The following is a 288,358-nucleotide window of genomic DNA, read 5'->3' as shown; positions in this document are numbered from 1 at the left end:
CTGAGGCGATAGCACAGGGACATGGCATCCCGCTCCAGCCTGACTCCTGGCACTTCCTTGGCAAGACAAAAGCATTCAAGACTCCAAGTAGCCCGGCACGACCCTCCCCATCCCCAGCACAATCAAGGTGACTGGCGGTGGTTGAGTACTGCTTTGCAGAATCCAAGCAGCTCTGCACCCTTGCCTAAGCACTGAATCACCTGGTCTGGTTGATCCAGTATCACCAATAGTGGCAACCTGAGTCCCCTATAACACTGCTTGGTTATAGGAAGCCCCACCCCACCTGCTCTCCATCTCCAAAAGAGAAAAATTCGTCAAGATTTATTATCACCAGTGTGTACCATGTCTCCTCTTAAGTACCAGTTTAATCACCAGGTTTCCCAAGTGAATGCAGTTGAAAAACTTAGGCCACCTAGCTGATTTGCTACTCATCATTCAGGGGAGTTGCTCCTATCTAGAGAAGTCTGTGTAGCACAAAGTCCAGTCTTCACCAAAGTCTTTACATTTTACAGATTTCAACATTTCTATCAGTTGTTTGGGATTCCAATGCTAAATCTGAAGTGAAAATTTCTATATCCACCATCTTTTTTTTTTAACTATCCTGCCCCATATTGGCAAATGCTGTGTAATAACCAAATTTACAATCATCTAGTTTTCTCTTCAGAAAGAAAGAGGCATTTCCCACCCGTTCACCAGATTAATAAATTACCTGGATTAAAAATTCTTAAGCACTTCTTACTTTAAGTGGGAGTAAGGGAATCTATCATTTTCTTTTTGCTTTTGACTGTAATTCTCATTTGCCTACTTTAAATTTAATCATACAAAAGAATCAGGTTAAAAAAACATTAAAATGTGAAATTGTGAAGATTTTGGGTTGGGGGGAGCTTGGGGGATACACCCCTAGTAATTTTCAGGGATTGCTCCTAGCTGTGTGCTCAGGAATCACTTCTGGCAGTACTTAGGGGATCAGGGGTTAAACTCAGGTTAGTCATATGCAAGGTAAGTGTCCTACATTCTGTAATAACTCTATGGCCCAGAAGTTTAAATTTATTTGTTTATTTTAGGTTTTGGTGCTCATTCACACATCAATGGCTCACTCTGGGCTTTGTATGCTCAGGGATCACTCCTAGCAGGCTCAGGTACTGTATAGGGTACCATAGATTGAAGCTGGGTTGGCCCCAGGCAATGCAGGTGCCTTACCCACCACACTATCTTTCTGGCCCCAGGTGTTTTATTTTTTTTTAATACACAATGAATACACAAAAGAAAATCTAGAAACCTGTGGCCTTTGTTGGCATTAATTTATTCAAATTGTACTGAAGGATGATGGTATTTTAAGCCATACCCAGGTCGCTGCTCACATTATTTTGAGCCCTGAGGCCAAAGGCAAATTAAATGAATGAGGTTGGACAAGGACTGACATCTATCATCACTTAATGATATATTCCACTACCCCTTCCATCACCTGAAATAGCAGGAAAACACCTCAATAGCTGTGAGGACGGTAGACTCCTAGAAAATATCAATCAGCAATGACTTTGAAGGAACTTGTAGAAGGGGCATCTGAGAATGTGGTGGGAGAGGGCTGAAACAGAAAGGTGCAGGGTTGATATGAGGGAGACTCCTAAACAGTATTTCGGAAATGGCAATATGTAGCAATGGTTATTCTTATTCTCCAATTCAAAAAAACATTCACCTCTAAATCACTTGGGGGTTTTGTTATTGTTGTTCCACTAAAAACTTCTGGTCTCAAGCAGAGTGGGAGAGAAACTAATCTAATGCTTTAAACTGTATTCATATTTATAAATCACTTTCTCATCAGCTATAATATAACATCTTTCACATAACCATTTGGTTAATATGTCCATCTAGAAGTCTCCCCCTAGGAAATTTCTTTCTTTCAAAATCATGGGACATTATCCATTCAATCACTTCTTTCTAACATTGATGAAAACAATACATGAAATGGCTATATCTGTGTTCTCCTCCAAATCAAATGTGGAAACTCTACACTTCAGTCTAAAATGAAGTAGGAAGAAGAACCTTTGGAAAGTGTCGAAGTCATGAGCATGGAGTTCTCTGAATGGACTTAGTGGCCTTATCCACAAGAACCTAGAGAACTGTGGGGCCCCTTCCACTCTGTGACGACTGAGAAATCACCATGCACAAACCAGAAAGTACATCTCCGTAGACCAACACTGCCAGTTCCTTGATCTTGGGACTTCCCAGATTCTAGAACTGTGAGGTATAAATGTTTATTGTTCAAACCACCCAGATTATAGTATTTTTATTGTAACAACATTAGCTGATAAAGGTAAAGTCCCCAAATGGATGATATCTTTTTTATTATTTATATATGTTAAAGCATTTTTATTTAGGTATTGGGATTTATGATATTGTCATTCATATCTTTCATGGGTACATCATTCCAACACCACACCCACCACCTCCTCCCTCATGTTCAGGGCACCCCTCCACGCCCTCCCCGTTGTAAGTTCAGTTCCAGAGACAATATCTTCAGTTCTAATGACCTTGGCCATTTGTTGTTCCCTTACTATGTTTCACTATTTATTTTTAAAATTATCTCATAACTATGTTTCTTTTTTTAATCTCATATTTTCAAATTATTTTAGATATGCTTTTTGTATATACTACACAGGAAAAGACAAAACTAAGTTCTATGCTATTTTCAATAATAATTAAGAATTAAAATGCAGGTTCAAATAACCCTATAGCTGTAAAAGATCCATTTTTTCTTTATATTTCAATAACGTTTGGAACCTTAAATATAAGATTAATGATTAAAGAAAAATTGTATTCTACATCATCCTTAATTTCCTGTTTTCATTGCTCATTAAAACCTTGATAAGTGTGATAAATTAAATGTACTCCATAATTACTCTGTGCCAGAAATTCCTTTGGACACCACCTACATTAATTGTAACGCTATTTTAAGATGAAATGTGTGTGCCAGGTGGCTAATAGTAACTCCTTAGATCAACAACCATCTTCCACTGTGGAATTTTTCTGTTCTTTGGCTTATCAGTAAGAACATAACTACCAAGAGAGTTAACATTTATTGAATGCTTACTATGTACCAGGAACCATGCCAGAGTCCTTGAAAGTATCATTTATTGAAATGTTTTAAGAATGCTGTGAGTTAGGTGTGCTTATAATTTCCATTTTACATGCACAGTACCATAAGCTTAGATATGTTTTTTGTGTGGCTTCCTCATAGAAGTTTTTCAGCAGGGAACTGAAAGAACTCTGGTGGGTCTCTATCATTTTATTTTAGAGACAATAAATTATGAAACAGACCAATTTTATTTCCAATGATGGTTACATCACAGTGTGCTGCCACCGATGGGGTTAGTGCTATTTAATTAACTTCCATACCCTCTGTGTCATTACACCCATAATACACTCTTATTTCTAAAAGTTAAAACCTTTGCTATAGGAAACTGTGTGTGTATGTGTATGTTCAGTGTAGTCTTTTTAGTAATATATGTAAGATACCATTTAGATAAAAATATAAGTAAGTCCAGAGAACAAGTAAGTTACCTGTTACCCTATTTCTCACAGGGAGCCAGTATTAACATTTTAGTATATATTCTCCCATTTGTTTTGAATCCACATGTGTGTATGTTTCAATTAAATTTTTGCCATTTTGTAGCTTTCTTCTTGATTTTTAATATTTACTTGATTATATAAAACATTTTCTTATTAATATTTACCCTACATATATCTAGAATACATTTATGCTGTATGCATATAGTCTAATTATTGGACCAATTTCTTATTGTTGGAAATTTAAGTGGGTGGAGAAAACTTTAAGCAAACACCTGAAGTCTTAATCATGTTATCATGTTATGTGTTGTTAATCATTAAAGATCTGTAACAACAAATGTATTCAACAAATCCCTCCTAAATCTACTGATATAATCTTTTTCAATGGGTGCTGGGACCCAGGGTCACTCCCTGTGATACTCAGTCTATGGTGCTGGCTTGATAGTTTGGTGCTTAGGCAGTGCTGAGCATCCCCAGGGCTATGCCTATTGTCCACATGGTACTCGAGAGTGAACTTGGGGACTCTCAAATGAAAGACAATTGTCCCAACTCAGATATCTGTCGTTCCTGGATATAATTTGTAATATAAAATAAAAGTTATTTCAGAAGAATCTAGTTCATTTTTATATTTTAATATAATTCATCACTACCCCGGACTGGAGCGATAGCACAGCGGGTAGGGTGTTTGCCTGCAAGCAGCCAGTCGGGGTTTGATTCTTCCGTCCCTCTCGGAAAGCCCAGCAAGCTACCGAGAGTATCCCACCCGCATGGTAGAGCCTGGCAAGCTACTTGAGGCATATTCAATATGCCAAAAACAGTAACAAGTCTCACAATGGAGACGCTACTGGTGCCTACTCGAGCAAATCGATGAACAATGGGATGACAGTGCTATATCACTACCCAGATATATTCTTTTTTTTTCTTTTTTTTTTTTTTTTTGGTTTTTGGGTCACACCCGGCGATGCACAGGGGTTACTCCTGGCTCTTCACTCAGGAATTACCTGAGTGAATTACCTGGCGTTGCTCAGGGGACCATATGGGATGCTGGGATTAGAACCCGGGTCGGCCGCGTGCAAGGCAAACGCCCTACCCGCTGTGCTATCGCTCCAGCCCCCAATTCTTTTTCTTTTTCTTTTTTTTTTTTGCCCAGATATATTCTTATCTCTAAAACTATACATGACAATAATAGGGTAATATTTCACAACCCTAGTCTTTATATAATTATAGAGACTTAACATCTGAAGTAAAGATTTGGGAAGTAAGTGGATAGTTGCTCTCATTCCTTGCTTCCATCTGTCCTGCAGGTTTTGATGTATGTGTGTATGTAGGGGATTGGGGGGCTCATGAAATAATATGCATCAAGTGCCTAGCACTGTGTAGTTGGTTCTGGTCGTTTACCTTCTGTTTCTTGAGTCTGAAACCTTTCTTCTACGTGGAAAAATGACCTCACACCAATATCTGCAGTAAATATGCCCAAAGGCAATAACTAAGCCACTAGAACTATTGTTCCAAACAAAATAAAACTAATATTATTTCCAATGCTGACTTTTTAAATTTTTTTATTCAACCCCTCTTAAACTGTGGGGTCCCAAATTGAATTAATATACTGTCATCTGTCTGGTCAGTTATACAAATGAGGGGAAATTCTACTACCATACCTCACCACACCACGTAATCTTATGTTGCTGCTACATCAGAAATTGCTGAATTCTTAAGAAGTGGTTATATTAATTCAGGATCACCATGATAAGAGGACAATTTTCTGTGGTATACTTTTTTTTGGCACAGATAATGCATCTTGTTTAGAATGTTTCCTTGTTGTTTCAAGTTGGCTTTACTAATTTGAATATGTTTTCCAAAGTCAGTCTATTTGGCTTTAATCATATGATCTTGTCATCTGCACACACTTTACGCTATTTTTAAGTTAGTGATTAAATTTAGAGCCAAATGCGTTAATACCCTTTAGATCAACAAGAAATTATTATCTGCCCATGTAGTAGTAAGTGGTGACATACTAATAAAGGTGACCTCCTTTGTAAGCAGTTTTCTTTTAATGTAAGTCCGGTAGGGCTGAATTTTTCTCTAGTGTTATATGTTTGAGTATAATTTAGTATGTCATCTGTGTGGATTATGAGTTTGTAGGCTTTGGCTCTGAAAGCTGTAATTACCAACGCTTGAAAGACATCTGTGAGGGTGAGGATATAGAGGAGATAAGCCAAAAGAAAGATATATAATTACCACACCCTGTCTTCCTATCAGGAACTCTAAATGTTTAAAGCAAGAAAGACCTTTAGACAGGCCTTTCTCCTATCAGGGTGCAGCATCGGGTTGCCCTCACTGTAGGTAATCAATCTCTCAGATAGTAAGTGTCCTCACTTACATACACTAATAGCTCCTGGGTCCTTCAACCACCGAAATTGGAAAAGATCCATGATTCTCTATTATCAAGCATTCATGTCCAGGATTCATAGTGATGGGGGAAAAAACCAACAACACTGGGTATGGAATCAGAAGCCCTGGTTTTCACTTTTTAAAGATGTTTTAAATCTTTCTCTCTCCTTTTTTTTTCTTTTTGGTCAATCCTGGCTCAGCACTCAGGAATCACTCCTGGTGGGACTTGGGGGAATATATGGGGTGCTGGGACTGAACCCAGGTCAGCTGCATGCAAGGCAAAGTGCCCTACCTATTGTACTATTGCTCTGGCCCCAGCCTTGATTTTAGTTTTAAATCATGTTCTGACTCGCACCATGGCTGTGGACCTCAGTTTCACCATGTGTAAAGTGAAAAAGCATGCATTCTCACTACTTCACAGAATTGAAACATACCAAAAAAAAGTGAAATACAAACATGTTAAAAGCTACTGTAATTTTTTTTAATTCCATTGAATCACTGTGAGATAGTTACAAGCTTTCATGTTTGGGTTACAATGATACAATCATCAAACACCCATCCCTCTACCAGTGCACATTCCCCACCACCAATATCCCTGGTATACCCCCCCTTTCCCACCCTCCCCCTGCTTTCATAGCAGACAATATTCCCATACTCTCTCCCTACTTTTGGGCATTATGGCTTGCAACACAGACACTGAGAGGTCATCATGTTTGGTCCATTATCTAATTCCGGCATGCATCTCTCATCCTGATTCCTCCAGCCATCAGTTTCTTAGTGATCCCTTCTCTATTCCATCTGTCTTCTCCCCTCCACTCATGAAGCAGGCTTCCAAAAAGCTACTGTAAATTTTTAATAAAAATTAAAATATAGAAAGGAAACAAATGGAAATGCTATTTTGCCTTTTTTCTAAACTCTTTTCATTTATGGCTAAGTTTAACATATTTCATCTATGTTATAAGTACTATGGATGAATATCTACTTAGAGAGTAGCTTCAGCTTATAATTTGAGAGCAATGACAAGATTATTTGTCATAGTTAGTTAACAAAGGGCAATGAAGGCAGCTTGTACTTGCTTCTGCCTGATTTTTCTTTAAAAAGTCCTTACGTTTTCTAAGAACAGATGAAGTGAGCTCAACCATTACATTGGGAAAGTGAGCAGCCAATGCTTCTTCCCTCAGCAACAACTTGAAGTTCTCTGTTTATTTTGTGTGTTATCAAGTGACGTGTACACATCTGACTTGTACAAATACCTTCTTGAGTAACAGTGTTGTGGCAAAACTGAAGTCTATTTAGGACACTGCTCCACCCAAGGTGAGCAATTAAAAAGGTATGTAAAGTAAGTCCCCTTTGACTTATCCACTCAACCTCCTAAGTAGTACTAGAAATAAAAACCACGTGAAACATGTGGAATTACTGGAGGTGAGAAGAAATAGAGAGGGCAAGAGAAGTCTCCTAGAAATAATGAAGAAAGTGTGAAAGGTGGTCAGAAAACTATAATGACTGAAAGCTGATTCTAACCAACAAGTGATATCAGTTTATCAAGTTAATGCAAATTAAGGTGGCATGAAATTTATTTAACCCCCTATTTTCCCCCAAAGGCCTTTCCCCATACAGTGTAATAATAACCATCTAGTTAAAGTGCAGCCAGGAAGGGCTGTGTTTGCCCATGTGATCAGGTTTCTCCACTTCCCACACCTGGGGAAGTATCAGCTAATATTGATTTAGCACTAATTTATACCTGATGGTCAGAACTCAACTAGGATAGGGGAAAACTGGTACAAATTAGTGGGGCTCTGTCATCTCAGAAAGCAGTCTGGGGTCCAGTTGATGTGTACCAATTCAAACCATCCTTTCTAAGAGGGAACGGATAATATGTTTAACTACCCTCAGTGATTCTGTTAGTACTTTAAAGATCTCCATTAAGAATTTTAGGAATAAAGAAGACCAAGTTACAGTCTTACATTTTATTATGCTTATTTTAATAATCTGGGAGCTAACCTAAGTAGGAACAGAATGGGCTGTAAAAATATCTGATTTGACTAGGCTCAAAGGGATAATAGCGCATCCCTGTACCACATGGTCCCTCCTGACTAGCCCCAGCACTGCTGGCAGTGGCTCCTTAGAAATACCAGATGTGGCCCCCAAACCAAAGACAAAAAAACTAATTTATTGTTATATTATAAGTAATAACTGTTAGTGAGTTTCAGGTATCTTTAAGCTCATTGAAATTCTCAAAAAACTAGTCAAATGTTTTAAATATCACTAGTTGGTAGAATACCAATTCTTTGGAAAATGTCTCCTCGTAGTAATTTCCAAGAAATTAAATGTCAGATATTAGTTTTGAGTTTTGTTTGGGGTTGTTTTTTTGCATTTGACTTGAGAAAATTCTGAAACTATTTTAGGTCTGCTATTAAATGTATAAACTTTTATTTTGAATCCATTCTTTCTCAAACTTGCCTAATCATAGACAATACCAGGTGAACCTCTTAAAAATTATACAATTCTGGGGCTATAGAGTACATACAGCAGCTTATGGCACTTGCCTCGCAGGTGGCAAAGCTGGATTTTATCCTCAACATCTCATAGAGCCTCTTGAACCCCATCTGGAGTGATCCCTAAGTCAAGAATAAGTCCTAAAGCCCACCGGGTATGGTCTTAAAACAGAACAAAAAAATCTTAGTGAGTAATTAATATAGTTTGAATATACTTACTGGGAACCTACTATATTCTAAACATAGGGCTAGTGTTCAGTGATCAAGTAGCGAAAGAAGAGATAGGGTCCTTGCCCTCACAGACTTTATAATCTGGTGGGGAATGCTTATCACAAGGAGTAAGTACTGGCTTGTAATTTAGAATGAAAACTATAGATGAAACAAATTGACTTAATGGTAAATTATTGAAGGATATTAGCAATTTGTTAAGGACTCACAGTGGATATTCAAAAGACATGACATCTAAGCTGACACCCGAATAATAGGAGGAGGCCGCCGGGGGAAACTGAAAAGAGGGGCTATGAAAGGAGTTTAAGGCTGAGCTGTGAATTCACGTGTGCCAATGCCCTAATGTGGTGTTTTGGAGGAGATGAAAAGAGGCCACATTGGCTAGAATGGTCGGGGCGAACTGAGTACAACAATGTAGAGATGGAGGCAAGCAAAGCAGGCCAGGTCTTTTGAGCCATTTAAAGGAACTGGGATATAATCAAAAAGTAATCAGAAGACAATGACTTGATTAAAGCAATAAACAATGTGGTCAATATGTTTCCAGGCTTGTCCTTACTAATAGAAAATAAATAAGGAAGACCAGTAGATGGTGGAAGGTGAGTTGTATGGCTACAGCAATAGCTTATGTAAGAGATGAATGTAGCAGAGGAGGAGTAGATAGATCAGACATTTATAAGGAGGAAATTGGAACTGATGGGTGAAGTTGGGAAAGGAAAGTGGTTGAAAACCCCATGTTGTCCTTATTTTTAATTTGGAATAATTGGGAGCTGCTGATCACAAACTGAAAAGGCAATACTATGAAGACAATTTCTAAAGTGGGACAGGGGAAAGTTGAATACGGAAATCAAGGGTTTAGTTCTATTTACACACACTTAGATATTCAAGGGACTTGACATGTGAAATTAACAACGGGAATATATGAGTATAGAATTTGGAGGAAACGACTGGGCTGGAGAGAATGAGGAAGGACCAGAATTTTATAACACTGAAAATTGGGGGGATGGCTGAGATTAATAAGAATGTGAATTTTTAAAGATAACAGAGAATAGAGTCAATTTAGAAAGGACTAAGAAAAAGGAAAATGTCTAAAGGACACTGTACAGCAGGAGAGCAGAAAACAAATCAGGTAACTGCAGTTTCCAGACTACATTAGAAACTACTATTTCAAGAAGCTGAGTCTGAGGAACTGTGTTGAAAATCACTAACAGTTGGAGTATGGTGAAGTCTAAAGAATAACCACTGGGTCTGGCAATATGGAGTTAGAAACTACACTTGTAGCTGCTTTCAGTGGCAGAATGAGCAGAAGTCAGAAGCAGGCTGAATCAGAAGTTACAAGTTAACTTCTAGACATCTCTATGAAAAGCTTTGCATCTTGGAATCAGAGCAGTTAGACTGCTGATATGGATTGATAACATGGAAAACTTGTTTTAGTTTTTTTGTAGGATGGGTGAATATTCTTACACACTGAGGATAATTAAGAATTTGATGATGAACAAGAGAGAATATAAACCAAAACCCAAAATTCCTGACAAATAGGGAAATCCTTTAAATCACAGTAGAAGAAATGGCATTGGGGAGGTTAAAAAAAAAAGAGGCATTTCTTATAACAGAAAGGAAGAGAAATTGGATCTGGTGCATAAAGATTTATAGATTTAATTAGGGCATAAACTGGGGTTTCAGGGGTAGGAAGGAGTGGAATCATTTTAGAGGACTAGAGAAAAATGTAAGACATAAAATAGCCATGATGGGGGAAATGAACATATTCTCAGCATATCTCGATACCAGGTCTCATTTTTATTTTATGCAAGTCATTTCTATTCTCTCAGGCAGGTTTCCTCTGTTTCTCACTGACCATGGAAGATGACGATGCCTGCCACTCCACCAACAAGTTTCTTTGTTCACCCAGTTCATGCCCTACATAAAGTAGCATTGTATTTCTTAACTCCAAATTCCCGGGGGGAGAAACTGCTATTGGTCCAGCTTTGGTTAGTTGTCAACTCAAGTCAAATCAACCAAGGTCAGAGGAAGGAGATTATTTTGTATAAACATAGTTGTCAGACCCAACTATCCTGTGCTGGGGAAGGCTTTAGTTGAGGAAAACATGGGCTGCCAAATATTCCAATGGGCATCTTGGACTTACTGTCCAAGACAACAAACTTTTCCCCCTCTGTTATCCTTTCTGTCATGTTTCCTTTTCTCCTTCTCTCTTCCCTACAAATACAAGATATTTAATATTTTCTCAAAATCTCTTCTCCACATCCTCTCTCATTCTCCTAAATCTCAATACCTAAATTCCCACGGGTTCTTCTCAATCATCTTTCCACTGCTACACTCTCCAATCCAGGCTGTAAATTATTCTTGCTTTAATTTTCATAGAGCACAGCTACTGTACTCATGTTCGTCCCCACCCACTTGAAATTCTTTAACTGATCCTCTCCACATAACACAAGAAAGTAGAAGTCTTCTCTGGCAGCATACATTTATGCCATTAACAGACCTAGATTTATTTTCCATTGTCCATCAGCTAAAGCAGCCTTTTGAATAATCGCCCAATGTTTGCTATGAATTCCTACTGAGAAAAGTTTTTTATACTCTTCTTCCCAAAGTCTTTCTTCAAAAGTCATCTACCCCTCCCCTCATTTTCCTATTACTTTATTTGCATCTCTCTTGTGGAAAATATATGTTTAGACATCTCTTTATAGCATATAGCTTTGCTTCTGAAAGATTACGTTTTATACATTTTATCCAAGTGTGAAAGTACCTCACAGTATACAAAAGAGTCTGACACTCCCAAAGATATTTAGTAAATAATTTGAAGAGTTCCTAAAGTCTCATGATACTATTGTTGCTATTAAGGCTATTAGGTATATTGATAGCAACCTAAATTTTTCTATAAGATTCTAAGGGCATCTGAAAATTACAAGTCAAAACTTCAATTGAGCACTGCTGGTGATCTGCACCTACATAATAGTTCCACAATACAAGTAAAACATAAAAAGTAAAATTCAGCTGAATTTGAAGTGAGCATTGATACATTTTAATCACTAAACACTCAATAAAAATACTGATAAATCTAGCATGCTCCTTTCACCTTCATACAGTTAATACTATACTCAGGTAATGTTGCTAAACATTGGAACTAAAACAAAAGGAATGGAAAACAGTTAAAAAGTTAGAATACTTGCAGTTCTTTTTCATTCCCAGTTCCTCAGCCTATGAATGTGGTGACTGATAAATGTATTCTTCATGAATGAATTCTTCATTGTTAATGGTTAAATGGTAAAAATCTACTTATATGCCAATTTGGGGATGTGCCCCTGGCATCAGAGTTGCCAAAAGGAATTGTGGATACAAAAGTTGAAGAAATGGTTATTCTCATCACTACTTAGTGTGTGTGGTGCCAGGGATCAAAGCAATAGTGTAATTTATAGTATAATTTGGGGAACATGCTCTATTGCAAATGCTAAATCCCCAGTCCTGTTCTTTATTCTTTTAGAAATAATTGCATACTATTTTTTTGTATGTACCACTTTAAAATGAAACCATCCTTATTCATGTTACTGTGTCCGAATTTCTTCTAGTAACAAAGTTAGGGGAAAGATTCCTAATATTGGTATTAGCAGGGATTTTATGCATATGATGCCCCAAATATAAGCAATAAAAACTAAAAGAAATAAATGAGACTGTATCAAACTAAAAACTTCCACATAGCAAAAGAAATCAACAAAGTGAACTGCAAAGGCAATGTACAAAGTAGCAAAATATGGGGCTGAGTAGTAGAGTGGGCTGGAGTGTTTTTCTTACATGCAGATGACCCAGGATCAATCTCCAGCACTACATACACACTTCTGAGCATCACCAGACGTGATCCCTGAGCACAGAGCCAGGAATAAGCAGTGAGTACTTCCTGGCAGGGCCCTAAAACAAAAATAGCAAAAATACTTTCAAACTACATTATCTGATAGTGGACTAATAGTCAAAATATATAAAGAAGCCATAACATTCAATATATGCTATATACTTATGTGTATATGTATGTAAATATGCATTTATATACATATATACTTTTTAAGTTGGGATATATTGTTATCTGACAATGACTATATATATAGCCCAACTTAAAAATGTCAATACGTTGGGCTGTATATATCACTGTATTACTGTCATGGCTGCTGTTCATCGATTTGCTCAAGCAGGTACCAGTAATGTCTCCATTTGTCTCTGTAGCATGCTAGTGTAGCCTGATGGCATCTGCTTACTCCAAGAACACGAAGAACACGTTGTTTTTACTGTTTTTGGAATATCAAATATGTCACAGGTAGTTTGCCAGGCTCTGCCATGGAACTGTACATATAGTCCAACTTAAAAAACAACTAAGTATCTGGGGCTAGAGTGCTAGTAATGTGCTTGTCTTGCATACAACTGATTCAAGTTTGATCCCCTGCATTCCATATGATCCCCCAATCACTGCCAGGAGTGATTCCTAATGCAGAGTCAGAAGTAACCCCTGATTGTCGCCAGGCTTCAAACAAACCTAAAAAAAAGAAAGAAATGTCAAAGAATTTGAGTAGATTCTGTTCTAAAAAAGATAATTCAAGGGGCTAGAGAGGTCAAAGGGCTAAATGGCACACTTTTCATACTCTGGAGTCCTGGTTGCTATCCCTGTGCCGCCTGGTCTCTGAGCACTACTGGAAACAGCCCCTGAGCAGCTAGTAAGGAGTATCTTTGAGCACCATCAGTTGTGCACCTCCGCCTGCCAAAGAAGATATTCAAATGTTCAGCATATACATGAAAACATGCTCAATCACAATGTGATATCACCTGATATTTGTTAGAATTTTATTATCAAGAAGGCAAGAAATAACAAGTGCCAACAAGGGTGTGGAGGAAATGGAACACATGTGCTGTTGATGAAAATGTAAACTGGTACGGCCACAATGGAAAACTGTATAAAACACTATGGGAAGCAGTTAAAAGTACAACAGCCATTATGATCCAGCAATCCTATTTCTGAATATTTGATAAGGAAACAAGACACCAACTTGAAAAGATCTGTTTACAATCAAAAGGTGCAGAAACAACCTATGTCCTACGAATTAAGATAATGTCACACACATGCACATGCAATGGATCGTTCAACTAAAAAAAAGGGAGAAAATTCTGCATTTGTTGTCGACAACATAATCAACCTTGGGAGATATGTGAAACAAGTCAGACAGAAGAAATAGTACGTGGCCAGAGAGGTATAGGTCATAGGACTGGAGTACAGGCTTTGCATGCAGGAGGCCCAGGTTCCATCCTCAGTATTGTATGTTCTCTCTTGGGCGCCGCCAGGAGACACCCCTAAGCACTGAGTCAGGAGTAACTCCTAGCATTGCCAGGGATGGCCCATACACAAAACCAAAAAAAAAAAATACCTATATTGCAAACCATAATGTCCATAAGTAGGGAGAGAGTAAGACGAAACTATCTGCCATCGAGGCAGAGGGAAAGGTGGGACGTCGGGGAGGGTTGGTGGTGGCGAGATACAGGGGATACTGGTGGTGGAAAATGTGCACTGGTAGAGGGGTGGGTGTTCAATCATTGTATGACTGAAACTCAAACATGAAAGCTTGCAAGCGTTGCTCACAGTGATTCAATGAAAATAAAATAAAAGATAGATACTGTGTGATTTTATTTATATGTAAATTCTAAAAATCCAAATTCCCCTCTAAAAAGAGAGAACAGATTAGTGACTGTCAGGTGAAGAGGTAGTAGGTACAGAAAATAGGTGAAGGTGATCAAAGGGTATAAATTTCCAGTTATGTGATGAATACACACTGGGTATTTAATGTGCAACATGGTGATTATAGTTAATAATACTGTTTGAACAATTGAAAGTTTCTATGAGAATAAAGTTTTAAAAGTTACTACATACAAAAACACTGCAAATATGTGAGATGATCACTGTTTAATATAAGCATACAAATAATTAAACTGCACAGCTTAAACATATATGCCGTAGATGTCAACTATATCAATAAAGTTGAAAAAACAATATTTAAAGTTTTAAATATTAACACAAAATATACTGTTACACTAAATTAAAATTTTTTCAGTTCCTTTAACAAGTCTCTTGAGAATAGTTACTTCTAACAGTGAGAGAGAAGTAACTACAAATCAACAGATGTCCCTTCATTCAACTGCCTGTCAATTTTAGGTTTTTTTCCTGCAAATTTCAACAGCCATTATCAATTTCATTTTTCATTTTCAACCACTGGTAGGCCTCCATAAGCCACCAGGATTATTTTCTCACTTGATCTATATTCAGACCATAATGCAAGATATGCTAGTCCCAATGCAAATCTGTATGCTTTACAGTAACCACAGAATATTTTTTCTACTCTGTGACTATATCTTGCAGAATAAATAAATTGGTTATTATCTTTTTCCCCCTGATAAAGCATAAGTTTTAGGTCCTAAAAAAGCCATTGGTTAAAAGTTGCTACTCTAGACTGGATTGCTAGTAGCAATTGTCTTGCATACAGCTGACCTGAGTTCGATCTCTGGCATCCCATGTGGTCCCTGTGCACAGTCAGGAGTGATTCTTGAGTGCAGTGCCAGGAGTAAGTCCTGAGCACTACCAGGTGTGGCCCAAAACCCCCAAACAAAAAAATAAAATAAAATTAGCTACTCTTCCACAACATTGAACAAATATTGTCTATCACATAACGAGCATTATTGTGAAGATTCAGCAGATTAAAATATTTTCTTCTTGGCTTCTTAGAGTTCAGTCAGATAGAACAAACAGTAATAATAATAAATGCATCGTGATAACTACTATAAAAAAAAAAGAGAAAGAGTAGGGAAATCTTAGGGGTTAATTACACTTTCCAGAAGGGTATTCAGAAAAGTTGTCCTTGTAAAAGTGCTATTATCTGAGCAAAGATTTGTGGAAAGATGGGAATAAGCCAGGTGGATGGATAGTGGGCAAGAATTTTTGAGGCAGAGGGTATATACTTAGTGTAAAAGTGAATATAGGCCATTCAAAGCACTAGGAAGTTTTACTATAATCATCTGCTAGGAACACAAAAGGGTCAGGCGTTTGTTGTTGTTGTGGCTTTAAAGAATCCACCTACAAGAGGTCTTAATAATTTTAAGAATAACATCAGAGCATATCTGTTTAGTATTTTCACAGCTGTGACTCTGTTGCCAGTATTTACAGCCTACATGATCTCTTTAGCTTTGAGCGGGCCTTGGAAGCACAGTCCAGTCAACCTGGCTAAAATTAGAAGACGAAGGTTCAGGTAGCTCTATAGGCCCCATGGATTTCGATCTCATTCTCTCTCCACAGAGAGCTGCATTTTAGCCATATGTAGCCCATGATTCCTAGTTTGAATTTAATACAAAATCTAGTCTATTAAAATTTGAATGAAGATGTATAAAAAGTTCATGTCAGATGGCTAGTGGTGGACTCTTGTCCCTTAAATTGCCAAGACAGAAGGCTACTGAGAACAAAGACACTTCTCATGCCACCAGATTTGCTTTCAAACTTGTCTAGTCAGGACAAGTAGTAAAGACTTGAACATCATGCCTTCCATATAACTGCCACAAATTGTTGTGCTTGCATTCAATCAGCAGACAAATCTATACAGGGCCTATTTAGCCCAAAGTTAGCATAAAAGTTTAAGAATGCTGCTCTAGCTCAGCATCACACACATCCTTCTAAGTGGTTTCCATTTGCGAAGAGAAAATTTCCCTAAAATTTTTAAACACCCTCGGGGACCCCACTTCTATTTTTAATAAGAATTAAAATATTCTTAATGTTTTGTGAAGGTTGTGTCTAAGCATGCTCAGAAGCCCAGGGCATCGAACCAAACTGACTGTAGACTCAAATGCATGAGTCTGAGGAGAAGGTCTATTACAGTTCTGCAGTGTCAGGGAATGACCTGGGCCACTCAGGAGGTGCTCAAGGAGCATCCAGAGTAAAATCCAGCAGCAGTCCTTATGCTTAGAAGACCATACCGTACGGGCATGTGTCTTAACCCCTCAGCTATATTTCCTGGATCCATGAACAAACTAAGAATAGGACTAATAGACATGTAAAAGCAGGCACTAATTTTAGATTATTTTACCATTGATTTGTTTTGGAGCCTAAATTCCTTAAAAGTACTTATTTCACAAAAGTGAAGGTTTAAGAGATGACCGAGATTTACCAAAAACAGTTAACTGAAACTCTAAATCATAATGACTTAGTAATAGAAATTAGAATTAAAAAATACTAGTTTACAGTTCTTCATGTGGGTCATTTAAATTTGCTTTAGATGTCTGATTTAAATTGGCTTAGATAGTTTTGGACAAATATAGCCTCTAAAATATAGATAGTTGTGTTGTCTTAAATTCAAGTATTGATCCTCGTGACTGTGTTTTTAGTATAAATTTAGAATTAATGTCATCTCATGTGTTGAGATTGTTCCATATATATATGTATGTATTTACATATATTTGGGAGTGGCCAGAGATGACATTTCCATGCTGTAATAAAGTCTACATCTTAGAAATGTATTATATTCTTAAAAACTTTATGTAATGTTTTGTCAAAATTTTTGCTACTGATATTTTGAAATAGTCACTGAAAACAAGCCACTTCTCTCAAGAAAGAATGCAATTTTCTAACTAATGAGGCACCTTTAATTTAGGTGGAAAAGATAATATGCCAACTATACCAAATTGGAAGGAATAAAGCTATCAATCTACTTATAGTTAAGAGAGTTATAAATAACGTGTGAAATAGATGTATGTATTAGGGATGGGGGACTTGTCTTAAGAAATTTTGAACTAACAGATTCATCACATAAATGAAACCTGTGAACAGTTATGAAAGACCAGTCATGTACCCCACAGATTAAAGCTTCAAAGCGTTAGAGCCCAGAGTTCAGTCACAGGTCAAATCCACTAAGTCTACAGTAGTTGGGTTTTTAGATTCTCATTAGCTGAGTGACCTCAGGAAAGACATCTAATTTGGGGGTTCCTTATCTGTGAACACAAAGGGAACAGTAATGCCTGTCTTGAAGAAAAGGACTCAATGAATTAACAATTAACATTCTTAGAATATAAGGATAGTGGATAGCACATAGTGGATATTCAGTAATTATTATGAATCTAGAGGGTGATACAGTGATATATTATTAGCCTCAGTGAAACAGTGTATTAGATACAATTCCTATATTTTTAGGGAGTTTCATCTTATTCCCTAAAGCCCTCCCACCCCCATATGATTTCTGATCTGAAGACTTATGGAGGCTCAGAGGAATGACTCTTCCAAATGAAACTGCAGACAATGCCTTAAGTCAGAGGAAGCTTGTAGTTGTGGGCAGACATCAGTAACTGACCAGTCTGATGTTCCACTTCTCTTTTTCAATCTCAAGGAAATTAATGGAGAGTATCTGATATATATCTTTGTTCCTGCTTAAGGCTTAAAATCTTGATGTACTTTGGGAGAAAATTTAGATTTCTTCATAGTGTAAGTCTCACTGCAGAATACAAAAGAAGTTTATCACAATGGATTGTTACATTACATCTGGTATTTGTTTCCTTTAAAGAATCTATTTCTGGTGAAAGACTCCCTAAATATATCTAACTGATGTTGTAAAATTCCTTGCTGACTTCTGCAATTCACAGTTAACAGTGTACACAAAGATCAGTTCATCTCTTTATATTACAGAACTACAAACGTTAGTATAAAAATGCATGTCCTTTGATAAATCCAGTTTCCAAGTTTTGCTTCAGATGGCCTGAAGCTTTCTTTTTTGTTTTCAAATCAACAAGTCTACTAACCGAGAAAACTCAGACTAAGAGATGGATCCTTCAGGTTCCATCCAACTTTAATCAAACATCCTGTCGGGACAGGTGTACTTTCAAACAAAAGTTCGCCTTAAATCTTCTCTGTCTCAAGTTGTGCAGACAGTCCCAAGACACTAAAAGCCTTGCAACCTGCCAACTCGGATCATGCGCGTGTCTTTGGGTATCAGAACACGCGCAGGACCCACTTTCCCAGGGTCGCCCAATCAAAGCCTCGCTCTCACCTCTGAGGCTGTCAACTCTCACGCCACTCCCCGAGCGCTGAGCCCCCTCCTCACATTACAACTCCACACGCCCCGCCCCGCCAAGTAGGTCGCACCATTTCGACTGGAAGACGCTCCTCTCATTCAAGAGCCAGAGCCAATGATGCGCGGGTTAGTGAAGAATGGCGGAGCCAATGGGAACGCTCGCTGCGGGAGCTGCCGGGTCTCCAGCGCTAGGAGGCGGTGCTGGGGGCGGGGTGCGAGTGGAGGGGGCGGATCAATTGCCATTTGGAGTGAGAAACGGGCGGAGGCGGTGGCGTGGGCTCCGCGGAACTCCGGGGCACCTCGAGGCCCTATCCCCTACTCCGATCCCCGCAAGCAGAAGGCCCGGCCCTCTTCTCAGCCGCCCGGCTCTTCCGCGCGTCCAGTCCCGCGAGTGCTGAAGGAGGCTGCGAACGTCCCCTGGGGCTGCGTGTTCGGGCCGTCGCCCGCGTCCCCTGTCAATGCGATGCCCCAGGCTGCGGCGGCAGCAGCAGCTCCGGGCTCCTCGCGGCCCCGACCGTGACCGCCACGCCGAGCGCAATCGGGCGGTTGGGGCCGTTGGACGTTTGTTTCCTCAGCCTTCCCCTCCCCCCGTCGCCGAGGCGTCGGGGGTGCGCGTTGAGAAGGGGGAGCCGAGAGACTCCTCCCCCTCCCCGATCCCCCCGCCCCTCTCTCTTACACACTCGCACGCACTATCGCGCCGGCTCCCACACGCTCGCGCGCCTCGGTGTCGGCCGGCGTCGTCCAGGGCTCGCGGAGCCACCATGTCCACTGCCTCCTCCTCCTCCACCTCCTCCTCCTCCTCCTCCTCGTCCAGTTCCTCTCAGACCCCTCATCCCGCGCCGCAGAGGATGCGGCGCAACGCCGCGGGCTCGCCGCCGGCCGCTCCCGCCGCGGGGAGCGGGAACGGTGCGGGCGCCGGCGTGGGCTGCGCCCCGGCGGCGGGAGCCGGCCGGCTGCTGCAGCCCATCCGCGCCACGGTGCCCTACCAGCTCCTGCGGGGCAGCCAGCACAGTCCCACGCGCCCGCCCGCCGCCGCCGCCGCCGCCGCCGCCGCCTCGCTGGGCAGCCTCCCGGGGCCCGGCGCGGCCCGCGGCCCCAGTCCGCCCAGCCCGACGCCGCCGCCGCCGGCCGCGGCCCCGGCCGAGCAGGCGCCGCGAGCCAAGGGCCGCCCGAGACGGTCCCCCGAGAGCCACAGGAGGAGCAACTCACCTGAGAGACGGAGCCCCGGCTCGCCCGTGTGCAGAGGTAGCGAGCCCAACCCTTCCGTCCTCCCGGGCTGTGTCTCCCCGACGGTGTCCTCCGTGGAAACTTCAGCCTCTCCGGGCTTCTCTTTGCTAGTGCATTCTCGAAGGTGTGAAAGTGGCTTTGGGAATCTCACCCCCCTGCGGTCGCTGCGGGGCTTGGAGGAGCGCACTGCAAAAGCAACTTTTTATTTGACCCTCGTGCCACCACGCAGATTTTGTAGATCAGTCCTCGCCTGCATCGAAAGGTTTTTCCAATTTAGCGCTGATTAGATCACTCGGGTGTTGCTGTTGGTTGCGGGGAAAAGAGGAGCTGGGCGAAACGCTTTAAAAAAAAAAAAGGCAAAAAAAAAAAAATCCCACCAATACCCAGAACGTGCACACAAACTCTCCAGCCACTGATGAGGTGGTACTCGCTACTCTTTGTGTTTTCGTACAAAGTTCCTAACATGTCTGTTAAGTACCGGGATGTATAGATACGTGTATAGGATGATTTTTTTTTCTTTTTTGGAGGATGGTGAGATCATAGGAGGAGGTATGTTGGATGCGTGGTGAGGACAGTTTTTGGACTGCATTTGAAGTGTTTAGTTGTTAGCCCTCCCTTCACCCCCCCTCTTTTCCTCTCCCTCTATTCCCTACTTTATATAGTCATAGTAATATACATCAGAGGAGTACTGCTCTGGAAACAAGTTATGCCCAACTCAAGATATTTCTGGTACATTTTTAAAGACCTGTTTTTGTGCAGGTGGTTCACTTTTTTTTTTCTTTCCAATTTATACTTAACAGTACGGTTGAGCTGTTAAAGGATCTCAAGTTTCTTTTTTGTTAGGTATCAAAGGTAATGGTGAGCTGATGGATGCTGCAAGCATCTCTTAATGTTTTCTGTTTTGGTTTGGTTTTGTTTATGCCTAGGGATACAGTGCATGATGTAGTTGAGTCCTGGGGGAGAAAAGGAAGCTTAGTCAAAACAGGGACTTAAAGCTCAGGAGGGAGAGTGGAGTAGCTAATATCATTAGATACCAGCCTAGAGCTACAGATGCTGCTGCTGCTGCATTGTGGAGAGAACCGGTGATACTTTAGTGGAAAAATCTCTGCTTGCAAGGAAAACACTGTGGAGCTCTGTGCTGTTTTTATGTGGTATGTGGATTTTTTTTTTTAATGGCGTTTTCTTAATGAAGGTTTTAGACTTGAAAGTGCTTGGCCTGTTTGTGTTAGGATGGGCTGTATTCTTGGTGTTTTGTTTTAATACGTTGAGTGTAATCAGCACCTTGTTAAGGTGCTTGTTTTCAAACCACTTGCTGGTGAGTCAGGGTAGTTGGTAGTGCAGTAGGTTGTGTACATGAACACCAAGAAATACATCCTGTAATCTGTATGCAGGAGGAATTTGCTCCCCCACTCCTCCCCCAGGTCAAGCCAGCTGCTGCAGAAACTGACATCCTCCAGCAAATCCTGAATGAATGAATGAAAACAACGTGATTGCCCTAATAATGACCACAACTGAACACATCTTTGGCTGTATTTTATAGAAAAGGCCACCATTTTCTAACAGATTAATGCCATATGCAACTCCCTTGCACATTTTCTAGAGCTGTATGAAATAAGAGGTAACAATAAAAAAAAGTTGCATAAATTTTGAAGTGATTTAGCCTCCAACACTGCATAGATTTGAGGTTTGCAATTTTAATGTAAGGGCCATAAAATAGGCATTGCAGACAGTCTGTGTATAAAGGTTCTGTGAGCAGAATAAGAGTAGTTTTGGCAACTGCTTAAACATTATAGTGGCCATCTATATAACCTCCTCCACTTTGGTTGATAAACACGAGCATCTTACAACAGATCGTAGTACAACTTGTTTTTCTGCATCTTTCAAAAGCACTAATTACTTAGGCATTACATGGCCCATCATCAAGTAGTTCTAATGAAATTTGTGATCAGGCTTAAACTATCCTCTTTGTTGTTGCATGGCATATCCAAGTTTAATGCAATTTTAATGCACTCAGGATGAAAACACTTCTGAGTCTAGTTTGTGCAGCAAACAGATTTGCATCATCAGAGAGCTTTTGCTGGGAATGCAGGAGGCTTTTCTGTTGTTTTCAACACCAGGTGGTTTTGTCAGTTTCTTATATTTAAGTGATTTTGAAGGTTCTTCTGCCCTCTATTCCCAGGATGTATATGTATATCTATAGATACAGATCTGTGTGGATGTATGTATATAGATCTGTAGATCTAAATAGATATATATCCTTTATGCTACTTATCTACATCCCACCTTTTCTTCTCTACCCAAATTCAAACTGCAGTTTTAACTAATCTAGTTCTATCCATTTAGCCACTTAAAATCCATACTCTGAATAGTTGAATGATTTTTAAAGCAATTATCTACCCAGATTCTTTTGAATTCTGCAAGGTTCTGACTCCAGTGGGTTTTAGCCTCCACAGGTCAAGGCTCCTGCCGCCGCCGCTGCTGCTGCAGACACTGACATCACTATACTGCATGAATGAAAAACAACAACGTGCTCCATTTCTTGCTCTCCACCTCCTTTTAAATGCACTCTGCTGTGGTGTGTTTAAGATGGTGTTATGCTGCGTTTGAAACTACATAACAGTGTTAAATTAAGTAGATGGTGGCTCAAGGGAGATGTACTTACTATAGAGACAGATTGTTTACAAAATGCTGTAGTGCTTTGGGCATTTAGACTAGAGGTGACATAACTGAGCATTCAGTGGTTTTGGTCTGAACTGTTGGTTACAGGAGAAACATAGAAGGGATAAGAAATCTTTGTGATTCTTTAACCAGTTAGGAGTAGTGAGGCCACCTAATTTTCATCATTATCATCCTATTAAACATTTGTAGTATAGGTTACTTATAAGGGTTTATAAAGGATAGCATAATAGCTAAATGATAATCAGGTTAATTTCACAAGACCTAGAAAATGCTGAGTTCTGTAGCAGTTGAAATCAGCTTCAGTATTGTTAGTTTATAAAATGCAGCAAAATGTTAATTTCACCTTTAATAGCACAGTTTTAGAGAATTTAAAGAAGCATATCAATAAATCTCTACATCTTGTTCTTTATAGAGGACATGAAATTTTACACTTTATAGCTGAATTTAACTTTTTTAATTTCTTTTATAATTTTCAAACTTAAAGCTTTGTTATTTATATTCATTTCTGTACTTCTGCCATTAGCAAAATGTCATCCTTCCCCTTGTTTGGTTCTGAAGGGTCTTGAAGTGGTGAATGACAAGCTGCTGAATGCATCCTTAGGCTCCCTGTGATGTGTTTGTAATAGATGTAAAATCATAAAGTATTATGCAAATAGTTATTTTTGTAATGGTAATACATAAAGTCTACCTTTGAGAAAAATAGAACGACTCAAATGAGAATATAGTAGTGTGTTAGTGTTAAAATTAATGATCTTTAAAATAATCAGTAGCAACTGAAAGAAAATATAACAAAGTTGCTTCTTTCTCCATCCTCTCAGAGCAAAACCCATGGATTTAAAAAAAAAGAATAAATGAAGTTTACTGTGCAAAATAGTGACAAGTGCAAATCCTCTTGAGGGTTTTTTTGATATATTTTTTTTACTATTAGGATAAATTATAAATTCTAGAAGAAAAACAGCTGCATTAGAATATTCTGGATGAAAATAGTGCCTATTTTTGAGTGAACCAAATGGAATCATAAACCAAAGGATTTTGACATTTAGATACTTTTGGTCTGGAAAATAGCCTAAGTTGATTCCTTGTTTAACATGTCAGATTAATTTAGATCTAAAATTCTACCAGATTACTAATGAATGAAATTTGAATAGAATTTTTATGAATGCCTTGAGTCTTAGCTCTTTATATCTTAAGAAATTTGATTGCATTTTAAAGTAAAATACAAAATAAGCATATAATACTATATGATTAAATGTGACATATGTATATATATATAGTTTAATTAGTTAATTTGCTTGAAGTTTTTGTCTTTCAAATTTTCCTTTTCATGATTTACTCATTTTGTGGATTGCCACAGTTTTTAATTACCTTTCACTTTTTTACAGATACCCAGACATTTTCTTATACTATAGGGATATTTATTAGGCTACTTTTCTTAGAAACCAAGTTTCTTCCCTTGTTTTCCCCCTTTAAAATTAAATTTCCTAGACTATTTAAACTTGTTTCAAAGCTTTTCTTTATTTAAGTGAAAATAATGTAAAGGTTTTGTCTCGTACTTCCCTTAAGAGACATGTTTCAAATACTGATTTGAGGAGAAACTTTGAGCCTTTTGGAAATACACTGTCAACAATGTTGATTATTTATGTACTTAATTTTCCTCATCAATTATAGTACATAAAACTTTCAGATCAATAGATGAACAGAAACATAGACAGTAAAATTTATTCTTAAACTATACCACCTCTTGCTCAAATTTATATTCCTCAAATGACTATTTCTACAAGCATACTGAATGTTGTATAACAAAAGTGTATAAAAGAGTCTTAGTTTTACTTTATACAGAGTTTTGTGTGTGTATATAGTGGCAAAAAATTTATAGTCCTTTTTGCTGAAGGATACATCATTTAATACTGTGTATATTTCTTTAATGACTTCACACATTCTTCCTCCAATCCTATCCTGTACATGGAGGAAATGTTGAGGAGCCATGACATCCTTAGGGTTTTTTTTTGTTTTATTTGTGCCAATGCAGATTAAACTGAATAAGTAAATTGGACTATGTGGCAGAGGATAATAGTGGAAATAAATGACTGTGTTTAATGAACACCTTTTAGACCATTTAAGTCTGAAATTTTAAAATATTCTAAAAACCTGTTTTTACTAAAGCTTTTACATGTAGTTGTAAGTGTCCTGATGACTTTGTTTTAATTTTAACTAAATTAAAATTTTTTCAGTGCTTAAAATTTCCCAACATTACCAAGACAGACTTTTCAGAGAACCAGTCTCAGTATATTGCTGGCTCTGTTGTCTTCATTATAAAATATATTCTTATTAAATGTCAATGGAACCAAATCACTGACACTGGTTTTGTATTATATATAGTTTATTTTAACATGAGTTTACCTAATCAATGATACTGACATTTGGCAACTGAACCCCTGGAACTAACCATGATTCCACCTGCTATAGCTAATTCTAAAATAAAATTTGTGCCTACTTTTCAAAACAGATTGTAATAGATTTCTCAAAGTCATGAGAAAAGTAAAGATTTTAATAACTGAAAAGTGCATTTCCTCAGTATTTTAGTTAGAATGTGGGAAAAACCTGTAATCAGTATTATTTTGCTTCACGTGATTATTATTAAGGTAATTTTCAGGTAAATTTCAAGAAGCCACATTTATTAGTAAATTCTGTATTATGCTATATCTCTAGTTGTAGTAAAAAAGGGAGAAAATATTTGTATGCTTACTTGTGTACAAGGCAATGTATACTTTAATTCATTAACAGCGTGGATTTAGAATAAAAATTCATCTGATACCAGATCTAGTGTTCACTCCACAAGATTATCCTGAAGCCTCTAATTTCAAAAAGCATTAATATTGGTCATCAGCCATGATTTCTAAGCTGAAAGAACTTCTAAAGAATAGGTTTTCTATAGTTTCCACAGCACTGTGACACTTTGCCAGGATATGTTTTGACATTTTCAGAATGTCTAAAAATGTAAGACCTAGGATAGGGACTGTAACTGAAATAGAATATGGTAGATTGGTCTTGGCGCTCCCATTTTTCCCTTTGTTGCATGTGTGCCTTCATTTCTGCTTAACGCATATCCACACGCACAGACATGAGAGAAAAAAATAGATAAATCCTTTTTCCTGAGGGCTCAAGAATGTGACTTAGAGTCAGACCCTTCTCACATCCAGAATTTGTGCTGTCCTTGAATTGTGCCATTCGTGAGTATTTAAAACATATTGATACATGGTGGTAAGCTTTATGAAGTTTCAGGAACCACTACACCAAGGTTCTTATCTCAAGTGAATGTTTCAACAACTAGTGCTAGTTTAATCCCTCCAAAAAACCAATAGTTATTACTAACAATTTGTGAGCTTGAACTGTGTGTTTATAACTCAATGAAGTATCACATGAGAACCTTTACAGTGGCTCACCAAAAACCAGGATTCATTAAATTGGTGTAACCCATTTATTTTGTGGTAGGATCACTGCCCAAAATTGTCTTCAAAGTTATTAAAACCAAAAAAATCTACCAAACATGTAAATGTTCCTAGATGATGGCAGAAACTACAATCTGCTGCCTACTATTAGTAAAGATCAAATACCTACCAGTGATAATAATTGCCACGTATTGAGTCAGTACAGCCACAGGAATAACTTGTGAACTATAGTCCATATAATTAATTTAACCTTTACATTAATAAAACAATTGGGGAGACATTTTCTAAAGTTATTATGCAGTTAGTATCTTATCAGATAGTATTGAGGATGTTATTGTATTGACTGATAATTAAATTTGCCTTTCATTAGATCTATAAATTCAATTTATGATTGTCTTTTTCTGATGAAGAAGGAATGAAGCAATGTGTGGCTTCATTATTCCTTGATGGAATAAGCTCTTCTCTAGAATTGTCAATTTAAAGACTAAATATATTCCAGGAGGTTTCATTAGAATCTTTGAAACAGAAGTATTCGCTGAAAAATGCATTTTCCAGTGTTAACATTTGAATTAAAGCAAGACACTAACTCTTTTCTATATTTGAAATTAGAGAAATGAGATTTTTATTTTTTGGTGGGGGAGGGTTTCCAAGCAGTGCTCAGTTTGGGAAGCCACTCCCAGTGGTTCTTGACCTGGTTGGCAGATGGTTCCAATTCAGTGGCTGGAGGATGTAGTGCTGTTTGGGCCTTGCACCAGGTTTAGGGTCACCCCTTGCTGTGTGAGTGAGGGGGTGTTAGCAAGGACTCCAGAACTTCACCCAGTGATTCTGCATGCAAGGCCCCTGCATGCAGAGCATGTGCCTTATCCCTTGTACTATCTGGCTATTAGAGGTGGGATTTTTAAGATTGTCATTGAGTAAGGAAATACTCTAATTATGGAAAGAAAAGAGAAAGTTTATAATTTTTTTTTTACATTTAGTCTCCATCTTTGAAAAAAAATTGTTAATGTATATGGCAACCTTTCATGATAAATTGATACGTGTCTCAATTGGTTACACTAGATGAGAATCAACTAACATAATCACCTAGCACAGTTATTGCATTTTTGTTATGTGAGAAAAACACTTTTAGAGCATTTCAGTATATACAATACAGCATAATTAATGATACTCATTATTCTGTACACTGATCTTCAGAGTCTACTTTGACCAAGATTATTCCGTTTCCCTTTTTTACCAGTTTCTGCCCATCTTGGTTCTATCCTCTGCCAGTCATTGTTCTATCCTCTGTCTATGAATTCACCTTTTTGAGATTCCATATAAAAATGAGATAATACAATATATATTTGTCTAAATCCAGCTTATTTCATTTACTATGTTGTCATCTGGGTTCAGGGCTTACTTTGGCATACACTCAGGAATCACTGGTGATGGGTGCTCAGGGAACCACATGGGATGCTGGAGATCAAATCTAGGTCTACCGCATGCAAGGCAAACGCCTCCTGTATGTATTGTCTCTAACCCCAAATTTTTCTTTTAAAGGTTTTATAGCATATGTATATTGTATATTTAAAATCAAACATCGAACTTATCTGTTCCTCTGGTTTCTATATATTGTTAACCAAACTTAAGTGAACATAGGACAATATTTATTCAAGATACTTATTTATATTTTATTTTTTGAATCACATCTGACAGTGGTTAGGGACTGTTCCCAGTTCAGCGCTCAGAGAACCAGGTGCTGGGAATTGAATTCAGAATCTCCTGCATGCAAAGCATATGCTCCAACCCATCGAGTTTACTGCTTTCCTGCCCAAAAGATTGATTTCTTTGCCTTTAAGTATATACCTAGAAGTAGGGATACTGGATGAAATGTTAGTTTTAGCTTTCATTTATTGAGGAATCTTGGTACTATTTTCCGTAGTGACTTATCAATTTTCATTCCCACCAGCATAGGACAAAGGTTCTCTTTTCTTCATGTTCCTTCTGACACTTGTTAACTCTTGTTTTTGAGAACTGTTCTCCTAACAGATGTGAGGTAGTTTTAATTAGCATTTTTCTGATGAGTGATTATGTTGAGCACCTTTTTATGTGTATTTTGCCCATTTTTTAGTTGGTTTGGTTTTTTTACTATTAAGTTATGTGAGTTCCTTATATATTTTGGGTGCTAACCTTATTAACCCTTATCAGGTGTATGGCTTGCAATTATTTTTTATTTCACAGCTTGCCTTTTAGTTCTGTTGAATCCTTTATTGTAAACAGAAGCCTCTTAATTTGATGTAATACATTCATTTATTTTTACTTTCATTCCTCATTTCTTGGGCTTTTTTTCTTTGTTATTCAAAATTTCATGGTAAGAACTGAGTCAAAGGCCTTTTCTCTTTATCTTCTAGGCTTTTTTTGTTTTGGGGCTGTCCGTACCCAGTAGTGCTGAGAGCTTACTCCTTGGCTCTCTGCTCAGAGATTACTGCTGTTAGACTCAGGAGCCATATGGGGTGCCAGGGATCAAACACGGGTCAGCACTTGCAAGGGAAATGCCCTACATGCTGTACTATTGCTCCTGTGCTAAAATATTTCCAATTTTATCTTTGATGTGAGATAAAGGTTCAGTGTTCCAATTTTCTCAGCTTATTAAAGGACATTTCTTTCCTGATTGAGTATTCTTGATACTATAGTTGGCCATATAAATATTGATTTATATCAGGGTCCCGTGTTTCATTAATCATGTGTCTGTTTTTATGCCAGTAATCTTTAGATTACAATAGCATTGTATAGTATAGATGTTTCTTAGTACAAAGTAGTTATCCTTTATTGAACCTTTATGCTGGTTACTACACTTTACTAGACTAGTGTTTAAGAGTTTCTTGTCAGGATAAGGAAATATCCTTAAAGATTTGCTTAAGTTTAGGAAGCATGCAGAGTAGGTTTCAAAGGTTCAAGTAACTCATCATAGTTCTTTTATAAGTAGCATTACATATTTTAAATTTATTATTAAGACATTGTATTACATAGTTTATGAAATGGATAGTTTATCCTGATATTCTGTTTATTTTTCTAATTAAATGTATCAGTTCATAAGCAGAATTAATTGAAGTCCTGACTTCCAAAAGTTACTTTTGGAACTCAGTAATATGAAGACAAAACCCAGCACAAAGGATAGTCCCATTGCCTACACAGTTAAGTTATAGAAATATGAAAAATAGCTTTGGAGGGTGCTTAGGAAAGAACTTGAGATGAATCTAGGCTTATTCTTCAAGACCATGTTCTCCCTTGAACAGGTTATCTCGCTTGCTTGTCTTTTGTTTCTTTGCTTGCACATTTTCACTCTAGGGAAACCTGTGTTCTCTCTTTCTCCCTCCTCTCATCTTTCTAAATAAGTTTCAGTAAAAACTATCTTGCTTCAAAATAAATAAATAAACAAATTAGTATAAACTATAGGGTATACAGAACCTCAAATATCTGCAGGTATTTCCAGTGATCTGAGCCTCATTTTCTGGATATAAAAAAATCATGGTGGTACATTGAAACCGTACTGTCGGCATTTCGCTCAGTCTTTTGTTTGACACTTCAAGATAGGAGATAAACAATTAGTGTTTAATTTTTACAAATGCCTTTTATGTGAAATTTTAAAATTTGATTAGAATAAGATCTTAAATATTTGACTATGGAAAATTCACATTTACAATAAAAAAATTAAGGCTCTATTAGACCGTAACATGATTTTTTAAAACCTTTTACCATTTTTTTAGATCCCTATTTTATTTTTTTTATATTTATTAGTGAATCACCATGAGGTAGTTACAAACTTACGAACTTTCATGTTTGCATTTCAGTCATACAGTGATCGTTTACATCCCACCACCAGTGCCCATTCTCCTCCACCAATGTTCCCAGTATCCCTCCCACTACCCCCACCCCAGCCCCCACCACCCCACCCTGCCTCTGCGGCCGGGCATTCCCTTTTGTTCTCTCTCCTGTTGGATGTTGCAGTTTGCATTAGAGGTATTGAGTGGCCATCATGTTTGGTCTATAGTCTACTTTCGGTACGAAGCTTTCAACCCGAGTGGGTCCTTCCAACACTATCTACTAGGTGTTCCCTTCTCTGTCTCAGCTGCCTTTTCCCCCAGCATGTGAGACCAGTTTCCAAGCTGTGAGACGGACTTCCTGGTCCTTATTTCTACTACTCTTGAGTGTTAGTTTCCCATTCTGCTACTTTATATTCCACAGATGAGTGCGATCTTTCTATATCTGTCTGTCTCTGACTCATTTCACTCAACATGATACTTTCCATGTTAATCCACTTATATGCAAATTTCATGACTTCATCTTTTCTAACAGCTGCGTAGTATTCCATTGTGTAGATGTACCAAAGTTTCTTTAACCAGCCATCTGTTTTTGGGCATTCCGTTTTTTTCCAGAGTTTGACTATTGTAAACAGTGCTGCAATGAACATACAAATGCATATGTCATTTCTACTATGCCTTTTTGCCTCTCCGGGATATATTCCCAGGAGTGGTATTGTTGGGTCAAATGGGAGCTCAATTTCTAATTTTTTGAGAATCGTCCATATTGTTTTCCAAAAGGGCTGAACCAGTTGGCATTCCCACCAGCAGTGAAGGAGAGTCCCTTTGTCCCCACATCAACGCCGACACCGGTTGCTTTTGTTTTTTTGGATGTGGGCCAGTCTCTGTGGCGTGAGATGATATCTCATTGTTGTTCTGATTTGCATCTCCCTGATGATCAGTGATGTAGAGTATTTTCTCATGTACCTCTTAGCCATTCAGATTTCTTCCTTGAGAAAGTTTCTGTTCATTTCATCACTCCATTTTTTGATTGGGTCGGCAGTTTTCCTCTTATGGAGTTTAACCAGTGCCTTGTAGACTCTTGATATCAACCCCTTATCAGATAGGTATTGGGTGAATATCCTTTCCCATCCTGTAGATTGTCTTTGTACTTTGGCCACTGTTTCTTTTGAAATGTAGAAGCTTCTTAGTTTAAGATAGTCCCATTTGTTTATCTATGTTTTCTTTCTACCATTCTTAAATATTTTGGTAGCATTCAAAGTAGTATCTTTTTACATATCACTATATGGCAAACCATCAAGGTGCACTGTCTTGCTAATTCATACCTGCTTGACTCTAACTTTCTCTAGCTTTGCTGATGGGATACAGAAAAAGATACTTCTGTATGCATTAAAAAATTCCCATGGCTATTTTTATACTTTTAAGTGTAAGCGCTTTAATAATTTATAATGTGAGTACTTCTAAAAGTTTTGGGAGTGAAGGAAAGAGAGTACTGGGGTAAATTGGGACTAACACTAGTTCGGTCTCTGGCACTTCATATGGCCCCCAAGCACTGCCAGCTCTGACCAAGTAGAGAGCCAGGAGATGGCCCAGAGCACTTCTGGATATGACCTAAGCCCCACCCTCAAATAACATTAAAAATGACATTTTGTTGTTATGGTGAATTATGGAGAGTCAGTGTAATAATTGAGTCTCTTAATATATAATTCTCTATACTTTCTAGGTTAAATGTTTTTTTAAAGGCGAATTAGTAAAGTAATAATTATCTTTAGATGAGAGTTACTCAACATCTAAGATGAAGTGGTATTCAGCTGCTCAGGATTACATCAGTCTTTAAAAAAAAAGCTTTGCTGTTTCTCGTGTGAAATGATCTGTCCATAAAAGTACACGAAGATCATAGTAAAATATAGTTTATATATTAGCTTTTTTATGTAAATTAAATAGTCATGTTTTTTTGTTTTTAGATTTGTTTATTTTGGGGTCACACCTGACAGTGCTCAGGGGAACCATATGTGGTGCTGGGGATTGAATCTGGGTTGGCTGCATGTAAGACATACACTTAACCCACAGAACTGTATAACCATAGTATCTTTTAGAGTTCTAAAATAATGCTTTTTCTTCTGTTCTTGAAGAAACTCTTATGCTTCATTCTGAAAAGAATCAGCTGTCTTTTTCTGATTAAGGTCAGCTTATTGAAGTGACTAGTACTTACTAAGCAGGGGTTAGCGGCCGACCTAGGTTCGGTTCCCAGCTTCCTATATGGTCCCCCATGTACCGTCAGGAGTGACTACTTGAGTGCATGAGCCAGTAGTAATCCTGTGCATTGCCAGGTGTGACCCAAAAAGAAAAAAATAAAGAAAAATAAAAAGGGGTTAGCAATCATTGTTAGGTGCAGATTCATGAGTGTTGTAGAATTGGCAATTTGGACTCAAAATGTATATATTTAAATTGCATAACTATCCTAAGAATTTTTTGGGAAATAATTTATCCTTATAAAAAGTTATTAATGGGGTCAGAGAGATAGTACATAAGATGCATGCCTTGTATATGCCAAACTACACTACATATGGTCCCCTGAACCATTTCAATATTTTTCTGTGATATTTTCTCAAATAAGACAGCAATGGAATTTGCCACATAAATTTATTTCATTTTATAAAATATAGCGTATGATGCTGTTTGATAATATTTTGCCAATACCAGAAATTCTTTAAATTGTATTAACCTCTTAGACCCTATTACTGCTTTTTGAATTAAGTTTATGAAATATACAAAATCCTTTATCATTTCCACAGTGTTCACAGCATGTTCACTAAGAGTGGATTCTATCTTGGAAATGGCTTTTTTTTGCTGAGTTATTAGACACAACATCTCTTCTGTTCAAGTTTTTTTTTTTTTGGCTTTCTGGGTCACACCCAGCAATGCACAAGGGTCACTCCTGGCTCTGCACTCAGGAATTACCCCTGGTGATACTCGGGGGACCATATGGGATGCTAGGAACTGAACCCGGGTTGGCCACATGCAAGGCAAATGCCCTACCCGCTGTGCTATCACTCCAGCCCCTCAAGTTTTGTTTTTTTTTTAATTGGAGTTCCCCCACTGATTAGGTTCAGCCTAGCAGTACAGATGTGATGGTTGGGTACTGCTTGAGCCCAGCAGTGCTGGGAGACTACAAGAACCACACCTGGCAGTGCTGGGGTGGTGGCAGCAGTGAGTGATGGGGTTTGAGCTCAGGGCATGTGCTCTGTAACTTGAGTTATCTACTTGGCTCCCACTTCCAAGTTTTATCATGAGACTATGGAAATTCAACCATATCTTCTGAGTTCTGCTGGCTTGATTCTCTCGGTTATTTTTACCACATGTGCAAGTACTTCCTGCCCTGAATCCTTGAGTCCCTCAAATTTATCCAGACAGGTTAGAACCAACTTTGGCCCAACTTTCGTGATATCTTGGCTTTTTACCCGTTGTGAATGTTCTTAATGCTGTATGTTTTCAACTTATATTGTCTCAATCCACCACATGAATTCCTGTCAATGGCAGGTATATCCTTATGAAAAGAACTTCTCAAATGATAAGATGAAATTGAAATTATTCTTTTAATTTACCTGCTCTGTGTGCTGTATCATTGTTCTTGTCTATCAAAGCTCTTAGGTGATGAGGTGCATTGTCAATGAATAGTACTATTTTGAGTTTTTGTTGTGTGTGGAGTGGGCACACCTGGAAGTGCTTAGGGCTCACTCCTGGATCTGTGCTCAGAGTCCTTGTGATACTTAGGAAACCTCATGTATCACTGTATCACTGTGATACACTGTATCATCCCATTGCTCATTGATTTGCTAGAGTAGGCACCAGTAACATCTCCATTGTGAGACTTGTTTTACTGTTTTTGGCATATTGAGTATGCCACAGGTAGCTTGCCAGGCTCTGCCATGCGGGCGAGATACTCTCAGTAGCTTGCTGGGCTCTCCGAGAGGGAAGGAGAAATCGAACCCAGGTTGGCCACATGCAAGGCAAATGCCCTACCCGCTGTGCTATCGATCCAGCCCTTACGTAGTGTCAGATTTGAACTGGGATCAGCTGGGTGTAAGATAAGAATCTTTGCTCCTATACTCTTCAGCCCCTTAACAATAATATTTTGAAAGATTTTTTTCTGAGCAGTACATTGCAACAGTGGGCTTAAAATACTCAATGTATTATGCTGTATACAGATGTGTTATCAGTCAGTCTAGCTATTACATATGTAGATCACCTAGCTAAAATATTAAAAATCCTATGATTTTTGGCATGATAAATGAGCATTGGCTTTAACTTGACGTTCTCAGCTAGCAACCTCTAGCAAGAGAGATAACCAGATTTTTGCTTTTTTTTTTTTTTGGGTCACACCTGGCGATGCATGGGGTTACTCCTGGCTTTGCACTCAGGAATCACCCCTGGCGTTGCTCAGGGGACCATATGGGATGCTGGGAATCGAACCCGGGTCGGCCGCATGTAAGGCAAACGCCCTACCCGCTGTGCTATCACTCCAGCCCCAAGATAACCAGATCTTTAAAGCAAGGCATTAACTATTCCTCTAACTATTTAAGACCTCAATGATGTCTTACTCCAGTATAAGGCTGTTTCCTCTACACAGAAATCTCTTGGTTAGCATAACCACTTTCATCACTGATCTTAGATTTTCTGAATAACTTATTGATTAAACATTGACACTTGCTACTTTATGCTATTAAGATGGCTTCTTTCATTAAACCATTCCAACCCTCTTCAGAGAGCTTCAGATTTTTCTGCCACCTCTCTTAGCCTCTTAGCCTTCTTATAATTGAGGAGCAGTAGAGTCTTGTCCTAAATTAGGCTTTGATTTCAGGGACTGTTGTGACTGGGTTGTTCTTCTGTTCAGGTAAATAAAACTGTCTCCTTATCAGCAGTGAGACTATTCGCTTTGATAAATCATTTGTGTGTTCGTTGGATTAGCACTTTTAATTTCCTTCAAGAACTTTTCCTTTGCATTCGGATCTTGGTTGTTTGGTACTGTCAATCTAGCTTTTGGCCTATGTTGACTTTTCACAGATCTCCCTCATGAAGTTTAATTAATCACTTCTAGCGTTTAATTTGAAGAGATATGTGATTCTTCCTTTTACTCATAGCCATTTATTAGCTGGGTTAGTTTTAATATTGTGTGTAAAGCAGGGAATAGTGAGATAAGAAGAGGGAGAAAGGGCAGCTGCTGGTCACTGGAGCACAAAACATTTATTATTTTATTTTGGTTTTGGGGCCACACCTAGCAGTGTTCAGGGCTTACTCCTGTGTATATTCAGAGATCATTTCTCATGGTGCTCTGGGACACTGTATTAGGTAGTGGGGATTGAACAGGGATTGACCAACTGCAAGGCAAATGCCTTAGTCCCTGTACTATCTCTCTGGTGCTAGCATTGAGTAGATGCTCTAGGTCTAATGTGGGCACATTTCAATTTCATAACAATAGCAATCATCACAAATCTTAATGGTGGTATACTATTACCAGAAAACTTTGAAGTGTTGTGAGAATTACAAAAACGTGACCATCAAAATTACTTGATTTTTAAAATGCATTATCTTCAATGCCCAGTAAAGTACAAAAATGTGTCTGTACAACACTTTGATCCTTATTCAATACAAGAGGACTAACTTAATCCTACTCATTTATTCCTATGTCATCTCAATCTGGATGCAGAAAATCTAGTAACACACTCCCAACCACAGCTAGGGGAATGAAGTCATAAAATGAAAGAAATCTTCATCCAGAATGCTTGTGTAGAAGCCATCTGCCAGCCAGGAAGATATACATTGGACTTTCACTGAAGATAAGCTACTAATTTGAAATATTTGTAGCTGTTAGTGTGATCAACCTTGCTGCCTCTCAGAGTTTAAAGAAAGGTGGCTTAGCAGCTGTTACAACTGGATCTACTTTGAAAATTATCCCTGGGACTTCACCCTCTTAATCCATCACCTTGTCAAGTGGAGTTCATTGTTGTCAGTATTTCTGTCAGTATGCAAGAGGTATGTCATTAGCTTGGACTATGATCTTAGTGGAATATATTTATTTTAATATAGTTTATATTTTAATTAAAGACCTGCAAATGATTTTATTAAAATTTATAAGGCCATCCTCAAAAAAGTTGAGATGTTTTAGTTAGCACTGTTTAAGCAATGCTAATCTTGTGAATGTGATTCCATACTCAGGCCACAATATTGAATTGCTGGCCTGGTTTGTAGAGAATTGCCAACCAGGTCAGCAACTCAATACTATGGCAGAAGGGGCCCCAGATCCCCTAAACACCACTTGAGAGGACCCCCCCTACAAAGAGATGGTAATGGCAAGTGCTATAGCTACTCTAAAGGAATAAAATCTTCTGTTTAAAGTTATCTTAACACTTTTTCTGTACTTAGTCATACATATATTTTCCTAAGTTGTTCTTGATCCTTGACAATATGTCCTGGCAACCTTTTATACATTGAATTTGTGTAATTGTTGAGGTAGAAGGTGTTCTGTGTATGCAAACACAGAACTGGTTTTTAGTGTGTTCCATTTTACTTTATGACTTCTACAAAGGTATCATTTGTATAAAATATTTTCCTTTGGGATGTTTCCTGCAGCTTTTGGCTATTTCTAGCATTAATGAAACATCCAATTTTGGGTAAACTGCTGCTTCACAGTTACATATTTGATGCTTGGGTGTCAATATTTATGAAAGCAAAAGCTAAAATAAACATCTGCATTTCCTTATTTCTGGAGCTGTTGAGCTTGCTGATTCTTGGTTTACTCTAGAGAAATGTAGTTGTGTATTTCTGAGTCAACAACATGTTCGTTGCTGGATCTGTAGTCATAGAGTGAGGGAAAATAAGAGTTTTAGGCTAGATTTAATTTGCTAGAGTCACTTGTATTAAGGCAACTAGTGGTACCCAGATATTTCAGTACAGATTTCTGTTTATTGTTTGTCCAACACTAATAAGTTAGCTTGACTGGCAGTCATATTTTATTGAGGATAAATAGTTACTCTCCCCTTAGATCTTTCCCTTCAATATCTCCTGTATTTGGTATGAAATGAATTATTGACCTGATTCTTATGCTTTTCTTATATTTACTACTAAGCAAATTGTATACAGTTCAGACTTAAGTGGTTGCTTCTTGTTTTCATCCGTTGTATGTTAAAAATAATTTGCATTTAAAAATCCAATCATAATAGATATCATGAGAAGAGATACTCATACAAGGAACTATTAAGACATTCCTTGTCATTGAGCCATTTTCCTTATGTAAAATGCTCTTAATTGCAGATGCTTTAGCGCTTTTTTTCAGAGAGCCATACACATTTCTAAATATCTCATTTTGTGTGGTATAGTTTGTTTTTTTGCAATAGTGACATGACCCTAATTCCATAATGTTGTCAAAATTTATTTTTGTCTGAAAAATGCTTTAGTGTATTTGTTATTGTTATATCCTATAGACAGTGGGATGGTGTAGAAATAATCTAATTATCAAAGTTTCTCTTCAAGGCTTCTTTCTTATATCTTCCCTTATCCACCTGACCTTCAAAGAGTCTCAGTCCACTGCCCTTCTGTTTCTCATGATAAATTCACCTTTTCCCCATAAATGGAGTTCCTTCCCCTTAGTTCCATCATAATTCTAGGCAAGCTTTCCCATATGATATACTTTGAAACATTGTGATTATCTGCTTTAGAGAGAGGAGATGGCAAAAAATTTGTTTATAAAGCAATTTCATTTGATGCTTTATTTCAGTTTCCTCTATGTTGTGCAGATACTGATTTTTTCTATATTATCTAAGTATTTCTTTAAAGCTAGCATTAATATTTTCAGTTAATCAAAATATTGGAGTAACAATACATTTGAAAAAATAACTATATCTGGTTTTCTCTAGAACTAGATTTTAACAATTCAATTATGAAATATTCTGGAAATTTATAGTGTTTGATTTGAATGTGTTAAGATGATAGCTGTACGATTCTCCAAATTTTCCATGATGATTTCTTTAATACTGTGATGAAAGATTTGCCTTAAAGATACTGAGTACGTGAATTATTCCCTTGGCACACCAATACTTTTTAATTCCTTTCAGAGCTTTATGTTAGTTGTCTGACAGTTAATCTCTAATATATTCTTCTGGGAAGGTTTAAGAGAACAATAGTCATTAAATTCTTCATAGTTTTTATATTAAGAAGTCAGAACAGTTTTATCAGTGATTTTTAATAATTTGAAGATATCATTAGGTTTTCCTGTTTGTTTTGAGGCCACGCCTAGCTATGCAAAGGGGTTACTCTAGGCTTTGCAGTCAGGAATCGTTCCTGGCGATGTTGGGGTACTATATGGGATGCCAGGGATGCAATCCAGGTTGGCCACGTTCAGGGAAAGCACCCTATCTGTTGTATGATTGTTCCAGCTCCAAAGCTTTAGTTTTTATAATTTGGACAACCCCAGTGTTTCTTGGTGTGGTTCTGAGGCAACTCCTGACAGTGCTCATTGTCCACCAGGGGTGCACCCAGTATTGCTCCGTGGGAGGTTGTGGTTCCAGGGATCAAACTCAAAAGCTTGAATACGCCAGGCATGTGCTCTTGACACTTGAGCTATATATATCTCCAGCTCCACTTGAGATTTGTAAAAGTGTGCTTATGTAGGCTATTTTGATTCTTTTTCAATATGTCATTTCAAATTATCTTTTAGGAGAATTTTACTATATATCTTAGTATTTTTAATGTTTTGTTTGTCTTGAAGGAGTTGTTATACATATATTGGATCATCTTGCTTTTGTTACATATTAATCATTTTGTATACATATTTTTAATGTTTTGTTTGTCTTGAAGGAGTTGTTATACATATATTGGATCATCTTGCTTTTGTTACATATTAATCATTTTGAAATCTTTTTATGTCCTCTTTTAAATTCTAAATTTTATCTTACGTTTTCCAATACATTATATAATTTAAGATGTTATCTATTTTAATATATTCGTTTAATGTTTTTAATGTATTCTTCATTTCTAAATTGATATTTCCCCTTATTTCTAAAATTTTCCCTAGTTTGTCAGTCACTTCTCCTTTCCTATAGCTTCCTTTTCCCCAATTATGTAATTTTCAAGTTGCTCAGGAGTTACTCCTGGTTCTGCACTTAGGAATTATTCCTGGTGGTGCTTGGGAGACGATATGTGGTGCCAAATGAAATCCACGTAGGCAAGGAAAACACCTTTACTCTGGCCTACTCTTCCTATACTTTTCTGAGAGGGTATAGGATCTGATCATTAACTTAGCTGCTCTAGACCCCTCCTGTTTTGTGAAGTTACTTAAATGTCTTGCTTGACTCCACAGCCACCTTGACTTTATTCAATTTTATTTCATTGTGCTCTCTCTGTCTCTCTGTCTCTCTCTCTCTCTCACCCTCCTTCTCTCCCTCTCCTCACTTCTCTTTCGTCCCTTCATCTATTTTTTTTAACTTCCATTATCCTTGTTTTGGTCAATTTGGATTCAGTGTCCTGTAATTCTCTCCAGTTTTGGGTATTGTATTGAAAGCAGTTTTTGTTAGAGACTAGTAGTTTGAGTCTTGTTTTATACACTTCATACTTGGTCAGTTGATGTCCACTTGTGTTTCAGATTGAATCTTGCAGAACCCTAGCTGTTTGGGCTACTGTTCTCAAATTGTACCTTCATGTATACCTGTAAAATGATTAATGTTCTATTCTTGTAGCACTCAGAAGCTCAAAAACTGTCTTGCTGCCTCTCATATTGATGCTGAAAATGTATTGGGGTTTTAATTTATAATGTTTCATCCCTGCTTATTTTTGGCACTTCAGTGGAGATACTTCATAACACTTTTTGTGGTAAATTGTGCTTTCTTTGGCTTGGCTATTGTTCTTTGTATTATTATGGAGACATTTAATATCTTTTGTTATTATTTTTCTTTGGGAATATATTAACAAAGCTTTAAGGAAGTAAAATAATGACAATGCATTTTATTAACTGAAAAATGCATATGTATATTAGAAACCTGATACACTGCTGAAATAAGATAGTTGAGTATATTAAATCAATCTATTAACAGTTACTTGCTACTGCCATATCTATATCTATATATTTGCATATATAGGATGTATATTTATTATACATGCATATCCAAGATAAAAGCCTGTTTTTCTTTTGGTTTATTTTTGTTGTTTTTTTTTTCTAGTATCCATTAAGTATTTTTTTTTCTGTTTTCTTTATCATTAAGACAAAACTAGGAGGGAAATGCCTTTGTTAAGTACCACATCCTCGAGAAAATTACTCTCAACTTCAATCAATTTGATAAATAATATTTGTTGTTACACTGTGGTCAAAACATTGTGCATCCTGTAGCATTTATTTTAGCCTTTTTGGTCTGTTTTCTTTTTCAATTGGCATAAAATAATGAGTCTCTTTCATTTGGTTAAATTTTTTCCAACCTCTAGTGCTTTTACTGCCAAGTTAAGTCCTTTGAAACTAAATTTTGTGAAATACTCAGTCTTCTCATGAAGTAATCATTGTTTTCTTTTCACTTATGACTTTTCATCTGGGGGCATCTTATTTTTTTTTTAATAGTTGCTAATACTTTGTAATTATTTAAATTTTTAGCCCTTTAGTCATACTGAATTTTAGGTCTTTGGAATCTCTATTAGTTGAGTTCATTGCAAGTTCATTAAATTTATGAACTTTCTTCTACTAATTACTGCTTTGCCAGAGTTGCTTAATCTTTTGTCATTAGAAAAAAATAATAAACTTATAATATTTTAGTAGCCTATTTACCATATATGTAATTTCTTTGTAGGTATATTCAAATATATGCACCATCTTAGTTGAGGTTTTTTTGTGTGTTTGTTTGTTTTTGGTGCTTATCACCACAGCAAGCTTTGTGACAGCTTAGTGAACTTTTCTTTACAACCTTGGTATAAAATGGTACTCTTGAGTTTACTTTGAAAAGGGGCTGAAGACCTTACTCCAAATGCCTCATATTAACTTAGGTTCCATTTGAATGAACATAACTGAGCTGTAATTTAGAGACTCATTACTAAATAGTTCTTTACTATGGTAAAAAAATTTTTTTCTTGACAGATCTCAGGTTACTGGCTGTGTCAGGCCTCATTTGGTCAGAAGCATGTTTGTTTCTCTTGTTGACTTCTTGATTGGTTTCTTTCCAGATTTCTGTGGGCAACCATATGGTCATTTGTGCATGTTTTCTAGATTGCTTCTGTGGCAGGATTCCAGGTCTGCTTGATTAGTATTTCAGAACTTACTCACATTGAGAGAGATTCAGATTTTGCCCTTTAGTTGTATTTCAGATAGCATGTTGAGATTTGGTGCTCTTCTTGTCTAAGCTGAAGTTAATTTGACTTTGATTATTTTATGTTGCCCATTTATTTGGACTAATTTTTAATCTTACACATCAGAGAAGACATATAAACATCACTGATCAAGTAGCTAGATAATGCTGCAATCTGTTAGATGGTCAGTGTTAATGTTCGTTTGATTAGATGGAGAATTATATTGTTGTGGGATTGTTTTGTTTTGTTTTGTTGAGTTATTTTGGGCTACACCTGCAGTGCTCAAGTTTATTCTGGCTTTGCATTCAGGGAATCAATCCTATGGAATTTAGGGGACCAAATGGGGGCTAGGGATTTAAAGGCTGGCTCAATGCAAGGCAAGCCCACTACTCTATCACTGAGTCCTCTTTTCTGCATCTTTTATTCTCGGTTGTCTAGCTCTTACAACTTTAGAAATTAATCTTGAAGTGAAAAATTGCACCAGTTTAAATAAAAATATACTTATGGTACTTGTTAAAGAATATAAGGCAGATTTTACTTTAGGGAAACTAATGTAAATTGAAGTGGAGGAGACAGAGTTCAGTCTCTGAATATAACAGGGTTCTTAGTCAATGGCTGGAAACCTAATAAAAAAAACAAAAAGCAGGGCTTAGGTCTAGACCTAAAAGGATTCTTGCTAAAGGGAAAACAGAGTGAACAGACACTACATGAGCATTTGTGGATAATGATGAATTTATCATATCAAGTGGAGAAATCAGATTTATGTAAAGAGGATTTTGCCTAAACTGACTTAGTAAAATTACAGCTCAAATTGGACAGTGTGGAGATTGGCACCAAAACCCAAAAGAACTTACTAAAATTTGATGGAGAGATTCTGTCAACAATGTAGTCAGTAGTGTATTAAAAGTACAATTTCAAAGTAGCTCTTATGATAGGACTTCTGAAGCTTATCTGTTATTAACAAAATAGAGGTTTAGAAAGTTCATAGCTTTTTTGCTTGTTTATTTATTTGGGGGTGGGCATTCATAAAGATAGTTGGGGAGCCATATTGTGCTCGGGATTTAACCTGGAGTTCTGGCATGCAAAGCATAAGCTCCAGCCTTTCAACTTTCTCCTGACCCAGAAAGTTTGGTACTTTACCTCAGAGAACCAATAGCAGGAACTTTATCAACTTTTAGTTATAGTTCTTCTTGCCACTGAAGTAGGAATTAACCTCGTTTCAGGATACTTTGAGAAAAATAATTTACTCTTGTTTTCAGCAGTCAGATCAGTGAGTTTGTTATTTTGATTTTTAATGATTGAAATTATAATGTGAAGTTAGACATCATGAAAAACTGACTCTGTTAAAGATTGTTTAATCAACTAGGTATAAAATCTGGTGATGTTTTCAGATCCAGACTTAGAATCTTTAATGAAATTGAATTTAAATTTGCTATATATTAGAACAGGATTTGATTTAATTTTATTCTGGCACTTGAGAGAATAAAAAAAGGGGTTTTTATAAGGAAACCTACTGAATTTTTTTTTCAGATGTCCTTAGTTTTTCAGGAAGTAACTTTTACTGTAGTTAACTCTTATTCTAAGGCAGAATGTTCTGTTTGGTCAGATGGGCCACTGCCACTTTTCTCTTAATTATGTTTGTTTTGGGGGATGTTTCCTGGAGGGGCTCAGGTACTATGGCCCTGTGCTCTGGGTCCCTTCTGGTTGTGCTTGGGGAATTAGACAGTGCTGGAAGTGAAAAGCAGGTCTCTGGCTACAAAAGTTTGCCCTTTGAGATGTTTCCTCATTCTCATTTTTAAAAGAAGTTGTGTTGATCATCATCTCTTTTACTTCGTTATTCTACCGTTCCTAAGCTTTCTGTTTAGAGTGCTTGGTACTTAAGATTTGAAGGTTTTTAATGTCATGGCCAGCAGTTCAGGAAAAATGGGCATTTTGAAGACATGACCTGATGTTTAAATTGATTTCATAGTACATATTTATCTGCTAGGCACATATTTCACAGAACCGATTAACATTTTTAATAGTAATATATTTACATGGATGTGCAGTCGAACTTTAAATGCCTCTAAAATAAAATTTGTTATTTTCAAAACAGGAGTTTACTTTGAACACCTCCCATTTTAAAGGTTCTATTTTTAAGCTCTTTAGTAGTACTAGTATGAATTATAATGCCCAATAAAATTCAGGTTTATAGGTTCTACTACCATTGAATCCCACATTGTTAAAGAGTAATTGGGCCCAGAACATATCTAACAAATGTCTCATACTCTGAGAAAAAATGCTTGAGGACCTCAGCAGTTTCTACACTATACAGCAAATCAATTTGATTTCTTTCTTTTAAAATATTTGTGTGAAATACAACTTTTCAGATATATTTGATATATTTTAATTTTTTAACAATTGTGACCAGTGGAGAAAGTGTTAAAACAAGATATTGACAGTTTTCTGAACACTTTTATCACTCTAGGACAAACTTTTTGGGTGGATATGAAAATTGGTTGTGTAGTGTGCTTGCTACACATTACAAACAGAGAAACATAGACTTAGATAAAGCTAACCATCCACTCTATGGATAGACTTCAACATCCAATTACAGTGCATTGTCCCACTGGTCTTTACTCGGGAGTGAAGTAAAGCTTCCCTTTGAAAGCAAGTAAAGCAAACTCCATAATTTCTATTTTAATTTTGTTTCCTGTATGTACCATTCTCTTTTGTCTGTTATAATATAGTACATCTTACTTTACCTATTTACAACTGCACATATGACTGTGTGCTTAACATATTTACAAAATGGAATAATTAGTAAAAATCTGAAAACCACTCTTCTTTGAAAATAATTAGAGAGTGGAAGCTAAGAGTAGAACATGTTGACTTTTGAAAGTGAAAGGCAGAGGTCTAGTGATAAAATCAAGTTGAAGTTTAAAATACAGGTTTTAGATGTTGAAGTCTTACTTATAAATATTTAATATACTTAACTATTACTAATTAAGAGCACAGAGCAATTAGCAGCCCCTGAGAACACTAGGTGTGGTTCACATTCATCTAGCCCTTTTAAAAAGACATTTGTTGTTTTCTTTTTCCTGATAGAAAGACTATAAAGTAATAAAAAAATGTTTTAAACATAGTAATAATAAATCTGATTTGGGAAGGCATGCTGATTGTTTCCTTTCTAAAGTTGATAAAATTTGTAGTTACATTTTTTATAACCAGAAAATTATTTATAAAAGTAAATGTAAATAGCATATATAAGTAGAACAAAAGAGAGTACAGACACTTTCTAAATTGCCTCTAATGGGTCATTGATTAAGGAGGTGAGAAGAAATAAAAAGGGAGAAAAGGAGGAGCAAGGAACCTTTAAAAATACTGTATCACTGTCATCCTGTTGTTCGTCAATTTACTCAAGCGGGCACCAGTAACATCTCTATTACACTCAGCCCTGAGATTTAGCAGCCTCTCCTTACTCGTCTTTCCCAACAATTGGAGGATCTTTCAGGGTCAGGGGAGTGATATCTATTGTTACTGTTTTTGGCATATCGAATACGCCACGGGTAGTTTGCCAGGCTCTGCCGTGTGGGTGGGATACTCTCGGTAGCTTGCCAGGCTCTCCGAGAGGTATGTATATAATTTTTACTGTATTTTGAATATGAATATGCCATGGGGAGCTTGCAAGGCTCTCCCGTGTGGGCAGTAGACTCTTGGCAGCTTGTCAGGTTCTCCAAGAGGGAGAATAAGGCTATTACAAGCTTCTGGGAGCTTGGTCTTATTGTCTCTGGATGTTGGCCGTAGGTGGGATTGCAGGTGCCGGGGGCAGTTTGTGGGTGTGGCTGCCAAGCTACTGGAAAATGGGGGGTCTGGGTGGAGAAGGCCCAGTCCCAATCTGAGCAGGCTTGGAGATTTCAGCCCCAGGTCCCGCACACCTGGGTTCCTCTCCCTTCATGCGTGAGGCTCAAATACAAATTTTAAAAAATTGTATTTTTAAAAATACAAATCACATAAAAATTTAAATCAAATATGCTAAGGTAATAAATGTAAGTGGGATAAACTTAACTTTTGCAAGAAGATGATTAAACCCAAATTATGCTCTTACTGTTTGGGGGATATAACAAATGATTCAAAAACATAAAAATGAAAGGATAAGTATACCAGGAAAATTATTCAAATAAGCAAAAGGAGAGTCTAGTAATCAGTTCATTACACTTTAAAGTGTAATAATGAACAGATTGTAATGGTGAAACATTTAAGCTATTATGATATTTTGGATATAAAATACATATATATAAATACATATATATAAAGCAAATGATACAGAATGAAATATACATATTTAGAAGTGATAGAAAAGTGAATTGTTAGATCTCATTCTAGGCCATTCCGGCAGCACCACAAGCCAGAGATTGCTCCGGACCCCGGTCCGGGCCAACAACATCGGGGTGCCAGACGGAGAAGGTACAGCCAGCACGCCTTCTCCAGATGGAGCCCCGGTGACACTGAGCTTCTTCTAACACAGCTCTGATATGCAGGACTGGACATCTCCAAACTGCGCGGCCGCTTATGCGGCCGCACGACCTTTCCTGATATACAAAATATATGCTCAGGAATGGCTCCGCCACTCTTGAGCATCCATTATCCCAGAGGCACATAAACCAATCTCAGAATGCAGCGGCTGCTGGCAGATGTACTCCTGGACTCAGAACAAAGCTACGGCCCCATGAAGCCCCAGGAGGGGAAGGGTTTCTGTCCCTCGGCCTTTACCCCCTGTGACAGCATGGCAACCGTCGCTGTTCAGAACCAATTGGACAGAGAGGTAGGAGTTTGCAGTGATGTGATGGGATGCATAGGGAATCTAGCAATGGGGAAGGCAGAACCGCCCCTGCCTCCTGCCCAAATGAGACCCCGAGTGGTCGCCCATGGACAGCTCCTCCGCTCCTGAACAGCCTTGATCCCAGTGCCACAGAAACCAATCTTGGAATGCAGCGGCTGCTGCCAGAAATACCTCTGGACTTAATACCAGAATTCCAAATCTGGGGGGCTGCTTTTGCGACCATGCAACATCATATGCTCTTTGTTACGAACAATAGAAAACATACAATCTAATGATGTCATTCCGACAGGTCTGACTGTTGGTGGTAAAACACCAAATAATGATAGTGAGTCTCCTGTCAAAAATTGAATGTAATCAAAGTAAGGAAAGAGTAAAGTGATAATCATCTGCCAAACAGGCAGAGGGGGAGTAGGAGGGGGGTATGCTGGGGTTATTGGTGGTGGAACATGTGCACTGGTGAAGGGATGGGTGTTTGAGCATAGTATGACTGAGACTCGATCCTAAAAGCCCTGTAACTGTTCTCATGGTAACTCATTTAAAAAATTAAAAAAAAAACTCATTGTAGTTGTTTAGAATTCTCTAAGTATGTGACAGACCAAATGAATAATTATGTCATTCCTGTATTTTTTTTCTGGAGGGGGCCACACCCGACTGTGCTGAGGGCTTAATCATGGAAATGCTCAAGGGACCATATGTGGTTCCAGGAATAACCTGGGTCAGCGACCTGCAAGGCAAGTGCCCTATTATCACTCTTGCCTCAGTTATTCCTAAATTACATAATTTTATTATAAAAGTACAGCAGGTAGGGCACTTATCTGGCACACGGCCAAACAGGGTTCGACCCTTGACATATGGTCCCTCGAGCCCACCAAGAGTGATTCCTAAGAATAGAGTCACTGAGGCGTCTACCCTGAGTGATCATTGGCATGTGTGTCCCCCTCCTCGCCCCAAATTGACCAAGTATCTTATTACAAAGAAAATTTTAGAGAGTCAAAATAAGTCAAACTAGATCTTATGACTACAGTTAAATAAAATTAGAGCTTAAATAATAAAGAAAGGGGGTAAAGTTTGGATTTTTCAGATCTTCACTAACAGTCCTTATTTATTAGAGAATAAATCAAAATTGTAATTGTGAAACATATACATAAGATCAGAATATGCCACATTTTTTGTATTTTCTTTTTAAAGCAAATCATGTATTCTGGTTTCAAGAAAGTAGTTAAAAGAATAGCACTCAACAAAAGATTCTTCACTCTTTGTAATGTATAAGATATTCTGTTTCATGTAAGATAAACTGAACTTTAGAATATGTAAGCCATTGGGTTTTATAATGGTAAATTATTTCAGATGTATATTATGAAAGTCATAATATTGTAAAGATGGTATAGAGTTCACCATGGTCATTTATTTTTCAGCAGATATCTGTAACACCCATATTGTGAGTACTCGGGTGCTATAGTGGATTTATTGAACTACATAGAATATCTGGAGGTCTGGCTTCTCTTGTGGTTTTGTCACCTATTAAATCAGTTTTATTGATCAATTCCATTATATTCCCTTGACCTTCCAATTCTTTTTTTTATAAAGGAAGACATTGAATTAAAATTCTTCTTTATTCATGTCATATCTGAGATCAGTGAATGAAGTCTTTGATAAAGTATTATGCACCAACTCCTTTTAGTATATACAGACTTACACATGCACTGGGGAGAGTGAAGAGAGGCAAACTTTGGATTCCATGTAAGCAGAGATGGGTATGTGTATCTCAAACAGGAAAGGACAGAGATGGAGAAAGTTGTTTAAGGGAAGGTAGTGTGATAAATAAGCTGGTGTTCAATATAAGAATTTTTCAAGTGAACTAGGGGAAGACTCAGAAAACAATACAGTGAATGTGGAGAAGCAGACAAGAGTGTTAACACATTTGGAAAATTGCATAAATTTTTGTTAACCTGGGTTGATGGAAGACTAGCAAGATATTATGAGCTGAGGTATATGGAAGCTAACTTGTGAAAATTATTGACTTTATGTTAGAGACATAACTGGATTTTTTCTTTTCAAGCAGGCGTGAGAGCTGTCACTATAAGATTTAATTTTAGGGTGGGGGCAGGAGGGTGGGAACAGGCTGAAGGGAAACTGGGGACCTTGGTGATGAAAAATGTTCACTGGTGAAGGGATGGTTGTTGGAACATTGTATAACTGATACTCAATTGTGAGCAACTTTGTAACTGTATAATCTCTTGATACAATTTTTAAAAACTTGGTGATAGCTTCAGAGGTAGCCATTAGGAAACAGTCCACATGATTGACTCTTAATTAGAGTAAGGAACAACAGATGATATGTACATTTAATTTAATTTAATTTTTTTTACTATTGCATATTGCACTTTTTTTTTAATTAATGAATCACCGTGGGGTAACCATTACAGACTTAAAAACTTTCATGCTTGTGTTTCAGTCATACAATGATCGAGTACCCATCCCTACACCAGTGCCCATTTTCCACCACCAATGGTCCCAGAATCCTTCCCACCACCCCTACCCCACCCAGCATCTGTGGCAGGGCACAATCTCTCTCTCTCCCTCCCTCTCTCTCTCTCTCTCTCTCTCTCTCTCTCCCCTCTCTCTCTCTCTCCTCTCTCCTCTCTCTCTTCTTTCTCTCTCCTCTCTCTCCTCTCCTCTCTCTCCTCTCTCTCCTCTCTCCTTTTGGTGTTGTGGTTTGCAGTAGAGGTATTAAGTGGCCATCATGTTCGGTCTATAGTAGACTTGCAGCCTGCCTCTCCCATCCCGAGTGGTTCCTCCTAGCACCCTTTACTTGGTGGTTCCTTCTCTATCTGAGCTGCCTTTTCCCCCAGCATGCGAGGCTGACTTCTAAGCTGTGGAGTAATCCTTCTGGTACTTATCTCTGCTGTTTTTGGGTGTTAATCTCCGTTCTGTTACTTTTCTCATTCCACAAATGAGTGCAATCTCTCTATGTCCCTTTCTTTCTGATTCATTTCAATTAACATGATACTTTCCATATTGCTCCACCTATATGCAAAGTTCATGACTTCATCTTTTCTAACAGCTGCATAGTATTCCATTGTGTAGATGTACCAAAGTTTCTTTAACTAGTCATCTGTTCTCTGGCACTCATGTGTTTTCTAGATTCTGTCTGTTGTAAACAGTGCTGCAGTGAACATGTAAGTGCAGATATAATTTCTACTATACTTTTTTGTATCTCTGGGATATATTCCCAGAAGTGGTATTGCTAGGTCAAATGGGAGCTCGATTTCTAATTTTTTGAGAAACGTCCATACTATTTTACAAACGGGCTGAACCGTTTGGCATTCCCACCAGCAGTCTGTGCGTGGTTGACTTTTATCTTCAGTGCATCCTGGTCTGCAAAGGTAGTTTATAGAATTTCTATCTTCCTGATTCTACTGAGATATGTTTTGTGAACCAGCACATGGTCTATTTTGGAAAATGTTCCATATGCACTGAAAAAGAAATGTGTATTCTTTCTTTTTGGGATGCAAAGCCCACATGTTGATCTGTTAACCCTCTTTCTCCTATCTTTTCCTTCAAAGCCAGTGTTTCCTTGCTGAGTTTTAATCCTGTAGATCTATCTAGAGGTGATAGGACAGTGTTGAAGTCTCCAACTACTACTATGTTGTTAGCAATGTCCTTGTTAAAATCTGTTAGCAGTTGTTTTAAGTATTTAGCTGGCCCCTCATTAGGTATGTACATGGTTAGGAGTGTGATTTCTTCATGCTGTACATACCCCTTGAGTAATAAAAATTGGCCTTCACCATCCCTACTAATCTTTTTCAATCTGAAATATTTGTGTCGGATACTAGTATGGCCACCCCAGCTTTCTTGAGGGTGTTGTTTGCTTGCAGGATTTTTTTCCATCCTTTGACTTTGAGTCTGTGTTTGTTCTGTGTTTGTTCTGACTGTTCAGTTGTGTTTCTTGTAGGCAGCAGAATGTTGGGTTTAGTTTCCGAATCCATTTTGCCACTCTGTGTCTCTTAATGAGTGTATTCAGACCATTGACATTGAGGGATATTATTGTCATGGGTTTTGTGCCATCTTTCTGTAGGGGTTTGTTGTGCTTGTAGGATTTTTTCTTGTCTTACAGTGGCCCTTTTAGTCCTTCTTTTAAGTTTGGTTTTGAGTCTATGAAGTTCCTAAGTTGTTTATCCATGAAATAGTGTATCATTCTTTCAGGTTTGAGGGTTTAGCTGGATCAAATATTCTAGGTGAGGCGTTCATTTCATTGAGTTTTTTCACTATATTCCCCCATTGTCTTTGGGCTTGGAGGGTTTCCTCTGATAGGTCTGCTGTAAATCTAAGGGGTGATCCTTTGTATGTGATTTCCTTCTTTGGCCTTGCTGCTGCAATATTTTGTGTCTATCTGTGGCATCCATCATTCTGACTATGATAAGTCTTGGAGTCTTTTTAATTGGGTCTCTTTTAGCTGGCACTCTTCGGGCTCCTTGGATTGGGATGCCTGCATTCCCCTACTCTGGGAACTTTTCAGCAATGATATTTTTAACTGTGGCTTTTTCATTGGGGTTGTCTCCCTGTCCTTCTGGTACTCTGATGATTCTAATGTTGTTCCTCTTGAAATTATCCCCTAGGCCTCTGATTCGCCTAAGAGCTATTTTGAGGTCTTTTTCCATTGCTTGTTGTTGCCTTTAAGCTTTCCACAGCTCATCTTCAAGCTCACTGATTCTGTCTTCGGCTGTGGCCATTCTACTATTGAGGGCACCCACTGATTTTTTAATTTCATCTACAGAATCCTTAATTCATGACACTTCATTTTGTAGCTTTTTTAATTTCTGTTCTTATTTTCTCGACTGTCCCTTTCATTGTTTTTTTCATGTCCTCTTTTAATTTCCTGGCTGTCTATTGAGCCATTTCTTTGAGTTCATTGAACTTCTTCAATATTTCATCTCTGAATTCTTTGTCAGAGAGATCGTACTTGTGGGTAATGCTTGTTGAGGCACCTGGACCCTTTTCATCTTCTTCTCCTTGTAGTGGGGATTTTTGTTGTTTCTTCATGTTTTTGTAGTAGTATGGTAGTGGAACCTTCCAGTTCACTGTGAATGTTGCCCGCTTCCTCTCAGGTGCCCCTCAGTGGCTTAGGTGAGGTCTCTAGTGAAGCTTCGGAGGATGTGTTCTTTTATATTGGCTGTGTAGAGCTTCTAGTGATGCCAGTATTATGGTGCAATTGGAATACACTACTGGACTATTGTCCTAATGTGTTTGAGATGGCCAGTATAATCTCCACAGAATTAGGTAATGGAAACGAAGATGTGATTTCTGAATGCCAGAAAAGGGGAAAATTAGTGCGGCTGCATGAGCTACCCTCCCCCCTCAAAAAAAAATTAGGCCACTCCCACTTCTACGGAGGCCATGCTCACTACAGCTGAGAGGTGAGGCAGAAACCTGGGAAAGGAGAAAACTGGGAGTGGTGCTGAAGGGTGGCTCAGGGGCAGATGGGATGGTGCTTGGGAAGGTGGGGGCGACTCAGTGTTCAAGGAGACACTTGAGGCATGGGCGTAGAGGAAGTGGTATCCCCTATTTTATTTTTTTTAGTTTAATCTTATTTTTATAAAGTTGTTCACAATTTATTATGTTCAATATGATAACAATCCCATCACCATTGCACCTTCCCAGCACCATTATTTTGAATAGTTCCATCACCCCTAATACCTGCCCCTGAAAATGATTTTGTGTTTTTTGTTATGAATAATCTACTAAAAATGATCCAAAAATGTTTCCTTAGGGGAAAGTGTGTGAAGATTGTTGTTTCTCACCCTGGAGCCATTAACTCTTTGCATAAGAGATTAACATGTTGTTGGAGGTTGAGCCTGTGTGCAAATATGTGTGTACATATATATACATATGTATATATATGTACACATATTATTGAGATCAGCACAGAATATGAGATGCCACTTTAGGAATTCTAAAATTTTAAATAGGGTGATATAGCTGGAATTAAATTTTTAACTGGATGGTGATTTTGCAGTTCCGAGGCATTTCTGCAGCTTGTGGCTCTCTTCCAAGATTTATTTGTGAGTCTCTGGATCATGGCTGTTAATAAGCTTATATAGATCCAGAGGCAGTTTTGGGGTGTGACTGCAAGGCTCTCAGAAGAACAGGGAGATAGGGGTAGGTCACCCATTCCTGACTCCATGTGAGCCTGAAAATTTTGGTCACAAAACCTGCATACCTGAGTTTCTCATCAGATTCATTCTCATGGATGAAGCTCGTCCAAACCTGTGGAGATCAGCCATGAGCATGGCATGATTGGGTTTGGAGGTTTTCAGTTGCTGGGACTCTGTTGGGGCAGGTGTGGGGACTCACCCACCCAACTCCATGTTGCCCCGAATAATATCCAGCCTGGCACAGGGTCTGGAGGCATCTTGGTGGCTTGTTGGTGTCTTCCAAGATTTATTTTTTATTATGTACATTTTAGAATATGTGTCAGAAATGGATAGGTTTCATAGAATTTGTGATAACTCTGGAAGTCTATGCAAAACTTACTATGTGAACATATTCTCCTTGGAGAGGGTATAAATTTTATCAGTTCATATAAGACTATGAGAGCAAATTTATATTATAAGAAAATTTTACAGGATAACTTTTTAAGATCTATAAACTTTAATTTTAAAATAAACCACTGATTAGGACTAATCTATTTCTTTTTCTTTTTATAGTGGACAGGCCAAAATCTCAGCAAGTTCGAACCTCTAATACAATAAGGCGAACCTCTTCTTTGGATACGATAACAGGACCTTACCTCACAGGACAGTGGCCACGGGATCCTCATGTTCATTACCTTTCATGCATGAAAGATAAAGCTACTCAGGTAAAATAAAAATCAGATTTACTGCCTAATAGTTATTAAACAAAATGTGACTTAATCAGATATTTCCAAATTTGAAATACTACATACCAAAAAAGTAATTTTTAAATTAATTTTAATTATTTCTTGCTATCTGAATTTTGAACTGGAGCATTAGCACAGCAGATAGGGCATTTGCCTTGCACGTGGCCGACGTGGGTTCCATTCCTCCGTCCCTCTTGGGTAGCCGGCAAGCTACCGAGAGTATCCCGCCCACATGGCAGAGCCTGGCAAGCTACCTATGGCATATTCGATATACCAAAAACAGTAACAACAAGTCTCACACTGGAGACATTATTGGTGCCCGCTCGAGCAAATCGATGAGCAGTGGGATGACAGTGCTACAGTGCTATCTGAATTTTGAAAGTTTTAAAGTTATTTAATAACATACAGAATTTTTGTGATGGTAGTAATAATTTCCAAAAATTAATACTTTGACTAGTTATGTCAAAAATATAAATAATGTTGGGGCTGGAGCGATAGCACAGCAGGTATGGCGTTTGCCTTGCACGCGGCCGACCCGGGTTCTAATCCCAGCATCCCATATGGTCCCCTGAGCACCGCCAGGGGTAATTCCTGAGTGAAGAGCCAGGAGTAACCCCTGTGCATCGCCGGGTGTGACCCCAAAACAAAAAAAATAATAATAAAATATATATATATATAAATAATGTTTAAAAGTTTGCACAGTTCTTGACATTTTTAAGCTATTAATATGTGGCTAAAATTTATGTGAAATTATTTTGTGCTTAAAATGAAGATTTAAAAATCTTGAGAAAAATAGGTAATCTACTCTTATCACATTATTCCTATTTGTAGTGACTCCTCAAATTTTTATTTAAAAAGCTTTTTCTTCCATGTTAGAAAATCTGAAACATTGTAAATCCGTTAATGCTATGAAGAATATTTACAGTATAAGCCAGGGTTGATTATTGCCCCTAAGTAACTTACTTCCAGCACTGAGAGATAGTTTAAGAGTTAAGGCTCCTGGTTTATACACACAGCTATCCCTGGTATCACATAATGGTCCCTGAGCACAGAGCAAAGATTAAGCCCTGAGCACTGCAAATTTACCCACCCTCGAAGCCCCAATAATAATTTAAATAATTAGAGTATATTTAAATTTACTAAATTGATGATAGAAGATAGTATATATGTAGCTATTAGTTGACTGGAGCCTTAAGATGTGAAGAAATTCAAAGTAATGAAAACATACTGGTTTTGGGGGATTAGGAAAATAAAAGGATTAGTTTCATGGCTGAACAATGAGGGAAGAAAACACGAGAAACATTTTTTTGGCCTAAATAGGAAAATCTAAATTAAAAAAAAAGACTCAGAAAAGCTTGAAATAATGAACTTTGTTTTGTTTTGGCTCAAAACATGGTGATGCTCAGGGTTTAATCTTGGCTCTGTGCTCAGGAATCACTTCTAGGGGTGCTTGGGAGACCATATGGGGTGCAAGGAATTGAACATGAGCTGCATACAACAAGGCAAGCACCATACCGGCTGTACTATCTCTCTGGCACCCTGAAATTTTTTTTTTAAATTATTCTTCTTACCTGTTTTGCCTTTGTTATTTTATGCCACGCCTGTCTTTTGCTTTTCTGTTCTTTGTTTTGTTAGGAAAAGGGTTGGTTCAATAGGATAGGCAATGGGATTCTTAAGTAGCAATGACTAGCGATCATAGAGATTATTGATCTGGGCACAGATACAGACACCAATAAATAAAATGCATCATTTTATCCCAGTTGGGTTCCACAAGTGAATTAAAATACAGGTGTGAGAGGGTCAAGGAATCAGAAAGATCTTTATGATCAGGGATGCATGTGTGCCTAGGCTCTGATTTAAACCAAAGCACCGCTTAGCTCCCCCAGTACTGCAAAGAGTAATGTGGGTGCTCTTAGTACTATCACACTGAATAGCATGGCATTACTGGGCTGGAGCACTGAACACTCTGGCCTAACTAGCTCCCCCACCCAACCCTGCCCCACTGCCAAAAATACATTTTAAAAGGTCAAGGGACCAAGTACTTTTAAAAAAAACACTTTTTTTTTTTTTTTGAGATTCACATAGGGGAACAAGAAAACCAGTAAACTAATCTTGAAAAACAAGACGAGATTTGACTGTGTATCATAATACACTTTGTCTTATGTCTTCTGTTTTATATAATCTCCACATAAGTTTCCACAGCTGGAGAAGTTGAAACTATAGACTATTAAGTGACCTAACTCAGGATGATAAAATTAAATGTTGAATGTTGGAGTATGTTTTTTTTTATATAGGGTTTTCTGTCAGCCACTCAGTAATTCTATTCTGTGAAGTTCTTAGGCTAAATGGAATTGTGCATCTGTATGCACGATTATGTATGTAATATATAGTATGTAACTACTATAGTAACTGATACTATACTTAAAATGGTAGAAGGTGGCATGATACTGGTACTGTCATGATTAGTAGGGTAAGTATGTTTTGAAGATGTGTGAAATTATACCCCTAAAAGACTGTAAATCAGTGTTGCTGAAGTAGAAGTTCCATTGGGTTTATGCTGACACTAATTTAGAAAAGTTGTATTCATTATCCTTCAAAAAATTGAGACAGGATCCAAATGTGCAAAAGCAAATAGAACTGAAATAGTTAAACTGGTGAATTCTTAGAAACTAAAGAATAAAATGGTTTTTAAAAAGGAAAAATTATTCACAGTGCTAAAATAGCCTTTTTTTTTTCAAGACTAAGGGCACATTGTCTTAGAGAATAGCATTAATTTGATGGAGGCGGAAACCCAGACTTTTGAGAGTTCAGGTGAAAGCATTATAGAGCTAAAAGACTAACTGGATTAGTTTTATTAACAGTGTTTCGATTCTGTTCAATGAGGTCGATGAAACAGTAGTATTTGCGAAAGAACATAGCATTAAACATAATAAGCTATTAGTCATAGACATAGACTTGCTAATATATTCATTGAATCTAGAGCAAACAAAAACAAAGATCCACATACCCTGTTAATTAACAGACTATTAAATACAATATATTTTGCCTTAGTGAGACAAAACATTTTTTGGTTTCATTTAGAGAAAGTTTTGTACAGACCTTGGAGATCAAGCTTGTATGAGTTTCTGGATCCTTCAGTTATATTCTGTAATGTTTTCTGCCTTGGCCAAGTGTACTCTACCTCTGAGCCTAACCCTTAATTTAATTTTTCTTAAGCTGCATTCTATTTTGTGCTTGGAGAAGTATCCATACACTTAATGTTTAGACCTCTTAATCTTCAAACTCTATTTATACTCCTTAGGGAAGTATAGCTCAGGGAATAAATACGTTCTTGTAGACCTTGAAAGCCAGGCTCATTACTTCTTAGGAGAGGGATTCCTGGGTTTAAATTACCCAGAGTGTAGGGGTCTGGCTGGAAAAGAATCAGAGCAGTTCTCCTTCTAATGATGAGGTAGGATCTTCTACAGCATGTAGATTTTTTAATTTAAAAGCCTTGATACGAAAGGCAAAATGTAGACCTCACTTTATAGTTGAGAAGCCAGAAGTCCTTAGAAGTTGTTTATGGTTAGACAGATAGTAAACATAAAGAAATTTGAGTCAATATCTGACTGATTAACCTTTATTATAGTTTTCTACTGTCTCTCATACCAACCACTAATACATGTTGTAATTATCCTCATATTTGCTTCGTCGTTGTCCTTAACCAGCTGTTAGTTTAATGGGAGATACAATATAAACATATTAAAGGGTTTTTTGATCATGTCCATTATTCTTGTACTATGTTGTATTTTGGGAATTGATGGAAAGTTGGGCTGGAGCAACAGCGCAGTGGGTAGGCCGTTCGCCTTGCACACGGCTGACCTGGGTTTGATTCCTCCGCCCCTCTCGGAGAGCCCAACAAGCTACCAAGAGAGTATCTCACTTGCATGGCAGAGCCTGGCAAGCTACCCGTGGCATATTCAATATGCAAAAAAAAAAACAGTAAAAAGTCTCATGATGGAGATGTTACTAGTGCCCACTCGAGCAAATCGATGAGCAATGGGATGACAGGGATGACAATGTGACAGAAAGTAAATTTATTTTTATTTTTATTTTTGTGGGTGTCAGTAGATTAGTATAGAGAAGATAGTATAGTAAGCTTGCTACAGATGTGAAATAACTACACTGTCTTTGGTAAAGATATCTCTAGTATGTTCTTTCTATTTTTACATTTAAACTACTTTGTTGAGGGTTAGAAATAAATTTCATTTTATATTTTTATTGAATTAACTGGGATAAAGGGGGAATATGCAGTGAAATATGCATTTGAACTTTCAGAGCTGGAGAGACAGTACAGTGGGTAGAGCACTTTCTTGCTTGCATCCAACCTGAGTTTGACCCCATGTGATCCCCTGAGCATCACCAGGAGTTATTATTGAGTGCAGAGCCATGGCCCTGAGCTCTGCCAAGTGTGGCCCCCAAATAAAAAAACAGTCCCTCCCAAAAAACACAGGTTTTGGCTTTAGGTGGTAACCATAATGCCATAATGTGGTATGTACACTTGTTGATTTTCATGATCTATACCTGAAATGCAGTAGTCTCATATATTTCACTTTTGTACCATTAAAGAAAAAGTAGCATGATGTTGTAGACTTTGGAGGCAGATCTTATATTCAAATCAAGTTTGGATTACATGGTAGAATGCATTATTAGAATCCATCCGAGTTTATGCTTAATTGAACACTTTGTACTTCTTGTACTTTTTACTGTAACTCTTACTGTAATATTTAACTTAAAAATATAGAGCACAGATATCGAATGGTAATAAGACTTTTAGGGGTTAGGTATGCTGTTGTCTACAACTTTCAGATAAGTCCAAAATGACTGATAGTAATAGAACAAAATGCTTAATGTAGAATCTAAGCATTGACTTTATCACTTACTGAACAGTTTTTTTTTCAATTTTTTTGAATATTTTCTGAATAAAATTTGGAGAGAAAATCATGGGCCATGAAATAAGTGCTGTGTGATTTAAATTTTGGTTTCCTTTTCTACAAATTGATTTTACTATTTAGTTTCCATGTCATCTGAATTGAGAACCAACTTCACGTTATTAAGGCTAATAAGAAAAGAATACTTCCTGGCTTATTAGAATTATCATTTTTAGCTTAATGGAAGTAAAAACTGAGAAAATATTTGTGGAATTTAATGTTACTTTAGTCTTTTATATGCAACTAATTTCAAACAAATTACAATTGAAACTTTAAGTTAAGGTTATTGTAAATCAAGATTTTCGTTAGTTTTCATCTAATAGTTCAAAACAAAAATTTCTAGTCAATGGATTTCTCCTCCCCTTTTCTTTGATGTTGCAGTTGGGATGTCTGAGAATATGTGTAAATGTGAAATATATACTCTGTAAAATGGTCAGACAATAGAAATTATATGCAGCAATAATATTTTTTTTCTTCCTGGGTGCTAGGAGCCCCCCAGGGCCCTCTTCCAAGGGCCAAGCAGTGGAGGTACAGTATAAGGACCAGAGAATGTTGTAGTTCTTGAACCCTCTGGGGTTAGAGATTACCTGGTCACCCTGTTGGTGAGTCTCCAGGGCTGCACTCAGGGATGATAATGATGCTAAGATCAAACTCAGATTGGTTACATATAAATGTTCTTTAACCCCTGAACTATCCCTCCAACCTCAAAAAATGTCTCTTTCCCTCCAGTGTTCAAGATTCAGCTGTGATTAGGCCTGTCAATTATTTACATTCTTTGTTGTTGTTGTTTTTTGCTAATTGTACAATAACTTTTTTTTCCTTCAGTAATTTGCTTCATTGTTCTTTCATGTTGTATATCCCAGTTTTACTTGGGTCTATTTTCAGATTCTGAATTATTTTATTGACTTGGAGGTATCTAACATTGAATGATTTTAATTTTTTTCACTTGATAATTTACTATGGGGTGGGGAACACACCCAGAGATATGTAGGGACTTTTCTTGGCTCTGTGCACAGGAATCACTGCAGTGCTGGGAGGGATCATATGTATTACAGGGCTTGCACCGTGGTTGGCTTCATGCAGGACAAATGCCTTATTCCATGTACTATCTTTCCTGTTCTGTAATTTAATTTGATAGCTTAGATCTAATAGCTTATATGTTGGTCCTACTTAAATTTAATTTTAGAACATTTCTGACTAATCTTTCATATTTGTAAAGTTTCTAGTAAAATGTTTTATATTGCAACTAAATATTTATGTAGGATTGTCAACTTTACCATATTCAGTTTTATCCAAAAAAGAGATGTGTTTTTTGTTTATTCAGTTAATATGTTTGTTCTTTAGAAATATTTCAAAACATTTGTTCAAGGATCAACATGTACTTATTAAACTTTTTGGGTTACTGTTATGATTAAGATTTTTAATTATACCTTCTAATTTGCTAATGTGATATTTTCAGTTGGAATTTTTTTGTTTCTATCAATTTTTCAGGTAGTTTTCATTCGATTTCTAAGCATAGCATTATAGAATTTGATTCTGCTATCTCCTTTCCATTATTTACCCCTTGTTATATATTTCATTTGTTAATGCTCCATAAATCTTATTAGCTAATGGTACTGATATAGAATCTTTTGCATTGTTCTTGACACTGATGGTAACGCAACTAAGTGTTCTGTGTGATAAACATACTGGCTTTTACTATGAAACAGATGTGTTTTGCTCACATCAACCACACACTTATTTTGCTAGTAATTTTTCTTGTTTTTTAACTTTAATCAATAGTTTATTTTGTGTATTACTTGATAACTGGTCCATGGTGACATTTCTAAGATACATGTTATTTATTAAGTTCTTGTAAAAATTGTATGGTGGCATATGAAATGTCAATATATGTATTGTTTCGATATCCAGAAATGACATCTGAAAATAATCTTTCTCATGAAATCCTCAGATTAGTGTTATATTTACTTCGCAAAAGGATTTTGCAAGATTTCCTTCCTTTGGGATCCAGCTTTGCAGAAATTACCCAATTGACATACATCTGAAAGAATTTTACCTGTTCAGAGAATCTGTCTCTTTCATAACTCTTGAAATTCTTTTTATATTTATGTTTTGAAACCAATTAGTTTTTATTGAAAGAAATTTACTTAGTTGTGATGGGATATAAAGAGAAGAGAATGTGTTCAAGTGATAACATGGGCTTCTCCAGAGTGGAAAAAATGGAGGAGAAACACGTGTGTTTAGGAGAGAACATGTGCTTCTCCGGAGTTGAAAAAGCTGAGGAGAGAAACACGTATTCAAGAGTGAACAAGGGCTTCTCTAGATTGAAAAAGTCAATTCTTTTTCCATTTCATTTACTTTTTTTTCAGTTGTTATATTTGAAGTTCTACAAAGTTCTTAATAATAATTTTTAAATTATATGCATTCAATTATTTTTGATTTTTCATTTTTAATGCTGCATACTTTTGTTTTAAGTGGTTAGTTTTTTATTAGTATAATGTTATAAATATAATATTCAAAGCATCTAGGGAGAATGAGGTCATACAGGCACATGCCTTGCATGCATATGGACCTGAATCTGATCCCTGGCGCAGCATGGCCCCCTGAGCACTGCTGGGTGTCATTTTGGTGGTCCCTACATTGCTGTGTCTGACTAACACCCATTGTCGAACCCTAATATTGACCATCTAAGCTGATTGGTCAAGTAGTTTCTGCACCCCTTGAGTATTGCTTGGGAGGCATTTGTAAAATAAAATAAAAATACTTAAGTTGTTGGATTCATTTTCTTGGTTTCATTTTTTTTCTAATTTATTGCCCTAGAACTTTATTCTCATGGTCTTTTTTATTCCTTCCTGACATATATTATTTTTTTTGTAGATTCTGAAGAGGAATGCTTAATTTTACATCTGTGATATTTGTGATACTAAATATAGCATAAGTGGTTTATGCCAACATTGATCCTCTGAACTCAACTTGAACTAGTATATGTTTCCAATATTTATATTTTAGATTTTCAGCTTTGCTATCCTTAGCAATAATAAGAGCTTATTTTTATTTAAAAATTTTTTTGATAGAATTTTTTGTTTTGTTGGTTTTTGTTGTTGTTGTTATTATTGTTATTGTTCTTGCATCATGCCTGGTGATGTTCAGGACTGACTTCTGGCTCTAAGCTCAGAGACCACTCCATGCAGGACTTATGGGAACCATATGGGTTGCCAGGGATCTAACTTGGGTACTATCGCTCTAACCCTAAATACAGTTTCTTTTTCCTAGTGAAAATTGTATTTTTAGTTTCATTGTGTTATAGTTAATAGTATGCAAAAAATGTATTTTTATTTTTATTGTGTTGTACTTAATAGTATGCAATGATAGGTCTTTAGAAAATGTTAAAATTTTATTTGTGGTCTAGTATATTGCATATATTGTCTTTGAATATTTGAAAATGAGGTATAGTGTTTATCTTAAGATGCTGATTTGGATACAGAATTCATTAAATAGTAATTTGGCCTTCCTGATTATTCAGTTTCCATACAGATTCTCTTATTTATAAATCTGTTGATTTTTAGCTGTCAGTAAGTTGACATTACTGTTTGTTTCCATTGGTCATTGTATAATGTCTTAATAATACAATGTAGCATCCATTTGCTCAGAGCGTGCACCAGTAACATCTCTATTGTGAAACTTGTTACTGTTTTTGGCATATTGAATATGCCACGGGTAGCTTGCCAGGCTCTGTCATGCGGGTGGGATACTCTTGGTAGCTTGCTGGGCTCTCCGAGAGGGACAGAGGAATCAAACCCAGGTTGGCCACGTGAAAGGCAAATGCCCTACCCACTGTGCTATCACTCCAGTCCATAATATTATGTACTTAGATATATATATATCCATTAATACAGCTAATGATTTATACTGTTATTGTTGTGGAATGCTTCTTGTCTTGATTTCCTTCTGATCTTAACCTTTTGATTCTATAAATTAATATTGTGTATTCCTTTAAAATTTTTTTATTGATCAGGGCCTCATTCTGGGATTACAACTGCTTTTGAATCTTGACTCCACCATTTTCTAGCTCTATAATTTGGCATATAATACATTACCTCTCTGTCTCAGTTTTTTTTTATAAATAGGATGTTAGGGCTGGGAGACAATTCAGGGGTTAAGATGTGATTTATCCTGTGTCAATCTTTCTTATCAGCATGATCCCCTGAGCCTGGCCAGGAAAAACCCTTGAACCCAAAGTATGAGTAAGCCTGAAGCAAAACTGAGTATAGAACCAATTCTCTTTCCCCTCAAAAGGAGGTCAGTTGACTTGTAGCACTGTCTGTAGCACTATTGTATGGTTGTTCATCGATTTGCTCAAGCAGGCACCAGTAACATCTCCATTGTGAGACTTGTTACAGTTTTTGGCATATCGAATATGCCATGGGTAGTTTGTCAGGCTCTACTGTGTGGGCAGGATACTCTCAGTAGCTTGCCAGGCTCTCTGAGAGGAACGGAGGAATCAAACCCGGGCCGGCTGTGTGCAGGGCAAACACCCTACTTGCTATGCTATCACTCCAGCCCTCAGTTGACTGAGTGCACTCAATTGACTTAGTGCATTCAAAATACCAACAATAATGGCCGACACATTTTAAGTAAGTAGTTGCTATCGTTATAAATGTCTGTCAGAGAGGGAGGAAAAAATGGATGAGAGGTTGTTAGTCATGACACAATTTAGTGATGCTTGGGGGCTATTCCTCACTCTGTTGGGCACCACATGGTTCTGTGATCAAACCTGGGCATCCTGCATACAAGGCATGTGCTCTGAGCATTGATTTACCTCTCTGTGCCCTAAAAATTAGAACTTTAAAAAATGCCCTCCCTTTCCAGAGGTTTTTATTTCTTAATTTTTGTCTTTTATGATGTTGTGATAAATCTTGCATGTTGTTGGAAAAAATTAGCTCTAAATAATTTCTAACTTTTGGGGTAATTTGTCATATTTCTCTCCTTTAGGGGAAAATTACATGGTAACTTTTAGCATGTTTTTGGTTTTTCTTTAGTGCAGAGTATTAAAACCAGAACCCATGCGTGCAAAGAATGTGTCTGCCATTAAGCTGTTGCTCGCCCCAATTGCAGTTTTGGTTTTTTTTTTTTAATTTGAAGCACCATGGTTTATAATACTGTTAATGATAGGGTTTCATGCATGTGATCTTGCAACTACCAGAGGGTCAATTTGCACACAGAGACATATGCCCCTCCCCCCACACCACACACACACACACACACCTGCCTTTGGTAAGCTTAGTTCTGTAAACCAGTTCAAAGGTTCTGTTTTCTTTGACTATTTGTTATTCCCATACTGTTTCTTTATATACCAAGTATGAGGGAAATCATTCTGTGCTTCTCCCTTTCTCCTTTTTCTTCTTACTGGCTTCACTCAGCATAATACCCTCCAGATCCATCCAGATAGCTGCAAATTGCATGATTTAGTTTTTCCTCTTAGTTTTTCCTTTCTTCAATTGTGTTTATATCTCATTGTTTCTTGACCTGTTCTTGAACACACAGATTGCTTCCAGATCTGGTTGTTGAGAATATAGAGTTGCAATGAAAATAGGATAACAAATACAGTTTTTGAAAAGAGTGTTTTGGAGCCTTGGAGTAGATTCCCAGAAGTGGGATTATTGGAACCCATTGGGATTGTAGAAGCAAATTCATAGAAGCTCACTGTGTAGTTTTTTTTTGAGTACTGTTTTTACCGTTTTCCAGAGAGGTTGAACTAGTTGACCTTTCCTCCAGTGGTATATAAAGGTTTCTTTTTTTCTCTGCATCTATGCCAATTTATGGTTGGTTTTGTTTCTTTTGATGTGTGCCAGCCCCAGGGATACGAGGGTTGTCTTTTTCACTGTTGTATTTGATTGTATTGGGGGGCCACACCCAGCTGTGCACAGGACTTACTCCTGACTCTGTGTTCAGTGTTCATTTCAGAAGGGTTCAGGAGACCACACTGGGTGGTGGGGATTGAATCCAGGTTATCCACCTGCAATTTTACCCACTGTCCAATTTCTCTAGCTTCCTTCATTGTTTGTATTTACATTTCCTTGATGATTGATGGAGAGCATTTTATCACATACCTAGCCGTCTGTATGTTTTCTGCAGGATGTTTATCTCTTCTCCCCATATTTTGATGGTGGTGCTTTTATTGATAAGTTTGAAAATGGTTTATATATTATATCTTGGATATTAACCCTCTGTCAGATGAGTCATGGATAGATATTTTCTGCCAGTCTCTGGAGGTGTCTTTATTCTCATCATTTTCTTTTGCAATTCAAAAGCTTTATTTGATGTAGTCCCATTTGTTTAGCTTTGCTTTCATTTGTTGGCCTCCTTAGCAGTTTAAAAAATGCTATGGTCAGTTATAGTTAGAGTAGCTTTTACTGTGAATCCTTCCAATTTTACTGCTCGTCTGTTCTTCTTATCTTCCTGTGAGAGTTGGAATAAGAGACAAGGTAACAGAATACTGCTCATTTGTCTTCTGTACTTCTGAGGGATAAGAGATTGAATGGCAAAGTGAAATAAAATTTTGCATATTTCTGTTATCTTACTCCAAATGAAGTTTTACTTTGATATTTTATTGTTGTAGATTAAGATTCAAAATTTAGTGTTTGAAATATTTAAATATGCCCAAAAAGTACATAAAATACCATCATTTTCTTAATGCTACTGAGTTTCAGAGTTTCATGATTTCGCCTCTTACTAGTATCTTCCCCTAAAAACCTTACATTTAAGAAACAGATCTGAGATAAATACTTGGATGTGTTTTTGTAAATGTTTACTATAGTCAACAATTAACATATGGAGACACCTAATATCTTCGCCGTTGAATTTATAATTAAAGTATTTCATACATTTTCTCCCTTAGAAAAGTAGCTTTGTTGAAGAAGACTTGAATAAAAGGAACAAATGATAGACCTTACATGGTAATAAATATAAAAGAGAACTTTCAGTTTTAAACTCTGATCAGAAACTTACTTCTTTACTCTAAGTCATACTTAATACAGCTGCTTGGATTTCCTGTGCCCTTGAAGATCTTGCTGTTGAAATTTATGAAGCAATAGTTGCTGGAATATATGGTGGTTACAGGGTGGGTAGAGGGGGTGGTTGTGGAAGACTTCCTAAAATGAAAAAGCGTAAAATTTGGCATCTTGGCCCCTTATATTACATTCATGGATCTAAGATATTTTTATGGAGTTGATACCAAACACTATTGAGTAAATGCATAAATATCTATTTCTGTACAGGATCACCGTTTACTTTCAGCCAATCATCTAATTAAGAGGATCTTATAATCTTAACATTAACTGTCCACGCAAAAGTAGTCATGTCCCTAACTGTAGAGAGCAACCTTACTGGTTTTCACAAAAATATACACTCGCCTGTATTGATTAGAGTATAAATCTTGTTATTTTTTATTTATTCTTTCTTTGTGGGGGCACACCCAGCACTGCTCAGGGCTTAGTCATAGCTCTGCACTGCTCAGCTCATTCACTGCTGTCAGGCTTAGAGGACCTTATGGGGTGGCAGGGATAGAACCGGGGTTTACTGCATGCAAGGCAAACACTATTGCCCACTGAATTATCTCTCCAGCCCCATTGTTATATTCATCGGTTTTGAATGGTATCTAATATGACAAGAACCTAAGAATTATATTTACTTCAATATTTTATTTATCTTGATACAAAAGTAAAAGTATAGTAAAATTTTCCCCATACTCTGGTTATTCATATAATCAGTTTTCCCTAATTCAGAAATACTTAACAAGTAGCAGAATTACTATTTTCCTTCATCTCTTTCCCACATCTTTCTTTACCCATAAGCCAGCTCTAGATGAACTTGTAAAATAGATTTTTTTTTAATTTGGAACAACTGTTTTATCTTATTTTCTTTTGTTGTCTGGTACATTGGTTCCCAACCTTTTTTGTCATGTAACAAACCTTTACTAAACCAAAACTAATGGTTTTCTATCAAAAATCTGGTAGTTTTTACAAAAAGCATTTTCTGAAAGACATTTGTACAGTAGAGACATACTTTATTTAAAAAAAAACTTAAAAATTAAATTCTTAATCTAGTATTAAAAGGCACATACATTATAAGTTATTCACAATCATTTTATAACATAAGTTTTTTGAATATGATTACCATATTGGAAGGAGGTCTTAGTATAAATAAAATATGCATAAGCAGTTTCTGGAATATTGGAATTCTTGTGACTTTTAGGGGCTAACACTTGTACCTTTGCCATGAGGGTCATGAAAAATAATTCATGTTAAGCATCGGTTACAATGTCTAGACATAGTAGATATTAATAATCACTGCCTTTGTATTAGAATTAGATATTTTACTGTCCACTTGTTGAGAGGACAGAAAAAGTCACTAGTACTGGTACTAACAATTGATTAAACAGTTATGAACAGGAAGTCTATCTTGGTAGACAGTAGCAGAGAAATGACACATGAGACATGGTATATGGCTCTAAAACTCAGTTCCTGGGCAGGTCAGGATTTACTCATTTCAGAAGCAGCTATTGACTGACTGCTGCCTTTGCTAGTAGGAAAAGAGGCTTCAGACTTTTAGATTCAGTTATGAGATAGTGGACTTAGTAGAACTTCTGCTCTCTCCTAAGTTAGATATTCTGTGGATAATATTTCTGCCATCAGTTTCTATACTTCTAGTTTATATAACTCCAGTGTGAGATTTAAAGTGGTTTGGAAATATTTTAGACATATACCTACTATCATCAGTGTCCTGGTATTGTGTTAGATGTGAGCTATTTATAAAAGTGATTTATTAGGGGCAAAGAGAGAGTAGAGGTGGGAGGTGCTTGTCTTGCATGGGGTGACCCCAACTCATTCCTTGACACTGCATCTAGTCCCAGAGTACAGAGCCTGAAATTGCCTTTGAGCACCACTGGATTTGGCCCCTGAAAACAAGAAAAATAAAGTATTTCTTCAGAAATTCCAAGGCAGTAATCAAAATAATTTAACTTAATTTTAGATTTTTGTTTTATTTTGATCTTGGGCCACACCTAGCGGTGCTCAGGGGTTAGTCCTTGATCTACAATCAAGAATCACTCCTGGCAGGCTTGGGGGACTGTATGGGATGCCAGGGGTCCCACCTGGGTCAGCTGTGTAACAAGGCGAAAACATCCTACCAGTTGTACAATCTCTCCTGCCCCTGATTTTAGGATTTTTGAAAAGTAAAACTACTGTCACTTTTTTTTTAACATGTGAAATAAAAGTTTTGAAATATAGCAACCAAAACAAATTGAATTTAAAAAATGTGACAACAATGAATACATGTTAATATTTTTCTAAAAATTAAGATATTGATTAAATTATCAGTTTGTTCCAACTAGAAATAAGACTTGTCAGATTGGCAATATTAATTTTCAGTGCCAATTAACTTACTGAAATATTGTTTGTATTGCGTTGGGGGTGCACTCTCAACCTTGCCCAAGGGACTGGGAGCCGCTCCTGGCAGTCTTTATCAGGCTGAAGGTTCCATGCTTAGACCCAGTAGAGCTGTGATGCTTAGGTCTGGCAATGCTGGGGACACTAGTGTCACCCTAGAAGTTCTTGGGGCATAGCAAAGTCACATCTGGCGGTGCTTGAAGGGCCATGCAAAGCCAGAGATTGAACTTGGGGTCTCTTCATACATGCAGGTCATGAACTCAAGCCCTCTGAGTTATCTCCCTTGCCCAGAGATCATGTTTATATTTTCAACTATATAACGCTCCTTTTTGTTAAAGCATAAACTGGTTAAGAGTATATTTAGCAACTCTGTTTCTGTGAGAACCAGAGAATAAATTTTCTAATTTACAGTTTAAATTATATATTTAGTTCTTTAGTTAAATATTTTCATCTTGAATTGAGAAAGCCAACTCAATACACTTTTAGTGTACAGTGCCTCTTGGCCTTTTGTATTACTCATCTTGTGCCACTGTGTGATTCAGAACTTGACAAGAGGAGCACGACAGAAAGTGTCACTTATTTTTGAGAAAAAAAATAAATAATACCGAGGACTTTCAGGTTCAGTAATACAGGATATTTTTTTAAGTTGAGAAAACGTGATTAACTTAGAATTTTCTTCTTTGATTTGAAGCTTGATTGAGATATAATTTAATAGTATGCTCCTGAATTTTCGTGTGTACAATCAATTTTTGAAGGTTTCATTACTCCATAAAGAACCCACTGTATTATTAACAGTTGCTTACTATTTCCACCTAGTTCTCTTTTCTTTTGCTTTGGCACCCACTTATTGGCTCTCCCCCTCTTCAGGACTCAGACAGCACGTGACCTGATGTTTATAACTTCTCTTACTTGGTTTGGTGCTTTTAGGTTTATCCACCATAGCATGTATCAATTCTTCATTTTTACTAGGAAATATTTTATCAGGATACATGTATAGCACAACTTATTTATACATCCAACTGTGGATGGATTACGGTGAACATTTGCATGAAGGTTTTTTGGTAAATGTTTTTCATAAAATATAGCTTTGTGTTTAACCTTTTCAGGAAAAGTTTTTATTTTTTGGCCTCTTAAAAAATGCTCAGGGTCTCAGAGGCTAATGCCAGAACTGCCCATTTTGGCAGAGCTGTAACCCACCAACATACCCTTGGTGGAGCTCAGGTGCAGTGTCTGGGCTTGAACTCATGCTTGAATGCATATAAGACACAGTCCCTGTACACTGAAGTATTTCCCGACCCCCCAGGAAAACATTTTTAATGGAACTCTTCATTTAATTAAAGTATATCATAAAGACACAGCCAAACTATTCATACCATTTTGTCCATATTCTTGTCAGTAACCTTACATTAATGTTTCTGCGTATTGGACTCTTCAGTTTTTATAGTTATTCCAAACTTTTGAATGTTTTGGCTTTTCCAAATTCTTCCACTTCATTGCCATAGCCAGTGATATATGTTCTTTTGAGAAAAACTTTGCACCACTCCAAAAGGAAACCCTACCTTGTTAACAATATTTTTGTGATGTGTGCTTGCATTATAGTATAAATCAACTTTTATATGTAACCCATCTTTTGAAACAGACTTTAGTTTTATTTCTTAAGACAGAATTTTGACTGGAGAGATAGTATGGCAGGTAAGGTGCTTGCCTCGAATGCAGCTGACCTGGATTTGATCCCCAGCACCGCAGTGTGTCACTTGAGCCTGTCAGGAGTGGTCCTTGAGCACAGAGCTAGGAGTAAAACCTGAATACAACCAGTGTGAACCCCCAAAAAAGTATCTTTATAATTATATATTTGGTTTTCTCATAAGACATATATCTATATTTACCAGCCTGACTGGACGCTACCTTTATTTTGCAAAATAATCCTATTTCAGGCTGGGGAGGTAGCTCAAAGGACTCAAAAGATTGGGGTGTCCCCTTTGCATGCTGGAGCTCTGGGTTCAATTCATTAGTACTGCATAGTTTCCAGAGCACCACCAGGAGTGGCTAAAAAAAAAAATCAAATTTCAAAAACAGTACTCATTGCTAAATGGAAAAATGTCCCAAAATTACACACACAAAAAATTAAAAATAGACTGCTTTTATTCCTAAAACCTAGACAACAGCCATTTTAAATACTTGATATTCTTTTTATATTTTGATTGTTTACATTTAAAAGAAAGAAAACTTTATTTAAAATAGAATTCTTTTGTAAACTTTTTTTTTTTTTTTGCATTTTGGGTCAAACCCGGCAATGCACAGGGGTTACTCCTGGCTCATCCACTCAGGAATTACTCCTGGCGGTGCTCAGGGGACCATATGGGATGCTGGGAATCAAACCCGGGTTGGCCGCGTGCAAGGCAAACGCCCTACCCGCTGTGCTATTGCTCTATTGCTCCAGCCCCTCTTTTGTAAACTTTTAAATTTAATGCCATTGCATTTTATCATGAAATATTTTCAAATACAATATTAAGTTTTTCTAGGTTTTCTAATCATAAAAAATTTTTAAGAAATCATTGTGGATTTGCTGTGTGATTACCTAGAATTTTCAGCACAAACACTATGTTCAAATACCTGTCTTTTCTCTTCATATGTATGTTTACATACATATTTTGCACGTGCATATTTTCTAAAGTGGTACTACAGTCCATGTGTTGTGATTAATGTGTAATTTTATATTTTACTTTTCCATCAGTCAGTAATTATTTATAATGTTTCTCAGAATTGTTTATTTCCAGTGCTACTCTTGGTATACAACTCAGTTTAATTTTTAAAAACAGAATTGTTATAGGTTGGTGACAAGTAATATTATTGATTTTTCTCCAATTAACCTTTCTTACAAAGCATGGAAAAATTTTTATTTTAAATACTTACAGATGAGTAGTGTACTACTGTAGCAATTTCAATTTTTGACAAATGCAACCTAGAGACTTATTACTAATACTTTTTCTCTCATCTTCACAATTGGAAACAGAAATAAGTTTATTTCTTCTGAATAATATTCTTGATAATAATATGGAACATCAGAAATTGTTATTTTGTGTATGATCATTTGTCTTTTGAACACAGTATTCCTAGATTAATGTGGATCTTAAACATTTTACTTAAATACTAACTCATTTTAAGTTCTTGCTGGGGACTATTTTTTAATGTTCCTCAGTAAAGAAAAATTCTCCTTAACAGTATAACTTTCTATATGACTTATAACCATATTTACATTACCATATTAATTTCCAAATATATAACTGCATAATATTAATACTATAATTTATTAATGAGTATTAATTATTGGATATTACCCTAAGTGTTTTAGGCTTCATCAGTGAATTTCCCCTTCCTCCTCCCAGAGACAGGCTTCGTGAACTCACAATTAATATTTAAGAAAAATGAGTGGCTGTAAGGTCAATATGGCACTTAAGAATACAGAAGTCTGAGGCCAGAGTGATAGTACAGTGGGTAGGACATCTGCCTTGCATGTCGTCAACCCAGGTTTAATCCCCCAGCATCTGCAGAAGTCTGCGTAATGAGCACAGTTTGGTATATAGTTAAAACATGATAAAAAAAAAAATTGAACATGTAAGCTGCTGTCAGAAAATTCATGAAATTATATTAGGTAAACTATTCTGTCTTCTGTGTTAACGTCTAACACCTATTTAGATCTGATTATAAAACTATATGTTACCAGAAAGTTAAAGGATAGTTTCATTATAATATGTATTTTTGTACACTTTCTTCCTTTCTTTTTTTCTTTTTGGCTGGGAGTCAGGCACACCTGGCAGTGCTCAGGAGTAGGATTGGGGGACTCTATGGGATGCCAGGAATTGAGCCCACCTCAGCCACATGTGAGCCAGGCACATGCCCACTGAAGGCCCCAGTATAGCCCCTTCTTTTTTCTCTTGTAAAAATTGGGGTGGGGGCACACCGGACAGTATTTGGGGATTACTTTCAGCTCTGTGCTTAGGGTTCACTGATAGTGCTTGGTGCATGGTACACATACCCGGATGTACTCAACCCATTGGACTATCTTTTGACCCCCTTTCATACTTTTGTGCAACTTTATGAGAACAGATTTTATTTTGAAACCATTGATAAGATTAAAACAATTTCAATTTTATTGAAAGAAATTGAAGTCTTGTTTTCTAAAAGAGAGTGATACTGGCTCCAGAAATGTACCATTTATATTGAAATGTACCATTTAATTTTTTTTTTTTTTTTGCGTTGTGGGTCACACCCAGCAATGCACAGGGGTTACTCCTGGCTTTGCACTCAGGAATTATTACTCCTGGCGATGCTTGGAGGACCATATGGGATGATGGAAATCGAACCCGGGCCGGCTGCGTGCAAGGCAAATGCCCTACCTGCTGTACTATTGCTGTAGCCCCCAAAACAATTTAATTTTGTTGAAAGAAATTCATATCTTGTAGTTTTATCAAAGAGAGTGATACTGGCTCCTGAAATATACCATTTATCTTGAAATGTACCATTTAATTTTAAAGTGATGTGGTTAAATAGAATTACTCTTTAGTGGGGCCGGAGCGATAGCACAGCGGGTAGGGCGTTTGCCTTGCACGCGGCCGACCTGGGTTCGATCCCTGGCATCCCATATGGTCCCCCAAGCACTGCCAGGAGTAACTCCTGAGTGCAAAGCCAGGAGTAACCCCTGAGCATCTCTGGGTGTGACCCAAAAAGCCAAAAAAAAAAAAAAGAATTACTCTTTAGAGAGTATATTTTGGAAACTTTGAGACTATGACTAAATATGCATATAATTTTTTGGTCATATGATTGAGAGAATTCTTCCAATATTTTATATTTTTATAAAACTGTACATGTTATAAGGTAGACTTCATAAACATACACTTTTTGTAATCAGTTTTTATTTTGCATAACTAATACTGTGTTCTGAAATAATTAAGTGGGTATACACATTAAAGAATGATACTAGGAAAAGATCCTCCAAACACATGTACACACGATCAGAACTCTTGCTGAATGTTTGATAGGCTATTTTTGAGCTAACTTGGGGACTCTATTATATTTATAGAAGTACCAATTCATATTTACTTTTGCTATTCTCTTAGAAATATGTGTGCATCTTGACAGTTCTTTTTGAATTCAATAACTATATTAATAATACTGTTGTGAAAAGTCAGCTATTTTGTGCAATATTAGACAATTTTTATTTATTTAATTTGGAATATAACAAAGTTTTTAAACATTTTGTGGGATTATTAAAATCTTAGCATTTAAGTACTTGGTCCTTACATAGCCGCTTAACTGGTATGTACTAAGATTCTGAAATATGTTTGAGTGACTGTGATATAAGGAAATAGAGACAACATTTCTTACTATTTATTTGTATTTTAAAGACACCTAGCTGCTGGGCAGAAGAAGGATCAGAAAAGAGGTCACATCAGCGTTCGGCATCATGGGGGAGTGCTGATCAACTCAAAGAGGTAAGTTATTTAAGTTTTCTATTATTCATATTAGTTTTAGCAGATTATTTTATTAATAGCACTTTGATAACATGCTATTTCCTTTACGTATGCTAGCCTTACTCTTTCAGAATTTAAGCGTAGCCTTCTACATTTTGGTGAACAAGTCTGTGATTACCGTATTTGTGCCCTTTATACCCTTTATTTTAAAGATTTATTATGTACCCACTCAGCTTTTTTGCCTTTCAGAGTGAAAGGATGATTTATACACTAGTCTATGTCATGTTGAGTTTTATTCCCATTTTAGCTGTCTTCTGACTTACAGCACCAAGGACTGAGTTATTTTAATGTATAATTATACAGATTGATTCTTCAATGTAATTTAATTTATAATCATAAATTATTGTTTTATATAGTGATTTTTCTAGTAACTATTGATGTTATCTAAGGTATTGTACAGTATGTAACAATAATAGTAGAAAACATGACTTTAGAAGTAGTTTTCAGTTTTTTTAGGGTGGTAGAATTGAGGACAAACAAGAAGTGCTCAGGGCTCTCCGGTCTATTTGCAGTAATACTTGGCTAACAGAGCCGGGTGATTCAATGCTCAGACCCAGCAATGTGGTAGTATTCAAGCTAACAGTGCTTGGGGGCCATGCTCAGGGCAATCAGAGCTATACCAGCTATGCTGGTAGGTGGCCATGAAGTCCCATATGTCAAATAATGGGTCCTTCATATACGAAGCATCCCTAGCAACTAAGATGCCCCATGCCCCTAAGTACTAGAAATGGTTTCCTTATTATGAAGAATCTGAATTGCCATATCTTTATATTTTTGATTAGTGTTCCTGTTAATGTTATCTGTTATCTACATGCACCTTTACCTGCTTCTTATAAAACTGCATCTAGGCCCTTTCTGTATAAACATTTCCTAAAAGACAATCATTTGGACTCAAGTTTTCTGAGTGAGGTTTAGAAACCAAACCATTAAATGGTTTAGCTTAAGTTGTTGCTTTTTCATATTGAACTCAGAATTATACATCTTAGTTTCAGTTCTGCTCTCTGTAACAATATTTAATAATTCTCCTTTCAATAATTGAAAGCCTAGCAATATGTAATTATTCTCTAGGTAAATATTGATATTGCTCTCAAATATTTTCCATATGTCATAGTTCCCATTTTCGTTAGTATCATTTTCTATGCTATATCTTCTTAAAAATCTCAAGTTTGTGCTGTCTGGAATAACTAGATGTAATCTGTTAGCATGATATTGTCTATGACTATTTACATTATAGAGATAGTCTTAAACATATATGTCAAAATCAGTTCTTTTCCCAATGTCAACAAGCAATAAAAAGAAGCCAAGTCGAATGTGTCTGGTATTAATTGTGTATAGAGTATAATTAACAAAAAAAATAAATTAACAGTTTTATCTGAGAGGCAAATACTAGCTAAGAGTTATAGCTGAGATTTAGTACAGTTGAACTTCAGATTACAGTAATACATGATGTGCACTATTAAAAAAGAATAATGAACATGGCTGAATGGAAGATGTGATTGCTTTTCCTCATGAAGCAAACATAAGGCTGCATAAAAGCATTAAAACAGTTGATTCTGTTCTTGGAAATCAATCGAATTGTGATGCTTTGTTCAAGAAAACTATTGAGTTTATGTAAGAGTGACACAGGTTTCTGGTGACCTTCTGATACTACTTCTCTTCCCCCTCTTCTCCATCCTTGCTTTGTTGGTGTGCATTTCAACCATCATGGGATATGTCTTGAAAAATCATAAGTTTTTTTGTCCCTTCTAGAGAGAGCACTTAATTAAGAGTATTATATATTAAAATCATGATTGTAATTGCAAAGTAATAGGAATAATGATTTCTCAGTTCTGAATTTGTGATCCAATTAGGGGTAAGTTGTACCCTTCGGCTTTAAGGGGAATTAATGATTTGTAAGAAAATTATGGGGCACTGTACAAGTTAAACTGCATGTTCCAAGTTGTCCATAAGAACCATTCTGGGCATATTCAGTCTAAGAAGAAGTGGACCCATGCCACCTTACTAGCTAAGATTATGTGGAGAAGAGGCTTAAGTGAGATAATGTATTAAAATCTTGGGCAAACATTATAAAACTTTGAACATACTCTTTATTCCATACATAAATGCCATTCTGGAAACAAATATTTACTACATTGATATGCTGAGTAAAATCTGAGCAGTTAACTGACCAGTAGGTGAATACTGGAGACTTATAAAAGGTATTAAAATCAAAAGTTAAAAGAAAAATAGTGGGGAAAATGACAAAATAACAAAATAGAGATATCAGTGACTACACATTGCTAAGAAAACAGATTATAGTTTATGAAATAGGTACCAAAAGAGAAATAAAGGTCAGTGGTCCTCAGAAAATGAGCTGCTACAATATATAATTTTATTGGCCATTCTTCATACATTTTACAAAAATGCAAAGAAACAAAGTATGACTGATACTCATAAAAAAAAAGCAGTCAGTAGAAACAGTGTCTCCTTATGTCTGTTATTTTAGACAGAGAAACATTAAAGGAGCTGTAAGTATTCTTTAAAAACTAAAGAAAGCCATGTTTAAAGCATTAAAGGGGAAAGTAGCACCATCGTAATTCTGGAAATTATAGTTATTGTAAAAAGATAAAAATTCTAGAGCTAAGTGTAGTTACTCAAATTAAAAAGTTACTAGATAGACTTGATTTGTAGATGACAGAAGTATCAGTGACTCTGAATATATACATCAATAAAATGTATTTATCCTGAAAAACAAAGTGGGGAAAAGAATAAGGTCAAAAAGCCTTGTAGACCTGTGGAAAAATATGGAATATCCAGGAGAGAACAGAGGTAGCAAAACTTTTTAAATTTTGAGGAAATAAACAAAACTTCAAATTTAATAAAGAACAATCTGCAGATTCTAGACATTCAGCAAAATACAAGTCGCACTCTCTGTAGCACTGTCATCCCATTGTTTATCAATTTGCTGGAGTGGGCACCAGTAATGTCTCCATTGTGAGACTTGTATTTACTGTTTTTGGCATATCGAATATGCCACGGGTAGCTTTCCAGGCTCTGCCATGCAGGCAGGATACTTTCGGTAGCTTGCCAGGCTCTCCGAAAGGGATGGAGGAATTGAACCCAGGTCAACTCCCTATCCGCTGTGCTATCGCTTCAGCCCATATAATGCTGATGCTATTACATACTTATACTATAGAATACTAAACATACTTTTTTTAAAAATTTATTTATTTTTAATTAGAGAATCACCGTGAGGGTACAGTTACAGATTTATACACTTTTGTGCTTATACTTCCCTCATACAAAGTTCGGGAACCCATCCCTTCACCAGTGCCCATTCTCCACCACCCGTAAACCCAGCGTCCCTCCCACCCTCCCCAATCCCATCTCCCCCCCACCCCACCCTGCCACTGTGGCAGGGCATTCCCTTTTGTTCTCTCTCTCTATTTAGGTTCTATGGCCCGCAATAAAGGTCTAAACATACTTTTATAGTATAAGTATGTAATAGCATTATATTTTGAGAAGCAGTGTATTTAATTGAAAATACTTAATTGCCAAAATATGCTAATCATCATGAGACTTTATCGAGTAGTGATTTTTTTTGTCTCTGTTGATAACTGCTGATGCACAAGTAAGACTACATAAATAAAGCTACACAGAGACACATCATGATTAAACTGGTAAAAGACAATGAAAAAAAGAACATATTGAAAATATTGAGAGCTGGAAGAAGAAAATTATCTATTACACATATGGGGGCAGCAATATCTTTAATGGCTGAATTTCATCAGAAATAATAAACATAAGGCATTGACATAGTCAGAGTACTTGGAAAAAAAAACCCTATCAAGCAAGTTTTTTTTCTCCAGAAAAACTAGTTATCCAATATGAAGGTAAAATAGAGAATTTACTGCTACTGAACTGTGCTGTAAAAAATACCAAGGGAAGTCCTTTAGATTGAAAGGTATTAATTGTGGATATTAATTTAAAAATTCTGCAGTAGCAGTGGGAAGATAGAAACCCTAGTTTATAAAAACTAGCACTGCGTGTGGTCCCACAAGCCTCATCAGGAATGATTCCTGAGCACAGAACTAAGAGTAGGCCTGGAGCACTACTAGATATAATTCAAAAAACCACAAAAAAGAAAGAGAAATTCTGCAGTGGTAAACATGTGGGTACATATAACGGCCAGTAAATATTTGTTTAAACTTACTTAAAACATGAGATAATATAAATCAATGTTAATACTAGTATGGTTAGTCTAGAAAATATATACATAAATATAATAAAAGAGAGACAAGGAAAAAGATATTAACTATAGTTTTGTTTTTCTGGGCTTAAGTATTTGGGGGTAGCTTGTTGATAAAGTAAGGTGAATATTATAATCTAGTGCACTTGCTAAAAATTAATATAAAGCAAAGAATATAAGTATTCAAATGGAACTCTAAAGTATTTATCATAAAGAAGCAGTAAAAGAGAAACAGGTTTTTTTTTTTTAAGCTGTGACATGAATGTGAAAGGAATTGAAAACAGGCAGAAGTAAATTCAGCCACATAAATAATTAGCATAAATGTGAATAGGATTGAACATTGTGTTAATTCAGAGAATATTTAGTAGGGTGAAAAAATAACATAACCATTTCTGTTTGAAGCACACTTTATTTTTAAAGACAGATTAAAAGTTAAAAGAATGGAAAAGATGCTCAGTTAAAAATGTAATAAGAACAAAGCTTACGGGATAAAATAATCTAAGAAAGAATTATTAATGAAGATGAATCCTAATATTTTATACTGATAACATAAATAAAGGCTGGAGCGATAGCACAGCGGGTAAGGCCCGGGTTCGATTCCCAGCATCCCATATGGTCCCCTGAGCACCGTCTGGAGTAATTCCTGAGTGCAGAGCCAGGAGTAACCCCTGTGCATAGCTGGGTGTGACCCAAAAACTCAAAAAAAGATAAATATATCAGGAAGATAAAGAATCATGAATGTGTATATTTAATCATAGTGCCAAAACATAGAAAGCAAAAATGTGAAAGGAGAAATAAGGTTTTAATCGTAACAAGACATTTCAATATCCCATTTGCAGTCATGATAAAACAAACTTAACTAGACAGATCATAAAGGAGATAAAAGACTTTGACATTATCAACTTGATGTATATATATATATGTATATAAAACTATCCAGTGACTGAATGCTTTTTGTTTTTTTAAGGCTTATGTGAAACATTCTGTAGGGTAGACTGTATCCTGGGCCATCAAACAATTCTAATCAACTACAAAATATTCAAGTATGTAACAGAAATTATAGAAAAATGCAAATACTTGGTTAAGTAATACTTTTCTAATAACGGAAATTTTGAAATTAAAAGCAAAATTAATTAAATCATAACAGTATTCATACTGTTAAATTAATATTTGAGGAAAGTGTGTATGTTTTTGTGTATATGTGAACAAAAAGGAAAGTCAGGGCCAGGAAGGAGTTTTTTAAGACTGGAGTGCTTGCTTTGCAAGTGGAAGCCTCGCTTCAGTATGTCGCATGCAATGCATGATCTCTCAAGCACCATTGAGTAACACCAAGCTGAGAGTGACCCTTACCCCCACAAAAAAAAGGAAAAGAAAGAGAAACATCTAATTTCTAAATATCCAGACCCAAAGATGGAATGAAAAGAGATAGGAAAAATTATAGCTGAAGCTAATAAAAATGCTAAAGAATAATTAAAAATTTTAACTCATAATGTTATATGAACCTTACAGCATCAGATTAGAAGCCATAATTGAAATAAATTCTTAGAAAGACACAGGCAGTAGAAAGAGAAAAGTTACTGAAATTGAATTAAAAACAAACAGAAGATGTGAATAGACTTGTGAAATGCGAAATTTAAAAAAAAAATTTAAATCTTTCCACAAAAATATTTCAGAATCAGATTTAGTGAATTCCACCAAATAGTAAGTCCTCACACTCTTTTTCAGAAAGAAAAGATTTCTATTCAAAATATGAGTGAAAGGACCATCTAATCTGCTTCCTTCCACATTGTGCCAAGTGTACATATGTCATTCTAGTTACATTTTTGCAAGGAAAATCCAACCCTACAATGAATGAATAGGAAGGAGATAATGATATGTGGTGCTGTTGCTCTTAGGCTCAGGAAAACCTGTGTCCCATTGACTTTGGCTTAAAAAGGGGGGATTTTATACTAAATTTAAGAGAGTGTGGATTACTGCACTATGCATCCTAGGAGAACAAAAAACATCTTGTAAGTGTGGGAGATTGGAACTAGGCTGTCTGCATAAAGGAAGAAATTGTGGCCATGTTTCTGGGCAGTAAAACTAGACTTGAAATGACATCACCTGACACTATTGATATTTTCCTGGGCCAGTGAAGCAGCTATGCAGAAATGGAAATAGTAACCATATGGTGTGTATGGATGTGACATCTGGAATAGAGCTCATAACTATATGGGGCCACAGCCTCTTCCTAATTTAAGATCTGCTCTGAATTGTGCAATTCCAGAGGGCTGGTGTTAGCAACAAAAAACAAAACAGCAGGGTTGAGTTCGAAAGGTGTAAATTTCCACTTAGGATGAGGCTATAATATCAAGAATTTTAAGATATAGAAGCACATCTGTTGCCATGACATAGGACCGTTGAGAGCTGAGGAAATTAGAATAAGAACATTATCCACTCCAAAAAAATCTCTCAACCCCCAAGACAATTTTATATGGAATCATTTGCAATGAGAACTGGAGTAAATAATAGCAGACAGGATGATATAGGACCATTAACAAATCCTGTAAGAAATAATGGTGAATCAAACTCTTTGGTAGATTAAGTTGACATAGTTGAAGAGAGACTTAGTGAAACAACTGAGAATTGTCAGTCTAGATGGAACGTAGAAGAAAGGCTTGAGAGAGATCAGCACCTGGTACACCTGGTAGAGAACTTGCCTTGCATGTAGCTGAGCTGGCTTCAATCCCCAGCAGTCCTTAGGGTCTTGCAAGCAAGTTCCACCAGGAGTGATCCCTGAATGTAGAGCCAAGAGTAAGTCCTGAGCACCACTAGATGTGGCCCAGAAACAAGACAAAAAGATGAGGTTAAAAAATAATCTTAAACTAAAAGTTAAATGTTGTAGCAATAAGCATCAGGTCAGAGAAAAATTCTCTCTCCCTCTCTTTCTCTCTTCCTCTGTCTCTCTGTCTCTCTTTCTATCTCTCTCTTCCACCACCCCCCCATCAATTTTGCGTAAAAGCCGTAGATAACTTACAAAGAAATGGCAAATTATTAATATATTTCTCAGAAAGTATAACTAATATCACTATACAGTAAGGCTGTATATTGTGTACATGTTAAGAATCCATCATTTTCCTTTGTGAGAAAATTATTTTTCCTCCTGTGAAATATGTTGCTGGTTAATTATATTACTTATCTAACTTTTATTTAGAATTTACAAACTAAAGTATATTTTCTATTGCTTCCACACATAGATCCCTATTAACATAACACAATTTAAGGCTAATTTATAAATAATTAGAATTAGTGTTAAGTAAAAGATAAGAATTTAATTAACAGTTTTAACAGCCGTTTCCATTTTATTTTGGAGTCTCTCAAGCAGTACTTAGGGTTGCAGAAGCTGCTCCAGGCAGTATGTGGCCTTTGAATGCTGGGGCTAGCATGTTGGGGGTGACTAGCAGTACTCCCACTAGTGTAAGGGAGGACCTTATGGTGCCAGGGATTGAACTTGGGGCCATACACGTGCCCTTGACCCCTGACTTACTTTTCCTGGCTCTTAAAACTTTTCTAGCATACATTATCAGCCTTTAGTGATGCTGCAGTCATTCTAAATAACATCAAATGAGTAAAATACTATGTTTTATATTATGTAGAGCATCTAGAATTTCAAATGATACAATCCTACTTCTTAAAAATCTTAGTGGCATGTTAGGAAAAATAACCAAGTTTTTAATGGATAATCATGAAAGAACTTAATATTAACTTCTGCCTTTTATCACAAAGAGAGCTTTATCTTCTACCTATTGTGGAAGACTAGAACTTAATCACTTTTACACTCATTGTGTCCCTTTTAATGAGAAAATATTTTCTAATCTCTTATCTGTGTGGTGGGGCCACACCTGTCTGTGCTTGGTATAGTCTAGCTCTGTGCTCAGGAGTGTAGCCTGACCACAAGGGACTCAAAGGTTTCCACATGTACTACAAGTGTCTTAACACCTGTACCTCTCCAGACTTCACATTTCTTTATAGTCTGAGCTTCCAACCTTTATGTTATAGGTCCTCTCCTTTCACCTGCTCTAGCTATGTTGCTTGTCATGGATGAGGGGGATCCAGGAGTCTCTCTCTCTCTCTCCCCTCTCCCCTCTCTCCTTCTCCTTTCTTCCCTCTCTCCTCTCTCCTGTCCTCTCTCTCTCTCTCTCTCTTTCTCTCTCTCTCTTCCCCTCTCTCTCCCTCTCTTTCCTTTTTTTGTCTTGCTTTGTCTTAGACCATACCCAGCAATGTTCAGGACTTACTCCTGACTTTTCACTCAGGGATCATTCTTGGCAGTGCTCAGGGGACCACATGGGACCTTCATATGGGATCCAGAAATCTAACCCAAAGCTGGCTGTGTGCAAGGCAGGTGCCGTACCTGCTGTACTATATTGCCCCAGGTCCTTGTTTACTGTTTCTTACTCAGCTCTTCACTAATTCCACAGCTAATATATCTGATCCACCTGTTTGTTGAGTTTGGCGGGGAGAGGGAAAGAAAGGATCCTACTAGACTTGTACTGTTATGTTGCCTTTACTATCCCTGAGCTTGACTGATTTTGAAAACTGATTTTTTGAAGACTTAATTTCATGGATTATTGAAAATTCTTTGTTATTGCATATATTTATACCTAGTCTTTTGGGGTTAATACCCCCCTCTCCTTTGCCTCTGAAATTCTAATTTCAGTTTCTTGGCTGCTGAGTTCTGTTCATCCTTTAAGATCACTTTGGTTATTGGGACATAAGGCAACCCTCTAGAGTGGCTGTCACGTTCAGATTTCCCCATAGTTCCTGGGAAACAAATTTCTTTTACTGTTATTAATCAGTAGTTTAGTCTGATCTGATTTTCATTCTCATTTAAGCTTTTGATTTCCAAATGGAATTCACACACCAGTTCATCAAGTCCCATCTTTCCATGTCATCCCATTAAAGATCTCTCTTCATTTGAGGAAAATGAAGAAGATATACCCTCTAAGATCTTTGTTTCCATTTTAGTTTACTTATATCCTAATAAGTTAGCTTGTTACTAGCTCATGGATGCTGGTAAAAGGCAGAGACAATGGTTTAGAGACAGTGGAGTTCATTATTTTACAACACAACAGATATCCAAGGATAGCATATTTTCCTAGTTCCCCAAAGTCCCAGGTCCCATGTAAAAGGGATGTGTGCATGAAGGACAGATCAGATCATAGAAAAGAAATACAGATCTTGAGGCATCCACTGTTTTTATTGTACACAGTAAATAAATCTTTTTTTCCCAGAGGGTGACACTCAGAAATGCAACATAAATAATACTACATTCTATAGTTTTGATTATTTTTGCTAACTCTGATTTTTATATGGTTGGAAAATATAGGTTTATTATTAAAGGAAGGGAAAAATCATGTCTCTTTATATCACCAGTAAGTGATCAAATAGTTCTCTTTATAGAATAGTTGTTTTATATGGAGCAGCAAGTAAAATGAGTGTTGCTTCCCATTTCTGACCAATCAGTTGTTAATAGATATTATTTGTGGAGGTTCCCATTTTGAAATATGAAAAGTAGAGGTCTCCTAATAGGCTTATTAAGAGTATTCTTTCTGCTCTAACATTCTATTAATTTTCAGTGTTGATTATTCTTTTTTTTAAAATCATAGTTTAGTAGGGCAGGTTTTTTTTACATTTTCTGTCTCTAAAAGGGAAGCATTTAGAACAGAACTTTGATATCCCATTAAAGGATTTGCTAAACTCTTAAAAGTATATCTATATATTTACCTAGTGAAGTTTTTGTCTAACTTTATATTAAATTGATAGGCAAAAATATTTCATATGTTTACACTATTTGAAATCAGATACAGTAAGACTAATTTTAAGGTCAATTTATTGAAAAATAGAAATTTATCAGTAAGTTAGTATGTAGTCAGTTAAATTGCTTCATCAAATTTTGGTTCATCTTTATTTCGGTTTCACATATTGCAATAGTTCTAACATTAAGAAAGGAAGTAACTTTGTAAAGTGGTTGAGTTTATGAGCCAATACATAGTTGCCTGGTAATTATTTACATTGAAATTTTATATATTGTAACTTTCAGCAATGTTGGTAGACTAGAAAGATATTAGGAAATAAAGGATAAAGAAATGGTTCAGCTGTTTTTATCTGTATCACATTGGAAAGAGTATTTTTAAGCATTTTCCTTATCTATAAAATAGAAACAGTAAATTTGTGGGATTAAGTAGATTTGTGAATTACTGTTTGTTTGGGTTTAGAAGCCACACCAGCTGGACTCAGCGCCTACTTCTGGCTGTGGGCTCAGGGATCATTCCTGAAGGTATTTGGGGGATGTGATGCCAGATATTGAATCTGGATTGGCTCCATGCAAGGCAAGTGCCTTACCTGGTCTTTTCCCTGGTCCCTGAGAACCTTTTTTTATGTTTGCCTATAATTGTTAACTTGCCTCTGTTGATAAGGTGCCTTACTAGGGGAAGTGGCACGCATTTAAAAAACTGCATGATTTTAATTGGCTCTATTCGCTGAAAGTCTCAAAATCCTGCTTTCCCTTCCTGCTGCTACTTCTTAGCCATATAAATTATGATTCCTCATTTCCTACCCTACCATGGAATGCAATTTATTTTAAGAAACATTTGCCTATCCAATTCCTGAAAGGAAAAAGTAACACAACTAGTCTTTTGAAGGTAGAAGTTGAGTTGCATTTGATTTTGTTTTAAAACTGTAGTTACAGTGGGAGGAGAGAACAAAAATATAAGGGTGATAAAGGTTTCCAAAGACTTATAATGAATACATTACTAGCTTTCAGTTTTTAAGTTGAACCATTCCCCGCTTAAAATAACCCCTAGATTATCTCCCAACTTCACAGATATTTTAATTATTTCTTTGTATTTATATTAATTATGTTAATTATTGATAGAAGTATACATAATGATTTTGTGTATGGGGTGGGAGCTTTTACAACCTACTTTTAGCAGCTTTCAAATAAATATATATATCCCAGTGTTGTTGACTAGTCACTAGTTATTTATCCCCAGAACTTATTTCATCCTATAACTGAATATTTGTACCTTGTGATCACCTTCACCCATTTCCTTCCCCTCACAAAACCAACATCCGTGGCAAGCACCGGCCTACTCGGTTTCCATAAGCTTTTAAGATTCTGTATCTAAGTGAGATAATACAGTATTTATCTTGTCAGACTATTTCACTTATCATAACACCCTCAGTTCCATTTTTAAAGCCACAGTAACTAGTGAATGTTTTGAATCACGAAGTAAAAACACCTGTAGTTCAGTTTTTAAAAATCCAGTCATTTGGGGCAGAAGCGTGCAGCAGGTAGGGCGCTTGCCTTGCATTTGGCCAAACTGGGTTTGATTTCTGGCATCCTATATGGTTCCCTGAGCCCACAGGAGTAATTCCTGAGTGCAGAGTCAGGAGTAACCCCTGAGCACCAAGGGTGGGGGGTGGGCTCTCCCCTCCCCTCCACAACAGTCCAGTCAGTATAACCTGGGTTCCCTTTGTAGATAAAGGTTGTGCTGTGCCTTCATCATAGTAACCCAGAATGATTGACTCTGAAGCTCAAGAACTCCACTTGTGATACAGTGAAAGACAGATTTCGAGCAGTGATTCCCAACCTTGTTTCCTTCCTGTGACCTATCTACTGGTTGGCTCTGTAGTCTGTGCCGTTGCCCCCAATTTGTAGTTTTCACCTGTATTTCACCTGAAATATTCTGGGGCTCACAAGGGGCCATTTGGCCCAAGCTGAGAAACACTTATGTATTGAACCTATCTTAGGAAGAACTTTAGAACAAAAAGTGAAGTAAGAACATTACATATTGTTTTCCTCACTATGTAATGTTCTCACTTCACTTTTAGTTCTAAAGTTCTCAAGTTACCTCTTCTTCCCTTTGATTCTTCTCTCCACTGACAGTTAGTTTGGGAAAAGAAGTGATTTTGGATAGCCAGAAGCTTTTCAGCAACAAAGAGGGAAAGAAAGGGAAATTCTGAGCAAAAGCTTGGAAAGTAAGAGTATTTGCACTTGTTAGGTAGGGCTATCTCACATCTGAAAGTGGTATAAATGAAATAGTGAGCTCCTATTTTCTGAAACAGAGGAAAATTTGTAGTATTATCATTTGATTTTACACAGGTATTATTAAAATTTTCAATTTTCTGAGTACAAAAGATTATTTTGCCAAGATGAAAACTATTATGAAAATTATATGTTTGTATTATTTTAAGTTGATGTTCTTAAGTGTGATCCTAGAAACCGTCAGTTTTCTTGCATGGCCCACATATTCCCCAGTACCACCTTAGATCATATCCTAGGGCTCTCTCATTAAACCAAAGGGCTTCTGCATCTTCAGACCATTATATTAGATTGAACACTTCTTAGGAGCCTCAGTACATTTTTTTTAATTTATAAAACAACATAAATAACAAGTATATGTGAAATACAAGTTTTATCACTTGCAATTTTTTTGAAAGAATATGTCTGACACTAAAAATTCCAATCTGAAATGAAGTATATGTATTTACTAACAACACTATTTAAATTGTACGAATGAATTAATGCGTTTCCAGTAGTTTTCATCATAAATGTTTAGTCACTACAGTATAGTGTCTCTTGAAATGTTGAGAAAAATTATATCTCAAAATTTAATATATACTTAAAATTGGTATTCACTTTTCTTCTTCCTTGCTTGTTCCCCTTCCCTTTACCCAAAGCAGATTGCCAAACTGAGGCAGCAGCTTCAACGGAGTAAACAGAGTACTCGGCACAGTAAGGAGAAAGATCGTCAGTCACCTCTCCATGGAAACCATATTGCAATTAATCACACTCAGGTAGGCATCTTCTTGTCCAGATTTTAATAACATTTAGGAAGGATTTATTATAAAGTGAAAGTATACTATAGAGTCAAACAAATCAATAATGTAATCCCTCAGCTCTGTTAAAGTATAATTTTTTTAAATTGTTTTTAAAAATATGTTTTGTTTGCCATATGTATAATCTTAATAATAGACATAAAAGAGTATAGTGATTTCAAGGATATTGGCTTTTTTATAGATATAGGTAACTAGCTCTTTTTCTCATCAAATCTCTCTGGTCATTGTTTCATATTTCATATAATCATCTTCCTATTCGTTCCTTAACCCCCATCTATCTCATATGTAAAAAAAAAATAAATTGACCTGAGAACTGGTCTAAAGAACTGAACTTGGGGAATGATGAGTTGGTGGGTTGAGGGAGGACACAGTAGTGTGGAGGGAAGTGGAAGCCCTGTTGGAGGCTGTGTGTCACATGTTGTATGCTAGACCCTATCATTAAAGTATTATAAAAGATGGTGCCAAAAATTAAAATAAAAAAAATGAAATTGAAAACTAGAGTTTCATGAGCCCTCAAACCCAGGAATAAATTCTAATATATTTCATGAAACAAAATTTGTGAAATGTTATGGTAGAACAAATTTTTTTTCTAAAAATATTGATGTAAATATTAATAAATCAGGCATAGAATTCAAGTATAGCATAAATTATAATAGCAGACAAACCAAGTAGCGTATCACAGACTCAATTAGGGATTATTTTGACCAAGGTAAGGATAATCTAGCATTAGGAATTCTGTTGGTGTGGGTCATTGAATTAAAAGATCAGAGGAGATGAATTAACACCTGCTTTAAAAAACTCAGTTTATATGATAAGTATAAATAAAAGTAGAACAGTTATTTGACTATTTGGAAATGTAGTGAGATCATCACAATAAATACTGGATGCAGCTCTGATAAATTAAAAAGTAATTTTGATCATAGGACCTCAGAAACTACCCAAAGGGCTGGAGCCTATGCTGCATGTGTGCACAAGACCCAAATCCCATTTCTGGCACCATATATTTCTCATCCCCCAAGCACTATTTTGGGTGGCTTTGACCCTGGTGGTACCTACCACTGTCCTGGAACTTTTAGGTACACACCTCTTGACTGCCTTTCCTGAGCAATACTGGTGAGGCTCCTCTCCCAAAATGAAGCCAGAGATATCTGTAATCATTGTTAGTATTTGCTGATAGTTTAAGGGCAGTCGACAGAGCAATAAGAAAGAAACCATTTTTAGGACAATTTGTGTTTGATACGGGTATAGGATTAGAAAATGAAAGCAAATAAGTAAACCCGTTACAACTAATGATAGGTAGCTAAAATGAAAGATACTTATAGCCACAATTGCATCTGGGAGCACTAGATATTATAACCTCTATGAAAAGCAATTTGGCATTTTCTTCAAAAGTTAAACATATATTGACCATATTGTCTAGAAAAGACACTCTCTGATACCTTCCCACAGTAAATAAAAATATTCGTATTCACAAAGACAAAAACATCTATACAAAGACTTTCCTATATCAGTGTTCATGGAGATATTACTAAATAGAAAAAATAGAAAACAAATATCCATCAGCTAATGAATGAATAAAAATGGTAAATTTCATGCATCCATGTAATTTATGTAAAAGAAGGAACCAGTGATACATAACAGCATGGTTGGATCTCAAAAATATCATGCTAAATTAAGTCACATAGTATAATATATAATTCATTATTTTAAATATTGAAAAGGTTAAATTATAGAGACAGAAAATATTTGGGGTAGGGAGTAACAATAAAGAAGCCCTGAGGAATTTCAGAGCATGATAATAGGAGGTTATAATATGTAGATTACACTGATAATTGGGTGACTATATACATTTACAGAGCTCAGTGAATTGCATACATAAAATGAGAGCATATGTGACATACCTCATCAACACTGTAAAGCAAATGTGCAATGGGTAAAGCTGGCCTAAGACATGACAAGCAATATTTCACATATACCTTAGTTTTTCATCTTAACTTGTTAGAATTAAATAGTAATCATTTCACTCACCTTTTCCCACAAGAACCCATTGCATTTATGTTAGATGCATTGGATTGTTAACTTAATTTTAAAAAGTCATACTCTTCTTACCAATTTTCATTGAATTATTTGGTAGTTTGGTTCTGCATTTTATTATTTATAAGATCATAATACCATTTTCTCTACATACTAAAAAGTTTGTGGATAGAAAGGTGAATCTAGAGTGTACTTTAAAATCGTCCAAGAAGGCTAGAAATAAGGCTTGCATGAAGCCATTCCCATTTCTATGCCTTATCTTGCATATAGTCCCTTCTGTCCCCTCTGGAGTTATCTCTGAGCACAGAGTCAGGAGTAAGCCTTGAGCACTACCAGGTGTAACCGGAAATAAAAAACAAACACACCTCTGACCACTGTAACCCAGGAAAGTCAAAAGGATTTAGAAGATGTATGCCAGCATCCAAGGTTACTATCCAAATACTAGGTTTAGGAATGTGGTTGAAGCGGTAAAGCATGTGTGAGGCACTAGGTTCAAACCTTTTTTACTACCAACGCCTTGGGTCTGCCACCCAAGCTCCACTAGGTGTGATCCCTTGTACAACCCTTATCACAACAAACAGTAACTGAAAAGACTAGATTTAAAAATACTTCCAGAACTACTATTATTCAGGGCATTACTGGGCTATTAGGGGCAGGAGCCAGTACACACACACACACACACACACACACACACACACACACACACACACACACACACGCACATCATGTGCACGCATACACATTAACGTGATCATTAATAATTACTATTAATAATTCACAAGAACAGGGAATAAAAGATACTAAATGCCTAAAATTCTATTTAAAAGATAAAAGAAAGCCATAGTTTTGAGGACACGGATATGAAATAGATATAAGTGGATAGTCTTAACACATCTGTGCATAAAAAGAACAGATTATGTCTAAAGCAGTAAATTACTCGGTAATGGACAAATTTTGAATTACTTGGAAATATAAAAGGCATTGCCTCTTGAAAATCTAGTTGTCAAAGGTTCTATGGAAAAGCAGTGCCAAACACTAGAAAAAACATTTTAAAGGTTATTTTTGCCAAATATACTGTAAAATTACAGCAGTTAAAGTGGAACTCTCTGTATAGAGTTTAGCAGCTGATAGCTCGAGGAAATAACTCTGGCAATCCATAAAAATGGGGGTGAAAATGCTACCTTTTATTATATTTAAAAATAAATCACAGCCTGTGAACTATTTTAAAAACTCATAAAACTACATAAAGCATTTGATATGAAAATAAGAGCTCATACCTCAACAGAAAACAAAGTACATTAGTGCAATAGTTCACAGATGGTAGGAGCATAGCACTGATTATGGGAGCTATTATTCATGAGTGACTAGCTGCTCACCTCATTATGACTCATGTATGTGAACTTCAGCCATTCAAAATTTTATAGAAATCAAATGTCATTTTTATTTTTATCATATTAATCATTTCTTTCTGTTACGTACATCACTTGAGCATCTTTGGGGCTTGACTTAGACTTTTGTCACCATCTCCCTAAGATAGCTGAGAAGGGTAATGGTTAATTTTTACGAACATTCTCAAAGGATGTTTGAAAATGACTTTAAATGTTGAATGTTGTAGAACTTAACATGATACTGTTGTCATGTTTCTTAGTAATCAGTTTTTATTAAGTTGTTGACAAAACAGAAACGATAATACCAGAAGGCAATTGTTACAGTACAGGGAAAACTCTTGACTATATATAGAGAAAACTACCATAGAGTCACTGGATAAATTTAACTTACATTATTTCAAATACACTTTTTCAGTGAAAACAGAAAATGGAAATGATTTTAAGCAGCACTGAAGACTGTGCTCGTCTACTGACCAAGTGTATATATTACAATTTTACCTTTTCTTTGAACCTAAATTTCAATGTGTATACTTGAACTTTAATTTCATATATCAAAATAATTCTGCTGATTAAGTTTTTATCTTTAAGATTTATCATGCTTTTTAGTACTTGATTTCTTTGACCAAAATTATTTGACATCACTTTTATCTTCTATTTTTAGGCTACTGGATCAAGATCAGTCCCTATGCCACTGTCAAATATAGCAGTGCCAAAATCATCTGTTTCACGTGTGCCCTGCAATGTAGAAGGAATAAGCCCCGAGTTAGAAAAGGTATTCATTAGAGAAAATAATGGGAAGGAAGAAATATCCAAGGTAAGCGTACATGAGGTGTTTGAATTCCTTTTGTCCTTAGTGAACTGCATAGAGGTCTTTTTTGGGCAGTAGCTTAATTAGATATAATTCAGTTGCCATTTGGGGTGTGGAATTCAGTGGTTTATAACAGAGTCAAAAAACTGTATAAAAATCACCCTGGATTTTTTAGCATTTTTATCACCCCAACTAGAAACACAATGTCATTTGTAGTCACCCCTCATTTAGCAGTGATTTCCCTCCAGTGTCCCTGCTAAATGACTATTAGTCTACTTTCTATAGCCTATGGATTTAGCTCTTATAGACATTTCAGTATGAATGTAATCATGCAATAAGTGGCCTTTGTAATTGCCTTTTTTTCTCTTAGTATAATGATTTTTAGGTTCACCCATGTTGTAACATGTATTAGCACTTCATTCCTTTTTATTGCCAAATAAAACACAGTTGTAGAATTTTATTTATCCAAGTATCAGTTGATGAACATTTGGATTGTTTCCACTTTGTGGCTATGATGAATAATACTGCTATAAAATTTATATACGAGTTTCATGTGAATATAATGCTTCTTTATTTTGTTTGGGTATTTACCTAAGGAGTATTGGTAGTATGGTAACTGTTGAGAAACTGCCAGACTTTGAAAAGTGATTGTATTCTGCCATTTTTACATTCCTACCAACAGTGTTGCAGGTTCTAATTTCTCTCCATGTCACCAACAATTTTGTAATTGTCTTTTTAAGTTCAGGAGTCATCTTGTATTTGAAATGGTAACCCATCATGTCTTTAAATTGCACGTATGATGTTATGTATCTTTTCAGGCACATGATAATTTGTATATCTTCTTTGGAAGAAGTGCTTAGAACCATCGCCCCATTTTATTTGTATTTATTTCTGTTTTTTTGACACATACCCAGTCTTTTCATGGATCACTCCTGGTTGGCCTAGGAAACCATACGAGGTTCCAGGAATCCAACCTGGCTTAGCTGCATGTAAAAAAACCTCATCCTACCTGCTGTACTTAATGCTCTGAGCCAGCTTTGCCCCATTTTAAAATTTGGTTTATTTTTTGTAAAAATTCCTTATCAAATTCTTCATTTTCTGGATACAAGCACTTTATGGTTTAAAATTATCTCCCATTCTATTGTCTTTTCACTTTCTCATTTTCTTGGTATGCAAATTTAAGGCACAATTTAATTTTGATATTTATTCTTTTGTCAGTTGTACTTTTGATGTCCTAAGAAACTTGTCTAATCCAGCATCACAATGATTTAGTCATATGCTTTCGTCTAAGTTTTGTGAATTTTGATTTCTCTTATTTTTATTTTTTTTAACTTTTTTTTTTATTGAATCACCATGTGGAAAGTTACAAAGCTTTCAGGTTTAAGTCTCAGTTATACAATGCTCAAACACCCATCCCTTCACCAGTGCACATATTCCAACACCAAGAATCACAGTGTATCTCCCCCCTATCCCCTACCCCCCCAACCCCTCAGCCCCCCACCTCGCCTGTGTAGCTGATAAATTTCACTTTACTTTGATTACATTCAGTATTTCAACAAAAATCTCACTATTATTATTTGGATTTCTCTTATTTTTAAATTTCATTATTTTGAATTAATCTAAAATACTTAGTAAGTTGCCCTCTACCAGTGAATTTGGTCAGTACTGATGTGAGTCTACATTTGGTCAAATTATTAAGGTACTCTCAAAGAAAAGAAATCAAGTAGTTTCTAGATTAAATTTTGTTTTTTCTTAATAACTAAAATATGATTTAATGTTAACTGTGTTTGATGCCTTTATGTGATATGTAATGAAAAATAAAATTAATATCTAAATCCAAACAGTTCAATTTTGCATTTGTATATTGCAGATGTAACTCAGTTTACTCAGTAAATTTGAGTGTATTGGTAGTGTTTTGTATATCCATTCATGGTGTGGGGTAGGGTGTGTGTGTGTGTGTGTGTGTGTGTGTGTGTGTGTGTGTGTGTGTGTGTGTGTGTTAGATATAGTTAATTGTTAGGAGCATAGAAGCATGTTAAGTCCCCTATCTCAGAGCATTTAGAATTTTTCTTCGTTTGATTTTGGGACACACCCAGTGATACTCAGGGTCACTCCTGGATCTGTACTCAAGAATTAACTCTTGGCAGTGCTCAGGGGATTATATGGAATGGTGGAAATTGAAAGCACGGGCGGGTAGGCCACCTCTAAGGCAAACGCCCTGCCCACTGTACTCTAGTGTTCTGGCCCACATTCAGGATGTTTAAAATATTTTTCTCATCATTAGCAATACTTCAGAAGATATATATACTCTTGCAAACAGCTCAGGGCTATGAAATTCCTAGGTCAAAGTATTTATGTTTTAAATTTTCATAAATAATGCTAAAATTACACTCCCAAAAGTTTGTGCCATTTTTCTCTCCCTAGACATTTCATGGTAAATATTTCATTTATATATGTTAGAAAGAAATCCTTGGACATCATGCCATCTCTTAGCTGTTTACCACTAAAATATTTAATTTGTACAGTAAATGCCATTTAGTAGGAGTAATATAAGGAAGAGAAATTGATCTCATTTTTTGAGAATGAGATAGTTAATCATATCTTTGCTGATTCGGTAAAAATAACAAAATGATACTAGAATGTAAAACTTACTAAAGTCTGCTTTTACATAAATTATATTCTAATTTTATAGTAGCCTTTTTGATTTATTCTGGGGTGGCCTACAGATTCCTAACTAAAATATTAATTTTAGAACTTTTAGACTTGTGATTAAATATGACTCAAAGTTTTAATGAATAAAATGTCACCATTATTGAATCTGCTAGCTTCTAAAAATATAAAATTTTCCTTTTAAGTATAACAATGTTCTAAGCCTTTATATTTCCTTCTGTTATTTCATGTCAGTATGTTGGTTCCTGAAATCTGCTGTTATTCTAATTATTGTACTCTGCAACAAAAGTTAGCTAAGGAAATTGAGACATATTACATATTATCTAGTTATGGTTAAGAAATGAGAAAACCACACTGCGAGTATAGAACAACATCACTATTGTTGTAAACTCTTGATATCTCAATAAAACCTATTAAAATATATATCTTAGGCTTGAGAGATAGATTCCCTGCCCTGTGTATGGTTCCCTGAGCCCTGCAAGATATGATCCCTAAACACAGCCATGAGTACGCCCTGAGCACAGCTGGGTATGGCGCCTAATCACCCGCCCATCCCCAATGAACAAAAACAAACCAGTATGTGTATATTCAATAAAAATTTTTGACTAAAAAAAGTGGGAAAAGATAATGCATTTATTAAATAAAAATATAACTAAAAGTTTTTGCTTGCTTACTCTTACTTATCCTCAAATTCATACATTATTTTTTCACTTAATTCCATCACTGACACTTTTATGAAACATTTTCCTTGACTGAAATATCAAAGTTTCAAGAACAACCTGTCATGAAACCCTTAAGTATGTTTTTAAAAACAGTCTTTCTTTACGGATCACCCTCTCTTACTATATGTAGTTCCCCCCCCCCAAAAAAAGTGTGCACTTAAGATTTATTTTTTGTTTTTTTCCCCTAAGATTTAGTATATGTAGTTGCAATTAAAATTAAAAGTTTAGTTAAATGACAAAAGTGTTAAGTGATAAAGTAAAATAGCATTTTCTTAGTGTTTGACTAAGTAAATTAAATCTCTTTAGGAATATTAGGAATCCTCTCCAATTTGGAAAATTTCATTTTTTTTAAATGAAATGAAGTAAAATCCAAGCGATTTAATATTCTTTTGTAATATAGTGGTTGTCAGACTATAAAGATTTTGTAAGTTTTATATTTATATACTTAGCTTAGATGTATGAAAACCTTATGTTAATAAAAATTTTTGTCTTTTTTGTAATAGGAAATAGATACATTTTAAGCCCACTTAATTTTACCTTACTCTATTTCCCCCTTCATTTTCTAAAATTCTGACAATAACAAAGTTGCTCAGAGTAAGCAATAAATAGTAAAAATAAGTTGTAAATGTGCTAAGAATTTGTCATTCCCCCCACATTACAGTATTAGCTATATCATAAAATTTTTAAATAGCTTTGAATTATTTAAGAAATATTCAGTGTAGAAAATTTTATTTATTGAACTTTCTTTGTTAACATACCAATGAAGAAAAAAACGGGAGTAAGAGCTGTCTTTACAGCAGAAGCAGAATAGAGAGTCCACTTCCGCAGGAGCTCTGTTGTTACTTAATTAGCCATGTCGCCAGGAGCTTTTAGCTATTGCCTCTTTATTTGTAAAGACATTGGACTAATTAGCTACAAGGTCTTCTCAAGTCCAAAATGTATTATTTAATTATCCTTACAGTTGGCTGCCAATTGGGCTGTTTGGTTGAATGTGAGTTCCTAGAGATGCGGTACTGCTCAGCCCTGCAGTGCTGACACTAGGGTCACCCTAGGAGTGCTTTGGGACTTCCAGAGCTACCCCTCGCACAGCTTGAGGTGCCATGTGGCTCTGAAATTTAAACCAGTGCCTTGTATGCTTTCTGATCCTATACTATCTCCCCTGATCCCGATTTTGTAAACTTTCCTTATATACGGGAGAGGAGTGCAAAGAGACAGTACAGGAACTAAGATTCTTGCTTTACATGTAGTCAACCCTGGTTCAATCCCTGGTACTCCATGTGATCCCTGAATACTCCTAGGAGCTAACCCTGAGCACAGAGCCAGGAGTAGTAAGCCCTGAGCACTTCTCTGTGTGGCCCCCAGACCAAAACAAACAAAAATCTTTCTTATTTTGCCACTCATAATACGTTAGAAGTAAATGAAATTATAAGTAGTCCTGCTCAATTAAATACCAAATTAATGGAGTTGTTCCAAGATGTGTTCAGATAATCCATTGAGGATAAATTCTTTAATAGAAACATTGAGTAATTTTAGAGAAAATAAAAACATAGTTCTGTTCCTGGGCTTGGCAATTAATAAAAGAAAGGATAAACATAAAAATCTATACCTGTGGAAAAAATGTTTCTCTTTTAAGTCGAAGTGATTTTTCAAGCAGTTTGTTAATTCATTGAAAGGGTGTTTATTGAGTGTCTGCTCCATGCCTGGTACAGTGCTTGGCATAAGGAATACAGTGTTAAAAGAACCTCCTATTTTAGAAGGTGTGTTGTTGGGAGCACTGACCTCTCCTTCAGGAACTATGGAATTTTGAAGATAGTGTATGCTTGATGTCTTCACACCTAACTATTGTGGGATTTGAAAAGAAAAAAATGTCAAAGATAAACGACATCAGTTAAGCTAGCAAGATGCATATCTTTTCTCTCTGCAGAATCAATTATGGGATTAGTATTAGTGGAACATGAATTTAAAAGAATTGCCATGTCGTTTGCTTTCTGTGTGAACTGAGTATAATTACCATTGGTCCTATTGATTGGTGGTTCTTCTTCCAGCCTTTGGATATACCAGACGGTCGGAGAGCTCCACTCCCTGCTCACTACCGGAGCAGCAGCACGCGCAGCATTGATACCCAGACCCCCTCCGTCCAGGAGCGCAGCAGTAGCTGCAGCAGTCATTCCCCCTGTATCTCTCCCTTTTGTCCCCCGGAATCCCATGATGGTAGCCCTTGCTCAACAGAAGATTTACTCTATGATCGTGATAAAGGTGAGAATGAAGTCATCCACTTAGTTGGTTATTGGGCCGTGTTCATGATACTTTCTTTGTCTTAAATCAACCATTACATCACTTTTTGTTGTTGTTGTTCTTCTTGTTGAGTGGTGGGATCAGAAAGGATTGGTTGATTAATCTAGGTTTGTTTGTTCATTGGTTTCACATACCCCCTTTGTGACTCTCAGAAACATCTTCCATAAATTTGTCAGAGAAGCACAGCGCATGGTTCTAACAGCTTCAGAAAGCAATAAAATGGAGTGTATACTACAATCACATAACTCACAGGTTTTTCCTTTGGTATTTTTAAGAGCTAATGATGGATCTGGTAGGGTGTATATTTCCTGTGGCTAAAATTAGATTTAATGATTTATTCCGAGGGAAATGATTTCCAAAAATTATTTTGAAGGAATCACAGTAATTTAACATAAATTGGCATCAGATAACTGCATTATGTAAGTAGCTGAATTATGAACTAACACAAGGGAGAGAGGAGAACTTCTGGCATTTTGTGTTGCCTTATTAGCCTTAGTCTCTCCATGCTCTCTTGTCCCTGTGTCAGGTACCTGGCTACGACTGCTTACTCTGTTCTTTCAATTTATGGTTTCCTTAGACCTAGATGCAGAAGGTAACACGGGCTGTCCATATTCCATCTTTCTAATTGCTTTCAAAGATACACTGAAGTTACTGTTCCTCATCATACTAAAGTATATGATAGGCAACAGCAATATAAAAGCATAAAAGTTACTTTATAGAATCAAATAGATTTTTCTCCTGATTTGAACCCCTTAACTGAACTTTGAGGAATTAGTACCTAAGAAATATCCAGATCTTAGATCTTAGCCAACATTTTGGCAGTGTTGAGACTCTGTTGGTGAAACTTGGCTCAGGTATTTGGGCCTATAGGTTCAGTGCTTAGGCCCAGTGATGTGGTGCTGCTTAGGATGGACAGTGCTTGAGTATGAAGGCTACATCTTGCTTTTAGTATCTCATGATGCTGAGATGAAATGAACTCTATCTTATGCTTGCCAAGAATGCACCTCATTCCTTTGAGCTGTCCCTAACCCCAGCTCAGTAATTTTTTATGTGTCTACACATCCATAAAACCACTGCCTAAATCAACATGAAGAATATTTGTAGCATCCCCAAATGTTCTGTCAGCCGCCTTCCCATCAGTACCTTCGCCTTTCAACCAGGAACTGACTACCATTCTGATTCCCAACGCCATAGTTAATCCTGTTACTGAAGTTAATTTTACTGAAATGAGATGGTATTATATCATTTTGTGTTTGGTTCTTAAATGGAAGCTATTTTGGACTTTACTCTCTACTTTTAAAAAAAAAATCCTAATTTAGGTGACTTGGTTACAGTAGTGTTAAATATCATGTTTTTAATGTAAATAGTTAAGTCCCTACACCTCTATAATTCTCAAGATCCTCCACAACTGTCCTTAGGTTACTTCTAATCTACTTCTCCCTCTCCTACCCACCCACTCATACTTCCGTTGCTTGGTAATCAGAATTTTATAATCCAAAGCCTAGGATTGTAAACATTCTTTGTCATTGTTTGATAGTATCTATTCCCTTCTTTTGTTAATCTGTGTACCACAGAGTAAGATCATCTTGTATTTGTCCTCCCTGCCTCTAATTTTGCTTAACACGATACTTCCAGCTCTATCTAAATTGCAGTAAACTGCAAGATGTCTTCACTTCTCACAGTATTCAATTGTGTATACATACCACAAGGTCTTCGTCCATTCGTCTGTCATTGGACATTTGGTTTCTTTCTATATCTGGCTTGTGTACCAAGTGCTGCTGTGAACATAGGTGTGTATCTTTTCAAGTTAATGTTTTCTTATCCACTGTTTTTTTCCTGTGGGTGGTTCTTAACAGTTTTCCTCTTTCATCCTTGCCTTATTGAAAGTCTTCCCTTTATCCATTAAGGGTATATTGAGACAAAAGGACCTTACACATCTCCTTGGGAAGTGGAAAGTCTCCAAATGACATAATGTTATGGGGTTAAGGGATTCTCATTTTTGTAAAGTTTTTGTATGTTTATGTGATGCTAGGGATTGAACCAAGGGCCTCCCCCACATACAAGGCAAGGATTCTGGTTTTATGAATGTGTACATATCTACTCTGCCATGAAGCTGTTATCTCCAGCCCCCCAATGAAACTGATTGCTTCCTCACAACATCTTTACTGTGGCTGTTTCCACAGTAAAATAAAGAGATACACCTTGTTTTTATAAGAGCAAGAGGGCTCAGTTTGAAGATAAATGAAGATATTAAATAACATTAATTTCATTTAGAGAGATATAGGTGATGAATTGCTGTCTGATTTGAAAACTTTTACTATTATGTAGGAACTAACAATTCAGGTTGACTACTACGTATTAGCACTCGCAATTTGGTAAAAATTAAGAGTGAAAATAATGGCAGTAATAAGACCAAGCAATTAATTCTGGAATTTTATTTTCTTCCCTCTGTGATTAATACTGAGGCTGAGAGATGTTGAACCAAAAGGGAAGTGAATTAAGATGAAGATGATAGATGAGTTCCATTCTGGTTAACTGGTTGTGGAATTGCCTTCAGGGCCCACAAATGAAGATTTTTAAATGAGGCACATTAATATGTGGTATTTGCAGTTCAAATAATGTTCTTACTCTGATCCCAAATTTAAGACAGTATATGTTTCTTAATATCTCTTTTCCCCTGAATATTTTTAATCTTTCTACCATGAGAAGGAACAGTGATGTCAAAATTCCTGCAGGGACTTTTGCAGAAAAAAATTAAGAGCAGCACTGGTTTTGACCCAAGAAATGAATTTGAGTTCTGTTAAGTTTTGAACGTAAAATTTGTATTTTACATCATGGAGTCAATAAATAGTAACTGTAGCAATAGATATAATAGTTTTTAATTTCCCCACTGCTTTCAGAAACAAAAAACTACTTTTTCTTCAGCTTAGCCAAAGATCTTCCTCTTTGGCCTAATTTCTGTCGATCATCTAATGACATCTTTTTTTTCCAGCTTTATTGAAATATTACGTTAAGTTTAATGTGTGCAATATGATATAGTACATGTAAATGCTGTGAATGTTTATCATATAAGGTTAACATTTTCAATCTCACATACTTGCCGTTTTCAGTATTGCTGTTATGAGAACACAAGTTCTGCTCTCATAGTGACTATCAGGTAGAGTGTAACTGCGGTCACAATGCTGTAACTTAGATCCACAGCACTCATTCATTTTTCTAACCGAAAGAGGGCATAACCAGTATCTCCCCATTTCCACAGTCCCTGGAGATCACCATCCTTACTCTCTGTTTCTATTAATTTGATATTTTTATGATTCTGCATATAGGGGAAATCTTTTTGGCTCTGACTTACTTCATATAACATGCTCTCCAGTTCATCCATGTTGTTACAGATGGCAGGATTTCATAATTTTTTATGACTGAATATATTGCGTCTCTGTGTGTGTCATTATAATATCGAGTGGAAAATATCCAGTCATTATTGAACTAAACACCATTATTACAAGGCATTGGTTACTTTATGTCTTTTTCCTTAAAGTTGCAATTTAGTCAGTGATTTTCATGTCTTGGGTTTTGTGAACGGTGCTGCACTGAGCATGGGAATGCATATATCTCTTTGAGATAGTGTGATAACAAGAACTATTTTTTTTAAGATTTTGGGCTATATCCAGCGAGGTTAAGAGTTACTCTACTAGCTCTGCACTCAGAAATTACTCCTGTGGTGCTCAGGTGACCATATGGGAAGCCAGAACTCTAACCTAGCTCCTGTGCTATTCCTTTAGCCTGATAGTGTGATAATCTGAAATATGACCAGTTGTTGGCAATATAGGCTTTTTCCTTAAACGCTGTCGTTTTGGGAGCATATTTTCCTTTGTAATGTTTTATTTTTCCAACCAGCCGGTCCACCTGCATAGCAAGAATATCTTTTGTCTGTTACTGTTTTCCTTATTTTGAAATGTAAAATGAAAATAGAGGTCCAAATTATCTCTGAGGCCAACAGATTGGTACTTGATAGTTAAAAATATTAGTAAAATAGGCTAATAATACTCATGTCATATTACTATTGGAGTTGAAGTTGTGACAAAGTGTTTAGCACAACCATTTATACATTGTTAACATTTAGTAAATGGTGTGTTATGGCTAATAGTTATGTTTTCTCAAGTCAGGTTGTTTTAATAATACATATTAAAATATAGAAGAATATACTTCTCTACATTCTCGTGAATTGGTAACCTTCCATAGTCACACCTTGGAAGAATAGGAAAAGATAGAATGAAATGAAATATTTGGAGGTAGGAGGTCAGTTACGAGCGAGGTGGTCAGGCAAGTATGGTCCCGTACTCTCCCTGAGCAATGACTTTTTATACAAACTATACAAAAAGAATATATTCCTAAAAGTAACTTCAAAGCATTTACAAATCTAATCATGTTTTATTTTTACTTTTCATTTTTAGTTTTTCAATCGTGCTAATGTGACCACATCCTTCCCACTGCGGGCAAACCTCCCTTGCTAACCTCAATTCTGTTGTCAGAGTCCAAGAGCTGGTTTTTATTCATTGTTATCCATTCCCTTTATTTTTTATAAACCATGTATAAGTGAAATATCATCCAGTATTTTTCCTTCTCCCTCAGATTTATTTAGCGGACATTACGCCTTCTAGCTCCATCCATGCAGTACCAAAAGATACAATTTCATCTTTCAAAGTGAGCGGGAATTGATTTTGTCTATTGATAGAACCTAAACCAGAGGACAGTAACACCAACAGTAAATGAGGTGTCCTGTATTTTTCACCACATTTCTTCCAGCACTGATTCTTCCATGCTTTTTGATATAAACCATTCTCATTGTCATTTTGACAGGCTTTTTTCTTTTGGCCTTAAAGAGGGGATAGATACCTGGTGATACTTGGAATGCCCAGGGGTCTTTTCATGAATTCTCTGCCAGGCATCAATGCAAGGGCTGGAGGATGCAGGGCTTCTTGGGTCCTGAGGTGCCTGTGATGACTCAGGCCACCCTGCTGATACTTGGGGCCTCCAAGGCGACACCAGAGAATGTTTGGGGCAACCTATTAATATATGTGGTGCCCGGGGTGACCACCTACAAGGCAAGTGCATATTGCCCCTTAATTTGCATTTTTTTAAATCTGTTTAAAAATTTTGAAGGCCTTAGAATAATTCAATTATCTTAAAATTTTCTATAAGAGTACCTCAATTGGATATTAAACACCCTGGTATGAGTTCTAACATAATGATTCTATATTAGCCTTGAGGAGTCACTCTGTGGTTAATTTGATTCTCTGGAAAAATGTGTGATCTCTTACAATATGAAATTTCTAGGGCTCAAATCAACTACCATCTTTGCCAACAGAAATCTGACATCTGTATTTTTATTTTATATGTATAAATATGTATACATAAACTCGTATTTTAGGTTCAAAAGTTGAGTTTATACTTCTTACTTATTTAAAAAAATGTTTTCTACCTTATGTCAGGTGTTCTGCTAGAAAGTGGAGAAAAAGATACATGAATTGTGATCTGCCTTTAAAGAATTTATAGCCTAATAGGGATTAAGAGGATGAGAACAATACTTTATACAAGTATGCTCAGAAACTAATACTAGTACAAAGGATTGTCAGTTTTACTGTTTCTGAAACCTAAATGTTATTTCTAACTATAGAATAGTTTTACTCTTTATGATTAGAGAAAAAATATAATTAAAATTAGAATATGCTTAATTTTAAAGATGCTATAATAATTTTGCATTTTTCACAATAAAGCGTATATTGGTCTGTTTCTATTTCCAGTAAGAAAGCGATGGAGACTAAAGATTTCTAACAGGTTTGCATCATTAAGTATGAAAACAATTGATACTATAATTTTACAGTCTATTACGATTGACTTGGAACTTGTTTCAGAAGGAAAAAAAATTGTTCTGTTCTACTTTGGCTGCTTCAGAGACACTTAGGCACCTGGTAGGTGTGCAGTGCAGGGATAGGGAATAGCCATTGTCCAGAGGTTCTGTTGAGAGATGCTGGTGAGCCAATAACTTTTCTGCTGTACCCATTAGTTACATACTGTTCTTTCCCTGACTTGGTTAACATTTTTTCATGTCTGTTCTAACCTACTTTGGGACTGGAAAGATGCATCGATGGGATGATTGCTGTGTATGTGGAAAGCCTGAGTTCTCTTCTTATCACCAAGTGGTCCCCACCAAGTACTGCCTTGAACCACCCTTAAGTCCAGAGACAGGAGTAGCCCCTTGCACTGTTGGGTGTGATCCAAAAACAAAAGGAAAGAAAGAAAGAAAAGGAAATGAACATTAATCTCTTCTTCTTCATGAATTTTATATAATTTGATAACTATAGAATAATTTTAGTTTATCAGCATATTGTTTTTTCCTATGGCTATTTTAGTCACAATGCCAAGATAAAAATATTCCATAGATTAAGCTCCAGTTGTTAAGAGACTGTTTTCAGGTTTGGGCTTTTTCCTTCTGTGTCTTTCTCAGTGATCTAATCACTGAAGGGAGTCTGATCATGTATAGAGTTGCCAGGCTAACCCAAGAACAGACCAGTTTCTATGTTATGGTCTGGGTGGAGAGCCCAGGGTTAGGAGTATTTCTTATTTTGGCGTCATCTTAATATATCCATAGGGTTAGACCAAATTATTCCACATTATCGTGCATGCCTAAATGAAACAAACGTTTTTTTATATAATGTGAATGGCAGTATCACTAATATTAGTTCTTTTAGGAACTCTACCAGTGTTACTTAATGGTAGCCAAACACACCACAAAATCTTGACCCCAATCTGTCATTTATATTGATCTTTGGCACAGTTCATTTAGGCACTTGTTATAAAATCCTTCAATTTTGCACGATATTGTGGAAACATTGATTATTCTAATTATGTAGTTAACAATAACCATTCTAGCAGTAGTCTGAGTCCATAAATTGGTTACTTGGAACTTACTCTATTTTATCTTAGAATAATGCATGTCATGTGGATGGAGTTTCTTAAGTCGACGTCATATTAGTCTGCTTAACTCGTGCCATTCTTTAACTCATAAATATTAATATTTTAAACTTTGGCTGTTAAAACTGAGCAGCAGCCCTTAGTCCCAAGAGTGGGAAAAAAGAAAGAAAATAAAAGAAATGTTTATCTTCTCTTTGCAGAATGTAGGACTAACCCTTTGTAGACCTTTAGCCGAGACTCTCTTTGATAGCTTTTTCCTTTCTGCATATATTTCAGCTGTTTATTCTCTGCATGATAACGTTGCATATTCTTTCTAACAGCCCCAACTTGAAAATCACTACATTTGAGCTTTAATATGTTCCTCTATCAAAATGTTTTCTCCACATGGTTTCTGGGATGTTTGCTGTCCTAGGAGAACCTCTTGGTGGTGAAATTACAAAGAGCTTAGGGATACTTCACCAACATGGAGTTGTGTGTAAATTAAAACTAGCTGTTCTATAATTAAATACTTAAAGTCATCTTCTCTCCTTTTCTTTCAAAATAACTATAAAGTTACATTTATTCTCATTGTCTCTCAATACATAAAAGAATCCATAAATGCTTTCTCCTACCAATATTTTAGAAAATGTTCAAACTTGTACTAATGGCAGATGCTCTGCTAGCTCTCTCTGAGGATGTTATTATTCATAATTCAAAACTAATTAATACAATTCATACTAGCAGTTTTAAATCTGGAAGCAGATCAGAATTTATTAACATGCCAGCATGTACACACACACACACACACACACACACATTTAATCTCTTATCTCTGTACTGGAATAATGGTGCTAATGGAGTTCTACTCAGAAGAGACTACTTTGGCATTCCTTTTTAAAACCTTTTTCACGGCAGGTTCATTATTTTTAAGGTTTATATTTATAGCTTTGTTGAAAATGGTGGTGTCCTTTTAGTTGTTTAATTGTGTTAGGTTTTTGAATAGCCAGGAAGAATGTTTGAATGTCCACTCCTCCGTATCCCTCTCTCTCCCACACACATACATAAAGAGAATAAACAAAGAGTAACCAAATTAAGAGAAACTAATTTAGTGATGGGCCCAAGTTGGAAAAGAAACTATGGAGTTCACATTTTTTCTATTCGTATTAGGGCAAAGGGAGTAACCTTGCTAAAACCTGTCTGATTTTCCACTTTAATTATGCCTGTGGAGAAAACACAGTATCAGCTAAGCCTACTTGAAAAGGGGGCTCTGTTAAACTATTTCCCTCTTCTTTTTTCCCTCTAAGGAGAGAGATGTATAGAGTCCACTCTTTCCACTGTATCTCCTTGTGAAACTAACTGAAGGCAGACTCAGTGAATGTTTAATTGGAAGGAACTTAATCATCTGGTAACCTTCTCCTAACTTTAGTTAAAATAGATCAAAACTTAGGTAGATACTGTAACACTAATGAACTGTGACTCTGGAGTTGCCAGGTTAAATTCTGGCTCTGCCACTTACCAGTTATATGTCCCTGAGGCAGTTGCTTAATTTCTCTGTATTTCAGTGTACTTGCCTGTAAATTAGGTATAATAATAGCATCTGCCTCCTAGTACCATGAGGATAATTCTAAGTATTTATGTAATATTTGTAAACCTTTGTTATCGCTCAGTATTCTTTCCACAAACTTGCAAGGACATTGCATTATTTTTTTAAATAGGGAATATCAGGCTTGGAGAAATGAAGTGACTTTCCTAAATTCTGTGGAGTCTAGATAACAACAAAGATCTTCTACAGGAACATCAGGCTACTTCATTGTTTCAGTTGATTGGTTTGCGAACTATCCCTCAATTAAGTGATTTGCTTTCATTTTTAATCATCTTGTCAGACAGATTCAGAGAGACTTGAATTAGGTTAATAATGAATCTGGTAGGGCATATTTGAAAGACATCAGGATGTTGTTCTAAATTATGATTATGTTTGGAGAATAAGCATTGTACCAATTATAAATACACAAAAGAAAGGAGCAATTCTAATATATTTCTTTCATCAGCAACTGTAATAAGTTATTCATTTAGTTTATGTGATTAAAATTTTAAAGACTGCCACAGATGACAAATATTTAATGGGCCTAACATTTGAAATATAAGTTGACTCTTGATTATTCAAAATGGAGGTAACATTCACCAGTACAGGGTGGGGGATGGGCCTCATAGTGCTGGAGATGAAATCAGGGTCTAGTTAAGTGCAAGGCTTGTGCTCTGCTACTTGAGCCACACCTCCAGCCCTCAGAACACAGTCTTACAAAGCAAAGTTTTTAAAAAGTGTACCGAAGGTCATGATGTCATTTCTTCTTTGTAAGGAGTCCTCTGTCCATCTAGGAGAGCCCGGCAAGCTACTGAGTGTGTCCCGCCTGCAAGGCAGAGCCTGGCAAGCTAGCGTGGTATTCAATATTCCAAAAATAGTAATAACAAGTCTCACAATGGAGATGTTACTGGTGCCCTCTTGAGCAAAAATCGATGAAGGAGTTCTTAGCTGTTGCTGATATCTGGTTTTATTAAAAGTTCTATACCATTTTCACTAGGGATTCACTTTGAAATTTTAGAGAAAACATAGAGCCTGTTCTTAAGAACTCATTGTTCTCCTTATTCATAATCTAGCATTGGAGTTTACTTAAAATCAAGGCTTTTATTAGTTAGTAATGCTATTGGTTCCAAGAGTTTGTTGCCAAGAAATACTCTACAGTCATGTTTTTCTCATGATTTCAATAGTAAAACTACAATACAGCCTATAACTCCATTTCCTAAATAAAAGGAAGTAATTTTAATACCATAGTAGCAGTTCTGTTTATTGGTCTACTAATAGTAAATTACATCTTTAAACTTAGCTCTATTGGCTAATTTGTAATCATACTTTTAGTTTGTCATTGAGTATAGTTGATTAAACTCAGTGCTCACTTTCCTAGCCGTTTACTCTGTAGAGTGAATAAGACTTACATTCAACTATTTACTGTTTCACATACTATAGTGATATTTTCTTTTAGAGCAGTTTGTAGATAGAATCTGCATACTTTAGGCAATTGGCTTTAATTTCAAAATGATAGATTTCTGTTTACCAAAGGATGCCAGCTCTAGCTGGCAGAGTTCATGCTAGGCAATCAAAGACCGGGGATTTTAGTACTCCAAATATTACTCTGCTTTCCCTCAGAAACAAAATTTCTAGGGGATTCTAATTTAATGAGTCAAGGGATCCTTCCAGGCATATGCTTTTGTTTTTTATTTTAGTGAAACTCCCAAAGGCTTTGTTTTGTTTTGTTTTTTATGGTTTTGAGGCCACACCTTGCAGTGCAAGAGAATCCCCTAGAAATGAGGTCTAGACATTGGCATTTATTAGGATTTTTAAAACATCTTCTGTGAAACCTTATACAAGAACAGAATTAAGAGCCACTGCTCTATAATTGTTTGCTTTAGAATTAACTTATTTTGGTAAAGGAATCTGATAGTAGGAAATAAAGCATACTTAAATGGCTCAGGGCTAGAGTAGAACTAATCAAAGGTTTTTTTGCCTACTTAACCACATAAACGAATCAATACATGGTTTTTTGTACTGGAACTGTGGAGTATACAACTTAATAAAAATGTTATTTATTTTGTGAAAGCTTAGCAAATCCTTAAACTATATTTAAAAAAAACGTGTTTTTTAATGGTACTGTTTCTATATGGAATACCGATCTTTAAAACTTTTCTATTATTTTGTTTTAATTCACTACCATGTGTTTAAAAATATTTGATGAGTTACTTGTATTTTAGTAGTAAAAATAAGTATGATATGCTACTTAATAATAGCTGATAAAATGTTTCCATACTCTTGATTTCAGATTTGGGTGATTTTAAAATAAATCAATAAAAATAGTGAGATGTATTCATATAGTGAGATCATGTTTCTTGATAGAATTCAATTTTATTGAGATGGGCTGTGCTGTTGTTAGAAACATTCACATTTCACTTGGATTGTTTTATCCTACTGTGAGATAAAAGAATGTGAGAATTTATCATGCTGTGAATAAAAGGAATTGAACTAAGATAACCATGAGATTTTTATCTTGAATGATCTGAGCAGGCATGCACACTTCACACTTGTTTTGTTCTTACACAAAAATAAGTTTATTAAGTTTAGCATCAAGTTCTAAATGACTGCATTAGGAATCTAAGTCTGGAATGAATATAATAGCTGGTTCCTACAATTATGTTTAAAGCATGTCATTTAATAAAGCGAAAATATGTTTTGGTGTTATGTTGATAGTGTGTTCCTTTATGTTGTTAGATGAATTTTAAGAATTACATAATTTTAGCACTATGAGTAGCAATTTATTAGTGAATTAGAGAATTCAGAGAGGTATTTGTGTCAGAGATCCCACAACTACACAACTATTGGAAGAACTGGAGCTGTAGACAAGGTGTCTCCATTCCCTTTTCCTCTTTATAGTCCCTCTGATTCCATACTTAGCCTGATTATTTTTTTAACCTGAATTTGGCAAATCTATAAAAGAAAATTAGTACTGAATAATATAGATTATTAAGGAGGATATAGTCATTCAGGCTATCCAACTCATATGTAAGTTTTTTTAATCCAGGGAAGTTCCTTAAAACTGCCAATGAAGTTGTGAGAAAAAAATCACGTGGTAGGCTTGGTGATGTAGTAAGACAGAGGGTTCAGAACACCGTTAACTGTTCAGTGAAAGTAAGATGGGCCCTGACTCCTGGCATGGCTGCATCCCCATTGCTGGCATTAACAGCATTAGAATGATGATTCTGATTCTGCAGGACCCAGAGGCTGTGTTATTGCCAGCAGTACTCTCCATGGAGGCATTAATACCATAGCAACTTTTTCTTGTGTCTCCTCAGCCCGGTTGTTTGTTTGGATAGTAAAGTAAGGTCAAGCTCTATCTTTAGTGTGAACAAAATTTAGCAATGAACATTGAGCTCATTGCTTTAGTCTCACCAGTTTCTTGTTTTGTTTTGCTTTGGTTTTGTTTTTTATCATGGACCATGTTTTTCATCGGTACTAGAGTTTATTAAACATGTCCCCGTGTGACCACTCTGAGTCCAAAAATTTTTTTCACAGCCCTGTAAATGTAGTATATAAAATGAACTTTTTGCTCTTACAGTAGGAAACCACAAAGAAAATGTGAAAACGAATTTTCTAAAAGTGATGTGATCCCATATGAGCTTGAGAGCTCTGATTTAAGTTAGAACTCCCTGCCACTCTATTGTTTTTCAAACCCTGCCAGAAGCGATCCCTAAGCACAGAGCCAGGAGTAAACCCTGAGCACTGTCAGATATGTCCTCACCCGTCCCACATACACCCCAAAAACATTAGAATGTAGACTAGCATCAATAAAAAGCATCAAACTCAAACTCTAGTCAGAATATGATCCTTAAAGAAGCAATCTTATTCTTCTACTTTCCTCTCATTTGTTTAATAATAGGATAAACATTGAATCTAAGAAAAACCTTAAAATCTGGATGATATTTAGAAGAAACTAAATTTAATTCTAAGTCTTAGTACCTTATGGGAGACTAAGTGTATCAGTAGGTGCATGCATAACATCAGTGGTGGAGAAACTGTGGTTTTCTAGGTTTCCTGGTAGTGTGGCCCTATTATTTTGTGGCATTGGTTTTGCAGCCAGAGATGTGGCCATATCCAATATAAGTATACATTTGCATTTCTAAGACTAACATAGTTGTTCTTTGAATCATTCCCCAATACTCTGTGCAGTGTAAGTATGCCTCAAGGGTCTACTTTCTAAGCATGTATTAGGCTTCATTAACGTTAATGAAAAAAATTCGTAATACTCAGATTCTGAATGCTGGACTGTGTTCTGCATCCTAAACTAAAGCAGCTTACCAAAATCATGACAAACATAATTATGGTACTAATGCTGACTTTTAGAGTATCTGAAAAGAACATCTTAGTGTAGATATTATGCTTATAAAAACGTAGATCATAGCTATCAGATTGGTTTGCATTGAGTCAGAATTTGTTTAAACGGGTCCATTGTGTTTCAGTAGACAGGTTATGTACTTTACTAGTTGGGATCTTATAAAAGTAATGACACATTTTGGTGGATTTGAACTTCAAAAATATGCTGCCAGATAGGAAAGGGAGAAATTTCATATAGGTTTTTTGACATTTCATGAATAGACAATTTTCTTTTTGAGCAGAGATAAGAAGAAACATTCAGTAGAGATGCTTTTAGATTGCTCATCTTTCAAAAGCAAATACATAAATTGTGCTGCAAAAGTTCTTTTATATAGACATTGTAAATGCAAAATTTGGAGCAATTACCTTTTCTTATGACACGCCAAGGGAAAAATGATACTGTGTGTTAGAAACCTCTTTTTTTCCCCTATATGCATGTTATTTTTGGTGTTAGAAAGGCTAAGAACTTTTGTAATGATTATTCCATTACTAAAACTTTTAATTAAATTGGTTGAAGAGGAAGGAAATATAGAGAACCTTGTATATTATTATCAGCTTTTGTAGTTCTTTTGCATGACTTGTACATATTACCCCACTCATTTACATCTTTTAAGTACATAATAATGTATTTGTTTTCAGGATTACAGCTCTTTATTCAAAATGCAGTTTTTCTGGACCAAAATATTCCCCTTTTATGTCCTGTGGTATGGCAGATTACTGTTGCATCGAAGCTTTTATTTACAAGAAATGTACTACACAAAGTTGTCAGAAAATAGCTTTGCAATAAAGGAAGCTCTGTGGTGAAAACAAAGGGACAGAGTGGATAAATTGTGCAAAGGCTGCTTGCTTCGAAATCAAGTTTAATTTAAAAGAGCTTTCAATCACTAGTTAATATAACTGCTTTAAATTTACAGACAGTGGGAGTAGCTCACCGTTACCCAAGTATGCTTCATCTCCCAAACCAAACAACAGCTACATGTTCAAACGGGAGCCCCCAGAGGGATGTGAGCGAGTGAAGGTCTTTGAGGAAATGGCGTAAGTAATGTCTTTTCTATCAGCTGGGATCTGCAAAGCTATAAAGCTTTTACCGAGACCAGTTGATTACAGATGAATCAACTACTCTATCCAGCCAGCTGATGATGTGTTTCAGAAGCAATTATGAAAAGAAAATCGAACAGGCAAAGAGAGTTTATTAAAGGATCAGAAGAGGCTGTTTACTGGAGATTGTGTAAACCAACACAAAGAAACTTGGAAATTCATCCTTACTACTTAAAAGCTTTATTTTAATCAGTGAGCATTTTCCTTTTAAAAACTAGTAGATGGCTAACAGAAAGAAACTCCGCAGCATAGGTAACCATGTATGGCTAGACTAATGACTGTGATTCTGCAAGCCACAGGGAAGAATCTCCTTCCCTGCAACCTGCCTGGCATGCATAGTCATTGAATTTCACCTTCTTGTTCACAGAATCTATTTTTTTGAAAATTTTAATTTGTGTAATTAGAAATGAAAGGAGAATGAGGTTCATGCTGTAAATACTTGGCAAAATATCTCGGAACAAGACTGTGGCGCTTGAATTCACTCATCTCTTTGTCCCAGTGCAGGGGCCTGTGGTGGCTCCCGTAGTCTTGAAACTCAAAGGGGACAGACATTGATCTTGCAGGAGTTGGTGGCTTAGTTCCCTGCAGTGTGAGGAGAGGAAGGACTTTGAACCCTGCACATCAGGTTGACTGGGTCTTTGAGAAACTGCTGAAACTAACACCCCCCCACCATGTGCCACCTTTGTTCGTAGATAATGTTCATAGAAGTATGCATGTAGAAATACAGAAAATAACGGAAATAATATGTGGAGTTATGCCTATTCCAGTAATATTTTTCCTAACATAAAAAGTCATTCTTCTGATATAATGGGGATTTCCCCCCCCCAACTTTCCTAAATGGTCAAAAGCAAAACCACTGATTGCTAAACAAAATTTGCCCAGTTCTTTGGAAAACCCTCTTGGGTCAGATACTCCACCGGTGCTGTGTCCGTCAGTAGTCTGTCAGCTGACTTGTGCTATGGAAGATGTTTACTTCTTTGTGTACACTTACCTCATCCCCTGCCATTCACATTTTAGCTGTGTTAAGGCACTCTCAATGAACTCAGGAAGTGTTTGATGTTTCATTGATTATAAATCAATTTTGTTTTATGGTTTTAGGTCTCGCCAGCCTATCTCAGCCCCTCTCTTTTCATGTCCTGACAAAAACAAGGTTAATTTCATCCCAACCGGATCAGCTTTCTGTCCTGTAAAACTCCTAGGTCCTCTCTTACCCGCCTCTGACCTGATGCTCAAGAACTCGCCTAACCCAGGCCAGAGCTCAACTCTGGCCACCCTGAACGTTGAGCAGCTCTCCTCCCGGGTTTCCTTTACGTCTCTCTCTGATGACACCAGCACAGTGGCAGCCTCAGACGCCTCTGTCCAGCAGCCATCCCCGCAGCAGCAGCTCCTGCAGGAATTACAGGGTGAAGAACATATCTCCGCTCAGAGCTACGTGATGATCTAAACCAGCTGGGGGAGATGGCCTCGACGCCGCGTCCCGTGGATTAGGAGCTAGGTCTCAGACATCTCTCTGCATGGAGTGACAAATTTTCTGACCACCACCACCACCACTCACAAAATACTTATCAGCATCGTAAAGTATCCTTGAACGTGGATCTTGGCAGGGACGGACCTCCAATTCAGTTTTTTGGCTTTCTTGGTTTTTTGTGTGTGGAAAGCAGTAATGCTTACAAAATGTGTGCGTCGTTCAGCATTTTAAATGGAGACTATGCATTTCATAGTATGTCGGACTGATTAGTACTATGTCCTGTGTTTTATTCCAAATTCTTCAGTATAAATAAGCTCTATATCAAAATGTTGCCTGTCGAAATAGATGATGTCTTGCTGTGTTTTGTCCTATGGAAAATACTGTACTTCAGGATTATGTTTACAATTGATCCAGGTGTTTGTTTCTAACTTCTGTACTACATACAATGCAAAAAAAAAAACCCACACATATGGCCACAACAGTTGCACAGTGCCCACCCTATGGCCTAGCTTCAGGTACTTCAATTGAAGTCTAAACTCAGGTAACTTGGAATGTATATCATATTGGGATATTAAATATTTCACAGATTAAAAAGCTAAAGAGGGAACATCACTCTTTTGTCTTTCCTTCATTTACACATTTCCCTTTCCTCATAACATTCCACATTTTTAGAATAAGAAGTGCGTTCAACCCTAGGAGAACGATAATCCTGGACATGTGTGAACATGAGGAGAACCAGCAAATCTGTGGTGTCTTGAGATTACTTTTGTCATATGATTATAAGCAGAAAGATGAATGCAGTCGCTGTTTCTATATGTATAAATGTGGCTTTTTTAAAGTTCAGGTGTTGCTCAATTCATGACTGTTATAATGTTGCAAAAAATACCCAGGACTATTATGTACAGACACATTCCACTTTTTTATGATGGAATTTACAGACAAGAATGATTGTGTTTGATTTCAGAGCAAGTGAGCAGGATGGATGAAATTTTTGATTTTTATTGATCATCAGGGTCATGAAATGCTACTGTTTTATCTAAGTAAATGCCTATTAAAGCTTAGTTTCTCTTTAGGGAATTCTTTAATTTTTGGACTAAGAAAGGACATGTTTCAGTCATTGTTTTCGTCCAGCAGTTGAGGTATATGAGTTGCATTCACTAAGACTGTGAACTGTGTAAGTAAGAAGGTTATTTGGTGACATATAAAAGATTGAAGCTGTCTCAGTTAAGCCTCTCAGAATAATTTCATGAAAAGTTCTGTTAGTATTTTGAATGACTAGATTAGAGCATAAACCAAGACAGATAGCCTTAAACTTGCAGGCTCAACCTCATTTCTCTGCAAAGCATGAAGAAGAATGCTCCCAGAGAGTTCTGATGGCCCTTAGAAGTCTGACTTGCAGACATTGTTTTCTGCCGCACAAAGAGTATCCAAAAGTAGAGGGAGGCTTTGCATTTTTATACCATTGGTTTTCGTTTACTGTATCCTAGAGTTGTTTCATCTGCACCTAAAGTGTGTGGCACAGTTTTCTTAAGAATTAGGGGAATAAGGTGCCTACAGTTACAGGAACGTTTCAGTTCCCTTCAGTCATTCCTGAGTTTTTATTTTCTAAGGAGGCTAAAGATGGAAGGGGTGTTAAAGAAGAAAGCAACACCATTGTTTTTTTTTAAAAAAAAAAACAGTATATATGTATATGTTTGTGTGTATGTATTCTGTGTATTATTTTGTGACGATCCCAATTATCTTCTTTCCACCAAAGTTTGCCGTAATATTCTCTCGTGAAGGTGCATTCTGGCTCCTTTAAATTAGTCAGTGTTATGTTGTAGGAGACTGTCATGGAAAAGAACTCAGTTTACTTTTGCCATTGTCACAGGGGAACCTTTTAAAACAATCTTTTCAATAGCAGACACCTTTAACCCTAATAATCTCAGGCCTTGATGAAAATACTATATTTTGTAGATTATGGTTAAAGGGAAAAATTATTAGTTCTGTAAGATAAATATGAGCTCCATTAACTTCTGATAGCTGGTTTAGCATTATATAATGTGTTGATCTTATGCTCTGCTTTTGTCCAAATAAGATGCAATAGTATCAATATGAATTTCTGAAAGATGAACTGAATATGTTTTTGGTGATGAAATCTAATGTATATTTATAGTGGTGTGCTTTTATTTTCTCATGAGAAACTAAATATTGTGTTGTACATTTGTCCTTAGCATATATTAAAGTTCTGAACCAAATGTATTAAAGCTTATGCTTTGCCATGTAAATTTCCCAGAAGTTGTTGAGCTCAAATGTATCCTACATCCAGCTGTAGAAATTTGTCAGAAGTTGTTTAAATTTTGTATATAGTTGTACTGTTTAATTCTAGCCACTGCACTGAACAGTATTCGAGTTACTATACAATATGGCTTTACACAAGAAAACGTGTGGCTTTTGTTTTGTATTTTTTCAGTATAGAAGTTCCTGTGTCTTATTTAAATAAAGTTATTAGTAAAACTGGACTAGTTCACGTTTTTGGAAAGACTGGGGTTGTTAGCATATTACCCAACAGAGATGAATTCAGCTCAGGGCAATGGCAGTATTCAATGCTCACTGGGTTTGGGGGGCTGTAGGGAGTACAACTGGATCAGGTTTCCACAACCTGGTTTCCTCTTGACATTAAATTTACACACTTTTCCATCACAAGGTAAGAAGCACGATGTCTAAAGTTCCAAGTCTTTGTACTGCTCCCAGCTATGAACACCTTAAATAGAGAAAACATTGTCCACATATCATACCTAAGAATTACTTGTGGAAATAAGTTCTTTGAGGTAATGAAACACCTCAAAGGAAGTTGCATATTTCTTACAAAGAAAACTTTAGCAAATATTAAAAAAATGTTTTCCTCTATGTTCAGATTCAGCCTAAGAAGGCAAAAAAGCCTGACAGAATAAAGTAGTGTTGGTGTAATGGCCAGCTACTCAGAAAAGGTCGTGATAAGCTCAATGGTAATCTGAAAGCAAAAGCAAAACTACTGAGAAGTAACTAGCAAGAAGGATCGTTTCCAACACCCATCTTAACAAAAAATAAGAGATTGGTGAAGTTTGACCTTTAAGTTGTGCTTTGAGTTGAAAAGTAAAATATAACTTTTATGGTGAGATTACTTCTTGGGGATGAGAGGAAATTACCTCTTAAATGAGTTACCTCTTTAACTCATTTAAGAGGGAATTTAAACCTTTATGGCAAGTGAAGAAAATGTAGAATTCACAGTTCAGTTTCTGCTTGACTCAGTCGTATGAGCTTAATATGAGCAGCGCTGAGAAATAAAGCTATGTTTACAAAATGAAACCTGAAGAAACAAAGGGGTGTGGATGGAAATTAGGTCTAAAAACACATGCTTACTGTGCTAGGCAGACGGAAGCACTTGATGTGTATGAAGGTTATATATGGTAAAAACACACCTACACACTGTAAGGCCCATGGTAGTTCTAAAATTCCTTTATCTTTCTACATTTCTATTTAAAAGCAGCTTCTGTCTTTTACCCCACTCTTGTTATTTTTCTGTTTTTACTCACTGCTATAATGAACTCAAGTCTCTTTGGAATGTCAGTTTTGTGAAGATGGATTCTTTCATTCACACCTTGAAACAAAATCAATGCTATAGCCTAGCTCCAATTTCCAATAGTCTAAAGGACAGTCCTCTTAGACATCTTATCTCAGCTCAACTCAGTGACTAAATTGAATGAAGATATTTATCTGCTCAGCTGTTGAAACAAATCAGCTTTCCTCCTTTGTACTCCTTTTCTTCCTATTTCTCAGAATACCTAGACTATAATTCTATGTCTTAGAGTTTTCTTCACCCAAATAATATTTACCTTTCTGTCTTATTATCTCCCCAACAAATTTCAAGTTGCAGAGGCATAATGGTGGCAGGTCAGACAGCCATGCCACATGGATGAATTTCTTTTAAAATATCCTGCTGACATTATTTACAATAGCCAGAATCTGGAAAAAAGCCCGTGTCCAAGAAGAGATGACTGGCTAAAGAAACTTTGATACATCTACACAGTGGAATACTATGCAGCTGTTAGAAAAGTTGAAGTCATGAAGTTGGCATGTATGTGGGTCAACATGGAAAGTATGGTGTTAATGAATCAGAAAAAGTGGGACAGACATAGAAAGATTGCACTCATTTGTGGAATATATAGTAACAGAATGGGAGACCAACACCCAAGAATAGTAGAGATAAGTCCCAAGAAAATTACTCCACAGCTTAGAAGCTGGCCTCACATACTAGGCGAAAAGGCAGCTCAGAGAAGGGACCACCAAGTAAAGGGTGCTAGGAGGGCCCACTCGGGATGGGAGGTGCATGCTGAAAGTAGACTATAGACCGAACACGATGGCCACTTATTTATTTATTTATTTATTTATTGCTTTTCGGGTCACACCCAGTGATGCACAGGGGTTATTCCTGGCTTTGCACTCAGGAATTACTCCTGGCGGTGCTGGGGGACCATATGGGATGCTGGGAATCGAACTGGGTTGGCGGCGTGCAAGGCAAACGCCCTACCCGCTGTGCTATCACTCCAGCCCCCACATGATGGCCACTTAATACCTCTGTTGCAAACCACAACACCCAAAAGGAAAGAGCAAAAGGGAATGCCCTGCCACAGAGGTGGGGTAGACGGGGTGGAGGTGGTGAGAGGGATGCTGGATGGTGGTAGATAATGGGCACTGGTGGAGGGATGGATACTCGATCAATGTATGACTGAAACGCAAGCACAAAAGTTTGTCAGTCTATAACTGTACTTCACAGTGATTCATTAATATATTTTTTTAATCCTACTGGCAAGGAAGCAGTAAGTTTGCTAGGCTTCCAATAACCTCTAAAACTAGAGACTACGGCTGAGATAGAGAAGGGAACACCCAGTAGAGAATGTTGGGAGGACCCACTCGGGTTGAAAGCTGCATGCCGAAAGTAGACTATAGACCGAACATGATGGCCACTCAATACCTCTATTGCAAACTACAACAAATGGGAATGTCCTGCAGAGGCAGGGTGAGGATGGTGGGAGGGATACTGGGAACACTGGTGGAGAAGAATGGGCACTGGTGGAGGGATGTAAACAAAATGCAAACATGAAAATTCATAAGTTTGTAACTGTACCTCATGGTGATTCACTAATAAAAATTTAAAAAAATAAACCTAGAGACTAGGGGTCAAGTAGAGACTAGGGACCAACCAATTACTGCTCTTGAACCAAATTATCCCCATGCTTAATTTTGTCAAGTTTGCTGAAAGCTACATCCCTTATGTGTTTTGCAGATGGATATTTTGTGTTACAGTGGTAGCGTTAAGTAGTTGCAAGGAGTATGGCCCACAGTGCCTAGAATATTTATTATCTGTTCCTTTATTTGTAAAAACTATTTGCTGACTCTTCAGGAGACCATAGAACAGACCAGAATGGAAGACTAACACCCAAGAATAGTAGAGATAAGTACCAGAAGGATTACTCCACAGCTTAGAAGCCAGCCTCACATACTGGGGGAAAAGACAGCTCAGATAGAGAAGGGACCACCAAGTAAAGGGTGCTAGGAGAGCCCACTCAGGATGGGAGATATGTGCTGAAAGTAGACTATAGACCGAATGGGTAAGTTGGATCAGTCATGCTTGTTTTCGAAATATGCTCCCAAGAACCATCAGTTTTGACCTCAGGGGCACAATTTCATCTTTTTTGATTTTTTAAAATTCAGGTACTAGAGATTATAGTTATTCATGATTGGGTTATGGGCATCCTGTGTTCCAATACCAATCTCTTCACCAGTGTCCAATTTAACTGCACTCAGTTTCCCTCCCACTCACCAGTTTACAATACTCTTACTGATCAGTAATACTGTTACTGATGGGGTTTCATGCATAATAACTTGACCACCTTTCAGCACCCTCTCTATGGTTGGCCACTTTTCATACTCTTTGTTTCTATTGCTTTGGACATTTGTTATTCCCCTACTTTGTTTCATTATATTACACATATGAGAGAGATCATTCTGTGTTGAGCTCTCTCCCTCTAACCACTCAGCATGATAATCTCTGATCCATCCACATAGCAACAAATTACATGACTTTATCTTTCCTTATAGCCAAATAATACTCCATCGAGTATCTGTACCATAGTTTCTTTATCTTGTCATCTATTCTTGGGGTCTTGGGTTGTTTCCAGACTTGGGTTATAATGGATAGCAATTTTATCGTTCCAGTAGCAGACTAGTATTCATTGAGTATTTTGAGTTATGCTGATTGAAACCAGGAGGTAGAAAACAATTATATTGTTTGACTTATATGTGGAATATGGCTCAGTCAAATGAAGAAACATACCAATAAAATATTCCCTAACTGAGTGAAAACTGGCAGTTAACCAGAGGAAATGGCATGGGGCTGGGGGAAAGGGTAGAGGGTATGTTGGTGAAGGGGGCGGATGTGATGAGTTTTATAAACATATAGAGGTATAAAAATGAATTCCTGAAATTCTAGAATATGGTAAGCCAACAATCTGTAAAAAACATAATTCAGAAAAATATAGGTCCACAAATGTTTAGATCAGCCTCCCTTTAAGCAGTGGAGCTTTGACTTGCTGTTCAAGCCCATGTTCTCTCTTAAACACATATCTTGCTTGCTTGTCTCTATACTTCCTTGCTTGCATATTTCCATTCTGGAGTAGCCTGTGTTCTTTCTTGAACAAACGCTTCTCCCTTTCTTTATAAATAAGTTTCAATAAAAACTAACTTGCTTCAAACGAAATAGAAGAGGGAGAGCTTCGTTTTTCTCCCCCTTCAGTACAGACTGGACTTGCTTCTCGCCTCAGCGTCCACTTCCGACATGAGGTAATCAAGTGCTTTCTCTCTCTCGGCGTATGCTTTTCTCAGCTCCCTTGCTAAGGGGGAACACATACTTGTGAGGATATCAAAGCAATCTACTTCGAGACCCACAAGGCAAGGAGCTGAGTCACACTCTGCCAGCTAGCAAGGAAGGCAAGGAGCTGCCAGCAACCATGTGAGAGAGATTGCTGCAGCTCTGAGACAGAATAATAGCCAGGGCACTCAGGAATCTCTTTTGGCTTCCCTGACCTTCAGAAATGGTGAGATACTGTTTAAGGTAATAAACTTGGAGGTTATTTGTTATCAAGGGTTAAAGCTAACAAGGGTTAGACCACAAAGTAAGGCCCCTGCTCTCCTCCACTCACAAATATACCCACAACTGCCACCAGCCTCACCTAGAATCTTGCCACAAGGTTCCATCCTCCCAATCCAAAACTCCTTTTTCAAGAAGACACATCTCTTGTGTATCCCTTTGTATGTCCTTTCGGACTTGGTTCAAGGCAAAGATTTCTCACTAAAAATAAAATGAAAAATATGGGGGGTGGGGCAGGTGGTTGGGACCACACCCAGCTGTGCTCAGTTTACTCCTACTCCATGCTCTGGGATCACACCTGGCTCATGGGGGCATACAGGGTAGTGGGAACAAAGCCAGCAAGTGCCTTACCCCTGTAACTATTGCCTAATCACAGAAAATTTTATTTGAACACTTCACCGTGTGCCCAGAAGTTAAACTGTGTAATATTAACCTGCCTTACCTAAGACAGTCCAGTGGTCCAATTGTGGGTGGGGGTGGGGACAGTGAGGATTTAATCCTTGCAGGAAAGCATTCCCTGCAGAAAAGATGCAAGGGATGAAATGAGTGGTCTAATGTTTTTATTGCTATTTTTTTCAATTGGGTGGTCTACTTTTAACAGTGGCAAAGCAGAGCAGAATCTCAAAATGAGAAGTATTTTCCTCCTCAAATGCCTTCTTTTTCCTTTTAATTAATAGAAAGCTGGCGACTGAATTCTTAAGTTGCCTATTCCATTCTATTGGCATTCGCATCTCTCAAGGACAGGGAAAAATCATTTTTCTGAAGGTTCCAGATCAGTTCAGTGATGGGCCCTTTCATTCAAAATAGCCATTTTCTTAACCCCAGGAATTTGAACAATTAGATCGTGTTTCCTCCCAAAGATGTTTTTGATAACAAGGAATGGGTCCCCTTACACACTACAAATTCTACTCAAGTCTTGGCATCCGTTTTAAGCATGACTTTAATGACATTCCTTTCGCCAGAGTTGGGTACGGGCCTGCGGGCCATGGATGTTATTTCAAACCACTGTCTGGAAGCAGGCAGGATGAAAGGTGGAAGTAAGGACCTGCCAAGAGGGAGAAGGGTTCGTGTCGGAAAGTCAAACCTTTTCTCAGGTTTTTGATTCCACCGTGTAAAGGAAAGGGGTTATACTCGAGGGACAGAAGTTAACAAAGGACACTGCTCTTGAGCAGCGCGAAACAGCCTGCCATTTTTCACGGGACAGACATCAAGGCCAACAGGGTAATCTTAACTCACTGTCCATTCAGCTGGCAGTTTGATTACAGACAAACCCCTGGTGTGGTCTCTCCTGCTTCCCTTCTCAGTGACCACATGGGAGTTATATTATAAGGAGAAATAGTTCCTTTTTCCATTCCTGGTCCTGAATTCCTGATGACTCCCCTATATCAGTGTCCATTATGGCAGGTCTTGTGGAAAGACAATGGCCACAAGCAGAAGAACTAGCATCAGTGGCAGGGAGGAAAGATTGTTGAGGTGAATTTGCAATATATTCTTAAATCCTTTGGAAATGCTCGATTGCTTTATTTTTTCCCCCTTGAAGTGATCACATATTCCTTTCCTAATATTTTAGAAAAGAAGCCATGTCTGCAGAATTGCTCCCATTGTCATCTCTCTGTCTGCATCTTCTCAACAGCCAGCTAAGCCTCCCGGTTTGCAGCTCAAAGTGGTCAGAACGGAATCGACCACGTTTTTCTAGACCAGGTGAAATGCCAAGGAAGTGGTCATTGTAAAACACGTTTCTTGCAGAAAAGAGGGTTTATCAGCTTCTGGTGATAACATAAATATGTGTCAATTATCAAAGGAGTAGACGCGGAACAGAAGCAATGCAGAGTTCTAGAAAGCATCCGGGGCCTGGCGTCATGAGACAGAGCAGCCCCCACCGAGTGATTGAGATGAGGCACCTGGTGAGGAGGCAGAGGTGGCAGGAGGTGACTGGCCCCCAGAGAGAGTCCCAACTGCTGATCTCCTAAGGAGTATCAGTCTCTTCCTGCTGCTATTGCTGCTTTGTATTTTCAAAGGGAGATATTTGTCCTAAATAGAAAATAAACACCTCAGCCCTGCCTTCTGATCATTGGTAACTGACTGGAGGGCGCTCCCATCCCCAACATGCCTAGATGCTTCTTTGGAATTCTCCAGCTGGAAGCCCTAGTTATTGAGTCCCTGTTCTCTCCCCTTGGAAACCTCACTGACTTCACTGAGTTCTCCATCCCCAGGCTCTCAGTCTCACCCCACCCCCCACTTTTCTACAGCTGACCTTCTTCAGCATTTCACTAGCCTATCCAAGTTCAGTGGCTTACTTTCTACTGCTGGGGTACAGGTGGCACTCTTGGGAATAATGTACCGCGCTGACATGCAGGAGTAGAGAGCACGTAGAAGCGCTCAGGAAACGTCTGACACCAGTTAGCCTGTACCCAGCTCCTCTCTGCAACCTGGGAGAAGGCTATTGATTTTTTTTTTTTGACTGGGAGTGGGGTGTTTTAGAGCCACACTCTGCAGTATTCAGGGATTATTCCTGGCTCTGTGTTCTGGAGTGACCCCTGGTAATAATCAGGAACCATACAATTCTCCATACAATGATAGGGTCTCACAAGTTCAGCAAGAGCCTCAATTCCAGAGCTATCTCTCTGGCCCAAAGCTATTGCTTTTCTATTCAGCAGAAGCGGGGCTATGTGTTCTCTAGCACTTCCTTCTCCTTCCACTTCCCAGGAAGCATTTTCATTGGTTTGGGTCCAAGGTGTATCTGGTCCTGAGCTGAGTTTCCACTACTGTGGACATTCCCGCTGTCCTCCTTCCCGAGTGCAAAAAGGTAGTTTACTCAGAACAGGCCTGTTCTTGGAACATCAGCTTCCTCGCTCCAATTCTCTTCCCACACTTCATTGCTCTTTCTGACTGGATTATAAAATGCTCAGTTCAAAACTAGACTCTGGTCCAGGGATATAGGATCTCTGAGCTTCATTCATCCTCTGATTCATCCTCTGAGGACATACATAATTTTTACTTTTTTTTTTTTGCTTTTGCTTTTTTGTGTCACACCTGGCGATGCACAGGGGTTACTCCTGGCTTTGCACTCAGGAGTTACTCCTAGCGGTGCTCAGGGGACCATATGGGATGCTGAAAACCGAACCTGGGTCAGTCATGTGCAAGGCAAATGCCCTATCTGCTGTGCTGATGCTCCAGTCCCAACATATATAATTTTTGTCAGAAATGCATCTCTGTGGATTCCCTCCCTCCCCACAAGAAGTAATCTAGAGCTTCCAGAAATTCTCAAAAGGGTTGGAAGAACAATGAATCAGGCAGAGGACGTCAATGCCCTGGGACCTTCCCTGGAGCCCTGGAAGCCAGGCGTCAGCCCCATGTAAGGAGGCTTGAGGCCACACTTCTCATGGGGAAGTCACAGCCATTCAGTACTGCTTCCTCTCTCCAAGTTCTTAATGCCTGATTTGGCCAGGCATGGGCCTCAGCAGTCAAACTGAGGGGTATTTTTATCCTGCCAATGGGAGCTGCCTCTCTGGGTGAGTTGTGACTTTGGCTCCATCTGGAAAGGAAGAAGCTAGCAGGAGAGAACAAATCCTCCTAACACACTAGCCGTGCTCCTGCTACCTGCAGTCTGCTACCCATCTGCTCCATGTCCCGGGAACCAGCTTCCTGGCCAAGGGGAGCCTGGATTCTCTAGCTCAGGCTTCAAAGGTGGGCCTGTAGGGAGGGACACTGAGGGACAAGCAGTTATACACAAAGCAACTGGGAAAGACAGGAGCGTGGGCCTAGAGCAGGACAGAGCTGTGCATGCTGACTGATACACCCAGCACGCAGGGGTCCACCAGCACCGGCCACTTGCCCCGCCCCCTGGGGTGGCGGGCCAGGGTGGTGAGGGGGTTGGCTCAGGTTGTCTGCTGCATCACCTATGCCTCTGGACTCCTGTTGCTGTAGCACAACTGTGCATCAGCCTTGTTCACTTTGGAGCCTCCTGCTTTCTGAAGAATCACAGTTCCAGAGTAAAGGAGAGAAGAACTGAGAAATCTCCAACTTCTGTGGTTGGGATATTAAGGTCGGGCCCACCACACTGGCTACCTGAACTAATCAGGGGAGACCCAGAGACCCTGGGGTCTAGAGAGTGAGAAACTTATCTAAGACTGTATCTCCTCTCAGAACCAGATGCAGGAATTCTTGAAGGCGAACATGGGTGTGACAAGTATCTGGATGTTTGTCGGTGTTATTACATTCACATGACTTTTTTTTTTTCAACTTCCTGTAAGAAGACAGAACTTGCAGTACTACAAAACTTCTGGCTACTAAAACAAAAATAGAAGAGCAAGACCCCTCCTTAAAGTAATACCTTTCCTTTATTATAGTAGAATTTTAAACTGATGTGAATGACCAAGAGCCTTTTATTATTTACTGGTCTGGGGCTACAACTTCTGGTGCTCAGGGATCGCTCCTGGGCAGGGCTGAGGGGATGATAAGTGGCACTGGAGATTGAACTGGGGCCACATGCAAGGCAATGCCTTAAGTCATGTTCTAGTTCTCTAGCCCCTTCCCAGAGCCTTTTATAGCAGATGACATGCTCTGCCGGCTGGGTTCCATTTCCCAGGCCCTTGCAATTAGGCACATGGTATTTCTAGTCCGTGGGAGGAAAAGGAATAACCCTTTCCTTGAAAAAAGCATGGCATCACTTATGTGTGCTGTTCCCACCCCGCCTTTTCTTGCTGCCGTGCTGGCGAGCTCTCCTCACAGGATCAGCTCTAGCCCAGTGATGCCTTTTCCACATGAGCTCCTGTAGGTTCATGAGGCAGAACCTCACTGCCCTGCTCTGAAAATAGAGCATGCTTGAGAATAGGATAAAAGGACTGATCAAGACAAAGAAATGAACATTGCCATAATACTATTGGTGAAAGATTTTGTTTTGATTCCACCTGTTTTTCCCACTAAAGGTTCTTTTTCTGTTCCAGCATCAAATCCAGAGTCCCACGTGGCACTGAGTTGTTTGGTTCCTTACTGTCCTCCCTCCTATGAGGGATTATTAGGCTTCCCTTGGTCTTTATAACCTTGACATTTTTGAAGATTACACTCTAGGAATTTTGTATCATGTATCAAAAATTTTTTTGATATATATTTTTTTCTTATCCCTGAACTGGGTTATGGGCTTTGGAAAAGAATGCCTTTCTCATTGCTTCCTCTCAGGGCTACCTGATATGAACAAAAATTATTGTGTTGCCACGAATCAACAGTCTATCCAATTCACTGCCATGTGATCCCTACCCCATTGGAGAATTGTACCACAGTTAGGTTATCCATTAATCAGGTAAAGGCTATCTGGATTGTTTCCAATTTGGGGAGATTGTAAGTAATGCTGCTACAAGGCATTCACTACAACTTTTGGTGTAGATATAATTTTTCCCCCTCTAGGGTGAATTCCCAGGTATGGGATTCTGGGTTGAATGGTAAGGACATGTTTAACTTTCTGTGAAACTACCAAACTATTTTCCAAAGTGGCTGTTCCACTATGTTTTCTCATCAACAACATATAAGAGATCCAACAGCTCTGCATTCCAACTCTTTTGATCAGTCTTCTGGTTATTAGTGCCTCATAAAACTGCCTTTATGATCACCATGCTTCACAGGCTGTCCCTTTCGTCTGGCAGACAACCCACTTCCTTTCTCTTGGTGTCAGCACAGAATTACATCCAATTTATGGTAAATCATGGACAACTAATTCGTTATAAACCATAGCCCAGCCCCCTCTCTGTCTCCATTCCCTTGATGTCTGGTGATGAGTTACTAAGTTTTGGGGGGAAAAGATGGGGTTTGGGGAGTTCTTATACGGTTCTGAGAAGGAATCCACCCTTACTCCTACCTCAGTAGTCTTACCAGGAGAATGGCCTCCCATGACACTGCCTCATGTGGGAGAATCTTGTGTGAGAGTGTCCTTGCAAGTAGCATGTTAAGCCTTTGGGGCATGGAGTCACTTAGTCCTAGTCATAACTCTTTGTGACAGGAAACATTACCGTCCCTAGTTTGGGTGAGAAAACATGCTCAGAGGGCATGTGACTAACTATTGGCAGTCTCAGTTTCACCAGAGATCTGTCCAGCTTCAGACCTTGAACTATTTGGGGGATGGGAAGAGGGGTTTACCTGCAATGTTTGGAGACTGGGGATCATTTATGGCAATAGATGGCCAAGGCTCAGTGCTCAGACCTGGAAGTGATATGCTGCAGAGGTCACCAGGGCCTCAGGTGGCAGTGCCATGTGGTGTCAAGGATCAAACTCAAAGGCTTGCGTGTGCAAGGCATGCACTTTAACCACTCACGCTATCCTCAGCACCCAGACCTCTCTAGTACCTAGTATCTTCCATTACTGTCCCAGATTTGATTCCCAAAGAGTGTGTTAAAAACAATTGGTCAAAACATAGACGAGACTGGGAAAGAGAGAAGAGAGCTACTGATCCCTAAAGGAGCTTTGTATATCTTTGTGTTTCTTTAGTGGGGAGTTTCCAGTCACATCTAGAAGTCAAAGCAGCCTTGGCTGAGACTTGGACAGCATGGGTGAGAGTTGTTGCTCTCTACCAACTCAGAACTCTCAGTGTCTTTTGGTTCCTTGATTCCTCACGTGGATATGAACAGATTGAATCCAAATAGTTCCAAGATCTCTTGGACTTTCTTGACGGGAACAAAGGGTTACTGCCAGTAGGTATTGTCAGTGGACCTCTGAGCTCAGCAGATCTGGCCCTAAGGCTGAGGACAGCCTACCAAAGGAATCTTACTGGAGTGGAGTCTCTAAGAAAACTCTCAATTTCTTTACTCCCCTTCCACATCATACCCCTCTTAAAATACTAGCCAAGATTTTTCTCAGACATTTTGATGGATCACTATTGTATTTTCCAGCCATCATGTACTCCCTCTTCATCTAGTCTCAGCATCCCAGTTCTCTCTTCAGGAGCTATTCTTTCTTCATTCCTGGATTTTATTTTTAAGGTGGAGTTAACACATGGCTCATCAGAGGCCACACCTGTTGGCTTGACCATATGTTCTTGAGAATGTGAACCTGGTTTAAGGCTGTAGCTGCATGCAAGGCAAGTAAATGCCTTGATCTATGAAGTATCTTTTTGGCCCCCATACCCAGTTCTTCAGAGTGAGAGTCAGACACTAGAAAGTTGAAGAAACAGCCTGTTTATCATCCCTTTCTTCCCTTATCCTAATGATTATCAGAGGATGCAAGGAGATTCAATTCTAAGACTTAGAGATGTGGGTGGTCCTTTTTGCCTCCTTAGGAGTATTATGTTAGAATGAAGCAGCACATAGGGAGAACAGAGTTGGAAGCTGAAGAGGGGTTAATTATTGAGAAAATCATCCGAACTGCTAGACCCAGCCAGGCCAGAAGTCTCCATCTGGACTTCTTTAGTTACCAAAGCAAATCCACCCCCACTTTTCATGTTGAATTAGATTTTAGTAATAAAACGTTCTTTTAACTTTCTGCCTTCCTAAGATATACATGCACCCTTACTCAGGGTTCTAGAAACCATCATTTTTATTTTTTATTACCAAAAAGAAGCTCAAAAGCCCCCAGATAATAAAGATTGAGTGTGGGCAGATAGCTCACACTAAATGGTTACACCGTCCCTGCTCGCTACCCATCTCAAACCATTCAGCACAGTCCTTCTCCGTGCAGAATTCTTGGCAGCCCTTGCAAATCATTTGACGTTGGCGCTAAGCTGAAATCTATTTTCCAGCAAAGCTGTAGAGCCCTTGATCACTGACTGCACTGTGAGTGGTGCCTGTCACAGGACCGGGAAGATGGTTTAAAACAGCATTTTACAACTGTGAACCATATGGCCCCTGTGAGGCCCCAGGATATTTCAAGGGGGAGTAGAAGTGAGATTCAGGAACGACCTGGCAGGATGGGAGGGCCACAGGAAAGGAAAAAAAAAACAGAAGGGGGCCCCGATTGGTGAAAGGTTGAGAGACATTGGTCTACATCCAAGGGTTACCTGTCAAGGCATGTCTGCAGGACACTGGTTGATGAGAAAGGCAGAGATCCCTTTGGTTGATAAGCACAACCAAAAATTGTGAGTGGTTAGCCAGGGGCTGCTGCCAGTATCGGCCAGGGTGGAGAGCTGTCTCCACAGTGGTGGGACAGAGAGGCCTGGAGCTCTTGCAGCAGAAGCAGGGGAGGTCTGGCAGTTGCCACCATGACCCAGATGGCTGGGCAGCCTCCCAGGGCACTGTGGGCTTCCTTGGCCATGGCCCCACACCCAACCTAAAGGCTGGCCCCAGCATGATGGGTAAGACCCCACCCTCCAGCCCTACTGGCAACTTGGGAGTCTCCTAGGCTGCCAACTTTGAGCAGATCATGTTTGCTTGGGCTCAGCCCTCCAACAGAAAGGACTGGTTCTTCCTAACTTGGTGCATTTCTAATTCTGAAGCCGACGGATACTTTTCTCACCCTCCCAGGACTCAAAATCAACTTGACATTTCTAAAATTACATTTTCAAGGCAATGACTCTATAGAGTGTAACACAGCCTGCCAGCTGGGGAAAGGAAGGAGGAAACAGAAACGTTTCTGACTCCCTCTCTTAATTTTCAATACTAGTATACTAGTATTTTTGTATACTAGTCTAGGTTGGGTGGGCTGCAAGCCTTACAGCCCCCCTCAAATGGCAGAGTCATCCTAGAGCTACTTCGCTTGTATTCCGAGGGTTCTGGTGTGGATGTGGTTCAATCTGGCCTCTAGGCACGAAGGGATAGTGGGGGAGAGGCGAGACTGGAAGAGAAGAGTGTGGCACAGCTTTGTCTTCATGTCGGAACAGCCTTGCAACGGGGCGGCTGGGGGAGGACCCCAAGGTGGGCTGCCCAGTCTCCATGCAAACTACTGAATAGAATTGGGCTGCAGCTGCTGCTTCTTCAACTGGAAAGGTGGCTGTGAGGCTTTGTATGTGAGTCCAGATCAAAACACACCTATCAAGAGTGATCAAGAGCCCGGCCAAGTGGATTGCAGATGGGTGAAGGAAAAAAAACCAATTTTTTTTTTCAAAAAAAATATAAAGGAAACCCAAAGAGAAAATGTCTCATGTGGAATTCCCTGCTTTCACTGTAGTAAGGCTGCTCAACTATATACTCCTCTTTGGCCACACACAAGATGAACTTTCAAATACAACCTGTACTTCGAATTAATTTATTCCCTGCGAGGCTGGGTAGGCCTCGAGCCGAGACACCCAATAACCTCCACCCTCACTCTGGGTGTCCACACGATACAATAGTGAGGGAGGATGAAACCGTGAGTCCTTAATCCGAATTCCACATGGGGCAGCTCTGTTCAGCAATCATTAATCAGGAGCTTACAAGGTGACTGAATACTGGGAGACAGCAGGCTTGGGGAATGAGGGAGCCTCCTCTCGAGGGTTGTGATACCAAGTGACAGGGAGACAGACATGTGGGACCGGCCTTGGAAGGCCACCGACCCTCCCAAGGTGTACTGCCCCCTGGACTGTCTTGGCGGGGATGGTGGCCGTTCCTGGTGCCAGGTCCCTCTGTGCCCGTGTGGTCGCTTTCAAAGCCACAGGACACCAGCACTGCACTCCCGGGTCCCACTGAGCACTCTGAGTTCTAGACTGTCCAGGTCCCTGAGAGGGATATGGGGGATTCTGCTAATGTGTGGTGGCTCAGTGGGATGCTGACCTAGAAGGGGGATCTCTAACTGGTGGGGTGTCCGAGTCACTCAGGTGCCCACGAGCAACACTGGCCCCTCACCCCCAGGCAGGCCATGGTCAGTGGAAGCCTGTGTCCTCCTCCCTGCCCGCCAGATCTGGGGATGGGGCCTTCAGGAACTCCATGCCATCCTCTGCTGCCGCCTCTGCCCCTCTCCTGCCCCCCACGGAGTCAAAACAACACGCTCTCTTTGTGTGTCAAATATGTGTTCCATTTAATTAGAAAAAAATGGCAATATCTTGAGGGGCTCCAGAGACACATGCTTTTCAGTCCCAGCTACGGAGAGGACACATACTGGGGTTTGTGCACACAGCCGCTTTCCACGGGAGGTCTGTGCCAAGGAGGTCAGCCCCAGTCCTCTGCCCAACAAGGCCCCTCCAAGCTGGCCAGGGCTGGGGGCCCGCTTCTTTGGTTGGCTGGAGCTTCCTCTGCCGCTGGCTGGATGAAAGCTTGGCAGGAAGGAGGGTCTCCCTGCAGCCCTCCTCTCAGGACAAGGGAGGCAGAGAGGAGACATGTCAGCGGCATGAGCCTCCTGCTGCCTCGGGGGTTGCAGGCCGTGTTATTTAACCCGGACTTCTGTCTCATCTCCCAGGAGCCGAGTGACAAGGTATTCGTCATGGGGTGCAGGTGTGGGCAGGAGAGCAGCTGGCGGCCAGCCGCTCCGGGACTGTCCTGTGCTGTTGAGGTCCACGTGGAGAATCCCCTAAGCCCCTCTTGGCCAAATGAGAGTAAATAATATACCAATATAAACAGGGCCTCTCACCCTCTCGCTTTATTAAAATGGCACGTAAATATTCAAAGAGCATACTGATCTCTTCTTGGGCCTGCGCCTCCCTCGCCGCAGGCTCATGCGTTGAGTAGCTCATGTTCTTTATCCGTTCTCCCGATAGCGTCAGGATTTGATAATGGGTCGAGGTCCGCGAAGAGGCTGAACCAAGCAGTCAGGTCTGAGGAGGCCTTGGCAGGCTCTGGGGAAAGAAGAGACCATGTCAGCCCGTGCCCATCTCAGCCCGCAGCAGGCTCGGCCCAGAGATAGATCCACGACCCTGCTGGTGTGTGGGGGGCGGGATTCCATGCCCTCAGCCCACTGCCCTCCCCAGCACCAGGCTAAACCACACTTCTAAATCATGGCCTTAGCTCTGTGAAGAAGTACAGCGAGGCAGGACGTGGGTGCAGCGATTTATTTGCTAACCCTGTGTGCTTTGCAGCCCGCCAAACTGCTGAGACCCTTAGATGCTGCCGTTTCTCTGCAGCCAGGGAATCTAATGGTCATTTTAGCATCAGCAGGAATAAGGAAGCGAGGGGTTACCTGGTGGCCACTGAGGGGGTCTCTCCAAATCTTCGAGGCCAAGATAAATAGCAGGGTCACAGTTTTATGCCTTAAGAACAACAGGCCTGGGAAAAGATGGGTCCCCAGATCCACCTTCTTTGTCCTTCTCTCAGTAGAGGAAGGAGGACCCAGGCCATCGCCTCCTCTTCCAGGGTGTTCTGATCCTGCCTCATGCCCCTGCTTCGTGCCACCCCCCTCTAGTCTTCAGCTTTCCTGGAAAATTCTGTTCAGCTGCTCCTTCACTGAATCACCTGCCCTAATATCCAGAGTGGCACGATTAAAGAGCCAAATTACTTTCCAGATGACGAGAACGTTTTCAAAAGAGTGCCTGATGCAAAGGATTCCTCAATGAGTTGGGGGTTCTTCTCTCTATAAATAATTCCACATGGGAATTCACTGGCTTGATGGGCTCCTTCTTTTCCACCCCACCCCCAGCTACCACAGGTGGATACATAGAAAGCACAGAGAGAGGTTCTCTGACAGTTATCCTTTCAGCTCTGAGCATTCCTAGCTCTGAGCAGCTAGGAATGTGTTTGCCATCTGGCTGAAGAATCTCCACACAGACAGGCAGGGCACATTGCTAAAAGTGGGTACTATGGAGTGGTGGAAGCATCTAGTGGGCAAATACCCATACAGACAGGTTCTTAATATTTTTAATTAAGTGATACTGAGCCATTAAGACCATGTCCTTGTGACTTTATATTGCCAATTTCCTCTCCTTTCCTTTGGTCCACCAAACCCCTCATCGATACATAACTTTGACATGAGCATTTATTAATAAAAAGCATTTATTCTAGAGATAAGACAACAGCAAACCAAACTAGTTGGTACGATGTAAAGTTAATATTACATACATCACATGAATTGTGTTCCATATGCAGCTAGCCATCAAAATCCTTGGTGTGTTTTAATTTAGAATTCGATATGCCAAAAACAGTAACAACAAGTTTCACAATGGAGATGTTACTGGTGCCCGCTCGAGCATATTGATGAACGAGATGACAGGGCTACAGTGCTACCATTCAATACTTGAGAGATCTCCAAACCGTTTGACTGGGGTTGGGGGGAGCATTGCTTTTAAAAAGGGGATTCACTTTCTTTTGGAGAACCCTATGGCGGAGGGTATCATACAAGGAAATGGATGGACCAAGACTGATTTAGGAAGATTTATCCCTATTCTTGATAGGGAACATCAAAATATCTTAAAGATGCCTTGGATGAAAATGTCCCACACATAAACTGGCCTCTACTTCTCACCCTGCAAAGAGTCTTGTGCAGGCCCAAGACCGTGGGCATGACCCTTCCCTGGGACCAGGTGTCTGTACTTTGGGGCAATCCTCACCTTTCCCAGACCTTTGCTTTCAGAGGGGGAAAAAACAGGTGGAACTATTTGCAAAACACCTCAGAGGACTGAGTGGGAGCACTCTGTAGTAAACTGAGAACTTCCCTGGGTCAACAAAGGTATGTGAGTGAGGCCACAGGAATGCAGAGAGGGCCACAAATACAGTGTTTGTGGGGCAGCTGAGCAGATGATCTCTTTGAGGGCCAGGCCCAGGAGAGACCAGATCCCATGAGCTGTCACCAAATAAGGCCGTCTTCTTCTGACAACTCTGAAACCCGGCTCTCTCAGAGAGCACTCATTAAGTGCCTTATTTGGTGGTGGTAATGGCATTTTTAGCAAGGGGTAACAAAAACTTAGTGGCTTTTCCTATTTTGCGGTTCCCATTCAATTTCAGGGAGCAACCTAGTCGCACAGAGATGATGTTAGGTTAATCCTCGTTACATCGAATCAAGAGAATTATAAAGTAGGACATGAAGCAAGGGAAAAAGTCTGAATCCGCCAATGCTAGACTTGTGCACAGACACTGCTTCAGCCTTTGCTTTAAGCCCCAGGCCTCAAATGAAAACCAAAAGAGAGAAAATAGTCTTAGGTTCGTAGAAAGCCAGAAGGTATCATTCCAGTGCAACAAAATACCATATTACCTTTCCATGCAGGGCTGTTGTCATTTGGACTGCTTGTCTTTGATGCTGGCCATGGAGGAGAAGGAAGACTGATATTGCTCTCTGACCAGCCTAATATTCAAAACCAGAAGTCATTAGATCTAGAGGAAGTCAGTCACACTGACCCACCAGTTGCTGGGCAGACATGACTCTCCCAGAATCAGGGGACACCATGGCAGCACCCCCCAAAAAGGAAGAGGGTGGTATGTCAAGACTCTTCTCCTCTGTTCCTGAATGTGTATTAGGGCGAACTTCCTACATGTAATCAAATTTAAGTCAAAGGCATGAAAATAGGTTGAATTTGGAAAAGCAAACCAGAAACTTCAAGCATTAAAATGGGTTTTGCTTTTAGCAGTCTGTATGCCCATTTTTATTCTCAGGTAACATCAGTTCATGGATACAAGCAACAAGTATCTGTTGCCTTCCAAGGAAATCAAATGTCTTGTTCTTCTGTTTCCAGTGGGGCAAGCTTAAATGAACACCATAAACTGTAGAAACAGTGCAAGCAGCTGCAGGGCTGCTCTACTTCCGATATGATCTAGTCCACTTAGTTTCTACACAAATAATTTGTATTGGAAGTTAATTAGCACATGTAAATAAAGGGCAATTCAGTCCACCAGAAAGGAAAAAGATCATCTGAAGGTTACACCTTCCAAGATCAGGGATTTAAGGCAACTGTCTTACATCCAGATGACAAATTCCAGGCAATTCCTATAGTCCCCAGAGCGTCACCAGGCATCATGCCTAAACACAGAGCCTGGAATAGCCCCTGACCACCACCAGGTTTGGGCTCAATTCCTTGCTCCCCCAAAAAAACCACAACGAATACACTCCACTTTATTAGCCTCTAAAGTCCAATATGTGCTGATGTCCCCGGTGCTCACCTGCCTTTCTTGATTAAGAGGTATACAGTACTAGGGCTGGAGTGATAGTACAGTGGTTAGAGTATTTGCCTTACACAAGGCTGACCTGAGTTCAATCCCGGCACCCTATATGGTCCTCTGAAGCTCACCATGAGTGATCTCTGAGCACAGAGCCAGGAGTAAACCCTGGGGATAGCCCTATATCAAAACAAAAACCACAAAAGGTATATAGCGCTTTCAAAGGGGACAAGCCTTTTCCCCCTTGCACTTAATATATGTGCTAGATGTTTTAGCCTGGCTCACATTTAATGCAGAATGTTGCCATACATCACTTCTTAACATCTGCTTTAATTCCTTTGAAAATCCTGTCTTTTCTATGAAACAATTTCATTTTCTTTCTTTCATGTGTTCCAAAATACCTAATGCAATACAGGCCATGATGCATGGATGCATTGAGACACAAGACAATGAGTCACTCTTGGGTCTACCATAGTTAAAACTGTATCCTCGGATTGAAAGGCTCAGGACACAGAGTTTACAAAAATGTTCTGTCTCTTGATGAAATGGCTGAGTTTAGCTGGGCCAGTGATAAGGAACTTCTGGAGTGAGAAAGTCATAAAAATGACCAGATTTAGTGCCACTCATTCACCCACAAGTCTAAAGTTAAAAGATACGGACTTTCAAAAACATGCTCACACTTTATTTGTTGCATTTTTGTCTTATCACCTAGAGCCTTCCTGGAATTTGGGAGTCATGAATTTTTTTAATCTTTACATCTTTTAGCACACAACTTGGCATGAGACGGGTGTGCAAACATATGACTATTGAATTCAGAGAAACTATTGGAACACTCTTTGAAACTGTGAGGAGTATACTTATGGAGCAATATGAGATGGAAAAGCGTCCTCTGGCATACCCCGGAGGACTACATTTCAGACAAGTGGCACACAAATTTTTCAATGAAAACTACAAATTTCAAATGAACCCAGGAGGCTTGTGATCTTTGGATTAGGTCAAAAACAACAGGAATAAGGAGTTTTAATTCTTCCTCTAAAAGATACTTGAACATGCACTTAATGGAATTAATAAGCCAGAGAATCATATTTATTTTGTTCTGTTTTGTTTGGGACCACGCTTGGTGGAACTCAGAGATCACTCCTGGCAGAGTTTGGGTGACTATGTGGGATGCCAGGGATCGTACATGGGCCCACTGCATGCAAGGCAAGTGCCTTACCCACTGTACTATGGTTCTGGCCCAAAACATTATATTTTGAGGGGACTTTCTGAGGTTATGGAAATGTTCTGATACTAGAGTATGGTGATGCTTACCCGGTATAAATTTAACAGAAATCCTTGAACTAGTCTCTTGCAAGGGGTGAAGTTTATGGTATGTAAATTATAGCTCAATAAAGCAGTTATTAGGATGACCAATATTTTTAGTAATCCAGGAATAATCTCTCTGGTTCCTAGAAAATTGGCTCATTGAGTGTTTTCCTTCTAAACCCAACTCACATAAAGCAGTAGAAATGTGGAAAGTTAAAGTTGTGGTTCCATTGTGTGCCAAACAAAGCTGAGAAGGCACACTCTCTCCTGATACTTCCCCCCTGCCCCTACTACCCACCCACTTCCCCGCAACCAGGTATACTTGGGTCAGTTTGTGCTTGGCAGGACCCATGCAACCATTTTGCCAAGCCTTGCTGCCTGCCCATAATTCTCTCAAGAGACTGGTTCTTGAAATGTGGTGCCAACACCCACAGCCCGGGCGTCAACTTGGACTGCCTAAAAATGCAATTTCACTGGAGTCAGAATCCGTGGGTGGGGGCCCAGGAATGTAACGAGCCCTAAGTGAGGGGGTTGTTTTGGGGAGAACACAGGGGTTGTTTGGGGGAGAAATGCCTGGGATGGCCATCGAGGATGCTGTCCTGGTCAGAATCAGGGTCATCCTTGCTTCCAGCCAGAATTGGCAGGAGAGACGCCTGCCTAGGAAACAGAAGGCTCCCTATTAGGACCCTGCATAATGGATCCTGACTCTGTTTAAGCTCCTCCACACCACCAAGCTCTTAGTTATTGTTAATGGAAGCTCTCCCTCCCAGAGAACCAGAACTGGCACAGGAGAGGACACCAGGTGAGGAGGAAGCAAGCACCATCCCCGCCCTCCATCATGGTGTCAGACACACAGAGAACTCAAGGAAGCCCTTTCGCCCAGTTTGAAAATATGTGCCACTTTCATTTAAAAAGTAGCTGCAGAATGCTGAGAGAGAGAGGAAGTTTCAAAGCATTGGGGCTTTGTTTGTTTTGTTTTTGTTTCAAAGCATTCCCCCCAGCCCCCAACAGAGTATAAAATTTAACACATTTCTAAACAAGGTAGAAATAACAAGACACATGAAAATGGAGCTCTCCGGGGCCAGGAGAACCTCGCAAAAGGCTAGTGCATATGCTTGGCATGCCTGCAGGCTGACAGTGGGGCCCAATCCCTGGCACCATGTGGTCTCCATCCCGCCTGCCCGCCCCCAAGCATAAAAGAAGGGTCTCTCAGTAAATAATTGGGAAGAGCCCCTTTGCACAGTAGGTGTGGCCAAAAATGAAACAAAAACAACCCACCCCCAACAAAAAACAAAATGGTGCTCAATTCTTTACAAAATGAGCACGCCCCAGAAGCTATAAAACATCTGCATATCAAGTCTCTTTTCATAATATGTTGATGCCTCTCACTTAAAGGGCTCTACTGGCATATGCCTTTATAGAGACAGTGCAAGCTAATTGTATTCCTGATTATGGATTTTTAAGTATTATGCACCTAAACCGATGAACTATTCAAGGGAAATCTACAATCGGTGAATTTGGAGGTGCTCTACAGTCATGAAGGATGATGAACATAAAGATGCTTTGGGACCGGGGCTGGAGTGATAGCATAGCAGGTAGGGCATTTGCCTTGTATGCGGCCGACCTGGGTTCGATTCCCAGCATCCCATATGGTCCCCTGAGCACCGCCAGGGGTAATTCCTGAGTGTAGGGCCAGAAGTAATCCCTGTGCATTGCTGGGTGTGACCCAAAGAAAAAAGCGAAAAAAAAAAAAGATTCTTTGGGACCTAGAACAATGGGGACAGCATACCTCAGGCTTTAATAAAGACAAAGGGGCATTAATATTCCCTTGCTCCATGGTGCGGAGTAGAGACCACGGCCAGTCTGTGGGTTTCTTCTTTCCTCTGAATGGCTAATAAACATCAGTCTAACAATTTGTCTATAGTACATGAGAGGGGAAAGAGATGTTATGGCTGTGACACCAGCTATAAATTTTTTTTTTAAAGCAAATATCAGGTTCAGTTACAATTGCATTCTCGCTCACAGCACTTTGGGAATTATTTAGGGAAGGGCACAAGGAGGGTAATTACGGACAGGATCCTAAGCCAGATTCCAAATGTCTTGGCTTCTGTCAGGAAAAAGATAAATGCTTTTTAAAAGGAACTTAGTGTTGCTAATATTCCAGTGATTGCCAGGGACTGTTCTCTAGGTGGTGTGTTAGGTGGGAGACACTTTTTAACGTGAAGGTGGGGCTAAAAAGCTGTCTGCCATCTCAAAGTAATTGTGCGGAGTGAGGGCTGGGGCAGGGCGGGGGTTGAGCGCACTCAACTCAGGGAACAAAAAAAATGAACCCTGCTCAGTCCTTTGATATGTCAACTGTGCTACCATGTGCAGGAAACACATATAAAATTTTATTGGCGCAATCCTACTCCCTTTACTTACATCAGGGAAAATATAAATCAGCCAGAAAAAACACGGGCCTGCTAGGGCAGCACGAGAAGCCAAAATACCTCCAGTGAGTAGCCCTTCACTAAGTGTGCAGTTTCACTAACTGCACCAGTAAAAGCCCGACGAGGGAGCCCTAGGGGTGGAGGTGGGGTGTCTGTGAAAGAAAGAGGCTGGGAACACCCCCGCCACTCTGGCCAAGCCCCAGTCCACCACCTGCACATGTGGCCTCAGAGCCCCAGTTTCCATACCAGCAAAGTAGACAAACACTTCCTGGCTGGCTGGCTGGCTACAAAACAGCATCTCGACATGCAGGCAGGGAGTTGCACCCTCTAGTATCCAGCTAGAGAGACCAGAGTCTGGGATTTTGAATAGCTCTGCAGACATCAAGCATCACGCCCTCGTCATATTATTTTCTTTTAAGCTAGTAAGTAGTTCAATGTCACTTGCTCCCTACCCTCCTTGCCAAGGACCCGGAATTTTACAAACAGGTGCTATATCAAGCTCTGTTCTGGAAATGTGGCAGGAACAATATAAACAGGGACCCAGCCCGTGACAACCCACAGGGAAGAGTCCAGAACATTAACTTGCCTTCCGAATAAATGGTAAACTAAGATGGATGATAAAAAATATGTTGTGAAGAGAACTGGGAATGGAGACATCTAATATTGTCACTGCAGACAAGGGGGTCCAGAAAGGCTTCCTGGGTGAAAGGTCAATGAAGCTGAGTCCCGGAGGAAGGGCTGAAACGTTATCAGGCCAGTCGAGCTCCAGGGGCGTGCAAGTGGGTGCTGGCTTCATGGGGAGGCAGGAGCACATTCCAAGGCTCAGTAGTGAGGGGAGTGTGGGGTGTCCTGAAGTTCAATATGGCCAGAGTCCAGTGTACTGACATGATACATAGTTCTCTGGCAGAACAATGCCATGACGTCGTGAAATTCCAGGTATGGGAGATATGGACAGGGGAGGAGGGGCCAGATCCCAAAGAATCTGGTTGAGTCCAGATGAGGAATTTAGACCCTGCAAGTATGGTCACTAGACCACAACTGCTTGGTAAGTCACTAAATTTTGCTAGGCTCCCTTGAATCTCCCATCCATACAATGAGAGTGGCTGTAAAGGCTTCTATTGCTTATAAAAAGGCCCTTTCTATGGATTTGCCGAGAGCCAAGAGACCCACAGTGCCCCTTCTGCAGCAAGAGCTGCTTCTTTGGTTGAACAAATGAGTCCAAGGGCTCACGGCGAGAGTGCCTGCTCTCATTCACACTAGTGCTAATTCACCCCCCAGTCTCATCCTTCACAGGACTCATTAAAGTCCTGGAAATATGAGTGACATGGAACCAAGCTGAGCCAGGAGTGACAAAAGGTGGGAATGTGAACTTGACCCAAAGCTTGACCTGATGTTGGTCAAACATGGAAAGCCACCCAGATGGTACGCAAGACAGAAAAAAAAAATACCAGAAGGAATTCAGCACTGCGTTTTTGGGAGACTAACTCACCAGACTCCTAACTGTGGTTTTCTAGATCCTAAATTAAAAGTTGTCTCCCTGCACTTACTATGAGCAGATGGAAATCTTCTCAGTATCATCATTTTTTCAAAATTAAAATTTGGATAGGGGCAAAGGCTTGAGGAGAATCTTCAATACGAAGCCTACCAGCCTCCCTCAGTGCCTACCTCAGGCAGCCTCTCTGGCTGGCTCTCCCCCTCCCCTTTCAAGCGGCCTCGGGAAGGTACAATTTTCTCATCACCGTATGACACAGGAAACCCAGCTCGAGCATGCTGGTAACTTCAGAAAGTCTTAGAAATCCCAGCTAAAATTAACTCCTTCAAATTTTCAGCACTACTTGAACCTACATGTAAAAGCCTTTGTTTTGCTCTCTAAGGGCTTGAAGTAGGAGGGGAAGGAAGACAGAATTGTTCTTGTACTAAATCTCCCTTCCTTTTCATTCCCCCAGAGTGCCTAGGAGCAGGAGGTGGAGGCCAAAGAGAGGAAGGTTGGGGGGAGGGAGCAGCAGAGATTCTGGGGAGAAGAGAAAGAGCAAGAGTGAAGAGTCGGAGGAGGAAAGAGAGGGAGTGAGGCAGGTATGGAGGAGGAACACTGTTCGTGGGGTCTTGGTGGCTAGAGCCTGAAGCATCCTCCTTATCCTTTTGACATTCCAAGGATAAAGCCCCAACAGTCCCACATGGACCATCGAGCCCCAAGCAGGAGCTTGAGGTGATTTTGTAGACAATCTCATTTTCAGATTTCTCTCTGGAACATCATCCAGGAACCCTGTCTCCCCACACCTACATTCCTGCCCCATGACAGCCAGGCCGTCTCTGTCCCTGTGTGCATCCTGGGCCAGCTAATTAGTGCAGGTTCTGTACTTCCGGGAACAGAAGAACTTGCTGGAGGCTGCACAGGGAGGCTGTGGAACATTAAGGTCCAAGGCAGAGAATCCTGAGTCAGTTGGCTCAGGGCCAAACTCTGATCACCAGCTATGTGATCTTGGACAGATTCCTTAGCCACTCTGATCCTGTTTCCTAGACTATACAGCAGAGATAAACATTCATCTTTCCCTTTCCCTGGTTTGCAGGGCTGTGGGGAGAAGTCCTGAGGGGAAAAGAGTTTACACTGGATTACATGTTCCATTAAGGAAGCAGGGAGCCTGTTCTATTTGTAACACATCCCTTGTGAAGGTTCCCTGAATTAGGGTAGATTTGTGGGTGCGCCTGCTGGGAACCTGTAGGTGTGGTAGAGGTTGAATGAGTTGCTTCCTCTTTCAAACACTTAGGTTTGACTTTTTTTTCCTGTTATTTTGAGTTCCACAGATTTTCAATGTGTAGCTATTGGGCATGCAAAGGAAACAGGATAACTCAGAGATTACAAAATAACTGCTTTTAACATTGATCTTGACATAACCTCAGCTTAAGAAAGGAAACTTGTAGAGGCCGGAAATATCCTTTGAACCGGGTACATCAGACTGTGGCCACATTGCCTAAGAGGCTATGACCCTCCCTGATTTCACCTGAGCCAAACAAAGGCTTAAGTTTCTCTAGCGGGTCTGGAACCTCAGCCTCTGCATATCCTCTTGAAGTGCATCACCCTTTCACTCAGCAATCTCAAGTTTCGGAGTTCTTTCTGTAGCCCACCACTGACCACGATGGACACAGCTTCATCCGCCCTCATGGCATCAGCACAAAGGTCCCAGTTCCCTCAGTCCTGATCCTCTCACCTCTTTCAACCCATTGCTGCCATCACACCTTCTCCACACAATCGAGATATTGGCAGGTTCTCCTACCTTGCCTCTCTTCCACATCTCTGCCCTCTTCCTACCTCACCCTTTTCTCTGCAACATGGGGAACTTTTGAACGAACTGTGATTTGCGTCTTTGTCATGATTCTGTCACCTTTCTCTTCGCCATGAGAATGTGAGGTGCAGGGAGGCCAAGCTTTCTCCGTTTTGTTCTCCAGTGGACCCTGGACCCAATAACTATTTGTTGAATGAACTAAGATGTTTGCCAGAGCTCAAGCAGGGCAGGAGCCTCCTTTGAGAACCTGTTTGCCAGAGAAATAAAAGCCTCCTTCTCTAGTGCCTTCTCCTCTTTCTGTCATGTGAGAGTCACCTCGCGCTGCTCCTAACACTTTTGTCCCTGGACCCAAGTGTGCATAAATGTGGACATGGTTGAAGTGAAGTGAGTGAAGTGCCTTTGGTGAAGGCTCTTATCTCAGCTCCTGGACCTTTCTTCACCCCACCACCCACCCCCAACACGGGCCTGAACTGAAACCTCCCTCTGCCAGTTCAAGGGAGGTGGTGTGGGGCTTTGGACTTAGTGGTCACTATGGGGCGCTCACAAGCAAATGACACTTAGCCAGCCCTGCTAAGTGGCAGCACTGCCCTTGTGGTTTCCTGTTGGCAGCCCGTGTCTCCGATGCCCAGGGCCCAAGTGGGGTTTATCCTGTGACACAGCTGGAACGTCTCCAGGAGCCCTGAGATCTGGGTTGTGCATCTTGACTCTGGCCCTCAGCTCTCCCACGACTTGTTAGCACCTCGACTGCAGGTGGGTGGGGGTGAAACTCGAGTCATTGGCATCACTGCTCACCCGGGCTCCAGTGAAACCTGAGGTGAAACTCGTTGTGCACCGTTGTTTTTTTTTTTTTTTTAGATTTAAATTATCCCTCCTAGCTTTAACTCTGTCATAAAAATAAATGAGAGCTGCCTACCAAATAGGATACAAAGAAGGTGATAAAAGGGAATCAAGATTTTTTTTTTTAAAGTGGAAAGAACTTTTTCTCTCTTGCTTACCAATCCTGGCTGTGTCCATGATCTCATCTGCAAAGACCTGAGGTTTTAATAGCCCATAATTACTTAATCATTCCAGCTCTGCCGTTTCTTCTCAGCTTAGGTGCCAGATAAACACAGTGTTTATGAAGGAGATAGACTCAATTCGTAGAAAAGCCAAAGCAAAATAAATAAATAAATAAATAAATAAATAAAAGAGAAGAATGTCTGAAGGGTGATGTCTGTCTTACAATTAAAGCAGCACAAACTAGGGAAAAGGTCGAAAGACCGGTGTATGGGTTCCTTCTGCTGACCGAGGTCTGCCTAGAAACTAAAAAATAAAGGTTTCAACTGGAGTTTCAATTTTTTTTTTTCATTCTAAATCAAAGTGTTCTTCACGCCAGCAGTTCTCCACCAACATGTGGGCTGCGGGCGAGCCTTGGCACGCCTTGAACCCTTCCCGATGTGCTCGATCACTTTTGATCAAAGTGAAAACTAGTTCTGTGTGACTGTTGGGCCATGTGTTCCAGACAGAACAGGAAAAGCTGAGCCGAGAGGCTACCTGGCATTGGGATGGGCCGGCATGGAGAGGGAGCAAGGGGAGGATCAAAGCTCTTGCTCCCTCTCCGAAAAAAAGTGTGAGGAGAGCGAAGGAGTCCTGAGAGACGAGGTTCATGGGACTGGGGAGAACTCAGCGTCCTGGTGCTGGGGGAGGCAGAATTTAGCTTGCGGGAGGGCCCCGGGTGGCAGGGTAGCAGGCATGCTCATCCTCACAGCTGTGCCATGAGAGTACTGGCAGTAAGGTAGTCAGATTGATAGCTGCCCTTCCAATCGGTTACAAATAGGAAATAGGGAGGAGATTACAAGAAGAAGCAGATTTTAAACTCTGCAACGGATCTTTAAGTTAGAAGAAAATTCTGAGACTTTTTTCAAAATATTCAAGAGATATCAAAACCAAACTACTAATAGGGGAAAAACACCCACCTCTGGCTATGAAAAAAAAATATAGGATCTCATTCATGGTAATTCAATAAAAAAATTAAAAAAAAACCCGAAAATATAGATAAGAACAAAAAATTAATGGGTTGCAATAATAGTACAGATAGGGCTCTTGTCATATACACAGCCAACTGGGGTTCAATCCTGAGTAAATCCTGAGCACCACTGAGTGTGAAGGGCTTGCCCCCATGCAAAAATAAACAAACAAACAAAAAGAACAACCCCCCAGGCCCTCCAATCCCCCCCAATTAAAAAAAAGGGAAAGAAAACTAGTTTTGGAGTATAAAAAAAAAAACAAATAATTAACGGACAACAACAAAACCTGTATCAACTCTGATAGTCCATACCTTGTAGTGAGGCCTGCAAGTCTTTCATATTTTGGTCTAAAAGCTGTGAAGGAAGGAATCCTGAGCCTGCCGGGGCCTTGGGGTCTGGCTCTCCCAGGGCCCCAGTGGACACCGGCTCCTTCGGCCGACTGTCTCCAAACACGGCAGCCCACTCCTTGCTGAACTCGCCCTCTTCCAGCGAGGACGCGCTGAAGATCTCACTCAGCAGCAGCAGGTCCTCCTTGTCAGCACCTTCATGGTCCGGCATCCCCGCGGTTGGATCCAAGCAAGCTGAGTGAAGGAACAGATTACAAGAGGCGTCACCAGCAAGGGCCCACAGTCCCGGGCCAAAGGGCACCCAGGGCTGGGATGCAACAGACAGGGTGATGACTAGATTTTAAGAAAAGTTTATTAAAATACAAATGAATCCTGTTCTCAATTAATCCTGCTCAAGGTATTTCAAAGTTAAATTTCCTGTTGCATGCTTCCTCATCCTCCCTCTTTCAAAGTCAACTTACTTGGGGGTAGGAGATTGGACAAGGGGCAAGGAGCTTGCCTTACATGTGGCAAGCTAGTTCCATCCCTAACAACATAGCATGGCCCTCTAGCACCATTTTTGAGCCGTAGGACAGCTCCAACTTCCCCTCTCTGGCCAAAAACAAACCAAAAATGTTGGTCTAGTTTCTGAGCATCACTGGACTTATATCTAAAGGGCTTTCCAAAAATCGTAGGGTTTTAGCTTTTCTTTAATATAAATGCAAGTTTATGCAAACATTTCTCAGATAAAAAACAAAGCCAAGATTGAAAGCATACTGCAGGGATTCCTTTCTCACTCCTATACCTTCCTGAGTCTTCCCTCACAACAATTCCATCATCATCACTGGCACACCAGGTGGCAGCCTGGTCTGGCATGCATTGAGCCCGCAGCATGCTCCAGATGGCCCAGACCAGGACAGGGGAATGACGGAGGCTGGCAGGCCTGAACTCAAAAGGCATCCTTGCGGGCTGGAGCAACAGCACAGCAGGTAGGGAGTTTGCCTTGCACTCGGCTGACCTGGGTTTGATTCCCAGCATCCCATATGGTCCCTCGAGCACCACCAGGAGTAATTGCTGAGTGCATGAACCAGGAATAACCCCTGTGCATCGCTGGGTGTGACCCAAAAAGAAAAAAAAAAAGGCATCCTTGCTCCCTTTCTCCTTTGCCCCAATACAATTGTTTAGAGCACAGAAAAAAGGTGGGTCTGATTTGTCCTGGGAAAGCAATGGGTGGAAAAAGGAAAAGCTGTAATCCCCAGCCTCCCAGAGTCTGCGCTCTGAAGCCACCAATGACAGAGTCCTTGAGGGCTGGAGTAAGCACACACTATTGGGGGAACATCAACACGACCCATCCCCAGCTACATGAATGAGCAAGACTCTTGGCCTGTTGGAGTCTCTTTTTGTCCTTTTTTTTGGGGGGGGGGGGTGAGGAGGTTGGAAGTGAGTATCCTTTGGTACTCAAAGCATATTACTGGCTCTGTACTCAGGGTTTACTCTTGTCAGTCCTGGTAAGGTTTGGGGAAATCGTATCGGGTGGTAGGGAGTGAACCCAGGTCACCGTCATACAAGGCAAGTGCCCTGCCTGCTGTACATCTCTCTAGCCCCCTCTCTTTGTTCGTTTATAAGGTTATAATGTTAGTATTGCCCATTTTGGTATGTGGTCTGGAAAACCACAAAAATAGCATTGAATTTCATTGCCAATCCAGGAGGAAGACTTCAGAGATTCATGTTTGGGACATGTGTACTGGTAAAATACCTCACAGTGATTACAGAATGAAAATGGAGGCATTACTATCAGACATCCATAACAAGACCTTTCACTGAGTTTTGTAAATATTTTGAAAACCAAAGGCTGATGGTTTTATTAACTGTGGCTTTGTTGGGGTATTTAATTGCTCTTGGAAACTGCAAATATTTTTGCTTTAAGTCATGGAAGAGAAGGAATGAACATGATTTGTAGTTTCTTCTCAAAGCTCTACTGCAATTCCAATACTGTCATATTAAGTGAGATGAAGATGTTTCCCTCAGATATATGCGATAATTAGTAAGTAAAAGCTTTGGGGGAGGTGCTTTTATTTTTTAAATAAAGCTTATCTCTGTCAGCTTTACTAGATCTATTTTCAACCACACTTTATATGAAGAATTACAGATTAGGGGATTTTTGATGAGCTGAGCAGACTGGATAGAAGTGAGGGCAAGGAGGAGTCTGGTTACTCTCACACATCACTGTGGTTTAAAAATAGGGGCAACTATCACTTTAATCAGACAACTATCTAATTAAGCACTTATTGTTTGAGTTATCACAGAAATGTCACTGAGATACCATCTGTAGGTGTGGTAGAGAGAAGATGGAAGAAATATTTTATTCAATAGACCTTTGAGACACTTCTGTCTTAACAGGGTACAGGAACCCCCAAGTCTGTGATGGGTGGGGCGAAGGCAGGGCAGGGAAGTTTGGGCTGCTCATCTCTGAGGAAGAAGGAAAAGTCTTTATTGGGACCAGAAGTGCCATCAATATGTGTCTATGTATCTCCCTCCTGACCTCCCTCCATTCTTTATGGATCTCTCTCTCAGCATCATTTTTAAAAAATAAAACAAATTTAACTTTACAAAACTCTGCACTTTCTGCTTTCAGTGCAATGTGGACTCCCAAAACTTTCCTCATGGTTTGCATACTGTCCTTACTGAAACCCCATGATTGCTGAACCAAAGATTCATTGCTGAACTTTGAAGCATTGACACTCACTCAAAACAATGGGTAGACAAACAATATGTGACTGAAATGAAGAAGAGAATTACATGTTCTCCTTCTAAAGTCACTTTACTATCCTACCCCCACCAAATTAAATCCTCAGGAGGCTGCGCTGCTTTCTCCTACATGTCAGTCAGACAAGGACTAACATTAACAACAACAAAAAGTATACTCTGAACCTTCCCCAATATCCAGAAGCTGTGACAGTGCTATCTTAGTTTTTATAGCATTTATATTTATAGCATTAAATGACAATGGCATTTCAAGTCAACTTTTGTGGGCTTTGCTAACTTATCCACATCCTTCCTCATTCAAAGTCAACTTAATTGGGGTAGGAGAGATTGGACAAGAGGTGAGGCACTTGCCTTGCATGCCCCGCCTCCCCCACCCAAAACAAACCAAAAATATTGGTCTAGTTTCTGAGCATCCCTGAACCTGTCTAAAAGGGCTTCTACAAAAAAACGATAGAGTTTTAGCTTTTTCTTTAACATAAATGCAAATTTATTCAAATATTTCTCAGATAAGAAACAAAGCCAAGACTGAAAGCATATTGAAGGGCTTCATTTCTTACTTGTTTAGCTTTCCTCAGTCTTCTGTCACAAGTCCTTTCCTCTTTCCTTCAGCTTTATCTTTAGGGAGACACCTCCTCCTCCTTGTGATCCTAGTGGGATATTAGCTAAGCTACCTCAACACTGCTCATCCTAGAAGGACACGTGGCGGAGGCTGGGAAGCCCCTTGTTTCTCTGGCCACGGGGACTGAGGGACGGAAACCTGTCAGAACAGACCCGGAGCCTAGTATATGAAAGCAGGAAGCAGGGGGCTGGAATCCAGCTTTGTGGTTCTAAACTCTGAAGATGAAGATTTGGGGCTCCAGGGATAAGAAAGCAAGCTGTCATAGGGAAATCAAAGAACCAAGGAAGCTGACAGCACTGCCTGAAGCCCCATGACCTAACCTTGCCTGAAGTCAGTCTATCACCACATCTCTTCAGTACATGGGTCAACATATTCTTTTCCTAAAATATTTATCTACATGCATACTATTTAGAGAAGGATTTCTATCACTTTCCAAGAAAAAACTTCATGACTAATATGAAGCTATTCAAACTTAAGAGACAAAAAATGAGAGAAGGTGAGAATGATACTTTTCAGGACTAATTCTGAACAGAAAATGGGCCTGCCTTTCATCGAATCTAGCCTGTTGCTTAGCGTTCTGATGATCTCCCAATGAAGGCAGATCCACAGAGCGAACACTTCCTCTTCCAAGAGTGTAGCACTTAGCTAAAAGCAGTGAAACTGGCACTGGCTTGAACCAGAAAACACAGAAACCTCCCAATTATTGCCCTGACAATTAACATGCTTGAAATTACTATACATAACTGGTAAGAAAAACTTAATTACAAGTAGAAAAGGAAGGGTTTAGGTCTATAACCAGACAAGTCAAGACAGCACTAGTCAGTTGGTTCTTAAGAACCATGCTATCATTTCCTTTGGAAACAATTCAACTCAACTGTGAGAAAATGGGGACACACACGGAGAGATGATAAGCTCTTTCAGAGAAGCCCTGGTAAGAGCACCCGCCTGGAGTCAGCGCTTCCGCCCCAGCAGCAACGCAGATGCTGCTCCTGGGTTCAGAGACCGCCTCCTGCTTTTATCTTACAGCAGGAACAAGTGTGGTACAGTTTTCAGGTGCCAAACCCACAGATCCACTTCAAGCCCCCTTCATGCTTTTCATGCTTTTGCAAGCTCCATGTTTACTTTTGTGCCAGGTAACCCAACCACAGCCCTAATTTTAAGATGCAAAGGCCCACGGACAGGACATACTCAGACTCTCTCTTCCCTCTCTCTGCCCCTCTGCCTTTCTAAGGTCCGCCCTCCCCATGCTCCCTCTTTCCCTGCAGGCCTGGCTCTTCTCCCAGCATGGTTCTGCTTCTGCATCTGCAGTCTTTCCGTTCACCATGGTTTTTTCTCCCTAGCTTTAGAAGATTCAGGAGCATCTCAGTAGGAACTAGCAGGAACCAGTCCTCCTGTGGTACAGTCTCTCACCGCCCTACCCCCACCCCCGCCATCCTGCAAGTTACTTCACTCTATTCCTCTTTCCCCTATAGTCACACACTCTGTCATTTTGTTGTTGTTGTTGCTTGTCATCAAGTTCCTGCCCCAGTCCTAGCCAGAAGTGACTGTCTCAAGTTTTGTTGTTAAGCTCTCCCTGTCCAATTCATTCCAATCCCCTTTTCCATAGCTCTCAGTCCACATAGCATGACACAATTTCCCCTCCTCTGATAATGCTGTCATTTCCGGGGAGTTCTCAAGAAAAGGCTTTCCTGATGTTCCCCTTCCTGCTGCTTCTTAATCTGGTGGACTTAGAGTTTGCCCCTGTCCCCCTGGACACTGTTCCCTAATGTCTTTAGAACAGAGAGTCCCAAACTTAGCAGTTCGTTGCCTTTTCAGAAAAATAAATGTCACTTTGTTCCCCTGGAAATCTACATTCTTTAAGAGAACAGAAAGTAACCCTCACTCATGCCCTTGCTGTTTCACCCCCTCCTCTTCACTGGCCTCCTTTCCCCTCATCCTCCAAGTCCCCAAGGGGTGGCATTGCCCACTTTGGGAAACACTGCGTAAGATCTTAATCTCAACGTTCCAAGCTTCACTTGGGAAGGTTCTCACATATCCATCTCCAACTCATGTTCTCTCTTGGACTCTGGTGACTAATTTGGGACCCAGAGGCCCTTCGGGATCTGCTGATTGGTAAGTCTGCCGGCCCTCCATGAAAGGCCCCTCCTGCCTGACTCCTGTGTTTTGTAACAGGTGGGAGGGTCCTCCTGCCTTGAAGGACCTCCACAGACTCCCTAGGACTAAGAGTCAATGAAGGGAACGCTCCTCTTAGGGCCACTCCCGTCAAGCTCTAATTCAGCCCTTTCAGCAACTCAGCAACTCTGCCTTCCCAGGAAGCTACAATTTAGCGAGACTCCTCTTCTGGCCATTTCTCAAGCATGTTTTCCTGTCTGGGCACCTGCTGTTTTCTCTTACTGAGATGCCCAAAGAGAATCATACTCAACTGAAAGGGATCTTTGAAATCATCTCTCCTAACGCATTTTGCAGATGAGGTGAAAGGCACCGGGGTGAGGTGACCTGCCCAAGGCCGTCTAATTTATTAGTAACAGATAATCTGGCTGGGGACCTCTGGCTCACAGGTCAAGATATTTTCCTCAGTGCAATTCACTGCTTTTGTCTCGGAATCTACTGAAAGATCTCACACATTTAATCTAATTTGAATATAGTTTAAACTAATGTTCAAACCTTCGTAAAGTTTGAAAGATTTCTAAGGTGAGATGGGTCCGAAGCCAGCAGTTGTAGGCAAGCGCAGATGGTAGACCCCCTCACTCTTTCTGTCCTGCGAGGACTAAGCCTTTAACAACGCAAGACCTATGCCCCCGGGAAAACATTCCCTAGGAAAAGTCATCCTGAACCAATGAGCTCTAAGTGATCCTGAACCAATGTGTTTTCAATGACACACAGCAAATTTGAGGGGGTGGCTAACAGAAGGCTAATGTGGGAAGCCGGTGACAACCCACTCAGGTTTTAGTTTTGAAATCAAACTGAGTTTTATGACCTCAGCATAAACGAGCAACCCAGAAGATGGAAACATAACATCAGAGACCAAAAAGGAGAACAGAGGTAAGAAAGCAAAGAGATAAATGTCACAGGAGTTACCTTCATCTGGGTGTGAAACAGGAAGACTGCATTTCTCTGTTTTTCTCCCTGATTCTCACTCTTAGCATCATGACTAACTGCAAAGGCCACACTCTCACAACACACACAAAGGCCCAAGACACCAACACTATCCTCCCAACACTCAGAAGAGAATGTGGGGGTGGGTGGGAATATGGTGGAAAATCACTTGACAAAACTGTCTATCAAGAAAAACATGCCTTACTGTAAAAGCTTCCGGTTAACATGCAGTACTTGTTTGGAATTCAAGAACTTTATTTCTAAAACCTCACTGGTTGGAGCAAAGAAGAAAAAAAGCAGATAATTAAAGCAGATGGGTGGAAAACAACCCCTACCCACTCTCTAGGAAAACAAATTTCACTTGAAAAATAAACAGAAACATCTCTCCACTCCCCCACTTGCCACTACCCCCCGAAAAAAACCCACCCCCAACAATGCTACACCCTGAGAGCAAACACTCCAAAATACGCATATATTTTTAATAGCCTCTATGTCTGCGCCTTTCCGTAAGTGTTAGATCTTAACAAGGAAATGTATTGAAAAACTTGAAATCTGGTTTGGAGGTATAGCTGTATAGAGCACTTTAGAAAGGTACATGATACAGAGCTAGACTGAGTACATGATGTGGCACAATTATTTCATGAAAGGACCTAAACCAGCGGCTGATCCTAGGATGTGAAGGGAAAGTTTATGAGAAAAGACAGCAAATGAAAGATAAGCAAGTTATTTGTCACATTGCATATGAGGCACAAAAGGCTCCTTGTCTGTTCTATCCGGAGAGGGGGATGCCAGAAAGGGTTCTGAAGGCCTCGGGAGAAGAGGCACAGGGCATACATGTGTCCTGTCACTATGGGCTCTCACCCACTCCCATGACAGCTGCTCCTGAATGCAGTTCACAGTTGCTCTGTTGGCCAGAATTTAAAATCACAAATCTGTAATTAATAACTAAGAAAACAGCAGAAGCCAAACCACTTTACCTGCAATATAGGAAACTGATTTTTTTTTTAAAGAAATTTGGGAGTTTTCACAACACCCAAAAGGAGAGAGAGAACAAAAGGGAATTCCCTGCCACAGAGGTGGGGGGGGGTGGATGTGATTGGAGGGGGAGGGATACTGGGTTCACTGGTGGTGGAGAATGGACACTGGTGGAGGGATGGGTACTTGAACATTGTATGAGGGAAACACAAGTATGAAAATGTGCAAATCTGTTACTGTACCCTCATGGTGATTCACTAATTAAAAAATTTTTAAAAAGTCCTAGCCAAGAAAAAGTTACATAGAAATTACAGGAACACAGTTTTTGAAATATATTTTTATGTCTCAATCTGTTTATATTATTTCAAGTCATACACTTCTTTCATTTTGCTTTATGGGACATACCACTGTACTATTGCTCTAGCCCCTATACTTCATTTCTATGCCCATATTTTTATGCCCCCCAAAAAAAAATTTTTTTAAGGTTAAAAAAAAAAAGAAATTCGGGAGTCTAGAGCAGGATCTTTGAATAAGACCAATTTATAGGATGTAGGTGAGCCTGAATTTATCTTCAAATCCTCAGATGAAAAGCAAAGGCTAGAAGCAGACTAAAATATTCAATTTCTTGGGCAGGGGGACTTATTTAAAAATATGCCTGTCTCATCTATATCTACTTCCTGGCCTGTTCTCTGCCAGCTGCCTCTCTGGGTCCCACTCTGAGGATCACAACAAATCTCTCTGTTATCACTCACAAGTGGGAGTGTCCCATGTGGTCACAAGGTAATTCAGAGCCATTTCAAAATAACTCAAAGTATCACTCCGGCTTTTTTCACTTACAACATTTTTATAAACTGGTCAAATAATGGTTTTCGATTGCATTATCTCTTTGGTCAGAGAAAACAAATTTCATTATGACACTGAATTGAAGTGCTTTAATGGGCAATGGCTCCTGGAGAATTGTCTTCTTGCTGTTGTCATAAGCAGGCTGCCTTTTGGTGACATTATAGCCCGGCTTTGCCATTACTTGTCGAACAGAATTACCACTGGGAAAGAACAGGCCCCCGGGCAGCAGGGTGCCAGAACTTACGGCCCCCAAGTCCTATAAAGTCAGTCATCCCTGGATTGAATTCTTTTTTATTTCTTGATTGTTTAATGTCTTGCATAATATAATCACTATTTTAATTCCGGATTGGAGCCTTCTGGCAGTTTTCCAAAGGGCACACATTTTGAAGTCAACAAATTAATGAGCATTCTCTTCAGTCACCACAAGTTCTCTGCGCACAGAGAATATTTTTACACGAGTGGTCATGTTAATTTGTAAACCGATGCTACCCCAGGGGTTGACAATGCAGAGACAGATAGTGGGAGAGCGTGGCCTGTGCCTAAAAAGAAGGGCTTTGTGGGCTGGCAGTGATAAAGGGAAAGAAGACATTATATGATACTGCACTTAAGCCACAAAATTTGTGAATTTGTATTTCCGCCTGAGGATCTGTGCCGATTTGGAGGAAGGGCACAGTCTAATACTTATCTCTGGAATTTAAGTGAGAACTTAAGAAGTAGGACATGAGTTAACTATGAAACTAATATTTCAACTCTAAGTGGATGAAGTATAAAAGTTGTTTTAAATAAGCAGGAAAATATCAGTCTGATGCCCATGTTTCTTGGCAAATGCTCTGAAGGGAGCTTTTGGAAAGTAAGCATGTATTTATGAGCAATAGCAGTTTTGATTTCTTTTTTCTTTTTTAATAGCCACACCCAGTGGTGCTCAAGGGTTACTTCTTTTTTTTTTAAATTTTTTAAAAAATTTCTTTTATTAGTGAATCACCGTGAAGCACAGTTATGGGCTTATGAACTTTCGTGCTTGCGTTTCAGTCATACAATGATTGAGTACCCATCCCTCCACCAGTGCCCATTTTCCACCACCAATGGTCCCAGCATCCCTCCCACCACCCCCAGCCCATCCCCTCCACCCCGCTACACCTCTGTGGCAGGGCAGTCCTCAAGGGTTACTTCTGGTTTTGTGCAGTTATCAATCTGGCAGGCTCAGGAGATCTGAACTCAGGGATGAGATGTCAGGGATTGAACCTTGCTGGGCCGTGTGTAAGGCAGGCAGCCCCTCTGATTTAATTCTTGAATACACAGCAACTGGGCCAGCACTGTTGTATTACTACCAAATTAAAAAAGTCAATACCTAAAACCAAAAACTGTTTGGTTTTGATGAGAAAACAGTAAATATGAAAATATGCTCATAATTACATATCTGTGAAGTGATCCTAAAAAGAGTTGTAAAACATATTGAGGTTTGAATATATAGATCTGAGATGAAAGGATGGAGCAGGAATGAGTTTATTTTTTAAAACTACATCTACTTTATTATCATTTTGCTTGTTTACAAATGTGAATATGCTATCTATTCACATTTAATTTGTTAAATTCATTAAAATTAAAATAATTATAAATTACTAAATCTGTCACTGTATCACAATCATCCCATTCCTGTTGCTCATCAATTTGCTTGAGCGGGCACCAGTAACGTCTCCATTGTGAGATTTGTTGTTACTGTTTTTGGCATATCGAATACGCCACGGGGAGCTTGCCAGGCTCTACTGTGCGGGCCAGATACTCTCGGTAGCTTGCTGGGCTCTCCAAGAGGGACGGAGGAATTGAACCGCATGCAAGGTGAATGCCCTACCAGCTACGCTATTGCTCCAGCCTATTAAATCTACTAATTACAATAATTATAAATTATTTAATTTAAATAATTTAATAGTAGATAGTTAAAACAAACTTTCTATTGAATTGCATATTATATTACAACAATTTGTTAAATTAAACATAACTTTTAAGAAACTAGTTGTTAGGTACGTTGGTGCTTGGTTATTGTCTTTATATAACTGTTGTAAATAGAAATACTCCATCCTTCAAAATGTAGTTTGTGAAATGTACCTTTATTTCATAAAAACATTCTATTCTTAAGTCAAAAGAGAACAATCTTTAAGAAAATAGAGATCATGTAATAGTTGCCTAATCTGTTTATTATTTTCATAATCTAGTGTGCATTTATTCTACTAAAATATACAAGGGCATTTATGAAAAATGCAGTGTGATGCCTGGAATAAGAAAGTAAAAGAGGGGGAAAACATATTTCTAACCACAAACTGATAATCCTAAACCCTGGGAGTTTAATGCTGGCACCTCTGCTATAATGCCATTTTGAAAACACACTAATGCTCTCTGTTTTCCAGATTGTCTTCCTCTCACACTTTGAGATACAATCCAGATCAGTTCAGATGTCAGTCCTAGTTAACTGAGGTCTTCGGAATGGGATTATCTTGACCCTTATTTAAATCCCATCAGAAAGACTGTGTGCTAGTCACACAGGGCCAGGGGTGCTGTAGAGTTTGGCTCAGAATCTCAGGGGCAGTTATGGACTCCTGCAGAGTCGTTATACATAGATCCTTGGTAGCTATGGAAGGTAAAGGTCATATACTAACGGTCTGAAAACACTAAATTTCTTAGATTCACTAAAGACTAGGCATGTCCTATCAAAACCCATGGTCTCTTTTTGCAGGGGCAGGGTAGGCTGGGGGCAGTAGGTAAGGGTGATGTTATATAAATGATGTTAGATTGGGTAAACCTGTGTGGGGGACAAATTTCCTAACCAGGAAACTACTGTATGTATTGATTTATTGGGGGATGGGGACCCCCTGTGGTACACATGGAGCCTGGAGACTAATTCCTAGAGATTCTCACCAACTAAACCTACTGCTAAAACCACTGCTAAGGTCTGAGGATCCACTGCTACTTGGGACTTACAGTGCTGGGGACAACCAGGCAACTCTGGTTGAAGGGTCCTGCTGCTGTCGAAGGGCCCGGTGGTACTGGGAATCAAATGTACTGCATTTAACCCTGTTACTATTCTCTGCCCCATCATGGATCTGAGATTCAACGAAGAGTTTAGCACAGTATATACCTCAATATTTCTAGTCTTACTATCTCAAATGGTCACCAAGGAGGGTTCCTCAAACTTCAAACCAGATAAGTCAGCAAGATCACAGCTTTTGGTTCCATTTTACAAAAAGAATAACAAAGTCTCAAAGATTTCAAGCACGGAAAAAGTACTTATCTTCAAGCAGATCATTTTGTGGTGGAATATGTGTTTAATTCCACCTCTGTCTGAAAGCCATGTTTCTTTCTACATTAGCAGACCACCTCTAAAATAAGACTGACAGCTTTAGTAGTCTACACATTATGAAATTATACTGAAGGTAAAAGACCTATTCATACTAATTTGTAATCAGGCATATGAAAATTTATTAATAAAAACCTAAAACCAACTGCTTGTGCATGCAAAGGTACTCAAAAGATAATCATAAAATTCTCCTCCATGTAAAAATAGGATTGAAATATTAAACAAGATAGAAATGTGTCTTACCGCCTTCCTCAGGTTCCATGTCTAAGAGTTCATCTATAAATTTATTAAAGGGGGAAAATAAAATTATGAATCAGTATTATTTTGTAAGGTCTTTGAATTAAATTATTAGAATCCAGTCATCTTCCCTTAGATTACCTGAGCATGCATTATGTGTAGAGCTTTTGTCTAAGGCAGATAAAATACTTTTTCCATCTTCAGCTGTAAATATAACACATGCAATTGGTTATAACCAATTCAGAATTGTGTACATGTTCACATACTATTGCAACATAGGTAAATTCACAGCTTTTGGAAAAAAAGGCATCTGTGAACTCATTCATGCAGACACAGGGGTCCTCAGATTACCTCTTACTCCAGCAATTGGCTCTCAATAAATGCTGAGTGAACAACTCTGAATCTCTTTATTGCTTGTTTATTTTTGTAGGGGCCACTCCCAGAACTTCTTGGGGGCCTTTCAGTACTTGGACAGGAGTCCAAGCCTCAAACATGGCAGGCACGTGCTCTCTGCTACTTAAGCTATCTCCCTAGCCCACAGTCCTGCATGGTTGCTTTGGTAGATAATCTAGAATAACTATGACACTGACTTAAAATTTCACATGATGCTTAAGTGAACTTGATGGTACATGTGGTCCTAGCTAGAAGGGCAGATCACTGAGTGAGAGAGTCAAAACTGAAAGGGCTCTTCATGCTGCACAATTTCAACTATTCGGCATTTTGGAAAAGGCAAAATTACAGAAACTGAAAGCATCAGAGATGCAAGGGGCTGTAGGACGGGGAGATGAATGGGGAAGCACAGAAGATTTGGGGGACAATCAAACTACTCCATATCATATTGTGTTAGAGAACACTTTGCTCTGTGTCAGCACAATGTGCAACAGCTAAAGCAAACCTTAAACTATGGAATAGGTAATAGAGATGTGTCAACACTGGTTCACTGCTTTTAACTAATGTATTATTCTAGTGTTGATGCTACATATGTGGACAAGGGGCTTAGAAAAAAAATAATCTTTGTAACTTCTGCCCGATTTTTTGTGAACCAAAACCTGCTCTAAACAATAACATCTGTGTGTGTGTATGTCTGTGTTTATAGCATACATATAATAGAACAGTGTTAAAACTTGGTGTGCTCATAGACACATTAGACTCTGCAGGTCACAAAATAAAAACCAGATGACACTTCAATGTAATGGATTCCACCCCCTGTATATATAAAACAAGGTGATCAACATTTATAATCTCACATATTATGCAAATGCTACAAGCAAGTGAACATATTGCACCAAGAAAATATTTAATGCTTCTATATTGTCACATGGTGTTTAAAAATATAATTTCTACATATTTATATTCATATGAGTACAAATATAATAAAACTGGAATTTATATTTACCTAGATTCCCACAATGTAACAAATTAGAATGTCAGTTCCTGAAGGACCCTAAGGTTGGAGAGTGTGAAAAGACACACAGGGTGCTCACAAGGCCAGGGAATTAGCTGGATCTGCTCTGCCTTCTTAAACCCCATGAGAGTTCCTCTGACCTTCTCCTGGTCCTCCATGGCTCTGTCTTTGTTAGGCTGTTTTGCTGCTGTGCTGTTGTTGTTTTTATTTTGCAATGGCAACTCTTGCAATGGCACTCAGTTTATCAAGTTCCCTGACCCCTCAGATGGTGAAGTTTTCCTAGCACACATACCTGTGGCCCTCAGGACTCTCACCGAAGTTGGAGCTACCTAATTACTTGTATAATATTACATGATGACCTGATTTCTTTTTCTGCCATAGCGGAATGGTCTGAATACAGCTGGTGTGCCTCTTATGCCCAGTACCCAGAGCTGTGCCAGGCACAGAGGTGGCTCTCAATAAGCAACTGAGTACTTAGGAACCAGGACGTATATGAAGGTAAGGTATACATACATGAACAGATGACATGAAGCCAAGCTCTTGAGGGAAAATAGTGAGGCTTTTTTTTTTCTGTTGAAAGGCAGATGAAAAAAACAAAAGCAAATGAAGCAGTAAAGTAAGGGCCAAATAAAGTAAAGCAAGTGGCTGCAAAGCAAGGGAAAAGGAGAGAAAGAAGAGGGTTGAGGAAAAGAATGCAACAGAGGAAGTTCCAAGCTCTCTGTGTCTGCTCCATCTTGCATTGAGGATGCCTTAGCAAACAGAAGTGCAAGGGAGGGGCAGCTATGACCCTGATTATCCCAACCAACAGAGGGTGGGATAATTTTGTTTTCATACCACCCATAAATTTCCCCCTTGCATCCAAGGGATTTTGAGTCCTAGTGAAAGGCTCAATATTACCGTCTTCTTATTTCTACCACCATTTACCATACCCTTTTCACTGACCCTTCTATCAAATAAACCCCCTCTTCTGCTCCCAATGAAAATCAGCATTAGCAAGTTCTCAGGAGACAAAAAAAAAAAGAAAAAAAAGAAATAAGCCTTTCACAGGATATTCTATCATCTGCTAACACTCTGATCCTCCTTTTGACCACAATGATGGATTTCTCATTACGTCAGAACCAGCTCCTGTTTGGTCCTTTATCTTCTTTCAGCACACATCTCCTATCCTAAGGGATCCCTCCAACCATCATTAACTTAGTGATTCCTTCTCAAACATGATGGGTCATGCCCAAAATCAGAGAGAAAGAGGGAAATTGTCCGCAATAGAGGCAGGGGGAGGAGTGGGATGGGTGGGAATAGGGACACTGGGGATATGGGTGATGGAAAACGTATGCTGGTGGAGGAATGGGTGTTCGATCATTGTATAACTGAAACTCAAACATAAAAGCTTTGTAAATGTATCTCACCGTGATTAAATTAAAAAAAAAAAAGCAGCTCCTACACTCTCCCCATCTGCTCCTGTGTGGTCACTGGGTGAACCCAGCATACAACTTGCAATGAGCATGAAACTCAGCTGAGGCAACCATGCCGCTGCACTAAAACTACCACTCCTATAACACAAACGCAGAGCTAGTAATGGGAATTGCATCCATTTTATCATCCTCTCTTGTAAAAAGAAACAGCTCAACATTCTCTTTGGAAGAGCTGCTGCTGGAATGACTATTTTCTGGTGCATAATATACAGCTTTTCTCAATGTCACTACAGAGTTGACACATCACTGATACTTGAAACTTTAAAGCTGAAACTATAGGAAGCAAACTAATAGTCTTTAATTAGCAGAGAACAAAGGCCCATAAGAAGTTTGTCAGGAATGGAAATGAGTTGGTTGCTGAGCAGTGGTCGTTCAGAAGCAAGGTTCAAGAAAAACCAAAACTTACTTTTCAAACTTGAGGATTCCTTGTGCTGGTTATCATCCTCTAATGAAATTAACCTTGAAATAAAAATAAATGTTTGGTAATCTAGTTTTGAAAACGATAGAGCAAGGTTTCCTGTTAATACCTATTACTTATAACCACACACATGCACATGCACACAAACCCACAAGCACAAACACTAACACGCGATGCATTTTTTTTTTTGAAGGAGTTAAGTTTGGCGGCTTTCTCCAATTCTAAGGCTGGTGTGTAGTTTCTTAGTAATGGAACTTGTTTTCATCATAGGCACATATTTTTCAGGTATCTAGTTGGGTAGTCAGGTGAAACAAAGACACAGTTACCACTTTAAAATCTGTAGTAGGAGGCAGGGAGATGGCCCAAGGGGTCAGAATATTGGCTTTGCATACAACTGGTGCTGTTTTAATCCCCTGTATTGCATTACACACCGAACCCCTATCCCCAGCATTGCTAGGTGTAGCTCTGGTGGCGCTTGGCCCTGCTGGGATGGAGCGCAGCTGTACCATGAGGCTCTTGCATTGACTCATCTAGTCCAGCTGTCCACCCCCAAAACACAAACAACAACAAATCATAAACAACTGAGGGGCAAGAGGGGTTTAAAGTGATTCCTGGTAATTTATCAGTTACACAGGCGGGGTGGGGGACTGGGGAGGTGGGGGGCGGGGGGGAGGTATACTGTGATTCTTGGTGGTGGAATATGTGCACTGGTGAAGGGATGGGTGTTCAAGCATTGTATAACTGAGACTTAAACATGAAAGCTTTGTAACTTTGCACATGGTGATTCAATAAAAAAAATATATTTTTAAAAAATAAAGTGATTCCTGGTGTCAAGGGAGAGATAAGTTCAAGAGATTAAAGGACAGCTGGTTGATTGCCAGCAGGCTCACTTTCAATTCTAGAAGACCAACATCTCCTCAGCTCCTGTACCTCCTCATAAGATCATGGCAATAGGACCTCACCACCCTGATAGGCCTAACTGGGTAAGTGGCCTCTACCTGCCATTGCTTAAAGAAAAAAAAATAAAATGCTTAGTAGAAATCCATAGTCATTTTAGATAGTTATAGGAGTTACTTTTTTTTAAATTTCAAAAAAGTAATTAAATACCAGAGGGATGGTGAAACTAGAAATGAATCGGAACTGATCTGGACAAGCACAGTTCCCAGCTTCTCAGTCTTTCATTTATGCAAGGGGGAACTGCCAAGGGTCGCTTCATGGAGGATTTGTCTAAGAGGCAGCAACTGGCATTATGCTTCATGTATTAGGTGCTCCCCAAATAATAGCTGCAGGATGACTACGACTCAAAGAAGATTAAACTGGTCTCCTTCAGGGCTGAAGCGATAGCACAGCGGGTAGGACATTTGCCTTGAACACAGCGGAACCGGGTTGGATTCCCAGCATCCCATATGGTCCCCTGAGCACTGCCAGGAATAATTCCTGAGTGCAGAGCCAGGAACAACCCCTGTGCATCGCCAGGTGTGACCCAAAAAACAAAATAAATAAATAAATGTATAATTATTTAAAAAAAAAAACTGATCTCCTTCAAAGACAGTCAACTGTACTAGATTCACACGGCATCCTTGCTCCTATAGCAACTTCATTTGCACTGAAGAGATTCTTTAGGCTATACTTTAAAATTTACAAACCTGACGAACGTAAAAACATTTCCATGGGACAAAAGACATATTTGAAACTTGGTACAAATGTTTTACTTTCTTGGTTAGACTACAAAACTGCCACCAACATTTTTGGGGCATCGGTAAAATACAACAAATGCAGTTAATCTGTTTTGCTTTCCTAGGTCCACCCATTTAAGATGAACCCCATTCCTTCAGGCTCTAACATCTTTACAGAAAATGACAGATCTGAATTGAGACTAGAATCCATGCGAGCTATCTGCTGAAAAGTCCATTTCTATCTTTAAAATGACAGCAGGGCCCATGTTCGTAGAGAGGGAAGAAGTGAAAATGGAGTATCACTTCCTACACTCACAGCTGCTCCCCGCTTCACTGAGAAGAAAACAGAAGGTCTGCACAGTAGAAACCCCAGCATCACAGGCCAAAATTTTGTCTGATAAGGCCTAGATGTGATAACATTAGATGTGTTAGATGGCAATTTCATAGAGTAATTCCCCTTATGAGAGCAAAGCCAGGGGATTTCTTATCTAGGGGAGGCTTTTGTAAATGGTGGTGACCAAAGGGGCTGAGTCCAGGAAGTAGGGAGAACTGGAAACTGAGTCTGAGACCCTAAGATCTAGCTCCAGGGAACACAGGGGACTTTTGCCCCTTCTCACCCTAGACAACGCCTCACAAGATGCCTCTTCTAATTCCTCAGACTTGAGTTTTATTTTGGGAGAGGACCTGGCCTGACAGAAAGATGTATGAGAGGGATTCAGCCTCAATTTTAATACATCTATATGGAGAAGTGAACAAGTGGAGTAATTTCCATATCTGAGACCCCATCAGACTTGGTCAGCAAGGAGTGTGCTGCCCTTACTTGTGGGAAGAAAGATTTTGTAAGAGAAGTAGCCTGCGACTTACTGACTTGGCTCTTCTGCTATGGCCTCTGCACTTTCCTGCTGGCTGATCTTCTTCCTTTCTTCTTTCTCAACCAGTTTTTTCATAGGGTCTTGTAAGCTCTAAATGAGCCACGGAAAGCGAGTGGGGTAGGGAAGAGAAAGAAAAAAAAAAGGCCATCAATTAAAAATTCAACAGCCAGTGATTCTAGCAACCAAAGTTGAATCAGAATGTCTGGGAGGTTTCCTTGAACCAATCAAGTGGACAGAAGTGAAATTTTATATCCCTTCAGACTCACTGGAGTAATACTAGCTTATAAAGTTGCTTTGTCCTGAGATTAATGTTTCCCTTTTGTGATAAGTTATTCAAAAGAAGGCCTTCTGGCTATAGCTAACTTTATTTTCCATCTTTAGCATGCAGCTAAGATAAACATTCTGCTCTATTTGCGCCCACACACTGACAAAGTGGAAGCTTTTGCTACCCCGAACATGAGAGAACTTAATTTTATTTTTAATTTTCCTTGCTATTTTGCAATGTGCAAACAGCTTACTAAAACAAAACAAAACCAAATAAACAAAAAAAGAGACAATAAAACCTTTTTAAATGAAAAAACAAAAAAGCCCAAAAAAGTAACAACACACTCTGACAATTTTACTCCCACAAGTGGACAAAGCAGGTTTATTCAAATCTTTGTAGATTAAAAATGGGTGAGCCACTTTGTGATAAGTTATTTCTGGGAGTTACTATTCTCAATATTTATTACTTATGTAAAGAATGCAATTTAAAAAGCACGTGTCTAGAAACTATAGACCAGCAACAAAATCTTGGTAAGATAAAACAAAAAATTTTCTGTGAGAACCGAATGATGCTATAAAAAAATAGATCTCTATTTCTGGCCCTGATTAAAATACAAACCTAAAAATACAAAAGAAACATCTCAAGAGACTTATTCTTCTTATACTCTCAAATCCGTCCATGCCTTCATCCTTTGGACCCTCATGTCTCTTCATTTCAACTTTCACTTCTCTAGCCTCCCACACACAAAGAAAGGCAATTATGTTTCATATGGCTGATCAGTGTTTTATGATGACTGAATCGAGAACTGGATGAAGAGTGCAGAGGCTGCATCTGGCGGAGCAGAGCTGTGATTGACTCTGGTGTCTGCCTTGAGCAGGCTGGACACTGGTCCAGCCCTCCTCCATGTTAAGTTGATTTTGTTTCAGCATCATTCTCCTAAAATACCCAGTGCCTCTGTCACCGTTTTTGCTCATGGACCCATATAACATTTCATTTGTGAACATGAGTAATTTAGAAGTCTGTTTATATGAGATTTGGAGCAAAAGAGAGTGTATCCTGGTAGATTTAAGTAATCAAAGAAAGGGTCCAACGTGCCTTGCATGTTCCTCAAGTAATGATGCCTTTACTGCAGACGTTAACTAATGTTCTGCCAGTCCTTGAAACTGGGAAGTGCATGTGGATCTCTTCATGAACGTACTTTCCAGTCTGCCATCTCTTCTAATATTTTATTTCTGAATAAACCCTGTATGTATGAGAATAACTAATTATTTTGTTTGAGGTCAATACTTTTTCTCCTAACCTAACCTGTCTGCCAATTTTTAAGATGCTCTAAAATATGATCTCATCTTACTCTTCCAGTAACTGCTCAGGAGTTTCTAAATATTCCCATTCAATTCATCCTGTCTGCTCATATCTCCTTTATGCTAACAGCTCTTGTCCTTTCTTTGTTCAACCTGCTACAATGGCCTAAAAACTCTGTCTGTTCATCCTCAAGTTATTTAAGTCCTTGCAAAACTAGAGAACAATTTCCAGTATTTTCTGTGGTTTTATTCAGTAGGCATGGTCAAAGTCAAGAAAGACTTTCCATCTTCAAACTGCATTTACAACATTGTGTGTGCGCGTGTGTATGTGTGTGTTTGTTTTCTCAGCAACACCTTACGGTGCCATTCCCCGATATGTGCATAGAAGTGACCCCTGACAGTGCTTGGAAACCATAGTGTGTTGAGGAATCAAACCAACCAGGGTCACGGAATGCAAGGCAAGTTCTTGAACCTTGGTACTCTCCTTCTAGGCTTTAACATTTGCAATTTTTAAAATAATAAAAACACATGTAGAACATCTGGGGGGCAAAGTACTCATAATTCTATTTCCTAAATTATTGAGTTATTATATGCATCTATTTCCTGTTTTGAAAAATATTTGTACTAGTTATATAATTGGAATCATTGTATATATTATTATATACACAGATGTCCTCTTAACCAATAACACTGTGTAGCTATTTTAAAAACACGTTTATCGATTTGGAGAATAAGATTTTCTTTAATTATCATTGAATACTCAAATGTATATTCATGCATTTATATACTAATATAGGACCAAGGTTCTTTGACCATATGTCCTCCGGTTGGACTTCTGGTGCATTTTCCTGTGTGTACACATTAATAAGACAGTGTCACCCTTTTTAATAACTCCTATTTCTGGTCATTTAAAGTGCTCACCTTGCATACAGCTGATCCTGATTTGATCCCCAGCACCTCATAACATCCCCTGAACCCTGCTACAAGTGATCCCTGAGCTCAGAGCCAGGAATAAGCCCTGAGCACGGCCAAGTGTGACCCCAAAACAAAACAAGTAAAAATAAAACAGGAATAGAAAGTGACCCTTCAGTTAGCACAAAGTTTCTCTTCCTGGAGATTTGAACAATACAAGGAACAAGACATGTGCATGCAGCTCAGAGATGAGGGAGAAGGGGCCCTGAGTGCAATGAAAAAAAAAAAGGCGGAAATAGTTTGGCTTGCTTCAAGTACACAAAGAATGCACTGGGGCTAGAGTCTAGTAGGCAAGTGTACAAATATCAGCAGATGAACAGAAAGAGGTCAGAGAGAATCACAGAGAATACTCCTTTACCCACTTTCATCAACATGTAACATTTTTTCTATAGTTTCATCATAATATTTTGCTCTTTCAGTCTCTGTAATTAATGACATCTAAATGGAATCTATGACTTTATTTGTGATGCTCAAGCATCTGGTAAAAGGCACATGTTAGTACGCACATGCGTGTTCTGGAAATGTGCAACCAAAAATGGTTCAATAGATGTCAAGACTTACTCATTTCAATAGATTTGCTAATCACGGCATTACTTTTACACAGCTCGCGCTCGCGCGCGCGCGCGCACACACACACACACACACACACACACACACACATCTTCTAGCAGTTATATTCTCCAAACTGAGATCCAAGACTTTTGGAATCTGTGATGCTTGTCTTGGATGCTGGCTTGCTCAATTATCTTCTCACTGCATTTCCTTTTTCTCAGTCAGCACTAGGCAGGGCCAGGACATGTCTGCTCTCAGCCGTCCGTGTCAAGCTACCACAGTGCTTGCCTAAGCCCCTGAGATGCCCTTGACAGCTCCATGGTTATCATCCCTCTGTCTCCAGCCTGACCTCCCCTCATAACCACACTCTCAGACAATCCCTTTGTAATGTAAACCATGCGCTCCTTTTGCTATCCCTTCCCCCTGTTGGGCCATTAGCAGGGACTCAATTGTTGGCTCCCATACCCATAATCACAGTTAAGTCACTATTGTGTTTCACCAACAGATTAGCTGCAATTCCAGTGGCTACTTTAATTTTAATTTATTATTAATAATTCTGTGACAATTGCTCCTCTCTTCCCACTATCACTACTGAGGTTAAAGTGAAAAAAAAAATAAAGTGAAAAATAAAAAAATAAAGTGAAAAAAATTAGACCTCCTTAGCTAGGAAATTCAAAGGCTTGGGGAATGATATGTAAAGGTTTATAAAAGCACAAGCAAAATTAATTCTGAGCACATGGGCATATTATAAATTAGAACTTTGAACAAAAAGGAACCTTTGTGTGTACATACACCTCTACCAGTTTTACTCAGCTCAGCTTTAAGATTTATCCATTCAAAGTCTACAACTTATTTTAAAAAAAAAATACAGCCACAGTTGTACAACCATTACAACAATCAATTTTTGAACATTTTCAAGGAGCATATCTTGAAGCAAGAAAAAAAAATTTAGATCAAACGAAGCTAAACGTTTCTTTACAGAGTGAGGGAAACTCCCTTCCCCCCATAACAAAACATGTGGAACTGTTTCTAACAAAAGATGGAAAACACTGAAGACAGAGAGAAGCGGAGAGGAACTCTGAAACATGTTAGAGCACGAGTTATTGTTCCCCTTTCCACCCTCAAAATGAGTTCCTGGGTGCAACAGGAGATGCAGGTAATTCTGTATGGTAGACAGTGCTCTGTCTAAGTTTGGATATAAAGGCCCAACTGGGGGGGTTAAGGGGTTGAGGTGAATTCTTTAAATTATTTCAAAGTCCACAACTCAGCTGTAAACTCTTAACCCTGCAGCATCTGTAAGAGTCAGAGGTGATGGCATTTTTGGTGTGACTCAAACACCTGCCCAGGCAAAATAAATCTAGAGGGATGGATGACTGTATATGAGGCAGCATCAGATGGAAGTACTTTGAACCTGTGGCTGATGGAAGCCACATTCAACACCAAGCCCACAGATATTCTAAATGTCAATACATTCTGTTTTGAAACCCCCAATCCACGAGGTCTTCTGCTAAAACTGCTTGTGAAAATCACTATTAGCAACAAGGCAGCATCATATAGGCCCTAAAAGTTCTCTGCAGAGAAAAGAATGCTCTCAGACGAAGTAACCTTTTCTGTTCAGGCTGCACTGACATGCTAATAGTTTCCATCAATGCTTAAATGGTTTCAGGAAACACACACACACAATATATAAGATCAGCGTGACAGAGGAAACACGCAGACAAAGCTTGCAAAAGTGTCTTAGAAAGGAAACAGCTTAATATAATAATGGGAGTTACTATTTCCTGTATTAGAAAAATAAAAGCAATGGCAACATTCATCTGAATGAAAGCAAAGCTATTCAGCAAAATAAATTTCACAGACAAAAGGCCAGCAACCGGCACTAATATAGTGAGTTAAACTTAATGTTTACCAGTGACAATGGGGGTAACATTCTCCCCAATTTTTAATTATGACATTTCATTTTCTTATGCTACTTCCCAGTAATTACACAGCATGTTTATGAAGGTGCCAAATAACTGTCTAAGAAAGAAAAAAACACCAGCAGAACATGGTTAAAGATACCATACTCTGTTTGGGTGTATGTTTGTGTTTATGTAATTAGTAGCACATGGGGAATAAATGCAGAGGCGGGATGATATGTATGAACCATGACATTTAGCACACGTTTCTTCCCACCCATCCTCTAGTAAAGAGGCTAACTAGATAAGGAGCACTATTCATCGAGAAACCAAAGGAACTCCTGAAAGACACTGTCAAACAATAAAATTAAAGTAGAGAAAAATAAAAGTCAAGATCATCATTTTCTTTTAAATTAATGGAAAACTGACACTGGGAAGCATCCTTGTGGCCTGAAAAGAGATGGAGTCAGAAACAGATCAAGTCATCCTGTGACACAGGAAAAGGTCTTCAACACTTGGAGGCCTCTGGGACAGTGGGGAGCATAATCCATGAGGATTCCATGTAGAAAATCAAGCTCATACTAAGAACTTTGGCTGCTTTCTTATTAATGGCTTTTTTTTTCTTTTTGGGTCACACCCGGTGATGCACAGGGGTTACTCTTGGCTTTGCACTCAGGAATTACTCCTGGCAGTGTTCGGGGGACCATATGGGATGCTGGGATTCGAACCCGGGTTGGACATGTGCAAGGCAAATGCCCTTCCCACTGTGCTATTGCTCCAGACCCATTATCAATGGCTTTTGAAGCTCTGAAAGGAATTAGATGCCCAGACAGTTCATTTTGTGTTAGGAACTATATTCCATCTTCTAATGCATCTCATTACAGCCAGAGAAGCACTGTATTCATGATAGGGTAATGGTGACTCCAAGAGAGAAATTATCTCTACTGAAGGAACATTAGACCACTAGTAAGCAGGAGTGGTGTTTGAATCATTTAAAAAACTCCAAAAGAGTATATCTGGCAAAGAAATAGCACCGAAAAGTCAAGCCAAGCACAATGATATAACACACCCTTCCCTTTACAGGAATTGTTAAGAAAATGGAAAAGCTTTCTTCCAAATTCTGAAGGTTAGTATGATTTCTGACGGACTGATATACAAAAAATACATTTTACCTACCAGCAAACATTTTAAAGTGTTGTTTTTAATTTAATTTTTATAGCTACACTTGGGGAAAGTTGACTATTCTGCTTTCTTCTGGCTCTCTGACCTCATGGCCAGGAATGTTACCTGGAAGAAGTATTATGTATTATCACAGAGAAAGGTGAAAAGAATCTTGAGCATTCCTATGCCCAGAATGACTGCATTCCCAAGCTGTGGCCTTAGACAAATTACTAGGACATCCTGGGATTTTGTTTACTCATTTAAAACAGGACAACACGACTTTAGGGGGGAGAAACTCCAAATCAATAATAGTGAGTTTTCTGTTGAAATATTGAATGTAATCAAAGGAAAGTGAAAGTAAAGTGAAATGTACCAGTTACACATGCGGGGTGGAGGGCGAGGGAGGTGGGGGGGAGGGAGGGAGATATACTGTGATTCTTGGTGGTGGAATATATGCACTGGTGAAGGGATGGATGTTCAAGCATTGTATAACTGAGACGTAAACCTGAAAGCTTTGTAACTTTCCACATGGTGATTCAATAAAAGAATAAAAAAATTTACAAAAAAAAAATAAAACAGGACAACAAAAACAACAAAAAAACTATGCCCAACCTCCCAACATTATTCTGAGAGATCAAGTACAAGTCACGGACTTTTTGTATGTCCATTCTGAACATGGTGGTCTTTGTGATTATAATACCAACCTTGGTACACAAGAGTCATGAATACTGTGGAAAATTCTCTGAGACACTATTTGACAGCTCTTAGCAGGGTGTCTGGCATGAAGGAACTACCCACACTCTGAGAGAATATATTCGCCTTTCCCATCCAGGAAGAGTTGGGGCATGAGGCTAGGTGGGGGATGTTGTCTGAGACCTAAGCAGAGCCTGAAACAAATCTCTAGGGCTAAATAGGTGACCAGTCACACTCCACCTTGTCCCCCCTCTTCTGAATATGGTAGAGCCTGCGGTCACCCCATTTACTGTCACCCCCACTCCCTCCCAGGAACCTGGATGCATTCCAAGTATTTCCAATGACCTGGCCTGGAGCAGCTTGGGGAAAGAGAAATCATTCTGCTAGATGCCATGTAGAGTAATGACACCAAGAGAAAACTTGAAAGTCTAAAAGGATATTCTGGATGTTCGCCATGAGTAATTGCCATGTTGGGACTGGCAACTGAAACAGCATTGCAGAGATATTTACCCAATTTTCATAAAAACTATTATGGCTTTATTTTCAAAGCAAGTAACTACAGAGCCATGTGGCTTGTTGGTAAATGTTCAAGTGATTAACTGAGAAGTGTGGAGGTGGATGGAAGAAGCCTGGTAGGCATATTACTTTGAGAAAAACAAAATTCAGAAGAGGATGTTTTTGAATCGTGAGAGAAAAAAAGTGGTTTTGGTCTCTAGAATGACGTTCCACATAATGGTGCTGAGTCCTAGAGCCCAAAAGAGAAAGAAAGGAACATTGGCATGTCTGCTTCAATGGTTATTTTTGAACATGTTCTGAGTTGGAAACTCAAATTCAGGTTTCCTTAAAGTTAGAAATCTTGGCACAGACCAAGAGCCAGTTGCAAAGCCAAACTGCATTTTTTTTGAATTAGCCTTGCTGCAGGGGTGGGAAGGTCTTCTCTGTCTCTCTCCCCTGTAGGCCTGCCCAGACCTCTCCTTTCTCTGTGGGAATTAGAAGAACCCAAAGCAGAGCCTGGAGGCCTGCAGGACTGGTTTGGGAATGTGGCTGTCAGAGCATGTGTGGGAGAAGGAGAGCACTGGGCTACCCTGCAGTGAAGGCGTTTCCTTGTCCTATCTTACTTCCATTGACACAAGCCTTAAGTATGGAATTCACTGCAAAAACCACCATCAGGATGGAAACTGGGGAAAAAGGAGCAGATTGGGCTAAGAAACCAGCCATTTCTACAAAGCCTTCTGTGTCATTCTCAGCAATGTCTTGTGGACCCTGCAGAGGATTCTGGGTAAATCCATCTTCACTATCCATCCTCTCCATTCTGAGACTTCTGGCATTACCTCTGGGGTTGTCACCGCACCTCCATTCTCACTACCACTACTAACACCATCTCAACTCCCACCATCTCCACCCGTCACAGTCAGCTGTGACACTGCTGAGCCTGATGTAAAATCAGGTCTGGACCGCCCCAGAGCCTGTGTTCTTATTTGTGAATTTTGTTTTGTCAAGTAACCAGAATCAAACTTGGTTTTCCTTTTGAAGGGACTAAAATACAGCATGTTATGGGGGTGGGGAATGTGTTTTTTTTTATAGGTTATCTTCATTAAATCTACCACTCTACTCTTAAAAATATAGACGTAGAAGGATCTTCCTCTATCTTCCTCATGAACAGCTCCCAATGTGCATGTTCAAATCCTCAGTGCTCGATTTTCTCCACAGACTCAAACTCCACATGCAAGTCAGCTATCTGAGAGATAATGTCACTGACATAAGGGAAATTTTAGATTTTTTTCAGGGAAAAGTCACTTAACTCCTTCCGACCCATGCCTGATCTATATCCATGGGGAAATGGGTAAGTAAATGACATCCTAGGAAGATGCTTTTCTACAGACATTTTATTGAGATTTTAAAACAGACTTTAAAGTCTTAGTCTAGATTACTTTCTTTATGAAAGTGACTGATCTCAAGATACAGCTAGTAACATACCACTCCTATCCTCATGACTTGATCGTTTCTACCCTGTAGAAAAGACATTCCCAGATAATTTATAATCAGTATAAAATCAACACATTGCATTATAATTCCTACAAATAATCTAATCACTCTTTACTAAATCAATAACTAAAAATATAAGATTATAAAAATTCATTGCTATTTTATGGAACACACTTAAATGAAAATCTTCTTAATTTTAAACGTGAGCCCCATGAGCTGTTCCAACTCTTAGAGTAACACAATGATGCCACCACATACCGCCAGGGGTTCACACGTGAACGTGGTTTAACACAAATTGCAGCGTCAGTGTGCTGATACATTCTGTTATACTAAATTTCCAGGCTGAATATTCTGTAATGTTAAAATGCTAAAAAATATATCATAACATTAAAATGAAGTAATGAATCAATAAAAGTAGAATCAATAGAGTCACACCAGGCAAGAATAAACAGCAACAACTATTGTCACGTGAAACACTCCCACAAAATATTCACAAAATTTCAAATTGTCACTTGGATATTTTTTCAAATTGTGAGGATGAGGCTAAATTTACTTCTTTCCCTTGTTGTTGTTTGTTTTGGGGTCACACTCAGTCGTGGTCATGGATTACTCCCAGCTAGTTGTTTGGAAGCTTGGAAGTTAGTGCTCCTGGAGATTTTCAGGCGGCTATGTGGGGATGGAATTTGGGTATCCTGCATGGCACTCCAGCCCATTGAGCTATCTCTATAGCTTCTAAATTTAATTATGGTAAATTTATTTTTTAAAAGAATTTTTATATTTTCTTGGGAAATGTTAATTAGACATGGAACTTGAACTTCTGGGGCCTGAGTTATATAGCCCTATAATTCTGCAGCAAGAGACTCTTCCCTCCAAACAGGATGCACTGAGTGTTTAACACATTAATTATCATCCTTCATCAAGCATAAAACTAACAGTCAGGAAATACAGCTGCAATGGCACAATTACCAACACACTCAGAATACACCCTGCAGCAAAGAAAACAAATGTGTTGCTTTTCATTAACAGAGCTTGGCAAACCTCTCCAAAGACAATGTTTTCTTTCTAAGCTAGAGTCCTAAAAGGCATCTAAGGGGCTATTTGTTTAGGTAAATCCAGAGAACAAATACATTTGTACAAGTACTTAAATTTTAAAATATGCTTTACCAATATGCAGTGTCATTTAGAATAAATTTTTATACATTGAAGGATGATTTAACCAAATCAAGTACCTTTGAATACAAGGCATGTATTTAAAACAGTAGTGCAAGAGGGCTAGTAGGCCAAGTAATGACTTCTTGCTTGACTGATACATAAAGTATTAATGGTTTTCACTTTCCTGTTTTGTGGCATATAAAATATGTAAAGTGCCTCTATTTATGTAATAATTATCTATGTTATCACAAGTTTCTCTCATATAGGTTTGAGTTTCTACAAAGAAATTGATTAGCTACTGGCTTTAGGATTTTGACATAATGTATCTGCAATGAAAGCCTAGATGAATAGAATTCTACAGAGGCAATAAAAGCATAGTTATTTGGTTGGTTTCTAAATACTTAAAAATTTCAATATACTCTTACTGTAACTTATCAGATTTATTACTCCTACTGAATTAATATTACAACAAACCATAAACTGTTGTTTAAACCATAATTTAAGGAAAGTCCTGAAAATACAAAAGGCAATGAATAATAATTGGTGCCAAACATTTCCATTGTGTATATAAGTCTGTCATCAAACTTTTATAACATTCTGTAACATAATCAACTAGGTCTTTCATGGGATAACTATCATGGCAAAAATTGAAATTCCATGGTCTGCTCAACACAGAAGACCAAGGACGCACAGGAGGAATTCTCTATGCTTGTGTGGTATTACTCTGATGTCATGATTTTATATGCAGTTACTTCAAACCTGAATTTCCTTTTAACTGTTTTTGGGGTAAGCATCATCATTTTATTTTCCATCTAGTTGATTTGCTTTATGCACAATTATCTTTCAAATGACAGATAACCTTTGGAATTGTGACTTCTTTATAAAATAAAATGTGTGGCACAGTCATGCCCCCAAAACTAAAATTCTGCCTCATTAAAGAGTAATCTATAGGATTCTGCTCAGGGCTACATGAGAAATGTGAATGGTGTGAAGTCAAAAAATTTAATCAACTTGCTTGGTCAGGAAAGCTGCTTCCCAAGGAGCTAGAAGCAGCTGAGGAGGAAAGCAAGAAGCTGGAGACTCACTGCGCACACAATGTCTGACTGGACAAAGCAATACCTGTCAGAAATAAACAATTCTTCTCTCTCAAGTTCTAATATTTCAGTTGATAGACCAAAAAAAGCCTACATATAAATGCATTTACCGTATGCCATATCAAGGGCCACCAAGTAATCAGGTGTTCAGAAGACAAGGTATTATGAAGACCAAACTCTATACCAAGGTGTCCTGTCTGGGGCAGGTACACAACACCAGAGTCAAACCTCTTGTGGTCTTAGGACCTTCTTTGAAAGTGCCAAGGTCATGAAGGGTTTTGGTCTTGCTACTTTTGTAGAAACTGTAACATTACAAAGATCTCAAAATCAAAGAGGTGGTTTAGGGCAAAAAAAAAAAAAAAAGAACAAAACAGAAAAACAAAACAAATCAAATATAATGCTTTTCAATATTTTGAGTAAAATGATGAGACATTTACAAGCTGCCTAAGTGTTAAAAGAAAGGCCATTTCAAGGCAACGTTAGTTTCCCCCCAGTTCTTTTTTTTAACCCAAAGATATGAACTAATTAAAAAAAAATAATCACTGGTCTCTCATCATTCTTAAAAGTCATTTTGGAACCCAAATCACTTCTTTAATTCACATTCAGTTGCAAACTGAGAAGCTGAAATTGTGAATATATTCCTTTTGAGTGGAGAAGTTAATTTTAATATTTTTTTAATTAGAAAAGTGTCACTATAATCTTGTGGAAAAAAATTTAATTCTATATTGTATAGTACTCTCAGAATAAAATATTTCTGAATATTTCTGAGCATTCAGTATGTCAGGAGGAGGAAAGTAAAAAAATGTTTCTGAAACGATCATATTTTAATTTAATGATAAAAATGTAAAAGACTGTACTAGGCATGTATAATCATCTCTTCAACAATATTAAAAATGTATTTTAAAGGAGTAGAATGCATCCTTAGGTTCAAATTCATCACAATTCATCTCCCAATAAAGTTTAATCTGCAAATGTGTATTGCTATGGCTTACCCTTGTATTGGAAAGTATAAAGAATAAAAAGATACTAATTGAGGGTATCTTTTTTTCTGCCAACTCTCTTTTTGACATAGACTCTTTGGAATAGTGCTTGCTGTAATAAGCATTGGTATGTAAACAACACTTTGTTTTTTCTAGCTTTCCTACCTTTAATGTGGTGAATTCATATGGTTGATAACCCTTGAAGCTTTCATGGATGGCTGCCATAGTGTGAGAAGTTTTCTCCCAAAAATGAAGCAGAGTGGTCTGTAAAGGAAGACAGCAGAGCTATTAGCATTTTGAGCATAAAATTCTAGTAACTGTCGATAGAGGAGAGTGCCCATCTTTGGCTTTCAGAGGTTTTAAAAATAAGTTTTCAACTTATCTCTGCAACCTTTCCTCCCACTACACTCCTATAGACATCTTACATTTCAGTCAACTTAATTAGCTCTCATTCCTTATGGAATGAATTCCCCATGACTTATGCTGATCCACTGCCTGTAACTTTTATTTTATTCTCTTTGTACCAGTCGCCCTCTTACTCATCCTCTCAAATCCAGAGCTAATCATTAGCAATCTACTTTCTGTGATCCCTCAACTGATGCAACAGATTCTCCATCAAACCTTTACTGAATTTATTAGGCCATATTTCTCTTAGTGCATCCCTGTTCTGTCCTTGGAGTATAAGAAGTATAGTCAGACTCACTGTCTGATTCCCTTCCTAAATTTTAAAACTTTATTTATTTCAATGTGCTCCCAGCATGAAACAGCTCTGGCTACCAATTTAGAATCAAGCTAAGATGAACAAAGGACCATCTCCTTTGCCCCTGACTGAGCAACACTACCAATGAGGTGTCTCTTTTCTCATTGCCAGGGCTGCCTTTCTAAACTTTAAAGTTCCTTGAACAATGAACTTTGTTCAAACTTGGCCTTACAAGTTATTATATTTCCTGCAATGTCTAGAGTTCAGCATCTCACTCTCAGTAGGTGGTCAGCAGCGCTGCTGATGAACACAAATGTTTCCCTGAAAGAACTTAGTGACTAAAACAAGCTCATTAAACTAGAATAACCAGATGAAGAAGTAGCTGTGCTGGGAAATGTACAGACCCATCCTCAGTGAGTTCAAAGGAGGCTTTTGAAGGACACGACATTCATTTTGATACATTAAATAGAGTGGAATTCGGAAAGGCAGAAGTGGATGGCAAAGGTACTTGAGGTAGGAAAAAAACACTTAAGCAAATGCAGTGAAATTACAGTGGTTGCACAAGGAATAGCTAATATTCAGTGTGTTTAAACTTTAGGACATAAAAAGAGAGCCGTGGGAAGACCTTCGGCTTGATGCCTAAGTCACATTTACAGCTACAATGCACTTTACTATTATCAAAACATAACTACATTTGTGCTTGACTGTAACAAACATCCCTCAGTTACCTGGTATGTTGCTAACATATGAGACAAGAGATTGCATCTGCTTGCTCCAAGAAGATCCACTTTTTGACACACATCCATCTTTAATTTGTCAAAACTTTTTTTGGCAAGGCGGACTTGTGTTTGAACCTAGAAAATCAAAAGGCATCTCTGAGTCACACGAACTGTAGTACAGAAGCCTACAAAGCTCAATAAGCGAAAACAATAACAGAGAAGGCTCAACTAGCAACAAATGGCTCAGAAAATCCTCAGACAATGACTTCAATACCACCAATTCCACTTACCAGTTGGTTGTAAAAAGCAATATAAAACAAACTATATTTTTTGGGGTCACACCCAGCATTGCATAGGGGTTACTCCTGGTTCATGCACTCAGGAATCACTCCTGGAGGTGCTCAGGGGACCATATGGGATGCTGGGAATCGAACCCGGGTCAGCCTCATGCGAGGCAAACGCCCTACCCACTGTGCTATCGTTCCAGCCCCCCCCCAAAAAAAACCAAAACTATTTTGTGCCTGCCAAGGGGGTAAACTTGGTGGGGCAGGGGCAGGGGGAAGTGGGAGACTGGGGACAATGGTGAAAGGAAGGTTACAGTGAATTCACGTCTGAACATTAACTGCCTGAAATAACTATATTGTGAACAACTTTGTAAACCACAGTGTTTAAATAAAGTCTAAAAAAACTGCCAGTGAAAAGGACCAATAGCAGGCTTGCCTCTTTTCTCGTCTTTTTTGTTCACTGAAAATTCCTTTGAATTTGAATATAACAATCATGCTTTATCTCCCAAGGGCCTAAAGGACGTTACACATGTGAGTGATTTTTTTACATGCGGGTGATTTTATAGCGGATTTGCCATCCAAATTATACAGTTTTCTTGCTCAGTGTTAAAATTCCTCTCCTCTAAAGGCATTTATATATTGATCACAGTGAAGAGAAGTCTGGAAACATGCAGAGTGTTAAGGAATAATAACCTTTGCCATTTTGTTTCCCTATAGATCTTTGAAGCTGTCTCTTCATTCACGTTCACTGCTGTTCACATCTTACACAACACAGTGCATTTGTTTAAACTAAGAAATCATTTATATGCAAATTTCATGACTTCATGTTGGATCAACATGGAAAGTATCATGTTGAGTGAAATGAGTCAGAAAGAAAGAGACAGACATAGGAAGATTGCACTCATATGTGGAATATAATGTAACTGAGAAGTACAAGTTGGCAATGATGCAACTTCTGGCAGATATCTCTCTGGACTTAGTTACTAAAATACTAAATTACAGAAACCCAAAACTGAGAGGCCGCTAAGTGTGGTCACTCGACCTCATACCTCTTCATCCTCAGCAATGGAAAACAAATTATCTAATGCTTCCTTTTCAGCAGGTCTGACTTTAGGGGAGAGTCTCTCCAAACAATAATAGTGAGCTTTGTTGAAATATTGTATGCAATCAAAGTGAAAGTAAAGTGAAATTTATTAGTTACACAGGCGGGGGGGGCCTAAGGGTGGGGGGGAAAGGGGCGTGGGGGGTTAGGGGTGTGGGGGGGCGGGGTGGAGCTATACTGGGATTCTTGGTGGTGGAATATGAGCACTGGTGAAGGGATGGGTATTCGAGCATTGTATAACTGAGATTTAAACCTGAAAACTTTGTAACTTTCCACATGGTGACTCAATAAAAAATTAAAAAAAAAATGTGCACAGGAACTCCCTAAATGCTGTGAGTGAAATATCATGATGAAAACGGAGGTATGTTATCATAGCTGTGAAGATTTGCAGTGATTATTTAATAAAGGAGTTTATGCTTGAAAAAAATAAGAAAATATAATGGATTCTAGTAGTGTTAAAAAAAAAAAAAGAAATCAACACTGATATTCTCTTAACCAAATGACAAACATTTGAACTTCACCAAATTTTTCACAAATGCTACTTTTACTATTCCAGAATTCGATCTAGGATATCACCTATGGAAATTGTGACATGTACTAAAAAATCATATACTTTCAGCTTTGATTATTGAGAATGTACACAAGCAAACCTCCATTTACCTCTGAGACAATTTAGGAATTCAGCAATGAAGTAAAGGTCAGGAAAAGATTATAATATATCTATCCTACATGTCTTTTGATAGTAGAATATCTTAAAATTAAATAGTTAAAGCAAAAATGGTGAAATCAGATTTCCTATTTCTCTAGTCTGAAGTACCATATCTAATATTTTTGCAAGACATCTAACCAAATATTAATTTATCTCATGCAGTTTGTGCTATTATAGTTACCAGGTAGGTAATTGTAATGAGTGAGTTGGCTCTAATGTTTGTTCATTCATGAGAGTAACTTTATCACAGGTCCCTAAGATAATAAAGTGATATTTAACTTGATCACCATACTCTTATCAGAACTTGGAGACCTGAGACAAAGCTTAATACATATCTGGTGACTGACTGAATACATTATCTAGCTCATTCCAAAGGTAAAGTACCTAAGCATTATTTTAAAATTAACCTTCTAAAGTAGTTTTAGAAGTGAGGACTGTTTGCACTTTTAAAAAAGACACATTGCTTTAATTACAGCTCAGTTGCAGGTGTGTATCATTAAAAAATAACATGTTTGTATTCTACATAAAGTTTACCCAATTCTATCTTTCACCATGCAACTGTCTCCTTTTATAAAGTTTCTAGTAAAAGTCAAGCATAAAGGTCCTTTGACATAAAATAAACTTTGAGGGGGGCTTCCAACGCAGTACTCAGGGGACACCAGGATTATGTCCAGCCATTTGGGAGAGGGACATGTGGTGACAGGTATCAACATGAGGTCTAGCACAAGAAGAAATGCTTCTAGCTCTTAGAGTATCTCCTCAGCTCCTTAAATTAATGTTATTTACAACTGACAATACAAATTTATCTTCACAACCTGTAAAATTATAGGAACTACATAGTAATTATAATCAATACAACTCATGCAATTTTTAATTGATACAAGCCAACAATTGATATAATTTGCCATGTGCTTACTTTTGTTCTGTTAATCTCTTTTGCTCACTTTTACTTATGAGAATCAGAGACTTTGTCTAGCAGAGCAGGTACTTTACTCTCCTATGCAGGGCTTGTGTTCTAGTCTACCTGAATACAAAGTCATGCTAGTGTCTCTCCCAAGCAACTGATACTAATACTGGAAAAAACAAGAAGTGCAAAATATGACTCTACCAGAAACATAAGTTATTGATGTAGAAATATGTAGAAATGGAAAATGAAGCAGTATTTATGATAATGAAATTGTTTGACAGCATATTGACAGACTTAATCCCTATATGAATAGTTCTGTGCTTACAGCTGTACAAGATTTTTTCTGAAGAATTCCTCCATACTCTGCTCTGCTAGAGCTGTAAAAACCTAGTGAAAGAAGCCATCCGGCTCTGTCTTTCAAACTGCCCACACCAGAAGATCAAATTAAGCTCAGACTCACTCTTCTCCATTGTCACATGGAAACTGTCTAGTTAAATGATTTTACCTAACTCTGTCTTAGAGCTTTAACTGTAAAAATATTTTAGGGTAAGTTAGGTGTCAAAAATGTCCTGTCTTCTTGCCTTTCTTGGAAAGAACTAGAGATCTACCTCCCCCACGGCCCTCCTCTCCCCAAAAAGAAGCAATTCCAGTTCCAGGGAAGCAGCAGGAGCACAGAGTGAAGGCTGGTTAAGGTGAGAGCTTCAATATTGGCATTTAGTTCCCCCCAAACAGCCATGACAACCTAGGCTTTGGCACATGCATTGCATGTCTCAAGCATGAGAGCATACCTGAGCTGGCCAGCTGAAGAGGTGTGAGAGGCTTATGCATGAAAGAGACGAGAAGGGAAGGGCAGTTATCCTAACAGATCAGCCTTTGGCCAGCTATGCCCTCAGACTCATGAGGAAAGCCAGCAAGGGGCAGAGCAAGTTGACCACAGACACACGAGAGAGGACAGCAAAGGCCATATTTGCTCTAATATCCCACAAACTAGTAAGCAATAAGAAATTCTTACTACTTCAAGTGACTGGATATTAATGTTGTTTATTTCCCACTACTGTCATGGTGAACGGATATAAACCAGAAGGAGATGAACAATGAAAGTTTCTGGGATGGAAAGACAGATGAGCTAGGTCTCTAAGCCGAATGAGGGACATGCAGTAACTAGAAGATATCGACAAGACTTATAGAGAGATTTTAATTTCTAATTAAATGCAAAAAATAAGTTTGTGGGGAGGTGAAATTTTCTTTTCTCTTTACGTTAATATAATTAGTTATTCATGTTCTTTTATTCTAAGAAAAATATATTACATTAGTGTATAGTACAAAGTTCATGAATTAATATACTTTGAAATGTGTCCTAATTTGATTTTGTTTGAATTTTGTGAAGTAATTTTAGAAAGCTAGAAAACTTTTTAACACTGGACGCAGTGAGTTCTGAAAGGCCATATGCTTTGTATGTCAACAATGATTATTAAAATACTTAATGCACTGCTGAGTTTCCAAATGTTGAGCCCTTTCCTTGCCAAACCAGGAGGACATTACACTGTTGGGCATTTTGAATATGGTGAAGTTCATTTAATATCTTGCGTTCCATGTCTGTTCTTAAAAACACATTTCCAGCCTGGAGCCCAAGGACAAAGCACCAAGAGCTCAGTTATGCATAGGCCACCATCAAGAATTCAATTTCATATGCCTTCAGATGCACTTAAGTGAAAAGTGTTTTGATTATTATTCTTTCAATTCCAAATACATTATATTCAATTATATAAACATTCTGAGGAGTTCCTGTGGTTTTTAAGGCTCTTTAAAAATATCTTTAGTCAAATAATTGTATCTTTTGTTTATTTTTTTCTTTTATTTCTGTTGCTCCACCTTTCTTTCTTATTCTCTAAGTTGTAGGAAATGATCATGCATGTTAGATTCTCTTTAGTGTGGGTCCTGCCTTCCCCAGGCTGCAGAAATCCAATTTAGCAGAGAACGTAGCAATGCCTTGCCTACTAAAACTACAAAACTGCTTCACTGTACTTGACTCCTTCTAGACTGAAATTTTACCTCTTAGTCCCAACTTGAACTACTTATGGTAACACCAAAGCTATTTATCCTTTTAGTCAACTCTGGTTTCTCCATCTCACAGGAAATGTCTTTATATTATTCTAGAACCAAATAATTTGTGAGTAGTTTTTTTTTTATATGTTTCTAAGTATTTTATTCGCCTTAAAAATTATTTACACTATTTCCCAGGAGATACCTCTATATGCCTCCCTCTCTCAACCCTCCCTCTGTACATTCAATCAGTAAATATTTACATAGAGAAGCTTCTAAATGTTGGTAACAGTAAATAAAGTAGAGGTGATCTCTGCCCTCATAGAGGTGACAGTCCAGTAAGCATTTCACGTCAATGAGGGCACACCTACACATGAATGAGGTTTCCAAACGGAAAGCCACAGTCCCACAAGGCAGTAAAGAATCTTGCTGGGAGGTAATTCTCTAAGGAGTAGGGCTCAAGTGATTGTAAGTGACTGAGTATGTTATACTATGTATCACTGTCATCCTGTTGTTCATCGATTTCCTCGACCGGGTACCAGTAACGTCTCTCTACGTCCCAGCCCTGAGATTTTAGCAGCCTCTCCTTACTCATTTTTCCCAATGATTGGAGGCTCTTTCCAGGGTCAGGAGAATGAGACCTGTTATTGTTATTGCCAGGCTCTTCCCGTGTGGGCAGGATATTCTTGGTAGCTTGCCGGGTTCTCTGTGAGGCGTGCGCACGCGCGCACACACACACACACATTCACATATATACACACACACATATATATTTCCCTTTATGATGATGTGTCGTGCGGCTACTATACTATGTATGAGACAGAAAACTATAGGAGGAGGAACATGTGAGGAAGCTCTGGGGTCAAGATCAACATAGTAGGTCTCAGACAGCCAGTCCAGTTGGAGTGCTAGGAATAAGAAGCCTGATAGGAAAGGAGGCAACAGAGGTAGGTTGGGGCATATCCTGAGGCAAGGCCTTGTATCCATATGCAGGATTTTCGTTTTTGTCCACAAAGCAATGGTAAAAATAACGGTAGAAATTTAAGTAAAAATTATTAAGATTACTATAATTTCAGTTGGAAAAGATCCCTTGCTGTGGAGTGTGGGGACGGGGTGGAGGACGGCAGGTGAGAAAATACAGAGAATCAAGTGGAAAGAAAGCTTTAGAATTGGGTAGTGGCAATGGAGATAAGCAAAATGTTGTCTGGCCCAAGATATACTTAGGAGGTGAAACAGGGGACTTGGTATAGGTAGGGTTCTATGTTGGAATGAGGAAGGTGACTTCTAAAGCACTTGATAATTCTAAATGCAGTATCATTGTCTAACTTGCCCTTTGCACCAGATCTCACACAATTCACACAGCATCAGAATTTTCTGTTTCCTCCTTAATCAGCTCCCAATATTTGATCTGTTACTGAATATTGACTCAATTTGCTTACCCCTATTTTCTGTGGAGGCAGCATCCTATAATAAGGGAAAAATATTTTAAGACCGAGAATATTCCAGTTACTCTCTTGGCTTCTAGTCACATATCACTGGAGAAAGTTTAGTCTATCTTAAGTCACTTGGAAAACAGCGGGTCAGATATGTGGCTTCATTAAAAGAGATTCCCACCCATCCCTCCCCAGCCCCTGCCAGTGTCAGAGAAAATACAGGAATTAAGGCACTTGCCTTATATCCCACTGATCCTAGTCCAAACACCTAACACCACATATATTCCCCTGAGCATTGCTAAAGGTCCATCTGAGAACTGCTAAAGGTCCTTCTAAGCAAATATCAGGATTTGATATTTGAGCACTGGCTTGAATATGACCTAAAAGCCTACTCTCCCCTCTCCCCCAAGGATATTTTTGCCTTAAGGCAATAAATTATGACCTCTGAATTGTCAGATAATCAAGTATCTTGCTGATTCACATTGCTAAACTTAAATTTAACAAAATCACCACTGAATGCAGGAGCAGTTTGGATATTGTTGTCTATGTGAGTACTGCACTTGTGAGAAGAATACAAACTATAAACTTCAGGAGCAACTTATTAGTTTGGTCTCCCCTCAATAAAACCATATTTTGAAAAATGTTCCTTCACTTTATTTTAATTATGTGATTTAAATGGGAGACTCATAAAAAGGAACTTTTTTTTTTAACGTCACCCTTTCTGCTCCTACTGGCCACCTAAAGGATGAGCACCTTAACCCAAGTTCAATCAAAATGCTCCATAGTTTGCTGACTCAGGGAAAGGCACTTGATCCAAGAAGAATGAATGTGACCATCTTTAGGACCTTTGACCTAGAAATTAGAAAGAATTAGTTCTTAGTAGCCAAGTAATTAGGGGCAGGAAGTTTTGACATTTGAGTTTTCTGCGGTATGAAGAAAATTTGAGTGCCTAAAAGTGACATAGGGATAAAAGTATCGAAAAAGACAGAGACCCGATAGTGCTCAAGCTTCTAGATTCCGCTGACTTTCACAGGTTGGTTGGGGTTTCTAATTAACTCTTCCCTTTGACTCAAAAGATTTAGAGTGAAATTTTGTTACTTGCTGCTGACCAGAAAACTAAGGTGTTCAGCTCTGCTTCACCTGCTTCCCTCAGGAGCAGAGCAGGGACATGAGGCCATGGATCTCTCCCCTGGAGAAAGGGAATAGTCAGCCACGAAATGCGACTCATTATGAAAGGTCTGTCACTGTCACTGTCATCCCCATCCTGTTGCTCATCGATTTGTTCGAGTGGGCACCAGTAACGTCTCTTATTGACAGACTTATTGTTACTGTTTTTGGCATATCCAATACACATGGGTAGCTTGCCAGGCTCTGCCGCGCGGGCTCCATACTCTCGGTAGCTTGCCGAGCTCTCCAAGAGGGGCGGAGGAATCAAACTCAGGTCTGCCTCGTGAAAGGTGAACGTCCAACCGCTGTGCTATCGATCCAGCCCGTGAAAGGGCTACTCTTACTAAACCTAATCTGGAGACAAGACCTACATATGCAAAGATATTTACAGATGGCATCTGCAGCAGGATGGACAACAGTGGGTCCCTGCAAAGTGGAAGAGGAGTCAATAGTTTTCAATTCTTTCAGAACAAAAATACTGGCTGGGGGCAAATTCCAAGCACAGGGCAAAGAAGTGTTGGGTGAGAATGGCTGCCTGCTGTGCTCCTACTCAGTCCTTGTTTGAACAATGGAACATGCAGTTAGAGGGTAGGTCCCATGGAACCTAAGAGGAGATGACAGGATGCTTGCCAGGTTGACTTGAGCCTGGCAGTGCAGAGACAGCCAGACACCAGCAAATGCAAATGCCCTAAGAGACTGCTTGGTGTTACAGGTGCTATTGAGTTCCATTTGCTGTCTAAACTTGTTGGCATCACATTGACACAATAGCCACTGCCAGGAACCAGCAACTGGGGGCTCTGAGATGTAATGCTGATCTGATCTTGGGGATACAGCTGAAGTGGTAAGCATGTAAATGCAAATTACCAGCAGGAATGTTTGTGTTCAAACTCACACAGGAGTTTGTGTCCAAAGTGACACAAACTCAGAACCACTGTCTGTGGGCAGATTAGTGAGTAAAAATCCGAAACTGCATTCAGGTCTGCACAAATAAAACCCTAATCTCTAGTCCTCACATCATATTAGACACAATGAAGAAGCAGAGGAATTCATTCACCAGCAATAATGGAAATAAAAATCCCGGAAGGACCCCAAGCAAATAAGTGCTCTCTAAACTCCTAGGTAAAGACTTCAAAGATACAATGTTCACTGAATTCAGAAAAGCAATAGGAGTTTTCCAACAAAGAGAAATTACGTTCAAAGTTCAACCAGAAATCAATGAGAAAATAGTACATGAACTAAAACACACACACACACACACACACACACACACACACACACACACACACACACACACACACACACACACACACACACACACACACACACACACACACACACACACACACACACACACACCCCAAGGGGCTAAGCAGTAGAGAATGGCAAATGCCAGAGAACTTATTAGTGAACTTCCAGAAGAAATCATCAAAACAACAACAAAAAAGAAGAGATAGAGGAGGCAAAAACTGAACAGGAAAAGGAAAAAAGAGTAAAAAGAAGAAAACAGAGATTAGGGTTAGTGTAAAAAACTAATGCGCGCTGACGGGCGCATGTATGGGCTCTCCGGGCGGCTCTGTCTCACCGCCCGCGTCCGGTGCTCCGGAACTGCTGTGGGTGCTGTCGGTCAGGGAAGGCGACGGAAGGAAGAAGGCCAGATTGGTTGCCCGATCAGTTTATTTTGTTCTTTCTGCTTCTCCTGAGTCTGGCCCCCCTTTGCCCCACAGTCTTAGTTTATATAGCAAATTACATAGGGCAGTAGCACAAAGGTTGGGTTTAACATCAACAAATCAACAAAGAAGGGTAAGACCATTTCTTGAGGAGATTAATAAAATCTCATCTAGAAAATCTCATCTAAGGAGATCTGCTCAAGGGAGTGATTCCAAACAAGGGTGTGTCAGGGTGTGAGCTAGTAATCTGCTTAAATAGTTACAGTAAATCTACTTCTAATATTCTAATATTTCTAGCAATGTCATTCTGTATGAGCACAGTAAGAGATATAAAGTTTGGCTCTTCCTGAGGACATCTCACTATACAGTCCTCAGGCCAGGTTAGTCTTCCTAACCCCAGCAGGGTCCTAGTCTCGTGTTACCTTTGGATCATGGCAGCATTGTCCATGATCATGGCCTCAACTTATAGTTGAGTATTGTGGCGCTTTGGCCTGGCCCATCTCAATGCCAGGGTAGCACATAACTCACCGCTTGCCCTGGATCCGTCCTGTCCCTCGTCGCGACCCTGCTTTTGGGGTGCTAGAAACTGAGGACAACTGAGTTAAGAAAGCAGATGCCCAGGAGTAAATATTATTGGAGTCAATCAACTCCCAAGTTACAAGCACAATATTATCTTTTTGTGTCCATACAGAAAGGACATCGCTTTAAGGTAAACTATGTTCCCTAAGGCAAGGCTAAAAGGACAAACCCCATGTTATCCTACAGGCTAGAATGATAGAACAGCAGATAGGCTGTTTGCTTTGCACACAGCCAACCAGGTTCGGTCCTTTGCGTCCCATATGGTCCCTGAGCACTTGCAGGAATAACTCCTGGGTGCAGAGCTAGGAGTTAGCCCTGAGAATCGCTGGGTGTGCCTCCCAAACAAAAAAAAAATACCATAGAGATCTATGGGGCTAATATATGCATCACTGGAGCTCTGGAAGGTAAGGAAAGTGGGAGAAAAAAATGACTGGTTAAAGAAATTATATTCAAGAACTTTCCCAAACAGATCAAACAATATACTTAAATCAAAGAAGCTTAAAGTTTTTTTTTAATGCAAATAAAAAAGACACAATTATAATTAAAATGTTAAAAACCAATAAGAAGCTTGAAAGCAAGAAGAGTAAATATAAAAACTCGGGGCTGGAGCGATAGCACAGCAGGTAGAGCATATGCCTTGCATGTCACCAACCCAGATTCGATTCCCAGCACTCCATATGGTCCCCGAGCATCGCCAGGAGTAATTCCTGAGTGCAAAGCCAGGAGTGACCCCTGTGCATCACCAGGTGTGACTCAAAAAGAAAAATAATAAACTCATGTATAAGGAAATCTTCACATGAACTCACTGCAGTTCTACCAAGTGAAAGCCTACAGGCCAGAAGGGAATAGTCTATATAACCAATACAATTGGATGAAACAAGTGTCCAAACATGAATACTCTATCCAGCTAGATTACCACTCAAGTTTGAAGGGAGTGACACAAAGATTTGCAGACAAACAAAGAAGTTCATAGCTACTAAAACAGCTTTGCAAGCAGTATGAAACAACACTCATAAAAGACAGAGGAGCTCTATTTGCAACTAGCAAAATACTAAAAAAATATGTAAAACATGGAAAAGGAGAATAATAATGGGACCTCTTACAGTGAATGAGGTCCACTCACTTTGAACTTACTAAAAGACCCAGCTCAGAACCTGTTTAGCCACTCAAAACAGTTTATGATAATCTCAAAATAAATATACTTTGAAGATATAAGAGAGTGAGAAACTGATCACTATGTAACAGTCAGATATCAAAGTTCGAGAAGAAAATAAAAAGCCAAAGTAATAGAGTGAAACCTCACAAATACCCAGAATCCATAGAGAATGAAGATAATAAATTCATTTGTTTCAATTTTTTTCTTAATGTCAGAGACTACAATTCACCAATAAAAAGACACATTGTAGCCACATGACTTAGAAAACAAAATATCTTTCTGTCAAAGAGACACATTGACAAACTGTCATGATAAATACAGACTCAAAATAAAAGGCTGAAAAACATTTGCACAAGCACATGGTGACCTACAAAGGTTGGAAGGACAACACTTATAGAAGTCAATATAGACTTAAAACTGAAAAAGGTAGAAAGAGACAGAAATGTTTATTAATGATAGTAGATTTTAACAACCTTTTATTGCCATTGGACAGATCAATGATACAAAAAATCAATAAGGAAATGACAGTTTTAAAGGAAGAAATGGGAGAACTGGGATTAACAAATATATAAGTGACTCTCCATCCCCCAAAGCTGGGTTTAGATTCCTTTTTCAGTGCACATGAAACATTCTCTAGGATAGACTACACACTATAACACAAGTGTACATAATCATGAAAATAGAAATTATTCAAATCCCAGTGCTATGAAGGTAGAGAAAAATAACACATGAAGAATGCTGACAAAGATACAAGCATGTGAAAACTAAACAACATAAAAATGAACAATTATTGCAACAGAGAAGAAATTAAAGAAGAAATAAAATATTCCGGGAGGTAAACAAAAAGTGAAGACATGAACTATTGGAACATATGAGACACAATAAAAAGTGCACTAAGAGGAAATTTCATAGTAATATAGACCAACATCAGGAAATGGTAAAGCTTAAATAAGTAACCTAACCCCACATCTTAAGAAACCAGAAAAACAACAAATGAAGCTAAAAGTAGAAGAAAGAGAAAGCAAAAAAGGGGAGGAAATCAATGATATAGAAACCAAAAAAATCAATATAAATGATCAATTATACCTTCTCATTAATTGATATATTAACAAGATTGATAAACCATTAGCTAGATTCATAAAGAAAACAAGAAAACTCAAATTCAAAATGAGTACAAGAAATAATACAGAAATGTAAAAGATCATAGCAAATGACAATAACTGCCATTAAGCCTAAATTGGAGACCTAAGAAATAGATAAAATTTTAGAATCTTACATCCCCCAAATCAATTAGGATAAAGAAACATAAAAATATTAATTAACAGTATATAAATCACAACAGTAATAATATATATCCCCAAAATACAAGAGTCCAGGTCAGACAGATTCACTAAAGATTTTCCCATTTGTCAAAGACAAACTTTTACCTATCCTTCATCAAGGTTTTCCAGAAAGTCAAAGAAAGAAGAATTCTTCCAAAAAATTTCTATTAAGTCTCTAAAAGTTTCATTACCCTGATACTAAAAACAGAAACACATTTAAAAGAAAATTATACACCAATCAAATACACCTGATGAATATAAGTGCAAAGATTCTCATCAATATTTTAGAAAACCAAATTCAATGATATATGAAAAAAAATCATACATATACCATGATCAAATGAGATTAATTAGAGATGTAAGGATGACTCAATGTACACAAACCAAGGTGATATTTTAATAAAAGGAAATATAAAATTTATATGATTATATCAATTGATGCAAAGGATGCTTTCGACAAAAATCCAACACAAATTTATGACACAAACTCTCAACAAAATGGGGACAGAAGGAACTTACCTAATAAAATCCATAAAAAAATAAATTCACAGCTAGCATCATACTCAATAGTAAAAAACTGAAGACACAGAAGGATATTCACTACTAATAATATTCAGGATAATATTAGAAGTCCTAACCATAGCCATTAGAATTGAAAAATAAAAAGAATTACAGAGATTCAAATTGGCAAAGAAGTCAAACGATCACTATTCATTCTATTCATTGATTAAAAACTACATTGAAAACTCTAAAAACACTACCAAAAAACTCTAACACAACAAACCTATACATGTAAAATGTACAATAAAATTACAAGCTACAAAAAGCAATACACAAAAATATGCTTTATTTTTATATGGAAACAATATATAGAGTTTTTTCCCCCTGAAATCTCATTTATGGAGTCAGAGAGATAATATTTCAGGTAAAGGGCTTGCTTTGCACAAGACTGACCTAGATGTGATTCCTGGCACCATATGGTCCCCTGAGCACTGAGGTCCACTGAGCCAGGAATTATTCCCGTGCACAGAGCCAGGAGTAAACCCTGAGGACATTCAGGTGTAGCCACACATCTACCCTGTTAAAAAAATATCATCCTATTAGCAATTGTGTAAAAAAACAAAAACACTTCAAATTCCTGAAAATGAACTCAATAAAGATGAAAGACTTGTGCTTGAATGACAAAATTCTCCTATTAGGAATGATGTGTTCCCAATAAGAAAAGGAAATAAGAAGACACAAGGAAACGGAGATACATATCCATACTCATGAATTGGGATAATAAAAGTTAATTTTTTTATCCTATTCAAAGTTCTATACATATTCAATATCATCCCTATCAGAATTCCCACAATATTTTTCAAGGACATATAACAAATAATACTGAAGAACCACAAAATTTTATAAATACTCAAACAATTCTGAGAGCAACAGAGATGGGAGACACTATATTCTTTGCAAACTATACTCCAAACTATAATAGCCACAATCATGTGGGACTTAATTAAAACCTCTCAAACCAATGCAATAGAATTAGGAGCCCAGAAATAAATCCTTAGATATACGTACAGTTCCTTTGCAACAAAGATGCCAACAGTATAAGATACAGATAGAAACACATTTTCAACAGTATGGAGAAAACAAAAGAATGAAACTGGACCACTACCTCACACCACACCCAAAAGCTAATTCAAAATGGGTTAAAGACATTGGTATCAAGACCTGACTCTATAAAGGATTTATAGATTATTCTTTGAAGAAAACAAAGAATTCTCCACAATACAAACTTCAAAAGCAGCACCAAAAACTCAATTTGCAAAAGAAAAGCAAAAACAAACAGAATTAAACCAGACTAAATGCTTCTGAACTATGAAAGAAACTATGACAAAAAAAAGGACACCCTACTACTGGAAAACATTAGCACACTATGCATATGATGCGACAAAGGTTTAATTAATCATATCCAAATATATAACGCACAACAAAATTCAACAACAAACAATACCATAAAACATGGGGAAAGGAGTTGACAGTCATTCCTCCAAAGATGACATTTAGATGCCAAACAAACATGAAAAAGTGTTCATCATAACTGATTATTAGGGAGATGAAAACTTTTAAAAAAACAGAGGTATGGTATCACCCCATACCAGGGAGAATGGTCTAGATAAGAAGGGCCAGAAACAAATACTACTGGGAAGGAACTGGTATTAAAGGAACCTTCATTCTCTATTGGTGGGGATAAAATCTGTTGCGGTGTCTGTGGTGATTTCTCAAAAAATTAAAAATAAAATTACCTTATTATACAGTAATTAACACTCACTGGCATCTATCACAAGAATAGAAAATCACTAATTCAGAAGATATATGCAGGACCTTCTGCTTGTTGCTCCACCATCCCAGGTGAGGTTTGCCTCTGGCTGAGATCACTGGGCCTATTCCAAACGTGAGGCAGGTTTCCAACATGAGGAAGAGCCCTTCCCTCCTTAGGTGGGTCCCAGCAGCCTACACACTCTACCTGTGTCACATTAAGGGCCCACACCACAGCTTCTAAGGCACGCAACTGCTTATGCAGCTATGAAAGATCTACTCTAGACATTATATACTGCTCACAGTTATTCTTCCTTCATTCTGTGAGGACAGGCAGAGGAGACAGAGAGTAATCTCTAGCTAATCCTTCACCACCATTCTGGGGTTTAACTACAATAACTCACCTCCAGCACAACACTAGAAAAACAACAGGAATACACATAGAAACCCATTAAGTCCATCCAATGAGAGAAAACAATATCATCAACAACATAAACAACATCAAAAATCCTGTGTCTTTAATGACACTGAGGACGTTTAAAGAATTCAAAGAAATGATAGCACCTGTAATAAGCAAAACACAAGAAAGTATGAGAGTACAAATGAAAAAGCTATTATGCTCAGAAATGACAGAAATGAAGAACATGGTAGGTGACATACAAAAAAGTCAACAGAAGCTTCGAACGGTAGAATAACAGAAGCTAATGAAAAGCTGAGGAGCTCCGAGATGAGGAAGAAAACTTCTGGAAACAGCAGAAAGTACAAAATATTTGTCTGGAAACAAATGAACAGCATACTGTAGGACTACAGTATGAGTTCAAGAGGAACAATGTAAGAGTCATTGGAGTCTCTGAAGACAGGGAGGCAAATGTAAAGAAACAAGAGTTGAAGCAATCATTGATAAGAACTTTCCAGAGTTGAGGAGAATAAGCACTAAGATCCAGGAGGCCCAAAGAGGGTCCCAGTGAAAAATAAATCCCAAGTAAGAAAATGCAAGACACATTCTACTCAAAAAGGACAAAATCTGGAGGTAGAGAAAATATTGAAAGCAGTAAGGTCTACAAAGGAACTTACATGCAGAGGGAAGCCCATAAGATGCACAGCAGATCTATCAAATGAGACTCTACAAACCAGAAGATTAGGGAAAGACATGGTACAAAATGAACTGAATACCTCAGAGCTAGATTAACATTTAGATGTGAAGGAACTACACAGGGCTTCATAGATAGGCAATGGCTAAGGGAATTCATAGCCTTGAAACCTGTTTTGCAAGAAGCATTAAAAGAGCTTCTTTAAGGACAGCAAAATTTTCCCATCATGAGGTATTGAATATAACACTAACTAATGTAGTATATGGTTGTCCTCTGTTAGATTAAGAAAGGTTAAAAACACATAGCAAGCAATTAATCATCACAGTGACTTTTATTGACTTATTTTGTAATTCTATTTTCCACTTTTATGTTACTGTAACAAGCAATATGGAATAAAATTTTTATACAACTGTAGGTAAAGAAATTATGGTATATATACACAATGGAATACTACTCATAAGATACTACAAGAAAAGATGAAATCTTGCGTTTTACTACAACTTGGATAAATGTGAAGATATACCGTAAGCAAAATACATAAAAATAGAAAAGATTATTTTGATGACCTCACACATAATATATAAAGAATCAAAACAAGGGATAGACAATTACAGATACAAACAAACCCCAAGACTCTGCCAATAGACCAGAGTATACCTAGAAGGTAGGCTTCTGGTGGGAGGGGTTGTATATTGACTAGAAGTGACCCAGAGACAGTGGTGAAGGGATATTGGCACTTTTGTTGGTAAATGTGATACAGCAGTATTAGCAGGCCTAAAGGGTAAATACTATCACAAGCCAGTCTACCTCAAAAGAATAAAATAAAAACCTCTAAGAACTTAGATGATAAATGTCCCCTTTAAACCTCATTTCAATGTTTCTCGAGTTGAACAGAAAATTCTTCGCACATATCACAAACTACCAATTATATGTGATAAAACTGCGGGGTAAAAGATAGAATCCCAGCTTTATGAGGAGGAGACCAAGGTCTAAATCACCTAATAAAACTTAGATTCAGACTTAGTTGTATTCGGTCCTCTAATTCATTCACTTTACACGAAATCATGACTAATGTGAAAGTTTGTCTACCTTTAACCATGTAACTCACAGTGTCCTAAGTCTGAGACTTGTACAGTAAGTGTAGATGCCATAGCGGAAAGCCCTCTCAACACTGTTGACCTTTTTAAGTTATATGTAGGTAGAGGGAACCTCTCAGCCACACAGAATCAACAGAGCTTTTATTGCCAGAAGACTTTACTAAGCCTCTTTAGCTCAGTCTCCATAACTCGGTAGAAATAAATCAGCCCATCACATTCCCTTAAATGTACTGTGGTTGGTAGATTTCCCCATTTTTCTAGAAAAACATATTCAGAGTAAGCATTTGTTTCAGACTATTCCTGGAAACTGAGACTACCACTGGTGTGACCCTAACCTCCACCACCACAATCCCCATATGACTTTTAATTATATTTATTTATGAGGTATAGTTTAATTTTATATACATAATTCTATTAGCAGTTGAAGAACTGTATACAATCATGCAGCTACCACCAGAATCATGACACAAGAATCATACACCACCCTTACTAGTACACACCACATACACCTTCCTACTGCACTCAATTCCTTCCCTCAATTAAAAGAACCCGCCAACTAATAATCTGAATGTTTTCCTATAAATCACATGTGTCTAGAGTTTTTTTTTAATCAATGGTATGATACAATGTAGTCTGTTTGTGGACTCAATGTGGTTACATATTAGCAGTATGTTCTTCCTTATTTCTGAGTAGTATTTAATGAAATGGATATATTATAATTTGCATCTTCGTTTGGGTTGTTTCCAATTTTGAGCTACTTAAAATAAAACAGCTATAAAATTTGAGCATGTTGTGTGGGCATGTTTGGGTGTAGATATTTCTTTTGAGTAAATATCTGGAAATACGATTGCTGGATTATATGGTAATTGTGTGTTTAACTTTGTAAGAAACTGCCAAAACATTTTCCAAAGCTACTATACGATTTTACATTCCCATTAGCAATAAATCAAGGTTTTATTTGCTCCTATATCCTTATTGGTATTTTTAGTTTTTCAAAGTGAATTCTAGTGAATGTATATTCGTGACTATAGTGCTTTTTAATTTGCATTTTCATTATAATTAGATATATTAAACTTTTTTTCATGTCTTACTTGCTACTTACATATCTTTAATATTTTTGTTATTCAAATATTTTACCATGTTTTAAAATTAGGTTGTTTTTATTTGACTAAATAACAAATTATTTAGATGCTCTGAATATAAATCTATAACTGGATATAAATTTGAAAATTTTCAAATTTTAAGTCTGAAATTTGTTTTATATTTTTGATACTGCTTTTTGAAAAAAAATTAATTTATGAAATCAACTTTTCCAAGATTTTCTTTTATGGTCTTTTATTTGCACCTTACCAAAATTTTTCCCTAACACAAGCTTTTTTTTTCTTTTTATCTTTATTTCGGAAATTATATACTTTAATTCTTAAACATATCCATGATCAATAGCAGATGAATTTTTTAAGTATGCTTTAAGGGGTATTCCATTTTTCCCACATCTATGTCCAATTTCTCCAGTACCTTTGTTTCAGCTGGCACTGCCACTACATTAATGCAAACTGTCAAAACAAAAGTTTTTGTATGTGCTTTTGTAACCAGGAAAGATGCACACAACATAATCTCAACTCATAATCAGAGCATGACATCGAATATTCTTTATATGTTCATTTTTACACACTCATGAAACTACCAAATTTCTTCCCTAATCTGCTCTTCAGAAGTCCTGGTTCATAACATAATCTGATCACAGAACAAGCAATCAACAAGGGGCTGGAGTGATAGTAAAGTAAGTATTGCTTTTGTCTCGTTTGGTCCTTGGCACTGCATAAGGTGCCCTGAGCACTGCGAGGGATCACTCTTGAGCACAGAGCTAGGAATAAGCCCTGAGCACTATGCACAAGACTGGGGATAGGAGGTGGGGGGACGCGGAATTCAAAAAGTGATCATGAGTGCAAAAGTCACTCTGGAAACTAAAGCACAATGCCTTGGAATAATTTTCTAGGAATATACAAAATATTGTACTAGATAGATGTCTTAATCAAATAATTACTAAACAATGAATCAGGGGGAGCTCATGCCACAGCATAGTCCACTCAGAGCTTCCATGTAAAAGATTTCCCTTTGCTTACTTAACCTAATCATTTCTACCGTCTTGGGCGAGGAGAGAGGAAAAGAAATAAAAATTTTCAGTAGAAAGTGTCTTACAACTCTTCCATATCACAATCGCTAAAAAAAACAAAACAGCAAAATTATCCTTCACTTTTACATAAAAGAAAACTGAGGTACAAAATAATTTGCTTAAAAACAATGAATAACAGAATAATAACAGATTTGGCTCCAAATAACATTTTCGTATGAAATAAAAATGTCACACCATGTCCTGCTTTTCTTCCTGTGGCCAATCCTCACCACTCCCAGGCAACATATGCTCTAGGCAGACCAAACTACAGTTTTCTAGCTATGCCCAGGTCAAAACCACCTCCACACTTCTGCTAGTTCCTCTGCATAGAAAACCTTCCCTTTAGTATTCACACGGAACTTAACTTCTTAAGCTTTCACTTAAACACTTTCTCTTCCAAGAGCCCTTTCCTGTAATGTTCCACAGCAGATGCAGCAGCTTCTTCTTCTGCAGAAATGCATTTTGCAAACCTACTTATGACACACAACTGTAGTAAGTACTACCTGCTACATGTATGGCCTGTTATCCCGGAACTATAAGCTTCAAGAAAGTGGAAGCTACAACAATTCAATTTTATAGGGCTACTTGCCACAAGTTACCGGCATGACAAAGGCTGAGTGAATTAAGAGAGGATGACAGAACGAGTGAACAAATCAGTTCAAGTTGTTTTCCCACTGCATGCTATAACTTTTCATGAATACATACTGTGTTCTTTGTTTCCTGAAATACTATGAAATGTTCCAGACACTGTTCGTCTTTCTCACCACCACCACCACCATCCATTAGGTCTCATGCAGATGTGTGCACACAGTTCTTAGCTGCTGGTGACACTACTATCCCATTACTTGTTTCCTTTAACAGAGAATGAGAGTGACTTTCATAATCCAGGCAATTTGCACCACAGGTAACTTGCTCAAGTTCATGTGACTGGCAAAAATAAAGGGGCAATTTCTGAAAGTCCACCCTCATTTCACTGAATTACTTTGTTTTCCCAATTATAGCAACTTGTAAACCAGTGAAATTAATTGTAAATGACACAAAATGAGGCTATTAGCATCTTACTTACTTTGTCCTTGCCACCTTGTCAACTTTATGACCTAAAGTTTATTTGAATGTGTTAAAAACCTGTTATTCTGGTTGCCTATTTTTAAAATACAAATCATTAAGAACTAATGCAATAATCCACCTATGTAGGCTCAAGGAGAAAAATGATGTTTAATTTTCAAGCCCTAAGCAAGTTGAGATAAGGTTAAAATTGTTATGTACAGATCTTTCTGAGATTAATTTAACTAGCTATCACACTGCCCCAACATTTTTAATGTTTGCTAAGCTGGTGAGTCTTTCCCCCCCCCCTCTGTTTTCTGTTTTTAACTTAAAAAAGTAATTCTGTCATCAGAAAATTTAACTGACTGGGTTCACTTCCTCTTTAAGGTCATCAGTAGAAGTATTAACTCAGTCATAAGACGGAGCACTGGGCTGCAGCTTTATCAATTTCTAATCTGAAAAGCAGACATTTCAGGAGACAGTAAAAAAGACTACAATGCTGTCTTTTAAACCTATTGTTATTTTCTGTATACTTTATGTGGTTTCAAAGTGATGACATTGTTTCTCTCTTTTGCGATTATTTATGCAAGTCTGTGTGTCATATAAAGGGCTAGAGAATTTGTCTCTCTTGGTTGCTCAAGCTAATAAAGCTGCTGGTATTTTATGTTAAAGCATATTTTTATTACACTGACTGATGTTTTTACCATTGTAAGAAACTAACTCACGATGCAAATCAACAGATAAACTAACAGGTGATTTACTTAACCACCTTGTGTAAGGAATTAAGATTATTCACTCTTCAGTGGGTTCCAAACAAGAATAAGTGAATGGGAGACAAGATCAGGCTGCTCTCTTTATGGATCAATTTTGCTGCCCCTGATTTCCAAAGTATGGTGGAGATGAGTGTTGAAGAGTATCTGAGTAAACTCATAAATTTACAACTTCACTGACAAACAGAACACGGTGGGCAAATCCAGACTCTAGGCTGCACTTATAAGCCTTCATGATTTCATCTGGATTCTCTGTACTTTTATTATCAACCACTCTTCCTCCCCATTTCATGCTTTTTCTAGCACATCTTTCAATCCTTTCATTTCTCTCAGGGAAATCCCTTAGTTCATAAAAGAGCTTCATCTTCTTTCTTTGCACACGCTGCTCTCATTGACAGAAAATTGTTTTCTCCTCCATTAGCTTTTCAAATTTCAGCTTATAACGTCTTCTCAGAAGCACAACCCCCCAAACCTGACCCAGAAGCTCCATTTGGATCCCTGAGCACCATGCTATGCCTCTCTTGTCTCACAGGATACACATCATGTTGCATGGTCACTGGATTTTTTTAAATAGATTTAGTCTTTTAATGCTATTTTCTCAATTATTCACAAAACAATGATAAAAATTCAGTAAAGATATAGAATATCTAAACTTTACTTCAAGCTTGACTTAATTGATATGGATTTTAAAATACATCAAACAACTACAAAATACAAATTATTTGAAGTCCACAAAGACATACAGGTAAATTAAAAAAAAATTGGATAGGTTTCCTTTTTTCTTTTCTTTTTTTTTATTGAATCACTGTGAGACAATCACAAGCTTTCATGTTTGAGTTACAATCTCACAATGGTCAAACACCCATCCCTCCACCAGTGCATATTCCCACCACCAACATCCTCAGTATACCCCCCCTTTCCCACCCTCCCCATGCCTCTATAGCAGACAATATTCCACATACTCTCTCTCTCCTTTTGGGCATTATGGTTTGTAATACAGATACCGAGAGGTTATCATGTTTGGACCATTATCATCTTTCAGCACACATCTCCCATCCTGACCGATTCCTCAAACCATCATTTCTCAGTGATCCCTTCATTATTCCAGTTGCCATCTCCCCTCCGCTCATGAGGCAGGATTCCACTATGGAGCAGTCTTCCTGGCCCTTGTATCTACTGTCCTTGGGTGTCAGCCTCATGCTATGTTATTTTACACTCCACAGATGAGTACAGTCCTCTATGGTCACTGTATTTTAATTTATTGTCATCTATATTCTCCAGGGAGACTGTGGCAGGACCCATATTTTGGTTGATTTTTTTTTATCCTAATAGCAGGACCTAATAGCAGAGATTTGGCACACAAATGACACAGTACAATCAGTACCTAAAAGAACACTTCTAAAGTCCTATGTGGGGTTGTTGTGTTCCTATGGTAAAAACTAGAGTTAAATGATAAATAGGATTTATCCTGGTATATAGTAACAACAATATTGCTTTGAGTCTGCAAGTTCAGTCTGCATGTTCTAGTTTTATGAGATGGTTGTTTTGTTTTTATTGTTGATGTTTAACTGATAACCAGATTTGGTTATTCCCAGGTATTAAATAAAACATATTGAGTATTTGTGTATACTATGAAATAATCGCCACAATAAGCATAATTAACATCAGTCACCATTAACACTTGAGAGGAATGGTGATGGCTCCCAGGGAGTTCTCTGAGGGCCCAGGGACCACTCTCAGCAATTCTTGCCAGTGGGGGTGGATGGTTCAATGTTGGGTCCAATGATGTGGTGCTTGCTCGGGTCTTATAGTCTGGGAGCCACGAGGGCCACACAGCAGTGCTAAGAGGACCATAGGGTGTTAGAGGCCAAACTCCATTGTTGCACACGAAAGCATGCACTCTTAATCCCCATCACCCTGAACCCAGGTATTAAAATTACACACACACACACACACACACACATTTTTAGTTTAGCCATTGGTAGTACCATTCTATTTAAGAAACTTGCTATGTCTCTTTGCAGGATTTTGGCTCTTTTGTAATAAATTAGTTGTGCATACATGTGCAGTCTTTTTTTTTCTTTTTGGGTAACACCTGGAGATGCTCAGGGGTTATTTACTCCTGGCTCTGCACTCAGGAACTACCCCTGGCAGTGCTCAGTGGACCATATGGGATGCTGGGAATCGAACCTGGGTTGTCAAGGCAAACACCCTAACCACTGTGCTATTGCTCCAGTCCCTACATGTGCAGTCTTACTTCTAAACTCTCAATTCTACTTCAATGAACTGTGTCGCTGTTTTTATCCAAAAAAATAGGCTGTTTAATTGCATTGTAATATAGTTTGAGTAAAGTAGCATGCTACAAATTTTTGCTCTCTTCAAGGAGTTATTAATATTTGAGGTTTTTGTAGTTGCAAATAAAATTTCTATTTTCTATTCTATTTTGAAGAATGCTGCTGGGAGTATGATGGGGAATTATACTGAATTATTTTAGGTGACAAAATCACTTAAACAATGTTAACTCTTCCATTCTATAAGCGAGCAATATCTTTCCACTTAAGTCATCTGTTTTCAACCATGTCTTACAATATTCAATGTATAGTTATTTTACTTTTTTGTCTAAGTTTATTCCAAGGTATTTGGTTTCTCTTTATGCAATCATAAACAGTATCATTTTCCTTCTCTTCTTGCTAGTTTATTAGTTTGTGTAGAGATGGAACAGATTTTTGAGAAAAAATATTTAGCTTACCATTTTACTTTAAAACACAGTAGACTAGAAACTTGGATTTTATATGAATATCATATCTATTAGGAAAGAGAGGTATTTTTATTATTTCTCTTTAATTTCCATGACATCTATGTTGCTTTCTTGTCTAATTGCTCTGACTTCCAATGTTGACAATGAACATTCTGTTTTGGTCCTCAGAGAAATAATTTTTTTGCCAGAGTGTGAAATGGTTTGTATTTGTCAATTTTGGTCTGTTTTATGTTTAGATAAATCCTTCTATACCAATTTTTTAGGGGATTTTCATCTAAAAGGTGTTGAATCTTTTTGAATGCTTTTTCTACAGTGATACAAATGATCACATGGTGACTAGTTTTCATCTTTTAGATGTAGTATATCATTGATCTGTATATGCTGTACTATCCTTGCATTTATGGAATAAATTTCACTTTATTGTGGCATATGATTTTTAATATGTTTTTAAGTTTTACTGAGTTATTTCTCACCTGTGCAAAATACAGTGTTCTGCAATTTTATTATTTTGTGATGTCCTTACCTGGTTTTAGAATCAAAGTAATATTGATCTATTAAGAGTGTGTTTGGACACCAGGCACAAAAGTTAGATTAAAATAGATTAGAGACCTCTATATCAGATCTGAATCCATAAGGTACATGAAAGAAAACATAGGCAGAACACCCATGAAGGGGGGTTGAAGCTAAAGACATCTTTAAAGATGAAACACCACTGACCAACCAACTGGAAGCAAAGATGAACAAATAGGACTACATGAAACTAAGAAGATTCTGCATCTCAAAAGAAACAGTGACCAAAATACAGAGACAGCCCATGGAGTGAGAAAAATTATTTACACAGAGTTAATATCCAAGATATATAAGACACTAATAAAAAACTTTTTCACAAGAAAAAAATCCAACTCCATCAAAAAATGGGAAGAAATGAACAGAAACTTCCACAAAAAAGAGATACAAATGGCCAAAAGGCACATGAAAAAATGTTCTACATCACTAATCATCAGGGAGATGCAAATTAAAACAACAATGAGATATTATCTCATACCACAGAGACTGGCACACATCAAAAAGAACAAGAACAACCAGTGCTAGCACAGAAGCAGGGATGAAAAACCAGAAATAAAGCTTTCATATGACCTAGCAATATCACTTCTGGTAATATACCCTGGGGCCCCAAAAAAACATTGCAGAAAAGCCATCTGCATTTCTATGTTCATTGTAGCACTACTATACCAGAATTTGGAAATAACCTGAATGCCCAAGAACAGACACCTGTACAAAAAAACAAACTATGGTACACAACGGAATACTTACACAGTCACCAGGAAAAAATGTATGAATGGATGGATATGGAGAGTATCATGCTAAATGAAATGAGTCAGAAGGAGAGGAACATAGAATGACTACACTCACTCATTTGTGGGAAAATAGCATAGTATGAGACTAATACCCATGAACAGTAGAAACAAGAGCCAGGAGGACTGGTCCATGGTTGGAAGCCTGCCTCAAGTATTAGGGGAGAGGGCAGTAGTGATAGAAAAGAGACCACTATAACAATGATGGTTGGAGGTATCACTCTGGATGGGAGATGTGTGCTGGAAGTGGGTAAAGAACCAAACATGATGGCTTCTCAGTATCTGATTTGCAAACCATAATTCCCAAAAGGAATGAGAGAGTAATAAGAAAAGCATCTGCCATAGAGGCAGGCAGGGGGCAGGGAGGGGAAGTGGGGTGGCTGGAGGGATACTGGGGACACTGATAGTGGGAAATATTACACAGGTGGAAGGATGTGCTTTGGGACATCGTGTGACTGAAACCCCAAAATGAAAGCTCTGTAACTATGTGCCCCATGATGATTCAATAAAAAAATATTTAAAAAACAGTGTTTGGAAATGTTGCCTTTTCCATTTTTTCGTAAGCATTTAGAATGATATGCTAAGTTTTTTTTGGACCTTTGGTAGAATTCACTAGTTAAGTTGTGGGCTATTGTTTCTGGAAAGACTCTTGATAACTATTTCATTACTCAAATGAGTAAGATTAGTTCGGTCAACCAGCTCTCAGGATCTCTCTCATTTGAGGTACAAAGAAAAGGTATAGGAATAACAAATGCTCAAAGATAATAGAATCTGAAAGTTTTGTTTATGTGTGTATGATTCTTCTTCCCTGGTATAGGCTTATGTTGCTTAAACTTCCCTCTCAGAACTTTTTTTACTAATTCATGATATGCATTGCCTTTATTTTCATCAATCTCCAGTTATCTTTTGGTTTGACCTTTGAAGCCCTTATTGACTCACTTGTTTTCAGCAGCATGTTGCTCATTATACATGCATTTGTGAGCTTCCCTCACTTTCTTCTTTTGATATATTCTTTTTTGGATCATACTCAGTGGTGCTCAGGGATCATTCTTGGCAGGGCTCATGAGACCACATATTTTCTGGGAATTGAACTGAAGTTGACCATATGCAAGGCAAGCACCTTACTCCATACTGTACTACCTGTCATGCCCACGGCTTTTTTTTTTTTAACCTCCGTACAAGTGTAATCTGAAAAAAAAAAAGCTAGTATTCCAGTCTTTATAAACTTGTTGATAGGATTTAAATCTTTACTCTGACACTTGTTTTTTTGTCACAACATACAATTTATCCTCCAGAACTCTCATGAATATGTGAAAAGATATGTCTTTACTACAAATTAAATATTTTGTTATATTGTATTATACATAAAAATGTACACCCTTTCACACTATCTAAAATATATTATATAAGTGTATGTGATTTATTTTGAACTTTTGGTCACTGAGCACTGAGAAATATTTTATTGTTATCAACTCTTGCACAACTCCCTAATTGTTGTATGACCTACTCTTCAAGGAGCTGGATTGTAGAATACCTATATTCATGTACCCACTTTCCTTATTTGTAAGTGTTTCTGCCTCTTATTTTTAACATCCTTTTCTCTTTTTCCACCTGGATCATTTGTACATTACTGTCTTTGACCTCATTGTATTCCATTTGCTCTATCCTATTTCTACAGTTTTCTCTGCAATTTTTCAAAGATTTCATTTATTGAGCTCTTCACTCCATACCATCATTTTTACATGTAAAACATCAATTTCTATCCTTGATTTGTTAGATGCATTTCTGAACTTCCTGTTTTTCTGATTTCTTCTGTATCTCTGATTAGCTATTCTGAGTTATCTTATATTACTTTGATCTGCTTTGTGAGCTTTCTTATGCCTCTTTAATTTTATGACAGTGATTTAAACCCTGTCTTACAAAGTGATGTAATCATCTATATCTTTAAGTTTAGAGTCTGGAGAGTTATTTTCTCCTTATAATGGCAATTCCCTTGAGCATTCTGGCTATGCTAATGTTATATTTTTGGTCTACCCATTTTGTTACTTTAAATTTCCTATTGTCACCCTACCTAGACCAGTAACTTCAGAGAAGTGTACTATATTTCCTTTTTAGCAGGTAATATATTTAATTAGGTTTCATTCAGCTTAACTTTTGTTGCTGTTCCTTGACATTTTCCCATTTGAAACTGAAGTTTTGTACCTGCACTTGCTGGATTAGTAGCAGGGGCAGGTGGAAGACTCCAGCTGTAACTATTTAGAAAGTGTTGCCGGGGTTCATGGTTTGTGTTTGTGTCATCGAGATCCCTCCTCTCTGGTGACCTAGACCTGAGACTGTGTAGTTTGTCTGTTGTCAGTGCACTTCATTGTCCAGTTCCAAACATGAGAGGTAGGGGTCAGAGAGTGTGGTCCAGAGCACTTTTTCTGCTGTACTGTTCACTGGATGCAAAGGGGATGGCCCGTGTAGAATACATAGCTCTTCCATATGTATTTTGCCTAGATCAAACCCCCCATAACATTTTTGCTCTTTATTCCCAAGGCTCCTATTTGTACTGAATGCCCTCTATTTTGTATTCTTTGTCTTCAACCATCATCTCCAGCAATGTCTTTCTTCTCTTTTCTATCCAAGGCAATGTGCACCTCCTCTGCATTCTCTTTACTAGAGTCTGTGTTGGTCTCTGAAGTACAGAGAAGGTTTCTCAGTCTCACTCCAAGTGGATGGACTTTCTCAGACTTAGATCTTTCTAGTTAATTACCTGTTCCTCTTGAGAGTGAAGCAAACAGCCAACTCTATCATCTTCCTGGCCCAGGAGATCCCCCTTTCTTTTCTGCAGAGGCCATATCCAGTGTGGGTTGGCTGGGGTGCTCCTTTGGGGCCTCTCCCTGCTATGCTTGGTTAGGTGCTCAGGTCTGGCAGAGTGGTGTTGTATAGAGTCCATAGGGAAAAATTATACCATAATCAATTTATCAATGCTATTATTGATGGGTCTATGCTTTATTTTCACTTTGGAGAATTTATGAACAACTCTGCTAAGAACACTGTTACATGTGTTTTACATGAACATTTATTTGTCGTAGGCATATGCCAGTAAGTATACATATAATACCAATTACTTTTAAAAGTGGTTTTATTAATTTACACTCCCACCTGCAATGTGTAATTGTTGCAGTTTCTCCATATCCCCACTTACATTTTGTTTGTCCATCTTTGTGATTTAGTCATTTGTTGGGTTTTAATTACTATTTATGAATTACTAATAATGTATCTTTGCAGATTCACATTGACAATTTAAAAACCATTGCTTTTAAAAACCTAATGAGATGTTTTCCCCATTTATTAACAAGGTAGCATTTTTCTCTTTTTTTGATGTGCAGAACATCTTTAGATGTTCTAGGCACAGTTCCTATATATATGTATACATACATGTGCATATATAGCAAATATATTAATATTTTAAATATAAAAAATATTCTGTTACTTATTTGTCTCATTTTCACTGACTTCACTCAATATAAAACCTAGTTCTAGACATGTAATGGCAAATTGCATAATTTCATCTTTTCTTATACCTAAATAGTGTTCCACTATGTATATTATTTGCCTCTCTCTCTCTCTCTCTCTCTCTCTCTCTCTTTCCGGGCCACACCCAGAGATGTTCTGGGGTTACTCCTGCCTCTGTGCTCAAATTACTCCTGGTGGAACCTGGAGACCATTTGGGATACTGAAGATTGAACCAAGGTCAGCAACATGCAAGGCATTATGCCCTACCTATCACTCAGTCCCCCCCTCATGCCACAATATCTTAATATACTCATCTATTCTGGTACACACTTATTGTTTTCACAACTCGACTATGGTTAATTGAGCTACAATGAACATTGGAATACATAAATCTCCTCAAAAGTGCTTTTAAGCTTCAGGATAGATAGCAAAATGTGGAATTTTTGACAAAGGATTTAGGAATTTGAAGTAGAGCAAAGAAATTCTTTTAGTAACAAATAATGTCGGGAAAACTTAGCTAACCACATGCAATTACACACCATACACAAACCTAGTTTAAAATGGGTTAGAGACCTCAATATTGTAATTACATTCAATAAATTATATTGAGGAAAACATAGGAAGAACTCTCCATGCCAATGAATTCAGAGGCATTTTTAATGACTCAGTATCAATAGCCAAGAAAACAGAAGCAAAAATAAATAATGATATTACATCAAATTCAAAAGCTCCTGTACTACAAATGAAATGATGACTAGAATAAAAGAATTCTTATAAACTGGGAGAAAATATTTGTTTAGCACTCATTTGACAAAGGGTTAATACATATACAAAATAGTATAATACTTATAAAGCTTATCAACAGCAAAATCAAACCATTCCATAAAAATTGGAAAGGGTTAATAGACACTTCCCTAAAGAAGACATACATATAAATGGATAGACATGAAGAGTATCATGCTAAGTGAAATGAGTCAGAAAGAGAGGGACAGACATAGAAGGACTGCACTCATTTGTGGTGTATAGAATAACATCACATGAGGCTGACACACAAGGACAGTAGATACAAGGGCCAGGGGGATTTCCCCATAGCTGGAAGACTGCTTCATGAAGGGGTAATGGGGGAGAAGGCAGATGGACTAGAGAAGGGATCACTAAGAAAATGATGGTTGGAGGAATCAGTCGGGATGGGAAATGTGTGCTGAAAGTAGATAATGGACCAAACATGATGACCTCTCAGTGTTTGTGTTTCAAGCCTTAACGCCCCAAAGTAGAGAGTATGGGGAATATTGTCGGCCATGGAGGCAGGGGGAGGGTGGGAATAGGAGGGTACACCGGGGATATTGGTGGTGGAGAATGTGCACTGGTGGAGGGATGGATGTTTGATCATTGTGTGATTGAAAGCTTGTAACTATCTTCATGGTGTTTCAATAAAATTAATAAAAAAAGACATACAGATGGCCAATAGGTATATTAAAAAGTGCTCTCCATCACTTATCAGCAGGGAAATTCAAATCAAAATAACAATGAGTAATTGCCTCACAGTAGTGAAGCTGACACACATCAAAAAGAACAGAAACAACCAGTGCTGGCATGGATTTGAGGGAAAAAGGAAACCTCATCCACTGTTGGATTGGATGACAGGTCCAATTCCTATAGAGAATAATGAGGAGATGTCTAACAAAATTAGGAATTGATTTAACCTTCATACCATCCAGAAATTTCATTTCTCTCAAGTATTTTCTATTTTTTCTAAGTTGCATTTTATAGTTTTATTAATGAAGTTTTGCATCTGTTTGGCTATATGTAGTCTTAAGTATTTGTATCTTTATAAGGTGCTTATGTTATATGCAGCAGACTCTGTTTAGATCACTGGCACTGCATGTGGTCCCTCAAGCATGGCTAGGAATAGCCCTGTGCACCATTTGATGTGGTCCAAACAAGAGAAGGCTAAGTAAATATATCAATACATAATTAGGAAATGTCAGACACTATTAATATTTACATCACCTTGCTTAAAAGGGATAAATAATATAATAAAGTCTTTATTCATAAGAATTGAACAAATTTGTGCACATAATATTGCCAGAGAAATATTCTCTGAACAAACTTCACAACAAAAATTAAACTTACTGGGGCTGGAGTGATAGCACAGCGGGTAGGGCGTTTGCCTTACACGCAGCCGACCCGGGTTCAAATCCCAGCATCCCATATTGTCCCCTGAGCACTGCCAGGGTTAATTCCTGAGTGCAGAGCCAGGAGTAACCCCTGAGGATCGCCGGGTGTGACCCAAAAAGCAAAAAAAAAAAAAAAAAAAAAAAAAAAATTAAACTTACTGCTGGTTATATGCTAAACTTGCGGAAGAAAAATGCAATGCTTGGATCAAATGTCATTCATTTTTCTCATGGTGCAATTCTCCCCCATATCCTTTTCTGGGATGTCACACACTCTACAAATCATGTAACATACGGTTGGTTGGCCGCATGCAAGGCAAACGCCCTACCCGCCATGCTTTCCCTCCAGTATGGTATGCTTTTTAGTTGTCAACTTAAGTGTATTTTTCTTCTGAGAGGAAATACACTGTAGGATAACATTGATTGTCCTTCCTCCCTTGACACAGGGAGCTTAGGTTTAGACACTCCTGGAGACACTCCCAAAGACACTCCCATTCCTTTGTTCATCTGTAAACTCTTCTCTGCACCCTCCTTCCCAACCAGGTAATCACCTTTTTCCTAATCAGATTCTGTTATCTTGTAAGATGAGATCCTTCTAAGGACTCTGAACTTGTACTGTAAGTTAGTGCCTTTTGCATAGTTTACCTTAAAGCAATGTCCTTTCTATATGGACACAGGAAGACAGTTAATATTATGCTTGTAACTTGGGAGTTGATTGACTCCAGTAGTATTTACTTGTGGGCATTTGCTTTCTCAACTCAGTTGCCCTTACTTCCTAGAACCCCAATAGCAGGGTCCCGACGAGGGACGAAATGGACCCAGAGCAAGCTGTGATCTACCCTGGCATTGAAATAGGCCAGGCCAAAGAGCCAACAATACTCAACTATGAGTTGAGGGCATGATCGATCATGGACAATGCTGTCATGATCCAAAGGTAACGATGAGATTAGGACCCTCCTGGGGCTAGGAAGATTAACCTGGCCTGAGGACAGTGGTCTGGAATGTATAGTGAGATGTCCTTAGGAAGAACCAAACTTTATATCTCTTACTGTGCTCATACAGAATGACATTGCTAAAAATATTAGAAGCACTATAACTATTTAAGCAGATTACTAGCTCACACCCTGACACACCCTTGTTTGGACCTCTACCCTTGAGCAGATCTCCTTAGATGAGATTTCCTTAGATGAGATTTTGTTAATCTCCTCAAGAAATGGTCTTACCCTTCTTTGTTGATTTGTTAATGTTAAACCCACCTTTGTGCTACTGCCCTATGTAATTTGCTACATAAACTAAGACTGTGGGGCACTGAAGAAAGACAGAGGAAGAAGACAGAAGAGACAGAAGAAGACAACATAAGAAAAGACACAGAAGACACACGGGAAGACACAGAAGCAAAAGAGACAACACAGAAGAAGACACAGAAGCAGAGACAGAGTGGTCAGAAGAGACCAGAGGAAAGACTACAGAGACAGAGACAAGAGACAGAGAGAAGCAGGGGAGACACCGAAGCAGAGCTCAAGACAAAAGGAGAGAGAGAGAGAGAGAGAGAGAGAGAGAGAGAGAGAGAGAGAGAGAGAGAGAGAGAGAGAAAAAAAACGGGAACAGAGATTGGAATAAACTGCAACTGAGACCAACCAGCCTGGCCCTCATTCATTCCTTCGCCTGGCCCTCATTCATTCCTTCGCCTGCCCATCTCCATCAGCCTCCCTGGGGTAGGGGGAAAACAGCGTGAGACTACCGAACGTGGGTGGTGAGAGAGATAGAGCCCAACTGGCCCCCTCCTTTTTTGTGTGTTTACACAATATACTGTCACTTTGTGGGTGGCAGTTAAAATAAAAATCTCCAGGCAAATTGATAGTACAAAGGGTAGGGTGCTTGACTTGCACATGGCTGCCCCTGGTTCAATCCTCAGAATCATGTCTAGTCACCTGAGCACCTCCAGAATTTATTTCTGAGCACAGAGTCAAGAGTAAGTCCTGAGCACTGCCAGAACTGTCCCCCAACCCCCAAATGCTCGCCAAATAAAATAATCTCTTCAAGGTGGCATGTATGCCTGAAAAGTATATCTCTGAAGGTGCTACTCCATGACTAGGTCTTATTATTGGACCAGCCCCCCGATAATAACAATAGTAAAAACAGGGACTTGCAATGACATGAACCTGATTTTCCACCATAGAGATCATCTATAACCTCTAAACACAACAATCCTAAAGAATGGAGCATAACAAAGGGAAAGATAAAGGAAAAAAATTATGACTCAGCAGATTGACTCACAGATTTCTTATGCTTTTTCAGCTCTTGGTCTCCTATGTGGATGGGGGTGGAGATCAGCTTAGCAAATATCAGAGACCAAAACTTAGATTTCCCTGCACTCCTAAAAGCCTTTTTCCTTGAAAATAAAGTTGTATATTGAGTAAAATATATTCCTGAACACCCTTCCCTTCAAATATTTGTTTCTTATAAAACATTCTTGGGAGTGTGATGATAACACGGCAGGTATAGTGTGTGCTTTGCACACAGCTGACCTGAGTTGTGACCCTAGCACTACATATGGTCTCCCATACTTTAAAAGGAATTCTCTCCAGCACAGAGCCAGGAGTAAGTCGAGCAAAGCTGGGTGTGACCCACTCCTACAACCTCCCACCCCCAAAAGAAAGGAACTGAACATTTGTGTGTGGGGGGTGTGGGGTAGGGGGATGGGCCACACTTGGCATTGCTCAGGAGCTATTCATAGCTCATTGTTTGGAGGTCACTTCTAGAGTGTTCAAGGGACCATGCGGTGCCTGGGAAGAAACCTGGACAAAGGACTTATTTGATACAATTTCATATATTCAGTGAATGTGAATGGTAATTCAGATCCTTAGACATGTAGCAGAGGAAATTAGCCTCCTACTGGGTTATTAGTACTGAGCTTTACATAGATCAGGAACTTTACAACTTTAAAAAACACCTCTGGACAAGTTATTTAGCATTCTTGAGGTTCTGCCATTAGATCTGGAAAATAAACAGGAGATAGATAAGAGAAATAACATATATGGAAGTTCTCTTTAAAATTGCAATGCTGAATTACATTAGAAGCTATATGCATAGCCCTGTGCTTATACAGCAATAATCTACAATAATGTCTATATAAGAGTAGTTGTGAGGATAAAATGAGATAAAATTATTTTTAAATCACTAACAAGACACACAAAAATATTCAAATTAACATAGAATAAGTTTTACAAATACAGATAAAAGAGTCTTTGAAGAAACCCTAAGATTGAAATAAATACAGGATTTCCATAAATTTACTTTATATATTAACACTAATAGAAAGTTACCTTTAGTATCTTATTAAGATCGTTATATTGCTGATAAAATAAGAAGAGCTCATTTATTTGCTAGTGTCCCTCTTCTACATATACAATCAATGGGGGCTTTTATCTTCAATCAGCAAGGCTATAATCGTGGTAGTCTGCTGAATTAGTAAATGCTAAGTTACAGAACTGTACTCAGGAACATTTGGAAGGGCTTGCATTTCCTATGAAGAGTGTTCACTTCAGCTAGTTTCTGTAATGTGGAACCATAAGTCATAGGCATAATTTAAGACCTTGTGCCATTTCCAGCCTCTGAGAGAACAAGAGAAAGGGCAAGCATACTGCTTTCTGCTCTAGTTGTACCTTTTATCAATAAAATGCAATGTTTTAAGTGGTAAAAGGATGTCCTTTTATTTGAAAGAACAACTGATTTCATATCATGGTTTGTTTTCTTAAACAGTGAAACAGTGGAGAAAAAGTGAAGGAAATTTGCTTTAATCATGCTCCTTGGGGAATATATCAAAATACAAAAATCACAAGATAGTTTTCTCTTCTGAGGCTACTTACAAATAATCCCCTTAGAGTAAATTTCAGTTTGAGAAAGAATTCATACTTGAAATAAAACTTAATTACCTACTGTAAACTATAATCCTATTGTGTATTAAACATAAACCCAGGAGTACAGACAAGATAGTTACCTCAAAGGAAAATGGGAAAATTTGTAAAGCATCAACAGTTATGTTTGAATAAGCCCTCCAGGTGATTCTGGTTCATACTAGTTTAAAAACTGCTCTCGTGAGTGCAGTAAAAAAGGTTAAGAGTATAGTCTGAAATCAGAGAAACTTATGTTCAAATAAATATTTACACTTACATTTACAAGATAAGCAAAAATCAAGGGAATGGCATTCCAGATGGAAGGAATAGCAGCAAAAGGCAGAAATCAGGGCATTATAAACTGACTAATGGGGTAACAATACAATTTATCATCTGAAGCACTTTTGTGAGTGAAAGGGGGAATAATAAAAGTTAAACCAGGATAAATTTAAGAGAATCAACCCAGGTACACCCAATCGTAATGCCACCCTGGAGAACGGGCTGGGGGAATATAGAACATGGGAACTGGGGGTGGCAAGTGAGTTAGATTTCTGGTATGGAAGGGTCCTTGATGATGAGCTGGGGAGGGGCGTCTGTAAAACAGCAGTGTGATGCTACTCAGATAACTGAGCGGAGGAACACAGCCCCTTTGGCAACTGGGAAGATGGCTTTAGAAGTGCTAATGCCAGTTGCTATAAGAATGGGGAGGAAGAAATGTATTTGAGACATTTCTAGAAATGAGTATTTTAAACCAAAGGAGTGTGCCAGGCAAGTAGAGGAAGAAGTTGAACCTGAACTAATATTTCGAGGATACATTATCAACAACAACAACAGAAGTCAGGAGATGGGCTGGATTGGGGGAAAGTCATGAATTGACTTTGTAAGTAAGGTGTTCGGTTTGATGGACCTGTTACACTAACATGTGAGTAGGTTCCAATATGCAGTAAGATGAAGAAAAATTATGACTAAAATTGAGCTTTTATTTTAGTAATGCTCTCCATCTTTCAAAAAACAAGCTGTCCAAAACCTGTAGAGGCTATTTGTACCTAGTATGAACCTTTTTAGGAATGCTTGACTGGGCAACAATGCATGGTTGCATTGTATAAAATATAGACTAGATAAAGTATTTTACAAATAATATATACCAATTATACATCATCATCATCATCCCGATGATCATCTATTTGCTCAAGTGGTCTCATAACGTCTTCATTCATCCTAGCCCCAATATTTTAGAAGCCTCTCTTTACTCCTCCTTCCCAACGATGCCACATTATAAATACTCCTCTTAGAAAAATTTTAAGAGGCTGATTCCATTAACATAATTGTCCTTATTTTTCAGTTGAAGGCTGAATTAAAGAGACCTGCACAGATTATAAAGCAACAGAGCTACAAACTGAATGTAGGAGTCTACTTGCAGACACTTCCTTAATAGCAGGTTGGGCTCTTTCTTATACAAAAGATGACTGAGAAGAACTTGATAGACTTGGAGCTAAAAGATTCATCTAAAAGTTTTCATGTAAGAAATACATAAATCTATTTCATGTTTTTTATCTATGTAAGAAAGCTTTTGAGCCATCATTTTTAGTTATAGTAATCAGACTGCTTTCATAGGTGTACAATAAAGATTTCATTTCTCTAACAGCTTGGAGGAATAGGTATTCACATATAAGAGAATGTATGAAACACCATCACAATTGCATACTACATGATGACATATTTATATGGTTTCTCAGCATCACTGTTACTGGGACTCTGCCTTTTTCTTCTTTCATTTAAAGAAATGTCCTGTTCTCTTCCCCCACCCCCCCGCCCCCCATCACCAAATGATCCTGCTGCCTTCTCTTTCTTGCTCAGGACCTTTCATTATGTCACACAACAACTCACAAAACCACTATTGGTATTCTTTTATAGTAAGGGCCAGATAAGAATGAGGACCTATGAGGGCTTTTTGTTTGGTGGATATTCAAGGATTATACGCTCTGGAGGCAGGAGGGTAGTCTGTGACTAGGTTTGGGGGATCATTTGGAATAAAGAGTTTTGCTGTTTTGTTTTTTTTTAATTCAGTATATCCCTGTTCTTAACCTAAGAAACAGCAGGGCAGAAAGGCCCAGGGAGAGAGCCTTTAGACTGTATCTGCCTGGGCAAGAAAGGGGCCACACTCAGAGCAGCAGTGATGGGAATCAAGTCTATGGTACTGGCAGGAACATCCCTTGCATTCCACCTTTCCACTATGCGAACAAGAGGCAAGAAGCCACGGAAGAGGGGCAGGAACTAAGCTGATTAACACAGTAGCAGAGGTAGAAGTCAGGCTTCCCAGTAAACCAGTTTTGATAATTAGGGGGAGGAGAGAATTGAAATGGCAACCAAAGCAGGAAGACTTCATCTGATTTCAATGCCACCTTCCTAAGCTTTTGTAACACCCTCTGCTCACCTCACAAACATTTACATTTGTTGTAAGCATCTGCTTGTGTATTTGTCTCCACCACTAAACCCTGGACCCCTTAAGAGCTGGATCTGTATGATCTGAGCTATATTCCCAGTTCGTAGGCCATAGTCCAGCCTCAAACAGGTGCCTCAAGTAAGAAATCGGTGAATGAAGAAAGGAATGAATCAATGGAATGAGAGAAGAGCTTTATCAAATTAAGTCCTTGGAGGACTTCATTTAATCCAAGCCTAGTATTTTACAGATAATGTGAGACCCAGCGAAGTTTAAAGGGTTTACTAAGGCCTGCAGGGCGCTAGAACTGGGTAGAGACTCCAGAACGTGTGGAAGACATCCTTTGTCTTTCTTGCTTGGCTAGGAGCATGGAGAACGCTTTCTAAATGCTTGTTGGCTGGTATTGGGAATGTAAAATGCCTCAAATCCCATGGAGACAGGTTTTTTCCCCTTTTATTCATTTCTCTTTCTTTTTTCCTTTTTCTCTTTCTTTCTTTTTTTCCTTTTTTCTTTTTTTATATTAAATGGTGGTTCGGTTCCCAGGCCTGGCCACAAAAGCCTATTTACCCCATAGCTGAGCTCAACTATAAAACCAGCGGTAGCTCTGAGGCCTCACTGAAACCCTAGTTTTCGAGGCTCGAGTCTGGGGGGCAGGTGGGCAGCTGGCTCTGCAGGGAGGCGGGCAGAACTCCCTTGAGCAGACCAGGAGCGTGGGGTGGGGGCTGGGCAGGGGGCCCGGGCAGCAGCTGCAGGACACTAGGCAGCCTCTGAATGCCTTGGTGGTTCTTAAGTGGATTGTTTGTAAGTTGGGAACTGTCTGTACTCAGAAAGGCGGATTTCAAGAGGTAGGGGATCCTATTTCACTTGAAGGCCCACAGTAATGAGGGTTCTTTATTCGTAATGAAGTAGCCACTAATTGGAGGGACAGGCTCAGGAGGCCTGTTGGAATTTTGTACTCCTGGACCAGGACTGAGTAATATTATGCGGTAGCCTGGCAACCTTTTAACTTCTGCATAAAATTTATATTAAAAAAATATACCACGAAGTGCCTCTCTGACATTCGCTATGTTTATTATTAATAATGATAATAACAGGGTGGCTTCTATTCAGCATTAAGCTGAGAAAGTGAACTGAATTCTCAGTTTCTTCATTGTTGTTTTTTTTTTCCCCAGACAGATTAGGAACATTTGGAAAATCCTTACTCTTGGACTAGACTAAAAGTTTTCATATTCACACTCAGGAGACATAGTTCTGATTTCTAAATGCTCATCCAAGACCCCTTTCTTCCTCCACCTCCCTCAGAGAGGCAGGGACATTTCATAAACTCATGCATGTAAAAGCAAATGTAACTCCCCCACCCCAAGTGTGGGTATGAAACTGGAAATGTTACAGTGGGGATTCAATTATAATAAGGTAAGATAGTCAGCCTTTCAGGGCTTAATGAAATGTGGTCAACGACACTGGAATGTTCTGGTGCCCCCTGGAGGATTCTAAAACCTAACAGGACTGGTTATGTGGTGCCTTTCTTCCAATGCCTCAGACAACCCTACAGAGGGAATGTGTTTCTTCTTCCAGGCTCTGATCGACTTAACCTCACTAAACCACGTACAAAGGACAAAGCAGGAACTTAATCTACCATTTGAAAGGTTTTACCCCACATAAGTTTGTCATTAGAATGTATGTTTTAGGATCAACAGCAATCTATTTTTGGTTTGTGAAGCTTATAAATCCTACAGTGCAAAGTTCACAGTTCCGTGAGCAATCTCTATTTTTCTGGACGGGGTGCTTAGTGCACAAGGAAGTTCGCTTCTGTGAGTCTTGCTTTGTCTTGTGCAGACCTTCTGGAAAGTTAAACATTTAGCTTCTAAAATGTTACAGCCTTGGCATTCCTCAGGGACATGATTCCAGTGTGATGATGACTAAACAGCCATCAGAACTGTTTATTCCACAGCCACAGAGCAGTCAACAGATGTGAGGAGCCATTGTCTGACTCCAGTAAGCTCCAGCAATAATAAGCTCCAATAATCTAATAGGATTATAACTGCCCATCTGCCCACCCCCCAGCCCTCAATTTATGAGAGACGAACTGAAATTACTAACTTGATGCATAATGCAACTGATACTATACAGTTTGGTCAATAAATCTCAAAGTTTGGTTTTCACACTAAATTTGCAAAAGCCATATGTCTTCATTATTATCACTTTCCCACAACCGATATAACATCAGTAAAAGAGTATACGAAAAATTAAAACCAACTTCTGCTGGTATCATACTTTTTTAAGTGCCATTTCTTCTATTACATGATAGATGGAACTCTTAGTTTCTTGAGTTTAAGGGTTCTCATACAGAAGTGCACTAAAGTTCAATTACTTTTACAAAAACTTTTAGAAAGCTACAAGAATTCTTTATATTCTTAAGTACCCTCAACCCAATGCCCAAAACATTGTTGTTTACTACATTTGTCTTCTTCTATGTATAGATGCACATGCAATTGTTTTTTCCTGAAGTTTTTTTAAGCACATTGAAGATGTGATATTCTTTTTTTCCTAAACATTTAAATATCTCCTAAAATTGTGCAAATACAGTATAATTGCTGAATTAAGAAATACGCATTCCTTATTAAATAATCAAGAAATAAGCATTACTAATCTGTGAATCTTTTTAAATTTTAACATTTGTTTTACCACTAATAAAAAGGTACCAATACTCTTTCTTGTAAAAGAAAATATAAAATCACACATTGAATGCTGGTGGCATGATTTTTCAGTGTCCTTTAAAGTGGGACACTTTCTGAGACTGTACAGACCAGGTATTTAACAGGAGTTCCAACCTTTTTGATTGTCCTGTGTATCCATGTGATAAGATTGCAGCTCTAACCCTCTAAAGAGAGTCTAGCTTTTTCCTAGTGCAACATACTAAGATGCAAAATCTGTGGATTAGTCTCATTACTAGCATTGCAAACCTTAATCTTTTTTTTTAAAGTAGTGATTGCCAGGTTTTTCCACTTAGCTTTACAATTTTATCAGTTGGAAACAAAAATTAGCTTGTAGGGGTATACCATGAAAGAGTATAAATGTCCTATTCTTGGCGAATGTCCATCCATTAGTTTTAGCACTCAAGTGATTTTTTTGCCTTTGAGTATCTCTACAATGGAATTCTATTTCCATCATTCCATTAACATTTTGTAGGGGAGTGTCTTACACTTTCCTCATCCTTAAGACATGTGTCTATTTCTTTGTATCTATAATCCTTAAAGATTTTACATACTTTACCTATATTTTTTCTTAGCTATTTTCTCTTCTTCATTAATGCAAACAGTTTGCTTTACTTCTGTATGCTCTTATAGAGCCTGCTGTTTTAAGGAAAGCTCTTATTATTTATTTTGATTTTGCCATTGATTCTTTAGGGTTTCTAGATTCTTGATTAAATCTCCTGTAAAAATATACTTTTACCTATTTTCAATTCTTATGCCTTTCTCTGGTTTCATTTGTCTACACTTGCTACTACTGTAGCACTGTCCTTACGTTGTTCATCGATTTGCTCGAGCAGGCACCAGTAACATCTCCGTTGTTCATTGATTTGCTCGAGTGGGCACCAGTAACACGTCCATTGTGAGACTTGTTGTTACTGTTTTTGGCATATTAAATACGCCACAGCTAGCTTGCCAGGCTCTGCTGTGTGGGCAAGATACTCTCGGTAGCTTGCCAGGATCTCTGAGAAGGATGGAGGAATCGAACATCTAGTACAATGTTGAATGGTAGTGAGATACCCTGCTTTGTTTTTAAACTGTAAAAATACTGCATAGCCTCTTTTTAGTGAGTTGGCCTTAAGACTAAAACACAGTTGCCTTTGGATCACATATCTAGATATTTTGAAACATTCATCATCCTTTTTTTTGAATTATTCATCAAGAATTAGTACTGAATACTATAAAAAAACTTTCAGAATCTATAATTATAATGTGATTTTTCTTCTTTAAATCTATTAGGGACAGTAAATTAATGAATTTCCTCATATTAAGCCACCTTTGCATTCCTGGGATAAATATCATCTGTTCATAGGGCATTTTTTTCTCTATGTGATGTCAGACTATATTATTGACCATATTTTGTTTTGAAAATTTGCATCAATATTTAATAGTGATATTACTCTTTTCTTTCCTTTTTACTGATTTTATGAGATTAGGCATCAGTATTAAAGTCACCTGATAAGGAGTTGGAGCAATAGTACAGAAGGTAAGGAGCTTGCCTTGTATATGACTAACCCGGGTTCAATCCCTGGCATCCCATATGGTACCACAAGCACTGCCAGAAGTGATTCCTAAATGCAGAGCCAGGAGTAAGCCCTGAGCATTGCTGGGCGTGGCTTAAAAACTAAAGCTACCTGATACAAACAATTCAGAAATTTTGCTTTATTCATAGTACTCTTCAACAATTTATGAAGGTTGGAGACTATGCTGTCTTTGAAAATGTGGTAGAATTTCTCTATAAAATCTGGTTCTGGTGCTTCTCTTATATAGTTCCTTGATAACCTATTTCTTATAGAAGTGGGGATCTCCCAGGCAGGGCCAATGTCAACAATACTTTATCTGGTGGTCCACATCTGACAGAGCTTGGCTTGGAGAATGCGGTGTCACCCTGTCTTGGCAGTGAGGGGGCTACAGGCCTGGGCTGGGGTTGGAGGGTGCATGTGTTGCTGAGAATTGGACTCAAGGCCTAACAGAAAAAGCATTGGCTCCAGCCCTTCAAAAAACCTCAAAACAGTTATAACTATTTTTTCTACTTTAATGTAAGCTTTTCTATATATAATGAGATCAGTTTTGATAACTACTTCCCTAGAAAATGATTTGGGTTTCCAAATTTACAGAGAGGACTAGGGCATAAATTATGGCAGTTCTATATACTTCTGATTCAATAATTATTTCCCTTTGTAACTTTTTATTTGTGCATGTATGCTTTCTTCCCTTTTTCTTTAGCATGTGGCTTATCTAAATAATCTATTCATTAGATACACTATACTACATTTTTTATTCTCTGTATTTGAATTTCTATGTCATCTTGTTATTTCCTTTCTCTTGTTTTACTCTGGTTTATGTTCTTTTCCTAGACTTCCAGGTTTACTTTTATTGCCATATTTAATTTTTAATTGTTTTAAGGTTTTTGTTACTTCTTTGATCATTTCTTTGTATCTCATAAATTCTGGTATATGGAATTTTATGTTTTACATTTCAGAAATTCTCCTATTTCAATGTATAGAAATGGAGCAAAAAAAAAAAATCAGGCCTGGAGCAATAGCATAGGAGGTAGGACATTTGCCTTGCACATGGCTGACTCGAGTTCAATTCCCAGCATCCCATATGGTCCTCCTGAGCACCTCCAGGAGTGATTTCTGAGTGCAAAGCCAGGAGTAACCCCTGAGCATCTCCTGGTGTGGCCCAAAAAGCAAAAATAAATAAATAAGCAAACAAACAAACAAATAAATAAATGTATAGAAATTGGAGTAGTAAAATTTATTATGAAGTGTAAATTTTTAACATTTTATTGGAGGGAAAACACTGAGCAGTTCTCAGGGGCTCCTACCGAAATGGTACTCAGGGATAACTCCTACAGATACTTGGGGACCATGATTTCTATTAGAAGGTATTTCTGGGGCTGGAGAGATAGCACAGCGGGTAGGGCGTTTGCCTTGCACGCGGCCAACCCGAGTTCGATTCCCAGCATCCCATATGGTCACCCAGCACCGCCAGGAGTAATTCCTGAGTGCATGAGCCAGAAGTAACCCCTGTGCATTGCTGAGTGTGACCCAAAAAGCAAAAAAAAAAAAAAGAGAAGGTATTTCTGTATCTCGCTTGCATTTCATAAATTTTGCTACTAAAAGTAGTTGCTATATACATTAATGCATAGTCTACCTTCAGTGGAATTATAGCTTTTAGCATTAAAATATCAGTTTGTCACATTAATCCTTTATAAAGCTTAATTTCTCTGATGTCAATATTGCTTCATCTGCATTCTCATTATTTATACTGCTTAGTAAAATGTTACTTATATCTTTATTTTTAGCCTTTTTTGTTTTTGTTGTTCCTGTTGTTATTGTTTTGGTAGAAGCCATACCCAGCTGTGTTCAGATATCACTCACTTCTGGTAGGGCTCAGGGCATCGTATGGGGTGTCAGAGATCAAACTCAGCTCAGCCACTTGCAAGGCAAGTGCTTTACCCATTACACTCTCTTTCTGGTCTTTCTGCCTCTCTTAATTCTACTTTGAATACAAGGGAAAAGTTGAGTCTTGCTTAATGGTCATTAGAAATCTTTTAATTGTTAAGTTAAGCCATTTTAACTGTCATTTTTTGGTTCACAATTAGTATGGCAATGATTTTGCATTTTGCATTTCATTTCTCTATTGTGTTTTTTAGTTCCTTTTAAAAATTTTATTTTAGTCGTGCTGATTTATATAATATTGTAATGATGAATACATGAAATTATGTTTGTTAAAGTCTAAAGTATCTACCAAAGAATCCTAATGTAAACTATATGCTTTTGTTGATAATGACATGTCATCTTGAGTTTATCAATTATAATAAATGTGTACAGTGAGATACCGATATTGGAACAGATTGTGTATGTGGTACTGGTTGGTAGCAGACATCTGAGAACTCTCTAAACTTTTGGTTCAGTTTTGCTGTGAACTTACACCAGGGCATTCAGAACAAAGTATGTACCTGTGGGAAGGTGCCCTAGAACTTCCCAGAGCAATAAGCAACTCCTGAGTACTGTACTAAGAGTAACTCCTGAACACTGCCAGGTCTCAACCCTGACCCACCCCCAATATGCACCTTTGCCAACCACACACACACACACACACACACATACACACACACACATGCGACAAACATAATTTAAGTTTTCTATTTGAACCAACATTATGTAGAGATTTATAACTAAAGACCATTGTCTGTTCACACAGAAGTTGGAAAGCTGTGCCCACGGAGGATGGAAGATTGTATTCCAGTCCTGTCTTTACTCTATTAGGCTGTGGGGAAAAAGTACTTTTATAGTTTACTTAAATACAGTTTTTAGATTTTCAATTGTGCTTAACAATAACCAGCAATTGTTTTCTCTATCAGGTGTTGGGAGGGAGTAAACAGATTACAAAAGGTCTTTGAATCTCTGTTCAAGTTTCCTGTATAAACCTAGTTCCTTATCAACCCCCAAATGAGAAGGTGTATTTTTAGGGAACTGAACAAACTGAAACCTGCAATGCTGCTTCTATAATCTTGGGGCATTTTGCTTCTAAATTAACTTTATTCTAGAAATAAAGCCTCTATTTCCCCCTCATCCTCACGAAGAAATTCCTCAGTTAAAGACATGTCATTGAACTTATGGAAAAATGTCATGAAAAAAACCAGCAGTTTTTGTCCTTACTTGACAAAGTATCTTCAGACAATGCACAAATGAACCACTTAAACTCAGCATTTTAACACTTTTTTGCCTCCTTTTAAAATTTTTTTAAAAGTTTGTGACACAATCATGAAACTTGATGTTATATGAATGAAACTAGAGGATATCATGTTGAATGAAATCAATCAGAAGGAAAGGGTATATACATATGAGTATCTACCCTTTACATATACATACAGTATGATCTCTCTAATATGTGGAACTTATGGACATACGGTAATGTAACAACAAAAGGCCAAAGGCAACAGAAAGGGAGAAGTTATTCCAGAACTGAATTTGTGTGTGTGTGTGTGTGTGTGTGGTGGGGGGGACGGGACTTGGGAGATTTAGTTGAAAGATAGGAGGCTTGGTGATATTGAGGAAGAAGATGAATACATTGGTGATGAGCTGGAATTAGGTACACATGAAACCACCATTAACAATATCGTAAATCACAGTACATAAATGAAAAATTTCCTTTGTGTTTGCTTGTGGTGCCCAAATATGCATTCCCAATATTTTCTTTTTCTCACAGGAACACAGTTTAATGCTGCATTAATAATGTTATTATAAATGTATACATTAATAATATCTTCACCAAAAATGTTCACTACCATGAATGTCTTGTAAGTCATAGCTTCATGTGCATAAATAGGCAAGTATAGTATTACACAAGATAATAACAAATGCAAATCAGTAAATACAAGCAGCAACACATTAATAGCCTATTTATATACGGGTCCACAGAACCTATCATCAACTTTGAAGCATGCCCCCTTAAAGAATGTATAGATAGTAATTACAACAATTTCTGAAGTTATACTTAAGTTTATATGATATATATTTTATATAATTATAAATATATACTGAACTTTGTATAATAGATAATTATATAATAATAAATATTTCAAATTAGTGAAATATTTGAGAACCATTGTTCCCCTCTTTGCATTTAAAGCTAAAAATGAGTCTATACCTGGATCATCAGAAGGGCCTCAGGCTGTAAGAAATGAGGTTAAACAAAATTCAAATAAATGACCAAAAAAGAAATTAGAAAACTCAAAGACAGAGCAGAGGTAGATCTAGAGAACCAAGGAGGCTTGAGCGTTCAAACCCCTGCTAGTTTTGTACCTCTTTTCCTAAAGTGGGTTCTAAATATTATATAGGTGTGGGTATATAAGAGCCATATCTGCCCTTAATGCAATGGAACTGTCTTAGAAACCACTAAGATGAACAATTTGACTTTATGGATGAAGAAACTTAAGCCTTAAAAGGACAGTTTATAGAGGTTAAATTGTAGCCAACAAACATTAATTGAAAGTTCGTCTTGCCCAGTTGTTCCCTGTAGAAAGAACTGCATTGTACTGCTTGGTTACACTGCAATAATTGCCCTGCCCGGACCCACAGGCTCCTTCTAAAGAAAACTGCTCTACCACAGCCTCTGGTGAAGGAGCAACCCTAGTCTATTCCCAGAGAAGGAGTGGCTCTGTGGCCTACCCTGTGACCCTGTCCCTCACCCCTACCTCCATTCTATCAACACAGCTGATTAGACCTGGGGTTGTCACCTGACCCAAGGGAACCATTCCATCTGGGTCAGTGACCTGAGAGGTCATCTGGTATTAAAAAGCTCTGCTCAAATACAAAAGACATTGATGAACTCGCCCAATCAAATGCTCTCTCCTGGAAATTTGAACTGGGGAATATAGAAAGAAAGGGACCATTAGCAGTGGGGAGTTAAGGAAGACATAGATCCAGAGAATGGCTGGACACTCAATGAGAAATTCATGAGTCCTCTCTGTTAAGAAAGAGGAGATAAACCAGTGTTCAAACTCTGAGGAACTCCCTAGTTCTAGAGTGCTGAAGGGTGTGCTGTGTTGTCTAAAATGGCTTGGTATGGTGGCTCCATCTGCCCTGTGAGGAGTACTATGTCAGCAAAAATGAAACCCTATATTCTCTGAAAACCTTTATAGCAAAAATTAAGAAGACCACCTTCACGGTGAGATCTGAATTAATCGCTGAGGAGAAATTTCCCCTTTGCTTTTTATCTCTGATTACAAGGAGTCCAAGTCTTGAACATATTCTAGAATGGAGGTTCAGTTATAAAGGAAAAAATCTGTGGATTCCAAGGAACACTGAGCAAGGACTGCGGGAAAGTCCTGTTGACAAGATTTTTAAAAATATCAAAGGAAGGGGCTGGAGAGATAGCACAGCGGGTAGGGCGTTTGCCTTGCACGCGGCCGACCCGGGTTCGATTCCCAGCATCCCATATGGTCCCCTGAGCACCGCCAGGGGTAATTCCTGAGTGCAGAGCCAGGAGTGGCCCCTGTGCATTGCCAGGTATGATCCCAAAAAAGCCAATAAATAAATAAATAAATAAAATTCTAATATCTTTTTTTTTTTTTTTTTTTTTTTTTTTTTTGCTTTTTGGGTCACACCCGGCGATGCACAGGGGTTACTCCTGGCTCTGCACTCAGGAATCACCCCTGGCGGTGCTCAGGGGACCATATGGGATGCTGGGATTTGAACCTGGGTCGGCCGCGTGCAAGGCAAATGCCCTACCCGCTGTGCTATTGCTCCAGCCCCAAAATTCTAATATCTTGAAATAATATATGAATAAAAAAATATCAAAGGAAAAGGAATAGACTTGAAGTATCACCATTTGATTAGAGAAGTTTGATGTGATCACTATAGTCTGCAGATAAATGGCAATCACAAAAATTTTCACTAGCAAATTAATTACAGTCAACATCTAGTGCCATCTGTAACAAGTATATGACTTTAGGTGTGAATAAATGCATGTTACCTAAAAATAAGCATCTGTATCATTTATTATTAAACAGATATGAAATCATTGATTCAAACAGGGCAAAATAATTAGGGCAGTTAGTTCCACACTCGAGGTAGGACAGCCTCTAGAGTTAGCTAATTTAATGGCTGCAGATCTTATAGGACTGAAATTCTTTCCACTTTCTTGTTCTGCTGCTCTCAGCATGCTGCTTTTGTCATTATCTGGCACCCTCAGCTCCAGGTGTCACATATGAGCAAATATCAACTAGTTAAGAGCAAGAGTGATTTTTTTTTTCCCTATAGAAATTCAATTTAGGAATAAGAATACTTTCTTGGAAGTTTCCTTACAAACCTAATTGACACGCTCTTACCTCATTAGTCAGAATTGGGTTATCTATACATTGTAGCTATTTTTCAAGTTACCTACATATGAATATTTCATGTTATATTACCAGTTAGTAGCAAATAAAATGGAATTACTATGACTGTCTTAGAGGACTGTTTCTCAAACTTGCTCAGAAATTACAATGAGGCACTTGCCTCTCGAACATGGCTGACCCCAAGTTTGATCCCCAGTATTTCATATGGTCCCTTGAGCACCTCCAGGAGTGATTCCTGAGTGCAGAGCCAGTAGTAACTCCTGAGGAACATTGTGTGGCCCCAAAACAAACAAACCAAAAGAAAAAAAATCACTTGGAAAATATTACTAAAGCATAAGTTGTTATCCTACACACAGTATTTGTGGTTCAATAGGTGTTAGCTGGTCTCAGGAATTGACATTTCTAAGAAGTTCTTAAGTGATTTTGATTCAGCTGATTCAGTACCACACTTTGGAAATTACTGTTTCAGATTAACCCTTTATGATAGAATGGATATTTGCAAATCAACCAAAACCGACTGCCGGAGGAGAACATAGCTTTAATAGAAGAGTGCTGCATGTTTTCTGGAATGACATACTTCTATAAACTTTCTTTAGAAAATTAAGGTTTCTGAACATCTTGCAGATAACAAAATATTGATTGTGGTATACACCACAAGCCAAAATATGGAAGTAGAATAAAAGCTAATGGCTAGGACAGAAAATGTGGTTTGAGAAAATGTCACACCCTTGTCACAAACATCTACCCTTCCTGCTCTGCACACAGTGATACCTCACAGCCCTTCCTTTGCATACTTCTCATCTCTTTTTGGAGGCTGAACATTCTCAAACATCTTTCTGCTGAAGTGGTATTAACCTCAGCCTGTCCCCTGGCAGAGGAGATAATATGAGCAAAGAAATAAGAAACAACTTATTGTTTGAAGGACACTAAGCAGCTAGATGTTTTTACAGCAAGAAAAAAATTGAGGCTGGTCATGGTGTGCAGTAAGGTCCTAGATTTGGACAAGAGAAAAACCACAAACAGGGCTTTGTGGGACGTTGAGGAGTTTGAACTCCATCCTGTGGCCTCAGCAGTCACTGAGCAAAGACATGATGTGGTTGGATTTTGGTTTCATTTGGTCCTGTGAAAGGCAGACTTGAAGCAGGGCGGGATAGGCAAGACTAGTAGTCCAGGCAAGTGTCACAAGGTCTGAAGGGAGTAAAGATGGAGGGCATATAGAAAACACAGATGAAAATATTCAGAAAATCAAAATTTACATATCTGGTGATATTAGACATGTAAAGTACAAGAAAGACACATTGGTGCTTAATAGGTTTCTAGACTCAGTGAGAATAACAAAGTTTTAGTGGATGTGGTGCATGAGTGGTCAGAAAGGAACTTGGGGAGATGAAATTAAAGTTCTATCCGTCTCTGCATGAAAGCAAATGTCAGGTAGTTGGGCATAATGGAAAGGTTTGAGAGAGAGATTGAAGTAGAGAAAAAAGATTTTTTTTGTTTTTTTTTTCTGTTTTGGGGTCACACCCAGCAGTGCTCAGGATTTACAGTAGGCATTGCACAGCCAAATGCAAGGCAAGCACCTTATCTGCTGAATTCTCTGGTGCCTAGAAATAAAGATTTTGGAGTCATAACTAAAAAGAGTACATGAATTGATTATCAAGCAAACTACAAGGGTTAAGGTGGAGAGACAGGACAGTGGGTAGGATGCTTGCCGTGTAGGAGGCCGAGCTGGGTTCAATTCCCAGAACTGCATATAAGTCCCCCAGCGCCACCAGCAATGATCCCTGAGCAGAGCCAGAGCATGCCCTGAGCACCACTGGATATGGTTCCCCTCTTCTGCCCCCTCCACAAAAGCACAAATGTTAAGAATAATATTAAACCAGGGGAAAATATCTCAAAATGCCAATATTAAAACAGCAGACAAAGGGGCAGGAGGCACTGAACGACAGCAAAGGTGGGAGGAGGGTAGAGAATTTTAAAGTTCATAGTTTGAAGCAGGAGGGAGTGATTGACATTGTAAAATACTGTAGGAAGAACTGTCCTTGAGATAAGATGTGAAGGAATTTAGGTCAACTGAAGAACAGGATTTCATTCTGAGAGATGATGGGTATTTCAGAAGAATGACTGGATTAAATTATAAAGAGGCAAACAGGGAGACTATTTGGGGAGGCCAGAAAGCAGCGAAGCACTCAGTAAATTAGGGGCATAATCATGAGCTCAGTAAGGGTGAAGGGGTAAGCTGAAGAGCATTATGACTGTTTGGGATAGTCAGGAGAGGTCACCATCCTTTAGGAATTCTGAGGGAAGGGGCAGACATTCTCTGTACCAAGGCCCTCTCATTTCCCAAAGCATTTGCATCCACCAATCCAGAAGATGATACATATAATAAACATGTGTGCCACTGGATCTCACAAAAGAGGTCTTTCAATGAAGCATAAAGGAACTAGTAGGTATATGTGGCAGAATGCATTCTGCAAAAATGGCCACAATATTGCCAGTCCCACATGTGAGAACTATGCAACAAACTGTCTTCATGAATAGAATGCAGAAATGATGGTGTGACTTCTAAAGCAAAAAGCTTCCAACTGGTTCTTTATCTGGGGAAACTACCATGCTGCGAAGAAGCTCAAACTACCCACATGTCTACTGGTTGGTGCTGGTTACTGGCTGGGTTCTGCGGGCAAGCATCCCAAGAAAAGGGGCAAATCTGAAACTGCATTGTCCTTTGCCTTGGAAATCACAAGGGTCATTTCTTTGCCCTGCCTGAATTCCTGACCCACACAATTTGTGAGCATGATAAATGGCTGTTTTATTCTATTAAGTTTTGGAGCAATTTATTCAGCCATAGTAACTGGAACAGTATCCAAATATCCATTCAAGTATACATTACTTTTATGGAGAAACAAGATGTTCCTGTATTTCAGACACAGTAATAAGACATATTGGAAGTTACTGTTCAGAGCTATCTTGAATATAAGATGTTTTTATTCACCTCCCAGATTCCAGCTTAAATATCCAAAATTCAATGTATAAGTCACAACTTTATTAGCAGAATTCTTTATCCAAATATTATATAGAATTTTTCACTATTAATATGCTATTATTAATTATTAAATATTTTAGACAACAAATAGCCTCTTGTGTGATAGTTTGTTTCCAAACCTAATTTTTGAATCTCTACAGCATCCTTCTACAATTGAGTAATAAATTTAGACACACCGACACACACAGACACAAAAGTGTATTTTTCAAATAAGCCTCCCTATTATGTCACTAGGTATCAAAGAAGAAACACTATCTCTACCTCTGCTTACCCAGAGCCAGGAAAAAAACACTAGACTTATTCCCTGAAGCACAGTTCTGAAATAATACAAACGCACACTATGAGAAATTACCTGAAAAGTTACTAGAATGATAAATCTTAGGTGTTTTCAATGTGTCTAATGGACCAAGTATTTAAAAAAGAGAGCGAGAGAGAGATTGAATTGAAATAATTATTTCAATAAATGAAGAGTAAAGTTAAAAGGTGTGTGTGTGTGTGTGTGTGTGTGCACCGTGGCCAGGAAGTATGGCTTCTGGTAAGCACATCTATGAGCACCACCTCAACCCCTGGTGAACACAGCAACCAGAAGGTATGTGCCTCTGCTCAGAGCATGAGCCACAGCAAGCAGCTGTGCAGGATCCACAGGGGATGCAAACTTTGGTGAGCATGGGACCAAGTGTGTGAGCCCAACTATGCCATGCAAGCCCCATCAGCAGCCTGAGTGCAATGCCAGCCACTGCAACAGTCACCACCACCAGGAAGGGAACGGAAGAGAAATTTTTTTTTTTTACAAAGAGTAAAATGATTAAAATCCTAAGAAATAGACATACAACCCCTAAAAGAATACTTTTACATAAAAACCATATTTTCAAACACTGATCATGATTTCTATTTCATATTTGCATATTTTAGAGCTCAAAGTTGCAGAAAATTTGAGATAATCATATCATTGGCCAGGGGAGAGAGAGTATTTTTTTCTCTTTTAGAACTTGAGCGAATTAACAGTTAAAGGAAAAATATGTGCGGCTGATTTGTTTTTATCTCATTGAGTAGATAATAAGCATATCAACAGCATACTCTCCCCTGCTTCTCTGACCTTCCCATCCGCAGAAACTATCTTCAAAACCACCAGTCAAACATTATGTTCTTTGATCATAACTTCCTATCCTTGGTAAAATATTTGAAAGTCAAGGTTTCATTCTCATTCCTCTCATTCAGATGCATTGACCTCTGTCCTCACTTTGTTCTTACTCTAGCTTGGATTGTATGGGCATCATCTCTGTAGCTTCATTGCCAACTTCATCACTTCCTATCTCTATTCATGTTACAACTGCCTGAAAATCATCTGTTTTCTTTTGCTTGTGCCTGAAGCAACTTCTGCTGCTGAAGAAAAGTCATTCCATGGAGGCAGAATGGTGTTATTCTTTAATTGCTGGAGCAACAATTCAACTAGACCATGTGGTGTCTCCATGTAATTGAACAACTACTCCTTCTTCCTCAAAACCTTAATCTTACAGAAAGCTGAGAAGACATCTAGATTTTGCACAAACATGACACTGTACCGGATTTTACAGAAACTTGTCAAAACAAATTTTAAAAATCTGTGATGTTTTCAAATGTGAACAGTGTCCCACTGAGTTTGGTACGCAACCATGTGCAATACAGAGCCTTCAAAGATGGACATGGTGGTGCTCAGGCAAGCACTCATGCCTATTAATGTTTGCCTATTCAAGTATGTGATGATTCCTACCTTCTTAATCCAGGTCTTCTACCCCCTGCTTTTTCTTCTCAGGGGATGTCTATACCTAATCATCTCAAAAAAAAACTGGAGCTCTCATTTGGAAACTCCTTGATTTTCAAACTCCTAATTCACAATCATTCCGTCTTTTATACATACATTCTTTCTTTCCTCTTCTATCAAAGACCAGTTCCTTTGTTTGGGCTCATATTACAATCCATCCAGCCTAGATGAGGGTCCACTACTACCAATATACCATTCTCTTCTATATTTCCAATTGTACTTCCTTGTCATTTCTCTCTGCAGTCAAACTGGCATAGCATTTCCCTTCAGGAAATAGGGAACTGTTTCTGCCCTTTGTACTTCATTTCCTAATTAAAATGGTCCTGTATCTGCACATTTCTTCTTCATTATACCTCTTCTATCGATCCTTCCATACAAGCAGTTAAAAATTCTATGAAACCTCACTTGTGTGAGACCAGGAACAACTTTCATTCATCATACTTGACACAACAGTGGAGAAATTCAGAGATGACATATTCTTTCTTTCAAAGACTTTTCTTGGGTTGCCATAAAAGCAAATAAACTTGCCTTTTCCTTTTGATGGCTTCTCCTTTACCTCCCCTTTCACAGAATTTCAGTTCCCTTTTCTCTTTACATCCCAAATCCTTTCCCCTAAGGGATCTCATCCTCTTTTCAAATAATCACCTTTGCCAAGAATTCACAAAGGTGAATATCTCACCCAGTTCTTTCCATACATACCCAAAACAAAATACAAACTTCCACCTGGATATATCTCTTTCTTATCTCCCAATAACATACTCAAAGAATGAATTTATGTAATCCCCCTCCAAACTTGCCTCTCCTTTTTCCAATGGGTCAGCAAATGGTACCTCCTTTCATGAGGGCCCTGTCCCACTTTCCACCCCCTCCTTCCCGCTTAGGAACTTTCACACTTGTCATTACATCCACGCTGCAATCTCTGACTCTCGCCCACACATCTTCAAGCTCAAAGTGGTGAGCAGACACAGAAAAGTCTGCTCACTATTCTGTCTAAATGAGTTTTCAACAACATGCTCTCATAGCACATAATTTTTTTTTCTTTCACAGACTCTGTCTCCATTTTTGTTCATGTGTATCTGTGTATTTAATATTGGTCTCCCAATTAGTTCTGGGAGGTCTCCCAATTAGCTCCTGATTGTTCTGCTCAGTACTGCATCATCAGTGCTCAGGACACAGAATATTTGGATATTCAGAAAACACCTAGGGGGAATGTGTTTACCCACTGATATCTACAGTTACATCTACCACTTACCTTAATCTATGGTTTGTCAGTTTTAAATTGTTGTCTCTGATTAAGCTGTGTGTCCTCGGGGCTGCCTAATGCCGTGTGCTCACTGGGAGAAGCCTGACACATATTTGGGCCAGACTTGCACCAAATCAACAAAGAAATTATTCCAAGCACCAGAAGCAGAGAACAAAGAGCACCCAAGCTTAGTTGGAACATGCAGAAAGCAGGCAAAATGCCATGGAATATAGAGGTGCTGGTTTAAGAATAAGCTGCTGCTGAATGCGCAGTACAGCCGGACAGTACTAACTTAGCTCACTGCTTCCAAATGGAGCTGGGCTGTGGATAGACAAGAAAAAATAAAAGTGTTAGAAGCAAAAACACTGCTGGTTTTGAGCATGCGCATGCTGTGTGTATGCTGATTAGTCAGAACACATAAACTTTCATATTTTTATTCAATTTCCTCTAACATCCAACACAATAGGCACATTCAATAATTGGCCTCTGAAACCACTGAAAGAAGATCAAAGAATGGAAAGTGAGGCTAGAGTTTCTGTTGACAGGACCAGTCTATTTATATTTGAAGTAAGTGCTCTCTTTTCAAATGAGAGTGCTCTTTTTGCCCCAGAATCAAAGCAACACAGTAAAAAATACAAATACCGCCCCAGAGAATGGAAAGATCTAGGCACTCATGCTGGGATGAATCCTAAAACATCTCCTCTTTAAATCTTATTCTTTCCTTGATCAACATTCTCATCGCCACAGCATTAATTTCTAGCTATTATTCTTCACAGAAGGGTCATTCCCCACACTGGCAGCCTATTCCTAAGAGACAAGAGTCTGGGGGGAGGCAGAATCTTGACCACTGTTTTCTACAATAAACCTGCCTTCAAAGAGTGAACAACGTATGCTGTGGAAAGGACAAGGCAGGCTTTGCTTGTCTGATTTTTCAGAAAAAAATGATGAGAACATCAGGGCTGTGTTGTTTTGAATGTTTGAAAGTACTGTGAAAACAAGTATTCTTTACCTAACAAGATATTCTCAATGCGCAAATAAGAAAAAAGAAAGTTTGACAGAATAAACAAACAAAAAAACAAACAGGCAAAGTCATATCTAATATCTAACAGCCATATCTAATCTATTCATTAAAGACATAGGTGACAAAAAGTGAAGGCATGAGAAGCAAGAGGCAGAAACCAACATAGGGACCATTTGGAAGGCAGCCTGGCAGGATGTGAAGCTGGCAGGGCAAAGGAGAGGATTGTAAGGCATGATAAGGTTCTGATTGTGGTGGGTTAGACACGGGAGAAAGATCTAGCATTTAATATGAAGAACCGAGGGTGTGAGAACTGACTAGATCGTAAAGAACATGATGATGGAGAAGAATGGAGCATCTGATGGCATGTTTAAGGATGTTCCATTATCTTGAGTAAGAAAAGGCACCAGTTAGTGAAACAGAAGAAAAGAGACAATATACCAGAAGCAGCAGAATCATAAATAGCTGAGAAATGAATCTTTCTTCTCTATCCCCTGGATGTTGCTCACTACACTGGCATTATTGCATGTGTCTGCCTCTTCTACCCTATCTCAGAGCCAGCTCAGGGTAGAGATCTCACAGTCCTATTCTGTACTTCAGTGTCTGAGACAACCCTCTGACAGAGGTGTACCCACCGAGAGCCAAGATCAAGGTGGAGTTCTGAGAGTCTGTAACACCACCCTCTCTAGCAACAGAAAAGCAAACATTGGGAATTACATCAAATATACAAGCTCTGCCTTAAATTCAGGCCTTCCTCTCTTTGGACGGAAAAGAGACCAATCAAATTAATGGTATTAAGCAGTTGACCTGTGTGTGTGTGTGTGTGTGTGTGTGTGTGTGTGTGTGTGTGTGTGTGTGTGTGTGTGTGTGTGTGTGTGTGTGTGTGTGTGTGTGGCTACGCAGTGCTAGGTATCAAACCCAGGGCCTCAGACATGCAAAGTCTGTATTTCACCACTTGAGCCACATCCCCAGTCCAGGAAGCTGAATTTTGAACAGAGCTACAAACTGAATGAGGGAGGTGACTGTACGTCATTTAACTGGCAGTTCCAGAAGACTCCACCAAACAGAAGTTCTTATCAAGAGACTAGTTTGGTTCTAGAAAATAAGGCAGTGTGATCTTAGTACATTTATAAGCAGGCCCACTGATGTTCTATGTCACACTGACACAGCTTTCTGACCTCTATAAGCTTCAAAAAGATCCACTTGTGAAGAGAGTAACATAGTCTATCTCCCTTAGGATATTTTCAGTCAGCTTAGTTATGAAAATTCTTAAAACAGCAGCTGGCACCTGCTCCATTTTTGTTTGTTGCTTTTGGGGCCACATCTGACAGTGTTGTGGTGCTCTGCAGCTACTTCCAACAGTACTCGGGGGACTGAGCAGAGGCAGGGACTTAAGTCGACTTCTTGCAAACAGAACATGTGCTCCAGCACATGCAATAGATTTTGAATAATACATTTGCTGCTGTTATTGTTTCTGCAATATATGATTTTATTAAAATGCTACATTTCTGGGTTTTTTTTTTTTTGGCTTTTTGGGTCACACCCAGCGATACACAGGGGTTACTCCTGGCTCTGCACTCAGGAATTACCCCTGGTAGTGCTCAGGGTACCATATGGGATGCTGGGAATAGAACCCGGGTCGGCCGCATGCAAGGCAAACGCCCTCCCCGCTGTGATATCGCTCCAGCCCCCCAAAATGCTACATTTCTTACTTTAAAACTGTTGAACATTTATTAATAAATGTCCAAGTACAGGACTTCTGACGTTCATTACTTACTATTTCATAGCTTCTAATACATACAAGTATCAAAATACTAGGGAAAAAATGAGAATTATTGCTTCCCTGACTGTTCCTCAACAATTTTGTGTTTACTCCAATAAACTCCTCAAAGCCAGAACATGATTTTATTTTAAATCCTATTTTAGGCACTGGTTAAAAATATTGATAATGGCAGGATTTTGTACAAAAAGAAAAATTCTAACACTGCATCCTCCACCAGTGTTCCTTCCACCGCACCCCCATGTCCCCCACTTCCATCGATCCCCAACCCCAACCGTGATATGCTTCCTATTAAAGACAAGTCCTCGGTTTCTGTTGCTTTAGTGTATTTGTTATCTTAATAACAGGATTTTTAGAAACACTGTTGCTACCACCAAAGCACAGCAAAATTATAGGACTAGGTGGGGAGGCGCTTCTCTGTCTAAGCAGTTACAGACAATCCCCTTGAGTAAGGAAGGATGTGGAGGTGGAGGATTTATTGCTTGTGTATAGGTACTTTTTTCCCACATGAATAGCAAGACATCAACAATGTAAGATTGCTCTTGGAGCATTTCCTGTGTTTAGCATACATAAGGGGCTGGAGTCATTGATGAAGAGATGTAGACACTGGTACTGACTGGAGTTGGAACACTAAATGCCTGAAACTCTACGTACGGTCAACAATTTTGTCAAGTGTGATGCCTGAATTTTTCAAAAAAGCGCTCAGACTTGTGTGCCATGTGGCCACAAAACAGCATGACCTTGAGTAAGCAACTCTATATATGAACTAAGTTTAGAGTCGATGCCGACTCTTTCTGTGTTCTAAACTAATCTGGAGAAACCTGATGGAGGTGGGGGTTCATTTAAATAGGAAGAAGGATTCACCAGGAAGGCAATGATGGATGTTAGATGAGCAAAGCATATATGAAAATCTATGATACACAAGTTTTGAGGTTCTGGAGCTTAAGCAAATATTTTGGAGACTAATAAGAAAGCATAGAAATGCTGAATAGAGCATGATTAATCAAATGGTTTCCATGTAGTGACTTTCCCGTACTCGATTAAAATTTTTAATAAGAATTCTTCATAATTCAAATGCCCATCTTTCTTGAATGACTGTCTTCTAAAACAGAGCAAACCCACCACTGACAGATCAGTTATCATTGTTCTTTCGTAGTGGTGGAACGGAACTCAGGACCTTAAATATGCAAGGCATAAGCACAATTCCATTTCAACCATATCCATGGCCCTCTCAGAGAACTTTTTATACTCAACTTAGGCCAAGAAGACTCAACTGAGGATTAGTCAGGTGTGTAGGAAGATGTACTTTACTGGAAATGTTGAAGGTAGTTCACTATCTTTCTGTGTCTGTTTGCTGTGGGGCCTCTGTTACTTTCCTCTTATGAGTAAAACCTAGAGTGCTGACTCTAACCCTATCACACAATGCACACAGAATTCTCAGTACTAGCCTTAGTGAGTCTATTTTGCTATCCACAAGCCTTACACCACTGGCTCATGCATACGGTCTCAAGGTAAACTACACTTCTCTAAGATCCAAACACCTCACCCCCAGGAACCCATGCTGGAAATGAGCCATTTCACTTCCAAAAGATACTCGCGCAGTAAGGTGGGATGAGAGGTGTTAAGCACTCAAAAGAGAAAGTGACTGATAGATGTACAAAAAACAAAGAGATAGATTGATGAAGGAAAAAAAGGGGTGCCGGTAAAATGTACCCTTTGGATAGGAGAAAATGAGAACTGATGATGAGGAATGTGCTGAAAAGTATGGTACTTTAACACAAAATCTGGGTCTCTTCCTCCATAGAAATGTTTTCTCCCATAGCAGCTAAGCACTACATCCAGATTTATCAACTGCATTATAAGTGAATCAGGAAAGCAGTGGCAGGAAGAACTTCGGACTTTGTTGTTCAAATCTTGGTTCAAACACTGGCTCTGCGCAAGTCAGCTAACCTCAGGACCTCAGCCACAGAGTTGTGAACTGAGGCAAATAATTCACTGCACTCTTTGAACTGGTATTAGCTTTAAAAAACAATAAATATAAAACAATACGGTTGCAGAAATATTCATCATTGAGTACATATTTAAGTAGCTACTATATCCATGAGGCAGCATGTTAAGTAAAAGCCTAGATGGGGGAAAATTCAAATATGTTAATTATCTTGCAAAAATAGTCCTCTCATATTGTTCACTCGTAGAGTTTTAAGTATCTGCTGTGCTTTTGTACTATGAAAAAGACATCATTTACAAAGGAGTATTTTGACTTTTATACGACTCATGTAAATTATTCTCTTCAATATGCTTATTTTAGATTGAGAAAAGGTAAACCTTCATTTTATTTTTAAAAACCTCTTTCCAAATATCAATTTCTTAAATCCACCTTTGTTTATATAATTTAGTTGAAGCTGTAGACTGGTAGGAAAAAAAAGAGACATCCAGGCAGAGAGAGAAGGTAGGTTCGACCAGAGGGACAAGTAAGCCAATCCAGAATATGAGGGGTTTTGCCCCAAATATAAAACCCGCCATGGGTAAGGAGGAGACAGAGTCTAACTGAGGACACCTAACCCTTGTTCTGCTGCACAAGATGGCTTTCAGTTGCTGCTTTTTATTTCAAAAGTGGGTAACTGCAAAACTTGAAAAATATAAAAGGCAAAGCAAGTTCCTTTGGCAGAGAATGGAAATTAAAAGCAGAGAGAAGCCTGGATAATAAGTACCAATAGAAACTTTAGCTTATAGAGCTTTGATTTACAAATCACTAACTTTTCTTGGCAGGAGGAGTGGAAGGAAGGTAAAGAGGCATCATCCATAGAGCCTGGATAAGGAAGTTGTGGAAATTTTTCAAATTAAATATGCTGTCAATGTTTTATTATAAAACACTTGAGTTGTGGTGACCATGGTAAGATCCAGTGAAATCTGAGCATGCTACACTGTGTCTGGAAACCCTATGAGCAGGGAACAATTATGTCCTGATGCCTGCCTCCTCATCCCTGACTGTGTCATGTACACTTTGTGACTGAGAGCCGAGTCCACAAGATGTACACAAAAAGACATGTGGTTTCAAATTGGCACATAGTTCAGTTTCTTCTTAGACTCAAGCATTTGGAGTCCTTTGTGACAGTATTAAGCAAGTAATAAATAAATACAGCAGTGCCAAAAGAATACAGTTTGATTTATGCTAAGTGATATTACTTCTCCAAAAATTTTAGTGACAGATGAGGGTTCAGAGGAGCATTCTCTTGGTTTGAAACTGATGAAACTGCTGAAGTTAGGGAAAAGTTGAGATACACTGTAGGATAAGACTTACTGTGAGCACATAAAAAAAGTCCAAATGAGAACTAGAAGTGGACAATGAACACATAAGTCCTTAAGCAGCAGGAAAAGTCCAAGTAACCATATATCAGTTTATAGAAGACCATGGCTGAAGTCAAAGGCCTTTTGAAAACTGTCCCTGAATTATAGGGAAAGTTCTCTCTCAGCTCTTTGATTCTTGTTCAAAAAAGGATTTTCTCTACAGTTTCACTGAAATAAAACAGAACATATTCCTTCCTGGACATAGCAAGGGTAGGTGGGAAAATTTATCTTTTTAGTTTCTCACCTCCTCTGGCTTCTGAATAAGCATAGTTCAACTTATTCCTGTTCTCTTAGAACAGTGAAGGCTTTTAAAAGAAACACTCCCATCTTTCTTGATACTGCTGGGTTTCCTCAGGCGTTGTTTTTGATCCTCTATCCCTCAATGATTTAACCATCTCACATGGCTCTCCCTGCTGATGGCTTTTGATGACTTCACCCTCCCACCTCCTCCATCCGGCAGCCCATGACATCATCTTTGGAACTTAGCTCCCCATCTTTGCTTCCATAGCCGTTTTCTCTTGGCTCTCCATTGTGATTATAGAGAAAGTGGAAAAAATAGAATTAAAACCCTCTCCATGTCTGTCAATTTGAGCTTTTCCCACTCTCGCTTTTCTACTAAATCTTATCTGTTCTCATTCCATCCATTACTTCCCATGACCTCTTATGTACATTTTAAGAATAATAAATCCACAGGCACAAAAAGGCCACATGAGGACACCTCAACCTCGTTTTTGACACTGCTATCTCCCCATCTCTGTCCTCCTCTCCTCTCTCCTCTTTTGACTTCTCAGCCCCAAATGTACTTTCTTCCCAGGAAACACCTGATGCTGCCAATTCTTCCTTAACTCCCCCAACTCCTCCCCCACCCCATCAACTATTTTAAGATTAAAATATAAAAAGGAATATTATCCTAAATGTAATAGATCTGACTGTATTTTGACTATCTTATCAGTTTCCCTGTCTAATTTGAGAATTAGACTTTTCTTAATGTTCTTCCTCCCCATATCTGAGTATTTTCCAAGTCCCTTTTGCTTGGACCTAATACCCATGAAATATTTTTGCTTGTCAGAATGCAAAGTCCCACCTCTAGAGGCCCAGGGGAAAATCTACTAAAAAAATAAAGAACAAAGCAGGGGAGAAAAAAATCCCTCAACTTGTTTATATAATTAATCTATCTTGAGAAGTATCCCTTATTTCAATGTCAGCAGTCACCAGAAGAACCCCAGTAAGAAATCAGCATCTAAATGACAATGGTTGTCTCAGAATCACAGCTGGGGAGTGAATTTAAATAGATGGATGGACAGATAGATGGGTAGTTGGATAGAAAGAACCAATCAACTGTGAAGTGTTACGAAGCCCTAAAATCATATTTCATTTGATGGCAACAACAGAAGCCTGATTAATGCATGTGGGAATTTCATTTCAAAGTTATACCAATGGCCTTTCAAGGATCTCCTCCTTCTTCAGGCTCCCTCAGTAAATTGGACAGTTTGAGATTTTAGGGCTCCTCTGTGTGCATTCTATTTATCTTGTATTATGATTAAGTAAGGAATAATGATTGAATAGGAAACATATTTTTTCACATGGATCAATTTTATTATACCTGGCATTCTCCTGAAATATTAGTGCCAAAGGGAATAGCACACATACTTTAAAAAGGCTTTCTATTTAAGATTTTACCTTTATCCCAAACTTCTTTTAACCAAGGTCAAACTCTTTGAGAGAAATGAGTGTGAATGTGGTAGGCTTCAGTGACTAAACGCTCTAGTGCCCAGAGCCACTGTTGTGTGACGACTCACACAACAGGTAACATGGGAGGCCCCGACTGGCAAAGTTCTCTCTTAAATTGGGATTATATCAGTTTTATGGAGACCTAGGAATCAGCAAATATCATTTAAAAACTTTGAAAACTGTGAATAAATAATACAATTTTCTATTGGCTTGTTCTTTTAGAAAGTTCAAATGCTAAGATGTGGATAAGTTTTGGATTTGGCAGACAGGGGATTTTGTATGAGAAGCAGAAAATCTACAGAATTGATCTCTGACTGCATTATAGGGCAAATATTGCCTGGATAAATCTTGTTAAGAGTGCCTGATAAGGAATTTACCTGAAAAAAAAAATAGGTTATTTTTAAAACTGCAATTCAAAACCTTTTATGAAAAAGTAATTGTGATTAGAGAGTTTTCTTTTTAAAAACATTAACTCTCTAGAGCTAACTTACAAATCCAGTCTGATGTAAAAGTGATGATTTAGACAATTACCAAATCATTTTTCCTATCACTTGAAAAGTCTGGCTGCAAACACGAATATATTTAAAGAAAATTCTTTTTGATGCTGATAAAAGTTACAGTATTATTATAAGGCAACTGGCACTTAGGAAATAGTTCCTATTTAAAATAAAATAAAATTCACATTCTGTTTTGCATATCTAAGTAAATCAACATTTCCAAAATATTAGAATAATATCATAGTGGGGCTAGGTCTCTAAAACATAAGCACTTAAAATGAGAATTATCTACCAGGAAACAACTGTCGACTTTTATACTAATTTCTTGGAGATGGTAAAAATTACAATTAATTTTCATAAAAGAATAACAGCACTATCTTTGAAGGATGACACTTGAGCTTTAACTAAAAGGCAGAGGGTAATCTAGAGGGGTACACAGATATGACTGGGAGACTGAAACTAGAGAGGAAATCATACTATTTGAGCACAGCAAGTTCTCATTTAGCCATTATCAAAGATGATACCTTCTTCAGAAGCGACCAAATGGAGGCAGATGAAACAGTCTGTAAATGGGGGTGGGGTCTAGTACTCATAACTCGGACTCCACTGCCCAAAGTACAATGTGATGAAACATGGAGACAATAAACCCATCCAAGAGAGTCTAGTCACTGAGGCATTGAGAAACTCCGCTAGGAAATGGACCACTGCATGAAAGCATATTGATCTGGGACTGAGGGCTCCAATCCGTAAAATCTATACATCCTATGTATTATCATCTATGGATCTCTAGGAAACAGCTTTACCTGTCATTCAATATAAGTCTTAGGAAGAAAACCCTAATTGGCAAAGGACAACTATCCTCAACTAAAACACTGGACACTTCGATGATGCACTTTTGTTCAGAATAGACCCTGAACCTTGAGAGCAGGCAAGCTTTTCCCTCAGCTAATTATGAAAATGTCATATGCAAAGATTCAATATCTTTCTCAAGAGAAAAGCAGCCTTCCATTAAATGCACATATCTTTTTAAAGCCAATATTAGCTTTTGTGGCATCAATGTGTTTATGTTTTAACTGTGTGCCAACATTTAATATTCTCTCAAAAATTAGCTGATGTAAATTTTGAATTAGCATGTGTAGACAATATCTACTGGGATGATAAAAATCACTGATTTTTTGCTTCCATAACCTGAGACACCTATTTTTATTTAGTGACAATCATTTAATTTAAGAATATACTCGTGAGACACACACTTTGTTCAGTATTTAGAGTGCAAAAGAGGGCCTTGAAAAGATATTGCACACTCAAGTTTATAGCAGCTCTACTAATAAGAGTCAAGAGATAGAAGAACTTTTAATGTATCCACCAATGAGTGAATTCATCAATAAAATGTGGTATATATTTTGTTCATAATATTAGGTTTAAAAATGAAGGAAATCTTGTTGCGTGCTATAAGATTAATGAACTTTGAAAGCATTCTTAAAGTGAATTACAAAAAGACAGTTACTCTATGATTCCACTCATATGTAGTCAAAGTCATAGAAACAAAAAAGAATTGGGGATGCCATAGCCCGAAGGAGGAGAAATCGGTATGCTTTTTAAATGTGAAAAAGTTTCCATTTTACAAGATGAAAACGTTCTGAATATAACTATACAATAATGTGAAAATAGTTAACACTATTGAACTGACACCAGAAAGTAATTTCAATGGGAACATTTAATATGGTTTAGTATCATTGCAAAATTAAACTATCCCAAATTCCTAACCTCAATAACATGTATTGGAGGTGCTTACAATTGGGTACGAGAAAATCCTTTTTTGTAAAGGGGCAGAAAGTAGCTATTTTGGGGGGGGGTGCATTTTAGGGTAGTCTCTGTCATGACTACTTAGCTCTGGTACGGCATCATGAAAGCAGTCTCATGATAAGGAAATTAACGGACATGGCTCAGTATCAGTAAAAGCCATATTTATAAAAGCAGGTAGATGGTAGGTGGGCCAGAGGTTTTAACTCTTGCCAAAGTATTATTATTTTAATAAGAGCCAAATGATGATGATCAATTTGTAATTACTAAAAGTTCTTCTACCCAAAGAATATGATTGCATATTCTTTCCAGTATCTAATATTAGAGTCATGGCACCAAGAGAAAGTCAATTTAGAAAGACTAGCACTTCTCTGTATGAAGTGAAACATCACACTTATAAAGGCCTGGTCTAGTGTCTCCATACCTGGAAAGATGAGCTTACTGACTCTAGAGCCCAGTGATTTGGGGAAAGACTAATAAAGCAAGCCACATCTCCGAGTTAGCTTGGTGATCAATCATCTAGTGCCTATCTCTTATTTAGTGGATGAGAAACTTGCCATACACTTACCAGACTTATCCAAACTGTCACAGCTGGCATTCACAAGTCTGAGAACACAGAGTCATCCTAACCCCAAGGTCACATGTCCATCTCCTTACAGCAGCCGTCAGCCAGCCAGAAGCTCTGCAAGAATTATCTGTTTCATGCATGCTACATTAAAGGGTCTTAGTGCAACCCTGAAGCGAATGTTTGCTACTTACCAAGTTCAGTGGAGGAAATCAATAGACACACAAAATCTCAAAAAGCCTCATCTTATAAAATTCAGAAATGAAAGCAAAGGTGTAATTGTATGTTCCCTATTCATTTATGCCATGTGAAACAGTATGTTATTCTTATGGCATTTAGGTAGTATAAAGAAACAGCAAACCTAGGGCAGCATAGCAGCTAGATTCAACTTTCAAAAGGCCACAGAAGCACAGAGGTGCTGGTTCCAAAACAAACAATAAGGACACACCAAAAAAATCAACTGATGGATGAAAGATTATAAATTAGATAGGTGAAGTATTTGTTTACAGACGAATTTTCACCTCATGAAAAAAAGTTAATCCACTGTGTAGTAGCAGTAACAAGTCAACATCTTTTATGTTTGATTTAAGCAGAGCCCAAGGAGTCAGCTGAGGTAATGCTTAAACAGATCCTTAATGTTGGTTCACTGTGGGGACCCAACTCTGGGATGTTCCACACTCAATATAATTTTTTGGGTATCTTAGTCCTTGTTTGTGGACAGAATGAAAGCAGAGCACAGGTTTAAATCAGAAAGCTGGAAGGTTCTGGCAAAAAAAGGGAAAGGCCTTGATTAGAGTAGGGAGTTGGCTGAGTGGTGAGACTCCTGCATTACTTGGCATCTCCAGCTCTCAAAGGACCTGCCCTCAATTGCTAAAAGAGCCTGACCTCTGACAAAGACCAATGATTTCAGCAGTAATTAATGATACTGTCAAATTAATTAACCGAGTCTTTGTCCGCAGGAAAAAACCCTCTTATGTCAATACTACTGTTTAGTAGTCATTGACCAAGCTCTATAGGAACCCCCCCCCCCAATAAAAAAAACCCTTCACAGCTAACATTCAGGGACACCACTGAGTGATGACCCTAATAAAAACCCCTTCTAGTGAGCCACCAACATCTGTCAATAACCCTCCTCACAGTACTATATCTGCTGATCCAACTTCAAGGATTTAATAGCCCTCCAAAACCTGCGGATATTTTAAACAGATCTAAGTCCAAGAATAGTAGCGTGTATAATTCATGTCTCCTATAATATTTTTGATCCCATTTTGAATTATAGTGATGAAACTCTAGACAAATACTGTAAGATTTCATTAAGTCACTTAATAAATGGTCCTCATTAAAATGCTGATTCCCGTGTCCTTGCCTATAAGGACTCCAACTCATACAAATGCCCACATAGACATTTCCATATTATCTCTTTAGAGGATTCAGAACTATTTTCTTACACCTAACACAGCTTTCATTCCATTTAGAATAATTACTCTCCATCCCATTTCTGACTTTCAAGAAAAACAAGACACTTAATTGACCACAGGAGGACTCTCTCAAGGGCATCAGGCTGCGAAAGCTCTTCTGTGAGCTCACAACTTAAGCTGATGTAATCTGCTACAAGAAGCTGACTTCTATTTTTAAATTACACCCTTTTACTCTGCCTTCAAAGGGCACATATATCACACATCACAACTGCTCATAAAATTTGTAGTGGCGTAGTCTCCTTTCTATTTCCCTCCTGGGGGGTGAATCACACTGTTAGGAGGGGCTCCCAACTGCACAGTGTCGCTCGCTCAGCCTGGCCTCTTTAAATTCAGCCACCATTCCCAATTCTTTGGTCTTTAGGAGAAGAGAGACAAAAGGCCACACTCTCCAGGTGTCTTGTTTATCAGCGGAATTTTGACAAGGAACAGATGATGAGCAGGGTCCTTCCTGAGGGCTGGGATCAGGCTTTTCTACCTCTTTGAATGTCTACCCCCAAATATAGTCACTTAATAAATGCTTGGCAAAGTTGCTACCGAGCGCTCTGTCATCAGGCGTACGTGCTTCAAAGGATGCCAGAGTGAAAACTGATTATTTGCTTGGTTTGATTTTAACTTTTTCATTCATCATTTTCATCATGCTCACTGTGTGTGTGTGTGTGTGTGTGTGTGTGTGTGTGTGTGTGAGTGATTTCTGACTATTTTGAAAACACTAGGGAAAATGGGCTGGAGGTGAAATTACACTTCATTTTGTGATGTGTGTATTTATACTGTTTAGTCTAAAAAAGAATGAAAAGATTCTGTTTATGGCTAAAAAACTATGAAGAGATCTATAATTAAAGCAGTGCTATCTCACAGAGTCTGGTAGAGGCCAGAGAAGAATAACCTGCTCTTTTTTCCTTACTCCACACTGACCAGCTTCTCAGGATTCTCCAGAAGTCTCTCAGCTGTTCTTCCTCACTTGAGGTTTGGGTCCTTCCGATCCCTTCTCCATATTAAATATTGAGTGGGCTGGTGAGAATATACATTGGATCATCCTCTTCTACCTCTCAACCCCTGGGCTAGTGTGGAGGGTCTGTCCCTTTTGGTTTGACCCCACTCACTTTTCCAGCACCGTGGTCTGGGCATACCCCACCCCAGACCCACCCTGCTGTTTGTGCTCTGACTAAAAGGACCTTTCACATCCATGAAGCGTCCTGTTTGCTCTCACCTGAGTGTGAGTTTAAGTGCCCAGAACTTTGTTCTTCTGTCCCTCGCTCTCTTCCCAGTTCTACTTTATCTAGAGGGCCCCTTTCTGGAAGCCTTTCCTAGACATTCCTGTGGTCCCGTGTGTCACCTCAGACCTGCATAGCCTAGCATTGGTATTCACCACCTCCACGGCCATGTATGTCCCTACTACTACATCTCTGGGCAAGTGACCTCGCGCATAGTCGGCTTTTGTTGTCATCAATGAAGAAATGAATGAAGAAATAAAGACGGGAACCTGGAGGATACTTTTGTGAGGTAGAGACGAGAACCCTGTCTCCTCAGAAAAGTGTGATGTCAAAGTACAGAGTTCACAGCAAAAATCCTTTTGTTCAGGATTCATCTCTGAAAACACGAAGGTGACAGACACTGAGAAGCTGGAGATTTCTCCTCCCATAGGGAATCTCACAGAGACTTCACAAAGGCATTTTGGTAACACTTCTCTGAGAATCAAAAGGAGAGTCTGTGAAAAATGGAATCCCACGTGAAACAATGCTAAAGCTTGCTCGAAGTTAAATTTCATGTTATAAACTCCAAGAGAACAGCTAATTCCACTCTCTACATTCATTTCAAAGAGACGGAGCCACAGATTAATAACGCTACTTCTTAACTGTAAAACCAAGCATGCCAATGTCCAAAAGCCACCTATGGTCAGATGCACAAGGTGGGTTTGCTGTTTGCTCTAGAGGTTTAAGCAAGAATGGCTGAGTTCCTCATATTACCGGGACATGAGGTGGCGGGGCATCTGACTCTCTCACAGGAGTGCTAACACGGGGCCAGAGGCTGGGCCATACTCAGGATTACGGCAGTGAAGTGAACCCACCTCGTCCATGTCCCCATGAAGACTGCAGCCAAACACTATACACTTGAAAAAAGATGTCTTTAAAAAGTAAAAAAAATCTGGGGCAGGAGCAATAGCACAGTGGGTAGAGCACTTGCCTTGCACGCAGCCAATCCAGGTTCGATTCCCAGCATCCCATATGATCCCCAAGCACCACCAGGAGACAATCCTGAATGCAAAGCCAGGAGTAACCCCTGAGCATTGCTGAGTGTGACCCAAAAAGCAAACAATAAAATAAAATAAATATTTTACTTTTAAAGATGTTTCTAAATAATGAAAAAAATTTCCCCACATTCTAAGTATACCCTGTTCAGATATTAAATTAAATCCAGCACACATGGATCATGAAGTAAGGCATCGCCTCAGTGACTTCTGCATGGCAAAGGATTTCTTGTAAGAAACCATATTTTCCAAAATCAACAGACTGAAGATACTGAAGTGTGGAGTAATATTTCAACACTCATACCAAATGACGAAGGGCTTGGTTTTTGCTTCATCCTTAACACAGCTAAGTAACCATCCTCCCAAACAAAGCCAAACAAAAATAATTCCACATGAAATCCCCCTGCATTACATCGTATATTTACGCATATTACCTAATGCATGGAGGTGTTCATTGAATATCTGTTGAATGAGTAAAGAGCAGGAGAGGTGCCATGATGAAAAAGTCCTTTGTCAGTTTTAGATCTCTTCCTCAACATCTCTTTTTTTTTCCTCTTAAGGAAGTAATTATGGATATTTTTGAGAATTCTGACTCACTTCCCTCTTTGACCTTGGGCTAGTTAAATTACATAGGTATCATTTTCCTCATCTATAAAGTATGTCTTGGTTATTTTCTTGTGAGACTTGCAGGAGGCCATGACTTGGAGGCACACAGTGATCGGTCCTAGGCCCTGAAGATAGTGTTGGGCACTTTTTCCTTTTCCCTTCTTAAATTCTCTCTATCCTATCACCTTCTAACTGCCTCCCCCACCTGAATAAAGTGCCAAAGACAAATTGAACTTTTGTCCTGAGTAGAAAGTCAGGAAAGTTCAAATGTATCGTGGGCTCACACATATCTAACTATCAACCCTTGAAAAGTTTGAGGAACTATCTTAGGGCTTTAATTTTCTCTTGCATAAAATGAGTGGGTTTCACTAGACCATCCGAAGACTTTTCAGTTCTGATTTTCTGGGATCTCAGATCTCAAAAATCTGTCTTTCGGAGAAATTAGATGCTTTGAATGAATATTAAGAACATCTAAAATTAGAAATAAAATGGATTCTGACTACCTTCATTGGGAAGGGTAAGAGTGAGGGGTAAGATTCCAAAATACAATAATAAAAACAACTTGATTTTGAAAGGCATTTGTATCAATCTAATACCCAGGTCAAGAATTAGTAACCCTGCTCTTAAGCAACAAAAGCCTTCTCCTTTCCCTCATCCCACACACTCCCCCATCCCACACAACCCCAGTAGGGCTTCTCATTCACAGATCAGCAATGATGCATTTAAAAGAATAAATTGTCAAGAGATTTTAAGCAATAACACAAATTACAAAGGGGCTGTTTGTAATGAGTAATGCAGTTGACACAATATTATGTCAAACCTAACATTTGCTTGATTTTTCCCCTTTCACACCCTGAAATATATCCAACCAGACCAAACAAAGAACAACCAAGATTGCACACAGCAAAAAAATCTTCCTGCATTTTCACAAACACGCAGTGTATGACTGCCACCTAGTGGTAGAATGCATCTTTGTGCAACAAAAGCTTCAAACCGCCAAATTGACACAACGTAATGTTTAAAAAAATCAAGAGAACGCTGCTCCTTTGCTGCTACTTAATTATTTCGGAAACATTTAAGACATGCCCATATCCTCATTTATTTCCTAATACAAGTGTCTGAATAGAGCTTTTGCAAATGGAATCTGTGCCACATTATTTAACCCAGCAATCAAGCCCTATTGGTTCTGAACATTTCACAAAACAAAGGAGCATCATTATTCTATTAATTTTACTATTCACTAGCAATTTTAGAAGATTTCCCCAATAGTCTCTTCTCATCTTCCAGTTTTATTTGATCTAATCTTGAGTTTTAGTTACGGGTGAAAAAAACATTTAAAAGCGACAACCTTACCCAAAAAGCACATTTTATTAAGGTGTGACTTCAATTAGAACCAGTTACTAAATCCCAGCAATTTCCAGCTGTCTCTTCCGTCTCATCCTTAGAGAATTATATATCACAGTAATTGGTATTCTGTCACATAAAAAGACACTGCCGATGATTAATTCCATCCTCAGTACTTTTGAATTATGTCTTCACTAAAGGGATTGAAATCACGCCTCATTGCCTTCCAGCAGGTACCCCATATGTAAACTCCTACCTTCCTGAACTTCTCCATTTGCTTGTAGAGGTCTGGATCAAGTTCCTGTGACACATCCTTCATCCATAATAATGCCCCTCTGTATTCAGTTCGGCACTGTTCCATGCGGTTCACTGTCAGCCAAGTGTCTGAAATGGCCCGATGCCGAAAAGTCTCCACTTCTTGGTGAAAACGACACAAAGGATTTCGCAAGGCCAGCCTAGAAAAGTAGAAGGTAAATTGGGCCACAATATTAGAACTAAGAGAGCCAGCCATTTGAATTCTTGACAGTTTATCAATACCTACCCCCTGAGCCTAGAACAAAAATATTGACAAATGACAGCAGAAGGCACACGTGAACTGACAAATCCACTGAGATGATTACCCAGGGCTTCTTACACTTTTTCCACTCACAGCCATTTTTCAATTCAAGAAATGCAATATGGGAGAGTGCTGCAAGAAACATGGAGGATTCATTACACATTTGGTTTGAAATTCCAGTCACTGTGAATTCAGAAATTTGTGCTGTTGCCAATTTTTCACAATCTCCATATTCAGTTACATACATGGGGCTACTACCCACAGTTTAAGAAGCTTAACTAGCTTAATCAGATCTTAACTAGCCTAACTAGGTAGGTCTTAACTTACTCGTTAACTACCACGGAGGGAGAGATCTCCAATAGGTGTTATTAGAGGGAGTCTCAGGTCTGAGTGAAGAACACCTTTTTGAAGTTGGAATTAACCTCTGGTGTTAATGGAGAGAGGTGCAGGTGTGGCTTCTCATTTCTACTCTTGACCATCTGCCTTCTGCTCTTCTAAAGACTGGTCCTTTGAGGAGGAACAGTTAGGGTCTCTTGGTCATGCGATTTTGGATTTACTCTCCAAAGGACAAGATATATGCCACTTGCTCTAATCTGCAGAGAACAAATCTCTAACAAGGAGCACTTTAAAACTATAGAAAGTGGGATAGACGCGTTTACTAAGGGGCTACTGCTTTTGGCACTTTCATATTGATTATTCCCTTTGCTCCTTTAAAAACAAATACAACTCAAGGATTCTATGCCAGAAATGAATGTGCGTTATACAGTGAAGTGGGCATAAAATATACTATTGGCCACAACATGCCTTTAAAGAAATGCTTGCAGCATATTTAACTTTGTATAACATTTATTTGGGATGTGAGGAGGAAGAATCCTGCTTCTTCCATCTTCCTAGCCAAAATGAACTGTCTGATTATACTCTTAAAATTAATCATATACACGAAGTTTTGGGGCATAAGTTCAAAAAGGAAAAAATTAGATGCCTATTTACATTTCAATTTAAATGCAAAGTAATTTAGCTGCAGGGAATAATGGCGTTAAGGAGCTGAAGTCAGGACTTGACAGTTCTATCCTTGTCGGCAATGTTTTATTTGTATGCAGTACTCTAAGATTATAGGTAGAACAATAAATTGTTTAAGGGAAAAATACTCTGTCCAATTCTATCTAGTTTATTACTTGTCTGTGAAGCACAATTTTAAAATACCCAGTCCTCTGAAAATAGCTCACTCATATAATCCGGAGACTTGCAGGCAGTTTTCAAAGACAGTATCTTGCATATAATGTAAGCTTGCATTTATCACCATTAGTGTAGATTTTACGTTTCAACAAACTGTATGAGCAATTGTAGCAATGCCTACTAAACAAGGCAGCAAAACAAAAGCTTTTGTGGAGGTTTCTAAAATGTGAAAAAAACTTCTACTTAAAAAGGAAAACATCCCCAGCTGTCTCCCTAAGGGTCCTGTTCATCTTTAGAGTCTTTTCTCTTACCATGGTTACTGCTAAATAATTTGGGATGTGCTGAAAGACGGTCTTGAGACAGAGGAGTTAGCTCAAGTGGTGGAATTCATGGCCAGCAGGTATGAGACTCTGGGTTTGATCCCTGGAAACATATGGCCTCCTACCCCATGCTCTGCCGATGCAGCCCAGGTGACCCCTGAGCACCACCTGGGCCTAAACACTGAATTATTAGGCCTAAGGGGAGTAGCCGTGTGCCCACCACAGCACTACTGAGTATGGAAGAGCCCCATTAAAGGGAAAGGTGTCTTCTAGCAGATGGCTTTATCTCATGGTGATCTGTGAATGCCTCAGTAGACAGTGCCCATCATGCCAATAGCCCAGATGGTTTACATGTATCATGGCATTCTCAGACAATGGAAATCTGCTACAAATGCTTAAAAATATGCATACATGGATATATAAAAGTGTTAGGTTATCTGACCAAAAAATCAATTTGCTAAATATTTAGTTTGAAGTGTTTTACAAAAATTATATGGGAATAATCTAGCATACCCCAAACTGTCATCCATTCAAGGTCTGAGACTGTAACTTTGAGGTTTTATGTGACACCCTACTTTTTTCATTTTGAGGAGGACTGGTTTGGATTTCATGTGTCTGCTGAGCAGCTGAGTGTCATGAAACCAGAGCTATCTTGCAGAAGGCCACCTTCAACTGCAAAACTGTCCAAGCTGCATTAAATCAGGGGTATGTGCCAGTTTGCTGGTCTATAGTAGTGGTACTTTCAGGTATCATTTGTTCTGTTTTTGTTAGTTTCTTGGCTGTTCTCCTTTATAACCAAATATTACATAGCGTAAACCTACGGTACCTTTTGTGTTCTTTGTGAGATTATTTGGCAAACAATACTGAGAAAGTTGCAAGATTAGTGATGGAATTACTTATTGCAATTATAGGATGGCAACCTGGAATTTGTTTCCCATTAAATCAATATTAATTTTGATATGCAATTACATACAGGAATTTTTCCAACTAAAATTATCGATAACTCTATATTCAACAGAGAATTAAAAAAAGATTTTTCAATAATTAACTATCCTTTAAAGTCTGTGACATATATACATACACATTATTATTAGCAAAATTTAATGTTCTCATTGTTTCCCTTTTGTATGTACTTTTGGCTTGTCACTTTTTACATTTATCTAGAATGAGTTTGTGTTATTTTTATAAAAATCTAATTGTAAAGCTTAAAGGCAAAATTCAAGATCATAAATGCCATTATATAAAAATTGGGATACTTTCAAATATGGAAAGTGATATTACCCAGAAAACCAGGACTCAAATGTCATTAGAAGAACCTAAACACTCAAAAGAGGATAAAATCACTGAAACATTGACACAATTGGTTTCTTTTTTTACTCTACCTTGCATAGGTTTTAGTAGGAACACTCTTGGCCCATTAGTAGAAAAGATTAGTAAGTAACTATTAACATAAGAATAATATACTGGAACATTTGTTTAGATGACATTTTTATGACCTGAATGCTTTTGGAAAGTATTGACAAGTCTTATTTAGATATGACCCCTCTACTTAATGTATGATAATGACATTTGCAAGGACTTGTAAATTACTGAGAGAAGAGGAAGAGACAATGAATATCACTTTTTTCAGAAACAAAATGCAGCTTTATTCAAGAGCTCCTTTTTTTTTTTTATACCAATGGCAAGATGACTGATGGGTCGCACAAAAATCATAATCTACCCCAATTTTCTTGGCACCAGAAATCCTCAAATTTGAATGTGCCTCAAAATCCCCTGTGGATCTCATTTAAATGCAGATTGGATTCAGCACTTTTGGGGTGGGACCAGCATTCTGTATTTTCAATAAGCTACCACATGATCCTGATGTTACTGGTCCATGGTCTAAGCAGAATGATTCAGGGAATCTTGAACAGCACCGTTCTAAAGTTAATTGGCCCTCAGAGAACACCGCAAGAATCCTTCCACCTGGTCTCATCGGGCTTTGCTTTAATCAGTTCCTGAAAGAGGCGAGGACTAGAGGAGCAGACTAATTGCCTGAGCAACACTGAAGGTCAAATACAAGTCTAGGACAGCATGCACAGTGATTGGAATATGAAATGCCCCTGATGGTCCAAAGAACTATGAAAAAAAAAATAATAGGGGGGAAACAACGTACACTTTAATCAGAGAGTTAGGATAAACAACAGACTAATAACTGAGAACTGAGTATCTCCTGAGTCTCAAGCAAGAAACTTCTAAAGAACCTGGTCAGATTCTTCTTCGTGAGCGAGTGGGTCCCAGATTCTTTGCCTACATCCCCACAGAGAATGCCAATAAGGGCCACACACCTTTGCTGGGAAGAGAAGCAGAGGGCCTTTCCTGTGGCTTGCATCATTTTTCCTGCTCTGGTTTTATCTTGGAAGCCTTGGGATCGGAGAAATTTTCCTAGTTCATTTTCTTCTTGAGACAAGACTGTTGAGGAAAAGACCAAAAGGAGCCATGAACGACAAGCATGATTCTTATAGAGGAGGAGAGAGAAATCACAAAGTTTTCTTTCTTCCATAGGCAAAGGCAAGGTGAAATTAAATCCAACTGGCTAGCTACAAGGTAAGTTCTTCCTGTCAGCCCATTTAACTTTCATCCTGTTCTTCCATTTGCAAAATCAGAGATCAAATTGACTAGAGTACATCTGTCAGTGTGTTGGGCGCCCTGTAATCAGAACCAGAAAATGACCTCCACACTGATAATGTGCTCCTTCGAAGCTGAAATTATAAAGTTGGTTTGTGTTTGTCAAGTACAACTCTGGGATTCTTTCGTGACTATATATAATGTAGGTTTGGCTTCCTCCTATTTTTCTCCAAGTCTTTTTGATCTCTGCTATCTGAATTACATTCAATTTGATTGCAAGGCACTTAAAATACTTATTATATAGTTTTTTTGTTGTTGGAGGTGGGATAGGAATCAACAGTTGATACGGCATTAGGTTGATGATTAGGAAAATACTCTAAGTACAGAGCCAGAAGAAAATCTAAGTTGGTTATGTCTGAGCTTACTGGTTTATTTATTTATTTAATTAATTAATTTAACCTCAGGGCACACTATTGTGAGATAATGACTGGTACAAGTTTTCTACAGATAGATGTGACAGTAAGTATAACAAGTCATAGAATTGTATGACTATTTTGACACTGCATTTTATTTATTTATTTATTTATTTATTTATGCGTTGAGAGTACCATCCAGCAGTGCTCGGGATATTCCTGGCTCTTCTCTCAGGGTCCGACTACGGGTACACTGGGGGTCATACATGGTGCTAGGGACTGACCTGGGGATCAGATGCAGGTGAGGCAAGCACTTTACGTCTATTTATTCTATCTCTCCAGCCTTATATTTCATGTCTATTAGATGTATGTGCTAAGTAGTAAGATGGGCACAATAGATGTACATACAAGGATAATTATAACATCATTATTTAGAATAGCCAAACAATCTCTCCTTAGAGTGGGGACTGACTGAATACAATACAGTGTATTGATACAATGGAACAGCAGGCTTTTATTCAATCACTGGCTACCAACACACACAACCCCAGGAGTGACACAGGGCTTCCAAGAAGGTTTAATCCTTTAAACACAATGTTTACCACAGACACATTTTGAGCTTTTGCTCTTATTTCACTCTTCTGCGCTGATGCACTTCTATACCAATGGCCCTAAAAATCTCCTTAAAATGCTACAGCCATGTTACAGGAACCACAAACCCAAAGGTGGCAGCCAAGCCGGCTCTTGCTTATCAGCCTGTAATTCTACATTTCAGCACAGAGAGTTCTTAGAATCCGCTCTCCCTGAGAGATAAGAGGACCATCCTCTTTCCTCACCTGTCTCTCAAAATCCAATTCATTATCAAACTCAAGCCCCAAAGCTATGCCCTCTTTAAGGAGCTGACCTGTTTCTCCTTGGCTGCCAGAAGCACCTCTCAGCAGGCCTGTCAGAGAGAGTATTGGGTGCTCCCAGGAGACTAACCTTGTACCTGACAAGAACCTCATCCAAACCAGGGATTTCCTATGCTAAGCATGAAGTCTCATTCGGGGCACTAATTAAATGCTTGTGAGATTGAATTAATTATAATTTTTGCCTTTTTATCCCCATACACTAAATTTGACTTCAAATGCTTATTTAATACTTATGCCATGTTTCTACATCACTTAAAAATTTCCTGTAATGATAGGATGTGTTTTTGGTTTTTTTAAATTCCTTCCTTCCATTTCTTCTCTCCGCTTACCAATATGGAATGCATTCAGTTCTATAAATGAATCTTTCCCTATGGAGCAATTTCACATTTTATTTAGAATGCACAAGCCCATCATCATCTTTTTTACCTTGAAGACTCAATTCACATACAAATGAACACATTATGCTTCAGGCTAGGGAGAAATGAACTTCAGTTACCTGAATGATTATAGGTTTGGAAAATATACTCTTTTCCTAGATCTTTTTCTAAATAAACCTAAGTGCGCTGAATTGCTAAATCAATTTTGACTTTTTCTTTTAATAGACTTTGAACTTAACAGGTTTCACTTCAAGAACTAGACAGGCGGAGCCATTCAGTGGGTGGTGGCAAAAGCCCAAAGCTTAGTGATGACCATTATTTTCTGAGAAAGGATGGTGATCTCTTCATTTTAATTTTAAAATTCAATTACTGAGATTAATTTATAGAACTATAACATTAAGGTGCAACCCAGAGAACTCAAAAGTTTTACTTAAAATGTTGCAGGTAATTTGAAGTTAAGAATTTAGAAACAAAATGTTCCTGTGTCAGGTTGAAGAGATAGTACAGGCCGTACAGCTCTTGCCTTGCATGTGGCTGACCCTGGTTCAGCACGGCAAGGGGTCCCCAGAGTACCAACAGGAGTAATCCCTGAGCACAGAGTCAGGAATAGTCCAAGTACCCTAGGGTATGGCCCTAACCCCATGTTCCCATGTACACACAAACACACACACACACACACACACACACACACAGGCGCACACCTGCACACACACAGACACATACTCAAATGTAAAATGCAAATTTCAGATGTGCCCTTAAAAATTTACAGAAAAACTTCAAAACCAATTTTATGGCTGCATTGATTCACTCTGAATAGACTAATAATCAAATTCATACCAGGCCCTATGATTGGCCCTGGGAATAGAGATATGAACAAGTCACACCAGGTCTCTGCTCTAATGAAGCTTGCATTCTAGGAGAAGGAAGTACAAAGCAAAAACACAAACAGAGAAAATGTTAGAGAAATCAAAGAGGGAAGAGAGAGAATCATCAGTACTTTCTCTTTGCATGAAGGTCAGGAGGACATGGCATCTCTGCACAGGTGACTATGAAGTTGGGGTGAGAAGGGCCCCCCTTGGAGGATTAGGACAGGGACATTATAAGCAGAGGTAACAAGGAGTGCAAATGGCCTTAAAATGGTGGAAAGGACAAAAAGAACAGAAAGAGGGGATCGAGGGGCCAGGGAGATAGTACAGTGGGTAGGGAGCTTGCTTTGCACACGGCCAACCTGGGTTCAGTCTGATCTCCTGCATCCTATATGGTCCCAGGAGTCCTCCAGGAGTGATATCTGAGCACATAGCTAGGAATAAAGCCTGAGCTTAGCCAGTGTGACCCCAAAACAACAACAAAAACAAGGGGCCGGACAGATAATATAGTGGGTAGCTGGCATGCAGCCAACCCAGGCAGGATTCCCAGCATCCCATATGGTCCTCCAAAATCCACCAAGAGTGAACCTGGAGTGCAGAGCCCCCAAACCAAAAACAAACAAAAAGCAAAACAAGAAAATGTGAACTGTACCAATTATGTAGGAATGTATAAGTCATAGTATGGAAACTGGAATTTAAAGGACATTTGAACACTTTTCTTGGACACTTAGACACAGACTTCTTGGCCACTGGGACATTTTTTTTTTTCAGCAGAAAAGCAATATAATCTAATGCACCAGGAATAATAACACAAATGCACATTTTTATGCACTTTTATTTTGAAATAATTATTGGCTTATATGAACACAGTAAATAGAACACAAAATTTCTTTATGTGCTTCTCCTCTCCCTCATGTAGCATCATCTGTAACCACGGTACAATTACCAAAACTAGGACATATATATTGGCACAATACTGTTTATTACTTTACTACCTTTTTTGAATTGTACTAGTTTTCCCATTAAAGTCCTTTTACTTTTTCAGATTCAATCCATGATCCCACATGACACTGGGCTATCGAGTCTGCTTCACTGATTGACAGATCCTCAGTCTAACACTCAGAATACTGGTCAGGGATTTTGCAGAATGTCTCTCAACCTGGATTTGTCTGATTTCTCCAGATTAGACTGAAGTTACCATTAGGGGACAGGAAAAGAGAAAGGCGGTATGCCCTTCTTAGCGCAGGCCATCCGGGCTACCTGGTACCAATATGCAACGAACAAGCTTACTAACAGGTATCTTACTTTATGAATTTATAAATCAATACTCTTATTTCTTTGCTCAGATTCCCCCAGACTTGATTGTTGCATGCAGTGTAGTCAATGGACTGGAGAAAGTAGATGTGAAAGCCAAGAGGTCAGTTAGGAGGCTGGTGCAGTAAATCTACTAAGAATGACCATGGCAGTGAAGACAGAGAACAAAAGAGAATCTGAAAGCTCTTTAACAGACAAGATAGACCAGCATTTGAGACCCACTAGATTTAGAACCGGGAAATAGTGTGTTTTATGTCATGTGGCTGAATTTCCTCATAGCTCAAGACTATAGAGTACTAGAAACAGCTCCAAATCTTACTAAATAGTAACATACAATTTTGAAAACTTTCTTCTAATTCCTGTGATCTTGTTCTTTCCAAAAATAGTTTTTAAAAAAATTACTAGAGAGGGAGAATCATCAATGATCAATTTATGACTACCAGAAATGGGTTTTGCTATAGTCAGAAAAATCTCCTACATCCTAATGTCTGAAAAGTAGGAATTAAATCACCCACGTATGGAAATATACAAACATACTAACAACCAAGTTGACATTTAGCATTTCAGAGATTCTTCTGTTGGTTATAATTTTAAAACAGGTTGACCACAAAAAAATCTTGTTCCCTAATAACCTGCAATCCATTAACAAATGTGCTAACAGAAGTTCTATCAATAAAATATATCAGTAAGTTATCTATCTATGTCTATTTTAATTAAGTAATTTTATAAAAAAAAAAATACAGGGGTGGAGAGATAGCACAGCACTTGCCTTACTAGCAGCTAACCTTGGCTTGGTCCCTAGTACCACATGTGGTCCCACATACACCTCTGAGCAAAGAGCCAGAAGGAAATCCTGAGCAAGCACCATCAGGCAGAGACACAAAACAAAACCAAAAATAAAGAAACAGAACTTATAAGAGAGCTGGGTGAGGACCAAGGAGATTGCTTTAGTGTACGAGGACAAGTCCAGCCTGGGTGAGGCCTTGAGTTTGGCCCCTGGCAGGGCATGCTCGGTCTCCTGAACCTCACCACAGGATCAAGCATTGCTGGAAGCATCCCTGAGACTTGAGCTCCAGTGGGGTGTACCCCTAGTATGAATACAGTAATTGAAAAAAAAAAATTCAAAGTCTGACATAAAACTGAGAAAACCTGCTTTATAGCTAGGAAAATAAATGGCTTATACTTATCCACGGGAGACACACTTTTAAAATTCTTATATCATAAAGGTTGCACTAAATGATAAACAATTTTTGTAAAGAATTTTTGATAAAATTATTACTCTCCCCACTACAAAAAAGGGGCAAAAGACAGACCCCTCTTAATAGTACTTTCCTTCCCGTGCTTCTTAAACATATGGAATAATGTGGTAAGGCAATGTGTGTCTCACCAATATTCACATGAATGGAGTACTTACAACATATTCTCTTTTGATAGAGTACAATTGCTTTAGACAAGTCCAAACAGGTTCTTTGAATCGAGTGAAAGAGCTGTAATAAAATAAAGACAAAATGATAAATGAAACAGCAGTGAAATGATCTCACTGAACATAACCAGAGAGTTTGATCTGCCCACCAAAAGCAAGACTGTATGTTGGAGTTGTGGAGAACTTCACAGAAACTGACCAATGCCTGTCAATATGCTCCTATTGTTTTCTATTTATTGGAATTCATTATCTAAATTAAGATCCAGAGAACAATGATTTCCTCCAGACTGAAGTAATAGCTGAAAACAGAGATCCTAAGTGAAGGGACCAATTATAGGACTGGTAAACCAGAGACCTAACATTCATTCAAAATCTAATTTCTTTTACCACTTGCTATCTTTCCTTTTTCTTTTAATGGAGGATCTGTCAATTAAGGGTCATTTTGAAGATACAACATTAGCTTATTTTTCCATCTTAATGTATTTTATGGCAGGCTTAAACAATTCAATAAAAAGCAAACAAAAATCAGCTGAATGTCTGTCCATTTAGAAGGCATCTGGCAAAACAGTGTTTAGCTAGTAGCCCCTATTTACTCCTTATTTTCCCCAATGATTTCATATGCTGTAGAAAGAAGATACCTAGTGCCATACTATGACCATAAAAGATGAAATTAAGGGAAAAGCATGTGGGCTGTACTGATAAGAAATAACTAGATTTTAAGTTATATTGATCCTTGTCTTTGCTTTAGACACTGAGACAGTTCAAGGAGAGAGAGAGAGAGAGAGAGAGAGAGAGAGAGAGAGAGAGAGAGAGAGAGAGAGAGAGAAAACATATGCTACACACTTTTTCTTCCTGCCTCCAAAAAGCCACCCAGTCATTCAGGGCAAGGTTTTCCATTTCCTGTCTCCTAGTTTATTAGCCATGGTGATATGGTGATTATATTCTAGTATCAAAATGACTTTACTATTGAAGTTAAAGATTATCTGCTTCCTAATAAATATGACTAATTATTTGATTAAAGTAGATGCATAGAGTTGTAATCATTATGCTAATTATGATAAAATTGGGTCATGAGAAACATAAATTTCAGTATGTACCTTTTCATTACATTGCATTCTCAACTGGTTAGGAAAGAGCTCCCTTCATTCTAAGAGACAAAATATCAACATCCATCTCCCATCCTTAGCAAAGGCTTGATAGGAAATATTCTGGGTCACAAGACACCAATACTTAGCAATCACTGAAGGTGTGAGCAAAGAAGCTCAAAAAGTATTTTAGAAGCTATTTTGTTATGACTGTTTAATTTTTAAAATTAAGGTACTGTATATTTATGCAATGAAATGTACTTTTGGAGGGTGTTCAGTATAGTGAATTTTCACAATTGTATACACTCTTGTACCACACCCCCCGGAAAGGTAAACATTTCCACCTTCACAATAATTATCACTACAACTTGTCACCAGAGATTAGTTTTGTCAGCCCTTACATAAATGAGCTGATTTTGAGAAAATAATTCTATGAATAAGGTATTTTAACAAATATTTAAACTCAGTGCAACATTTCTATGCTAACTTACTAATAAATTGTGATGGGCTGAAGCAATAGCACAGTGGGTGGGGTGTTTGCCTTGCATGCCTTCAACTCAGGTTCGATTCCTTCTCCCCTCTCGGAGAGTCTGGCAAGCTACCGAGAGTATCTCGCCCACACAGCAGAGCCCGGCAAGCTACCCATGGCATATTCGATATGCCAAAAACAGTAACAAGTCTCACAATGGAGATGTTACTGGTGCCTGCTCAAGCGAATCGATGAGCAACGGGCTGACAGTGACAGTGAATAAATTGTGATAAAATGGTACCTTATAATACTCAACACAAAACTCTTTCTGTGGCCACTACTGCTATCTAAGCTCATCCATCGGCCCAGCTTTACAGACTCACAATTAAATCTTAGAAGTAATTAACTGGCCACAAAAATTCACAGCAACACAGACTCCTGAAAACTCTGGGGTTGCCTTGGGAATGAGGTGGACTGAGCCGCCGTTCTGCTGAAGCCCCTGTAGCCACACTCACACCCACAGCTGCTGCAACGCGGAAAGCCCAACTCCAGTGCCCCATGACTAAGCTCTGTAGAGATGACAAACTGACAAAAAAATTCCAGTTCATGGACTTCAGGCTGAGAACTCTGGGGTCCTTTTGGAGTGGGGGCAGGCAGCCTCCCCTGCCCCCACCTCCCCATACTTCTGGAAGCCCCGACAGTCATAGCCACATCCCACAACCACTGCCATGTAAACTCAAGGCCTAGTTAAGAATTCTGTGCTTTGAAGCGCATGCGGCCACATCTGCAGCCATGCAACAACTCCAAATTTTTACAACTTACATACCAGTAGGAGCACACCAAATTAGATGGCAAAGTAACATAGAAGTCAATTAAACTCAATAACAAAAACATTAACACAGAAGGTTCTTCAGCAGCTACAACAGCTTAGTAAACCCTTGAACAGGATTTAATGACCCCCTGGTGAGATATAACAAACTTTCTTACTGAAGTATTTTTCTGATAATTCCAATAGCCATTTAGTTGTAACAAGTAATTGTCACTGTCACTGTCACTGCCATCCCGTTGCTCATTGATTTGCTTGAGTGGGCACCAGTAATGTCTCCAACTGTGAGACTTGTTACTGTTTTTGGCATATTGAATATGCCACGGATAACTTGCCAGGCTCTGCCGTGCAGGTGAGATACTCTTGGTATCTTGCCGGGCTCTCCAAGAGAGTCGGAGGAATCAAACCGCCGAATGCAATGCAAATGCCCTACCTGCTGTGCTATCGCTCCAGCCCATCTATAGTATGTAACAAGTAATATGAAATAAATTATTTTGATCCTACTAAGGGGCAAGCTTAGGGGGTGATTGGGAAAATAGGAACAATAGTGAGGAAGGGTCATATTGGTGGTGGGATTGGTGTTGGAATATTGAATACCTATAACAAATGCATCATGAGCAACTTGTAAGCTAGGGTGTTTAAATAAAGGGAAAATATTTTTAAAGCTTTCTATTTTAGCAGAATCAGTGTTAGGTTTTAGCATTTAACTAATAATATAAGAACACATCAAAGTTGTTTTTGTCATTTTACATGTTGAATTGATTAAATCTTTCTCTGACATCAATATCAATATTTCTTCTTCAACAAACATCTCTCTAATATGTAAAATTTAGTCATAATTAACTACTTTGGATAGTAGGTGCTTATAATAGCAGTTTCATTAAAGAATAGTTGATTTAGTAAAAATGCTGCTGTAAGAATCAAAATATAGGTATAAAAGTAGTCTATCTTATTTAAAGTACTAGTAATTAACACAATGTTTTTTTACACTAATGCTTGTATTAACAAGGTTCCTAAATGAAAAGCAATCCTGTTAGATGTGAATATCATGTGTAACCCAGAATCACTTCAGCTCTATTTAAAATACCAAAAATTATAATATTTGCCTTCTGGTTCTACTATTCTCCACTGCAATAATCTTTATTTGAATAAACCCGTGAAACCCAGTTTCCTCTATGGGAGTGATTCCAATGAAAGAGTATCAGATTAATATTAGTTGCATTAATTTGTATACTATGCTCAGTTAATCCTGACTGACTGAATGTATCTGGTTGAGGGTACAACTTTGAATAAGGTTGAAGTGTAATCTGACCTCCCAGAGGTGGTGGGCATAGTAGGACAAATAAACATTTGAGACAATTCCATGAGAGAATAATTGGTCACTGTCACTGGTCACTATCATCCTGTTGCTCATCAATTTGTTCGAGTGGGCACCAGTAGCATCTCTCATTGTGAGAGTTATTGTTACTGTTTTTGGCATATACAATATGCCATGGGTAGCTTGCCAGGCTCTGCCATGTGGGCGCGATACTCTCGATAGCTTGCCGGGCTGTCCGAGAAGGGCAGAGGAATTGAACTGCCGCATGAAAGGGCTGGCCTCATGAAAGGCAAACGCCCTACCCCTGTGCCCGAGAGAACAATTACTATGAACATTAGTCTTTATCCTGGTTCTACCTTCACATCTTTAGAACAAACCTTATCCTTTCCACAAGACAGACTTTCTTATATAACTGAAAACCAACACATGTTTTAAACCTATTCTGAAGTAACTACATCTGTTCTGAAGTAACCACAGCTTCCATCCTTTTCAGAAGACTCTTTGAAATCTTGTCTTATTAAATGTGCAGGCATCCCCTTAGCTTATGTATTTAAGTTCGTAAGTAATTCTAATTCTTATCAGGACACGCAACATATTTCTTCTCTCAGTGCCCTACTATACAAAGAAGTGGTAAGCATGCTTTTTCTATTTTAACATGTTGATGGAAGTATCTATAAGGCAGAGTACTAGTGGATGTTCTACCAGTTATACTTTAGGATCAGCCGGATCTGAATTCCACACATTGTGATATTAACTAGTCTAAGCAAATATCTGCTTGCTTGTTTCATTCTAGAATTTTTTTGAATACCAGGCTTATTGGACTCTGTTTTATAGAAGTTTGAAATGCCATCCTTTTTACCCCTTTTATTTACTGTAAAAATTTGCTGACCCTAGTGTTGATAATATCAATAGTGTCAACACTTTGCATTAATTAAAAAAAGAATTTGTGTTGACAATTTGCCACATGACACGCATTCCAACAAAGTGCTTGAAAAATGAACTGTGACTTACTGGTGGCTATGGAGAATTTGGAAGTTGAAAATAAATGCTAGATTGAATTGATCTGATCATCCATTTTAATAAGGAGCTGTTTGTGTGCATACATTGTCAAGCAGGACTTCTTGATGATTGCCCTCAAGATCACAGCACAGGGACTCTCAGCAATAAAGCACTCACCTCTAGCTTGGCATCCAGATCTGCATCAGATGCAACAACATGTTCATCTTCCTTCTTCCCTGTGGCTTTAATGAATGCCTGTTTTGTTTCCCAATACTTCTGCTGCATCTTATTTACAACTGACTTATCTTGAGCATATCGATCCTGCATGTCCCAGGGATAGCTGCTAAAGATAAATTTTTAGAGTTCATTTAGCCATGACTTTCAAAGATTAAGATGTTCCATTATGAAGAAATGTAGCTAGGCACATACAACATAAGCGACTATGTAAATGCTTTTCCTCAACTCTAGAACCACACCCAGTTGTTACTGAAGGCAATTCCTAGAGGTTTATTTAAGGACCACTCTTGCTGCTGATGCTGAGTGGGGGGATGGGGGGGCATGAGGTGCTATGGACCAAACCCAGGCCTTCCGCATGCCCTCTGGACCTTTGAGCCATCTCTCCAGCCCCTATAATTCCTTTCTTATATGATTGTTGAAAAAAAAATGTTAAAACAAATGCTAATTTTTTCCCTAAAATCTTAAAAGTTAGTGAGGAAATCAAACTTTTTTGGCTGGCTTAAATAAGGAACAGAGTTCAGATAACAGATTGGATGCACACCTTTCAGAAGTGGAGAAAGTGAGACCCAGTCAGCTGGCTGGCTTGGCTCAGTGCCCCAGTAAGTCAGAGATAAAGCCAGACACCAGTTCTCTCCACTCCTACAGTTCAGGCACCACTGAAGTGATGGCAGAAAAGCAGAGATAAGAGCTGAAATATAGCATGCTTAAAATCTGGCACAAAGGTACCTAAGGAATCAAACTTACAGAATCAGAGAAGAATGGTTACCAGAGGTAGGGAGGAAGGGGGAAATGAGAATTTGCTTATGGAAGGAAATAAACTTTCAAATATTGAGGCTGAATAAATTCTAGGAAAATTAGTACAATATTATGCCTATAGTTAGTACAACACTGTTCAACTTAAAAACCTGTGAAGAAGGAGATCGAGTATTCTTAACATGTTAAAAATTTGAATTAAAAAAAATTTTCAAAACATTAAATTTTTTTGATATTTACTTATAATCTTTACATTTATAAGCAAATGCTTGTATATAGAAGCCATTGTTCAGAAAAACATCATAATGGAAAACAAACTTATTCACAATGTAATTCTCATATTATTGTGCTTGTACATTTTATTTTATAGGCCCTGGGGCTTTCATTATTCATTTTCTGCTATGATTATTTCTAATCCTCTAATGAGTTTGAAAATTACAAGTTGAAAAAGTATGTCTATGCTGTATTCATTTGTGGAGTATAGAATAACATCATATGAGGCTGACACCCAACAACAGTAGATACAAGGGCCACGAGGATTGCCCCATAGCTGGAAGACTGCTTCATGTGCATAGGGGAGAAGGCAGATGGAATAGAGAAGGGATCACTAAGAAAATGATGGCTGGAGGGAATCAGTCGGGATGGAAGATGCGTGCCGAAAGTAGATAATGGACCAAACATGATGGCCTCTCAGTGTCTGTGTCACAAGCCATAATGCCCAAAAGTAGAAAGCATGGGGAATATTGTCTGCCATGGAGGTAGGGGGAGGGTGAGATAGGGGGGTTATGCTGGGGCAATTGGTGGTGGGGAATGTGCACTGGTGGAGGAATGGGTGTTTGATCATTGTGTGATTGTAACCCAAACATGAAAGCTTGTAACTATCTCACAGTGATTCAATAAAAAAAAAAAATTTTTAAGTATGTCTGTGGGGCTGGAGCAATAGCAAAGTGGATAGGATAGGATGTTTGCCTTGCACACGGCTGACCCAGGTTTGATTCCCAGCACCCCATATGGTCCCCTGAGCACCGCCAGGAGTAATTCCTGAGTGCAGAGCCAGGAGTAAACCCTGTACATCACCAGGTATGACCCAAAAAGCAAAAAAAAAAAAAGTATGTCTATGGATATAAAAATTCTATTTCAAATATTTAAACTACGCATAAAAATAATGAGAACAACTCATTTGTGTAATCTTTTATTTTTATTTTTTTTTTTTTTAGTTTTGAAGTCAACCTCAGAGATAATTAGGGCTTTTCCCTGTCTCTGTTCTCAGGGAATCACTCACTGTGGGGCTAGAGGATCATATAGGGTTCGGGGATCAAACCCAAGTGGGCTATGCCCTCTACTCTCTCTCCAGTCCCTAAATTTAAAAAAAAAAGAAAATAAATAGTCTAAAATCAGCAATCAGTAAAGGTATTATTTGTAGATAACTTTGGCTGAGAAATTTTCTATTTTGAAGGGGCTAAAATTCCTTAATGAAGGGTTTTAAATAATCATTTAGCATATGGCCCTGAAGAGATGTCATTATGTCTGATACTTAATTCTGTGCCCTCTCAGAAGAACATAGTGATATATATTGGTTATATATTCTATTTTCAACTTATTGTAAAATCAAATATTGTGCAGATCAGAAATACATATATGATATAGCCATGCCTTATTTCTGCACAACATTCTTGTGTACAGTATTTGAAAATGTTCCTTTTCCAGTAAAAATAGTTTTACAAGGTTTGTGAAGGATTTTGATTCAAAATAAGGATTCTGTGTGTGCAGGGGTTATGGGTGAAATCAGTACATGGCCAGCAGTACATGTCGTGAATGTCTGGGGACTCAAATTTACTCCTTCACACCACAGAAATGGGTCCCCAGCACTAATGCACGTAGCTCTGGATGCCCCCAAACACCGCCCTGTGGGCACACACACTGCTTGGGAGGTATTGCAGCTTTTAAAGTTTCATATGAAAATAAATAGTATTCATGAAGAAATTGGAAAATTACTGAGAAAATAGTAATCTGTAGAAGTGGCCAGAGTACCACAAATATTGACACAAAGTTTGCCAATGGCACTCTGTCTCTCTCCGTGCGGTTTTCACTCTGCCTGAAACTCCCACAAAGGACTCCCACAAGTCTTACCTTCAACAAATACTAAATTTCTTTAAACCCATCCACAATTGGGCACTGAGAGGTGCCAGGACTGTGACCAGAAACAAGACTCACTTTCTGGGGCCAGAACAATAGTACAGTAGGCTGGGCATTTGCCTTGCATGCTGCCGTCTTGATTTCAAATCCCCTGAGCCCCATATAATCCCTGGAGCACAACCAGGAATAAACTTTGAGAACTACCAGGTGTGGCCCCAAAACAAACAAAAGAGATCTGCTTTCAACTTTTAGTTTAAAAATGCCTCTATCTCCATACTTGAAAATTTATACTCTTCTTTGTAGAATTTACAATATGCAGTTCACATATTTATTCTTAAAGATGAGTAAGGGATTCAGATGGCTTTCTTAGTAAAAGTTCTTTACAAGTGAGAAGGAATATTTAAGGTGGTTCCTGCATTATTTAAATGATGTTTTGTGATTCAGTCCCAGGCACCACAAAAATTAAGTTTTATTATGTATCTGCATCAGAGGAAACAGGAGGAAAAACACGTACAATTTATGTAAAAGATAATCTCTTTATAGTATTTACATGAAAAGTTTGGGCTGGAGTGACAGCACAGCGGTTGGGCTTTCACCTTTCACTCGGCCGACCGGAGTTCCATTCCTCTGCCCCTTTCGAAGAGCCCGACAAGCTACTGAGAGTATGGAGCCCGCACGGCAGAGCCTGGCAAGCTACCTGTGTGTATTGGATATGCCAAAAAAAAAAAAAAAAACAGTAACAATAAGTCTCTCAATGAGAGACATTACTGGTGCCCGCTCGAACAAATCAATGAGCAACAGGATGACAGTGATATGAAAAGTTTAGAAATAACCCCGAAACCCTGCCCAAAATGTGGTGGGTTTTTTTTTTTTGGTTTTTTTTTGGGGGGAGGGGGGAATGGACATTTCAAGAAAATAGGGTATTTTTTGCTGTTTCATTGTTTTTTGTCATAGGTTAAAGACTTAAAAAAAAGTCAATAAAATATATTAGAGATCTAGTATATTTAACAAGTGCATGGCCCCTATTATTTAACAAGTGAGAAATCTCAGGTTTCTAGATTAAGAATCTTGCCCAAATTACACTGAATTAAAATGCAGGCCTGTAAGTCCCAGGACAATACCCATTTCAAGGCTCTCTTGCATTTCAGCATCAAATGCTAACATGGGAGAGTGAGTAGGAGAAAGATTTGGGTGAAGGGTCCATTTATTGTGGCTCTCCGATGTCTTTTAGTTGCATGACTCCCTACTAATATAAGAGTATTTTTATATTAGTTGACACATTAACATATTATCACAGGGTAAAGTCATCCCCTTTCTTAATGAGGCAAAATGGAACCACCATGAAACGTTAACAGCCTTATATCTTGGTTGAAGCTGTCAAATGGGCACACTCAGAGGAGCTAAACCCTTTAGCCGTGATTTAATTACTTCCAAATGCATTTCATTTTAAGAAATGCAAAAAAACCTTTTCAAGTTTAATATTTGCTATTAGGAGGACTGAGCTCTCTGACTGCTTCTCTGAGAGGATGTACTAAAAAGCACGTGCAGATGATATAATAATTGTACATTTAAAAAATGAAAATAGGGGCTGGAGTGATAGCACACTGGGTAGGGTATTTGCTTTGCATGCAGCCAACCCGGGTTCAATTCCCAGCATCCCATATAGTCCCCTGAGCATTGCCAGGGGTAATTCCTGAGTGCAAAGCCAGGAGTAACCCCTATGCATCGCTGGGTGTGACCCAAAAAGAAAAAAAATGAAAATATAAACCAAAAAATACAAAGTAGATAAAATGTGACAAAAATCTCTAGAGGTCATGGAACAAAGAATTCAGAAAAATGGCTTGACGGTCTTTGTAAGAGGTTGAACATGCTGCTTGGATTTAACCTGTATTTTATTCAACATCATCTACTTCAAAGACATTCAATTTTTAAATGTTTCTGAAGGTAAAATGTTATACATTTATGAATACAAGCTGTGCATTAGTTAATTATTTTATTGGTATCCTCCTTGGGGCCATATCTGTTGGGGCTCAGGGAAGCCCTGTACTCAGGTAACATCCCTGACAGTGTGCTTGGGGTCATATGGGGTCCCAGGGACCAAACTGCAATTGGCTGTGTTCAAGGCCCTACATGCACTATCCCTCTGACCTCAGTAATGATTTTTTTAATGTATCAATTATAATTGGAAAAATTCTGGTAAGAAAAGCCATCATTACACTTTTAAGAAAAAATAATATGCAAATGAATTTCCTAGCAACTAGAGAATTGTATGAGAATTAATAACAGTTATTTGGTTTTCATTTTCTCTAGCAGGGATATTAAACTTGACTATATTCAATATAGTCAATACTAGACACTATTAACATGATTTTCCTTCAGCAGACATCTACATAGTTATACTAGGTGCCTCTTTCATTAGCCTTAGTTTAGAAAAGACCACAAATTGCTCACCATTTGTGTCCTGACATGTTTTCTTTGTCTTCTACTGTTGATTTGGGGAGAAAGGGCAGGGAAAAAAAGCAAAAGAGAATAAGTTATATTAAAAGCTGATATAAAACAAACATGTTTAACATTTACAAACTATATTACAACTATTTGTTAACCTGATATATATATATAAAAAAACTTAATGTCAATTCTAGTTAATTTTCAGAGACCAAACACTCTTAACAGTAACAATTTACCATGGTGCTAGAATAATGCATTTATATAACACTGGAAGAAATTTCCTAAACTGAGTTTAAGAGGTAAGCCCAGTGAATTTTTTAAAGACTTGTAAAATACTACACAAAATAAGACTGTAGCTGCCTCCAAGATGTGATCCCGGGGCCGCACGTGTGTGTGGCCTCTCCACAGCTGCATGACCGTGACTCCAGATGCCAGCTAAATTTTTCGGCATGGGCAGCTCCTTGTAGAATGTCTCCAGACTGAGAACTAAGCCGCGGCCCCATGCCTACCCAGGAGGGGAAAGGTATTTCTCTCTCTCACCTCTTCCTTGCCAGGGGTGAAGGGCGTGGTGACCGCCATATTATGACGACCACAGATGGGGTTTACAACCTTGCAATGATCCAATATCTGGAAGAAATCTCCCTGGACTTAGCTGCTAAAGTACAGAAATCCAAAACCTCATATCTCTTCAAAACAGGTCTGACTCTAGTGGGGTACTACTAACAATAGTAGTGAGGTTTGTGTTGAAATATTGAATGTAACCAAAGTAAATAGAAAGTAAAGTGAAATTAATCAGTTACAAGGTGGGAGCGTGTGGGGGGTGCAGGATGGGAGGTGTACTGTGTTCTTTTTTTTTTTTTTGGTGGTGGTGGGATATGAGCACTGGTGAAGGGATGGTTGTTTCAGCATTATATAACTGAGACTTAAGCCTGAAAGCATTGTAATTTTCCACATGGTGATTCAATAAAATAAAATTCTTTAAACAAAATGAGACTGTAACAAGCAAATAAGCACTGTTAAAGTATACATGAAATGTATTATTACATCATGAAAGTATAAACTGCTCAGAAAGGAAAAACACAAAATTCCGGATAGCCAGTTACCATGCTTTGAGAGGTGGTGGGGGCAGGGTGGTTATACTCAAAAGGGATAAAGTAGACTTCAACTGTACCTATAAAGTTCTTTATTAAAGTGTGAGGCGCATATATTGATGTTTACTTTTTATGAACTTGGAATACTTTGTAATCAGTATTACTAAAAGAAAAAAAACCCGACATATTGCAAATACTAAAAACAACCACAAATATTCATAGGCTAAATGAGATATCAAGAATGGTATAAAGGAGGAAGAACATGATTCCTTTCAGTTTTACCAGATCAGCTCTCTGTTTTCAGCATATTAGTAAAGATGGAAGATGTTGATGCTTTTTCCGCCTACCCTTTTTAGGCCCAATCCTCCATGTGAGCCAACCTCAGCAGTAGAGTCAACCAATGATGCCTCAAATAAGCCCACATCTATCTACGAGTTCATGTAGGTGAACTTCCTACTAAAATGGGTCACTGGCTCCCAGAGAGAGCAGTCAGAGTATAGATGCCTATGGCTCAGCAAGTTGTTTTCCCTCTGCCTCAGGAAGCACCCTAGCAACCTAGATCCTATAATAATTAGCTTCCCCAGGTTTTCCAAAAATGGCTTAGAGAAAATCACTGTATCACTGACATCCCATTGTTCATCGATTTGCTCGAGCGGACATCAGTAACATCTCCATTGTGAGTCTTGTTGTTACTGTTTTTGGCATATCAAATATGCCACGGGTAGTTTGTCAGGCTCTGCCATGTGGGTGAGATACTCTCAGTAGCTTGCCAGGCTCTCTGAGAGGGACAGAGGAATCAAACCCCGGGTGGGCCGTGTGTACGGTACTACCCGCTGTGCTATCGCTCCAGTCCTATATCTCACACTTTCTACAAAAGTCAATTTAGAGTGGATTAAAGACCAGGATGTAAGGGATCATGGTTATGGTAGCACTGTAGCACTGTTGTTCCACTGTTCATCAATTGAGTTATTCAAATCCCAGGTCTTGGGTATGAGTACAAGAGAAGAAGGAGAACCTTTCCTTCAAGTGTCTGGATACCTCAAAAGCTACCAGCTTTTCTCTTCCTTCTGGAAGGCAGCCTGGCTTTAGGACAAGTAGCTTTGCATCATGTGTCCTGATGAGTAGGCTTTGCCCTCCACTCAGTAAATCAGAAAGATCACACATTCTAGTCCTTTCACCAACCACATCAAGGCTTCAATGCAAGTATATGTGACTTGACTTAGCTCAAAATCTCCAACAAAATTTCCCATAAAGAGATATTCTAGAAAGTGAAACCACTATTTTTTAAGCTTCATTTCACCATTTTTATTTCATTTCATTCTATTTCACCTATTTACTATATTAAGATAACTGATACTTTTTATTATGGCAAAAATACAGCATAAATGTGCCTTCATAATTTAATCAATTTTGTTATTGTTGTGGGGTGGGGAAGCATGCTGGGTTCTGGGGACCGCTCCTGGCAATAACTGGCCTGGCAACACAGGCCCAGATCTGCAGTGGTGTCTGGGCTGGCAGTGAAGAGACCATCAGAGTGACCTTGGCAGTGCCCATGGTACTCAGGGGACCAGTCACAAGCACTGCTGCAAATTGCACTGGGGGCTACATATATTCAAGACACATCCTCTAGCCCTCTGAACTATCTCCCCAACCCCTTCGTAACAATTTTTAAGCTCAGTACTGTTCAACAGATCTCCAAAACAGTTTCCTCTTGCTTTACTATCCTTTTCTATCATAGTAAAACTTCCTCTTTCCTCTTTCTCACAGATCCTGGCAACTACCATTCTACTTCTTCCAAATTTTGATGACCTTAGACAGTTTCATAAGTGAAATCATAAATCAAGTATTTATACTTTTGTGTTTGGTGCATTTCACTAAGCCTAATGGCTTGAGTTTCAATCAGGTATCATATGACATGATTTTCCTTCTTTCTTAAGGCTGAGTACTCTTGGACTACACGTACCGAGCATACACTACTTATCTATTTGCCCAGAGATTTAAGTCACGTCCACTTAAATCTTGGCTACTATGAATCATGCTGAAATGAATATGAGTATGCAAATATTTCTTTTAAATTTTTATTGAGGTATCATAGTTAATAATACTATCAAAATAACTATTTTACACTAATCCCTCCACCATTGTTTCAAGAGGCCTCCACCACCATCCCTGGTCCCCACCAATCTCCTTCTCCACCCCCCAGTTCTCAGTTCTATTGTTCACATCTCCATGTTTGTTTGTTTGCATTGGATATTTTCTAATTCTGTTGTTTCTTTAAACTGAACAAAAGCAAGGCCATTTGGTATTTGTCATTTACTTTCTGACTCTGTTCGCTTAGCTAACACCCTCCAATTCTATCCAAGTTACAGCAACCTAAAAAATTTCATCTTTTCTCAAAAGTCTTTGCAAATTGCAAGTATTTCCTCAAGATTCTGTCCTAAACCCAGAAGTAGACTTGCTAGATTTTAAAGTGATTGTGTTTATTTTTAAAAACCTACAAACTTTTGATTTTTGCTTTTTAATCCACATCCAGTGATGCTCAGGGATTATTCCTGGTTGTGTGTTCCGGTATCATTTCTGGCAGTGCTCCAGAGATCATGTGTAATGCTAAAGATCAAACTGAATCTGGGTCAAAAGTGTATAAGGTACACACACACACACACACACACACACATATATATACTATCTCTTGACCCATTTCTAAGTGTTTTTCCACAGTGCACCAATTTACAATCCCATCAATACGGCTCAAGGGTCTCACAGTATCAGGGTCAAAGCAGGGTTGGTCAGATGCAAGACAAGTGCCTTAACCCTGAACTAAGTCTCTAGCTATTTTCACATGAACTTTACACTTACCAATATGTTTAAGTTGAGATAAGCCACATTAAGAGCTCAGTGGTGACATGTGTCAAAAAGCTACCATATGCGATAGATAGCACAGCCGTTGGGCATTTGCCTTTCATGCGGCTGACCCGAGTTCGATTCCTCCGCCCCTCCCAGAGAGCCCGGCAAGTTACCGAGAGTATCAAGCCTGTGTGGCAGAGCCTGGCAAGCTACCTGTGTGTATTGGATATGCCAAAAACAGTAACAATAAGTCTCTCAATGAGAGATGTTACTAGTGCCTGCTCGAACAAATCGATGAGCAATGGGATGACAGTGAATTGAAATCAACTGGGCATGTATGAGAAGATATACTCTTAACAGGAAAAACAAGCATAGAAACATATAGATCCAAGAGACTTAACTTTTGGCAAGGGACATATAAAAAATTTTTAATTGCCTCAAATGCTGGGGGAAAAGGCAGCTCAGACAGAGAACAGAACACCAAGTAAAGGGTGTTTGGAGGACCAGTTTGGGTTAGGAGATGCCTGCAGAATGTAGACTATAGATCAAACACAATGGCCACTCAATGCCTCTATTGCAAACTACAACACCCAAAAGGAAAGAGAGAACAAAAGGGAATATCCTGCCACAAAGGTGGGGTGGGGAGGGAGAGATGAGATGGGGGTGGTAGGAAGGATACTGGGATCACTGGTGGTGGAAAATGGGCACTGGTGGAGGGATGGGTACTCAATCATTGTATGACTATAACGCAAGCACAAAAGTTTGTAAGAATGTAACTACCTCACGGTGATTCACTAAAAAATAATAAATAGAATAAAAAGATTTTAATGAATTCTTAAATTCTGTTATAAAAATTTTGTTTTCTATAAATACCAATTTAGTTTATAATCAGCTATACTTTAATTCTCAATTATGCAAATCAGTTCTCTAATTCAGCCACAAGACACTTATGAAACAAGCTCAAAATGAAAGGTATCTTGTCTTGAACTTTTCAATAGCAAAGAGTTTACCCTGGGAGATAAAAAAGAATAAATTATGGACTCTGAGTACCATGTTAAGACAAAAGCTCCAATATTGTTCAATTCAGCACACCCTAACAACAGGTACGCTTTTTTCACTAAGCATAAGACAAAACACAATCTTACAATAATTACAACTCAGAAGGGAAAGAGGAGTCTGCAAGTTGACAGGATTAATGAAAAGCACATTCCAAATATTAAGAGTGGGGAGTCAGTAAGTGCATCTCTGTGCCTAATAGAGAGGAAAATATATCACTGATCCGAGGTGGGATTGATGCAGATGTCAGCACCATCCTCTTAGGTGACACTGAAATACCAAATCTGCTCTCAGTATTTCTCCAGGATGTACCAATGAGAACAACCATAACAATTCTCAGCCTCAGCCTCACCCTTGGAGCTGAGGGATGACCTATGGAGAGACCTAAAAAACATGGACCAGGGAAACTTGAAATTATGTATGAGAGTTTTTTTACAATAAGTAGGCTCATTTCTCCTTTTTTTCTTTAAGTTTTCTATGTTGACTTATCAATTTTATCTTCCACTGTGGACCAACTGCAATGATTACATTTATTTCCTATAGCCATTTAAAACATATTATGAACACAATGGAAGGCCAATACATAGCAAAAGCTTAACAAAAATACTCTGTAGTTCAAAAATGCAAAGCAAGCCTGGCTTAAACAAAGTCTGATGTTCTGCTATAAAGTAGAAGAGTCATTCCATCCATAAAATCTGATGCTAATACTGGGATGCTCCTGAGGGTGGGGGGAGCAGGAAGGGGGAAAGTATTTCATTCCATACAGGCTGCCTTTAGCTACACTGAACATTTGGTCTGGCTTAGAACACTTTCTCTGATGATTAGCTAATGGCACCTCAGATCATATTTGATTTAGGCAAAGAATCTAAAATGCTTGAGCCAACCCTTATCCAAAGTAAAGGTAAGATAGAAGTTATAATTCACCACAATGATACTCTTAGCTCACAAAAATGTCTTGAGGAGCTTCCTCCTAAAGCACATATCCTGTGTTCTGTGTCTTCGTTGCAATCGTTTATATCTAAAATCAATTTCCTTTCCAACTTAAGCCATAGAATTTTCTTTTCTACAGAGTGAGCACATTTTCTAGTAGGAGTACTAACTGAACTTGAGTCCAGAATCCCTTTTCAGGTTTCTGTACTGAGCATATGGCAGATTTTCTTAAACTGTAAAATGGAGCTACTGCCAAATACATCATTTTCTTCTTTAATTTATTCAAAATGCCTAATTTCTAATGAAAAACTTGCCACTAGAGTTCTTCTGTTCTGTTATACACAACAGCATTTAGCTTCATTTGGGAAGTTGGCCATTTCCCCCATACGGAACACACTTCTCAAGGGAACAAAGCAGTGTCTTCCAGTGATGTGGGTGCAAAATGGTACATTTGAATCATCACATAGTAAAATAAAATCACTCATTCCCAAACATGAGCTTCATGGCACTACAAGTCATGAGTCTAAGGGACAAATCTGTTCACTGTCCAACATTCCTGAAACCAGAATGCAATCCTGTAAATGCTGTCAACTGTTTCCTGGTCATTTTTCTCTTCTCTTGAAATGTAAAGTGGTGAAAGATTTCATGACAACAGCTTCTTGCAGTTGGTCAAATACAGTAAAATGCTTGAAAATTAGATTTCAGTAAAATTGCTCCTCTTATATGCCATAGACTTCTAGGGATTATTTGTATGAAGAAAATGAAGAATCTAAAGTTAGACCACAGATGTTGCTTTGACATGGGATAAAGGCCAGGATGGAGGAAGGTGCCTGCAATTAGTGTTACAGCAGGGAAGGGCTCAGAGCTGCCTTTTAACATGGCTCCAGAATAAATTTCTTTCTTTCCTTTTTTTTTTTTTGCTTTTTAAAATTTTTTTTTAAAAAATTTTATTGAATCACCATGAGATAGTTACGAGCTTTCATGTTTGGGTTACAATCTCACAATGATCAAACACCCATCCCTCCACCAGTGCACATTCCCCATCACCAATATCCCGGAAAATAAGTTTCTAATCAGTTGCCAGCTAACAAAGAACAGGGGAGGGAGGGAGGGGGAGAGAGAGAGAGAGAGAGAGAGAGAGAGAGAGAGAGAGAGAGAGAGAGAGAGAGAGAGAGAGTTTAGAATATGTGCATTGGGGAGGAGGTGGGGAGAGTATTAATGCAAACAAGAGAGACAGGAACATACAAGTTCTTCCACAAAATAAACTACACTATGTGTATGTTCAACAGTAAACTGCTATGCATTACTATAAAGACAAGAGATACGACTAGGGAGACATGAGACCAATATATGAAATATCTGGGGGCATCTCTTGCCACTTTCAACGTTCACATATATTCTATGACCTCTAGAGGGCGGATGCTTAATGGTGTTTCACATTTCCTGAGTGCTTTCTAGGTCCTATATCTTCATTAGTGTCCACTGATGACTATAACATAAGTAGGTATCCCAAGGCATGTCTCTTGCATCTAGGTTCCAAACTGAGGATACCAATTTCTACATTTTCCTCTTCATACCATCTCCCCATTATTTCAAAGATCAATTTGAAAAAAAATCAGAGTTTTCAGTATTATGTTTTGTCTTTGGGTTTATTTCTCATCTGCACTAATCTCAAAACCAATGGGAGTTGAGATGCAGTGAGTCCTTCCCTCTTAAAATATAAGCCTGTGATCCAGAGATGTGAGAGTGACTAACAGACCCAAAAGAACAAACCCACTTTGCTTCCGAGCCAGGGCCTCAATCCAGGTTTCTCAAAGTTTGCCTAATGAACTGAAGAAAACACATATTTGGCAGAGGTCCCAGGAACTAAGTTAAAAAATAATTTAATGCTTCCACATTTCTCTTTGCTCAAAGTAGTCTTCATCTTTCCCCCAGAGTTTAATCTCTAGTCACTTTCTCTTATGTCAATAAAGTTTCTATAATTTCCCATTAACAGCAGTAAGCATATGATAAGTTTAAATAAAGTCCCAATAGAAATAGGGAAAATCCAAAACTATTCTTCCAAGCATAATTTACTAAATTTATTATTTTTTTCAGCTTCATTTATCAAATGGTGCTCATACATCGTTGTCAAAAATAGACCTCGATGAAGACTGAGAAGTCTTCCATTTTTTCCATTCTTTAAAAAGATAAGTATTCATTCATGTTATAGTTTTGTTTTGTTTTGTTTTGGGTGGGGCCACACCCAGCAGTGCTCGGGGATTACTCCCGGATCTATACTCATCAATCACTCCTGGTAAAGCTCAGGGAACTATATGTGGTGCTGGGGACTGAACCTGAGTCAGCCACATGCAAAGTGCCCTACCTACTGTACTATCGCTCTGGACCCAATTCATGTTATATTAGACTAGCTTTTGTGGGTGTTTTTCCTATCTCTCTGGTGTTACACAGTCTTTCATTTAAGATTTTGATAAGGTTATGACTGCTTGAACATCCCCTATAACTTAAATGAATTCTGTTTCTAGTTATATGTGTCCTGCAAATGATTTTTGACATTTCATATATTCATAAGTTAATGTAAAATTATGATGTCTTCATTTTGTATCAGCAATTCTTACAAAAGGAAAACAGAAATCTACCTTTATTCAGCTAGGAAAAGATAGAAGAGTTATTATTATTATTATTTTTTTAATAATGCAGTACTGCTAAGGAAGTTATTATTAAAACCCATCTATAATGAGATAAAAAATTTGCATTTCTACTAATGAATTGGGGTGTCATAGGATATTTTTAAATGCTCAATTCATTCATATTTCAGAACAGTTCAAATATTAGATGCAGACATAGATTAATCTTGGTGACTTCCTAAACTCATGTAGATCACAAATTACTCCTGGCTCTATGCTCTATCACTCCTGGCAAGGCTTTGGGGATCATACACTGTGCAAGGCAAGGGTTCTATCCACTTAGAAAGGGTTCTGTTTCTCCAGCCATCAGGTCACATGCTTTTTTTGTATATGTGTGGCAAGAGGTGGGGGTAATTTGGTCCCATACAGAGATACTCAGGAACTATTTGGGGTCCTGTTCCCAGACATGATCCCTGGTCATGCCAATGATCAAATTCGGATCTTTGGGATGTTACAGACTTAAAGAAAATATTTTTAATGTTAGTATAATTTGCTTCCAAATATGCTGTTTAATAAAAAAATATCAGCAACTCCCAATCCATGTCACAAATATGAACCTTTGCCAAGTCACTTCAACTATCTGGTCTTATTTTCTTTATCTGTAAAACAGAAGACCAAGCTAGCAAGACATCCATGATACTCTCACAAAAACTACAAAGCTAGTTAAATTAATCTCAGGGATATTTATAAATGTAAAAGAAAGCTTTGAGATAATGACATAATATCTTCCTATTTTTAAATGAGTTAACTGAGGTCCAAAACTTGGAGAACTGTCCAAGGTCAAAGATAAATTTTCCCAGTAGAAAAGCTGCATCTGAAGCACCATAATCAACCAATTAGCACCCTGCTGATTTACTTAGTCCCTTCCTCCTTTCCAAGAGATGTTTCTCAAAGGAAATTATCAAACACAGCATCTCAGATTCTAAGAATGAAAACAGTCAAGACATTCTCTAGGGGGACTGGAGTGATAGCACAGAGGGTAGGGCATTTGCCTTGCACATGGCTGACCCGGGTTCGATTCCCAGCATCCCATATGGTCTCCTGAGCACCGCCAGGCATAATTCCTGAGTGCAGAGCCAGGAGTGACTCCTGTGCATTGCCAGGTGTGACCCAAAAAGCTTAAAAAAAAAAAAAACATTCTCTAGGGGCCAGAGTGATAGTACAGTGGGTAGGACATTTACTTTGTAGGCGGTATCCCATACGATCCTCCAGCACTGCCAGGAGTAATTCCTGAGTGCAGAACCAGAAGTAACCCTTGAACTTCGCCAGGTATGATCCAAAAACCAAAAAGAAAAAGATGAAAAGAAAAAAAAAATAAAGACATCTCTAAAAGGCTTTTATCCCCAATATTAACAAAATATATTGTTTCCACAAAATAAACCACAAAACTCAAAAGAGCTCACGAAGGGTAGCCCAGGTCTTGCTCATCTGCTTAAATTTCTGCTTAAAACTAAGGTGGGATGGTGCAATTTCTACTACAAAAGTAACCGTGCTAGGACAGAGACTGCATGGCAGGGAGGGCATTTGCCTGCATGCTTCGAAGGTTCAATCCCCTGCACCATCAGTAGTAATTCCTGAGCACAAAGTTAAGAGGAATCTCTGAGCATCACTGGTGTGGTGATGCTTTTGCAAAAGCAAAAAATAACCATGCAAGCTCTTCAAACTTGTGTTCTCTTTGAACATGTTCTCCTTTGAACATATATTTATGTATCTTTGCTTGCTTGCTTTTTCTACTCTGGAAAAGTCCATGTTCTCTCTTGAACACGTTCTTCCTTTTTTTTCTCTCCCCTCATGTCTTTCTAAGTAAGTTTTAGTCAATAAAAACTATCTTAGTTCACTTTTTTAAAAATGCAGCCAACAACAAGAAACTGATTGGCATTTGAAAAAAGTACAGACCTCAAAATACCGGCAAGGGAAGAAATAATAATGAACCAGAAGAATAGAAACAGAAAATGAGTAACTAGGTTGCCATTGCTAAAGGAGAGTAATTTAAAAGATCCTTGCTGCACAGATTATAATCACCTTTGATTTTATTTAGGCTATTGTAAGTAACTTTTAAATGTAAATTTATAGCTTGCATATGAACTTTAATCTCTTGTATTTATGACAGGTTTTCCTCTGAAAAGGTTAAGAATGGAACACCCACCCTTGGCAGTAAATGGTTTCAATCAACTACTATAATAAAATTCTATTACTTCAATTGCAGAAATATTACTTATATAGGACTGTTTTCCTCAAATTATGATTTTTTTTTTTTTTTTGCTTTTTGGGTCACACCCAGCGATGCTTAGAGGTTACTCCTGGCTCTGCACTCAGGAATTACCCCTGGCGGTACTCAGGGGACCATATAGGATGCTGGGAATAGAACCCGGGTCGGCAGCATGCAAGGCAAACGCCCTACCCGCTGTGCTATCGTGCCAGCCCCCGTCAAATTATGATTTAAAATTACACTTTGTAATAAGACCTAATAATAAAATCTGGTGGATATTTTAAAGAATGACATCAACACTTTATGGAAGAACTTTTGGAATATGACTACTGTTAATTCAAATATGCTTTATATGTAAAATATATTCCAGATTGGAAGACTTAACTTCCCCCCCATGTGAAAATCTCATAAAAAAAATCCACAGTTTAGAAATATATTTTATGCTTATGAAATTATAGTTTTCATTGGTATATTTATAATTTTATGTAATTATATTTTGTAATATATAGCTATGTTGTATAAATATTTACACACTATTTTATAATTTCACATGTAGTTTTTACATTTTATGGTGAAATAATATATTGGGATAAATATATTATCTAACTTCCTATACTTGGCTGCAGCTTACAAATAGTTTGTGGCAGTGAGCTGGGGTACACTTAGAATTTGGAGGGGAATTGCATTAAACCTATATAGTGGTTTGGGTAGAGCGACATTTTGACAATATTAATTCTTCCAGACTATGAACATGAAATACTTTTCCATTTTCTTGTTTCTTCTTCTACCTGTTCCATAAGTGACTTTGAAATTCTCATGATATAGGTCTTTCACATCTTTTTTTTAAAGTTGATTCCTAGGTATTTGGTGTTCTAGGGCACTATCTTAAATGGAGTAGACTTTATGATCTCCTTTTCTTCTAGTTCATTGTTTGCATATAGAAGTGTATATAGGTTTTTGTTCTTTGATTTTTGTAGCTTTCTACTTTGATGACTTTGACATAATAGTTTGTTTCTAAGAGTCTTTCAGAGAAGTTTTTAGGATATCATGTCTTCTACATAGGTTATCGTGTGACCTTCAAATATCAGAGTTTGACTTCCAATTTGGATCACTTTATTTATTTATTTATTTATTTATTTTGTCTAACTGCTGTCCCAGACTTCCAAGAATACATTATATAGCTGTGGTGTAAGAAGATATCAGGGGACACACTCCTAAAAATTAGAATGAACATTGCTAAAATAGGTATGGAAGCATAAAACCCAACAAATAGTCAAAGCCATTGTGAAGAAGATGTTTTAGGAGGTATCACATTTCCTGACTTTATACTACTGAGGTACAGTAATCAAACAGCACAGTGTTGGAGTAAGGATAGAATGACAAGACCAGTGGATTAGAATTGAGACCCCTGTTATCCTCAGATATTATTCCTCAGATATGGGAGTTAATCTATGATGAAAGAACTGGATGCCTGGAGTGAAATAAAAGCAACTTCAGCAATGGGTGCAGGATAAATTGGATAGCCACTTTTAGAAAAACAAAACTGATCCATTCCTCACACCAACACAAAAATTAACTTAAAGTGGTTAAAGACCTAGAGGTTAGCCCAGAAAACTTAGAAAGCATGCAAACTCTAGGGACAAAATCTGGACATCAAAGACATCATCAACAATTCCAATGGCAAAGTTAACAAAAATAGTTAGGACTATTTTTGTTATAAAATGGAAAAGTCTTGCATGGCAAAATAACTGGGCTAAAGTGAAAAGACATCTAGCTAACCAGACGAAGATTTCTATAACATCCAAAATCTGTAAAGCTCTCATGAAATTCAGTGGTAAAACAAAACAAAAACTCCCCACAGCAACCCCATAAAAAAATAAAGGGAGAAGGAATGAGTAGTCACTTCACAAAGACAAGGATGGGAAATAAATATATGGAAAGGTGCTCATTAGCACTAAGTATCAGGAAAGCAGAAAGCAAAAGAACAATGAGATGTCACCTCACACCAGTGAAAATGGCATATATTAAAACCCTAAAAGCAACAAAGAGTGGCGATATTTGTTGTAACTCATTCACTCCTGGTGAGACCATCACCTGGTTCAGCTTCATTATAAAACAGTATGGAGAGGGGATGGAGTGATAGCACAGCGCGTAGGGCGTTTGCCTTGCACGCGGCCGACCCAGGTTCGAATCCCAGCATCCCATATGGTCCCCTAGCACCGCCAGGGGTAATTCCTGAGTGCATGAGCCAGGAATGACCCCTGTGCATTGCCGGGTGTGACCCAAAAAGCAAAAAAATAATAATAAAAAAAAAAACAGTATGGAGAGTTTTCAAAAAAGTAAGAATGGAGCTCCAATTTTACCTAGCAATCTACTTCTAGATATCTAACTCCCAAATACAAAAACATTAATTAAAAACAAACAATATATATGTATATATATATACATATATATATGTACAATATATACCTAGCTACAGCCATGCTGGAGGCCCCTCTCCACACGTTCGGACAGGTCTCATGCATGAAGGTACCAGCAGAGGAACCCAGGTGTGTGTAATCCCATCAACGGCCAACATCCAGAGAGACTTAAAAGCAAGCTCTCAGAAGAGAGTGATGTAGAGAGTCTCTTGCCCACACGCCTGGCTGTCTTCCCCCGGGGCCCCTCGGAGGGGATGGGCTCCAGCTTCCCTCCCCACACCGAACAGAGCTCCCGGCGGCCAAGGACCACCGGAACCTAGCTACAGCCATGCTGGAGGCCCCTCTCCACACATTTAGACAGGCCTCATGCATGAAGGTACTGGCAGAGGAACCCAGGTGTGTGTAATTCCATCGGCCAACATCCAGAGACTTAAAAACAAACTCCCAGAAGCGATATCTTTAGCTTGCTTCTCCCTTTGGGAGACACTAGCAGCCTTCTGAGAGTTTCCTGCCCACATGGGACAGCCTTGCAAGCTTCGCATGGTGTATTCATATGCAAAATCCAGTAACAAGCTGGATCTCAATTCCGTGACCCTGAAGAGCCCCCAGTGCTACATCGTTGGGAGGGCCAAGTCCAGATGGACTTCTAAGATCTCAGGGAAAGGACGAAATGAGATGTTACTGGGCCCGCCTGAGAAATCGGTGATTAACGGGTTATCGTGATCGTGATACAATATATATGTATATATATATATATATATATATATATATGTATACATATATATAGGCCCAAGTTCTTTGTAGCTCTTAGTATAATAGCCAGGTAATACAAGCAACCCAAATGTTCAAAAATATGAATGGATAAAAAAGCTGTAGTACATATACATAATGTAATACTATGTAGCCACTAGAAAAAATGGTCATGCAGTTCATGGCCACTTGGTGGAATTGGAGGATAACATACTGAGAGAAAAAAGCTAGAGGCAGAAGAACAAATACACAATGATCTCATTCATCTATGTTATATAAGAAACAAAAGGGTATAGACAATATAGAAATCAATAGTCAACCTTGGATACTATAATACAGATGTGAGGAGTGTCAGAATGGGGTGAGGGGAGTGAATAGACTCCCAGGATGTAACATGTAAACGTAAGTGGTAGAAGGTCTTGAGCATTTGGGTGTTGCTAAGGGAAGTAATGGTCTACACCAAAACATATCTTTTAATCAAGCAAATAATGGAAACAGAGGTAGGAAGGAAGGAAAGACGGAATAGAGTGGACAAAAAAGAGGGGCAACGTCCTTCAGCAGTGAGTGTAAGCCGTAATTCTGTACATCAAGACCAGAAACTGGAACATTATTATAATCATCACTTAAACTACAAAGGAAAATATATAAAAGACCATCAAATGTAAAAATGTAGATGGAGTGACAGTACAGTAAGAAAAGAGCCTGTGTACAACTGACCTGCGTTCCGTCCCGGGCACCCTCCACACCTTCATATAGTCCCCTCAGCAAGGGGACTTGCTGTGATAGTAAGGGGCCTGAGTGATAGCACAGTGGGCAGGACACTTGTCTTGCAAGTGCCATCAGGGTTTGATCCCCAGTATTCCATATGGTGTCCCAAGCACTGCCATGAGTAATTCCTGAGTGGAGTGCCAGGAGTAACACATGAGTACTGCCCGAAGTGGGTGCTCCTCAACCCACCCCAAAAAGGGGACCCTGAGTGCAGAGTGCAGAGCACCCTTAGCATTCCTGGGTGTGACCAAAAACCAAACACAAAAACAAATTTAATGTGTCCACATGTTTACAAAGAATGCATATATATGCCATAAACAAATATACATAATTAATACTTGCCATGAAATAAAAGTTTAAGTTCTGTGAAGTTACATGTAAGCATAACTAAGCATAACGTCAGCAGTGATAATGAAATCACACTGACATTTACCAGGTTCTCTCTAGAGTGAACTGAATAATTTAAACCCTCTTAAAGTGATGACCCATTATCTTATATCTCCATAGGATCACTCAGAGAAAGGATAGAATTTTTAGATAATTTAGTTGAATCTGCTTTTTTTTCTTATATAAGAGAACTCAGGTTCCAGAATGAAGAAAATTTCCCAAGACATAGAACAAGCCCTTCTCATTAGTCTTAAATTACAGAAATATAGACACCAAAACAAGATTTATAAAAGGTTTTTGATGTGCTCTGGTCCCACAGAGAAATCCCACAGCACCTTTTGTGGGAAATAACTGTCTTTGAGGACTTTCCACAGTAAAGTGAGAAGCATGCTTGCATTCTGAGTAGGTTAAGAGCGAGAAAGGAATGCAGCCCAAGTAAGAGATGAAGAAGCAAGAGGAGAACCTTAAAAATCAGCACACAAGGAAAGCAGAAAGATAAAGCTCTCAATTTTCAACCACCCTGGCCTGCCATCCCTTGGGTCATCAAGTTGGAGTTATCTATGAATGAATGTAAGATCCTCCCTTTCAGGTTCTTTTCACTTTTGGGGGAAGAAGTTCATGGAATTAAATAGCAGAAATACTCAGACTTAATAAGACAAAAAACTGTTTTTTATGAGGAGCTGGTAAGACAGGATCTTTGGCATACATATAAATAACTGGTAGGCCAGGATTATTAACCAGATAGAATGAACAGGAAATATCATGAAGGCAGAGAGTCAAGGTCTGTGCAAATTATAGAATTTAGTTAATGATTACAAATTATTAATTTTAATTATATATTATTCATGTAAGAAACATAATTTATAGAAATATATACTTTTATGTCATGGCAAATATTAACTAATTGTATACTTAAAACAGCTAAAATTATTAAAATATAGAATCTTGTTCGCTATACTTATACTTTTATTTCATGCCAAATATTAACTAATTATATATTTGCAGCAGAGAGTCTTTTGATCGCACACCTGGCTGTCCTCCCCAGGGCCTCCTCGGAGGGGATGGGCTCCAACTTCCCTCCCTGCCCCGAGAAGACGAGCAGAACTCCTGAGGCCGAAAACCTCTGGAGCCATGCTCAAGGCCCCTCTCTACACATTCGGACTAGCCTCACACATGAAGGAACCAGCAGAGGAACCCAGGTGTGTGGGACCCAGGGCTAAGACCTCCAAGCCTGCTCGGATCAGGACTGGGCCTCCTCTGCCCAGATTTCCCATTTCCCAGTAGCTAGGCGGTCACACCCAGGGACTGACTGCCCCCCCACCCCCGCCCAGCCATGTAATCCTGTCAACCGCCAGCATCCAGATACTTAAAAGCAAGCTCCGAGAAACGATACCTTATAGCCTACTTCTCCCTCTGGAGAACCTGGCAAACTACTGGGAGTTTCCTGCCCACATGGGAGAGCCTCGCAAGGTCCACATGGTGTCTTCATATGCCAAAGCCAGTAACAAGCTGGGTCTCATTCCCCTGACCCTGAAAGAGCCTCCAGTACAGCATTTTTGGAAGGATGAGTAGAGAGAGACTTCTAAAATCTCAGGGCTTGGACGAATGGAGACATTACTGAGACCACTCGAGAAATTCGACGATCAACGGGATGATGATATGATGATGATATGTTTGCACATGTCTGTGAAAGAAGGCAGAAGCAGGAAGCAGAGGGGAGTATTCTGGCAATGTGCAATTCACCAACTTCACAAGGATGCCAATACTGAAGAAATAGTGCAATATAATCGTGCAACATTTAATCAGTGCCTTCTAAAGCAGAAGGTAGGTGAAAACTCCCAGGGTGATGATGACTGATTCCTTTTTTACACGTTGTGACAATTGCAGCATAAGCATTGTATACTGAGTATCTTGGTGGAAGTAGTAAGTTTTGTGCATCACTGCTCAGTTCTTCAGAACTACCAGCATCCGGCACCATGATATATCCATGGCTATCCCCTTCTTTCTCCCTACAAAAGACAGTTTTCAACCTCATTCCTTTCTCATGTCAGCCCATCTATTTCTCCTCTTTCAAGTTATTCAAACTCTCTTGCTCTCTGCCTTTAACCAACATTCTACAATCTTTTTTTCCCCTCCAGTTGCCATTCGAATCCTTCAGAGTTCTTCTAAGACATTTCTTTCTCCATCAGGTCACAGAATGCTTTTCACTACAAAACCCAGCTCAGCCCCATCTCCCTCGACCTCTGACTGTATTCGCTTCCCTTCTTGAAGTCTTGCCCTTTCATTCTCAGTAAACATATTTTTATCTGCATGTTTTCCATCTTCTTTGCCACTTCTTCCTTTTGTGCCCATATCTCAAATATCAATGACCCAACATTTCCAACCTCAGCCACGTTTTTTCTACATTTTATTTATTTTTGTTTGGGGGCCGCACCCAGAAATGCTCAGGGCTTGCTACTGGCTTTGCACTCAGGGATCATTCCTGGAGGTGCTCAGGGGACCAATTGGGATGCCAGGGATTGAACTCATTCAACCGCATGCAAGGCAAGCCCCTACCCACTGTACTATTGCTTGGGTCCCATATTTTCCTATAGTCTAGTTGCTTTTTCTCTTACAGTGTTTGAACCAACAGTTGTATACCAATGACTTCCAAAATTAAACACCCCTCCAGAAATTACCATAGGGAGATGAAAGTGTGCATCTGGTGCTCTGAAGAGGTGTTTAAGTTTCCATTGCCCTACTATAATCTTCACCAGGGATGTCACATAGGCACTTAAAATTTAGCACATCTAAAATTAAACTTCTGTCTTTTCCCCCAAATGGACTCCTGTGGTTGCTATGTTAATTATCACTATGAAATCCACTGAGTGATCTAGGTTGAAAATTCGACTTTTATTGTCTGCAGTTTTCAAGTTATCTCCATTCTACCTCCTAAAATCTATTCAACAATTTCCATTCCATATTCATAACAAAGACTAATTTAGGACAGAGGCATCATGAATCCTTATCTGCCCACTCTAATCTTTGACACTATGATCAGACCTAGAATAAAACACAAATCTTATCATACCACAATTCTACTTCAAATGCTCTGCTTTCACTTACAGAGAAATTCAAAACTTAGCCAAAAAAAAAAAAAAACAGTTTTCACATTCTGGTCCTCTTTCCAAAATAATCTGTTCAGTTCATACAAAACTATCCTCTCTGATAATTTCAGACACAGGGCTTTTACTTAATACATGTAAAGGCTTGTGGCCAGAGTGATAACACAGTGGGCAGGATTTTTGCCTTGCTCACGACCAACCTGAATTGGTCATGGCATCCCATATATTCCCCATGCCCCACCAGAAATTATCCCTGAGTACAGAACCAGGAGCAAAACCTGAGCATCACTGTGTGTGGCCCCCAAATTAAATAACAAAATCCATGTGAAGTCTTTGAGAAGTTTCTTTCCACTTGAAATTCCCTCCACCCCTTTGTCCATTTCACCAACTTACACCTTGTTTCAAAAGACTTTTTTCTTTTTTGGAGATCCAGACTGGGATGGTACAGAAGATAAGGAGCTTGCTTTGCATGGTTCTCCGCCGACCCATCTGATCTCCAAACACTGCAAAAGGTCTCCCAAGTACTTCCAGGGATCACTCCTGAGCAGTCAGGAAAAGCCCATGATCTGTCCCAGGACTTCAGTGAAGTCCTCTCTAGCTCAACAACTCCTGCCATTCCTGCTTCCCTGAAGAATTAACTGCCCTATATTGGTGGTGTCCTCTACTCCTACTAATCTGCATAGAGCTAATTAATTATGAATCTCTTGCACTAAACTGCAACTTGCTTCAAAGCTGGGATGCTAATGGTTTATCTTCTTTTTATACTCAACATAATACCTGAAACACAGTAGGCACTTAATAAATAAATATATGGGACAAGGGTAGTAGTAACACACATCAATTTTTCGAGCACTTTCTGTATAAAGCCCTTAAAATTATCTCATCCCTACAATAATACCATGAAGGGGCACCAATCCATTTTTCAAGTGAGAAAATAAGATGAAACCGATGATGTAATTGTCAACAAGCAGCAAATTCAGGTCTGCTTTTGCTTCTTCGGTTCCTGTTTTTCATCACTCCATTCTACTCTTGGAGGAAGAAACATTAATGGTCTCTGTTTCTATTAAACACAATCTCTCCGATCAGAGTTAGACAGTGTTTGTCCCAAATCCGTTATCATCACAGTACTTGTGGATGACAAGCCTGACATTTGCTGAAGGACTCCTTGAAGATATAAGGGTTCTAACCAATCAGAAGAGTGGGGACCACCTATCACAATGAACAACTAATCCCTAGCTTTGAATACACTGCACCAGAAACACATAAAAAAGACTTAAGTAGTCTTAGGTTTTAGACATTTTTACTCATACCCTATTCTGGGAACAGAGAAGTGTGTGTGAGATCATGATGATGGAAAGAAAGCAAATGGATTTTAATGTGTATGCTGGGAAAGAAGCTGTAATGCTTTGCTGCCATTTATTATACAAATTCCCTCACAATCTACAATGAGAAGTATTTTCACTCAGATCTATAGTCTCAGGATTAACAATACAACATTATGTATATAGTCGGTGATTCTAGCACTGAGCAAATTTACCTCGTGTCTCTCAATTCTATACTGTATTGCACTCAGTTGTCTTACTCCATTGCCCTTTACCAATCCAGTAGTTTCTGTTAAATTCTAAAATTGAGTGCTTCGATTTTCTCTGAGTCTAGTAATATTTTATATGATTTATAAAATAATTCCTTACATATGGTTGAGCCAGGGTGGGTTCCCAGCATCACATAAGGAACCCCAAGTCCTGCTAGCATGGTTATGTGTGGCCCCAAAACTCCAGTAATACCCTATTTTCTACTTACTAACACTTCCATGACTATTAACTGAAACCAGAGCAATGCTTGCCCTGATTTATAAATTCAATTCTCTCAACTCACAATGTACAAAACATTTGGTTCAGTGTTTCTCAAAGAGTGATGGAAGGAACCTAAATATTAGAGATATACCAAAGGCATTTAAAAGAAAACAGATGGGGGAAAACCACGCTGGGAATTCACATTTAACAAGACCCCAGATGATCCTACTTAACACAAAGGTCTGATAAATACCAGGTTATAACAATGCTTCTCCAACTTTAATGTACATAGGAATCACTTGGGGATCTTGTTGAAATGCATATTCAAATTCAGTGGATCTATGTGGCAGGTTGAGATTGAGATTTTGCACATCTAACAAGCTCTCAGGGGAAACCAATATTACTGGGCCATGGATCACATTTGAGTGGCAATGGCTTGAATGATCGAACCCCACTGGAACCAATTAACTTTGATTTGTTCTTGGACCACGTTTTTTATTCCCCAGTTTCATGGAATATTCCAGAAATTCCAACTGCTTAGTATTAATACAAAATCACCTGAACCACTTAAAATAAATTTGATAAACATTATCTAGTACAGGGAACGCAGTAGCACCCCTTTTTTTTTGAGATACAAAACAGGTATGTTTTAGCATGTGAAAGAATGATTCATCATTACTACTTGAGTTCTATTTACTGTGCAAAGTGTTTTATTATCTCTAATCCATATCACAGACCCATGGTTGTATATTCTTGCTGCAAATGAAATGAGAGTTAAACTTGATAAGGCTACATAATTTGTAAAGTATTGCAGCTAGGGTTATAATCAAATTCCATTAGAATGCAACTTTCTATCCTCTGCATATTACCCACAGGGCCAGATATGATTTGATACTGAAAAAGAAAAATAACAGTTTGGGAGAAAAGTTTCTCCTCTATCAGCTTTTAAGGCTCAGCTGAGGCAGACTATGGAAAGGGGAAGGCAGTGGGGCTGGAGCTATAGTACAGTGGGTAGGGCCTTGCACGAGGCCCACTGGGTTCGGTTCCCAGCATCCCATATGGTCCCCTGAGAACCACCAGGAGTAATTCTTAAGCACAAAGCCAGGAGTAACACCTGTGCATTGCCGGTGTGACCCCAAAAAGCAAAAAGAGAGAGAAGAAAGAGAGAAAGAGAGAGAGAAGAGAGAAAGAGAGAGAGAAGGAGGGAAAGAAAGAAAGAAAGAAAGAAAGAAAGAAAGAAAGAAAGAAAGAAAGAAAGAAAGAAAGAAAGAAAGAAAGAAAGAAAGAAAGAAAGGAGGCAGTAAGAACCTTAAGTAATAATCATTGCAGGCATGCTCATGAACAAAAGTAAGCAGTTAACATCCCTTTTCATGGTCCATAAATGTGACAGTGCAGATGGATTAAAAAGGCCATTAATTTTGCCACTACCTTCAGGCTTCTAGTTTGGGGCTTTAACCAGCCATCAGAGGAAATATCCGTCCTGATCCATGTGATCTATTTACTTCCCCACCTTCTACATTAGCTTTCACAAGCTAGTTGTTCACATCAACACATACATATCCTACCATGTCATTTCACAGTTGCCACACCTCCCTGCCACTGATAAAACTGCACCTGGAAACAAAAGTCAACTACAGCGAACTTAAGCGATTTTGAAGACTTTCTTTCTTCTCAGTAACACACTTTTCTAATGTTTTGCAGATTGAAGTGGAAAGAAAGGCATTCAGAGAAAACAGTAAGATAGTCTGCACCAAATGGAAGGAAGACAACTATGAAAAAATCTGCCCGCATGCTGAGCAATCTGTTTAATGACCCATGAGTGGGTCAGCTTGTGAACTCAGGGCACTCCACTACTTAATAGTACTATTTACCCCAATAATGCAAAAGATATAACTAGAAAGCACATCTGCAGTTAAATATATGAGACAGCCTAAAACCAAATTGATATTTAAGCTAGAAGGATTTGAAATGAACACTGTCCCGATCAATCATGATGTTTCACAGAGGTGGAAAACTAAAACGAAATTGGTTTGAAAACCCTCTTAAAAGTTATTTTAATGTGTGTGTGTGTGTGTGCGCGCGCGTGTGCGCGCATGCTTCAAATAGAAGGTAAGGAACTAACCTGAGCCTAGAACATGGATGTAAAGCAGTAAGTATTTCTGCTTCACTTTGCAAGCCCACAAACAAGGTCAGTAGAAAGATCTAAACCAAAGGTTCACAGGAACCTGACTTTTTTTTTTTCCTGGAGACTTGGCTGACATATCTGAACAAGAACATGTTTGCAATGAGTCATAATTTATAGACCTGAATGGTCAATACCTTATATGCCCTTCTTCCTATATTAATATCATTTACATGTTTGCAATGAGTCATAATTGATAGACTTTAATGTAATGCCCTTCTTCCTATAGTCAATATCATTTTCAAACCAACTGGTGACCTGTTTTTCAAGCCCTGATCATTTTTTTTTATCGTTACCCTATCTCAGTTACTAAGACTGCCACCCAGCACTCTGCTTCTGGTGTGTGCATGTGCGTGTGCATGTGCGTGTGCGTGTGTGTATGTGTGTGCGCGCGCGCTATCTAAATACAGCAGAGAATCTAATTCCCACTCAAAATAATCTCTCTCTCCACAACCAGGCACTTCCTGCCTTTCACCAGCAAAAGGACTCCGTACTTTCAAAGCCCCCAAAGAGAAGCTGGGGGACCAAGGGATTGGCGGGTATGGGCGGACAGAAAGGACAGTGGCAGAGGTTAATGGGGAGGCGCTCCGGGTACAGCCAGGCTTAATAACAGGATATGTTCGTTTCTGGAGGAAGCAGGAGCTGCAATAACCCCAAGGCAGGAAAGGCGGAGTCAGCAGCACCCAAAGGAAACGGGCACGCTAGTCTTTGCAGGGACCTGGCCTGCCGAAGGACTGCCACTCCGGCTGGGTGCACACCTGGTCCACGGGGCACCGCACTCAGGCCTCAGGGCGCTAGTGGATATATAGGGGTGCCCCTGAGCTCCCTGCCGTCGCCGCCGAGATGGGCAATAAGGCTAAGGGGGACAGCTGACACCCCGCGCCGCGGCGGCAGGTGAACTTGTCAACAAGTCCGCCCGGGACGCAAGGTCCCTGCGCATCTGGGCCCTTGGGGTGGTGGAGCCGAGCCACTGGGAAGACGAGGCGCGGCGTGGCGGGGTGGGGGTGCTCCGCTCCCGCTCCTCCCGGCTGACGCACGCTGTCGGGGTGCGCGCATCCTCCTGCCCTTCCCAGGCCCGGAGGCGGCGAGGGGGGAGAGGGGGAGGGGAGGAATTGCGGTGGGGGGCGCTGCAGCTCTGGCGGGCCCTCCGGGGCAGGACCCCCGCGACCCGCCAGCCCCACGGCCGCTCGCCCCCAGCTGGCTGCGGCCCGGATGGCCCCCGGGGCCCGGTGTCTCCCGCGGCAGCCCGCAGCCCGCCCGGCGCGCCCTCGCCCCGGCCCCGGAGGGCAGGTACCTCGGCGCCGCGGCCCCCAGGAGCCTCCCGGCCGCGGTCGGCGCGTCCCTCCGGCTCCCGCAGACGACGTCGGCGTCAGCAGCAGGCAGGGGAGGGGCGGGGGAGCGCGGGAGCGGCCCTTCCTGCGGCGGCCGCGGGCCGAATCGCAGCCCGCCGAGCCCGTGCGCGCCGCAGCGCAGCGCCGCGGCCAGGGGGGAGCGCCCGAGGCCCCATCGCGCCCGGCCCCGGCCACCCCGCCGGGCCACCCTCCCTGCGTGGGCGCCGGCGCGCCGCGGACCGATCGGCCCGCAGCCTCACCTCGTTCGGAGCGGCTCCGGAACAGGGAGTGTGGGTCGCCCTCTTCCTCTTCCCTGGGGTCTTTCCTCGACCCCCATCTCCTGGGGTATCCTCCCCTCGCTGTCACAGCCGCCCCGGGTGACCCCGCCCCTGCTCTCCCGCAGGTGTTCCACGTGTCCGTAGCATTTGCGTCACAATGACCCGGGCCACAGGTGGGAGCCGCTGCCAACCTCCAGGCTGATCCCGGCCCCGCGCTGCGCTGGAGGTGGGGACGGACCAGGCGGTCCTCGCACCTGGGCGTCCCCGGGTTCCCGCCGTGCCCCGCCCGGTGCACGCTCCTCGCTTCCAGGTAGATTTCTGTGGCTCTAGGGCACAGCAGTGCTGATCGCTGTGACGCCAAACAAAGTTAGAGAGGACCGTTCCTCGAAATCAAGTTGGGCTTAAAGAGAAAAGACAGTGAAAAAGAGAAGGAAAGAAAAAGCCAAGCGTTATGGATATGTATAGATCTTCCATAAGTTTGTATGGTATAATATTACACTATTTGGGAGTTTAGGCCACCTCGACTGAGCTCTGAGCTCAGGGATCACTCCTGGTTGGGCAGCAGGGAACAAATGGGGTGCCAGGAATCGACCCCGCGTGGGTCTCGTACAAGACACCCTACCTGCTATATTATCACTGTGGCCCCTAACTTGTCCACTGTGTAAACTTTGCCTTCTTTTGTTACCAGGGAAGAAACGTGTCAGAATAAGTGCCACCCCAGTCGAGGCTAAAAGTTCTCTCCATGAGCTATCACTGCATCCCTGGGGGTAGTGTTTGCTAGAGAGAAGTTAACTGAACCGTTTTGGGTTGAAACAACGTAACAGAGTGGAATGAAAGAGTAAGAGTAATGGCGGAATGAAACAAATCTCAAGTCCTAGATATTTTGAACACCTGTTTGCTATGTGCCAGATATGTGCTGCACGTGTAATACTTCGAGCAATGCAAAAAGCTTCATAAGTAAAATATTACACCTTTTTAGCAAATGAAAATACTACTCAGGATGTTATTAAGGCATTTAGCTAATGGGTATTAAGCAAAGGGTTTGAACCAAGTGATTCCACTTAATCTCAACATAGAAAGTGTCTTGACAAGATTCTTAGAGAAAAAGGAAAACAGAAAAATGTTGACATTTTAATAGAAAGGTAATAAGATTGTACAGCTCCAGAATTGATATA

The 288,358-nt window shown here is 38.8% G+C and overlaps 3 protein-coding genes across 13 annotated transcripts in view; 1 reads left to right on the top strand and 2 right to left on the bottom strand.

The window, feature by feature from the left end:
• The window catches only part of COL28A1 (collagen type XXVIII alpha 1 chain), a 589,571-nt gene extending 569,521 nt beyond the window's left edge, over positions 1-20,050 (bottom strand). The window contains exon 1 of the mRNA XM_055137085.1: positions 19,979-20,050. The gene's annotated coding sequence lies outside the window, so the exon portion shown is untranslated. The remainder of the gene's footprint in view (positions 1-19,978) is intronic.
• Positions 18,901-113,915, top strand: GLCCI1 (glucocorticoid induced 1). 3 transcript variants are annotated; one of them, XM_055137131.1, is made up of 8 exons: positions 18,904-20,014; positions 52,773-52,924; positions 72,767-72,853; positions 85,845-85,958; positions 90,084-90,236; positions 95,668-95,878; positions 109,763-109,883; positions 111,045-113,915. In XM_055137131.1, exons 1-8 carry the CDS (start codon positions 19,228-19,230, stop codon positions 111,388-111,390), a joined length of 1,971 nt encoding a protein of 656 aa, XP_054993106.1. In that variant the 5' UTR covers positions 18,904-19,227; the 3' UTR covers positions 111,391-113,915. The 3 variants fall into 3 exon arrangements, with proteins under 3 accessions (XP_054993111.1, XP_054993106.1, XP_054993098.1); XM_055137123.1 differs by having other exon boundaries at positions 85,842-85,958; XM_055137136.1 differs by lacking the exon at positions 109,763-109,883 and having other exon boundaries at positions 18,901-20,014; positions 85,842-85,958; positions 111,045-111,266.
• Positions 113,916-128,456: 14,541 nt separating this feature from the next.
• Positions 128,457-287,397, bottom strand: ICA1 (islet cell autoantigen 1). 9 transcript variants are annotated; one of them, XM_055138480.1, is made up of 15 exons: positions 286,869-287,095; positions 263,357-263,390; positions 258,558-258,672; positions 257,957-258,122; positions 253,074-253,146; positions 247,499-247,622; positions 243,376-243,574; positions 173,050-173,175; positions 171,787-171,885; positions 159,560-159,657; positions 157,008-157,060; positions 153,866-153,928; positions 153,731-153,763; positions 141,825-142,094; positions 128,457-129,248 (listed from the first exon to the last, which is right to left on the bottom strand). In XM_055138480.1, exons 4-15 carry the CDS (start codon positions 258,104-258,106, stop codon positions 129,127-129,129), a joined length of 1,410 nt encoding a protein of 469 aa, XP_054994455.1. In that variant the 5' UTR covers positions 258,107-258,122; positions 258,558-258,672; positions 263,357-263,390; positions 286,869-287,095; the 3' UTR covers positions 128,457-129,126. The 9 variants fall into 9 exon arrangements, with proteins under 9 accessions (XP_054994455.1, XP_054994416.1, XP_054994438.1 ...); XM_055138441.1 differs by lacking the exons at positions 258,558-258,672; positions 286,869-287,095 and adding an exon at positions 287,166-287,397; XM_055138463.1 differs by lacking the exons at positions 258,558-258,672; positions 286,869-287,095 and adding an exon at positions 287,166-287,397 and having other exon boundaries at positions 257,957-258,119.
• Positions 287,398-288,358: the final 961 nt, after the last annotated feature.

Source organism: Sorex araneus, chromosome 1 (genome assembly GCF_027595985.1).
Source record: "Sorex araneus isolate mSorAra2 chromosome 1, mSorAra2.pri, whole genome shotgun sequence".
NCBI classification, from domain to species: Eukaryota; Metazoa; Chordata; class Mammalia; order Eulipotyphla; family Soricidae; genus Sorex; species Sorex araneus.
The sequence above is the reverse complement of the archived record's forward strand: the minus strand, read 5'-3'. Positions and strand labels throughout refer to the sequence as shown.

What these genes read in the sequence shown, in the direction of transcription:
- GLCCI1 (XM_055137123.1), top strand. Translation starts at nt 19,228, where the DNA reads ATGCGATGCCCCAGGCTGCGGCGGCAGCAGCAGCTCCGGGCTCCTCGC. An exon ending in CGGCTCGCCCGTGTGCAGAG is followed by an intron (nt 20,015 to 52,772) that starts GTAGCGAGCCCA and finishes TTCTTTTTATAG; the next exon opens with TGGACAGGCCAAAATCTCAG. An exon ending in AAGGTCTTTGAGGAAATGGC is followed by an intron (nt 109,884 to 111,044) that starts GTAAGTAATGTC and finishes TTATGGTTTTAG; the next exon opens with GTCTCGCCAGCCTATCTCAG.
- ICA1 (XM_055138441.1), bottom strand. An exon ending in CATGGAACCTGAGGAAGGCG is followed by an intron (nt 142,095 to 153,730) that starts GTAAGACACATT and finishes TCCTTCACTCAG; the next exon opens with CTTGCTTGGATCCAACCGCG. An exon ending in CTTGCAGGCCTCACTACAAG is followed by an intron (nt 129,249 to 141,824) that starts GTATGGACTATC and finishes TTCTTTCCCCAG; the next exon opens with AGCCTGCCAAGGCCTCCTCA.